Below are 247,899 nucleotides of genomic sequence, written 5' to 3' on the forward strand. Positions count from 1 at the left end.
AAAACCTCAGGAGAAACTCTGAGCCATAGCTACTCAGCCAAATGGATCTTGGTTTCCTGATCCTCAGAAATTGTAAAATAATAAATGTTTGCTGTTTTAAGCTGCTAAGTTTTGGGGTAATTTGTAATCCAATAATGGATAACAAATATATTTGTGAACAGATGATTCCACTTTGTGGGCCTAGATGTCTCGATGAATTCAGTGATGTTTTTCTAACATCTTACTTTTTTAAAGTTTGTTTATTTGTTTGTTTTTTTTTTTAATTTTTTTAACATTTATTTATTTTTGAGACAGAGAGAGACAGAGCATGAATGGGGGAGGGTCAGAGAGAGGGAGACACAGAATCGGAAACAGGCTCCAGGCTCTGAGCGGTCAGCACAGAACCCGACGCGGGGCTCGAACTCACGGGCCGTGAGATCATGACCTGAGCCGAAGTCGGACGCTTAACCGACTGAGCCACCCAGGCGCCCCTGTTTATTTGTTTTTGAGAGAGAGAATGTGAGTGTGAAAGAGAGCAGAGGAGGGGTAGAGAGACAGGGAGAGAGAGAATCCCAGGCAGGCTCTGCTCATAGTGCAGAGCCCAATGTGGGGCTCAAACTCATGAACGGTGAGATCATGACCTAAGCTGAAACCAGGAGTAAGACACGTACCTAACTGAGCCACCTAGGCACCCCTTCTAACATCTTATTATAGACAATTTCAAACATACAGATGAGTCAAAAGATTTTACGGTAAATACCCATAGACCTACCACCTAGAGTCTATCAACACTTTTTTGTGGCTTTTAATGACATCATATAGAACTCGTAGAGCAGATATTCCATTTATAATTGTTCAAATATTTACATAATTATGGATTCCAAGTTTGCCATTTTTCTTTTTAAAGCCTTTTTTTCTGTTTTTACTTTATTTTTGAGAGAGAGACAAAGTGTGAGCAGGGTAGGGGCAGAGAGACAGGGAGACACAGAATCTGAAGCAGCCTCCAGGCTCTGAGCTGTCAGCACAGAGTCCAACACGGTGCTCAAACTCACAAACTGTGAGATCATGACCTGAGCCGAAGTTGGACGCTTAACGAATTGAGCCACCCAGGCACCCCCAAGTTTGCCACTTTTCAAGGCAAACTGTTCCCCTTTTTAGACGGTTCTGTTTATTTAAATGTTTTTCCTTATTTTGAGTTGAAATTCACTTCACTGAATTTTTCATCTGTTTATCCTCCCATGGTACATTGGGGAATAAATCCTTTCGTTTTTCCAAGTGGTAGCTCTTTGTTCCTCCAACCTAGGTGTAGTAGAGCATTCTTGCTGTTGATAATCTCTGGACCGCCTCTTAATCCACTGTTAACTTCCCCTCTCCTCCATCAGCTGTGTAATTAATTTCCTGTGTTAAATTTCCTCTGTTTCAAATACTTAGGGTGTTTTCTGTTTACCAGTTAATCCTCACTGATATAGGGTTATACCACATAATTTTCGAGATATGTCATAAGAGGGTACCTGTAGTGCTTGCCACAAGCATGTGTGATTTCTCCCAGAGACAGGAAATTGTATAGTATGGATATATGTTGTATTATCTGTGCCCTGCCACCCATGTCATGACTGAGGATATAAAGACACCTTATTTTCAGAGATGCAGTTGGAATTAAATGAGGAAAGCTTGAAATGATGATATTTTAGAAAATGGTTTATTAATGAGTTCTAACTGTTGGAAAGGAAGTGGTCTTGGGGTGATATCCTGTAAATGAGATTAGAAGAAACTTGATAACTTGATAACCAGAGAGGAATTACGAAGTGAAAGTCAGGTAGATGACTGAAAAGCTGAATGTACATTGAAAATCTCCCATCAGTAAGAAGAAAAAAGGGCCCAATCATGATGGAAGGTACACACTAGTAATGTCCTATGACTCACTGTTCATATTTAAAGAACAACGGGGAAATCAAAGCATCGTCCATTAGTAGCGCTTCTTATCATGTGACATCAGTTAAGTATAAAGTTGTAATTTTCGGGGGTGCCTGGGTGGCTCAGTTCGTTAAACATCCTACTTTGACTAAGGTCATGATCTTACAGTTCATGGGTTCCATGAACCCGTGTTGGGCTCTGTGCTGTCAGCTCAGAGCTTGGAGCCTGCTTCACATTGTGTGTCTCCCTCTCTCTCTGCCTCTCCCCCATTCACACTCTGTCTCTCTCTGTCTCTCAAAAATGAATACACAGTAAAAAAGTTAAAAAAATAAAAGTTGTAATTTTTCTAAAATCTTAACAATATATCATTTTAATTTTCATTCATCTCTATACTACAGGTGCTGAATGAATAAGATGAATCATGGAAGAATGAGGAAGAAATACATGAATTTCAAAATGTGTTTCTGGGAATTACCATCATGCAACTATGATCTCAAACACTACATAAAATAGTGGAATAAATATTTTAAAAGAAAAATATGTAGCCTCTAAAGGATGAAGGAATTCTGACTAATCAACAGTGAGGAATTATAAATAGTGGACCTTGCCAGATTGATGTGAGTGGTTTTCTGGGGGGTTTTTGGATTATGAATTCCAGGAATAAGAGAAGAGAAGTGTTAGATATTCTAGATTAGGCTATCAGTAAAGCATTTTGATCTAGCATCTTGTGAAATCTCAATTACGAAATTAACTTATAGTGATTTCCAGGTGAGAGGGGTAACTGGAAAATTTCAAAGAAGACTTAGAGGAACAAATGAGCAATGACAGGGAATTTTTAAAAACTTTTTTGTTGTGAAATATACATAGAAGTTTACATAATGAAAACTCACCATTTAAAGAAAAACCTAAAATGAACACCCAGTTCGAGAACTAGAACATTTTCAGTACCATAGAATCTTACCTTGTATTCCTTTTCTATCACAAGGCCCTCGACATACCCACCTCCAGAGGTAACCATTATCCTGACCTTTATGGCAAACACGTTCTTGCTTTTCTTTACAGGTTCACTGTCCGACTATGAATTCCCTACTAAGCACGTAGCTTTGCCTGGTTTTGAACTTTATATGCATAGAATCATAAAGTATATGTTCTTTTGTATTGGCCTCTTTTCGTGCAATATTATTCTGTTGTTATATGTTGTCCGTGGCCATGTCTCATTAGTTTTCACTGCTGTACGGTATTTCATTTTTAATGTATACCACAATTTATCTATTGTTGCGTCTGGAGGGAACGACAGGAATTTCTATGGGTGAAAAGATGATTTCTCAAGTCAGTGTTTTTCAGAGTCTGTCTCAGACCTGCCAGCATCACAACCACTGTGTGCTGATTTATAATCCAGATTCTGGGGGTCCTCTCAAGCCCTTCTGAATCAGTCTCTGGAGCGGGGCTCAAGGAATCTGCCCTTGAAAAGCTAAAGTGAGCCCCCTGTAGCAATTTGCTCCACAAAACTAGCATTGTGTGAAGTTTCAACCCACTACAACAAATAGACTTGTGACTTTGTTCTCAGATACCAGTGTTCAGTAAATTTAGGGTGAATCCTGAAAATATATATAGTTAAAAGGTAGGTGCAAATCCTGCAAGCGCAGGGTATATTTGGACATACCAAGTTGTCCAGTGTGACCGGCAATGAGAACTTTTTTCCCCCAGCAATTTATGAAAATATTCATGGAACCCTCTCATTTATTCTATATTTGACCAGTCTATTATTTATTTACTCTATGCAAGCAGTATCCTCAGTATTGTGAGAGATAAATTAGACATGGCTTTTATGTTTAAAGCTTAAACTAAAAAAACAATTTTTTAACGTTTATTTATTTTTGAGACAGAGAGAGACAGAGCATGAATGGGGGAGGGGCAGAGAGAGAGGGAGACACAGAATCGGAAGCAGGCTCCAGGCTCTGAGCCATCAGCCCAGAGCCCGACGCGGGGCTCGAACTCACGGACCGCGAGATCGTGACCTGAGCTGAAGTCGGACGCTTAACCGACTGAGCCACCCAGGCACCCCTAAAGCTTAAATTTTTAATTAATTATTAATCTTTGTACCCAACTTGGGGCTTGAACTCACAACTTTGAGATCAAGAGTCGCATCCTCTTCCAAGTGAGACAGCCAGGCACCCCTACGTTTATGGCTCTTACAATTGGAAAAATAAGATGTGTGGAAATAATTGTTGTAATGACATGGCTCTCAGATTCACATGCTGGGACCTTCTAGAAAGGCCTTAGAATAGGGGAGAGCAGGATGAAGCATGGTGGGCTAGGATGAAGTCCCATCATTGAGTCCAAATAAAATCATTTTGCAGTCAGTTTCTGAAGGTCCCAAAGCAAAGGTTTCAGGACATGGTTACAGGATTTCTCATTAGCAGATACTGGCCGACAAGTAGAAGAGAAAGAATCATATGAGTCAGTGTAAGTAATGCTGCATAAAGGGATAGTTAGAAACTTTGTAAGGGGTCAGAATGTTGACTGAAAAATAGGTTCCTGGGGCAGGATGCAACCCTGGAAGGAAACTGGAGTGAGAACCAGGGACCCAGGCCAGAGTCTTTGTCTAGACTGGTCATGCACATTGGAGGGGTAAACAGGAAGACTCAATTCAGTGTTCCTGCAGACATCCAAGACTATTCACACCAGGTCAAGGACAACAGACTATATCCTTACTAGAGGAAAAGGAACAGGAATTGTGCCAGGCAAGGTCCTCATTAGTTTGGGGCTGATGGTGCAGAATCTGCAGGTAGCAGATTCTGAGTGCCTACAAATGTCTGGGGCAGGGGCTGGAATAAGCAGGAAACAGTTCATCAGAATGTGATTTGATCCAATTTGACTAGAGTCAATAAGAGAAAAGAAGGAATCAGGAACAGTTTCATGGAGGAGTGAGAATTGGAAAAGAACTTGAGAAATCAATGCTAAGTAGGGAAAATGAAATTTACTGGTCAGGGTTGGCAAGGTCACTTCTGGAGCCCTTCTCAGGATTAGGAATATGTAGCAATTCATCAAAATATTGGCTCAGTGACAAAGTTAAATATTTTCTTTTTTTTTTAAATTTTTTTTATGTTTATTTATTTTTGAGACAGGGAGAGACAGAGCATGAACGGGGGAGGGGCAGAGAGAGAGGGAGACACAGAATCTGAAACAGGCTCTAGGCTCTGAGCTGTCAGCACAGAGCCCGACGCGGGGCTCGAACTCACGGACCGCAAGATCATGACCTGAGCTGAAGTCGGATGCTTAACCAACTGAGCCACCCAGGCACCCCCAAAGTTAAATATTTTCAATATTTGTATGCAGTTGAATCCTAGAATTTTTTCAGAAACCTGGAACATATGCCATTTGATTCCTGTGACTTTTTCCCTGGTATCTTATTATAAACATGTCAAACATACACACAAACTATTTTACAGTGAACACTACATCCACCATCTAGATTCTACAATTGCCATCTTATTGTTTGACGTTTTTCAGAGTAAGTTAGAGACAATAGAACACTTTGCCCAAACACTTGAGCATACATAATATTAAGTAGCATTTGGTATTTATGGGTTTTTTTTTAGATAAAATTTACACACCATGAAATGTATAATCATAAATGTACCATTCAATGAGTTATGACAAATGTTCATAAGTGTGTAATATCAAACTTCTATGAAGGTTCTGAAGATCTTGAACAATCTAGAAAGTTCTCTCATGTCCTTTCTAAGAAACATTACCCCAACTTCCAGAGGAAATCTCTGTTCTGATTTTTTCCATCATAGATTAATTTTGCCTATCCTAGAACTTCATATAAACATATTGTACAACATGTACTCTTTTGAGTAAGTCTTCTTTCATTCAGTATAATGTTTATGAGATTTAACCATGTTGTTCCATGCAGTTCTTTTTTGTTGAAGAATAGCATTTCATTGTATGGTTATACCATAGTTTATGTTTTTTGATTTGAATGGTTTTTGACATAATTTCAGATTATAGAAAAGTTAAAAGAATAGCACAGAGAATTCTGGATAGTCTTCACACAGGTTCTCCAAATGTTAACATTTACCTACATTTGCTTTATCTCTTTTCCCCTCCCTGATTTTTTTCTAAATTATGTCAAGTGGTATTCTTGATGCCCCTTTCCTCCTTAATACTTCAGTGTCTATTACCTAAAACAAACAAGAAATTCTCTCATACTAACAGAACATTTAACAACTGAAACTTTATATTTCTTTTTTTAAGAACATATTCATTCACTTAATCCATAACAGCCTTGTAGATCGAGTACAATTTTATTATTATTAAAAAAATGTTTTTCTAATGTTTATTTTTGAGAGAGAGGTAGACAGACAGAGTGTGAGTCAGGGAGGGGCAGAGAGAGAGGGAGACAAAATCCGAAACAGGCTCCAGGCTCTGAGCTGTCAGCACAGAGCCGGACGCGGGGCTGGAACCCACAAACTGCGAGATCATGACCTGACCCGAAGTTGGATGCTCAACCAACTGAGCCACCCAGGCGCCCCTATTATTTTTTTTTCAAGTTTATGTACTTACTGGGGTGCCTGGGTGTCTTGGTCAGTTGGGTGTCCGACTTTGGCTCAGGTCAGGATCTCACGGTCCATGGGTTCGAGCCCCACGTCAGGCTCTGTGCTGACAGCTCAGAGCCTGGAGCCTGCTTCGGATTCTGTGTCTCCCTCTCTCTCTCTGCCCCTCCCACACTCAAGTTCTGTCTTTGTCTCTCTCAAAAATGTTAAAAAATTTTAAAAAAATGTTTATGTACTTATTTTTTTTTAGTGTCCTCTGTACCTAACGTGGGGCTCAAACCCATGAGCCTGAGATCAAGAGCTTCATGCTCTTCTGACTGAGCCAGCCAGGAACCCCTGTTTATATTCCATAACATGACTTTCTTTAAGAATATGGGCAAGTTATTTATTTGTTTGTTTATATTTTTATTTTTAAAAATATTTTATTTTTAAGTATTCTCTATATCCAACATAGGGCTCAAACTCACAACTCTGAGATCAAGAGTTTCATGCTTTACTGACATAGCCAGCCAGGCACCCCTTTTTATTTATTTATTTATTTATTTATTTATTTATTTTTAAGTAGGCTCAGTGCCCAACGGGGGTTTGAACTCATGACTCCAAGATGAAGAGTCACATACTCTATCAACAGAGCCAGCCAGGTGTCCCTAGGCAAGTTATTATTTTTTTAAGTTTATTTATTTATTTTGAGGGGGAGAGAGACAGAGACAGCGCGCCAGCGTGTGTGTGCACCGCGTGAGTGGGGGAGGGGCAGAGAGAGAGAGAGAGAGAGAGAGAGAGAGAGAGACATAATCCCAAGCAGGGCTTGTGCTATCAGTACAGAGCCTGATGTGAGGCTCGAACTCACAAACTCTGACATCATGACCTGAGCCAAAGTCAGACACTTAATTTATTGAGCCACCCATGCACCCCCTAGGCAAGTTACTTCTTAATTAAGCTTTTAATGTGAGATAATTATAGAGTTGCATGCGGTTGTAAGGAATAATACAGAGAAATCTTACTCTTTACCCAGTTTGTCCCACTGGTAATATCTTGCAAAACTATAGCATAATATCAAAACGAGGATATCGACATTGATACAGTCAAGATAAGGAACATTTCCATCACCAGAAGGATCCTTCATGTTGCCCTTTTATAGCCACCTTAATTTCATTCCCACCCCTATCTTTTCCTTAGCCCTGGAAAGCAGTAATCTGTTCTCTATTTCTATAATTTTGTCATTTCAAGAAATTATATAAATAGAACCATACATTATGTAACCTTTTGGATTAGGTTTTTTTCACTCAACATCGTTCTCTGGAGATTCATCTAGGTTGTTGCATGCATCCATAGTTCCTTTTTGCTCAGTAGTATTTCATGGTATGGATCTGTTGAAAGGCATCTGGGTTGTGTTAATTTTTTACTGTTATGCATAAAGCCACTATAAACATTTGTATACAGTTTTCCTGTGATTATAAATCTTTATTTCTCTGGGAGAAATGCCCAGGAGTGCAACTGTGGGGTCTTATGATAGTTACATGTTTAGTTTTTAAAGAAACTGTCATATTATTTTCCAAAGTTGTTATACCATTTTGCATTCCCAGCAGCAATGTATGAGTAATCCATTTTCTTCAAATCTTCAGTATTGCTTGGTATTGTATTTTTTATTTTAGCAGTGTGAGTTGGGTGAGGTGGTATCTCATTATGATTTTATTTTGCACTTCCCTAATGGCTAACGATGCTGAATATCTTTTCATGTGTTGTTTGACATCTGTATATCTTCCTTGTGCAAATGTCTCTTTTGTCCACGGATTCTTTGCTTTTGTATTGCTTGCTATTTATATTGTTTCCTACTTAGGGGCGCCTGGCTGGCTTAGTTGGAAGAGCATGCTACTCTTGATCTTGGAGTCGTGAGTTCAAGCCCTATGTTGGGTGTAGAGATTACTTAGATAAATAACAAAAAAAGATTGTTTCCTATTTACTGTTTAGTTTGTTGTTCTTATTGTTGTCTCTGTTGTTTAAAGTACGAAGAGCTGGCATTGTTTTTCTGTTTGTTTTGTCAATAGATGTCTTGGATGAGTCATTCAAGGAATATCACGTAGTCCAACCTGATGTAACCTATCCCTTTGTGCACTGAGGCAAACACTGGTGGCGCTTAACTGAGGCCTTATTTCCAGACCAGATCATGCAGATTTGAACAAAGGTGGCAAGAGTAAGAACCTCGACTGAATTTTCATTAGTGTCTTCAGTAGAACTGCAGACACTATATATATATACTTGTCCTTTGTCAGATATGTGGTTTGCAAATACATTCTTCCAGTCTGTAGTATCTTTTTATCCTCTCAACAGGTCTTTCACAGTTTATTTCATCAGTTTATTTTTTTTCATGTTTATTTATTTTTTTAGAGAGATAGAGCAAGCAGGGAGGGGCAGAGAGAGAGGGAGACAGAGAATTCAAAGCAGGCTCCACGATGTCATCCTGGAATCTGATGTGGGGCTCAAACCCACGAACCATGATATCATGACCTGAGCCAGAGTCAGATGCCTAACCAACTGGGCCACCCAGGCACTCCTCATCAGTTTATTTTTATGGATAATCCTTTTGGTTTCAAGTCTGAAAATTCTTTGCCCAGTCCTATATCCCAAAGATTTTCTGCTATAGTTTTCCCTGAGAGTTTTGTAGTTTTACCATTTATTTACATTCAAGTCCATGATCCACTTTGAGTTATTTCATTATGTAATGTGAGACTTAGGTCAAGGTTCATTCTTCTGTCTACGGGCATCCAGTTACTCTAGTTGATTCAAAAGGTTACTTTCTTATATTGATTTGCTTTTGTAATTCAGCTGTTCTTTGTTACCTTGGAGTAAGCAACGGTTGCCTAGATATCACATCAAAAGCACAAACCACAAAAGAAAAAATATATATGAATTGGACTTCATCAAAATTAAAACATTTTGTGCTTCATAGGGCATAATTCTAGGTTTATACCTAAGTATTTTTTTCTTGAGTGATTTAAATGGTATTGTATTAAATTTTTTTTTAATGTTTATTTTTGAGAGAGAGAGAGAGAGAGAGAGAGTGAGCAGGGGAGGGGTAGAGAGAGAGGGAGACACAGAATTCGAAGCAGGTTCCAGGCTCTGAGCTGTCAGCACAGAGCCCAGTGTGGGGCTTGGACCCACAAACTGTGAGATCATGACCTGAGCTGAAGTCGGAAGCTTAACTGACTGAGCCACCCAGGCACCCACAAATGGTATTGTATTTTAATTTCAGTGTCTACATGGCCATTGCTAGTATATAAAAATGCAGTTTATTTTTATATGGTTATCTTATATCTTAAGATCTTGCTGACCTCCCATATTGTTTCTTAGATTTTGTTTGGTAGATTTTTTTTTTTTTTATGCAGAAAATCATGTAATCTTGTCATCTGAATATAGGACAGTTTTCTTTCTTCCTTTCCAATTGAAATGCTTTTTTTTTTTTTAATGTTTATTTTTGAGAGAGAGAGAGAAAGAGTGAGAGAGAGGGAGGGAGGGTGGGGGAGGGGCAGAGAGGGAGACAGAGGATCTGAAGTGGGCTCTGCGATGACAGCAGAGAGCCGGATGCAGAGCTTGATATCTGCGAACCCTGAGATCATGACCTGAGCCAAAGTCGGACATTTAACCGACTGAGCCACCCAGACGTCCCTGGAATGCCTTTTATTTCCCTTACTTGCCTTAGAGTAATTCTAGGACTTCCAGCATTCTGCTGTCTCAAATATTTCCTCTCTATATATTTGGAACATCAGGCAGTGATTGTCTTAGTCCATTTGGACTGCTAATACAAAATACCACAGAGTGGGTGGCTTCTGAACAACAGAAATTTATTTCTCATAGTTCTGGAGAATGGAAGTCCAAGATCAGGGTGCCAGCTTTGTCAAGTTCTCATGAAGATCCTCTTCTTGGGTGCAGATTACTGACTTCTCAGTCTATCTCACATGGTGGAAGAGCTCACATGGCTAGGGAGCTCTGTGGGGTCTTTTTTTATTAAGTTTACTTATTTATTTTGAGAGAGTTAGGGAGAGAAAGAGTGGGGAATGGGCAGAGAGACAGGGAAAGAGAGAGGATCCCAAGCAGGCTTCTTGCTGTCAGCAGAGAGCCCAACATGGGGCTCAGACTCACCAACCCTGAGATCATGACCTGAGCCTAAGAGTCAGAGGCTCCACTGACTGAGCTGCCCAGGCACCCCTGTGGGGTCTTTTTTTAAAAAGGCACTAATTCCATTCATAGGAGCTATGACTTCACGACCCAATCACCTCCCCAACCCCCCACCTCCTAATACCATTACCATGTGCCTTAGGTTTTCAACATATGAATTTGTAGGGACACAACTTTCAGCCCATAGTAGTAATATAATTTTTGCTTCAACTGTCAAACATAATCATGAGGAATGTACATGACAAACATACCACAAACACTAAATCAAACAAAATCAAAAGGAGAAATAAAGCCTAATGTTATTTACCTGTATTTTTACTTAGCATGTTCTTTTTTCTTTCCTGATGTTCCAAGGTTCCTTCTTCTATAATTTATTTTCTGTTTAGAGAACTCCTTTAGCCATTCTTTTAGCAGAGGCCTGATGACTACATAGTCACCTAGTTTTTCTTCATCTGACAATATCTTGATTTCCTCTTCAACTCTGGAAGATATTTTCACTGAGTATGGAATTCTGAGTTGCCACTTCTTTCATCATTAGAAAAATATTGTGCCACTTTCTTCTGGCCTTCATGGTTTCTGATAAGAAATTCACTGATATTTAGGGGTGCTTGTGTGGCTCAGTGAGTAGACATGTGACTCTTAATCTCAGGGTTGTGAGTTTGAGCCCCATGTTGGGTGTAGAGTTTACTTAAAATAAATAAATAAAATTACAAAAAAAAAAAAAAAAAAGAAAGAAATTCACTGTCATTTGAATTATTTTTCCTGAACAGGTAATGTGTCATCTCTGTCATTTTAGTGTTGGCTCTGTCGATTGTCTTTTTTTCATTCAGTTTGAGTTCTTGACTCTTGGTGACTCTCACTTGAGACCTGGACATTTTCATATTATGTCTTTGAATATGATTCTGGGTCTTATGGCTTCCTTTGACACCACTCCAATAGGAGAAGGGGGCAGTGTCATCTTATTACTGTCAGGGGGAGATAGAAATCCAGGTTCTTCACTTGGTTTCCATTGATATCTGAATGTGGGGACTCCCTGTTATGCTGATGGGAGGTTTGAGTTCCATATCTCCACGTGGTCTCCACTGATGCCATGGGGTAGGAGTCCTTGCTACCCCTAGATGGGATGAAAGCCCTAGCTCCCTACTTGGCTTTCTTTTCTGCTATCTCAAAGGGGTGTTAGGGCACCTTGTTATAGGCTGTAAGAGTGAAAGTCTAGACAGGCTCCCCAGTCAGCCTTTGCTGGTGTGGATGTGGGTGCTGGGCCATAGTTTTGTTTTTTGTTTTGTGTTTTTTCCTGTGTTATTTGGCTGGAGTAAAGTGGTATTGTGTAAAAATGTTTTGTCTTGCTAGGTGGCCCTTTTTCTGCTTCTTTGGCTAAAAGATTGGGGCTTTTGTTGGGGCTTTTTGGTTTGTACCCATTATTTTCAAGGTTACCAGGGACTTCAGATCCAAATCTGATACATGAGACAAAAAGAAATCCCAGGGATCTGCTACCATGTTGTTCCTGGGGTCCTGGGGTTCCTTGCTGGTTAATCTTCTCTCTACCATTCAGATTCTTATGTTTGTTTTTATACAGTGTTTAGGGGTTTTAGTTGTAATGAGTAGGAGGAATAGGGAAGTTTGTCTACTCCACCTTCCTGTAAACCCAGTTATTTTTTTGAGCTAATGTCTCTCAATTTTACTTTCTCTGATATTAGATTTAGGTTATGTTAGTTTAGCTGTAGTTCCACAGAAGTGATGCTGAGTTCTTTTCCGTGCATCATAGCAGAAGGCTCATGCTGTCAATTAATATCATTACCAGTGATGTTATTTTCCCTTGCTTTTGTTCACTTGCTTAAGGTGATGTTTGCCAGATTCCTCCACTCTGAAGTTACTTTTTTGTAGTATTTTGTAGGGACATACTTTGAGACCGTATAAATATCCTCTTACTCTTCAAACTTTCACCTGCTAGTTTTTGCCACATACAGTGGTGATACTTGTCTGAATCAATTATTATGATGATTTTCCAATGATGATTTTCTAATCTTATCATTCCTTCCTCATTTATTAATTTACATTTAACCAAAAGAAGAGCTCTCCCTTCTCCACCATTCATTCACTAATTCATTCATTTATCTTTATCTATTCATATCAGCTTATACAGTCTTATAAATAATAATTCTTTACTATCAGTATTTATTTTGATGCTCGAATTGTCCCAGATTCGGCCAGTGGAATCCCCCTTTAGTTATTCTTAAGTCTCTGTGACATGTCTTCATCAAAAGACAAGATTGGGGCATCTGACTGGTAGAGCATGCAACTCTTGATCTTGGGGTTGGGAGTTGAAGTCCCACATTGGGCAAAAGATTGCTTTTAAAAAAGCTAAAAAATTAGGGCACCTGGGTGGCTCAGATGGTTAGGTGTCCAACTTTGGCTCAGGTCATGATGTCACAGTTTGTGGGTTTGAGCCCAGCATTGAGCTCTGTGCCCAGAGCCTGGAGCCTGCTTCAGATTCTGTGTCTCCCTCTCTCTCTGCCCCTCCCCCACTTATACTCTGTCTCTCTCTCTCTCTCTCTCTCTCTCTCTGAAAAATAAACATTAAAATTTTTAAAAAGATAAAAAATTTAAAAAAATAAAAAAATAAAAAGCTAAAAAATTAAATTAAAAAGAACCCCAAAGACAACATGATCACCTACACAGAAAATTCTAGAGAATCTATAAAAAAGCTACTAGAACTGTGAGAATAACAGTGTTGTAGGACACAGATTAATATATACTAATCACATTTCTTTTATTTATGTTTATTTATTTTAAGACACAGAGAGAGCGGTAGGGGCAGAGAGAAAGGGAGCAGGAGAATAGAGAATCCCAAACAGGCTCTACGCTGAGAGTGCATGCCAGACACAGGGCTTGGACCCACTAACCATGAGATCTTGACCAGAGCCGAAACCAAGAGTTGGACACTTAACTGACTGATCCACCCAGGTGCTCCCATATTTTTATGTAATAGCAACAAGTAACTGGAAATTAAAGTGTTAAAAATGCCATTTACAAGAGAAAAAATAACATGAAATACTTAGGGATAAATCTAACAGATTTGTATTTTGAAACTACAGTTGATGACAGAAATTAAGGAAGACTTAAATGAATGGAGAAACCTTGTTTATGTGTTGAAGAGTCACTATTGTTAAACTATTAATTCTTCCCAAATTTGGGGATAGAAACTGGTCAGCTGATTCTAAAATGTATATGAAAAAACAAAGGCTCTCGAATAGCCAAAACAACTGTGAAAAAGAACATAGTTGGACGATTTTACTATCTAATTGTAACATTTATTCTGAAGCTGTAATAATCAAGACTGTGTGGTATTGGGGTGCCTGGAAGACTCAGTCGGTTAAGCTTCCAACTTCAGCTCAGGTCATGATCTCACTGTTTGTGGGTTCAAGCCCCATGTCGGGCTCTGCGCTGACGGCTTGGAGCCTGGAGTCTGCTTCAGATTCTGTGTCTCCCTCTCTCTCTGACCCTCCCCTGCTCATACTCTGTCTCTCTCTCAAAAAAATAAATGAACATTAAAAAAAATAAGACTGTGTGGTATTGGTATAAATATATATATCAATGGAAAAAATTGAGTCCAGATACAGACTCACATATACATGGTCAATTCATTGTCAACAAAGATTCTAAGACGATTCAATGGAGAAAGGATAATCTTTTCAGAAAGTGGTTGTGGGAACAATTGGACATCCATATGTAAAAAAAAAAAAAAAAAAAAAAATGAACCTTGACACTGCCTTGCAACAGATTATAAAAAGTAACTTAAAAAGGATCACAGACCTAAATCCTTAAAACCTAAGATATAACTTCTATAAGAAAACACAGGAGAAAAATCTTTGTGACATTAAGAAGATATCATAAAGAGGACACAAAAATGCAACTTGGTAGCAAAAGACCTCCAAGTAATTCCATTAAAAATGAGTAGGGTTGGGGCGCCTGAGTGGTTAAATGTCTGATGCCTCACCAACTGCGCCAGCCAGGTGCCCTTCCAGTAGCATTTCTGGTTGAATTGGGGATAAGTGCCAGAGCCAAACTCTAACATGACATGGATCAAGGCATAGTAGGTCACCTGTAAGGAGTTTCCACTGAAGCAAGCATGCTTTGAAGTCTTGGATTGCCTCTACACCCAACTAGTCAAATTGACAATCCTTGTGTCTTTTTTTTCCAGGGGAAGGGCAGATTGTTTTTATCACCAAGTTTGAGTGAAGATTGAGTTTCTAAGTTCGGTCAATATTATAACTAGAGTGTGCTGAAATATACTAGCCAGAGTTTTTCCCTTTAAAAAAAAACATTTTTTACAGAAATGTCTAATATATTTAAAACTATGTAAAAATAGGGGTGCCTAGATGCCTGAGTGAGTTAAGCATCTGACTCTTGATTTCGGCTCTTGATATCATGGTTTGTGAGTTTGAGCCCCACATACAGCTCTGCACTGACAGTGCAGGGCCTGCTCCAGATTCTCTCTCTATTCCTCTCTCTCTGTCCCTCCCCTGCTCGTGCTCTCTCTTTCTCTCAAAACAAATAAACAAACTTAAAAAATTATGAAAGATAAAAAAACATTGGAAAAAAATTTAATAGTATGTAAAATGGTATAATAAACTCCCAGGTACCCATAATTATACTTGCAGAACATTCTATCATTCTTGTTTCATCTTTTCACTTTTTTCTGAATCTTTTTATTTATTTATTTATTTATTTATTTATTTATTTATTTTTTGAGAGAGAGAGAGACAGAGAAGAGTGAGCAGGGGAGGGGCAGAGAGAGAGAGGGAGAGAGAGAATCCCAAGCAGTCTCCATACTGTCATCACGGAGTCCAATGCAGGGCTTGAATTCACGAACCATGAGATCATGACCTGAGCCAAAACCAAGAGTCGGACACTTAACCAACTGAGCCACCCAGGTGCCCCTGAATCATTTTAACACAAATCCTAGGTTATATAATATCTCCTGTAAATATTTCAGTATATATCTCTAACAAATAAGGCCTTAAAAATGATCACACAAATTCTTTCATAGAACAAAGACACTTACAAATTAGTTTGTGAGGCCAACATTACCTTGATATGAAAATCTGAAAAGGACATTGCAAGGAAAGAAAAATACAGACTGATATTCCAAGCTCACCAGTCTGCCTATTCCTTGAGAGAGTAGCCTGGTATTTTATCAGTAGCAATAATCAGAACAGCAATGTCAGCCTGATATGTTCCTGTAATGATGTTTTCTATGAGGATCTTGTGACCTGGGTTATTAAATAAAGTTCAAAATTTCATGAGAGAGATATTGATGATGGTGTCGTGTTCATGCTCAGCCTTCAGCGTCTACACCAAGGTGTCTCCACATCACCAGCCTCCTTCTCCAACTCTCAATGGTTCCTTTCTTTCATCACATTTGTAATTGAAGAGATGGTCGCCATATCTAAATCTACCTTCCTGATGACTTTGATATTGATGTGGTTCTTCTAATTTCCCACTTGTTTATTGGATGGCAAACCCATGGCAAAAAACCACTCCTCTTCTGTCATGAATTGGCTCAGTTACCTCCTCTGAAAACTCTTCTGATAAGTCTGTTGGCAGTTACTGATGCCTCCTCTCAGCTTCCCAAATACAAACTTCTTATACTGTACTCGTCATGTTATGCTGTGATTATTTAACCTGATGTTCCCTTATTAGACTATATACCCAGTGTTTGGCACATTGCTTGGCATACAGCAATTAGCTCAGTAAATATTTGCTGAATGAATAATAAGAATACAAAGCTAGAGGGGCGCCTGTTGGTTAAACCTCTGACTTCAGCTAAGGTCATGATCTCGCAGTTCAAGAGTTTGAGCCCCGCATCAGGCTCTGTGCTGACAGCTCAGAACCTGGAGCCTGCTTCAGATTCTGTGTCTCCCTCTCTCTCTACCCTTTTCCTGCTCATGCTCTGTCTCTCTCCCTCTTTCTCAAAAATAAATAAGCATTAAAAAAATAAATTAAGCATAGTAAGAGATTAACAACAACGATAATGATAAAATAGGACAATTATAACAATATACTGTAAAAAAAGTTATATGAATTTGGTCTCTCTCTAAATACTATACTGTCCTCACCCTCTTGTGATGATGTGAGATGACAAAATGCCTATCTAATGAGATGAAGTGAGGTGAATGATGTAGGCATTGTGAAGTATGTAGTTAGGCTACTATTAACCTTCTGAGAATGTGTTGGGAAGATCATTGGCTTCTGGATTGCAGTTGACCTTGGGTAACAAAAACAACAAAGTGAAACCATGGACAAAGTGGGACTATTGTATAATCGTTTTTTGAATTATAAAGAGTAAATAATAGATACTTAATCAAACCTCAAACACACCGGACGTGTTAAAGTAATAAATAAGAGTCCTTTAAAAAGATGCTGACAAAGGGAACCTGGGTGGCTCAGTTGAGCATCTGACTCTTGATTTCCACTTAGGTCATGATCTCTCTGTGAGTTTGAGCCCTGCACTGGGCTCCATGCTGATGGTGTGGAGTCTGCTTGAGATTCTCTCTCTCCCTCTTTCTTTCTGTTCCTCCACTGCTTGTGCTCTCTCTCTCAAAAAAAATAAATGATGCTGCCTATTTAGACTTCTTTAGTGTATAGTGGTGCCTATATCCCCTTGGCCTTACCTGTACTAAGCTTAATCTTTGGTAATTAGGTAAGTGAAAAATAGTATCTCAATTTGAAAGAAAGTATTTACTTGCTTTTAAGTGAGGTTGAGAATCTTTTCATATATTTATCAACCTTTGATATTTATTTTTCTTTGTTGTTGGTTTTTTTAAAAAAATTTTTTTTAACGTTTATTTATTTTTGAGACAGAGAGAGACAGAGCATGAACGGAGGAGGGGCAGAGAGAGAGGGAGACATAGAATCGGAAGCAGGCTCCAGGCTCTGAGCCATCAGCCCAGAGCCCGATGCGGGGCTCGAACTCACGGACCGCGCGATCGTGACCTGAGCTGAAGTCAGACACCCAACCGACTGAGCCACCCAGGCGCCCCTCTTTGTTGTTGTTTTTTAAAGATTTTATTTTATTTTTATTTTATTTTTTTACATTTATTTATTTTTGATAGAGAGAGACACAAGTCGGGGAGGGGCAGAGAGAGAGGGAGACACAGAATCTGAAGCAGGCTCCAGGCTCCGAGCTGTCAGCACAGAGCCCAACACGGGGCTCAAACTCACAAACTGCGAGATCATGACCTGAACCAAAGTGGGACGCTTAACCGACTGAGCCACCCAGGTGCTCCCCTAAAGATTTTAAGTAATCTCTATATCCAATGTGGTGCTTGAACTCACAACCCCAAGGTCAAGAGTTGCATGCTCTACTGAGTAAGCCAACCAGTCTCCCCTTCTTTTTCTTTTTTAATTACTTCTTTTTAAAGTGTATTCATGTATTTTGAGAGACAGAGAGTGTGTGTGTGAGTGAGCACAGGAGGCACAGATAGAGAGGTAGAGAGAGAGAATCTCAAGCAGGCTCCACACTGTCAGCATGGAGCCTGATGTGGGGCTCGATCTCATGACCCACGAGAACATGACCTGAGCTGAAATCAAGAGTCGGATGCTTAACTGACTGAGCCACCCAGACTCTCCTTTAATTGCTATTTTAAAAATTATAGATGTATATTTTTAGGTGGGCTGCACGCTAGGTGTGGAAGCTTGAACCAAGGCTTGAACCAACATGGGGTTTGAACCTAGTCCCTGAGATCAAGACCTACATTGAGATCTAGAGACAGATGCTTACTGACTGAGCCACCCAGACGCCCCATTAATTATTTTTTTAATTGTGTGTGTGTGCATGTGTAAGTAGGATCTATACCCAGTGTGAAGCTTGAACTCAGGACCCTGAGATCAAGAGTCGCATGCTCTATGGATTGAGACAATAAGGCACTCCTTTTTGTTGTTTTTTGTAAAGCCACATCTCCAGTGCTAGAACCATGCCTTGCAAATATTAAGCGTTCAGCAACCACTTACTGAACAAATGAATGAATTGTGTGTTTTCTTCTTTGTCTCTTCTCCTATTAGGCTGTTACTTTCTAAAATTTGGTACATAAATGCTCCTTGTATATTAAAGAAATTGGCTTCTTTTTGTGACTTATGGTGATTTTTAGGTTAGGTTATATTGTTTTTGTTATATTTATCAGCATTTTTATTTTCTGACTTCTCTATGTCATCCTTTTATGGCAGGCTTAAAAGGGATCCTTCACTCCAAGGTTAAAAATATTAATCAGTGCTTTCTTCTAGCACCTTTATGGTTTTATTTTACCATTTGACACTTATTGTTTTGGCTACCTAGAGGAGCACCCTACATTTTTGGATACTTGTTTTCCTCCTCTACAATCCGATGGTTCTGGAAGTGCCTGTCTGTTTTAACCCACTGCTCCAGTTCAGCCCCTTGGGGATTAGAAGCTCCTTGTACATGTATAGGAATCTTACCCGTCATACCATATGTCTTATTACTTATGTTCAGATCGATCACTTGGTTAAGGTGGTTCTGCCAAGCTTCACCAGTGTAAATTTACCACCTTTCTCTTTTGTGCTAAAATGTATCTTGGGTGAGACACTTTGAATCTACGTAAATCCTTAAATTTTCACCCACGAATTTAGCATCCATCAGTGGATTTTGTCTGCAAGAGTCACTACTGTAGTGTTTGCTTAATGGCAATTTTTGTCATCTCTCTTACCTTCTACACTTAGTAAATGGAATTCTACTCTAAGAAAGAGTTGTCTTGGGGTGCCTTACTGGCTCAGTCAGAAGATTGTGTGACCCTTGATCTCGAGCCCCACATTGGGTGTAGAAATTACTAAATAAATATGAAAGACCTATCTCTTCTCCCTCATTCATTTAAATAACCAATTATTGGGGTGCTTGGGTAGCTCAGTTAGTTCAGCATCCAAGTCTTGATTTCAGCTCAGGATTGTGGAATTGGACCCCCTGTCATGCTCTGCAGTAAGTGTGGAGCCTGCTTGGGCTTCTCTTTCTCTCTCTTTCTCTCTCCTCTGTCCCTGTCTGCCTCTCTCCTCCACTCACGCTCTCTCTAAAAATGATAAATAAAAAACCTCAATTACTGTATCAGTATAGATGCACATAAAAAATAAATATCTATAGGTCAGAATGCAATATTATCATTACGTATCTTCTGTTTTGGCTATTAAGAGCTCTTTCAGGTTGGCTCCTGTTTTTGTGATGTCCTTTTTTGAACATTGTTTTCTGGCACCAGAAGATATTCTAGGCTCATCTTGAATCAATCATTTCTCCAAGGTTCTCCTTGTTCTTTTTATTGGAGAATGGTGTTTAGAAATAAGTACCTGTGTACTAGGTATCCTTATTGCTTGTAGATACCTATAGCAGACAGAACTAGCAAATATATTTATTAAATTTTTTTCAAATATATTTATATTAATCCACACATACCCACCAATCCATATTTCTGTACCTGTACATAAATTAAAACCATAAACTTATGCTAATACCTCAGATTCCAACAATCTAGCACCACAAGCTTAATTTTAGCTTTGCCCTTTTACTTAGTTAATAACTTTTTTCTCTAACATTGAGGCATTCAGCTCATGATCTACAATATATTTGTTTAATTCTAGTGTACACATTTGTTTCAAATTGCTAACCTACCCCCCACACCTCTGAAAAATAGTACGTGGACCACAGCATTTATGTACAGTTCATTTGGTCTTTTTCTTTTTTAAATGTTTTGTTTGGGGTGCCTGGGTGGCTCCATTGGTTAAAGTGTCCATTTGTTAAGTGCAAAATGATCATTAAAAAATATTATGGGGGTGCCTGGGTGGCTCAGTCGGTTGGGCGTCCGACTTCAGCTGGGGTCATTATCTTGTGGTTCGTGTGTACGAGCCCCATGTCAGGCTCTGTGCTGCCAGTTTGGAGCCTGGAGCCTGTTTCGGATTCTGTGTCTCCCTCTCTATCTTCCCCTCCCCCGCTCGTGCTCTGTTTCTCTCTCAAAAATAAAATAAAAATAAAACATTAAAAAAATATTCTGGGGGCGCCTGGGTGGCTCAGTCGGTTAAGCGTCCAACTTCAGCTCAGGTCACGATCTCACAGTCCGTGAGGGCTCTGGGCTGATGGCTCAGAGCCTGGGGCCTGCTTCTGATTCTGTGTCTCCCTCTCTCTCTGCCCCTCCCCTGTTCCTGCTCTGTCTCTCTCTGTCTCAAAAATAAATAAAAACGTTAAAAAAAAATTCTGTATGTTTTGGGGCACCTGACTTGCTCAGTTGGTAGAACATGTGACCCTTAATCTCAGGGTCATGAGTCAAGCCCTACATTGGGCATGGAACCTACTTACTTAAAAAAAATTCTGTATTTTTTATTTTCTAATGTATTTTATTTTTTAATTTTTAAATGTTTATTTATTCTTGTGAGAGAGAGACAGAGCTTGAACAGCGCAAGGGCTGAGAGAGAGGGAGACACAGAATCTCAAGAAGGATCCACGTTCTGAGCTGTCAGCAGAGAGCATCACGTGGGGTTCAAACTCACCAACTGTGAGATCATGACCTGAGCTGAAGTCAGACACTTAACCAAATGAGCCTCTAATGTATTTTAAACATTACCCTGATAAAATTAAATACTGCATATTGAATGGTTGTGAAAACATTCAAGCCAAAGAGACTCTTCCATTTGGATAGTAAACAAAATGTTACAATGAACTTTAATGTAAAATCATATTTCTGAAAAATATTAAATCTCAATTTAAATCCAAATTACCAAGAAATCGTGGATTAAATTTTATATGATGTACTAAATCTCTGAGGCAAAGAATGTACATACTCTATTTATTTCTTAGTGTTTACTTATTTTTGAGGAAGAGACAGAGTGTGAGCAGGAGAGGGGCAGAGAGAGAAGGAGACACAGATTCCAAAGCAGGCTCCAGGCTCTGAGCTGTCAGCACAGAGCCCCGTGTGGGCTCGAACTTACCAACCACAAGATCATGACCTGAGCTAAAGTTGGACACTTAACCGACTGAGCCACACAGGCACCCCAAGAATGTACATACTTTTAATCAAGATTGTAAGATAGTAGGGATGCCTGGCTGGCTCAGTTGGAAGAGTATGCAACTCTTGATCTTGGGGTTGTGAGTTTGAGCCACAAGTTGGGTGTAGAGATTACTAAAAAAAACAATAAACTATTAAAAAAAGTAAGACTGCATTAGAGATTGGAAAAAGCTGGACTTTAGTGTGAGAATCACAGATGAAAACAGAGTTGTACTTCAGAGGTTTTAGGACAGATGCAGGGAACAAAATAATGCCCTCTCCCTCAGGATGTCCACAGAACCTGCGAATGTTAGGTTATATTTCAAAGGGTAATTAAGGTTTCAGGTGAATTTAAGGTTGCTAATCAGTTGATTTTAAAACAGGGAGATTATCCTGGATTATCTTGGTGGGCCTGATATAATCACGAGGGTGCTGAAAAAGGGTAAGAGTTGGCTCGATACGATGTGAGAAGAACCCAACCTGCCATTGCTGGCTCTGCAAATGGAGGCTTTGGAACTGCAAGCCAAAGAATGGGAGCAGCCTCTAGAAGGTAGAAAAGGAAGTAATTCTCCCAAAGAGCTTCCAGGAAGTAAGGCAGCCCTGCCAACACCTTGAGATTTTAGCCCATTTTGAGACCTCTATCAGTCTTCTGATCTATAGCACTGTAAGATACTAAGTTCGTGTTATTTTAAGCCACTGCATTTGTGGTAATTAGCATAGCAATAGAAAAGAAATGAAACAGTCAACACACACTTGAACTTTTAAGACTCTACTACCTGCATTTTGGTCCCTCTAGGGGATTACTGACTTTATCCCCTTTATTCTTTTCCTTTTGGTCTATACTACAGTCAGCTCATTGTTACTGAAATATTATCTTACTTGGTTTTAGGTGTTTAATTTTGGGGGGTATGTGAAACATAACTATGGTTTTAATAATCAGTCCTTTACTGGGGCGCTTGGGTGGCTCAGTTGGTTGAGCGTCTGACTTCAGCTAACGTCCTGATCTCAGTCTGTGAGTTTGAGCCCAGCGTCGGGCTCTGTGCTGACAGCTCAGAGCCTGGAGCCTGCTTCGGATTCTGTGTCCCCCCTCCCCCCTCTCTGCCCCTCCTCGGCTCATACTCTGTCTTTCTCTGTCTCAAAAATAGGTAAAAACATTAAAAAAAAAAAATCAGTCCTTTACAACAGTATTTGCCACTCCCTCCTTAATCCTGCTACCCTGTTTCCACTCCTCCCCTTATTCCCACCCTCCTCTCCTGCCAGACACCAATCACTTTAGTTTATTAGCCCCACCCCCCCACCCCGCCAATGAGCAGATACTTGCGTTTCCCTACGTCCCCTTCTTTCTTACGCAAAGTACCATACTTTTGCCTTTAAGCAAAATTAACTTTTTTCAAAATTAACTTTTTAAAAGTGAATTTAGCACATGTAGAAGTCTACTTAATGACCTTAAGGAAATGATGTTCTGCTTAAATGCTAAGGGCCAGATCTAAAGGATTTAAAGCATTAAATGTGAGGAAACTGAAATACTGCAGCATAGTTCACTTGTAGGAAAATCTAATCCTTATCTTCAGTTAGGCTTCACTAGGTACTTCTAATCACAGATCCTGTTAACTGAATCTCACTAACTTTAGTAAACGTGGCTAGCACGGGGCTTGCACTGTGGAGCTGGCACAGACATCAGGCTCATTCGGTGGGTGTGAGAACAGAAAGACATTTCCGATGACAGTTTTAGGTGTTCCCAAGTCCTTGATTCCTAAAGATCCACCTAGGCATTTACCTAACGAGGCCACAGCATCGTGATCTTGGTCCCTAAGCCTTAAAGGGAAGCCCAAACCTGTACCGTATTGAAAGAGTGGCTTTACACAGTAGGTACTTTCCCAACCCGCCTAAAGTGGCTGCAAACAGGATAAACTATCACACCGGAGCGTAACCCTTCCCTCAAGTGATCTCAGTGTTCGGTGGCCTCTAACAAACTAATCATAAGCACCCTCCCAACTCCTGCCTGCGGAAACAAATACTCCCAGGATCCCAGGCCGTTTCGATTGACGTTACTTCCGGGGAAAGTAACCTTTCTCCGGCGGTTGCAGGACTGGAGAGGTCTCGCGACATTTGCTCCCGCGAGATCTGCTTGCTCACTCTTGCGATGACATCCTCCTCCTCCTCCCCGCCGCCTTTCGGCAATCTTCGCCAGTCCCAGCCCCGACCAATCTGCACTCAGATGGCATGGATCAGGGTCTCCCCCCGAACCCCAGTCCGCTCTGGGCGTCAGGCGGCGGCGGCGGGGTGCGAGCTGCACGAGGCCGACGGCAGCGGCACTGCGAGAGGCCACGGGCTGGCGAAGAACAGTGAGCGTGGGCGGGGCGGGGGTAAGCTAGCTGAGTAGCGGCTCGATTGTTCTGGCCTGGCTATGGCGCCTCTCCTCCCCCCCGCCATGGCTCCCCGTGTCCCTGCTCCGCTCCTCTCAGTGAGTGAAAGTGGCCGCCGCCGCCGCCGGCCCAGCGCCCGCAGCCGCCTCAGCGCCGCCGCCATCTTGGGGTCCCAGGAGCCGCCGAGGGAGCGAGCTAGGAGCGTCCACGCCCAACGCAGTCACCGTCCCACAGCCTCAGAGAGCGAACCGCGGCTCCACCGTCGGCGGGGCGACCCCCCCCTTCGGACCCCGCCCGCACCCCGCCCCCCCTCCGCCGCCGCCGCGGCGGCGGGGCCCGGCGGCCCGAGGTGAGGCGACTTGACGTGGGCGGGCGAACGGAGGGGGATTTGTGTAGGCCCCGTTGCGCCCCTCTCTGCGGGCGACGACTGGGCCGCGTCTTAAAGGGGCCGTCGCCCCCGGCCCTTGGATTTGTTGGGGTTAATAGGGAGGATGGGTGTGGACACTCCCCGTAGTGTTGGGACCTCAGGGACCTGGGCCTCGTCCTTCCCCCTTTTATACCTCTAGAGGCCTGGGGTCACGCGGTGACCTCAGATAGCCGAGGAAGCCCGTGGGGCGCCCACACGTGGGGAGTGTGTTAGACCAGGTGCACGTGGGACCCGGTGGGGCGGTGTCGGGCTAACACGTGTGTGGGTTTGGGGGTGGGGTGGGTCAGGGCGGGGGCTAGGCTCGAGTGGGGACTCCGTGAGGTCTTTATCTGTCCTCTTAAACAAATGAGATCTAAGAGCTTGATAGTGTGTCAGTTTATGGGGAGCAAGTTGGGATGTGGGTGAATGGTGCGTGCTGCTTGTTGGTGTTAGGTGGGGACAGCCTAACACGTGCACATACTTAGGAGTGCGTAGGGGATACCCATTGTGTGTCCTTTTGTAGGGTGTCCAGGCTTTTGTACGGTGTCCAGGCAAGTGTCATCCTATTTTGACATTCCTTCTTGAGCTAGCTGAAGAAAACTACTACTTCCGTAATCAGCGAGGGTGGAAGCCCCCTACAGTTTAGGAGTGATAGAGCCTAAGAATGCACTCACTATTTTAGTTTGCAGCCAACTGTTCGCAAATTCTTTGATTCATACATACACTGCCTAGTTTTATGTTCGGGTACTTGTTGGTAGGAATGGGAAATGGAATTAGCAGGTTACTTGTTGGGAGGAATGGGAGAAAATTACGAGGTTGACTTTGCTAAAATCACAGGTAACAGCTTACTTTTCCAGTCAGTGACTTTCATGATTGCCTTTCCCAAGGAGGTTTTCATTCTGGTTTGCTAGTGGTGGCGTTTTATTTTCAGGCAACAGCTTTATTGCAATATAATTCACATACCAAAAGACTCAAGCTTTTTAAGTGTACACTTCTGTGATTTTTAATATATTCAGAGTTAATTGTACATCTTTCAACTCTATGTAATTCATCACCCCAAAAAGCCACCTTAGTAGTCACTACCCCATCAACCCTTCCCGTAGCCCTTAGGAGCCACTAATGTATTTTCTGTCTTTGTAGATTTGTCTATTCTGGATACTGGGTATAAAGGGAATCATACAGTATGTGTCTCTTTGTGAGTGGCTTCTTTCACTTAACATGCTCTCAATGTTCATCCATGTGGTAGCATGTATCAGGACTTTGTTCCCTTTTGCTGCCAGTAATAATCCATTCCCCTTGTGTTTTATGCTTGAAATTCTCAAGCTCTTCCTATAAATCAACAATTTGAGGTTATTAAATGTGGTAAAAGTCACATACCTTACTAGATAATAAAGTAAATTTGTGTTTTTAAGGGTTAAATTCTGTTATTTTAGTTTACTGTGTTCTTTTCCTCTTTATTTTGTTTCAGAAGAATCCAAACTAATTTTCAAAGATCCGTGTCTTTTAATAGGTAACTGTAAAGAGCACAAACGTGATTAGAAAAGCTTATGACTGATAAAAAACAGTTTTGAGTACATCAAGGTGAACATCTGATTGAGTCTAAGCAACAGACAATAAGCTATGGTGTTATGATTTCATGTAATAAGAGTTTGTCATGGTACTACCAAGGAAAGGTATCATAACAGCTTTTGACCGCTGTTGCTTGTGTAGACATGGGGCTAGAGAGGCAATAATAGACATCTTGCTGCCCTCAAGAAGATTAAAACTGGCTTCGAGGTTTAACGTGTCAATATACAAGTTCACACAAAATGTAAGTGCTGGGGTACAGTGAATTTTCGAGAGTTCAGAATGGGATAGGTTTAATAGGAAATTGAATTTGTGTGGGAAAATGACGTTTTAAAGTTGGCAAGTTTTAAAGTTGAATCTTAAGCATAAACATTTTGACATGATAGGCCGTAGCATACAGAGAATGAGAAGAGTTGGTAATACTAAATACCTATTATGGGTACTAATCCTAATCTTGAGGGCTCTGGTCCCACCTAATACTATCATCTTTGGAGTTAGGATTTAAACATATGATGGTTGGGAGAGGGTCACAAACATTCAGACTATGGCTTACATTAAGTTAGAAATTCACTTATAGAAGCATTCGATTCACTTGCTAATCATGATGTGGTAGGTTTGTTAGGGTTGAAAAGATCACAAAGTATAATGCCTGGATTTAATAAATACATAAGAGAGATTTCCATATATGTTAGGTCAGAAGTAGGAGATCAGTAATTATAAATGTAATTGACAGATATTAAAAAATCATTGGGGGAGTGCCTGGCTGTTTCAGTTGGTTGAGTGTCCAACCAGCTCAGGTCATGATCTTGCGGTTGGGGGTTCAAGCCCCGTGTTGGGCTCACTCTTGTCAGCACAGAGTCCACTTTGGATCCTCTGTCCTCCACTCTCTCTCTCTCAAAAACAAATAAACATTTAAAAAAAGTAAAAGTAAATAAATCATTGGAACTAAATGCTATTCATATTTTTAAGGGACTAAAAGACTGTGAATCAACTGTGTGACGTGATTTTATAAACCTTCACTGCCCAAGGATTTGACAGCCTGCGTGACAGTCTATTGAGCAGGGTTCTTAATATTTTTTATGTGCCCTGGACCCCTTTGCAGTCTAAAAAAACCTGTGAACACCTTCTCAGAATATGACATTTAAATGTATAAAATATAGTTCATGTATTTATGATGTAAGAAATACGCTTTTTATTACTGAAACAAATAGTAAAAGTTGGGGTGTGCTGCTTACATTCAGAAATGAAAGAAATGCTATTTTCAGTTACATTTTAGCAAAAATAAGAATGTGAATTTTTCCCCATCCAAGTTTATGGACCCTAGTTTAAGAAAGCCTTTGTCTTAGAGAGGCCTGGATGCATAGATAAGTGATTTCATGTGGGGCAAACCAGTGGTTTCCATAACAAGAAGTAGGATGCGGACTCTTAAATTCATATTCTCAAGAACATGACTTCTTATGGGAAAAGCAAGTGATAGTTTAGCTAAGGGGAAACCTGGTAATGTGATGGAAAGACATTGTTTTTAGACTAAAAGATTTGGGTTTGAGTCCCACTTAACCACTGGGTAAGCTACTCAACATTTTTGAGTTTCAGTTCTCCTTATCTGTAAAATGGGAATAATAATTTTCACTTCTGAGATTAAATGACATGTTAACTGTAAGACAGCATATTGATGAATGTTGGTTTATTTTTGTCTGTGAGGAAATACGCCAAAAGCTATGACATATATTTATTCAAAAAAATTTTTTTAATGTTTATTTATTTTTGAGAGAGAGAGCATATGCACCAGTGGGGGAGGGACAAAGAGAGAGGGAGACACAGTCCTAAGCAGGCTTCAGTCTCTGAGGTATCAGCACAGAGCCTGATGCGGGACTGGAACTCACGAACTGTGAGATCATGACCTGAGCCGAAATTGGACTCTTAACCCACTGAGCCACCCAGGTGCCCCATACATTCATTTAAAAAAATTTTTTTTTAAGTTTATTTATTTTGAGAGAGAGTGAGCATGAGCACAAACACGGGAGGGACAGAGAGAAAGAGAGAGAATCCCAAGCAGGCTCCTCCATGCTGTCAGTGTGGAGCCTGACTTGGGGCTTGAATCCACGAACTGTGATACTGTGACCTGAGCCAAAATCAAGAGTCGGACACTCAACTGACTGAACCACCCTGGCTTCCCTATGATCCCCTATGATACACATTTAGTTTTGATTTGGGAGAAAGGAAACTATGTAGTAGGAACAACCTGTATGGTATATGGGATTGTCTCTGCTTATTCAAGTATAGAGTCATCTTTTGATAATGGTACTAAGGATATTCTTGTAAAAGAACAAATAAGGTACCTTTGGGTTTGTATGTGACAGCTAGCTCTTTTGTGTAAGAGGTTAGTAGCTAAGTAGAATAAACAGGATAAATCTTTCACAGTTTTGTGCAAGAACAGAGAAATGGCTAGTAAACATCAATATGGTAAAAAGGATGTTCAGGTGCTCAGTTTATTCCTGAGAATGTTGCCTGAGTGTTGTCAGAAAGGCCGACAAAATGTTAGTCATTCCCTGGAAAGACATGAAAAAATAAACGGACTGTGTTATCTTGGTACAAAACCACAGTTACGTCTACTCTTAGACTATAGAATGGATTTCAATTGCTGCACTTCAAGAAATAATAAATTAAGGGGTGCCTAACTGGCCCAGTTGGAGGAACATGTGACTCTTGATCTCAGGGTCGTGAGTTCAAGTCCCACATTGGGTTTAGAGATTACTGAAAAATAAAATGTCAAAATAAACAGGAGGGAAGTTTCCAGAAAATGGCAGTATAAATGATGAAGGCAATGGTAGGGCTTACATGTGAAGATAAAGAAATTTGACTCCATATTGAAATGATGAAGACTGGGATGGACTATGGTTAAATTGAATTAGATAAAAACATGCATTATAATCCTGGAAAATTAGAATCAGTTTGAAGGATGAATATTGTTTGACAGGTGTATAATGAGTGGTTTGTTTATGAAACTTACTAGCAAGGAAGATGGTTAAGGTTCAAGAACAAACCAGACACAATGTTATGGTTATAAAGCCAGAGACTTTTATGATCCAGTCCTAGTTCATTTCAGGTCAGCAAGCCATTTGATGATGCTTGTACCTAATGGTTTATGTAACTCCTTATTTTGTTCATTAGATAAATATTCATTGAACACCTAATGAGTGCTTTTTGATTTTCCCAACAATTTGTTGAGCATCTGCCACACTCAAGGGACTGTGGTAGATTCTGGGGATGTACAAGAGAATTAATCCACTTGTATGTATATGTGTGGAGAGCACAGAGGGGCTCTGCAAAGATAAACACAGGGTTATGCAAACTCTAGGTGCCATGGGTAAGTATAAACCTAAATATTTCTTTTGAGTTGTTGATAGGAATTAGTAGTAGTTTTTTTGTCTTTTTTTAAAAAAAATACATTCTTTTCATATGTTTAAAGGCCCTGTTCTACCTTGTTAACAGAAGCGTTGTAATCCAGTGGCAGTATATTATACCGAGCCCCTTCTAGATCCTAGAGCCAGATAACCTGAGTTCGAATTTTAACTCTCTTATTAACTGTATGATCTCTGGAAAGCTATTTAAGCCTCACTGTCTTCATCTGTTAAATTAGGAGAGTAATAGTACCTGCTTCATAGAGGGTAATTGTGAGAAATAAATGAGTAAATTGCTTAGAATGGTCTCTGGCACATAGTTTCTCCACAAATGTTAGCTGTAATTACAAGTAACATTCTTTTTTGACAGTTTAATTAGCTTAATCTAAAATTTTAGTTTGTAAAGTGTTGAAATCAGAACTTTTTTGAGTAGGAAGAGTCTCAAATCTTTTTTAAGATAAGGCAGGGAAAAAATACACCAATAAAGAAAATAGTTACAATGCATTAACCTTTGTGTTTATGTAATGAATACCACTAGATGTCAATATTTAAGATAACTCAGAGATGTGGTATTTTGCAACATGACATATTTTAGTTCAGGGTCTAAAATATTTCTGTCCTGCATGTTATTCTAATGTTAGTAATAGTTTGCCTTTTTTAGAATCATTCTTAGAATATAACAGAAGACCAGGCTCTGGGGTAGGGTTCAGGAAAGTTTTTCTGTAAAGGGTCAAATAAATCATATGCTTTGCTGGTCATACCTTCTCTGTTGGAGCTGTTCAACTCTGCCCTTCATTTATGGGCACTGACATTTTAATTTCATAGAATTTTCATGTGTCATGAAATAATGATTTTCTTCCCTCACTTATTTAAAAATGTAAAAAACATTCTTATCTATCAGGAATAAGAAAAGGGCAGTGGGCTGGATTTGATATGCAAGCCATACTGTCCTGACTCCTGCTCTAGAGTCTTTACAACTCTGGCTAGGAGATCTTGTGCAAGTTAGTATAAAGCCTAATGCCATCTATTAAATGGGGATAATAATAGTATCTACTTGATATTGTTCTTAGAAATAAATAAGATAACCTGTTAAGTGCTTAGCACCATCCTTGACACATAGTGTTAATAAATGTTATATATTATTACTTTTTATTAAAAAACTTTTTAAATTTTTATTTATTTTTGAGATAGAGATAGCGTGTGAGTGGGGAGGGGCAGAGAGAGACAGCGTGTGAGTGGGGAGGGGCAGAGAGAGAGAGGGAGACACAGAATCCGAAGCAGCTCCAGGCTCTGAGCTGTCAGCACAGAGCCTGATGCGGGGCTCGAACCCGAAACCACAAGATCATGACCTGAGCTGAAGTTGGACGCTTAACCCGACTGAGCCACCCAGGTGCCCCTATAAATGTTATATATTATTATCATCTCAGTGAACTCCTCATTTTATAATGAAGCTGTTGGAACCTTGAGGGGGTAGCTGATAGTCCTAAAGTCTATCTGTGGCTTGTTGATAGCATTAAACTTACAGTTTTTGACTTCAACTTCTCTGCCCAACCATGCTGCTTCCTTAGAAGATTGTAGTACTTTGTAATTTATTTTTAAAGTAGGCTCCATATCCTGTGTGGGGCTTGAACTCACTACCCTGACAGCAGGTGCATATTCTGACTAAGCCAGCCAGGTGCCCCGGTAGTTAAAGTGCTGCTTGATAAAACTATTATTTTGGATACTGTAATGGTGGATACATGACATTATGCATTTTTCAAATCCCATAGGGCTTTACAGCGCAAAGTAAACTTTAATGTGTACAAATAAAACAAAAATCATTTTGGAGGTAGAGAGATCCCAGGAAGGAGTGCAGACTGTGACAAGAGAATTTAATTGTGTTAGAAATATATGAAACGGCCTCACTGAAAATGGAAGGGAGGTGCTGACCTAAGTAAACTTGGAAGTGAGTGGAATCTAAGACAAAAGGAATTGCACATAAGCACTGTAGTCTAATTGATAAAAGTTGTATCCCATGAAGGTGCAGGTTAATTCTGATACTGATATACATGTATATTGCAATTGAACAATTAACTAAATGGATGGCAGGAGACAGGTTTCTTCTCACTGTTAGAGTGTGAATTTACAGATAAGCAAGGGACGGAGGCTAGAATGATTCATGTGGTAATAGATTGGAGTTGGGGACATCAGCATGAACTCATATTTTTAGCTTAACACAGATGGTTACATATTGTAATAGTCATGTATGTGTATGTATACATGCTTGGATTTATACCCACATATATTTCTGTGCTGTGTCCGCTGAGAAGGTTGAAGGAAACCCAGTAGCAACACCTAGTACCTAGATCTTCATTTCCAATACCGTTTTTTTAAAAAGTTTATTTTTGAGGGAGAGGGAGAGAGAGAGAGAGAGAGAGAGAACGAGAACAAGTGGGGGAAGGGCAGAGAGAGGAAAACAGGATCTGAAGCAGGTTCTGTGCTGACAACAGACAGGAGCTTAAACTCTTGAACCATGAGATCATAACCTGAGCTGAAGTTGGATGCTTAACTGACTGAGCCAACTAGGTGCCCCAAAATTTTAATTGGTATTTTAATTGGAATTGCATTGACTCCATAGATCAATTGTGAATAATGTCGTTATTTAATACAAGGAACAAGAGCTCCTTGGAGAAATGACTGATTATAGGACTGGGCAGGAAATATACAAGATGAGCCTGGAACATCTTGTAGTGCCAGAAAGTAGGGAAGTACTCTAACACCCATCACCACAACAATACAATTGCATGATAAGGATAAGTCAGAGGAGCACGGGAGCCTGCTGAGAACTCTCAATGGTCAAAACTGGTACGATTTGAGCAGCAAAGTAAACAAAGCAGCATTGGATTATAACTCATAATATAAAATCAATATTTCCAAGTCTGTAATGTTGTAACTAAATGAATAAATGAATATCCTGCTTTTAGAATACTCCATTAACATATTTTTATGCCCCAGGAGCCTCTGGTTTGCTTGAGGTCCTTGCGACAATACTGGAGTTTAAGTATGTGAGACTTTGGAGTCAGACTTCTTGGATTTCAGACCTGGCTCTGCCACTTCTGGCTGTGTAAAATGGAAGTTATAATAGTGCCTGTGTCATAAAAGGATTAAATGAATTCATGCAAATATAAAGTGCATGTATGTATAAAATATTTGGCACATAGCTCTCAAAAGAATGTGTATATAGCCTCTTTGTTACAGTAGTATTTGATACAAGGTCAGAAAATTTGGAATCTCACTTGGAATTGTTTGTAATTAAGTCTCCCTTCCCACCCCCCCAGGCTTCTGTTGAAGAGAGGAAAAAGTCTAACTTCAATTTAACAAGTGTTTTATTGAGCACATAGTTTGATGTAAACATACCTACCTTGTTCTAATTGACTGTAGACTGTATAGTGACTGTGTATACTGTATAATGACTGTATAATGAAGAGAGTGAGAGTAAATGTATTTAGTGTTAATGAAATCATTACACACCTAAGTGACTTAAATGTTTAACGGTTGAAAAGCAAGATTAATTTATAATTTAGTATATAGTTCAACTCGTGCTTATTTACAGATGTTTGTCCCTAAGATGAATTACCCGAACTTAGGTTTCTCAGGTTTCTTTGGAGAACATAGCTCCACAGAATTTCTCTGTTAGTGTGTCACTTCCAAAATGAAAATTGACTTTTAGTATAAGAAAACTAAATATTGTGAATTTTGGAAATATTGGCTGTTTATGGACGATGTCTCTTAAAAAAAATTTTTTTTTTTTTACGTTTATTTGTTTTTGAGAGACAGAGCACAAGCTAGGGAGGGGCAGAGAGAGAGGGAGACACAGAATCCGAAGGAGGCTCCAGGCTCCAGGCTCTGAGCTGTCAGCACAGAGCCCGACATGGGCCTCGAACTCACAAACTGTGAGATCATGACCTGAGCCAAAGTCAGACGCTCAACCGACTGAGCCACCCAGGCACCCCTGGATGTCTTTTACTTTTTATTCTCAATAATGACTTTTTACCATCTCTCCTATGATAATGAAGAATTAACTGTATGGAATTGATAGCTAAATTTTCCCAGCACTTTGTGAGGGATCCCTCTTTTTCACGAGTAACTATTAAGCTAATGCTGTCTTCCCTTTGCTGAGGAACGAACTGAGTTTGTTAAGATTTCTGGGTTGTCGATCTCTGTCCTTTAATTTCTCTCATATGGAAGCATCTTTTTTCTCATCTATGTCATTTCTGGAATAGGTAAGTGTCTTCATGAATCTAACTGTAAAAGTTGTTGAAATCACTGGTTCTTCAGTAAGATCTCTTCAGTTTTGTTTTCAAAAAAATTGTTTTTGAGTTTATTTATTTTGGGGGGGAGGGGCAGAGAATGAGAGAGGGAGGGAGAGAATCCCAAGCAGGCTTTGTGCTGTTAGCATAGAGCCTGACACAGGGCTCGAACACATGAACTGTCAGATCATGATCTGAGCTGAAATCAAGAGTCGGACACTCAACTGACTAAGCCACCCAGGTGCCCCTGTTTTCAAATTTTTAATGTGATGAATGTTATTAGTTCAGATTGGGTGTTTTTCACTAGAAGAAAAAAAGAATGGGACTCCTGAGGGACTCAGTCAGTTAAGCATCTGACTTCAGCTCAGTTCATGATCTCATAGTTCCTGAGTTTGAGCTCTGTATTGGGCTCTCTGCTGTCAGCGTGGAGCGTGCTTTGGATCCTCTCTCTCTTTCTCTCTCTCTGAAAATAAACATTAGAAAAAAAAATTTTTTTTTTAATGTTTTATTTACTTTTGTTAAGACAGAGAGAGACAGAGCATGTTTAGGGGTGGGGCAGAGAGAGAATGAGACACGGAATCGGAATAGGCTCCAGTCTCTGAGCTGTCAGCGCAGAGCCCGATGCGGGGCTCAAACTCACAAACCGTGAGATCATGACCTGAGCTGAAGTGGGACACTCAACCGACTGAGCCACCCAGGCACCCCAGAAAAAAAATTTTTAAGTTACCATGTGGAAAGGTCCATTCGATACCTCAGGAAACATTTCCTCCCTTTTGGATTTTTTGATTTAGTAATATATAAACCCTAAATGCTTAATAAGTGGGGGTTGAGCTTGTTTGACTAAAGATTCTATTATTTATACTATGGAACTCCATAGAGGCAGTTGCAGTAATAGGCGTTTGTTTTTTTTTTTTTTTTTTTTTCCATTCTGATAAGGTGTTTATTCCCTATCTTGGTGAAGATACTCTTCTAGGAAGTTGAAATCATACTTTTCTAGAAGAAATCAAATGCATTTTAAATTTTTTATTTTTGGTAACATACTTCATTTTGGCATAATAGTAGTCCAATTTCATTAATGAAGAACACTAGGAAAGGGAAAATGTGGGTAAGCATTTTTTCTTACACTAGACCTGTGGGGTAGGCCAAAATATTTTCTCTTTGTCTTTTTAGAGATTTATGAAAGGTCTTTCCTTTTTTGGCCAGGGGTTTTTCATTCTATTTAAAATGGAGGTGTTGGGCGCTTGGGTGGCTCAGTCAGTTGACTGACTCTTGATTTCGACTCAGGTCATGATCCTAGGGTTGTGGGATCAAGCCCCACGTTTTCTCTGTGCTGAGTGTGGAGCCTGCTTATGATTCTCTCCCTCCCTCTGCCCCTCACCCTGCTCATGCTCTCTCCCTCTTTACAAAAAAAGTTTAAAATGCAGGTGTTAATTATTTCTGAAACTTTGTGCTTTGGGTAAACTCTGGGCTTGTTAAATTGCTAGACTGTTCTCAGGCTCTTGCAGTGATCCCTTTGAGCAGATTGTTTCTGGCCTGCTTGTAGAGGGCTCTGTCTGCCTCTGTTCCTTGAGGACAAGTCTTCTCATTCATTTTCTGGTATATGATAACCTCTTAGTGAATATTTGATGGTCTGAAAGGAAAGTTTTGGTTCAACTAGAATTTTATTTAAAAGATTGCTCTGTGATTGATTTACTTCTCATCTACCATGTGTTAGGGTGACTAAAAATTTATTGTTCAAAGGTGGATACTTGTGAAAGTGAAAGGAGAGGGATTATTAGTAATTTTGCTTAGGGACAAACAGTAGGCATGAACTTCTGTCTTGGGCAAACCAGCTGGGAGGTATGGTCACCCAAATCACGAGGCTTCTTTTCTTTGTTTTTGTTATAGCAGTCTGGTGGTAAAGAGTTGGGAATTTGGTGTTAACCAATAATAGATCTGAGTTCTTATTCTAGCTTGGGCAAATTACTTGGCTTAACTAAAATGAGAATAAGTTTTGGGGAGTGTGAGTGGCTCAGTTGATTAAGCGTCTACTTTGGCTCAGGTCATGATCTCTTGGGTTGTGGGTTTGAGGCCGGAGTTGGGCTCTGTGCCGACAGTGTGGAGGCTGCTTGGGATTCTCTCTCTTCCTCTCTCTCTGCCCCTCCCCCACTCACACTTTGTGTCAAAAATGAACTTAAAAAGTAAAAAAATATTAAAATGAGAATAAGATTTGAATTACTGTGAGGATTAAATGGGCTAGTATTAGGAAAGCATCTGAGACAGAAAAGCCCCCCATGCTAGTGTGCTCTTATTCAGTGTAGGTCCCTCGTCCTCTCTTCCCATCATTCTGTAACTAGAGTTTTTGCTTTCAACTGAGGCTGGTTTTGAGAGTTTGTTTGTTTGTTTGTTTGTTTTATATAAATGTTTATTTTTGAGACAGAGACAGAGCATGAACAGGGTTGGGTCAGAGAGAGAGAGGGAGACACAGAATCTGAAGCAGACTCCAGGCTCCGAGCTGTCAGCACAGAGCCGGACGCGGGTCTGGAACTCAGGGACCGTGAGATCATGACCTGAGCCGAAGTCCAACGCTCAACTGACTGAGCCACCCGGGCTCTCCAAGAGCTTTTTTAATGGTTACGATTAACTGGAACATTTCACTGAAACATTTTAGTGAATGCAGAAATGTTTTTCAGTTGAGCCATTGAGCTTATTTTTTGTTGAATTGTATAATATGGTGGGCAGGAAATGACTACCCTACAAAACCAGATTACTCTTTCTCAAAATGTTCATGAAAAACTTTTTTTTACCAATTATTTTTTTGCAGAATTGCTGAAAGATATTTTAATAGTTTTGATTTAGCACAATAGTCACTTGGAACCTTTATTTCAGCTTAATGGATTGATACAAATTTTACTGGATAGGTAAAAAATGATTTAAATGAGAATTTCATTCAGTTTCTTATCAATATTTATCCTGTGCAGACTTATGTTTTCTCTTTTGGTATTTGAATTATTTCCCCTCCTGTATTTCTTGATATTTTGCTAACTTTGTCAATTTTACTTGTTTGTGGCTTTTAAAAAAGGAAACCAAAGAGGAGCAGTTTTCATAGACTTTGTGCATTAGTACAGGCATCCACACATTTTAACTCTAAAAACTCAGTAATAAAATGGCAAGTAACCTAAATTAAAAAAAATTTTTTAAATGCTTATTTATTTTTGAGAGAGAGACAAAGCACAGGCAGGGGAGGGGCAGAGAGAGTGGAAGACACAGAATCAGAAGCAGGCTTCAGGCTCTGAGCTGTCAGCACAGAGCCTGCTGTGAGGCTCGAACACACAAGCCTTGAGATCATGACCTGAGCTGAAGTCAGACGCTCAACCAGCTGAGTCACCACACCCCAACAAGTAACCCAATTTAAGCGTGGAGCCTGTTTAAGATTCTCTGTCTCTCTCTCTGCCCCTCTCCCACACTCTCTCTAAAATTAAAAAAAAAATCTTTGTCACCTTGGAGTAGGTAAAAATTTCTTAGGAAACAAAAAGCACTAACCATAAAAGAAAATATTGATAAAGTGACTTCATGAAAATTAAAAACTTCTAAAATTGTTAATCATTCCTTGGTTTTATTGTTTATCAGTTTACAAGAATATTAAAAAAAAAATCAGTCTGTAGAAGGCATTGCAAATACTGTAATATGTAATCAGGCTTAAGGGCCCCATTTGCAACTCCATGCCAAATAAAAATACAAATTCCCTCTCACACAAATGTCATAACCTTAATCAGGATTCTCATGGAAGTCTGAGAAGTTCCAAGCCCATCCAGAATTACTCCAAAAGATCCTAGTACATGTTCTCTTTTACAGTCAGTTAGGATCCAATTTCTAGCCATGTCCCTTAAAAGTATTTTTTTGTGCTCCTCCAGTCCCAGTCTAAGGTAGATACTAAAAGCTCCCATAACATATGCTGTGCTTAACTAGTATCCCTTACTGATAAAATAAACAAGAATGTCTTTCCTAACTCTCTAGTATTTTATGGGAAGCAACAATTTAATATATTCTAAAAGGAGCAAACTAAGTAATCCCCATTTCTCTTAGTTGGTTATGTCTCATTGTGACTGTTCTTAACCCTAGATCTTTCTACATTATCTTCTCATTTGTTTGGTAAGTAAGGAATCATATGCAATACCAGAAGCAGCTGGAAGTCTTAGGACCAGAATAGTTCCCGCTGGTTCACAGTGTGGATGCCTGTACTAATGCACAGAGTCTATGAAAATACGTATTTGGGATATCACTCCCTCAGCTGATACATAATTTGGAAATCTTTTCTCCCATTTGTGGGTTTTCAGTTTCTTAATAGTTTTGTTTATAGCACTAAAGTTAATTTTGATGAAATCCCGTTTATCTTTTTTTCCTTTTGTTGCTTTTGCTATTGTAGAATATCTAAGAAACCATTACCTCATTCAGGGTTATGAAGATTTATCCCTATGTTTTCCTTCTGTGATCTCTCCCGGGTTAATTTTTGTGTGTAAAGAGATCCAAATTCATTTTTGTGCATGTGACTTTTCTAATCATAGCATCATTTGTTGAAAAGGCTGTTGTTTTCCCATTGAATTATCCTGACAGCCTTGTTTGTAATCAGTTAACTCTTAATGTAAGGGTTTATTTCTGGACTCTCAATTCTGTTGCATTGATCTGTATGTCTAGCCTTATGTCATACCATAAATCTTACTATTGCAGCTATGTAGTAAGTTTTGAAATTGGGAATATGAGCCCTCCAGCTTTGTTCTTTATTGTCAAAATTGTTTTGACTATCTTAGGTCCCTTGTATTTCCATATGAATTTTAGGATCAGCTTATCTATTTCTGCAAAAGAGCCAGCTTGGATTTTGATAGGTGTTATATTTAATCTAGATACATTACCATCTTCAAAATATCAAATCGTTTGATCCAAGAACCATGGGATATCTTTTCATTTATGTAGTTCTTTAATTTTTTTCAATAATGTCTTGTTTTCAGTATATATATAAGTCTTGTAGTTCTTTGGTTGAATTTATTCCAAAGTATTTTGGCTTTTTTGTTTTGCTTTTTTTTTGTTTGTTTTAGTATTTTTAAAGATTTTATTTTTAAGTAATCTCTACAATCAACATTGGGCTCAAACTCACAACCTTGAGATCAAGAGTCGGATGCTTTACTGTCCAAGCCAACCAGGCACTTTTGTATTTTGTTCTTTTTGATGCTGTTGTAAATAGAATTATTTTCTTTATTTTATTTTCAAATTGTTGAATGCTAGTATATAGAAATATTATTGATTTTTGTATATTGATCTTGTACATTATACGATTACTGAGCTTGTTATAATAATATTTTAGTGCATTTCTTAGGATTATCTATTTAGATAAGATCAGGTCATCTATAAATTTTTTTAATGTTTATTTTATTTTTGAAAGATAGAGAGAGAGAGAACATGAGTAGGGTAGGGATAGAGAGAGAGGGAGACACAGAATCCGAAGCAGGCTCCAGGCTGAGCTGTCAGCAGAGTCCGATGTGGGGCCCGAACCCACAAACTGTGAGATCATGATCTTTGCTGAAGTGGGAAGCCCAAGTGACTGAGTCACCCAGGTGCCCCCAGGTCATCTATAAATAATAGTTTTGCTTCTTTCCAGGCTGGATGCTATTTGTTTTGTTTTGTTTTCCTAATTGCTCTGGGTAGAACTTTAAGTAGAATTTTATTTATTTATTTAATTTGATTTTTACTTTATTAAAAATATTTTTTAATGTTTTATTTATTTTTGAGAGGCAGATACAGAGCCCAAATGGGGAAGGGGCAGAGAGAGGTAGACACCGAATCTGAAGCAGGCTGCAGGCTCCGAGCTGTCAGCACAGAGCCTGATGAGGGGCTTGAACCCACGAACCGTAAGATCACGACCTGAGCTGAAGTCGGATGCTTAACTGACTGAGCCACCCAGGCACCCCTAATTTTATTTTTAAGTACAGTTTTGAATATGAGTTGTGAGAGTAGGCAATCTTGTCTTATTCCTGATTTTAAGGGAGATAGCATTCTTTCACATTAGAATGATGTGAGCATTTTGTAAGTGCCTTTTATCAGATTGAGAGAGTTCCTTCTATCTCTAATTTATTGAGTGTTTTTATTTTGAAATGGTATTGGCTTCTGTCACATCATTTTTCTGTGTTAATTGAAATGCTTAGGTGGCTTTTATACTTTGTTCTATTAATGTGGTATATACTGCATTGGTTGATGTGTAAATGTTACACAAACCTTGCATTTGTAGGATAAATTCTACTTGTTAATTATGTGTAATCCTTTTTATATGTTGCTAGAATCATTTGTCAATATTTTATTGAAGATTTTTGTTTCTATAAGGGATATTAGTCTGTAGTTTTCTTATGTCTTTGGGTGGCTTTGGAATCAGGGTAGTGCTGGCCACATAGAGTGACATGGCAATTGTCCTTTACTCTTCTGTGATCGGGAAGAGTTTGTGAAGCATTGATACTAATTGATAGTAATAAAAAAACATATAAATGTTTGATACAATTCACCATTGGAGCCATTTGACCTGGTTGTTTTTTGTTTTTTTTTGTTTTTTGTTTTTGGTGGGAAGTTGGAAGTATTAAATTTTATATGATTGTCAAATTACTCATTTTCTGTTCTGTTGGTTGGAAATACTTAGAAGGATCTTCCATATCTTAAAAAAAAATTTTTTGTTTTAAATATTTATTTATTTTTGAGAGAGAGATAAAGTAGGAGCGGGGGAGGGGAAGAGAGTGAGGGAAACACATAATCCAAAGCAGGCTCCAGGCTCTGAGCTGTCTGCACAGAGCCCCACAAGGGGCTTGACCTCTCCAACCACAAGATCCTGACCTGAGCCAAAGTCAGACGCTTAACCGACTGAGCCACCCAGGTGCCTCAGAATCTTCCATATCTTAATCTGCTGTTTCCTCATCAAAGATATAGATATTTATAACTAATGACTAATACAGTCAGGAGTGACACATTCCTTTTTTTTTTTTTTTAAGTTTATTTATTTTGAGTTGAAGGGATGGGCAGGGAGAGAGGGAAAGAGAGAATCCCAAGCAGGCTGCATGCTATAAGTGCAGAGTCTGACACATGGCTTGAACTCAGTAGCAGTGAGATCATGACCTGAGCTGAAATCAAGAGTCAGATGCTTAACTGATTGAGCCACCCACGCACCCCCACCTTTTTTTTGGTTTTGTTTTGTTTTTTTATAAAGGAGCCACAATATCGTATATTTATCAAACTCCTCCTTTCCTAAAGGTCTTTAGTTTCTTAAAATGTGTCCTTAAAACATTCCTGGGCAGAGCTTAGGCCAGGACAAGTCTCCCCACATTTGGAATAGGGAGCCTGAAACCCACCAGAGTGCATTAGCTGAAAGTCATGACTGTCGGAAGGCAGAGCCCAGAAGTGAGTCTGTATGTCCCACTTGTCAGAGGTCAACTAGCTAAGCCAGTGATTGGTTCCTAGCAATTTGGATTTCCTGGTCCAGTAAAATTTCCAAATAATTTTAGGGACTGACAGATATGCTGTCCCTTTTTTTTTTTCTTTTTTTCTAAGTAAGGACATTTAACAAAACAAAACACTAATATCACCATTATGGCTTACAATAAAGATATTTTAACTTCCAAATTTTTAGGAAAACTATCCACCTCAGAATAAAGGACTCTTCTTCCCAAGAATTTATAGTTGGAGACAAATTTATTGTGACACTTAACGTGATCTAACACTCAACAAATAATCATTTTTTTCCTAAACTCCAGTGGCACATTATCTGTATATCTTTTAAGTGACTTCCCAAGTGTATTTTTTATTGTTATTTGAGTCTTATCTCTTCTATTAAACTGAATTCTGAAGGAAACAACTTTTTCTACATTGCACTTTAGAGTTCAGCAATTGAATGCCTGAGTGAATGAAATGTTACTCTTAATGTTCATATGAAAATTATATCTCACTTCTTTTTGGTCTTATTTCCATTTATGAAAATAATACGAAGTTCATTTACTTGGCCTGGTCCTGCTATTTGTGCCATAGTCCTACAAATTATCAGTATAACCTGTGGATCTGATGCAGTAGATCACTTTCAGTCACAACTAGTTTGGGCTATAGAGTGTCTGAGTTATAGGGGAGCTGAGGTGGGAAATTCAGTTATTTTGTTCCCTTAATGTTTGGCCTTTTGTATAAGCTACAGCCTGTTAACCTACAGGCTGTCTTTAGTCCTGCAAATGCTTCATAGCTATAGTTCTGTTCCTAAGAATTATAACTTTATTTGGCCTTTTCTGTATTAGTTTTGGTAAATTTAGGAATTACTTCTTAAAGGCAGATATAATTGAACTCTTTATTTAGATATTTGACTGAATCATTGATGCCCTATCTAGTCTTCTTTGAGCTATTTTGATTGGTATTTTGCTAAAAAAGTCAAATAAGTTTGGAATGCCTTTTAGAGAGAGATTATGAGCACATTAGCATATTGAAGACTAAAAAGTCTTAGGCCTAACTTTAATGCTTTAATATTTTCAGTATTAATGGACATTTAATATATTTTTTAAAGACTTTATTTAAAATTTTTTTATTATATATTTTTTTTTAAGTTCGTTTTATTTTGGGAGAGATAGAGTGTGAGTGGGGGAGGGACAAAGAGAGAGGGAGAATCCCAGGCAGGCTCCCTGCTGTCAGTGCAGAGCCCATGCAGGGTTCAAATCCATGAACAGAGAGATCATGACCTGAACTGAAGTCGGACACTCAACTGACAGCCACCCAGACACTGCTAAAGATTTTATTTTTAAGTGATCTCTGTACCCACCATGCAGTTCAAACTTCCAACCCTGAGATCAAGAATCGTGCACTGTACTGACTGAGCCAGCCAGGTGCTCCAAAATCTTGATCCTAGTATTCAGAGAGGCAAACTTGGGAAGTGCTTCTGCAAATGATTGGTATGAAACCAATTTTGGGCATGGTCTATAAAGAGGAAATCAGAGGTGAAAATAGATTTGAGCATGCAAAGTTTAAATGGGTAGGTCTTAAGACAAATAATTGTTAATGGCCATCATTGCAGTTTGTAGTACTTTATGAAGTGGTCATTATATATCACGTTCTTACCATTGCTGTTAGACAAAAAGGTAAAAAGCCAACTCTTCTCTCTTTAAAAATTGAAAGAAAAAATTTTTAAACCAAACTAAAAGCTGTTTAGGCTATCATTTGAACAGTGCTTCTTAGCTCATCTCCATCTAGAGATAGGGTGACTTTCTCTCCAAGTAGTTATCTTTGTCAGGCTTATCATTTGGGAGAAGATAAAAATCCTGTCCTCTGGTTAGCATTGGCATTTGGTGCAGGTATCCTTCAGATTCTTGTCTGGCGGTAACACCTTGCTCTCCTCTTACCTCTTACCTCTTATCAACCTCTCTTGTCTGAGATTATTTTTGTGTGGAATTGCCTGAAAGATTTTTAGTACATGCATTCTCCTGTTCAGCAAGTGTGGATAATGAATATTTGAACCCATTCTGCTTAACTTTCTATTACTTGACTACTTTCGTATCTTTTCATTTGTTTTATTCAAGGTTTCATCCCCCAAGTCATGTGTCCAGGATGGAGTAGAGGCCTCACATGGTCATGGACTATAGATGATCTTTATGTAGAATGTAGCAGAAATAGAGTTTTGGGGGCTCCTGGGTGGCTCAGTTGGCTAAGCATCCAGTTCTTGATTTCGTCTCCAGTCATGATCTAACAGTTTGTGAGTTTGAGCCCTGTGTCAGGCTACATGCTCTCAGCGCAGAGCCTGCTTGAGATTCTCTCTCCCTCTCTCTCTCCCCCTTCCCGCTCACACATGCTTTCCTGCTCAATAAATAAATAACAACAACAAAAAGAACTAGAGTTTTGTAGCTTTGGCCTTTGATTTTTAATTTGCATGAAAAAGCAAATTAATGTGGTCATTTGTAAATACTAGAACCAAAATAGATTCATGAGATAGGGACTATTTGCTCAAATAGTTTATAGTTTAGGAAGAGAAATAAGGCATGCATGTATACAGTAAGTAGACTGTAATATCATGTAAGTGCCAGGCTTTCAACCATTTAGAACTTCGGAGAAGAGAGAATAGTCTTACTTGGGAATAATCTATGAGTGTTTCCTGCAATGAGATATTTCATTTTGTCTTTGAAGGATTTTGGTTCAACTTGGTAAGACTTTTCCTACAGAAACATAATTTGTAGGACAAAGGCAAGGCAGCTTCCATAAAGGCATTGCAGTAACTAGTGCAAAGCAGTCATTCTGGGATCACACATGGGTACACAGGTGAGGAAATATGATGTATGTGAGCATGATTTAGGAGTAGACACTTTACCATGGATATCAAACTGTAGTCAGGGCTTGTGAAGTATGATCAGAGTCCAGTTGGAGGATAACCAGGTTTAAAGAGCCAGAGTTCAGGGTATGAAGCAGGCCAATCAATGGTGAATTGGCTCTAACAGCATATATTAATAGTCCTTTCAGTCTTTGAAATGGCAGTATGTGGTCAGATAAATTTTAAAGAACACTTGAAGATTGGGATGGGTCTGACGGGAAGTTAAGAGACATCTTCAGGGTATTCTTAACTTGTCTGGAGTGTAAGAGGGTAGTAAAAAATTAAATTGGAAAGGTAAGTTGGAGCCAGATGATAAAGGTCTTTGAATTTCAGGCAGAGGAATTTAGACTTTATTGAATTTTGGAAAGCTGTTGAGGGATAACAACATAATCAGAGCAATGTTTTGGGAATACTAATCTGGCAGTTGCTGTGAGGATGGATTAGAGCGAGAAGAACCTGGAGGTGGGATGCCAAATTAGGAAGCAGTAATCTAGGTGTGAGATGATAAGAACCTAAATGAAAACAAGGACAGATTCCAGACATCATCCCTAGAGAAGAATTAAGTAGACATGGAGATTGTAAACAGAGAAGTCGAGAGTGATGTAAAAATGATTGACAGATTTTGAGTCTGAATAGCTAACTGTTGTATAAATAGGAAAGACAGATGAACTAGCTGGTATAGGGGCAGATGAGAAGTTTTGAGTTTGAAGGGTTCAGTGGTATATCAAGGATAGAATCCAACAAGCATCTAGAAATGTGGATTGTGTACTTTGTAAGATGGAAGCTAGAAAGTCAGCCATTTAATCCAAATTTGGAATTAGGTGAGATTTTCTAATCCAAATCAGCGGTATTAATCCAAATTTGGAAGTAGGTGAGATTTTCTAAAGGATAAGGATAGATGACAGAACTGTAGTAGACTCCACATATAGAATAAAGTTTCCATTAAGGAGGGAAGGAAGGATTAGTCCAAGAGGTTGTCAGAGACCTGGAGAGTATCCAGAAGTAAGTGTTAGCCAACAATATTGACTTTTGTTTATCCATTTTGATAAATAGTGCTTTATCAGAGAGAGTGGGTCTTTCATCCTTTTCAGACCCAACTCTCCCTTTTTATGAAAATGCTTTATAGTATTCTCTTTTCTATCCTGAAATGAAATCTTCAGATAATATTTTATATAAAAGTATATATAAATTTATATGTAAATATAAATTAAAAAAATTTTTAACATTTATTTATTTTTGAGAGACAGAGAGAGACAGAGCATGAGCAGGGGAGGGGCAGAGAGAGGGAGACACAGAATCCGAAGCAGGCTCCAGGCTCTGAGCTGTCAGCACGGAGCCCAATATGGGGCTCGAACTCATGAACCATGAGATCATGACCTGAGCCAAAGTTGGGCGCTTAACCGACTGAGCCACCCAGGCGCACCTATGTGTATATAAATTTAAAAGGCAGTATAATGCTCCAATTATACTACATTGGAAAAAAATAAAGTAACTTATAATAATATGTGTATTGTATGTATTTTAAAATGTGACTGCATGGGCATGACCCACAGTGGATGACATAATGAAGTAGTCCTGTCTGTGCATCAGTATGTAGAGTCACCTTGACTGAAGAGTTAACAAATGTAGACTGACAGTCTTTTTTTGCGGCTTTTATTTGTGACTCAAATACTACAAGGAAAAAGTACAGAAAAGAATGAACTACAGTGGAATAGAAAAGATTGGAGAGATTTGCTCCTCAAGCCCTTCCAAGAAAGAGAGAATGAGTTTATAATTTTGAGGAGGAGAGAAACTGCAATAGTCTTTGTAGAGAATGAGAAACAATTGATAAGAGGTGGGTTAAACGGTTGTTGAGAAATGTCTTGTGCTCTGTTGAAGTTGGATAACAGCTGGTGGGTCAGGTTAGCATGGCCCTGTTGTTTCCTTGTGGAGAATAAGAGACAAATGTAGGAGATGAAAGTATAGGTTATTAGAGAAGCAGCTGCTTTTTTTTACCCCCAGATTTTAGTTTTAAGTAATTGCTGTACCCAGTGTGGGGCTTGAACTTAACAACCCTGACATCAGGAGTTGCAAGCTCTACTGACTGAGCAAGCCAGGTGCCTCAGAGAAGCCCCTTTTAACAGATGGCCAAGGCATTTGGGTTGAATAGAGAGGCTACCAATCTTAAAGGCGATTAAAAACTAATGGAGGATGGTGTTCATGGATGATTGGCACCACTCTGTGAATGTACTTAATGCCACTGAACACTTAAAAATGATTAAAGTGATAAATTTTAGGTTATGTATATTTTACCACAATAAAAGGAATCTAATTGAACACTTTAAAAATATTCCCTTACTTTCCAGGTATCATGATAAGACTACTTCTTGTGGAGATATGTCAGAAACTTCATACTTGTAGCAACTTCTCTTTTTTAGACTTGTGGAAATAAGAGAGGGCATCATGCTTGATATTTCTGCCATCAGTGGTGATATTTTACAAAGTCATACTGGGAGAATCAGACTACAGGATTGATGCATACTGGGAGTCACATGGGGCCACATATTATTGAGCATTGTAATAGAAGTAACTTTGGTCTTTCTTGGACAAATTGGTTTTGACTTCTTGTTCGTGTACAGCTTAGTTACTGAGGAATTATATTTGAAAATAGTTCTTTTTGAATCACCCAGTATTACTTTGTAGTCATACTTGCAAACCTCCTTAATTAGGACCATTTTTATTATCAGCCAAAATAAATACATAAGGTCAGTTATTTTTTTTAAAGATTTTATTTTTAAGTTATCTCTGTACCCAATGTGGGGCTCCAGCTCACAATTCCGAGATCAAGAGTCACATGTTTCAACGACTGAGCTAGCCAGACACAATGAGATCACTTATTTTTTAGTAAAACCTTAGGAAGAGGCCAATTAGGAATTTTATATACTTTAATTTATATGTATGTACATCAAGATGAATTACATATATTCTCTTGGAGAATTTTGCTGTATTTTTAAAAGCGTTTCCTTGAAATCTTTTGCAGTGGGTGCATGTTAGTTCCCACAATGAAAAGTAGAACCTATTAAAGCCTTATAAAAAAGAACTTTTAACATTCTTTTCTCTTTGTGTTAACAAAGACTGCTATTTTACATATGAAATTTACCTCATTTAAATGTATAGTTCATTGATTTTAAACAAACTTACAGAATTGTATAACCAACAATACAGCATGTGTTTAGCACATTTCCACTTTCCCTAAAAAAGAAGTCTCATATCCATTTGCAGTTAGTCTCCTTTTGCATACACAGCCAACCACTAATGTACTTCCAGACTCCATAGATTTCCTTTGGTGGATATTTCATGTAAGTGGAATTCTATAATATGTGGTCTTTTCTGTCTGGCCTTTTTTTTTTTTCTTAACTCAGCATAATGTTTTTGAGGTCCATTCATGTTGTTGTATGTATCAATTGTTTATTCCTTTTTATTGCTGATAATACTCCATTGTGTGGATATGTATTTTGTTTATTCACTGGTTGATAAACATTTGGATTGTTTTGCTTTTTGACTATTAGGAATAATGCCACTGAATGTTCACATTAAAAGCTGTGGGTGGACACGTGGTTTTATTTTTCTTGAGTAAATAACTAGGAGTAGAAGTGCTAGGTCATATGGGTAGCTCTGTGTTTAAAATTTTAAGAAAGTGCCCAACTGTTTTCTATAGTGGTTATAGTATTTTACTTTAAAAAAAAAAATGTTTCTTTTGAGGGAGAGAGAGTGCAAGTGGTGAAGGGGCAGAGAGAAAGAGAGACAGAGAATCCCAAGCAGGCTCCGCAGTGTCAGCACAGAGTCCGATGCAGGGCTCGAACCCACGAACTGTGAGATCATGACCGGAACTGAAATCAAGGGGCAGATGCTCAACTGACTGAGCCACCCAAGTGCCCCTGTAGTATTACATATTTTAACCAGCAGTGTATGAAGACTTTAGTTTTTCCACATCCTCCCAAACAGTTGTTATAATCTATCTTTTTTATTATAGCCATTCTGGTGAGTATAGTGTGGTTCACTGCCATTTTGATTTGCATTTTTTTGATGTTGAGCATCTTTATGTGCTATTAGCCATTTGTGTATCTTTCTTTGTGAAATGTGTATTCAAAGTCTTTTGCCCATTTTTTAGTTGTCTTCTTACTGAGTTGTTGTAGGAGTTCTTTATATATTGTGGCTACAAGTCCGCCCCCCCCCCATTGAAACCTAGTAACACTTCCTGATATAATTCACCTGAATACAAAGTTTAGATTAAATAGGTTATATAGTGAAGATTTTTGCTATCAGAACAGTTCAGAATCTTAGCTTTATGAGCTTCAAGCCTTGCCACCCTTGTTATAAATTCTGCCAGTGAGATTCTGTTTTGAGTGAACACACAGTAGTTTCAACCTAGCATCCAAAAGGGTTTTCTTCCAACATGCAAACACTATAAACAAATTAATTTGTTGCCTGGCTATTTCAACTAAAAATTATGACCGTTTCTTTTTTTTTTATTTAAAAGAAATTTTTTTTTTACATTTATTTATTTTTGAGAGACAGAGACAGAACACAAGTGGGGGAGGGATAGAGATAGAAGGAGACACAGAATCTGAAGCAGGCTGCAGGCTCTGACCTGTCAGCACAGAGCCTGATCTGGGGCTCGAACTCGCGAACCGTGAAATCATGACCTGAGCTGAAGTCGGACACTTAACTGATGGAGCCACCCAGGCGCCCTATTGACCATTTCTTCTTTAATAATTCTAAGTCTAAATTTTAAAAACAATATTGAATTGAACTTTAGGTAAGGCTATTCGACTATTAACCTGTTATTCTGTGTTAGTGTCTTTGTAATGAAATCAGTTAAAAAATGGTGGTTATTGACAGCTTATATTGGCCATTTATTGACCTTGAACTAAGGACTAATCTGTTTAGCTTAACATAAATCCTAGTTGTTAATGCTTTTACAAAACCCTGCACCTCAGTGAGCAAGAATGGTTTCTAGAAAGATATTTCAAATAATGCAAGTAAAATTTTAAAGTCACCTGTAATCCTTGTGCATTTTGTTTAAGTTGTCTTGCTTTTTCAAAACGTGTTTATTTATTTTTATACTCTGAAGAATTGGTGCTTTGAAAATATTTGGTTCTTGGGATTGTGTTCTTCTTAACACCAAAGTATAAACCTGAGCAAACTGAGTGGTAGATCCTGTCTGGAGAGACAGTTTGCTGAGATTAAAAAAAGACCGGTTTAGGAACCAGGAAACATGGCTCTGCAAAAGAGCTCAGTGATTGTGAACAAATTATTTAATCTTTATGGTTTTAGTTTCCTCATCTGTAAAATGACCCAGTTGGACTACATAATCTCTATGATCCCTTCCAACTCTGAATATTTGAACATACACTGTTTGAAAATACTCTGGCGTTTTTAAAAAAATTTAATTTAATTTACTTAGGGCACCAGCAGGGGAGGGGCTGAGAGAGAGAGAGAGAGAGAGAGAGAGAGAGAGAGGAGAGAATCCCAAACAGGCTCCATGGTGTCAGTGCAGAGCCCGACATGGGGCTTGATCTCCTGAAAGCAAGATCACGACCTGAGCTGTGATCAAGAGTTGCACACTTAACTGAGTGAGCCACCCAGGTGCCCCAATACGCTGGTATTTCTTATAAAGCCTTTTCACATATACTTACTGTTTTATTCTTAAAAGATTCCCTGAAGTAGAGAAGGCAGATCTTTAGAGGATACATAGAAAAGTTGGATATCATCTTAAAATTATTATTACTTTTTTTAGATTTCCACAGCAATTTATTGTTCATTAGTTTTACAGCTTTTTCATGAATATTCATGTAATTATTTTTTATATTGAAGTATAGTTGATATACAATGTTATATTAGCATCAGGTATGCAACATAGTGATTTGACACTTCTACACATTACTTAGTGCTCACTCTGTTGGCTGTAGTCATTATCTGTTACTGTTACTAAGATATTATTGACTGTATTCTCTATGTTATACTTTGCATTTCCATGACTTTATAACTAGATATTTGTATACAAGTCCTTTATCAGATACACAACTTGCAGATATTTTCTTCTCCTGTGTCTTGTTTTTATCTTTTTGCTAATACTGCTTGAATTCCAAAAGTTTTAAATTTTTGTGGCCTAATTATCAGCATTTTTTTTTAATGGATTGTGCTTTTGATGTCATATCCAAAGACTTTTTGATTAACCAAGATCATGAAGATTTTCTCCTGGTGTTTTGTGGTAGAAAATTTATAGTTTGGGGTTTACTAGGTCTCTGATCCATTTTGAGTTAATTTTTATGCATAGTGTAAGGTAAAGGTTTAAATTAATCTTTTTGTAAGTGGATATCCAGTTGAAAAGACTCTCTGTTCTTCTATTCAACCACCTTATCACCTTCACTGAAAATTGATTGTAATTGGTTTAAAAATTGGTTTATTTCTGGATTTTCAGGTTTGTTCTGTTGGTCTATGTGATATCCTTATGCCACTATCACACTGACCTGATTATTGTGGCTTTTTAATATGTTTTTTTTTTAATTTGTTTTTAATCTTTATTTTTGAGAGAGTGAGAGAGAGAGACAGAGTGTGAGCAGGGGAGGAACAGAGAGAGAGGGAGACACAGAATCCGAAGCAGGCTCCAGACTCCCAGCTGTCAGCACAGAGCCCGACGCAGGGCTCGAACCCATGAACTGTGAGATCATGACCTGAGCCGAAGTCACACTTAACCAACTGAACCACCCAGGCACCCCTAATATGTTTTAAAGTCAAGAAGCATAAGTTGTTCAACCCAGTTCTTTTTCAAAGTTACTCTGGTTATTTTGGTTTCTTTGTATTTCTATATAAATTTAAGAATTAGCTTGTCAGTTTCTGAAAAAGAAAAGTGTGATTTTGTTGGAGATTATGTTCAATCTATAGATTAGCTGGGGGAATTTTTTTAACATTTCTTTAAGAAGAAAGATTATATTAGGAAACTTCGAAGAACTATAATAAAAAGAGAAGACAACTCAAAGATGTTATGGTTTCCTTTAACACCGTAAGGTAGCAAAAAAAAAAAAAAATGCACAGGCTTTACCTTTGTTTCTCACTCTTATACTCTCTTCCATTTTTCTAAATCATTTCTAACACTTTCAAGAATGTTTGTAAGTGTGTAAAATACTCTGCTAATGTATCTGTTCCCTTGTAAGTGGAATACCTCACACATGTACAAGTGTAAATAAAAAACGAAAAAGGGAACAGCTGTTTTGAAGGTGATGCTGAGAACAAGTGTCCTCTATGAGGTGTACAAGAGAGAGCTTGTGGAGTAGATTTTAGATAATTGTGAATGATTGTTAATTGTAGGACAGAAGTGAAGTAGGTGTAAACTTTAAGGTACTATTTCAAAGAAGTATATGAATTTTTGTTGTGACACATGACAATATTTCTATACTTTGATGTTCTTATTCTTTAAAAAAATTTTTTTCAATGTTTATTTTTGGGAGACAGAGAGAGTGCAAGCAGGGGAGGGGCAGACAGAGAGGGAGACATGGCTCCAGGCTCCAAGCTGTCAGCACAGAGCCCGACGCGGGGCTTGAACCCATGAAGCTCAGGATCATGACCTGGGTTGAAGTTGGACGTTTAACCAACTGATATGCCGAAGTGCCCCTTGATGTTCTCATTCTTTTCACTTTCTGCCTTTGTATTAGGAAACAGTGCGTACTGAGAAACTTTATTAAGATCTTTCTGTAGACTACTGTTTTCTTGTCATGTGTTCTAGAAGGTGTGGTTTCTCTTCACATTGATGGCATGTAGGGAAAATAAAAGGAGAATAAACAGTATTCTTATTTTATTGCTTCTGTAGCCGTGAAGTCGGAGACCCTTGTGCATGAAGACAGATTTGTTCTATGGCCTCGGAGTTGGGTGCCGGGGACGATGGCGGCTGCACTGAGCTGGCAAAGCCCCTCTATCTTCAGTACCTGGAGAGGGCCCTCCGGTTGGACCATTTCTTGCGACAGACATCAGCCATCTTCAACAGGAATATTTCTAGGTATGCCATTACATGTTCCCAATGTTTGACCACATTTCTGATTCCCATTATCTCTTTGGTTTTAACATTTATGTATTTTATGGTTTTTGGTATATGTGATATTTTTTTTCTTCCTTCTTTCAAATAGAACACATTTAACTTATTTAAAGGATCCATTTCTTCTGTCTACTAACCATAAATGAAAATATTCTGCTGGGTCAGCTGTAATTGTAGATTTATCATTCTTTAATTTATAGTGATGAAAGTGAAGATGGACTGGATGACAGTAATCCTTTATTGCCCCAGTCTGGGGATCCCTTAATACAAGTTAAGGAAGAACCTCCAAATTCATTGCTTGGTGAAACTTCTGGAGCAGGCAATTCTGGAATGTTAAACACATACTCACTGAATGGAGTTCTGCAGTCAGGTCAGTGTGGTATGAGGTCCCTCTTTGGACTATCCGTTTTCTTGGGGCAGTCGTCCTTTCATTTTTTGTTGTTCTTTATGTTTCTTCACACAGAATCAAAATCTGACAAAGGGAATTTATATAACTTCTCTAAGTTGAAGAAAAGCAGAAAGTGGCTAAAGGTAAGAGATAAGGCAAATATTTATAATTCAAATAACCTACTAAAATTACAAATAGAAAGGAAAGTTATTGACTCATTCTGGCACATTGACAGAGATTTTTCTAGAGAAGAGTCTTCTATTCTGGGTGTAGTTTTTTGAAGAGATCATGGAGAAAAATGTGGAGGCCTCAATGAAGTTCACTTTAGCAATCATTTCTGAGTATAGAGTACTGTGAAGAGCAAGGAGTAAAAAAAACATGAGATCTTTGCTCTCACTGGCTCACAGTGTCATCAGGGTTATTAATGTCCTTTTCATTAGTTACTGAGTAGTTCAACAAATGGTGATTGAATACATCGTATCTGTCTGATACTGTTGTAGACAGACAGCATTCCTGCTCTGTAGAGCTTACATTCAGATGGGGGGAGGTAGTGAGTAATGTCTGTAAACAAAGAAATAGAAATGGCTTTTTTAAAGAGGTAACATTTCAGCTGATTTCTGAATTATCAGGACTATGTGAATGTTTTACATAAGAGCATTTTTAAAAATTGTTTGAGAGAGAGTGCGGGAGTGGGGAGAGAGAATCCCAAACAAGCTACACATGGTCAGTGCAGAGCCTGACCTGGGGCTCGAACTCATGAACTGTGAGATCATGACCTGAGCTGAAATCAAGAATCAGATACTTAACCCACTGAACCACCCAGGCACCCCTCAGATAAGAGCATTTCAGTCAGAAGGAACACAATTGCAAACTTCCTGACACAGGATGCAACACAGTATGTTTGGGGGAGAATGAAGGCTAGTATGGCTGGAGCACAATGAGAGGGGATGATAGAAGATGAGGTTCAAGAACCTGATTGTGTAGGGTCTTGTATAACATGTTAAGGAATTTGTATTTTAGTCTGGTAAATTTCTGTGAGTATTCATAGGCAAGGAAATGGGATAATCTTGTTGATATTCTTACAAGATAACAGTCATTGGCCCAACTGAGTTAGCATTTCTTCTATTGAAACCAATATTTTCTCTATTGCTTAATTTTCCTGTGAAGAGCTCAAAGTAATTTAAAGGTACTCTTTCATTGTTATCACTAAGTCCTTTAAAAGGTTCTAATTTGCTTCATATCAGCATGGCTCTCGGGAATGTAGAAATCTTTGTTTAGCTTATCACATTTGTAAAAATCGAAATATAATTGATATGCCATAAAATCTACCCATTTAAAGTATATAATTTAGTAATTTTTAGTATATTCATAAAGTTTTGTGTAGCCCTTACCACTAATTCCAGAATATTTTCATCATTCCAAAAAGAAACTGCACTTATTAGCAGTCACTTCCCATTCTCTACTTCCCCCACCCCTGGCAGCCACTAATCTGTTTTCTTTCTCTATGGATTTGCCTATTCTGGACATTTCATATAAGTGAAGTCCATATCATACACAGTCCTTTGTACTTAGCTTCTTTCACTTAGCATAGTTTTCAAGGTTCATTCATGTTGTGGCACAGATCAGAACTACTTACCTTTTCATGGCTGAATAACATTTCATTATCTGGATAATATCAAAATCAATTAATATTTTTTGGGTTGTTTCTCCTTAATTAGCCATCACAGCTTGCTTTCTATATTCCTTTATACCCAATAGATTGTTTCTTTGTTTTTAGTTTTTTTGCCTTGGTATTTGACAGTTAAAATATCTTAAGTATAAGTACTTAGTGATATCAAGCTTTGTTGCTGTTTACAGCATTTCCATGTGTTACTGCTCTCGAATTCATGCATACTAGGTTCAGTTGGTACCTTTTTCTTTTCCACTTAGATTGGTAAAGGATAATGTAAGGGAAACTGGAATGACTGTCTTCCAGCTATTTCTGTCCTTGTGTTGGGGAAAAATGCTTGGATTATAAACGGAATTACTTCATAGCGAGAGATTCCATTTCCATTTCCTCCCATTTGCAGAGCATTCTGTTAAGTGATGAGTCCAGTGAGGCAGATTCTCAGAGTGAAGACAATGAAGAAGAAGAAGAAGAGGAAGAACTCAACCTCAGCAGAGAAGAACTTCATAACATGTTGCGGCTGCACAAATATAAGAAACTCCACCAGAATAAGTATAGTAAAGACAAGGAGGTAAAGGTTTCAGGAGAAATCTCACACCTTCATGCCGGGTATTTAGCCTCTGGTTAACATTCATTGAAGATATGTCAGTACCCTTTTTTTTCTTTTTTAATGTTTATTTATTTTTGAGAGAGAACAAGCAGGGGAAGCGTAGAGAGAAGGATCCCAAGTAGGCTCCATGCTGACCATAGAGAGCTCAATATGAGGCTCAAACTCACAAACTGAGCTTGTGACCTGAGCTGACACTTAACCAACTGAGCTACCCCAGGCGCCCCATACACCATTTTACTTTTATTTATCTACCTATCTATCTATCTATCTATCTATTTATTTTCGTGTTTATTTATTTTTGAGGGAGAGGGAGGCAGACTGCAAGTGGGAGAGGGGCAGAGAGAGAGAGGGAGACACAGAATTGGAAGCAGGCTCCAGTCTCTGAGCTGTCAGCACAGAGCCCGATGCGGGGCCTGAACCCACAAAATGTGAGATCATGACCTGAGCCAAAATTGGCCACCAGGTACCCCTTACTTTTATGTTTAGATCTTGATGGTGGTGGTTGTAATAAAAGCTTTATTGAAATGTATTTCATATACTAAAAATATTTACCCTTTTAAAGTGTATAATTCAGTGGTTTTTAGTATATTGATAGAGATGTGTAACTGTTGTCACTATATAATTCCAGAATGTTTTCTCCAGAAAGAAACCTCAATCCCCTTAGCTGTGTCCTCTCATTTTCTCCATTCCCCTCAGCCCCAGGCAGCTACTTGTCACTATAAATGTGCCTGTTCTAGACATTTCATGCATATGGAACGATATGTGATCCTTTGTGTCTAGCTTCTTGCTTAGCAGATTTTCAGAGTTCATTCAGTAGCATGTACCTGTACTTTATTCCTTTTTATGGCCAAATAAGATTCCATAGTATGAACGTACTGCATTTACTTATCCACGTATCACTTAATGAATTAATTGGATTGTTTCTACTTTTTGGCTTTTATGAATGATAACTATGAAAAATGTGTTGTTTCCACTTTTGGCTGTTATGAATAATGCTGCCAAGAAGATTTGTATACACGTTTTTGGTGTGGACGTATGTTTTCATTTCTCTTGGGTATATACCTAGAAGAGGAATTGCTGGGTCATATGATATGATAACTCTGTGCTTACTTACCCTTTTGAGGAACTGGCAAACTATTTTCCAGAGTGGCTGCACCATTTTAAATTCTTGTGGTTCCTTTTATAATGCAGTTGCTCTTTGGAAATGTTCCTATCTTTAAAAAACTCCCTTTCTTTGCATACTAACATTAGATTAATGACAGTTTTAAGTGGCAACTATTTGAGTGCTGTTACTTCTGATTTTTGTCAGAAGTGTGGCACTTTGTACATAATAAGCAATAGCATATTTGAGGCCCTAAAAGCATTCCAGCAATTATTTACCATCCAAAGTACGTTCAGAAAACTGAATAACCTGCTCAAGGTTATAAACCTGCAGAAGTAATAAATAGTAAGATATCTGGCTTTCAGACTTCTTTCTTTCTCTGTCCCTCCCCTGCTCTCTCGCTCTCTGTCTCTTAAAAAAAAAAAAAAAAGAAATGAATAAACGTAGAGTTCCTTCATAAAGTACAGTGCTAGGCATTTGGTGCTTGAAATAGTTTGTCTTTTTTTTTTTTTTTTTTTTTTGAGTATAGCTGACATACAGTATTATATTTCAGGTGTACAACATAGTGATTCAAATGTCTATATATTATGGCCACAAGTGTAGCTACCATCTGTTACTGGATAACGGTATTACAATATCATTGACTGATTCCCTGTGTTGGACCTATTATTTCTGTGATTTACTCATTCCATAACTGGAAGCCTATACCTCCCACTCCCTTTTACCCATTTTGCCCAACCCCCATCACCCTCCCCTCTGACAACCATCAGTCTTTTCTCTTTACAAGTCTGATTCTGCTTTTTGTTTTTCAGATTCCAGTTATGAGTGAAATCATGTGATATTTGTCTTTTTCAGTCTGACTTAATTCACTGAACATAATGCCCTCTAGGTCCATCTACGTTGTCACAGATGGGAAGAGTTTATATATATATATATCCGCACATATACATACATCCACACATATACATACATACACACACGTACGTATACATATAAATATATATGCCACATTTTTATTTATTCACCTATCAGTGAACACTTAGGTTGCTTCTGTATCTTGGCTACTGTAAATAATGCTGCAGTAAACATAAGAATGCATGTATCTTTTTGAATTAGTGTTTTTATTTTCTTTGGGTAAATACCCAGTAGTGGAATTATTGGATCGTATGATACTTGTTTTTATTTTTTTGAGGAACCTCCATACTGTTTTCCATTGGATGAACCAATTTGCATTCCTACCAACAGTTCACAAAGATTCCTTTTTCTCCACGTTCTTGCCAATGCCTATGTCTTGTCTTTTTTAAATTTTTTTTTATATTTTATTTATATTTGATAGAGCACAAGTTGGGGAGGGGCAGAGAGAGAGACACAGAATCTGAAGCAAGCTCCAGGCTCCGAGCTGTCAGCACAGAGCCCGATGCGGGGCTCGAACTCACAAACCGCAAGATCATGACCTGAGCCGAAGTCGGATGCTTAAGCGACTGAGCCACCCAGGCGGCCCCTGTCTTGTCTTTTTCTTTCTTTCTTTCTTTCTTTCTTTCTTTCTTTCTTTCTTTCTTTCTTTCTTTCTTTCTTTCACATTTATTTATTTTTGAGACAAGAGAGAGACAGAGCATGAACGGGGGAGGGTCAGAGAGAGAGGGAGACACAGAATCTGAAACAGGCTCCAGGCTCTGAGCTGTCAGCACAGAGCCCGACGCGGGGCTCGAACCCACGGACAGTGAGATCGTGACCTGAGCCGAAGTCGGACGCTCAACCGACTGAGCCAGCCAGGCGCCCCTGTCTTGTTTTTTTGATACTAGCCATTCTGACAGGTGTAGGGTGATAATCTCATTGTGGTTTTGATTTGCATTTCCCTGATTAGTGATGTTGATCTTCTTTCCATATGTCTGTTGGCCATCTGTGTGTCTTTGGGTAATTGTTCAAGTTCTGTGCTTATTTTTTAATCATATTGATTGGTTTGGGTTGAGTTGTACAAGTTTTTTATGTGTTTTGAATATTAACCCCTTATTGCATATATAATTTGCAAAAATCTTTTCTCACTCATTAGGTTGTCTTTTTGTTTTGTTGATGGTTTCCTTCACTGTGAAAACCTTTTTATTTTGAAGTAGTCCCAATGGTTTGTTTCTGCTTTTGTTTTCCTTGCGTTGGGAGGCACATCTAGAAAAATGTTGCTATGGCTGATGTCAAATTACTATGTTTTCCTCTAAGATTTTTATGGTTTTAGGTCTCAAATTTAGGGTTTTTAATCCGTTTTGAGTTTAATTTTGTTTGGAGTGGTAGAAAGTGGTCCAGTTTCATTCTTGTGCATGTAGCTGTCCAGTTTTCCCAGCACCATTTATTGAAGAGACTGTCTTTTCCACACTGTATATTCTTGCCTCCTTCGACATAGATTAGTTGGCCACATAAGGATGGGTTTCTTTCTTAGTTCTCTTTTCTGTATTATTGAAAGTTTTTCTTTAAGTATGCTTTACACCCAACATGGGGCTCCACCTCAGGACCCTGAGATCAAAAGTCATGTGTTCTACCAACTGAACCAGCCAGGCACCTCTTATCTGTGGGTTTTCTGTTCTTTTCCATTCATCTGTATGTCTCTATTTGTGCCAGTACCATACTGTTTTGATTACTAAAGCTTTGTAATATATCTTGAAATCTGGAATTGTAATACTTCCAACTTTGTTTTTCTTTCTCAAGGTTGCTTTGGCTATTTGGGGTGGTTCCGTACAGATTTTAGTGTTATTTTTTCTTTTGTGGAAAACGTTTTTGATATTTTAATAGGGATTGCAGTACTTGGCTTTTTTTTTTTTTTTTTTTTTTTTACTTTATTTATTTATTTTGAGAGAGGGCGAGAGGAAGCAGGATGGGGCAGAGAGAGAGGGAAAGAGAGAATTCCAAGCAGGCTCTGCACTATTCACTGTGGGCCTCGAGCTCATGAACTGCAAGATTAGGACCCAAGCTAAAGTCAGATGTTTATCCGACTGAGCCACCTGGCTGCCCCAGGTCTTTTTTCTTTTTTTTTTAATTATTCTTGAGAGAGAGAGAGAGAGAGAGAGAAAGCAAGAAAGTGTGAGCAAGGGAGGGGCAGAGAGAGAGAGAGGGAGAGAGAGAATCCCAAGCAGGTTCCATACTATCAGCACACCTGACGCGGGGCTTGAACCCACAAACTGAGATCGTGACCTGAGCCAAAATCAAGAGTTGGACACTTAACCAACTGAGCCACCAGGCACCCCTACTTGGTCTTTTTTTAATTGAAGTAAAACATACATATGGGAAACTTTATAGATTTTATTAACTATGCAGTTCTTTTTTTAAAAAAAAAATTTTTTTAACGTTTATTTTTGAGACAGAGAGAGACAGAGCATGAATGGGGGAGGGTCAGAGAGAGGGAGACACAGAATCCGAAACAGGCTCCAGGCTCTGAGCTGTCAGCACAGAGCCTGACGCGGGGCTTGAACTCACAGACCGTGAGATCATGACCTGAGCTGGAGTCGGCCACTTAACTGACTGAGCCACCCAGGCGCCCCGTTTTTTTTTTTTTTTAAATATATGAAATTGTCAAATCGGTTTCCATACAAAACCCGGTGCTCATCGCAAAAGATGCCCTCTTCAATACCCATCACCCACCCTCCCCTCCCTCCCACCCCCCATCAGCCTTAACTATGCAGTTCAATGAATGCTCATTCAATTTTGACCATTGACAGAGGACCATGTCACTCTGTGACAAGTTATCCATGTCACTTTTCTGTCCTAGTTTCAGTTCTTAGACTGGCTGTAATCTAGGAAAGAGATTCAGTAGTGGACTGCTTAATTTTAATTTATATTCATATTTATCCATTGGTAATAGGTAAGACAAAATGAATGTAAGCCTAGCGGGTCAATCGAAATGCAGTGTTTGAAAGAATCTGTCTCTGAAGAGGAAAAAAATTTGATTATTCATGTGTTAGAATTCTGGCAACAGAGGCATTATCCATAATATTGGCAGGCTCTCTTAGTGGGAGATAAAGAGTGAAGACTTGAAAGAATTGGGATGGTTGGGAATTCTCTGAACCAGATAGAAGACTAAAAGCCAGAATAACAGCTATCAGAACCTTAGTAAATCTTAGGACCTGTTGGTAATAGAAATACAGTTTATTTCTTGTTGATGAATACCATGAGGAGCTCTTTCTGCAGTTAATTGCATCTCTCAAATATGTGTCAGGACCAAATAAATATTCTGGTGGAAATTGAGAAGCATGAAGCGTTTTCCTTTCTTAAGTTATTTTCAGCAACTTGCCATGCACATAGCTGATGAACCCATTTTGTTTTGAAGTAAGGAAATAATTCACTTGGAAGTACTAAATCTTTGTGGGTCTTTTTGTGGGAAGAAGACCATGTTTTAGGAGCTTTGGTTTTTCTCTGGCTCAACTTTTTGTAGTAAAGGTGATTTGAAGGCAGGCTTCGAACACAGACCAGCCCTTCTAAGCCTCACCACTGTCTTTGCTTTTGCTTCAGTTGCAGCAGTACCAGTACTACAGTGCAGGCCTCCTGTCCACGTACGACCCTTTCTATGAGCAACAACGGCACCTACTTGGACCCAAAAAAAAGAAATTCAAGGAGGAAAAGAAACTTAAAGGTGAGCATATTGACCTGCCTTCCACATTTACTCTTTAGTTTCAGGGTTGTGTGTAGCCTGTTGGTACATTTGGACTTTGAACATAACGCATGTAGTAGAGACTTGCTGTATCTCAAAAACCCTAGTCTTCCTTATCTAAGTCCTATTATTAACCTTATTTCGTATTTGGTTTATGATCTCTTCTAGAATTATAAAGACATAAAACTACAGATTCCTAGCGAAAGGTTTAAGTCAGTTAGTTTATTCCTTCTTTCTTCTACATACTTTTCCAAATGTTGAAAATTTTCTGGGAGAGGAAGAAGTTGGTTAGGCACAGGGAAGTATGAAGAGCAACCTGAAGTGTTGGGAATAAGTTATGATTGTTGTTGTTTGTGGAAATTCAAAATAGATCACCTCTCTATCTTGTGTAATGCTTATCTGCCTGTTTGCCAGGAAATGTGCTTTCCTCCCTTACTGAGCTCTAAGCAGCTGGAAATCAGGAAGGAGGTAGGAAGGGAAAGTTTTAAACTCTGTGTACAAGTTAGATTTTGTTCACCTAAAGGTATGAACTCTACTCAGAAGTTCTTTTAAGCCTTCTCCCCTTTCTCCCACATCCTCCTAGTTTATCTCTGTATTTAAAAAAAATTTTTTTGTATATTTATTTTTGAGAAACAGACCACAAGCAGGGGAGGGGCAGAGAGAGAGGGAGACACAGAATTTGAAGCAGGCTCCAGAGAGCTTAGAGCCTGATGCAGGGCTCGAACGCACGGACCACGAGATCATGACCTGAACTAAAGTCAAACGCTTAGCCAACTGAGCCACTTACGCACCCCTCTTTTTATTTTCTCATCCTCTGCACCCTCCCCTCCCCACCCCACCCCACCTCCCAAATTAGTTTTTTGTGCCACGTGTGATTTTCTCTTCACAGGCCATGATGTCCTATCAGTTAGCACATTTTTTTCTTTCTTTAGTTTTTTCTTCAATCACTTTACATTGCCACCAAGTAGATATGTTTCCTTCCTTTTGGCCATTACTTGAGTTCGTGGTACTTTATAAGTCTCCCTTCCTGTTGTTGGGTTCAACAGAAATTCAGTTTTTAGGTTTTATTTTGTGTTTCTCTTTCATGTAAACATAGGGAGTATCCAGTATTCTTCCAAGGTAGTGAGATACTTCTCTTGGAATAGTCATAGGCCCGAATACATAAAGAGGTAAACATTGCCAGCCTCACTTGGAATGAGGAAGGAACCTTGAATTTTTTTAAAGTGATGAGGTTGTTTGTGGCTGTCTTCTGTGGAAGGGCAGAAATGCAACATTCTCAGAGTCTGTTTCCTTTGCAGCCAAGTTGAAAAAAGTGAAGAAAAAAAGGCGAAGGGATGAAGAACTTTCCTCTGAAGAATCTCCTCGTTGCCACCACCACCAGACCAAAGTCTTTGCCAAGTTCTCTCATGATGCACCTCCTCCTGGCACCAAGAAGAAGCACTTATCCATTGAGCAGCTTAATGCTCGTCGTAGAAAAGTATGGCTCAGCATTGTGAAAAAGGAACTACCAAAGGTATGTGAGTGCCTCCAGCATAGATGGCAAGTTTTGTCTCCCTGCCCTTTAAAGAGGAGCTGTTGGAGCTAGATACCTTTACAGTGTTCAGAAAGGAAACTAATCTGATGGAATTAAGATAATGCTGAATAGTACTCTTATTAGTTGACTGTTTTTTTCCAGATTTTGATCAGAATCCACAAGACAGTTAGTTGTTCTGTGGTGTTTATTGTCCAAAAAATGGAGGGAAACCTCTCTGAGAAAGGAAAGCAGTTTTCTTACTCATAGCAGTAGAGATTGAACAACAAATTGATAGGTGATAGTAGAGGAAATTAAAATGAAATGGTGGAGTTATGTTTCTTAGAGAATTTATAAATATTTGAATGTTACTGAAGAATCACAGACGTTAGAAAAAATGTGAATGATTCAAGAGAAAGATGTGTAGGCATTCTTTTTGCTATTTTAATTTGGTTTTGGTAATATTTTATTTTGATATAATTTCAAACTTGAAAGTTTCAGGAATCGTACAAGGAATGTCCATATACCCTCGACTCAGTTTGCATTTTACTTAATTAGTTGCCTTATTAATTGAGCGTAGCCTTAATAGAAATATGAATAGGGTATTTTCTGAATTTAGATAAACTGATACTAAACTCAAGGAAAAGAATCAATATGCAAGAATTGCCAGAGAACACTGAAAAAGACACATCAGTCATTACAATATACCGTAAAACCTCTATAATTCAACAGTGTAGTACTGCTACATGCATAGGCAGATAGATCAGTGGAATGGTAGACTTAAAAAATTTTTTTTCTGGGGCGCCTGGGTGGCTCGGTCAGTTAAGCGTCCGACTTTAGCTCAGGTCATGATCTCGCAGTCTGTGAGTTCGAGCCCCGCGTCAGGCTCTGTGCTGACTGCTCAGAGCCTGGGGCCTGTTTCAGATTCTGTGTCTCCCTCTCTCTCTGCCCCTCCCCCGTTCATGCACTGTCTCTCCCTGTCTCAAAAATAAATAAACGTTAAAAAAAGAAAAAATTAAAAATTTTTTTTCTAATTTATGTATTTTAAGAGAGAGTGAGCATGTGAGCAAGGGTGGGCAGAGAGAGAGAGAGAGAGAGAGAGAGAGAGAATCTCAAGCAGGCTCCACACTGTGTGTGTGTGTGTGTGTGTGTGTGTGTGTGTGTGTGTGAGAGAGAGAGAGAGAGAGAGAGAGAGAGAGAGAGAGAGAGAGAGAGAGAATGAATCTCAAGCAGGCTCCACACTGTTAGCACCAAGCCTGACATGGGGCTCGGTCTCATGAACCGTGAGATCATGACCTGAGCGCAAAATCAAGAATCAGATGCTTAACTGACTGAGCCACCCAGGTGCCCCTAGACTAATAAACTTTTTAAAAAATGGTGCTGGAACAACTAGGTAGCCATTTGGAAAAAGATAAAAGTAGATCTGTTTCTCACACATATACTCTGAACATATTAAGGTTCTTAGTATAAAAAATGAAATCATACAAATACTAGAGGAAAAGGATTACATTCCTATTTAACCTTGGCTCAGCAAAAGTATGACTCAACATCCAGAGGCAATGAAAGAAAACATTTGTAAATTTGACTAAATACAAATAAATTTTTTCATGACAAAAGAGAGCTGACAAAGTGGGAAAGATTATTTACATTGTCACAAAGGGCTCGTATCTCTAGTATATAAAGAACTTTTGAAAATTGAGAGCCAAAGAACCACAAATTCAGTAGGCAAGTAAAATGATGGGAATAGACAATTCACAAAGAAAGATACAAAAATGGCTCTTAAATATTAAAAAGGTTCAAAGTCTCATAATTAGAGTAGTCTAAAATAACACCTAGATACCATTTTTCACTTATCACAATGGCAAAAATTGGAAAATATGATAACACATTCTCTTAAGAAGGCTATGGAGAAACAGACACTTTTTTACATTGCTGCTAGAAGTGCAAATCAGAGAGCATTATTCTGGAGGGTAAATTGGCAATACCTAATAATCTCCATATGCAGTTACCTTTCAAACCAGCACTTCCACTTCTAGGAATTATGCTGAGGCTAAACCTGCAACTATACAATGTAAACAAAGTTACTCATTACAGCATTATTTTTAATTGCAAAATAAACAACTTTAATGCCTATACATGGGGCTTGAATTGAACTCTGGTAGATATACACAGTGGATTGTTATGCTGCTGTTAAAAAGAAATAATGAGGAAGACCTTTCTGAAGTGACATGGGATAAAGACATAGTGTTAAGTGAGAAAAGCAAAACAAAAGCAGGTATCTATAGTATTTACCTCTCATATAAGCAAAACAGGAATATAAGAAAATACACAAATTCTCATTCATGCAAAAGACATTCAAGAAGTATAAGCCTGAAATTAAAGTGTTGATTTCTTATAGTGGGCAGGTGGTAAAAATGTAGAAAGAAAGGATGGAATGGGAGCAGGTTAGCAGGGATGAGGGGCAGTCTTTGAGTACATCGTTTTGTATGTAGGGCTGACTTTGAAAATCATGGTAATGTTTCATATACTCCTCATATACACTGATAATAAAACAATTGAAACCAGTCAGGGTGTGGGAAGGGAATTAGGTTGAGGGGATATTTGGGCAAAGTGGAATAAAAACAGGAACAAATGGTGTGCTTGGGTAGCTCACTCAGTTGAGTGTCCAACTCTTGGTTTTGGCTCAGGTTCTGGTCTCATGGTTCGTGACTTTGAGCCTAGTGTCCAGGCTCTGTGCTGATACTGTGGAGCCTGCTTTGGATATTCTCTTTCCTAGTTCTCTCTGCCCCTCCCCCACTCGTGCACACACATGGTGTCTCTGAAAATAAATAAAATTTAAAAAAAGTCAAGAACAAATGTTAACTGTATCAGAAATGAGTAATATATAATCAAGTTGCAGGGATTGGGGAAGAAAAGGACTCCCTGAAGTAACTGAGGAAATCAGTATTTTGACTTGATATGTAAGGCTAGAGACCAAAAGAACTGTACGTAAATGCTATGATTGACATAGTAAGTGTTTCTTACAAAAGAATGGGTTAGAATTTTGAAACTACTCTGTATGTGTACTAGAATTGAACAAATAAGTAAATATGTTGTAGATGACAGCCAGTTTCTCGCTGTTGGAAACATTTAAAGTGAAGCCTTTGAAATTTGATTGGAGTCAGAGCTCTCAGTACACACACACACACACACACACACACACACACACACACACACAGAGATAGATGTGTACAGAAATATAGTTGTGTGTGTGTGCATAGGTTAGTATGCATATATACTTAATTTCTAGCTAGCTCTTTGCAGAGAGTGCCTAGACGCAGTGATATCCCAGTAACAATTAAGTTATCTAGTTCCCAGATCTTGATTTCTCAACACTTTTTATTCTCTAATAAAGTTAAGGAGGTACTTGAAGAAAGGTGGAAGTGGGGGATTGTCAGAAGAATACAGGAGCCAATCTGAAGGGGCTCTTCATCACCAAAGTTAGAATAATTGAGCAATGAAATCGATAATAATAATACTGAATTTTAACACATAGAATAAAAGAAATATCAGTGAGTCCATACTGTTATAAATAATTAAATAAGAAAACAGGTAAGGTAGAAGGAACAACTCTTCCTTGCAGTAGAATTCCAGTTAATAGGACAGAAAGAAGTAGAGAATCATCATTAACACAAATACCATGGTAATAATTGTTGCAGACTGGATCCATTGATGAAGGCTAAAATCAGAGGACGAAAGATACAGAACCAGAGCTTGCACATACTGAAAGCATCTCCCCAGCATATACATCTCAGCACAAAAAGAAAGATAGTGATAATCATGGGTAGTTACTACCATGGTAAGGTGGTAGAATCTACTTTAACCAAAAGATCTAAGTAACACTAGTAATAGAAATTTTGATATTGTGAACTTAATTTGATGCCCTGAGAAGAACATGTCGTTTCTGGGGTATTCTTGCCAAAATGTGTAATGTCATTCCAATCATGAGAAAACATCAGAAAATCACAAACTTTGGGGGAGATTTTACAAAATAACTGATTGGTGCCTTTCATAAGTGTCAAGGACATGAGAGAAAGATTGAAGAATGTTATATATGCAGGAAGAGAACTGAGGAGAAAAGCAACTAAATACATTGTGGGATCCTGGAACAGGAAAAGGATTTTAGTGGAAAAATTGTTGACGTTCAGATAAGACTTGTAGTTTAATTAATATTTTACCAGTGTTATTTTCCTTTCTTAATAAAGTCAAACCTTGGTTTGCGAGCATAATTTGTTCTGGAAACATGCTTGTAATCCATAGCACTTGTATGTCAAAGTGAATTGCCCCATAAGAAATAATGGTATATGTGCTGCTGAAGCGAGCACAGAAATAACGGAAACTCAAATGATTCGTTCCATAACCCAAAAATATTCGTATAAAATTAACTACAATGCTGTAATATAATACAAAATAATAAAATACAAAATATAAAGAAAAATAAATTAACCTGCACTTGCCTTTGAAAGCCTTTGTGGCTGGTTTCAGGGAGACAAGAGACAAGGTTATTGTGTAGGACTACTTTCACTATCACTAATAGAATCACTGCTGTCTCTTGGCTCAATGGAATCTTTTTCTGCACGGGGGCCATCGTATATGCTTGCGTGGATGTTGACTACAGTACAATAATAATAAACTCATATACTGTATTTAATGTAACTGGCAATTAGGCAGCATAGGAAAGGGTCTATATATGTAGGCAGCCTGACCTAAAATGAAGCAAAGCATTCCTAAGCGTACTCTTGTTTGGAAAAGCAAAGGACTGTCCATAGGTGCTTTGAAGTGACAAAGAAACTAGTGCCAGGTGTGAGCACCTTCCAGCATTCTAAAAAATTGATGATTTCTATCAAACACTGTGGCCTGAGACTGAACATCCGAGTATGGGAGACAGTCACCCCCAATCCCACAAAGACAGAGCGAGAGAGAGAAGATCCATTGGTTCACTTATGATCATGTGATGTTCGACATCTCGCACTACTTGTATTGCAAGACATCACTCATTTATCAAGTTAAAATTATTAGAAACGTTTGCTCATTTTGTGGCACACTTGTAGAGCAAGTTACTCTCAATCCTGGGTTTTACTGTGATTGTATTCTGTGGGGCACCTGAGTAGTGGCTCATTCAGTTAAGCATCCAACTCTTGTTTGGCTTAGGTCATGATCCTGTATTTCCTGTGGAGCTCCTTGCTGACAGTGGGGAGCCTGCTTGGGATTCTTTGTCTCCCCCTTTGCCCCTCCCCTGCTCATGCTCTCTTTCTCTCAAAATAAATAAATAAACATTTAAAATAATTGTATTCAAGTTATGTAAGATGCTAAATGAGGAAAAGCAGCAGGAGCAATATAAGGGAACTCTGTATTATTTTTTGCTACTTTTCTGTAAGTCTAAAATTGTTTCAAAACAAAATGTTTTAAAATGATATGGCAAGAGTAATGCAAGGAACTGCCATGTATCCTTTACTCATATTTAGCAGTGTTTGCTTTGTTTGCTTTTGTTACATAAATGCATACTTTTTTCTCACCCATTTTGAGGGTTAGTTTGACACTTTGTACTGAACTTCCTTGTAGTAATTCAATGTGTGTTTCCTAAGAAAAAAGACATTCTGTCATACAGAACCACAATACAGTTATAAAGATTATTATCTGATCCACAGACCATATTTAGATTTCATCAGTTGTCTATAAAGGTTGGGGCTTTTTTTTCCTGATTGAATCCAGGATCCAATCTAGAAGTACATGTTTCATTTAGTTGTCACATCTCTTTAATCTCCTTTAAATCTGACATAGTTTCTCAGCCTTCATTTTTCATAACATTTTTATTTTTGAAGAGTATAGGGCTATTATTTTGTACAGTGTTTCTGAATTTGAGTTATGATTCTTCATGATTAGATTTGGGTTATTCATTTTGGGCAGGATTACCAAAGGAGTGATATATCCTTCTTGATATGTCACATTGGGAGGCACATGACCCATTGTTCCAATTTGATGGTATTAGCTTCGATCCCTTGGTATGTTTGTGCTTCTTAACAATTACCATTCCCCCCCCCCCCCGTGCCAATTAATAAGTATTTTTGGAGAGAAGAACATTCTTGATGAGAGAAGTTATAGGGAAATCCTCTTTGTACCTGGTGAATAGACTTCAAAATGATGCCCATCTAGGGTGCCTGGTTGGCTCAGTGGGTACAGCATGCAACTCTTAATCTCAGGGTCTTGAGTTCAAGCCCTACATTGGGTGTAGAGATTACTTAAAAAAATAAAAATAATTTTTAATTTTTTTAAATGTTTATTTAGTTTTGAAAGAAAGAGAGTGTGAGGGGGAGAGGGACAGAGAGAGGGAGACACAGAATCAGAAGCAGGCTCCAGGCTCCGAGCTGTCAGCACAGAGCCCTACGTGGGGCTCAAACTTACGAACTGTGAGATCATGACCTGAGCTGAAGTCAGACGCTCAACCGACTGAGCCACCCAGGCACCCCAAATAAAAATAATTTTTAAAACATGATGCCCTTCCTATGATCAAGAATTCCATAGGAATATTTGAGATTCTTGTCTTTTTTTTTTTTTTTTAATTTTTTTAACGTTTTAATTCATTTTTTGAGAGACAGAAACATTGTGAGCAGAGGAGGAGAGAGAGAGACGGAGACACAGAATCTGAAGCAGGCTCCAGGCTGTCAGCACAGAGCCTGACGCAGGGCTTGAACTCACGGACCATGAGATCATGACCTGAGCCGAAGTTGGCTGCTTAACCGACTGAGCCACCCATGTGCCCCAAGATTCTTGTCTTTTAAGTAGCAATAGCTGCTTAAGCATTAGTAGGAGAAAGTTTTGATAAAGGGCGTAAAAATTCCTGTAAGCAGATCATCTGAGATGCAAATTTTATAGAAATGGCTTTTAAGACGTCTAACTTCGTACCCACTGTTTCTTCAGATTTAGGGGGAGAGCTCTTTAACAGTCACTCACGTATGCCTGTGCTATGTCTTCTCCCATGTCAACTGGATCATCATGGGAAATCATGTTTTTTTATTGAGCTTCTTTTGTTTTAACTGAATTGGAAGACAGAATCAGCTCATGACTGGTTTGTTGGGTGCTGAGTCATCTTGTGTTAGGTCTGCCTTAGAATTTTTTGTTAGAGAAGATGAAGCTTAGTGAAGCTTAAGTGTTGGCAGAAATTAATAGTGGCAGCAGATTTGTTCTGGTTGGAGGATAGAAACACAAACTGGAAGGCTAGTTTACCGTTGTAACAATTCCTGTATGTCATTGCCTGCTATCTCAGCTTCTTTGCAGATGGGCTCTGCAAAGCGGTGTGTATTAGTGTGGTGCTAGGGTTTAGGGCATGTTGTTACATTTTCCACTTCAGGCCTGAAATATAACTTAAATTCTTTCTAAAGTATACAGAAGACTCTGTTTAAGGTAGCCACAGCACTAGCTTATTCTTCCTAATGCTGCTTTAGTAGCTTTGTGTGTGGTTCTCAGTTGGTGCTTTTGGATGACTTTAACCCTTCAGGAGTTGAATAACAGACAGTGTCAGTCTACACAATCTTATTTCAAAAGGACTCCTAAATGATATAATTGTTTTTAAATATTTTAGGCCAACAAGCAGAAAGCTTCAGCTCGTAACCTGTTTCTCACCAATAGCCGAAAGGTAAATTGTAGTTTTATATTTCCCGTTTTTTGTTATGTTGGAATATGTCTCCGTTTGCTGCTCTTGTCTCTTGTGACCTGGTAGAATACCTTAGGTACTATAGTAGTACCTAAGAGAATTTCTGAATGTTTTCTATTTTATAAATAAAATTGCTCTTCCTCACATTTCTGGTATTTGAACCTTTTTGAATGAGACCATAGCCTGCTCTTAATTCCTTCGGCAGTTCATGTGCTCAGTCTCTTTATCTAAGAAATGATGGTTAGTAATATTAATACCTTCCTTTAGAGGGAAGTAACACAACTTCCTTTGAGATCTCTGAGATCAGATGAGGTAATGTTATTGGTTCTGTTTTCCTGGGCTAATCTAATCACTCATCCTCAGTTTCCTCATCTGTAAAATGAGGATGTCTGTACTACCAACTTTGTAGAGTTTATGTGAAGAAATAAATTAGTTTAATGATGTTAGGCTTAGAGTGGTGCCTAGCATATAATAAGCATTAATTGCTACTATTATTAACGTGTACAATAATACTTTGTAGCTTTCCAGCACATCTAGGGTCATTATACTTTTTTTTTTCTTTCTTTCCATCTAAGGTGCCAGTATGTGTATAAATTTTTCATTCCATGTATTACCTCAGGGTCTGTGTCTGGATCTTAGTACTGTTCAGGGGCATTAACCACATTGTGGCAAAAGGAGATGTGGTCGTAGAAAGACTGTGTGCACTGAACTGACGGGAATGCTGTGGTTTAGAGCTAAGGGAAGACTGGCCGTGGTGTTGGGTCCTTCTCCTTTGTGAGAATGCTGTTGTCATCTGCAGCTTGCCCACCAGTGCATGAAGGAGGTGCGTCGAGCTGCCTTGCAGGCCCAAAAGAACTGTAAGGAGACCTTGCCTCGTGCCCGCCGCCTCACCAAGGAGATGCTTCTGTACTGGAAGAAATACGAGAAGGTGGAGAAGGAACACCGAAAGCGTGCAGAGAAGGAAGCCTTGGAGCAGCGCAAGTTGGATGAGGAAATGCGGGAGGTAGGACAATAGTATAAAATTTTGAAAACCCTGATTGCTCAGCCATATCAAGAGATTGGTGTATACTACATAAATTGTAAGGTAATGAAATCATTGGAAAAAAACATTTTAAGACATAATTTTGAGGATAGTAATTTTAGTCCAGTAAAATGATTCTGTTTTTATCCCTCAGTAAGGCCCTCTCTCCGGCCTTCACCTCTCTTTGTACGCCAAGTTTTTCTGTTCTTTCTTAGCCTTATTCCTCTTTATATTTCTGGTGGACCAAAAAAAAAAATTGAAAGAAAAAGGATAGGGATGAACGAAAGAAAACAGCTTACAGCTTATCTTGGCTTGGTTCCAGGTGCTGGCTGCAGTTTCTTCCTTGTTGGAAGAGCGGGGCTGGTTGCCAAATTTAGGGCCAGATAAGAACAATAGACAAACTCGTCCAGTTTTGAGACCCATCCCCCCACTCCTACATGCTTCACTGTTTTAACTTTCAGCCAGTATTCCTCTAAGCCTGATGTTAGCTAATATGTAGGTGAGTAGATTGTTCAGGGAAGCAAGAGGAGAAAGTAGGAGGACAAAGTCATTGTGTTGTCATTGGCAAACCAGTTTGGTTGTGAGCAGGGAAAATTGAGGTCTGAAGAAAGAAGGCAATCAAGGGATGGGAGAATCTTTTCTTTCAGGTATAGGCAGTAAGTACTCGTGTCAAAGCAGAGCTGTGGCCTCTTCTGAGCTCTTGATCTTTTATCTTTTATCTTGTCTTTGAGGGTGAATATGGATTTTGCCAAGTTTCTTAAGTCTCGTGGGTAATTTTTATCTTTGTATGCAAGATAAACATATTAGTGTGTTAGTAAACATTTGATGCTATATGGAATACTTCCATGTGAATTTATAGGCATTTGAGAGTCGTAGGTCTTGAAGTTTTGCAAGCAGCCAGACGTATGTATGATCTAAGTTTGTGAAACATTCTCTCGGTTTGGTTGATAATTAACTGATGGGTTTCATTCATGTTTATGTTTTATGTCCTTCTCCGAACCTTTGAAATAAAACTATTTGTGATGGAACTTTATTGTTCCTTTAATTTACTTTGCTCATTTAAACATGTAGTTGTTGACTGTTGTAAAGGAGGTGTTACTCTTTTTTGTTTTAATTTAGAAAGGTTTTCTCGATAGTACTTTAGCTATAATAAACCTGTATTTATTATGAAAAATAACTCCCATTTTCTCTCAAATTCTCTTTCAGATTTTCTTCTCGTTTGAATCTGGCTCAAGTACTATAAAACCTTAAAGAGAAAGTATAGTTTTATATAGCGTACCTTAGGACTGGTCTCTTTTCTTGGCTAAGTTCCTTGTTATATTTTTGTTTTTCATTTGGGGAGGTGGACCAAGGGTAAATCAACTCTACTTCATATGAATTTTATTATAAAATAGTTAATGCAGAGTAGTGACATGTGCATTTGATCTGTATTCATATTTTATAGGTCATCACAGATGAACTATACATTGTTTTTGGGAGTATTTTCTTCCTTTGTCATCTTATTCTTAAATATCTTCTGGTTGACTTTCAGAATAATTTATAGCCCCTAGGCACTTATTTTCACTTTCGGTGATAAAGATCTTTTGACATGTTTACATTTTTTACAATACTAAAACTATATACAGGTATCTACCACCTAGGTTATGGAATAAAGCTCATTGGTTGAGTTTAGTTGGTATCTCTGCGCCACTCTAGGAAATTGATACAGTAAAGAAATAAGCATTTTAGAAACAGAAGCTTAATGGAGAAAACATTTCATGTTGTAAATGAGAGCAAAACATATGTTATTAAATATAAGTGAAGACTGTTCCTTGCTTTTATTACCACTGACTTGGTTATAATAAAACTGTGCGTTAACAATTCTTAGTTTTCTGAAGGTAAAGAATCTATAAAAGAATTGTATGCAAACTATATATAGATTTTATGAATTCTGTTGATCACCTCTTGTTGTATGTGATTGATGATTTGACTCTGTTTTCACTTCTAACTTTTTTCCCTTTAGGCCAAGAGGCAACAACGAAAACTGAACTTCCTAATCACCCAGACAGAGTTGTATGCCCATTTCATGAGTCGTAAACGAGACATGGGTCATGATGGAATCCAGGAAGAAATCTTAAGGAAACTGGAAGACAGTTCTACCCAAAGACAGATTGACATTGGTGGAGGAGTGGTAGTTAACATCACACAGGAGGATTATGGTGAGTCCTGCGTCAGGAGGTAGAGGAAGTGGGTACCCTCTATTTTTTCATACCTAAGGTTTCTTGCAAGTTTTGTCTTGATTGGTAAGCAATGATTAGTAAAGGGGAATTTATTGTGCTGGAGTAGGGAAAGTATGAATAAAATCAACATACAAAATAACTTTTTTTAATTAAAGAATTTGGAAAGGGAAGGGTGTGTTTATATGATCTTATAAGTTTGGGAATATTTTATATGTTTTGATTTGTTAGTAGGAATGGAGGCTATTGAATCAGAAGAATTCAGTGAACATGTCTCAGCAGAGAAAATCATGTCTCTCTTAACAAGATTCTTGGTGATATAAGTCAAGCATGAGAAAGATACTGTTCAGTTTTGGTATTTTTGTGTCCACAGGGGGAGGGATGAATTGGGGTGAAGTTTGAGGGTAATTTCACAGAGAATAGTGATAAAGATCATGTTGAGCTCAGAATAAAAAGAATGAGCGTTCCTGCATGGGTCTTAGGGGTTACACATGTCTTGATTTCTTCTTTGGGGATAGTTTCACCCAGCAGAAATCTATCACAGTTTTTAATCCCTATTGTTATGCTTTTCTTTGCTTTGGCATTGCTTTGTGCAAAAAACCCAGGATTGGGAGCCTGGAGCTCAGGTGGTTTCTGTGAGCTGGCTTTAGCTACTAGAGACATGGCACCCCTCTGCCTTCATTGCCACTTCTGAGTCCTAACCTTTGTCATGTAATTTGAGCCTTTCTGTTCTCTCACCCTCTGTGAATTTAGGGATGAGTAGGTTGGGGGAGTTAGGGATTGACAGTGTCAATGTGAATTGCAACTTTGAAGGAGATCAATTAATGACTTGCGATAATCTATAAGTTTTCCTTTTCAGATAGTAACCATTTCAAAGCCCAGGCCCTGAAGAATGCTGAAAATGCTTACCATATTCATCAAGCTCGGGTGAGTCTTACAAATGAAAAGAACCTATTATGCGCTCTGGAAATACCCCACAACCTTTCATTTGGGTGATTTTCCTTTCGGTTTATTCCTATTTCCAGTGAGAAACACTGGCAGATGTGTGTATATGTACGTGACTATGTGTTGGGTGTGGGTTATGTCTCCATTTAGAACAATAGGAATAATTGAGGAAGGGTGGAAAATAAGCATTCACTTGTGTGTGAGCTTTAGGAGTGTGTTGATTGAAGCGAGGATAGTATACCTATTTTTTTGTCCTCTTGAGTAATCATGGGTAATAGAGTGTGAAATGCATCATGGTTGTTTAGTGAAGAAGAAGACCATACTGGTGCTTGTTAAGAGAGCTATACCATTGCCTTAAGAAAACTGCTAAGTTAGGACCTTCTTTCAAACCTTAGTAATAGCTTGCTTATTCATGATGTAGTGATATTTCATGAAATCAGAAGGATATGGCAGTTAGATTGAATTAAAATAAGAAAGTAAAGAATATACTGCATAGGAACCCTATTTAACAGGGTCTAGGTCAGGATAGATACAAAGTTGACCTTCTCACCAACCCCAACCAAAGAAATTTTATGTCAGATTTTTAACAAATTCCTTGATGAAGTGAGTAATCATGTAGTATGGCTTAGGTCTGTTCATTATAAGAGAACTTCTAATATAATTGTTAAAATAGTAATGTTTCGTATATCGTTCTAGATACATAATATATTACATAATATTATTAGAAATTTTGTTCCAGTTACCACACAATAGATATATTGTCATTATGAATTTGATTTGAATTCCATTTTTCCCTCTTATGTTTTTCTTCTAATATGTTTTTATTTTCCAGACAAGGTCATTTGATGAAGATGCAAAAGAAAGTCGAGCAGCTGCCCTCCGGGCAGCAAACAAGTCTGGTACTGGGTTTGGGGAGAGTTACAGCCTGGCAAACCCATCTATCCGAGCTGGTGAAGATATTCCACAACCTACCATTTTTAATGGCAAATTAAAAGGCTACCAGCTGAAAGGCATGAATTGGTTGGCAAATCTGTATGAGCAGGTGAAGTTTAGAACTGTGTCATACCCACTCTGTTTTGTTACGCGTTTTTCTGATATCATTGGTTCAGAGTATTGCGAAATGGACACAAGATAATGTTTTAAATTTCATCCCTTTTAAAAAGTTTCATTGACTGACAAGAGTCAGAAAGATGTTTCTATATTTTTAACCTGAAATTTTGTTTGAGAATATTTGTATCGTGTACATAGTTTGCCTGAAGTGGTCTTGGTAACCTGATTGTGTTTTTTTGCCTGGATTATATTTGCTGGAAAACTGGCTTTGGCCTGTTATTCAACTCATGATATCACCTCAGGTATCATAATTCATAGTTGTAGCTGTAGAGTTGACAAAAGGAATCATTACAAGCAGTGGGTAATAGTGCTGAAATGATATTTCTAGTCATTTTTGTTTAAACAAGTCTAATAGTTTGGTTAGTTTTTTGGGACAGTATGTTGAACCCCTGTGTGATGGAATGTGAGAGGTACTGACTATGTGTATTTTTTTTTCCAGGGCATTAATGGCATTCTTGCAGATGAAATGGGTCTTGGCAAAACAGTACAGAGTATTGCCCTCCTGGCCCATCTGGCTGAGGTGGGTAGATGCAGTCTTTGTCTTCCCCACTCTAGATTCTGGGGTGAGAATCAGCCATTATCAAGCATTATGTCATGCTTTGTAGCATACCAGGACTATAGGACTTACTCCTTGCCTTCAAGGTCATTACAAGGTGACATGGTGTGGTGAAACATTTAGGTTTTCAAGACTGGAACAGTTTTTGAGAGTGTGTGGTTGGAAATAATGCCCCTCACCCCCTGTCCACAATCATTAGAATAATGGCAAAGGAATGGTAGTTAGAGCAGAAGACCCAAGTTCACATCTTAACTCTGTTTACTGAGAATGTAAACTTGAGCATTCACCTCATCTTTTTTACTTTGACTTCACTTTAATTTTCTGAGGTTTAGTTTCTACTTCTGCAACTTGGGGATAATACCTACTTAGAGGAATTCTATGAGAATTAAGTGAAAATAAGTGTAGAAACATTTTGAGAAAAGCAAAAACTCCAATACTAGTAAAATTGTTATCTAGTATAGGGGAAAGCAGCACATACAAGTCAGGATGTAGTAAGTGCTTTGTCAGTGATATAAATTAGGACCTTTAAGTGGTGGGAGTTGGGAGTAATTGCTTGGTATTTTTTCCCAAGTTTTTTTCTGAGCAGATTCCTTCCATGTGTTGTTATTAACATAGGCTATTACTACTGAATATGCAAATGTGGGATCTAGACACCATTTTTCTTGTTATGAAGTATTATGGATTCTTAAACTGCTCTTGTTAATTATAATTTTGAACTAAATATCTTCAGTTTTTCTGCAGTTAGCTGACCCATTTTTTCTCTTTCAGAGAGAGAACATCTGGGGACCTTTCTTAATAATTTCACCTGCTTCTACACTTAACAATTGGCACCAGGAGTTTACAAGATTTGTTCCTAAATTTAAGGTAAAAATCAATCCAGCAAAAATTTCTTTTGCTCTTTAAACTTTGTGACTTTTCTTTTTCTGCCTTACTTGTTTAAATTGTTTATAAGAATTTTTAGTTTCTTGCATTTTTTCCAAAATGCTTTGGAATGCATACATTGCATTGTTCCATTTGAAAGTAACTGATGGGAGCAGTAAGAGAGCATATTACATCCTTTTGTTTCATAAGTGAGAAAGCCAAAGTCCAGTTTGAATGATTTGTTGGTTTAGGCACATGGATTGATGCTCCTGGTCAAACTGCCATAGTAGAAAATATCTACCTTGCTGGTTTAACGTAGATTTTGGCAAATCATATCATCAGGGCACATACCCTATAATTTATGACATTGTCATATCCCCTCCCAATATATTCATAAATAATGCATTTTCTCATTACTCCAAAGTCAGATCTTTAGCCTGAGTTTAGATAGTAAGAAAGATAGTAAGATCGAGGTCAGAAGTGATCAATAGGGAAGTATGTTGTATTAAGTTGGTTAAGATGTGAACAAGATTTATTAAACAGGTTTTAATTGTGGAAAGTTATTGGGATATAAGAAAGAATGGGTAGAGGTGCCGAGTGGCTCAGTCATGTTCTCAAGGTTTGTGGGTTTGAGCCCTGCATTGGGCTGTGTTCTGACGGCTCAGAGCCTGGAGCCTGCTTTGGATTCTGGGTCTCCCTCTTTCTCTCTCAGCCCCTCCCCTGCTTTTGCTCTCTTTCTCTCTCTCTCTCTCTCTCTCTCAAAAATAAACATTTAAAGAAAAAGAAAAGAACAGGTAGGGTTTATTATAGTGTTTGCAAGTAAAAATGGGGAAATTAGGTAACTATGTGTTCTGTCCCTAAAGTGACATAATGATAATGAAGTTTCATGGTAAAGAGGATTTTATGGAGATTGTATATCAGGAATTATTGAGGGGCACCTGTGTGGCTCAGTCAGTTAAGCAGCGGATTCTTGATTTCAGCTCCGGTCATGATCTTGTGGTTCGTGAGATTCAGCCCCCACATTGGGTTCCACACTGACAGCGCATGGAGCCTACTTTTGATTCTCTCTCTCTCCCTCTCTCTGTCCCTCCCCCTGCTTGCACTTGCTCTCTCTCAAAATAAGTAAATAAACTTAAAATTTTCTTTAAAAAAAATTATTGATATGATCTGTCTGATTTGGGGTATCCATAATCATGGGTTCCATTCAATTTAAAGGACACAGGATAGGGTGGATGTGGGAGTCTGATGTTTTTCTGGCTTAAGCGTTGTAAGGAATAAGGAGACATGCGGGGTATTCCACTTTGGGATACCTTTGTGGCTATGGCTGCACCTTATTGCCTCAATTGTAGTTAGAAACTATTTACAAGGCACATTAAGTGTATAGCTTTTAACATGGTAGACTCATTTTTATTTTTAATTTTATTATTTTTTTAAACATTTATTTATTTTTGATAGAAACAGAGCATGAGTGGGGGAGGGGCAGAGAGAGAGGGAGACACAGAATCTGAAGCAGGCTCTAGGCTCTGAGCTGTCAGCACAGAGCCCGACGCGGGGCTTGAACTCACGGACTGCGAGACCATGACCAGAGCCAAAGTTGGAAGCTTAATTGACTGAGCCACCCAGGTGCCCCGACTCATTTTTATTTCATTTCATTTCACTTATTTTTTAGTTGATTTATTTTGAGAGCCTGTGAGCAGGAGAGGGGCAGAGAGAGAAGGAGAGAGAGAATCAAGCACTGAGAGTGCAAAACCCCATGCCAGGCTCAATTTCACCAACCCCAAGATCATGACCTGAACTAAGATCAAGAGTAGGGTGTCCAACTGAGTGACCACCCAGATGCCCCATTGGTTGACTCATTTTTAAATTTGTAAGGAGGAGATGAGATCATTCTAAGGTAGTTGGTTGAATATTTTCTCTAGAGTTGTTTGCTATATGGAATATGGAGCTGCTTTTTTTCTTCATTTATTCATTTTTTTTTTTTCTTTTCCAGTACATGTTCAACAATCAGGAGTTGAAAAACTCAGTCTTAAAAATTTCTACCAGGGGCGCCTGGGTGGCTCAGTCAGTTAAGCGTCTGACTTCAGCTCAGGTCATGATCCCACAGTCCATGAGTTCGAGCCCTGCATCAGGCTCTGTGCTGACAGCTCAGAGCCTGGAGCCTGCTTCAGATTCTGTGTCTCCCTCTCTCTCTGCCCCTCCCCTGGTCATGCTCTGTCTCAAAAATAAATAAAAACATTAAAAAAAAAAAATTTCCACCAAACCACTTAAGTTTTCAGTATTAACTTTACTGACCATTAGATGGCAATGTCAAACTACTTATGTCATTGATACCTGTCCTTTGATTTTATGCCTCTGCCTGGAACCGAGCTTTCATGTTCATGTTGAGCTTACTTTTGAATAAGCCTTTGGGCCTATTTTAGTTGCCACTGTTTTTTTTTTTTGTCTCATTTTTTAAAAATTGTGATAAAAAGCACATATATGGGTGCACCTGGCTCAATCACTTGCTAAACATCCAACTGGATCTCAGGGTCATGAGTTTGAGCCCCATGTTGGGTGTAAAGTGTGCTGTTTTTTGTTTTTTGTTTCTTTTAATGTTTATTTTTGAGAGAGAGAGCCATAGCGCAAGCAGAGGAGGGTCAGAGAGAGAGAGTCACAGAATCTGAAGCAGGCTCCAGACTAAGCTGTCAGCAGAGTCCAATGTGGGGCTTAAACTCACGAACTATGAGATCATGACCTGAGCTGTAGTCAGACGCTTAACCGACTGAGCCACCCAGGTGTTCCGTGAATAAAGTATACTTAAAAAAAAAACCAAAAACCACACATACATAAAATGTGCCCCTGTAAAGTATACAGTTTAGTAGTAATAAGTACATTTATGGTGTGTGGTGCAATGATGGATGCTGTCTGATTGCAGAATTTTTTCATCATCCCAAACAGAAACCTCTTCCCCATTAAGCAGTCACTCCCTATTCCCCTTTCCTTCCAACCACTGGCTACCGCAAATTCACTTTCTGTCTCTGTATTTGCTTATTCTGGATATTTCATGTAACTGGAATCATATAGTAGGTGGTTTTAGTTTTGTTTTGTTTTGTTTTTTAAATCTGGCTTCTTTTCACTTAGCATAATATTTTCAAAGTTCATCCATGTTATAGCACATGTCAGCATGTCATTCCTTTTTATGACTGAATAGTATTTAATTATCTAGACAAACTATATTTTGTTTATCCATTCATCTCTCAATGGATGTTTGGATTGTGTCCACCTTTGGCTGTTGTTAATAATACTGTTAGGAACATTCATCTACAGGTTGTTATTTGAACACCTGTCCTGTTTTCAGTTCTTTTGGTATATATCTAGGAGTGGAATTGCTAACGCATTCTGTATTTTATTGAGAAATCTGGTACCTGTTATTTTGTTGTTTTTGTTCAGCTTACGAGCTAAAAATAGCTTTTCTGTTTTTAAACTGTTGATTTAAAAAGAATATTTCATAACAAATGGGATATGAAATTTAAACACATATAGTTGTTATTTGCTTACAGAAAAGGTTTGACGGTCTCTTTTATATTGATTCATTGCTTCAATTTCCATTGCTCCTTTAGGTTGTCCAGAAATGTGTCCACCTCCCTGCAGAACATAGTTAAATGTAGACTGTACTCAAGTTTATAGTTAGTTTACATTCAAAAGATACTTAGGCGTATGATGTTAGCATCTGAATATTTATTTTATGTGACAGGTATCTGAGCAACACTTGTTTTAAGATTCTAGTATGACCATAGGCTTCCTCTTTTTCCCCATGAAATATGATTTATGTTTTTTCTATAATGTACCATTTTCATTCCTGAAAGTGGCTATTTTGTGTGTTTCTATTTCATTCATCTCTGCTTTTTTTAAAAATTACTTTTGTCTGCTTTTTTGTGAACGTTTTTCTTTTTCTAACATCTTAAGTGGAGCTTAGATGCTTGATTTTTAGCTTTTTCCAGTAAGTGTCCTTAAAGGTATTAATATCTTCTTGTGCATGACTGTAGCTATCCAAAGTTTTGATGTGTCACATTTTCATTAATCTTTAATTCAATATAATTTCTAGCTTATGTTGCAAGTTTTGTTTGATTCATGGCTTAATTAAAAGTAGTTCCTGGGGTGCCTGGGCGGCTGAGTTGGTTAAGCATCCGACTCAGGTCATGATCTCGTGGTTTGTGAGTTCGAGTTGTGCGTCAGGATGTATGCTGACAGCTCAGAGCTTGGAGCATGCTTCAGATTCTGTCTCCCTCTCTATCTGCCCCTGCCCCTTCTTGCACTCCGTCTCTATCTTTCTCAAAAGTAAAAATTAAAACAAAAATTTTTTTTTAAGTGTGGTTCTTAATTTCCAAACAGAGGAATCTTTTTGTTACTAGATATCTTTTTGTTACTAATTTACAGTTTAAACCCACTGTGATAAGAAATTAGGCTTTGTGTGATTTTGATCCATTGAAATCTTTTGAACTTTCCTTTCCCACCATATGGTCAGTGTTTATAATAATGTCCTATATCTGTTTGAAAATAAGTATTGTGCAGTTGTTGAGTGCAGCGTTCTGTGTGTGTTGGTTAGGTTAGGTTTTTTAAGTTCTTCTGTATCTTTACTGATTTTTTGGTCTGCCTCTTCAATTACTGACTGAAAGAAGTATGTTAAAATTTGCCACAATTAAGGATTTTTTCATTTCTGTTCTATTTTGCTTCTTTACTTTGAGACTGTGAGTTGTATACAAGTTTACAGTTACTTTGTCTTACTGGTGAATTGAACCTTTTATTATTATGAAATCCCTCTTGTTAAGACTTTTTGCCTTAAATCTGCTCTTTCTGGTATTAAATAGATCAGCTTTCTTCTGGTTTGTATATGGTATCGCTTTCTCATTTAACCATTCTGTTTCCATTTAAGGTTTTTTTTCCTGCCTTTATTTGGAGCATTTATGCTTTTTTTTTTTTTTTTTTAACGTTTATTTATTTTTTTGAGACCGAGAGAGACAGAGCATGAACAGGGGAGGGTCAGAGAGAGGGAGACACAGAATCTGAAACAGGCTCCAGGCTCTGAGCGGTCAGCACAGAGCCCGACGCGGGGCTCGAACCCACAAACTGTGAGATCATGACCGGAGCCGAAGTCGGACGCTTAACCAACCGAGCCACCCAGGCGCCCCGGAGCATTTATGCTTTTAATGTAGTTACTGACACATGGAGTTTAAATCTTCCTTACTGTTTTCTTTCTTCTTCTACAACTTTCCTTTTTCTTCTTTCTTGTGTCCTTTGGATTGATTATATTTTACTACTCTTCTCATTCCTTTTTGGAATTAGTAATTTCTTTTTGGAATATACTAATTATATATTCATTTTATTTTTTAGTAGATACCCAGGAATCAAGGAACATGTATCCTTGATTTAAAAAAAATTTTTTTTTAACATTTATTTATTGCTGAGAGAGACAGAGCATGAGCAGGGGAGGTGCAGAGAAGGAGGGAGACACAGAAGCAGGCTCCAGGCTCTGAGCTGTCAGCACAGAGCCCGACGTGGGGCTTCAACCCACGAACTGGGAGATAATGACCTGAGCCCAAGTCGGATGCTTAACCAACTGAGCCACCCAGGTGCCCCGATTTTTTAAAAAGTAGTATAAATTAATACTGTTACTGCTTTCCAGATAGTAAAAGGGCTTTAGTATACTTTAACTACATTCCCCTTCTCTAGACTTACGTGCTATTGTAAATATTTTATCTTTCAAACCCCACCAAGCATTTTATTATCATCTATACATTTTAAATTTATTTAGATTTATTTATATTACTCACGTATTCAGTGTTTTCATTGATCTTCATTTCTTCCTGTATATTTTTACTTCGTTGTGGCTGAAAGTTTTCAAAACAACAATAAACATCAAGCTACAGGTCCAAGAAGCACTTTGAAAGGAAATTATACCTAGAGATACAACAGAAAAAGTGAATTTCCCATTCTTTTCTTTCTCCATGCTTTCGTCTAAATATTTCCTTCTGACCTATATCATCTATTTCACTGATTCTCTCTTAGATGCATCTAATCTGTTATTAAACCCATAATTGAATTCTTAGTGTTAGTTACTGTATTTTCCAGTTGGGGAAATTCTCTTTGGTATTTATAATTTTTAATACACCCCTGAAATTCTCTAGCTTATCTTTTAATTCCAGGAACAAATTAGCATCTTTTTAAAAAGTGTTCTTTTGATATTTCATTGTCAGGATCTCCTCTGTGTTTATTTCTTGTACGTGTTTCTCATACTGGTTTTCAGTCATATTGTCTAATCTTTCTATATACCTGGGTATATTTTGTACATTTTGTTTGTTTATGTTTTTACTGTATACCAGATATTATATAGGAATGATTGTAGAGGTCATTGTGGGCTCTGTTTTCTTCTTCCAGATTGTGGATTTATAGGTGTTTGGGGTTGGGCATTTTGTGTTTGTTTTGTTTGTTTTGCCACTAGTAATTGGGGGGGGGGCACTAACAATCGAAAAGTCCCCCCTTAAGCTAGTCAGGAATTGAGATGATTCATAGCTGGGATTCAGTACTTGTTAAGGCAAGTCTATATTTAATTGACTTTTACTATCCATGGGTATGTATCCTGTGATTCTTATCTTAAGACCAGGGAGGTGGGTGGTTATCAGAATCCTTCTTCCTTAAACTACAGTTTTTGTTCTGTAGGCACTGTATCTCTTAAAACAATATTCTGTTTAATTTCTTAGCTTCACAACTGGAACTTTTGGAAATGATCAGCACCTTTTGGAAGGACATGTACCACGTGTTAGGCTTTCCTCTCTGGACTTTGTTTCCTGGATCTTGACTCCATAATTCTCCACTGCCTCAGTAGCTTTCTCATGCCTTCAAACCAATGTTTTGTATGTGTGTTTTAATTCAGTCTGTAGGGAGAGGGCTAGTGGCAGTGACAGAAGAGGAACTCCTGTATTCATTCTTTAGGTTCTTTTTATTTTTATTTATTATTATTTCAATATATGAAATTTATTGTCAAATTGGTTTCCATACAACACCCAATGCTCATCCCAAAAGGTGCCCTCCTCAATACCCATCACCCACTCTCCCCTCCCTCCCACCCCCTATCAACCCTTAGTTTGTTCTCAGTTTTTTTTTTATTTTTTTTTATTTTTCAATATATGAAGTTTATTGTCAAATTGGTTTCCATACAACACCCAATGCTCATCCCAAAAGGTGCCCACCTCAATACCCATCACCCACTCTTCCCTCCCTCCCACCCCCTATCAACCCTTAGTTTGTTCTCAGTTTTTAAGAGTCTCTTATGCTTTGGCTCTCTCCCACTCTAACCTCTTTTTTTTTTTTTTTTTTTCCTTCCCCTCCGCCATGGGTTTCTGTTAAAGTTTCTCAGGATCCACATAAGAGTGAAAACATATGGTATCTGTCTTCTCTGTATGGCTTATTTCACTTAGCATAACACTCTCCAGTTCCATCCACGTTGCTACAAAGGGCCAGATTTCATTCTTTCTCATTGCCACGTAGTACTCCATTGTGTATATAAACCACAATTTTTTTATCCATTCATCAGTTGATGGACATTTAGGCTCTTTCCATAATTTGGCTATTGTTGAGAGTGCTGCTATAAACATTGGGGTACAAGTGCCCCTATGCCTCAGTACTCCTGTATCCCTTGGGTAAATTCCTAGCAGTGCTACTGCTGGGTCATAGGGTAGGTCTATTTTTAATTTTTTGAGGAACCTCCACACTTTTCCAGAGTGGCTGCACCAATTTGCATTCCCACCAACAGTGCAAGAGGGTTCCCGTTTCTCCACATCCTCTCCAGCATCTATAGTCTCCTGATTTGTTCATTTTGGCCACTCTGACTGGCGTGAGGTGATATCTGCTTTAGGTTCTTTTTAAATCATCTGGGAGCACCCGGCTGGCTCATTCAGAAGAATATAAGACTCTTGATCTTAGTGTCGTGAGTTTGAGCTCAACATTTGGTGTAGAGAAAACTTAATAAACTTTAAAAAGTAAAAATAAAAAAAAAATAAAAACATTCTGAATTAACATTTGTGCCGATACTTTTAAGATTATAAGTAGGAAATAATCTGTATAATGGTCCTTTTTCCAGGTGCTACCATACTGGGGAAATCCTCATGATAGAAAAGTTATCAGGAGGTTCTGGAGTCAGGTAACTTTCAGCTTATTATATATATACATACATGCGCCCGTATATACATACATATGCAATCGTTTCTGCAATTGATCTGAAGAATTTCCTGTGTGTAAAATCTTACATATATTTCTAGGCACTAAGCCAGTGTACTTTTTTATCTTCTACAACACTTTTCCCATTATATAGACCATTAGCTGGACTTGCAGTCTAGGATTAAGTAAGAACTCTTTAGTAAGCTGAAGACTAATTTTAACATGATCTGTAATTAAGGTGAGTACTTAAAAAAGTTATGGTTTCATTTACTGCACATCTACCATGTAGGAGAAGCACGTCTTTAGGACTGTTTTGAACTTTTTAATCTTAAAAATTAGTGTCCATTTCTCATTATCTTATGAATTATTAGGTATCTATTTTCATTCTTCCCTTCTTATATTTACAGAAGACCCTCTACACTCAGGATGCCCCCTTCCATGTGGTAATTACTAGCTACCAGCTGGTGGTGCAGGATGTAAAGTATTTCCAGCGGGTCAAGTGGCAGTACATGGTATTGGATGAGGCTCAAGCACTCAAGAGTAGTTCCAGGTAACATGATTAATAGAAACCAAATTCTATAGACTGAGGCCGTACAAATGTGGTACAAATATGTGGTAGAGACATATGATATATACACACGAACAGATGAATAAAGGACGGAGAGGTTTCAGAACATGGCATGATATGGTCTCTGCATAAGCCATGTATCTGACCAGAAGACATTTTTCATGGGATGCAAATATTAATGTTTAGAATACAACGATTTCTCTTCTATTTCTCTATTTAATAATTACTATATCTTAAGTCTTTGTTCTTAAGGAACTTTTTTTTTTTTAACGTTTATTTATTTTTGAGACAGAGAGAGACAAAGCATGAATGGGGGAGGGTCAGAGAGAGGGAGACACAGAATCTGAAACAGGCTCCAGGTTCTGAGCTGTCAGCACAGAGCCCGACGTGGGGCTCGAACTCACGGACCGCGAGATCATGACCTGAGCCGAAGTCGGCCGCTTAACCGACTGAGCCACCCAGGCGCCCCCGGAACTTTTTTTTTAAGTTTATTAATTTATTTTGAGAGAGAAGGAAAGCATGAGTTAGGGAGGGGCAGAGAGAGAATAAGAGAGAAAGAATCCCAAGCAGGCTTTGCACTATCAGCACAGAGCCCATTGAGGGGCTCAAACCCATGAACGGTGAGATCATTACCTGAGCTGAAGTTGGACACTTAACTGACTGAGCCACCTAGGTGCCTCTTCAAAGGAACTTTTTTTGGGAGAAGTCTTGTCTGCCCTTTGATTCAGGGATTATTTTAGACAGGAGGTCTTAGTAGGAAGTAGAATATTTTATTTTGTAGACTGTAGGTTCTGTATGTTTTATGCAGGTTGTCCTAGTCCCTGGATGGTTATTAGAGCCACAAGAATCTTTTTCTTGGAAGTTACGTGTTTAAAACATTGTAGGGTTACCTGGGTTTCTCAGTTTGCTAAGCATCAGGTCATAATCTTACAGCTCGTGAGTTCGAGCCCTGCGTTGGGCTCTGTGCTGACAGCTCACAGCCTGGAGCCTGCTTCAGATTCTGTGTCTCTCTCTCTCTCTGCCCCTCCCCTGCTTTCCCCCCCCCCCCAAAATAAACATTAAAAATTTTATTTAAATAATAAAAAAAAATACTCTAATACCTTCAATGTCAAAAACTGAATAGTAAGTCAGTGCTTGACTTTAAAGCGGTATTACATGTTGCATTTCATGCATTCTTACTAACTCTTGGTGAGCCCATAAGGCTTTCTTAGAAATCCATGTTAACTGACAGGATGGTACTTTCCATTCTCTCATGGGCATTACTTCATATTATACTCTTTTGAAGTAGGATGTGCTTACAGCCAGGAGTGGTAGACTCATTTTGCATTTTCTTCTCACACCTTTCCCCTTTCTCCATTGATCTCTCTAAACTGACACTGTAAGTGCACAGATTAATAATTATAAAGCTTTTTACTATAGATGAGTACCTTATAAGTAAATGGCTTGTGTCAGCAAACTGACCAAAGATAGTAGAGCACTTTGTCAAGCCAGAAAGGATCCTACCCTGCCTATTTGAGGGCTATTTTTCCTAAACCCTAATACCATGTTTTCAGTATTCAGGAGTTATTTCCTGTCCTCAGTTTTGTTAAATAATATTGTATAGTATTGTCTAAGGTTGAGTGCTTGATTATTCTGGATGTTCACTAATTTTTTGGAAAGCATTTTTAGAAATACAGGGTCTCTGTAGGGTGAAGAAAGATTTACCGCTCACTTGGAATTTGTAATTCACTTTATTGGACAGTGTTCGTTGGAAGATCCTCTTGCAGTTCCAGTGTCGGAATCGGCTTTTGCTAACTGGGACCCCAATTCAGAACACCATGGCAGAGGTAGGCATTAGTAGAAGCTTCAGTTTTATTTCTGCAATAAACAGAATGGTTCTAAGCACAGAACAGAATTCTTTTCCATGCCCACCTGGAGTGTTACTGCTCTGTACAAATTATAATCCCCACATAAAAGGAAGAATTTGTTGCTTGCCCTAAGTGGGGTTTTTTTGGCATCATTCCTATTTTCTAATTCTCTGGCAGAGGCAGATAATTTATTCTTCTGTAATTATGGAATAAATAATGAACATATTAGGAATGTAGCCCATCTAATGTAGAGATGTTTTTATGATAGAATATTTGAAAAGCTAATATTCTTTGGCACTGAGAGGCACTAAAATTCCTTATTTAGAAAAGGTATATTGATTATATAGTACAGGGGTTAGAAAACTTTTTGTAAAGAGCCAGATAGTAAATATTTTAAACTTTACAGGCCATATAGTTGCTGTTGCAGCTACTTAACCTTGCCATTATAATGTGAAGACAGCCATGGATGATACAGAAATGAATAGGTATGGCTATGTCCCATTAAAACTATTTATAAAAATAGTTGGCAGGAAAAAAATGTGGTTGGCACAGCCTTGGAACCATAGGCCATTATTTACTGACCCCTGATTAAGAGTTATTTTAAGCAAGTTATGCTACCTCAGATTGTGTTCAGTTGTGAAGTAGATTTTTTAAATACATGAGACTATTTAAAACTTTCCCACTACAAGATCTGAGCAGTACTTGCACTTTTAGACTTTTAGTGTGAAATTAATTGAAAAATCTCATTTTGCTATAGCATCCTATAGAATTAGGGTTGATTGATGAGGCATGTGCATACATATGCCTTCTTTCTTGCCCACTGACTCACACTTAACACCTGCACCTAGACACACACACACACACACACACACACACACACACACACACACACACACACACACACCTGCAGATTTCACTCTGTCCAAACCCTCATTACATCTTCACCGTCATTTTGTTGTCCTACAGTTAATTTCACTTTTCTTTTGTTTCCAGCTCTGGGCCCTGCTACATTTCATTATGCCAACATTATTTGATTCACATGAGGAATTTAATGAGTGGTTTTCCAAGGACATTGAGAGCCACGCGGAAAACAAATCTGCCATTGATGAGAGTGAGTGCTTTTATGAACTTTCTTTCTATCAGTGTAGGCAACCACATAATTGAATGTTTTTTTCTATGCAAAGAATTTTTCTTTCAGTATTCATAGAAGAATCTGGGGAAAAGTTTTTTCTCTTATAAGTTAATTATGTGCTTTGTTCATGTTTAAAAGAGCCAAAAGGACTTATACAGGTGAGGCTGCTGTCCTATTGACTATTTAATCAAGGTAGAACAGGCAGAGTTCATAAAATACCACATTTTGGCTTACAGAATCCTCAGTTTCCATATAGATTCTGAAAAATTCATATCGGAATTATATTCTTTATGAAATGGGGTAAGGCTTTTATCCTGTAATAAAAACAGAGGCGTCATTTTTGTTATTTTCTGTGTTAGGATTTGTTTCTACTGTTAACATTTTAAACCTTATCTATCGATACTTTTAACCTTGTCGAATAATACCTTTTAAGAGAGTTATGAGGTGTTTATTACATAGATATGAACTGAAATCTACCAAGTATAGAGAAGTCCTAAAGTAATCTCTTACACTACTACTTGATAATTTGCTGACATGCTTTGAAAAAGTCATTTTGGGGAAACACTAGGAGTCCCAGATAGCTTCCATTTGACCTATACAAGAACTCTGTTACTGATGAAATGATCCTAAAACACTCTAAAGGTGAATTCTAGTAAAAATAAAGTATTCCTTGTTGGTCTGAGTAAATGGTAGAAAAATGCATTTGCCCCAATGACTATAGGCAGATGCTGTGAAAATTCAGACTCCTAGGTTTCCCACTTAGGGAAAAGATTAAGTCTCAGTCTCCTTTCAGAGTTTCTTTAAGCTAAAAGGTGTAGGAACAGTTTAGTGAGATATGATTGCGGTATTTCTTTTGTTTCTGTTAAATCCATATAATGTATTTGTCTGGTGGCCTCCTGCCATTTCAGATCAGCTCTCTCGCTTACACATGATCTTGAAGCCATTTATGCTGAGGAGAATCAAGAAAGATGTGGAAAATGAATTGTCTGACAAGGTAAGAAAAGAAGACTTCATTAGTTTAAGCTTTGACAGGCAACCACCTTAGAGTTCCGGACCAAAAATAAAAATTCCTTGGTAAATGTTTAGTTGAAGGTAATTAATTTGATTAAGAGAAAACCTTTACACTTGAATGGATCAAGGAATACTTAAAATGAGTCCCACAGCCAAAGCAGGTAATAACTTTTTCTTCTTTTTGTTTCATCTTTTATCGTGGTGAATTTGAAGCATTACAAAAGTAGAAAAAATAGTATAATGAACCTCTGTAACCACCATACAGCTTCAACAATGATCAACTCATTGCCATTCCCACCTATCTAGATTATTCTGAAACAAGTCCCCCATTTCTTTTATTTCGTTTCAAATATTTTCATATGTGTGTCCAAAAAATTAGTCTTTTTAAAAAACATAACCATATATTATCACCTTTGCTGAAAAAGATAATTATTCCATTATAGTATCACATATCCAGTCATTCCTCAGATATCCCCATTTGTCTTTGTGTATGTGTTTCTCTCCCTCCTTCTCCCTCCAACATCTGCTCCCTGCCTCCCACTTTCTCTGGTAAAGAATTAAAGATTTTTGGAATAAGAATCCAAGCAAGGCCCACGCATAGCATTTGGGTGATAGGTGTCTTAAGTAACTTTTAATCCCTCCCTACTTTTTTCCTTTATTGAACTAACTGAGTAACTTATCCTGTAGAATTTTCCACATACAGGATTTTGCTAATTGCATCATTGTGTTGTTGTCTAACATGTTCTGTGGTCTCCTGTATTTCTGCAACCTGAGAGATTTAGAAGTTTCATGTGCTTCAGGTTGTAACATTTTTTCTCATACTAAGCTAACAGTTTTGATTTACTGGGGCACCTGGCTGGCTTACGGTTTAGTTAGTGGAGCATGCGACTCTTGATCTTGCGGTTGTGAGTTTGAGCCCCACGTTGGGTGTAGAGATTACTTAAAAAATTAAATATTAAATTAAAAAAACCCTTATTTTGGTTTATATCTTTTTTTGAATCCTTACCAGACTTCTGGTGTGTGTGTGTGTGTGTGTGTGTGTGTGTGTGTGTGTGTGTGTGTTTAATCTCCTGTGAATTCTTCCCATATTCTCCTTTGTTTTCTTCTCCCAGTTTCCAGTCCATCAGAGTTTTTCCCCATCTTTTATAGATTCCACCTATTCTCATAATTCTACTCTTTATCTACAAGGCATCTTCCAAGGTTCTTGATAACATCAGGTGATTCTCTGTCATTGCCAGAAGTTTGGATTATTTTGAAATTAGTAATGCTCTTTGGAAGATTTTGTGGGGGGTGTACACCTTTATTATTATTATTATTTTAAGTTTATTTACTTATTTTGCGAGAGTGCAAGCAAGGGAGAGAAAGAGAATCCTAAGCAGGCTTTTCACCGTTAGTGCAGAGCCCAGTGTGTGGCTTGAACTCACGAACCGTGAGATTATGACCTGAGCTGAAATCAAGAATCGGACGCTTAAGCAGCTGAGCCACCCAGGTGCCTGGGGATGTACACTTTTAAAGACAAGTGTATCTTTGTACCTTTGTTTTATTTATTTTTAATAATTCTTGATGTTTGTTTTGTGAAACTGGCTGATTTTAACTAAATAGCAGTGTTGCACAGGTATACCTTATGGAAGGAAAATACTTTTTAAAACAGTGAATCCTTTTATGTATCAGAAAAGGCCTAAAAAACTTATAGCAGTGTCATAGTTTCTGTTATTTGGTGGTGAGTGGGGAGGTGATCAGAAGATGTAGTATGGTTCTTAACCACTGTGAATAGTGTTTTTCTCAAAATTTCTTAAATATCAGTATTGTTTCTAATCTGTTTTTAGATATTATATTCTTTTATTAAACTCTTAGTGCCTGCTAGCCACTGGTACATAAAGATGTAGTCTCCAGGTTCCATTCAGATTTCCAGGGGAGATGAATACATAACTAAGTAATATTATGTCTTAAGAGGAACAATGATTGTCTATGTGAAGTATAATGGGAACACAGATAAGGGAGTAGTTCTGTTAGGGAAAGTTAGAGAAGGCATCAGAATACAGATGACATGTGAGCTAGGTCTGAAATAATGAATTGTCATTTACTAGGAAAATATGGTGAGAAGGAGGGTGCTAGGCCACAGGAGCAATGTGAACAGAGGTAGAACAACATTCAAATATGCAGCATGTTTAGCAGACATTATTCAGAGCAGTGTTGCTAAGGTATATAGGAAGACATGGTGATGAGACTGGGACAGGAGGGTTAAGAGTATGGGAGACCTTCTCTGCCTAGTGGCCACTGGAGAATTTTTAATATTTTCATATAGGCAGTAATGTACATTGAAGGATATCCAGCAGTTGGAATTACCTTACAAGATTCGTATGGAAAGTTTCTTAGAACCAGTAAAGACTGTAGGCAGGAAGATTAGATATGATGAGATTATGCAGTAAGACATTGGGAATGGTCAGATTGGGGAATTTGAGGTTAATTTCCTGTTGGAGTTGAGGGACTTTGGAAATGACAGAACATGAGCATGAGAGAGAGAAAAATCAGAGCTGATTAAAGTTTCTTTTTGGGCAGCTAAGTGAATGATAATGCTGCTAATCAGTTTAATAAATTATGGTAAAGATTTTTTTTCCTGCCCCCTCTGAGTGGTACTATTATAGTAGGTAGTTGAAAATATGGGGCTGAAGGGGCGCCTGGGTGGCTCAGTCGGTTAAGTGTCCGACTTCGGCTCAGGTCATGACCTCACGGTTTGTGAGTTCAAGCCCCGCGTCAGGCTCTGTGCTGACCGCTCAGAACCTGGAGCCTGTTTCAGATTCTGTGTCTCCCTCTCTCTCTGACCCTCCCCCGTTCATGCTCTGTCTGTCTCTGTCTCAAAAATAAATAAACATTAAAGAAAATTTAAAAAAAAAAAAAGAAAATATGGGGCTGGGGATGTTTGGAAATATGTTTTTGCAAGTCACTGCAGTGGTCAGAGTTGGTGCTATTTGGAAATGGAAGAGATTGCCCAGGGGCAACATGTAGAGTGAGTGACAGGGAAAAGCGTCAAAGAAAGAATATTTTTCTGGATAATTAGCCACATGACAGGCTCATAGATACTGAGTTTATAGAGGTATGTATATTATCTTTTCAGCCATAATCTGGCTTGTATGTGTTTTCAACTTTATGCTGATACTGAATTTTCTTACAGTTTTTCAATATATATATGTCCTTATTGATTTTCAGATTGAGATTCTAATGTATTGCCAACTAACCAGCCGACAAAAGCTGCTATATCAGGCACTCAAGAACAAAATTTCCATTGAAGACTTATTGCAGTCTTCTATGGGCTCTACCCAGCAAGCACAGACCACCACCAGCAGCCTCATGAATCTGGTCATGCAGTTTAGGAAGGTAAGATTTTAGGTCAGCTGCCTTGGAGTTGTCTTCATTAACTCATTTCAAGAAAAAGGCTCTAACTTTGATGCCAAATAAACAAAGCCTGTTAAAAAGAGATGAAATGAGAAAGCATATATTCATAAAGGTAAACATTCAGGCTTTGGGATTCCCCATGATTCCTAGAGTGATGTGTGTTCATGACAGTGGTGTCTTATCACTTCCCTTCCTCTTAGGTGTGTAATCACCCAGAGTTATTTGAACGACAAGAAACTTGGTCTCCATTTCATATTTCCCTAAAGCCATACCAGATTTCAAAGTTTATCTACCGTCATGGACAGATCAGGGTTTTCAACCATTCACGAGACAGGTGAGCAAAAATACTAATATTAAGGGTGCTTAAGGGTGTTTTTGTAAGTTGGGGTTTTGTGGCTTAGTGCTTTTGGGGTTTTACTGGAGAGCGTTTGAGTTCCCCAACAATGAGGTATTTAAGCAAAGGGTGGACAGCTATTTATTGATGGATACTATGATAGTAATCTGTACAATATCAAGGGTTTAACTGGTTGACCTAACGTCTCTAGACGCTTCCAGATGCCTTTCTGAATGTGGAACGTGTGTGTGTGTGTGTGTGTGTGTGTGTGAATATGTACTTGAACCAAGAGAGGTCACCAAAGTTCTCTGCCTCAGTACTGAGATTTTGTGTGTTTTATTTTACACTTGGTGTGGGAGAACTGATTGGATTTCAGATTAATCTAATTTACCTCCCTCCCAGAATCAGCAATGACAAATTTGGTAAAGGTGAAGTGGTTGTTAATATAATATGCCAGTTCTATTCAGAAAATACTTGCATGGGTCAGTTCCACACCTGTGAGTGAGAGTAGCCTTAGCTTCTGGATTTTCTAACAAGCTCCCCCCAATGGATGCTTAAGCATACCCACATTTAAGAAGCATGGTTTTAGAAAGTTCATTCTGTAGAAGAACAATATAAGCAGCATTATCAAAATAATTATCAACAGTATTTAGTCTAATGAAACTGAAGTTGAGGCACATTTCTTGGGTTTAATTTTTTTTTAATGTTTGTTTATTTTTGAGAGAGTGTGAGTGAGGAGGGTCAGAAGGGAGGGAGACAGAGGATCTGAAATGGGCTCTGCGCTGACAGCAACTATTCCAATGCAGGGCTCGAATTCACAAACTCCCAAACCACAAGGTCATGACCTGAGGCGAAGTTGGACGCTTAACTGACTGAATCACCCAGGCACCCCATCTTGGGTTTAGAATTCTTTGTGTTAACTCCAGGCTTTTTATTCAACTAGATAGGTGGGGAGAAACGGGAAACATACCAGAGCTGTAGCACTGTTTTGTGTAGTATGTGGTAACTTACAGCTTTGAATTGTGATTCCCTGAAATAAAATGAGACGACTTTGAACTTGTATTATCTTTTTATATGAATATTAATTACTTAGTACTTTCTGACATTTATGCCATGATTTCTGTCTGGTAATATGGCAACAAGCCTCTTAAAAGTAGAAGCAGTTTCAAATCTAAAAGATTCTCTTTAGTTTTGAACCTCTAGTTAACTTCCCAGTATTTATATTGAGTTTGGATTCATTTTATTTTACTTCACAGGTGGTTAAGGGTTCTTCTTTCTCCATTTGCACCAGACTATATCCAACAGTCTCTCTTTCACAGAAAAGGTGGGTATTTTGATATTTGGGCAGGAAAATAATACCAGGGATTTGCCAGAATGCTCTTTGTTTTGCTGAGTGACTGATTTGCATCTAGTAATGGTTTTGCCTGCTTGCTGGGTCTGTATTTATGAAGTCTTGATAAACTTTAAGTAAATTAGTTGTCTTCATCTGTAGATGCTATGATTTGTGGCTACAACAGGAAGCAATAAAAAATTACTACATTGACCTGCCACCTTTATTTTTTACCTGCCTCTTAAAGAGTTTCTTAAACCCTTGAAACTTGACAGAGACAATGCAGGACTATCATTAATGTGACTTAGTTCCTTCCTGCTTAGTCTAAGGGAAAGGAGCAGCTCAGCTTTGAGCATTATCTAGAGTATTAAGGCAAAGGTTCAGAATCTTCAGCTCTGTACTTATCTTTCTCCTGCCATGATAAAAAGAGAAAAGCAATTAGACAAGCTACCAAAAAGCCCAAAGGTAGCCAGTGAGCCAGCTCCATTCTGCCCCATTGTATGCCATATCTCATAGGTCTGCCTCTCCCACTTGTGATTGTAATACAAAAATATGATGCTGTGACTTACATCGTAGTGGCTGAGACAAAACCTTTGGATATCTTTTCGTTCTTAAATAAAAACTCAGCAGTTCAGTAGGCTTTAGTTGACTTGCTCGCTGTTGGGTTTAACTTTGTCCTTTGATATTCCAGGTGTTAATGAAGAAAGCTGTTTCTCCTTCCTTCGCTTTATTGATGTATCGCCAGCAGAAATGGCAAACCTTATGCTTCAGGGACTTTTGGCCAGGTGAGAAGTTTGCTTAATTTGATGACAGAGCAGTTGGGGATAAATAGGGAGAGAGGTTGGACTGTGAAATTAAACACTTAATATTATATCATCTTAACGAGCCTTTTTTTTTCTTGTTAAGGGTAAAAATTGTTATAAGGGAGTTCTGATTTTCTTTGGTCATTTAATAATTGCATGATACTTCATAATATACCTTAAATAAAAATTATTTAGGCTTCCCCCTCCCCCAAATGCTACCAGAAGGTCTTTAAGTCGTCTTAATTTCTAGTTAGTTTAGTATGTTGTATTTGCTTCCACAGGGCAAATAATGGCCATTGAGTCCTTTAGTTAGTAGTGATTGCAGCATAGCCTACCTTAAGTCTTCTGGGAAATTTAGTTCTATGTTTTTTTCCTCTGGGATAATGGCTTTCACTTAATGTTATTATTTTGTATTTACATAATAAATAGTGACCTTGTTAGAAAAGGCTATTTCCCTGATATGAGGATGTTTTTATAATAGAATTTTTGTGATAAAGTTAAATATTCTTTAATTTTTTTTTTTTCAACGTTTTTTATTTATTTTTGGGACAGAGAGAGAGAGAGAGAGAGCATGAACGGGGGAGGGGCAGAGAGAGAGGGAGACAGAGAATCGGAAACAGGCTCCAGGCTCCGAGCCATCAGCCCAGAGCCTGACACGGGGCTTGAACTCACGGACCGCGAGATTGTGACCTGGCTGAAGTCGGACGCTTAACCGACTGCGCCACCCAGGCGCCCCTTTTTTTTTTAATTTTTTTTTTTCAACGTTTTTTATTTATTTTTGGGACAGAGAGAGACAGAGCATGAACGGGGGAGGGGCAGAGAGAGAGGGAGACACAGAATCGGAAACAGGGAAAGTTAAATATTCTTTAAACGAGGAGCTTTACGGAGGATTTTAGTTTTCATAGTAGCAAACCAAGTCATGCCAAAGATAGAATTTATGGAAGAAAAGTACGAAACAGCTTTATCTGAAAGAAGGAAAGAACTGTTTGTAAATATTCAAGATTTACAAAAGAGACATGTGAATGAAAGACAAGGTTCCTCGCTGCTATGAACTACCCTCAAACCTCCATGGAGCACTGAATAAGCATGTCTGCTGTGGTTTGTTTCAGATGGTTAGCTCTTTTCCTGTCTCTGAAAGCCTCCTACAGGCTCCATCAGCTGCGCTCCTGGAGAGAGCCAGAAGGGGAAAGCCAGCAGAGATATCTGAGAAACAAAGATTTCCTTCTTGGGGTTAATTTTCCACTCTCCTTTCCCAACCTTTGCAGCTGCCCTTTGTTAAAGGTAAGCAATTATTTCACCATCACTTATCCATGTTAGTACTCCCCTTTCCTTTGCATCACTAAAAGTAATAATAAAGTAAGTGAGGGCCTGATGAACGCAACATTTCCAGAGGAAGCAGTGTACTGAGTTATAATTTAATATATTGATGGTGTGTGTGTGTGTGTGTGTGTGTGTGTGTATCATATGTCTATGCGTATGTGTATATTTAATGTGTATTTTGTGTATAATTTTATTATAAAGCGCACAGATATTAAATATACAACTCTTTAAATTTATTCATGTGTATACACTTGTGTAACTACTAGATTATACCTAGATTAAGGTATAGAACATTTCCAGCACCCAGAAGTCTGCCTCAGACATCTTCCCATTTGATACCTCTGGTTCAGAACAAACCAACTATTCTTTCATCATAGGTTATTTTTACCTGTGTTCTTGACCTTAATGTAAATGGAATTACCCAGTATATGCACTTTTATGTCTAGCTGCTTTCCCTTAATATTGTGTGATTCATCCATGTTGCATTATAGCATTTCTTTTTAGTACCATGAAGCATTCTATTGTCTGAATAGACCACAATTTATTAACCTGTACTACTGTTGGTGGATATTTAGGTTGCTTCCATTTTGGGGCTATTGTAAATAAAAGTGCAATGCATATTCTTGTACATGTCTTTTGATAAATGTAAGCACTCATTTCTTTGGGGTTTATATCCAGGAATGAGATTGCTATATCATCAGGTATATGTAGGTTTAGATTTAGTAGCTACTGCCAAACAGCAAAATGGTTTTAGAAATTTTTCAAAATGGTTTTAGGAATTTATACTGCCACAAGCAATGTGAGAAGTGTGCTGCTGTTCATCATCCTTGTCTGTACCTGATATTGTCAGTCCATTTTGTTCAATTTGCAGTGTGACCTTGTTGTGATTTTAAGTTCCATTTCCATGAAAAATAATGATGTTGAATACCTTTTCATATAATTGTTTTGGCCATTGTAGAATAGGTAAGGGAGAAAGTGACAGAACATAAGGGTATACATGTAGGTCCATATCATAAGGGACACCATCAGTTACTGCAAGGATTTGGATTTTATTTTGAATGAAATGGGTAACACTGGAGAATTTTGAGAAGAGATTTATATATTTATATGTTACAGTCCTTCAACAGAATTAAAAGTTTAGAAGGCAGGGCATTATCCTTGTGTCCTCTAGAAAATTTAATGGGTCATTAGTCTTATAGTTAATTGCTATTGAATGCCCGATATTCTTTGGTTGAATGTGGTATTTGCCCCCTGTACACTGAAGAACCCATATGATCTCTGTTTCCCCAATTGGTTTCTCAAGTATTGCTCCATGTGCTTTTTGGGACTCTGGAGATAAGACTGGTAATGTAAAACAGACAGTAGAATTAGATTCCGGTCCTATTGGAATAATGTAGTCAGTGGTGGCAGGGTGACTTCTATTAGTGAGATACTGTCTGATAAAGAGTTGCTTAACTTCCTATTGACTGATTTCACCTACGTTTGGTAGTTTTTTATTACTCTAGTTATAAATAGTTGCTAGTTTTATTTTTGGTACAGAAAGCACCATTTTCTTAAGAGTTTATTATGTATTCTTACATAGATACTTGCATCTTACTTAACACTCACATATGCCTTCCCATATGTGTATTCAAACACACCGTAGTGTGTTCAGTGGATGTGTTCAGTGAGGTCCTTGTATCAATTAATTTCCTGAGGGGCACCTAGGTCAGTTAAGCATTGAACTCTTGATTTTTGTTCAGGTCATGATCTCACGGTTTGTGAGTTCAAGCTCTGTGTCAGGCTCTGTGCTAAGAGTGTGGAGCCTGCACACGTGCTTTCTCTCTCAAAATAAATAAAAACAAAATGTATATTCTGAGAAATTCAGATGTGGGCAGTATGCCTTATGGGAAATTGGTAGTGAAATCTGTAAGTTTATCTAATTGAAGTTAGATTTGCTTTCATTTCCTCTTTAATTTCATGTTGTAAATGGATATTTGCTGCCATAGTGGCTTACTATGTATACTAACTTGCTGAACCCCAGTAGGTTGCAGGTAGCTGAAAGCTAATTCTTTATGTGTAGAAACACCGTTCTGCTTTCGGTCTCATCATCCTTATCTCCAACACGTATATATTGATATATCAACCAGGCAGTGTGTTTTGCCAGAGTTTGTTGATCTATTCTAAGAAATTGCTGCTTTCAACTAAGCAGAATTATCTTTACGTGGTATCTAGCCTTAAAGGTTAACATAACTTCTGAATTAAGAATTATTTTGTTGAGACTCCATATGTAACAATTAATAAAAATATAATAAAGCTCATTGTATCTGTGGCCTTTGAAGTGTGACCACAACTCAGTATTTTTTCTTAATATTTTATATCACCACCTGATAAGCGTATAGATATACAAAACATTACATACACATACATAACTCTTTGTAAGGGTATTCACAAAACAATACTTAGCCTTCATGTACAATGTACTGATTTTTTTCTCGTTTTTTTTTTTAATGTTAGTTAAACCTACTAAAAAAATGACATCATGACTCTCACTGCTCACAGTTTGAAAACTACAGCATTACACGGCTCCATAATATTAGAATAGCCAGAGGACTAAGTAAAGAGAGTCACCATGTAGAAGATTCTGGATCGTTCTTTTTAATAGTAAGAAAAGAAAGAAACTAACATTTGGAGCTTATGAAGAGTCTCACTTTCTGAATATGGAAGAGAAGACCAGATGTTGCTCAGAAAGCAGTATGCACATTTCACTGTGTAGTTACCCTGACCTTTAGTTAGCAGTCAAGGTCCATCTCTTGGTATATTCTGGTACGTACCTGTTATATCCCTGGTATTCAAAGATTATATAAATAAAGATAAGTAATTTTTTTTAAGTTTTTAAAATTAAAAAATTTTTAATGTTTATTTTTGAGAGAGAGAGAGGGAGACAGGATCCCAGGCAGGCTCCACACTGTTAGCACAGAGCCCATTGTGGGGCTCGATCCCACGAACCATGAGATCATGACCTGAGCTGAAATCAATGGTCAGATGCTTAACTGACTGAGCCACCTAGGCGCCCCAAAGATAAGTAATTTTGAAGGAACCCAGCTGATTCAAACTTGAACAAAGTAGTTCATTATGGGAACTATCCCCCAAGAATGACTTTGTTAGAATGTGTTTATTACTACTACTTTCCTGTTTCTCACACTGGCTTCTGTGAACAGATTTTTTTTTTATTCAAGAAGGATTTATCTAGAGAACATTGGTTTTGTCTGTTTTGCAAAGCAGAGTAGAGAAGGAAATTTAGGATGCCTAATCTTTTATTTTTATTTAATTTTTTTTTTTTTTTAACGTTTATTTATTTTTGAGACAGAGCATGAACAGGGGAGGGGCAGAGAGAGAGGGAGACACAGAATCTGAAGCAGGCTCCAGGCTCTGAGCTGTCAGCACAGAGCCCGACACGGGGCTCGAACTCACGGACCGTGAGATCATGACCTGAGCCGAAGTCGGACGCTTAACCTACCGAGCCACCCAGGCGCCCCAATTTTGTGTTTATTTTGGGGGGGGGGGAGGGGGAGAGGGAGACCGAAAGAGAGAGAGTGTGAGTTGGGGAGGGGCAGAGAGAAAGGGAGACACAGAATCTGAAGCAGGCTCCAGGCTCTTGAGCTGTCAGTGCAGAGTGCACCACGGAGATCAGACTCATGATTTTTGAGATCATGACCCCAGCTGAAGTCAGATGCTCAACCTACTGAGCCTCCCAGGGACCCTGGATGCCTAATCCTTTAGAACAGATGTCCAAAATTCATAAGTTAAGAATATAAAAGTTAAAACTTAAGATGCATAATATTTTAGCATACATACACACACCTACATACACTTTGAGGGGCGCATGGATGGCTTAGTTAAGCGTCTGACTCTTGATTTTTAGCTCAGGTCATGATGTCACGGTTCATGGGATTGAGTCCTGCGTTTGGCTCTGCAATGACACCATGGCACCTGCTTAGGATCCCCCTTCCCCCCCCCCCCCTTCTCTGCCTCTCCCTCGCTCATGCACATGCTATCTCTCTCTCAAAATAAATAAACTTTAGGGAAAAAAAAATACTTTGAAATTGCATAGTCTACTCTGATCCTGGCAGTTTTCCATTAAAAAAAAAAAAAAAAAAGATTGACAAAAATGAGTCTCTTTTCAAAAGATAGCTCATCAAATATTGGATAACAGCATTGAGGTTTAAATGTAATGATTGTCTATTGTGCTGATGTTTGAATTTATCAATTGATTTTTAAATACAAGGTCTTGGGCTCTTTTGTGTGGGATAAATACATCATGTGTGCTTTGTGCCTTTCATTCATGATATGACTTGTTTGCTGTTCTTGAGGTTTAAAAAAATACTTCTGGCACGATGGATATAATTTACAAATCTTGTGGAAGATGACTTTATTTAAATAGGGATCTTACTATGGAATCTCAGAATTTTTTATTTTCACATAAAATCGACTTATAGCTGTGTTTACTATTTTCAGTAAATGTCCTAATAGTATAACGTGAGAGGTATTTGCTATAATTCAGATGGTGAATTACAAACTTAGGAAGGGCAAGAAAAGTTTTGAAAGATTAGAAAAAGACTGACATAAATATGGAGTCCATCTTTAAAACTCTGAGTGGGAGGAAGAAAATTTGGGAGTGACACACAGTACCCTAACAAAGTTATTAGGGAAGTTAAATTTTTTTTCTAACAAAATTAATGACTCTTGAACTCAACGATTCTAAGAAAAGCTAACTTGATTCTGAGAAGAGCATTTGCTTTGCTTTAGTAGATAACAAGCCAAATGGATTAGAGAGACAGAAGTAATAGGTGTTGTATGTATATTAAACTTTTTATGTCTTCTTTTTTGTTGCCTTGGCTGTCCTTCTAGAGATATTAACATGCATATGGGGAAGCGCATAAATCTTAAGTGTACATACAGCTGGATTACTTCACAAAATACTATTGGAACTCTACTCCAGAAGTCCCTTGTGCCTACTTCCTTCCATTCACTCTTCCTCTCCACTGCCTTGACCTCCCCACAAGAGTCACTGTAGGGAAATATTTGGTTGTTATAACTCCTTTTGTGAATATTACTGTATGCAACTTTTAGTGAAAATTCATATGTGTTTTGTGGGATATATATCTAGTAGTCCAATTGCTAAATCATGGAGTATGCATATGGCCATCTTTTTTCTTTTTTTATTTAAAAAAAAAAATTTTTTTTTAACGTTTATTTATTTTTGAGACAGAGAGAGACAGAGCATGAACGGGGGAGGGTCAGAGAGAGGGAGACACAGAATCCGAAATAGGCTCCAGGCTCTGAGCTGTCAGCACAGAGCCCGACGCGGGGCTTGAACTCACGGACCCGTCCACGAGATCATGACCTGAGCCGAAGTCGGACGCTTAACCGACTGAGCCACCCAGGGGCCCCGCATATGGTCATCTTTAATAGATAATGTCGAACAATTTTCTAAAACAATTGCACCAATGTTTTCATTCTCATTAACATTATATGAGAGTTTCTAGTTGCTCCACATCCTTGCCAAAATGTATTAGTTATTGTTTGTTCATTTTAGCCCTTCTTTGTGGTGGTATCTCATTGTGGCTTTAAATTACATTTTTCTTATGAATAATGATGTTGAATATTTTTTCTACTGCTTATTGGCCATTTGGATAACCTCGTTTATGAAATTCTTATTCAAGACCTTGCTTATTTTTCTATTAGGGTATCTGTATTTTCTTAGTGACTTGTAGTTCTTTACGTATTGCAGATTTCTTCTCCCCTGCAGCTAACTTTTGCAAACTCAACAGTGTCTTTTGTTAAATAGTTAGCATTTTTGTGTCGTGTTGAAGAAATCTTTGCCTATACAAAGGTCATGAAGATAATCCTGTATGTTTTTCTTCAAAAGTTTTTTTGATGTACCTTTCACATTCAAATCTACAAGGAATTTTGGTAGTTTTTTAGTCTGGTAAAGGTTATCTTTTTTTTTTTTTTTTTACATATAGATATCCATATTCATTTGACCCAACTCTATTTTTTGAAAAGACCATCCTTACTGCACTCAGCATCGTTTTTGCCAAATCAGTGGCTGTATCTATATGGGTCATTGTTCCATTAGTCCATTTGTCTATCCTTGAACCAGTACCACTCTTTTTTTTTTAATTTATTTACTTTTGAGAGAAACAGAGACAGCTTGAGCAGGGGAGGGGCAGAAAGAGAAAGAGAGAGAAAGAATCCCAAGCAGGCTCTGTGCTGTCAGCACAGAGTCTGATGCAGGACTTGAACTCACAAAACCATGAGATCATGACCTGAGCCAAAATCAAGAGTCAGACGCTTAACGGACTGAACCACCCAGGTGCCCCAAACCAGTACCGCTCTTTCTTAACCTATAGCTTCATAATAAGTCTTAATAACTGGTAGCACAGATCCTCTAGCTTCGTTTTTCTTCAGTATTGGCTTTGGCTGATCTTGGCTCTTTGCATTTTTATGTAAATGTTATCTTTTTATTATTATTTGTTTACATTGTTATGTAAATTTTAGAATTAGCTCATAAACCTTATTTTTTTGTTTAATGTTTATTTTGAGAGAGAGAGAGAGAGAGAGAACATGAGCAGGGGAGGGGCAGAGTGAGAGGGACAGAGAGAATTCCAAGCAGGCTTTGTGCTGTCAGCTCAGGGCCGTCGTGACCACAAGATCACAGCCTGAGCTGAAATCAAGTCGGTTGCTCAACCGACTGAGCCACCCAGGTGCCCCTAGAATCAGCTCATAAATCTTATTTTAAACTCTTTAGCATTGTAGATAACACAGGCCACTGTTCTCCAAATGATTTTTGATTATGTCCCCCTGTTAATTAAACAGACAACGCATTTTGCCAATACCTATATATTATTTTATTTAAAATGTTATACATGTACTAACATGTTACTGTTATTTACATTGTGAATTTTACATTTGAAGTTTTTTTGGAGACTATTTGTACAGTAAAAGAAGCCTAATTGAGTAAGGAATGGTGATGGAGGGGAAGACCCAGTATTTCCTTGAGGAAATACTCCCTTTTCTTCACAAACCCTTCTCTCTTTCTCTTCATGCTATTTTTTTTTTAATTTTTTTTTTAACGTTTATTTATTTTTGAGACAGAGAGAGACAGAGCATGAACGGGGGAGGGGCAGAGAGAGGGGGAGACACAGAATCGGAAGCAGGCTCCAGGCTCTGAGCCATCAGCCCAGAGCCCGATGCGGGGCTCGAACTCAAGGACCGCGAGATCGTGACCTGAGCTGAAGTCGGACGCTTAACCGACTGAGCCACCCAGGCGCCCCTCTTCATGCTATTTTTAATTGTAGGATACCACGAGCCAATTGGATTGAGTGAAAAGTGTGCATTGATTTGTGTCAGAAGAACTTACTGATTGAATGAATCTCTAGTGGTAGAATGTGATCTTGGCTTAATGGTTAATGCTCCTTTTTTTCTGCTGATTCAGGCTACCTTCAGAGTAGCCTCCTCTCAGTGTTAGTCTCCACCCGCAGAGATCGCATGTAATCAGTGTTGTTTACCATCCTGTTTGCAATATCTGCTGTGAGCAAGGTGTGTTAACAGGTTAAAACCTGTTTTCGGGTTTGAAAAATTATTCAGGCATGTAGTAAAAACACACACAAACTTAAGGACTTTAAAAACACAAATGAGGGGCGCCTGGGTGGCCCAGTCGGTTGAGCGTCCGACTTCAGCTCAGGTCACGATCTCGTGGTTTGTGAGTTCGAGCCCCGCGTCAGGCTCTGGGCTGATGGCTCAGAGCCTGGAGCCTGCTTCCGATTCTGTGTCTCCCTCTCTCTCTGCTCCTCCCCCATTCATGCTCTGTCTCTCTCTGTCTCAAAAATAAATAAACATTAAAAAAAATTAAAAACAAAACAAATGATTCACTTTAAGAGTGGAAAGAAGACAATTAACTGCCAGATTGATGGTAGATGATTAGTGGTAAAGTTTAGAATGGGAAATCACCTTAGATTGAAATGGACAAAAAGTCTTTATAGAAATTGTATTGTTTTAATTGGATTTTGAGTGATAGGGATCTGGGTGGGAGGAAGAATATTACAAGTTAAAGACTGGAACTAAAATAATAGATAGTAGTGAGAGAAAGGGCCAGAAAGGTAAATTGTAGGAATCTTTGAATGCCAGTCTATTGGGTTTAGATATTAACCTTGGAGACTCAGCCTTTTCTTGGCTTACTTTCTTGATGCTACAGTTATAGCCTAGGGGAAATTAACTTTTGGTGGCTGCTATCAAACGATGGGAGGGAGTACTCTGATAGCTAGTTTCATGAAGGCCACTTAATCACTCAAATCACTAAGCACACCAGTGAGGGATCTCTGTCATTGGTATTTGATGAAAATTAATCTCAGAGTGTGGTGTCAAGAAATATTGGACACAGAAGTCCATGTTAAGGAGAATGTTGAACAAAAGTTGTGAGTATCAAGTACTAAGGACTCAACAGAAATGGTTGTAACTAAAAGATTATGAAGCAGGGGTCAAGGGATTCTGATTTATTTCAATATGGAGGAGCATTGTCAGTGAAGGAATCATTTCCAAAACCCAGAGTTCAAGAGAAGATCCAGAGAGAATGATAAATTCTATATTAAATGTAAAGCAAACACACAGGAGTAAGATTAGTAAGTCTTTGTTGTTATGAGTGCAGATAGAACGCAGAAGCCCGTAGGGATTTACAGGGAGAAAGATGCTGGTTAGGAATTGTGGAAAGTAGGTAATGAAGTGTGACAGTCAAAAAGAATGAATAGGAAGGTATTTCAGGAAGGACACTTGGGTTTAAGGCAGATTTGCATTGTAGGAGAGAGGAGACTCAGATTTGAAGACTAAAATAGAAAAAGGCAGCAAAGAGGGAGATTGAACATGCAAGAGAGACAATTGATGGGGATGCAAAGTAGTTAAGTATCCTTTTTATATGGCAGAAAACTCCAGTGAATACTGTTAGGAGCTCTGTAGTTAATAGGAAGGTACTCTCTACCACAAAGAATATTTTATTCTGAAACTAAGCTTAACATGAAAAAAGAAAGTGTTGTTAAGCAGCAGTTCTATCCTTTTATTTTTCATAAAATAGTAGTATTTATGTGTATTTAGTATTTAGTATTGGTGTGTTTGTGTTAGTTTTTCCTTTGGAACTTGGTGTGTATTCTCATCTAAGGGAATGTCCTCCAGCCTGAAATTAAGTATGATCTTAACTTCATTACTTAAAATAGAATTTTGTGAAGAGTTATAACATTTCCTTGGAGATTGAGAAATGTAGTAGGATTGGTAACTTGTTTGATCATCCATTGATTTTATCAGTGGATACATTGATTGTACATCAGTTATTTTCACCCTGCAGTTGTTTTTGATCAGGAGTTTGGGAGCAACTTGGGTTGGTGGTTCTGGCTCAGAAAATCTTAGAAAGTTTAAGTCAAGATGTCAGCTAAGGTTACAGTTATTTGAAAGATTGACTATAGCCATAGGAGCTACTTCCAAGGTAGCTCACTTACATGCCTAGCAAGTTGGTGTTGGCTGTTGGCTCAAGGCCTCAGTTCCTTTCTGTGTCGACTTTTACATGGGGCTGCTTGAGTATCCACATCCCAGATAAGTGATTTCAGAGAGAGAGAGTGCAAGAAGGAGCCACACTGCCTTTTATGACCTAGTTTTGGGAGTTCTGCAAGGAGAGCAAAGTAGGTTTTACCTTTTGAAGAGAAAGATACCAAAGAATTTGTGGACATATCTTAAAATGACCAGAGCCTCTTACTGCTGGGCTGATGCCTTTATATTACTTTTTTCATGATAAAGTTTGTTTTGGTATTCCCAGTTCTGAGATTTTGGCCTGGGCTATTGATGGGTTCAGACTGTGATGTGACATCACGAAAGTTCTTAAATTGTGTTGCTAAGGATGTTGGTATCGGGCGCCTGTGTGGCTCAGTTTTTTAAACGTCCGACTTTGGCTCAGGTCGTGATCTCGCAGTTTGTGAGTTCAAGCCCCGCATTGGGCTCTGTGCTGACAGCTCAGAGCCTGGAGCCTGCTTCAGATTCTGTGTCTCCCTCTCTCTCTGCCCGTTACCCACTCATGGTCTGTCGGTCTGTCTGTCTCTCTCTCTCTCTCTCTCTCAGTAATAAATAAATGTTAAGAAAATTAAAAAAAGAAATGTTGGTATCTCTCCCTGCTCTCTGTATCACTCATCTTGTCTACAGTTTTATTAGCCACAACAAATGTCAGCTGGGGAAGATACTCAATACATAATGGTATCTGGCTTTCATTTTCAGCAGGAATTCATTGCTCAAATGCCCTAAGTCCTTGTAAGCAAATTTTTTTTTACTGCAAGCTCTGTGTATTCTGTATCTTGCATTTTCATATGATTTGCCAACTTAGTTCTGATTATGGAACTTTGATTATTTGTAAACATAATGGAAAGATGATATTTTTCCAACTCTTTGTTTTGCCTTCGTTTATGGTACTAGAAAATGGAATAAATAGTCTTGTTTCACTATGCAAGGTAAACACAAATTATGTTTTAAAATTTTGATAGAAGTGGGGTGCCTGGCTAGCTCAGTCAGTGAAGTATGTGATCTTGATCTCGGGGTTTTGAGTTCATGCTGCACATTGAGTGTGGAGATTACTTAAATAAAATATTTAAAAACAACAACAGTAAAGTTTTGATAGGAAACATGCAACTTGAATCCAGATTCCATGTTCAAGATCAATTTTAAAGGTGAACTTTGGGGTGATTCATTTTTTTTTTCCTTATGTAATCTTTATGCCCGCTGTGGGGTTCAAACTCATGACCCTGAGATCAAGGGTTGTATGCTGTACCAACTGAGCCAGCCAGGCACCCTTAGGATTATTCTTAAGTGGACAGACCTGAAAGAAAAGATGAGGGAAAATGGTAAAATTGGAAACACGTGTCAGAATTCTTTTTCTTGTGCTCTTCAAATAATTTTAAATAAAATTCCTTTGGAGCTACCAAATTAGCTTTGAATTAATTTTCTAGCATTCAGCTTTGTCCTCTTAATGCAGAATATTCTTCATTCTCTTTGGTGCCTTCATTTGTTTTATAAAGAGTAGTAATTATTGTTCCAGCAGCCTGTCCTCTGAATATAGCTTCTTGTCATCAGATCCAGGTAAAGGCTTTGTTCTTATTCCTCTAAGGAGACAGATAATGAGTGTTTACTTAGCTACATGTTGTCATCTTGTTCCTGGTAAGCTACATCAGATCCCATACTACTTAGTCATGTAGCAGTCTAACCCAGTCCTTGCCTCTTTCTTTTCATGGATGTGAATGAATCTACATGGTGAGAAGCTTCCCCCGCCCAGTATGCCTGTAAAACCCTTCTTCTCACTCTGCAGTGAATGTTAAGTTTGAATTCTGTGTTGCAGAGTTCAAGGAAGTACCGTTCTCATAATACTGGCTTTGGGATAATATATAAACATGAAGAAACTAAGAACTAGGCTAAGCACACAGATCAGATGACACTTAGGGGTGTTTTAAACAAAGTTTAGGGCCTTTTAAACTCTAACTTGACGCGAATGCTTGTCTGGTATTTCTTTCTCTTGTGATGGTTGTGCAGCAAAAGTCAGCATGGTTCTCTGTTCCACTTGATTTTTTTTTATGCACTGCCCTACTTTACTGGTGAGAATTTTAAGAAAGAATAGTAACTAATTAGTTCATATTTTTCATAAATTCGTTCTCACACACCTCCCTCCTGTGGGCTCTGGCCAGATCTCCTTTCTTGTACAGTTTTGTAGGTTTTAAAGAGTACAAGTCTCACACATATGAGTCTTTTTCTCTTTTTAATATTTTTTGCTTAGAAGAATAAGGACAAAATCAGAATCTAAGATATATGGCACTTAGTCATCTTTTGTGGGGGGCAAAATGGATTTTATGCTGTATCCAGTTAAAAGTGATGACTGGCAGAAGTAGAGTACAAGGTATCCCCCGCTTTTCAAAAGCTCAAGCTTATGCCACTTCACTTTTAAGAAAGACCTGCATTCATACCTGTTTCACTTACTAAAAGAAATCGGAAAAGGATTTTTGCTTTTACAAAAAAAGGGCAAAAAGCGGAAATAGCGTTCAGCATTTATTTCACATTACAGAGGTGGTATGCACAGGAGCAGAGTGTGTCACTGCCAGTCTCCTTTCCCGGGAATGATACTCAGCATCAAACCTCCATAGCTCTGAACTGTGTCTATGAGCATCTGTGCTTTATCTCAATTTATTTTGTGCATCTGTTAGCAAGATGTGTTCTAAGGTATCAGAAAAGCTTAATTAAGAGAGGTTATTTTTTGGGCCTGGGAATGCTCAAAAATTTTTCCATAGAGAGTAATGGTAATTGCTTTTTGACTTTATGCCATTTCAGCTTATGAAAGGTTTCACAGGAAGTCTCTTTCGGGTGGCAGGGGAAAACCTGCACCAGCATTGATTCCATCTCCTATATCAGTTTCAGTGAAACTGTTGTCATGGTTATGGTCTACATAGGCATCATGTGTGTTGGAAGCTTTACATACTCCACAGCTCTGTGAACTAGCTCATCAAACTTAAAGGGCATTTCAGATTTTGCGATTCAAAGTACGTAAAAAAAATAAAATATGCAAGAGCATCTAAACATAAAGAATTGTTTTTTTTTGTTGTTGTTGTTTTTTTTAATTTTTTTTTTTCAACGTTTTTTATTTTATTTTTGGGACAGAGAGAGACAGAGCATGAACGGGGGAGGGGCAGAGAGAGAGGGAGACACAGAATTGGAAACAGGCTCCAGGCTCTGAGCCATCAGCCCAGAGCCTGACGCGGGGCTCGAACTCACAGACCGCGAGATCGTGACCCGGCTGAAGTCGGTCGCTTAACCGACTGCGCCACCCAGGCGCCCCAAGAATTGTTTTTGAAAAGAGTGCTGTTTAAGTTTTAAACACTGTTCTCTATTAAATGCTTGGAGAGCTTTGACTGCCTATTAAAGAAGAATCCCCCAAACAGGACATTTTCAAAAACTCATCTGCTAAATGTTAATTTGCAGCTACAGTATTTATATCTGTCATTATTTCTTGTATCCTGAAAGCTGCCAGTGCCTCTTGTGGAAAGCCCTGGGAAGCTGTTATATTCACCCTTTTTCTGTACTTTATTTTCTCCCGTTTTGTTTGGTCACTTAAAATATCTGAAAATAGAATCCATGTAGTCTAGCAGTTGATCTATAAACACTACACCCTTTCATTTAAAGTGAGACCTTTTCTCACAGACTCGTAATTATAGAGAACAAACTGATGGTTACCAGCAGGGAGGGAGGCTGGGGGAGGGATGATGGGGATTAAGGAGTTCACTTGTCATAATGAGCTTCCAGTGATTTATGGAATTGTTGAATCACTGTATTGTATCTCTGAATCTAACACTGTATGTTAACTAACTGGAATTAAAATAAAAACTTAAAAAGCAAAGAATAAAGTGAGACCTTTTCCTCTGTATGTTTGATGTATTCTTCAAAAACAAAAGCAGAAAATTAAGTTCTGAGTCATGAGGAGCTAATGTTAACATAAATCTTCCTTTTAACTTTAAACAAGAGGTGGAGAATACAGTATGACCCCTTGTTAAATGGGTAAGTCTGTATCTGAGGGAAAAGCATCTGTATGTTTTGTGTGCTACACTGTGGCAAGAAGCGTACATCTGTGGGGTCTTTCTGCCCTACTTATTTCCACTTGAGACTTTTTCACGGTACCAAAAGACTCTACAAAAGCCTGACTTCTCTGCTATGTGCATACTGTGGTTCTGATAGCAAGACACACACAGCTGCCAGTGCCTACAGGTTAATGAAGACACTCAAGAGCATGAGGAAGAGACAACAGAACAGCAAAACCTGTGACCACATCATAACCAAATCATGTCTCCCATAGTGTGACATTGTTTCTTTTTATTTGTTTTTGGCCAAAACAGACTAAAGAAGAGATGAACCTTCTTTTCTGTCCCTCTTTCACCTACCCGCCCAAGCATCTTATGCAATGATGTTTAAGGTGTCCTTCGTGTTCTTTGTTAAGCATTAAATTTTTTTTTGTAGGTGGCAGTGTTTAAGCAGCTGATGTAGTTCTGTGAAGGGAATGTGGGTAATGTGGTTATAAGGACTACCTGTGCTAAGAGAGAATTGATGGAACCAATGTTAAGAGAAAATAACCTGAGTAAAATATACTAGGAGTGGTCAGGTTTCTCTAAAGCTAAGGTTGTGAACGAGCATTTTGAACTAAATTTTTTTTTTAATCTAGAATCAGAAAGCTAAAAATCATCTTACCTTAGTGAATTCCAATGAGAATACCATCTTAACCTAACTCATATAAGACAAGTAGACATGTTCTAATTTGGGAATGAGCACTCCCAGGAGAATTATCATTAGACTTTTTCCAGAAATATATCACAGATAACATATTGTGTTGAAAGGACTCCCTACAGTGAATGCTGTAACCCTGATAAATAACTACAATGTTGAAGAGAAAATAGTTGAAGGAAATGTTCATTCTTTCATCTTTTACTTTTATAGTCTAGGAATGAAGTAAGAAACAGGCTTTGTTGAATTTTGCCATTTGAGAATACTTCAAACGAGGGTGACTTTAAGAGATCCCTGACATGGGGTGCCGGGTGGCTCAGTCAGTTAAGCATCTGACTTCAGGTCAGGTCATGATCTCACGGTTTGTGAGTTCCAGCCCCACATCAGGCTCTCTGCGGACAGCTCAGAGCCTGGAACCTGCTTCAGATTCTGTGTCTCCCTCCCTCTCTCTCTCTCTGCCCCTCCCCTGCTCACTATCTCTGTCAAAAATAAACATAGAGAAAGAGAGATCCCTGACACATTGTTTAGTTACTGCTCTGTATTTTTTTTTTTAAGTTTATTTATTTTGAGAGCAAGAATGCACACTCATGGGCCAGTGGCGGGGGGGTGGGGGGAGCGGTGGTGGGACACAGAAGGAGAGAGAATACCAGGCAGGCTCCATGCTGTCAGTGCAGAGCCCAACGCAGGGCTTGATCTCATGAACTGTGAGATCATGACCTGTGCCAAAATCAAGAGTCAGATGCTTAACCAACTGAAGCCACCCAGGTGCCTTTAGTTACTGCTCTTTATTTTATTTATTTTTTTTTTTTTTTAATTTTTTTTTTTCAACGTTTTTTATTTTTATTTTTGGGACAGAGAGAGACAGAGCATGAACGGGGGAGGGGCAGAGAGAGAGAGGGAGACACAGAATCGGAAACAGGCTCCAGGCTCCGAGCCATCAGCCCAGAGCCTGACGCGGGGCTTGAACTCACGGACCGCGAGATCGTGACCTGGCTGAAGTCGGACGCTTAACCGACTGCGCCACCCAGGCGCCCCGTTACTGCTCTTTAGAAGTTAGTAAACAATTCAGAAGACTTGAGGTCAGCTACTACTGCTACCTCAGCCACCTGGGTGGCAGTAGACACCATATCTAGCAACCCTGAACTACTATCGTATTTCGTTGATGTGAACACTAATTACTAGAGTCTTAACTACTTCTCTTCACCCCCTAGGAGGGGCAAGAGGGCTTACCACCAATAATAAAAAAATGTGCTTGCAAAAAACAAAATTCAGTACCTTTGTCTATGCATTAGGAATTGGGTTTGTTTTTTGTAAGTGCATGTTCTTAGCTATCCAGTGTTTCATATTGGAAGAACAGGGTGATACTCAACCTAATAATCTTTGTAATGATCCTCACCCTAGGCATTCAGAAGATAATGGACATAAATATGTAGCAAAGTGGATGAACTTAAAAGATGCTAGCCAACATAAAGCTGAGAACACAGATACTGTTGAAAAACTATCAGAAGGTTAAAATTCTTTTCTGGGTAATGACAGAAACATGAACATCTAGAGAAAAATATCAAATACATCAAAACTGTGTAAGCCCAGTGTTATAATAAAGTATTGTAAAGGCTTCCATACGTTGTGGTTAGAAACCACTGGGGATGTCCCAGCTGTACTGAAAACAGTTAAAGCCTTTCACTTTGTTCAGGACCATTATTCTGAAAGTGCTGATTGGTTCATGGAAGCAGATTATGATACACATATCCTGCTAGACAACTTGAGATGACTTCCCTCATACTGATCCTGAAGAGTGCATTTATTTTGAGAAAAATTATGAACAAACGTAACTGAGGAAAGAAGCCTTGAAGAGATTTGGTTTTGAAAGCTTTTAGTACTGAAATTATAACTATTATTCTTCTGTAGAGGGTCCTAGTTACTGTTCATCTTGCAGTTTGTTTTCTTGACCATGTAACAGTGTATAAATTTGACGACTTTGTATATGTATTATCTTCATCTGTATGGTTATTTAGGTTACCAACCTGCCTTATCTGAGAAAACTATGAAGAAAAAAAGTGAAGTCATCAAGAATGAAGATCCAAAGATAAAGTGTCTAACATTGCACTGAAGAAAGATTTGCATCTGCAATAAAGAACACTGAATCCCACAGACACATTATTTTATGTGAATGTACCAGACTTTTAAAAAGTCTTTCACAGGAATGGCTGTAAACTGAAACTTTAACATGAGCTTGTAGTCTGATTAAAGTGTATTGATATAGTAATATATATGAAGAATTTATGTTTTTAAAATGATGATCTGGTAAAGGTAGTAAAAATTTATTTCCTTTTCCTGAGCGCTTGTATTGGTGTCACCAAATAAAACAGCTCACCTTGCTGGAACTATAATTGACCCTTGAATAGCACGGGTTACAGTTGCTGATCCCCTGCAGTCAAAAATATGCATATAACTTTGGACTCCCCCAAAACTTAACCACTGATTGCCTGCTGTTGACAGGAAGCCTTACCAATAACATAAACAGCCAATTAACACATAATTTGTATGTAATATATGTTATATACCGTATCGTTAAAATAAAGTAAGCTAGAGAAAAGAATGTTAAAATCATAAGGAAGGGTCGCCTGGGTGACCCAGTCAGTTAAGCAACCGACTCAGTGTCAACTCAGGTCATGATCTCAAGGTTCGGGAGATAGATCCCCATATCATTCTCCATGCTGACAGCACAGAGCCTGCTCGGAATTCTCTCTCTCTGCTCCTCCCCCACTTGTTTGCGTGTCTCCTCCCTCTCTCTCTCTCTCTCTCTCTCTCTCAAAATAAACTTAAAAAAAATTGTAAGAAGGAGAAAATACATTTACAGTACTGTTCTGTTACTGCTGAAAAAAAATCCATGTATAAGTAGACCCACACAGTTCAAACCCATGTTGTTCAAGGGTCAGCTGTACACTGCATTGTTAGTATACACACATGATGCTAAGCAGATGTACCTTAAAATTTTGGGAAGAAACGTTGGTCATCGTGTGTTTTTTTTTTTAATAATTTTTTTTTTTTTAATGTCTGTTTTTGAGAGAACATGAGCTGGGAGGGACAGAGAGAAAGAGAGAGACAGAGGATCCGCAGCAGGCTCTGTGCTGAGAATGAAGAGCCTGATGTGGGGCTGGAACTCACGAACTGTGAGATCATGACCTGACCTGAAGTCGGACGCTTAACTGCCTGAGCCACCCACATGCCCTGGTCATCATGTTTAACTTAAGACATGAGTTTGCATCCATGGTATAACAAATGAACCAGACTTCCCCCTACATATGCATTGTGTCGTCTAATGAATATTATGTTCTTAACTATTTTATAATTAATAATATCTTTCCCAGGAAAAGGTAGAATCAGAAGTGCCACTTGCTTATGGTATATTAATAAAGCCATGTTTTAAAATTAGCATGGACTCTGACTATATTATACATTTGGTTCTAAATACTGGTTATTTATTAGGATTCATAATGTTTACTAGAAGAATGTCTTTTAAGTCAGATGTTTAATATGTGACATTTTTTTCCGTTTTGCTTAAATTAAACATAATTACCAACGGCACTAATTTGCATTTTTGTTTTGTAGTCTCTGGTTTTCAGCAGCCACTGCAAAGCAGTAAGTGGCTACTCAGACCAGGTCATCCATCAGCGGAGATCAGCTACCTCCTCACTTCGTTGCTGCCTGCTCACTGAACTGCCATCTTTTTTGTGTGTGGCCAGTCCACGAGTAAGTGCCACAAGAGGGAAGAAACAAAATAGATGATACTTGAAGAAATAAACCAACTTTTAAGAGATCCATTTCTTAAACACAAGTGTTTAAGCTGTTTGGACCTTGAGAAACATTAATCCTCAGTATTTAGAAAGCATACACGGCCCTGGCTTTGCCAAGACAACACTCCTCCCTTTAAATTTTGTTGGTTAGAGAACTATTGTATGGTAAATAGGAATGGCTTCTTTGCCTGACCAAGTCTCTCCTGTGTAGTTCCTCTCATTTAGTCAGGAAGGAGCTCTGAACTATCATGGGAGCAAGCCATCTGTCACGTAGGTTATCACCAAACAGCAGGGTCAAGGACAGTGGAATATTTGATAAGGAGAAGGAGCTGTTTGTTACCTGCATTGAGGTTTTTGACGGTTTTTCAAGGGAGGGGGCTACATTGGGAGGGAGATTTGATCTGGCCATATCGCTTCAGTGCAGTCTCCAAATAACAAAAGGAAACCTAACACTCCAGCATCAAGAAACTTCTTCATCTGGTGTCCTCTCACTTTCCTTAGCAGCCCTGCTGAGACTGGTTCACAAGTATGTTCGCCCTAAAAAGTAACTGTCGTGCTGTGTTCACCATTCAGCAGTCCTGGTCTTATTTGCAGATTCGGAGCAGTGTCTGTTATGGTTTCAACGTTGAGCAACTGTTAGATGCCTCTTAACACCCCATTTATCAAAGCTTGGCACTCTGGTGATACCTGACAGCATCACTGCAAAGGCTCCCCTTGGCCCAGTGCAGTGTTTTACTCTGCTTACCTCTTGTGCCCTTTCTTGTCCTTATTATTTTTTTTTTAATTTTTTTTAACGTTTTTTTAATTTATTTTTGAGACAGGGAGAGACAGAGCATGAACAGGGGAGGGTCAGAGAGAGTGAGACACAGAATCTGAAACAGGCTCCAGGCTCTGAGCTGTCAGCACAGAGCCCGACACAGGGCTCAAACTCACGGACCGCGAGATCATGACCTGAGCCGAAGTCAGCCGCTTAACCAACTGAGCCACCCAGGCGCCCCTTTCTTGTCCTTATTGATCAGAGCCAGACAGAAGCTCTCTTACAACACCAGAAGAAGTATATGAAGGGAGAGGGACAGAGTAGAGATACACTAGACTCTGGTTAGAGCAGAGGACAAGTATCTGTCTTCCTGGCTCATTTCCTTTTTCTCTGGGGCATCTTCCAGTTAGCACGAAGACTCTTTAAGAGGCTGACATTCATTCATTCTTTCTTTATTTCCTCCTTTCTTTCTCTCTCTCTCTCTCTCTCTCCCTTTCTCTCTCTCTCTTTCTTTCTTTCTCTCAGAGCACGAGTCCGGGGGAGGGGCAGAGAGGGACCTTCAAAGCGGGACGGGCAGCGAGCCCCGCTGTGGGGCTCAGACTCTTGAATGATGAAATCCTCGCATGAGTTGAAGTCCGACTCTCAACTGACTGAGCCACCCAGGTGCACCAAGAGGCTGACCTTTCTTACCCTTCTGTGTTTTCTCTTGTTTTCTGCACTCATCCTAGAAGGCCTGCTGGTTTCACACTTCTCTTTAAAGAAGGTGGAGCCTTTTGAATCTTCCTTAGTGATATTTTTCTGTCAGTATTTACATCTGCTTGCATCCTTTATTAAGTTATCAAAGGTCAGAATCTGGCGGAGGGTCCCAAGAAAGTTGATGAGTGGAAACAAGATGGTAGTACTGAGTCGCACTGACTCCTGCCTGCCTTAACTTCTTCCTACTGATCCTCTACTACATGAACTTGATTCCTAGGCCACCGTTAACTTTGATTTATATTGGCTATCTAAATAGAAAATATTTAGATTTTATATGTATCCAGTTCTTCAAAGTATTTTTGGTCTTTGAAGCTTAAGTTGATGTAGGGAAATTCACTTTTTCTAGAAAACATGCAAAGTCTGGTGTTTCTATAGAAAGCAGTCTTTAGACTTCATAGTTGTGTAGTTCGTTGCCTTCTCACTCTCCCAATCTGATGTATATACTTAGAGACCTAATAAGAGGAAGTCTGGATTTCTGAGAGGGATCTTTAGACATTTTCACTTCTCATATCCCCAGTGTTTTATAGAGCCAATTAAAAAGTGAAGTGCCTTGGACCATCATTGCATTTACAGGCATGAAGATTCCTCATTTGTTCCACTCAGAGCTGTATAGCTAACTACTCTGAAGAACAACTCCACTCTCCCAACATACTCAAACACGCATACCCAAACTGTACTACTAGAGACTTGTTTTCTGAGGACCCCAAAATCTAAACTATCATGCCAGATGCTGCTTTTTCCCTAAAGAACAATAAATAATGAGTAGCTTAGAGAAGACCATAGTAGCATAAAGGTGTGGTGGCAGGCAGGGAACAGAAGAAAACTTTTTTTTTTTTATCATTTGGCTGAAGGGCTCCTCCCCAGCACCCTCCTTTCTTGCTCAGCACCTTTATCTATAATTGTGTGTAGAGTTTCTTCATAAAGTATGTGCTGAACTTGAAATGAGAATAAGTAACACCATGGTTATGAGGACAGGAAGAAGAGTTTTAAATATGTCTGAATATTTTATAAAGTCATACACAAGCTTTTACCTTGATCAGGCCTAGAGTGCGAATAATCATGTGATTCCTTAATTATCTTATATTGATTTTTAACCCATCTGGGGTAGGGACAGACTGATTTCCTTTGAAGTCTTAACCTTGGCCTTGAGCTTAAACAAATTAATGTCCTTGGCATGTGCTGTGGAAACTTCAGGGTCGGTTCAGGAAGAACTGTGCCATTAAGGAAGGAATTATAGGATTTCTTTTCTCATTAGCTAAGGAAATAATTCTGCAACGTTAATAAACTAAGACCCTGGAAATCCATCTTACCAAAAAAAAAAAACTGAAGCGCTTGGAGTGGTCACGCTTCTTAGAGCTAGAGCAGGAATATACATGTCATCAGGAAGGACGCGCTAAATGCTTGAGGAGACAGCCCTTGAAGATCCTATAGTTTAGGAAGTTAATGAAGCAAGAAACAGAGGTTAGCTCATGTGAGACTAAAGGGAGTATGCATTTCCATTTGTGGGGAGTTAAGAATGGTATGTCATGCTTCATCTCCCCCTGTTTCTGAACAGTCAGGAAGGCCACTGGGGTTAGCAGAATGGGTGGAGGCTGTCTAGGATAGAGCTGACTAGGGAAGCACAATTTAATTAGAAGTGGACTTGTTTGCCTCTTTTTATGCCTCATGAGTTCACTGCTTACGTACTTACAACATGACATTCTGTGATTCTGCATATATCTTGATCCAGGGCTCCTGCCAAAGAAGCTTATTAAAACATTAAAAAATATTTCACTAAGAACTGGGCCCCACAAACCTCCTAGTTTTCAATCCTGGACTTGGAAGGATATCAGCAAAATGAAATTGGAAAATAGGTGAAAGTTTATAACTGGAAAAAGTTGTTTTGGTTTTAAACTATAAGAGTGCTGGGGCACCTGAGTAGCTCAGGCAGTTAAGCGTTTGACTTCGACTCAGGTCATGATCTCAACGGTCCATAGGTTTGAGCCCCACATTGGGCTTTGCGCCCACAGTGCAGAGCCTGCTTAGGACTCTGTCTCCCTCTCTCTCTGACTCTCACCTGCTTATTCATATTCTTTCTCTCAAAAATAAACATTTAAAAAAATAATAAACTATAAGAGTGCCAAGGAGTGAGTTCTAGACAGGAAAAACATTCTCCTGGTGTCCTGTTCTCCCCCTATTCCTCCATGCTGAGTTTCTGGCTTTTGAGTTTTCATCTGGAGCATTTGGGCCTGACATCTTATATATAGTTCCAGTATAAGTCCTGCTTTTCTATAAAATAAACAATAATGATAAAAACAAAAACAGTTATATTTGAGCATAAAATTGGACTGTATGAGTCTCTCATTTATGCTCTACTCATTCAAGAGTGTATATAGTATAGAGAATTGGTCATACTTCTGTAGTTCATCCACTGCTGCTTGTACCATTGTTATGAAAGTACAACTACTACTGATTGTGAGGTTCTGAGACTCATACCCTAGATGGTAGATACCTGCTCCGGTCCAGGATCTGCTGAGCTGCAGCCAGGACAGACCATCGTGGGAGAGATCCAATTTTTATCCACCTGCATTTTACTCTGTCTTTATTTACCTGTGCTCAGCTTTAGGTGGGAAAAAGGAATAACTTGAACGCAAAAATACCCCTTTTTGAGTGGGCAAAGGTAGTATGAGATTACCAAAACCTGCTCCTAGTACTGTGTGTGAAAGTGATTTATGTGTGAACTTATCTCGGTTTTGGAGCAGTAGGGGCCCTGCTTGCTCTGACCTTCCCTGTAGTTTGATATGTGGACTGTAGATGGCACTGCTCGCTAGCAAACTCAGTTCAGCTTCATCTGTAAGCCAGAGTAGAGCACTCTTGTGGCTATTCGTAAATGATGCGCTTTCTCTTGTTTATGGTATTCTGTAGTCTTCAGCAGAGGCACCTGCAGCCTCATAGTCAGCTAGCTGATTGTTAATGTAAACCAAGGCAGTATTTCTTTTTTGGGTTTTTTTGATGTTTATTTTTTTAGAGACCTAGAGTATGAGCAGGGGAGGGGCAGAGAGAGAGTGAGTCACAGAACCTGAAGCAGGCTCTAGGCTCTAAGCTGTCAACACAGAGCCCGACATGCGGCTCGAACCCATGAACCATGAGATCATGACCTGAGCCGAAGTTGGACACTTAACTGACTGAGCCACCCAGGCACCCTGGCAGTAGTTCTTAAGGCTTAGCCTGAGGTTCTGTAGTGCTCGTTAGAAACCTAGAGCTTTTGGCTTTTTCCTTAGGTCTTCTGGATTAATATCTGCGCTTTAGATAAACTCCCAAGAAGGTTCTTAGTCATACAAAAACTTGACAACCATTCCATTGCCCTAAAGATTGATGGGCGTTAAAATAGAAAAGTTAATAGCAAGATATATTTTCCTAAATGTCTAACTTCTTGGAAATAATAGCAACAATGAAAGTAGCTACCTAGGTACAACCAGTGTTTTATGTTCTGGTCTCTCCTATACCTCTGCCCTTGCTTCTTATACCCAGTTTTCCCCCATCTTTTGGTCTAGTTCCAGGGTTTTTCTGAGCAATTTACTGCATATAATGGGGCTTTAGCATTATTTTCAACCTGAACTTGCAGATAATCAGAGCCTCCAAATTTTAACAGACGGTAACTTGGGCTCCTAATCGGATGATTTCACAGCTATCTGAATACACAGATGCTTATTAGCAGTGGGAATAGACCCAGATCGCTAAAGGATTATTAAAAAGCCTGTTTCTAAATTAACAGGAGCCTTCTATTCCATTGGGGGGCAGCATTTCAGTGTGGTTGCACCTTGTGGTGTGATAAGATTTTGTGCCTAGCCTCTGTCCTAGCCAAGAAACGAATCCACTACTCTTTGGCAGTTGCTTTCTCCACCTGCCTCTACCGTGTCCCAGCTTATGGCCTAAAAGAAAGGTTCTTTTATCTTCCATTAGGTTTGTCAATTAACAACCTGGTCAGGGAAGAGAGAAAGAAGTATTGATAAATACAGGAGCTTTGCTACAAAAGCATTAAAGATAACTTCATATGCACTGGGCCCATAACTCTTTAGTTCTTTAGTAATGACTGCGGAGCTCCAGCTCCCTTTCTGATCTCACCATTTTGTGGATGGCTAATAGAACTTCACTGAAAACACTATCCGGCAATGAGGGGAGGTGGCAGAGTAATCAGATCTATATACACCTGTGATAGAATTATTCCTGACTTGGTATCCCAGTTTTTCTGCAAACTCCAGCACTCTTTGGATCTTTAGTTTGCTGCAGGTTCATGTTGAAGAGGTTGACCTTTTACGTGGACCAGCTCACTAGGTCATTATTAATGGCAGCTTATTTGTCAGAACAAAGAAGTTCAAACCACTAGCCTAAAAATTATCCACATTTGTCTGATTTCAGAGTTGAAGTGTAGGAAATGTGAAAGCTATCTCATGTGAATCTTTCACTGTAGGTTACCGCAGTGCCATTGGATTCTTACTGCAATGACCGAAGTGCAGAATATGAGCGGCGAGTGCTGAAGGAAGGAGGGAGTCTGGCAGCCAAGCAGTGTTTGTTAAATGGGGCCCCTGAACTGGCAACAGATTGGCTAAATCGACGATCCCAGTTCTTCCCAGAGCCAGCTGGAGGACTGTGGAGCATCAGGCCTCAGAATGGCTGGTCTTTCATCAGGATTCCAGGTAAGTTCTCTGTTCTCTTGGAATGTATTCCCAGTTCTGGCAAGTGGGGGAACCAGAGACATACTCCATGTGGTAGTTTCAGATATTTGAAATTCAAAGTTTTGGGCTTGTTTCCTGTTTTGCCTTTAGTAACTTTATAGATAAAAATACTTAAGTAATTTATGACTGAAGAGAGAAATGTTTTTTCGATTTGTGCTTACGTACTCTCCTTTGACAAGCTTACAACTGAGATAGGAATGCCACCCTTTAAAAGGGGGAGGGGGATAGAAATAAACTTGGTAGGAAAGGTTCCAGGTTGAGTGAGTACAGTTGTCTTGTGCTATTGCCAGTAGAGTGAATGAGAATGTCGTCACTCACAGAAAGCCTCGTTGAAGTAGCATAAACAGTGTCCTGCACGGAGCACTAGAGATCTGAATGATAACCAGAAGAAAAACAGTGTGTTTTGTGCCAAAATGCTAGCGGATTCCCAGACCTCCTAGAGTCAAGGTCGAGGGTTGAAAGGAAACTAGGTTTTCATCTTTGCTTTAGTGAGACTACTGTTAAGGAAACTGAACACAGAGTTCATAGGCTTATGTTCTTTGCTTACACCTGCTGGCAAACTGGAATGGTAGTTGAGAGCTACCGTGTTAGTTTTGGTTGTCCAGATTCTCTGATATTTTGAATGTATTATTCTTACTGGATATGATGGAAGTGAACTAGAGCTAAGCATTTCAAAAAGAATCTGCCAAGTGTCAAAGGACTTAGGGTCAGCCTGGTAGGAGCTGTGGGGGTGCTTTGAACCAGAAGATGCCATTTTGAGTTTATGAGAGCAGCATTGTATGTGTCCTCGTAGCAGTCTTAGAACACCTGAAAGCATTGGGTGAAGGTGTACTGTAGGAAAACAAAGGGAAAGCCCAATTGTAAAACAGGCCTGGTTTGTAGTGGGAATAGAGAATAAAATCTACCGGGTCTGGAAACCATAGAATCCCAGGCAGAAGATGAGCACAGGTGTTGAAAGAAGCAAGACAACACCTTGTTTCTTCTTTCTCCTTCCTTCACTGTGGCTTCTAAGTTCCCAGTACAGGAGTAGAAGGCTTATTGCTGGCGCTGTGGGAATCTCTTGTGGCTTTTCCTGTTCTTTGAAAGAAAAATGGACCTTGTTTAAATTGCAGGAAGTGTCTGAGTTCTTTTCGCATCGATAAAAAGCGCCAGCCTCACTGGCTGTTTACTGTGAGAACCAACCAGCTCCTCACTGACCCCATTGTGCTCTGTAGACTGGCTGGGGCAGGGCAGTGAGGGGTGGGGGTGCAGGGTCACTGAAACCTGTATTTTATCTCTTTTTTCTCTATACTTTTACATTTTCTGTTTCCTTAGGAAGGGTTGGTTCCATTATAGTCCCCGAGAGACCAAAATCTCCTGGATTTCTTTCACACCTTGAATGCATCTCCCTGTTTCACCTGGAGAAAGATGCACAGTCCTTTAAAAATTCTCTCTTGGAAAAAGGAGATATTATTTCATCTGTTACCCTAATTTTGCTGCCATGGGATATATTCATTTTCTAAGTAGGCTCTTACACAGCTGTGGTCAGTAAGAACTTGTGTCTAAGTGAATACTATAAGACTGTACTGCAAGATTGTAGAAAATATTGCAGGAAGGTAGGATAGGTCTGTTCAACATGTTTTGAGATCCTGTTTTAAGAGAGGTTTGTCTTCTCCCTCTCTCTCTGACCCTCCCCCGTTCATGTTCTGTCTCTGTCCCAAAAATAAATAAAAAATGTTGAAAAAAAAAATTAAAAAAAAAAAAAAAAAGAAAGAAAAGAGGGGCGCCTGGGTGGCGCAGTCGGTTAAGCGTCCGACTTCAGCCAGGTCACGATCTCGCGGTCTGTGAGTTCGAGCCCCGCGTCAGGCTCTGGGCTGATGGCTCGGAGCCTGGAGCCTGTTTCCGATTCTGTGTCTCCCTCTCTCTCTGCCCCTCCCCCGTTCATGCTCTGTCTCTCTCTGTCCCAAAAATAAATAAAAAATGTTGAAAAAAAAATTTTTTAAAAAAAAGAGAGGTTTGTCTTGGCACAGTCAGCCTAATTTCTAGGGAATCGTGCTCTTCTTGGCTCTGTGCCCTACTTAGTAACAGGTGGTGCTGTTGTCTAGTGCAGCTTTGGTAGCTTCTAAAAAATTGGGTAATGGATGCCAGGCCCAGAAGGTACCAATGTTTGCACGGAAAGAAACCCATTTTTTCTGCTTATCTTGTAAGGACAAGTACTGGGGGCTGACTTCTCTGTCTAGGATGCTTAACAGAGAAGGAGAAATATTGTTCATTGCTTAAGTATTTTAAGACTATTGCTGCAGTGTCTTTTTCTTAGGTCTTTTCTTTCAGAGTGGTCCAAAGAAATCCAGCCCATCTATTTTCAGTCCCCACGTACACAGTAATAGCTAACAACAGGTGCCACTCTTAATTCTTTTGGGTGCATCAGAGTTCTGTCCTTCAGAGTCTGTATACATCTTCATCTCTGAGCCTTCCTAATCTTAGCATCAGTTTGCTCTAGTTAGCAAAGTAAAGTAGATGTAGGAAGCAGGAATGTGTGAGAACCATTGAATCATGATTTTGAGATGAAGCTTCTCAGTATGCAGTCACAAGAGATTTATATATGCTTAAATATTTTGGTTGAGGGAGTGGATGTGAATGGAGAGAGAAGATAAGCAGGCTGTAGAAATCTGATGAGCTTAGCTTGCCCAGTGTACTCAATGACTGAAAAATATATGGACTTTTTTTTTTTTCACCTTCCTGTGCTTTTAATTTTTTTTTTTTTTTTTTTTAAATTTTTTCTTTCAACGTTTTTTATTTATTTTTGGGACAGAGAGAGACAGAGCATGAACGGGGGAGGGGCAGAGAGAGAGGGAGACACAGAATCGGAAACAGGCTCCAGGCTCCGAGCCATCAGCCCAGAGCCTGACGCGGGGCTCGAACTCACGGGCCGCGAGATCGTGACCTGGCTGAAGTCGGACGCTTAACCGACTGCGCCACCCAGGCGCCCCTTAATTTTTTTTGAAAAAAGAAAAAAAAAGAAAGAAAGAAACTATTGTCTAAAGCTGATTGGTAGCTCTGTGGGGAATGTTTAGGAGCTATCAAAATTGAGGGATCCCAAGAAATCCAATTAAATGAGAAAGGTAAGGTAATCGTGACAAGAAAACCTTGAGGTTGTTAGGAAAGCGTTGCTGCTTGGTCAGATTTGGAATTTGTACAGGCCTCCTTGTCTGGTGCCAGGGAGAGGGCTTAGCATTCGGCTCTGTCCCAGCTGCAGTCATTTGATTGTGTTGGTAAGGAGACCAACAAAAAGAAGAGCATTTCAATAATCTAAACAGGACCAAACAAAGAGGCTGAACAAAGGTGTGTGCCATAGCTTGGGGGGGAGGGGGGGCGGGGGCGGTGGAGGGAGAGATGTGGCCTGGCAGCATTCCGAAGGTGGGAAAAGGCAAGCTGCAGTGCTGAGGAGTAAACATCCAGGGCCTGTGGCTTTGTAGCAAAAACAGAGTGGCTGATGATTTGTTATGGTGCTGTCAGCACATCCGCTCTTGTTCGGTTTATACAATAATTGTGCACTTGGCAAATAGTGGCGAGAACAGAGAAATCTCCATTCAGAACTCTTGGATTGCTCTCAACAGTCAGCCTCTGCAGTTCTGAGAGGAAAAAACCATGGATTCAAACCCAGAAACTAGGGATAGACAGCATGTTTTTTTAATAGTTTCCTTTTTTACTTCTGTTGCTTAGTTGTCTATGTAATATGTCTATCCTTGGTCTCTCTCTTGTTGCATCCTAGAGCCACTTCCACATGTACTCTTAACTCTCCCAGCTCCTTAAGCCTCATTTCTTCCCCTCTTACTAGCAGTGATTGTTTGGGGCATGTTTATGGACCAGTCTGCAAACAGGAAATTCTACTTCCTGAAATGTGATGGGAGTTGAATGATACTGAATGGATAAGATGAATATTTGGGAGTTAAGTGTTCTGTAAAGATCTCTGGCTAAAATACTCTTTTTTTTTTTTTTTTTTTTTTTTTAATGGGAAGAGGAGAGAGAAAGCGCAAGTTAGTGAATAAAAGCAGCTTCTATTTCACAGAAACCCAGTCTTTATTAAATTACAGTTTAGGATAATGACATTTACCAACCAACCTATTTGAAATCATCCAGGAGAAGGAGTTTGGATTTAAACAAAGGGACAGAATTGGATATGTTTATTTGCATTTCTCAATATTTAAGTGTCTCTGGGGACAGGCAAGAGTAGCCCTTGTTTCTGTTTCTCATGCTTTTAGGGGGTGTAAACCATATAGCCGTAGAACTAGCAGAAACAGACATCTAGAGATAGGATGAACAAGGAGAAACAGGTCACTTACAGCATGTATGACGTGGGCCTCTTGGATGTCCATGTGTACCTGCTATCCCCTGAATAAGGACATGGAGCAGGGAAGCTTTTGAATGCCTTAGCAGCAAATGTCTGTCAATTGCAAGGGAACCTACACCTCCCTCTTTCAGGATACTGCTTCCCAGAGCACTACTGGATCATGATTTAACAGTGCTTTGGATTCTTCTCTAGAGTACTTTTCTGCTCTCATGGTGATAAGCATCCTGGTTGTAATTTTGGCTGCATACAGCTTTGCAGTGAGTGATTTTGCTGCCTCAATTAAATACAGTTTCCCCCCTCCTCCCTCCCTTTTCTTCTCCCCAGGCAAGGAGAGCCTCATCACTGACAGTGGAAAGCTGTATGCCCTTGATGTCCTCCTGACTCGGCTCAAGTCTCAAGGACATAGGGTCCTTATCTACTCCCAGATGACCAGGATGATAGACCTGCTGGAGGTAGGAGAAGGAACCTTGGGGACCTAGGACACCTTGACATTTCACTTGCAGGAATCACATATCTATGACTCATGTCAGTCCTGCCTAATAGGAACCTAGAATTTGTCTTTGTGATTTTAGTGTCTATAAAGGGAGAAGAAGCAGCTCCTGGCAGATGTGAGAATATACAAAGGACTTTTACCTCCTTCCCTACACAAGTGAAGTAGAACACCCCCTACTCCTTCCTTTATTGGAGAACAAATTTCCTAATGTTAAAGTAGATCAGAGCCTAGGAATTACTTAAAAAGTCCTCTGATGGGGAGCCTGGGTGGCTCAGTCGGTTAAGCCTCTGACTTCAGCTCAGGTCATGATCTTGCCTTTTCCGAGTTTGAGCCCCGCATTGGGCTCTGTGCTGACAGCTTGGAGCCTGGAGCCTGCTTTAGATTCTGTGTCTCCCTCTCTCTTTCTGCTCCTCCCTTGATGGTGTGCGCGCTCTGTCTCTCCTTTCTTTCTGAAAAATGAATAAACGTTAAAAAAAAAAAGTCCTCTGAAATTCTGTATGGAAAACAAGATTTAGGATTAGTTTTCTAAGTAAAAAGCCAGAGAACAGCAATTCAGTCTGAGTTAATGTAGTGGTCTCAACTTGGATACATACTTCATTCTCTTGGAAGAGCTTTAACAAATACTGATGCCTTGTCCCATCCTCAGAGATTCTTATTTAATAAGTTTGGAATGAGGCCTAGGCATCAGGATATTTGAAAGCTTATGAGGTGATTCTGATATGCAACCAAAGTTGACAACTGTAGGGTTATGGTGAAAGATACAGCTTGTCTTACTGTATATGGCGGCCTCTGTTTCTTTAGTTGCTTCCAGGTTGACATTCTCTCTGCTTTTTTGTCTCAGTGGAGACTAATTACTTAAGAGAGAGGAAGTCATGGAGATCAAACAGGAGAGTGAAAGTGAGGACAAATAATCACAAACTACCAGGATTAGTGTTTAGAGCCAGAAAGTTGGATAGCCACTGGCCAGGAGGCTAAAGCACCTGGATGTAAGTAGTGTATAAATTTTCTCATGTTTTTCCATGGGCTTTACATTGCTAAGGCTGCATATTCTAACCCTGCTACCCCAGGGAGTATTGGACCATGATAATCCCTATCTAGGAATAAGGGACTAGGGATCATATCAGCACAGATGGAATGAAAGGTAGCATAGGGAAGAAGTTTTAGGTTCTTTGGAAGCCAGACCTGGCTTGCTGAATTTTGTCGTAGTATTTTTGTGGTCTTTTTAATAATCTGGCAACATCTTTTAGCAAGAGACCTAACAAATGATATTCGAGGTAACTTGAATCACTAAGTCTGGCATTTAATACAGTGTTCAGCCCCTTGATTGCTTTCAACCGGTTGAACTTTCTGGTTTGTCCTATGGAATAGGTCACCTATTTCTATATGATGGAAAAATGTTGGTGGGTGTAAGTCAGTATAACAGAAGTAATTAAGCAGTTGTTTGATGCAGATCTTAACTTATGTTAAGGGTCTTAACAGCAGTAATCCAAAATAAAAGGACTACCTGTATCTTTAATGTTCTGTTCAAAATGATGCCAATAGCCAAAATAAGATGAGTAACTTTACTTTATTGGGGCTCTTTTAGATAAAGTGCACTTGCCTTGTCCTGAAGAGTCAGGGAAACATAGATGAGGTGTGGTGATACTGTACTGCTGTGAATTATAGAAAAAGTAATATGCTAAAGATTTTGTAGGGAAAATGATGATCTTTTTTCCCCAAGGTTATGCCAGTATGTTATAGAGTCCTAAAAGTTGCTTTTAGGAAAGTGCCAAGGGTAAGTGGGGTAAGCTACCAAAAAATAAGCTAGCTCTAGTAGATGAAGATGATTTAAATGTGGTACAGTCCTACATTGTAGTTCCTCATTCTGTATATTATACACGTATAGGTATTCATAAATATTACTAAAATAAGTGATTCAGAGTATGATAGTGAGTTTTGTTAAGGATGAGTGCTATAAACCCTACCCAATAGAGTCACTTCCTATCTCTCTGTAATGCAGCAGGGCTTTGGGAGTGGTTGGGGGGATGTGGGTATTGTGGGTAGGTTTTGCAAACATGGCAGCTTGAGAACCTCTTCTAAATGTAGTTGCATCTCTGTTTGGGGAATTCTAAATTAGGGAAAACCAAGTTCAAAGCCTGAACTTCATAACTGCTAACATTCCTTAGCTGTATGGGTAACATGCCTCTAGGATGATGAAGCCAGAAAATGTTGCGACTGTTTACATGTTTTACTGAAAAACTAAAATGAAACTCTTATCTGACTTCCTTAATACTATATTATCCTTTTTTCTGTTTGTTTTTATATTATTTTACTCCAGTGAACCACATTCTGTATTTCAGGAGGTTAATCCTCTAAATCTATTTTGTGGGCATAGAACTAAAATGTCCACGATGTTTTATATATGTCTAACCATTTATTGAAATATAATCCTATTGTGAAAAATATATATGATTCTATTGTGGATCTTGGGACAATACAGGATTAGGTCTATATTTCTTTACCTTTTCAAAGAGTATCATGGGTTTTTAAGTCATTGTCATAATAGAAGTTTCACTGTAGGGGCGCCTGTGTGGTTCAGCTGGGTAAATGTCCAACTTCAGCTCAGGTCATGGTCTCATGGATTGTGGGTTCCAGCCCCATGTCAGGCTCTGTGCTGATAGCTCAGAGCCTAGAACCAGCTTCAGATTCTGTGTCTCCCTCTCTTCTCCACTCATGTTCTGTCTGTCTCTCAAAAATAAATAAACGTTTAAAAAAAAAAAAAAAGGCTTTCACTGTAAACATTCGTTAGAACCACATATCAGGTTTTTTTTTTAAGTTTATTTATTTATTTTGAGAGAATGCAAGTGGAGGAGGGATAAAGAGAGAATCTCAAGTGGGCTCCGCACCATCACTGCAGAGCCCAATGCAGGCTCAAACGCATGAACCATGAGATCATTACCTGAGCTGAAGTCGGTTGCTTAAACTTAACTGAGTCATCCAGGTGCCCCATAGCCGTGTATCAGCTTTAAAACGTGACCTGGCAGGGGTGCCTGGGTGGCTCAGTTGGTTAAGCGGCTGACTTCGGCTCAGGTCATGATCTCACGGTCCGTGAGTTCGAGCCCCGCGTCGGGCTCTGTGCTGACAGCTCGGAGCCTGGAGCCTGCTTCAGATTCTGTGTCTCACTCTCTCTGACCCTCCCCCGTTCATGCTCTGTCTCTCTGTCTCAAAAATAAATAAACATTAAAAAAAAAAGTTTTAAAAAACGTGACCTGGCACATGAACGCTGAGGATCATATTATAGAAAGGCCCTTCCGATCTGCATAAATGCTTTTTCCCTTGAGTACACTTGACCTTTTCTTTAAAAAAAAAAGTACCTTGACCTTTGCCTTCCTTCTTCATTCTTAATGTGTTGTAGGTTTTGTTTGGTTAGTTTTAGATTAAAAAAAAATCCCCCCCCCCCCAGCATTTTCTTTTTACCATAGCATGTTACACCTTGTATATAAGAGGGAAAGAAAAGCTTTCAGTAGAGCAAGACATGGAAACTCACATTGGGGGCATTGAAGCTCTGTTTTGTAACTGTGGAGCGCATCAGCATCTCTTTCATCCAACAGCCTCTTTGGGCTTTTTGTTCTGTGCCTTAGCCTTGGCTATCTTTTTTACTGTTTCTAGGACTCAGAAGAACCAAAAGACAGTAAAAATCCACATACTTCTGTATGACCAGGTTTGTATTTTGTGAGAAATACTAGTTCTGGGCACTTAGTATTTGCTCAGTATTTTTTGAAGTGACTGATAGACTCTTTCTCTTGCTCAAAAATCTGACTTTAAGTTTCTTGTGAATATATCAGATCTTATTCCAAGGAGAATTCTATATTCACAAATGTTTTATTCTTTCCCATGGTATCCAAATACCATTTCTGGATAGGGGATAAAAAAGCAGGCTGCTAAACTTCCAGGGCCAGAAGTTTTTAGTGTGCCACAGGCAAAAGTCAAAGCTTTGGATAGGGGAGAATATTTTAGATCACTAAATATTGTGCTATGGATTTATTTTATATTTACTGAATCACCTGTAAGGTCTTTGCTGGTGAGGATACTGGGGGGAAACAGACATGGCCCCTTTGCAGTTAGGATGATGGCATCCACCTGTATGTCAAACAAAACTTTTCCTGCCACCACCATTTTTACCCTAGTTTGGAAACTCCCCGACCCCCACCACCATATTCTGATAGTTGCCGAAAGCTTTTAACTCACTACAGATGACTTACATCATCTTTGGGTTGTCTCATTTGAGGTTCATTCCTGTTACATCAAGCAACTGAGTCTGTACTTTAAGGAAATAAGCTTCAGTATTTTCTATGCAATACAAAAGTATTTGGAACAGGTCAGCCAGCTGGTGCTGTATGTGGTGTAATTGTTAAGTATTGTAACCCAGACAAATCTTGAACTGCACCAATACATTAAAATAGTGCAATACAGTATTAAATCCAGATAATCTATAGCTAATGATGACATTTAAGACACTAGGTTGTGTAACTTGCCCAGTCAGCAAGTACCTCCTAGAGGAGGATTCATCCTTAATAGATGTTCTATCATTTATGAGCTGGCTTCTCTTAGAAGTCCCAAATTACCTTTGGGAGCTGTGATTCTAAACATACTGGGAAGCTGGGTATTCTAAAGCTGCTCCATGGAATGAAAAGCAAATTGGGATCAAGCATTCTGATTACGTTTTAGGAATGATGGAAGGAAATGTGTCAGCTTACAACCACACTATGTTTATTCTGCTTCATTCATTCATTTCTTTTCCATGCTGACTATGAGCAAGGCATCGTGCTAGGCAGGTGTGAATGTAAGTTAAATGTGATCTTTGATTTTGAGGAGTGTATCTAGTGGAGGATATATACCACATACAACACACACACACAACTATCAAATGTACCCTGATACCAGTGGCCAAATTGAAGCATAAACGGAGCTGAAGATAGCAAAAGGGATACATTTATTTCTAACTGGGTCACTTGAAGAAGGGTTCACATAGATAGTGACATCCGAACTGAACTTAAATAGAATTTCAACCATCAGGGAGAAGGACATTCCAGACTAAGGAAGCCAGGTGTACAAAGGCACAGAGATGGGAAGGTACAAGACATTTGTGGGGACTAGCTCAGTGTGATTGGATCATGTGGTGTAGGAGAAAAGGGAGTAACACAAGTATTATGAAAGCAGATTATGGTGGGCCTATGTGTCCCTTGTGATTAGGTCTTGCTCCAAAAGACTCTTTGTATTAGATAAGGGAAGGATGGCTGCCATATTTCACTCATTTTGCAATTTGCTTGGACAATAGGTTGTAATAGACATTGAGATGAGCCTTACTTTTTGCTGGTGTTAGGCCCCAAAGATGGAAAGGGGCATGTTCAGAAAAATAAAGTTAGGCCAGGTCTGCAGGTTTGTGAATCATACCAAGTCTTTCCCCCAAATTGTTTTGGGAAAGTGAAATTGGGTTTAAATGAACAGCAGAGGCAACTTTGAAATAGAAAAGACTCAGAATGGAAGATTCATGTTAGGGATATATAAACATTTGCCTTTAGTTTTTCAAATGCCCAGTTATCCTTTCTTTATGATGATAATGGATGGAGGTTATGGACAACATGTTTAAGAACCATATAGAGGCACCTGGGTGGCTTGGTTAAGCATCCAACTTTTTGTTTCAGCTCAGGTCATGATCACACGTTTCCTGGGATTAAGCCCAGCATCAGGCTCTCTGCCGAGAGGCTCTCCCTCAAAAAAAATAAAAACTTAAAAAAAAAAAAAAAAAAAAAGAACCTTACATGGCTTCTCCCTCACACACCACCACCACCTTTTTCCCCCGTACTGTTCCATGTGAGAAGCAGTACAGGGGTTAAGCCAGAGGCTCTGGCACCAATTAACTTGAGTTCCATTACCCACTGCCTGTGTAACTTTAGAGACTTAACATCTGTAAAATAGGAGGGACGATAATAACACCTACCTTAAAGGCTACTGTAGTGAGCATTAGATACACAAAACCAGGTAAAATGTATAGCATAGTGATTGTCACTTAGTAAACGTTCGTTAAGTGCTAGCCATCATCATTACCACTACTGCTTCAGGATGAACCTAGTCCCTTTGTGATACATCTTTGGGTGTGTGAAAGTTTGCTTTTATTTAGTATACTTTAAAGGAGAGGTACTTGCTGAAGCTATTTTGAGTTATGCCGATACCTCCGCAGCTACTGTTTCATTTTCTTATTTAAAAAAAAATTTTTTAATGTTTATTTATTTTTGACAGAGAGAGAGAGACAGAGCATGAGGGGGGGAGGGGCAGAGAGAAAGGGAGATCCGAATCTGAAGCAGGCTCCAGGCTCTAAGCTGTCAGCACAGAGCCCGACACGGGGCTCAAACTCATGGACCATGAGATCATGACCTGAGCCGAAGTTGGACGCTCAACCGACTGAGCCACCCAGGTGCCCCTGTAGCCACTGTTTTAAATGTGGCTTTATAGATATGATCCAGAACTGACCTGTCTTCTCGATGTGTATTCTAAGAGTGGTTTTCAAATTGGTGGGGTCCGGTAGAGGACAGAATTCCTAGGTAGAGATGAAGCAGGTGGGGCCCTAGACTCCCCCTTCTTCATCAACCAGTAATAATGCATTTTATCTATTTTATATTAGGAGGTTTTCATATAAGATTTTGCTTGGAGAAAACAGTTCCAGGGTTTTTAAGATAGTATAGGATATGATCCACAACAGTGTTTCTCAAACTTAAATGTACTTACAAATAACATATTTAAAAAATTTTTTTAATGTTTATTTTTGAGAGAGAGAGACAGAGAGTGTGAGCAGGGGAAGGGCAGAGAGAGGGAGACACAGAATCCAAAGCAGGCTCCAGGCTCTGAGCTGTCAGCACAGAGCCTGATGTGGGGCTCAAACTCCCAAACCGCAAGATCATGGCTTAGGCCAAGGGTGGACGCTTAACCACCTGAGTCACCCAGGCTCCCCAGGTAATACATGTTAAAATACAAATTCTGATTCATTAGTTATAGGATGGATCTCTCAATTCTGCACTTTTTTAAAAGTTTATTTATTTTTGAGAGAGGTGGGGGAGACGGAGGGAGAGAGAATCCTAACCAGGCTCTGCGTAGTCAGCACAGAACTGGATGCAGGACTCAAACTCACAAACCATGAGATCATGACCTGAGCTGAAATTAAGAGGTTGGGTGCTTAACTGACTGAACCACCCAGGCGCCCCCCCTCAATTCTGCATTTTTTGTTTGTTTTTTAATGTTTATGTATTTATGGGGGGAGCGAGGTACAGAGAGATAAGAAAGAGAATCCCAAGCAGGCTGTGCACTCTGTGCACAGAGCCAGACACAGGACTTGATCCCACAAACTGCAAGATCATGACCTGATCAGAAGAGTGGACACTTAACTGACTGAGCCACCCAGGCACCCCCCTCAATTCTGCATTTTTAACAAACTGCTGGTGTTTCCAAGTGCTGCTTCTCTGAGGACGATGCTGCAATAGCAAGATTCTAAGGGACCATGTTCTGCCTTCTTTTTGTAGTGGTGGTTCTCAGCTGCAGATATAGGTTATCTATTGCACTCATCTTTGGAGCTTTAAAACAAACAAACAAACAAACAAAAAAACCACTCCGGGCCCTAGCCCAGACCTACAGAGTCTGAATTTCTGGGGTGGTTCCAGGCACATGTATTTTTAATCCTGGTTGAGAATCACTGCTCAAATACCAAAAGTACATCTTGTCCATAACCCCTTTGGCTTCTTCAATAATTTTTAAAAATAGTATCTGCTAGAATTGTATAGCTCTCGAGACTTCCTAAATGTTAAAAGCCATATTTTTTATTTTATTAGTTTAAGCAGTATTAGAATTTACTTTGGTTGGTAGTTAGTGATCCACAAGAATCCACTTGAGAGTACTAATGTTCATATTTGTTTATAAAGGAGGATACTAAATTATGAGACCTCTGGAAGAGAAAGAAGGTCTATATTTGGTTTCCCTTCTGTCTTTGCTTCTTTTAGTGGAACAAAAAGAATTGCTTTACAAGGCTCTAGGAAAGCTAATCATTCTGGTGGATCATTTTCTAAGTGTTTCCTAAATACCAAAAGGGACTTGAGTGAGAGATACCTTGGTGTATACAGAGTACCATGTATAAGGAAGGACTGGATAATGGTTGGTCTTTCTGTCCTGTAGCCCTCTTTAATGCACAGGAGTGCTAAGCATGACATAGTTCCTACAAACCACAACAGTCATCCAGCAAGTGGAAATCGGCCAGCAGTGGCCCTCAGACATGGGCATAAAGTACAGAGTTGGGGCATGACTGGGAATGTTTAAAATGAATCTTAGAAAACATTGTGATGGGAGTACGTAGGCGGCTCAGTTGATTGAGCATCTGACTCTTGATTTTGGCTTCGGTCATGATCCCAGGGTCATGGGATCGAGCCCCATGTCAGGCTCTACTTGGGGCCTGCTTGAGATTCTCTTTCTCTCTCTCTCCCTCTGCCCCTCTCCCCTGCTCGCATGCTGTCTGTCTGTCTCTCTCAAATTAAAAAAGAAAAAGAAGAAAACATTTTGATGTAGAGATTGTTAAATGGAAATAGATATATAGCGTACATATATATTTCTTGGACGTAGATTTTTTTTCAAGTAGGCTCTATGCTCTGCACAGAGCCCATTGTGGGACTTGAACTCACAACTGTGAGATAAAGACTTGAGCTGAGATCAAGAGTCGGTTGCTCAACTAACTGAGCCACTGTGGTGCCCTTGGAGGTAGATTTTTTTTTAATAAATTTTCAAAAGTGCTGGAGTTACTTATCAAACCATTTATTATTAGAATTTGTATTTCGATTTAACAAAATAGAATTCAATTTTATACTAAATCATTAGATGTTGTTAAGACCATAGAAAAACTGAACTAAGAATAGAAGTGGGCACAGGTCTTGAAATTAGTGGTTGGAAGAAATGAGGCATTTCTTTCCAGATTATGTATCTTTTCTAAACCACCTAGAATTTTAGACATCTAAAATGGCTTTGGGGGGCGCCTGGGTGGCTCAGTCGGTTGAGCGTCCGACTTCGGCTCAGGTCACGATCTCACGGTCCGTGAGTTCGAGCCCCACGTCGGGCTCTGGGCTGATGGCTCAGAGCCTGGAGCCTGCTTCGGATTCTGTGTCTCCCTCTCTCTGACCCTTCCCCGTTCATGCTCTGTCTCTCTCTGTCTCAAAGATAAATAAACTTAAAAAAAAAAAAAAAAAAAAAATTTAATAAAAAAAATGATATATTAAAAAAAAAATAAATAAATAAAAAATAAAATGGCTTTGGTATAGCCAGAATTTTTGAATGAAGAAAATACTGAATTGCTTTTTTATCTCCGCCTTTATCTTTTAGCTGTTTTTCTGTGGTATAAGGATGTAGACATTCCTGTATTCTTCATTTAACTGCTTTTTCCATGTCCATTTACTTGTTTTGAAGCTGTTTACTGAAATCAGATCTAAACTCATCTAAGCCTTCTGAAATCCCACTGCTTCCCTGAGTGGGAGAGCAAAGGCTTAAAGCAGTAAACGGAAAAGATTCACTTTTTTTGCCTCAGTAACAAGCTCTGTCGTCAGTGTTGGTTTGAATATGGTCTAGGATTAATATCTCTGGTGTTGTGTTGACCTTGACACATAACTGATGTCAACAGCAAGATCTATAAGAATATTTCATTCATCAGTGCTCTCACTAAGGTTAGAAGTTCTGGTTCAGAAGGCAAGATTGCCTGTGCAGAAAGCCTACCTTGTGGTTAAAGTCCAACCTGTGGGATATATGTGTGTATAATCTAGTTATTTGGTTGTTCTGGATGGCAGCATCCCTGACTGTATTAGCTGCCAAGGTATAGTGAGCCTCTAAAGACTATCATCGTGCTCTCATTTTTTCATTTTTTCCTGAATCCCTCCTTATCTAAAACACCCGCTACTCTTCTGCCATTAATCCAGTTCCAACAGGGCCGTACCACTAAATATGAACTTGAAGCTCTTCTTTGACTGAATATGTTCTATCCCTCTTTGATTATCAAAGCCCTTGAAGAATCACTTGAGACAAAGAAATAGTAAAAATATATGCAAAGCACAATGAAGATATGTGCCTCAGTGAGCTTGTCTACTTTGTTGACCAGCCTCACCTCATAGGTACCATAGCCAGAGTCCTCTGCCAAGCCAATACGAAAAAGCCAAGGGTTTTTCGTATTCACTTGCTCTAAGAGTAGGCTACCACATTCACTACATGAACTGCACCCAACTGTAGCAACCTTGTGTGCTGCAGTACCCAGCCAGGTATGATATGAGCTACCTATGAGAATATTGAAATAAAAGAACATTTAACCATAGGAAAGTAATTAATACAGACATCTTCCAAATGTGGAAATAACTAGTCTTTTTCAGTAGGGAAAGTTACTTTAGAACTGATCATTGTTTCATGGTATTTCTTACAAATAAGCAGCTGTGTTGAGTTTCTGATAATGGTTCCTCTACAGATGGACTTTCTGAAGTGTAATCCATATTATTAGGGGTGAAGAAAGAGGAAATCAGTGCTCATTTGGCCATCATCTATAAGAAGAATTGCAGCTTCTAAGAATGGCAATATGTTCTCTCCATTGCATCTCTTGAAGTTTCTTCTCTATTCTTAAAAGTTGTAATTCCTTTTCTAGATGATGTTAAGAACATTCTCTGCCATGGAAGGTTACCTTGTCTTCTGTTCACTCTGATGCTTAGGCCTCCCTTAACAATGATGCATGCTCTGCTGGGAGAAGGAAACTTAGGCTGTAAATTCAAGGATATTGGTCAGCAAGGATATGTTGGGGAGAAAAGCACTAGGGTGAGTGTTACTTATGGAAAGAAAACTGGATATTCTATAGCTGTGAGAAACATCTGGCTGCTGACTGAAAGGCCATTTTTGTTTGGAAATTGCATTTTGTTTTGTTTTCATGAAACCTACTGAAATCTGCAGGAACAAGATTAGTTTCCAAGTTGAAACTGAGGGTGGCTATACTCTTCATGTTACCCTCAATTTTCACATATTGGCAATAAATTCATTTACAAATTAAATTCTTGTACTTTTAAGATTAGTCTCTCATTTTGGATATGATGACTTGCCCCCAGTATGGATGAGGTGGTAGGTAGGTAGATGTTGTGGGAATTAGAATACGGTAATTTGCCTCAGACTTACATGTTTTCACTCTGATTGGCAGGAATACATGGTTTACAAGAAGCATACCTACATGAGGCTTGATGGTTCCTCCAAGATCTCAGAGAGGCGGGACATGGTTGCTGATTTTCAGAACAGGTAATGTTAAGGGGAATTACAGAAATTCGCGTTTGATTTACCTCTAATGCTTAAGATGATGAGTTTAAAAGAAATGTCAGCATATCTCAGGTTGTTAAGCAGTTGTGTTCTGCCATTTTAAGAGGTAGCTAAATCTGTTTATAGTGGTTCAGATCTATATGTGCGGGAGAGAAAAAAATGAATACTCGATAATTCCTTTATTCACAATATACCTTTTTACCAAATCAGCACCCTTTTCTTTGGTCAATAAAAGAAATGATTTCTGAGTGTAAACCAAGATCCTCCTTTATGTGGAAAATGTATGTGTAGAAAGAAGTCCACAAGGCTATATTCTAAATGTTAACAATGGCTATCTCTGGATATTGACTTATAGTTGATTATTGGTTTGTTTTGCTTACCTCTTTTGTGTAAATTTAAAGAAAAATACCTTCCTTTTTCCTGCTTTCCCTCTAGCATTGTAGTAATACATAATACAGTGCAGTATGACAAATTGCAGTGATGTGCAATCTATTCAGCTGGCAGCTCTCAGTTACAGTACTTCTCCCACCTGATAATGAGCCTATGAAATTTCAAGTACTGCCTGCTGGATGCTGATGGCTTACAGAGCCATAATTATCCTAAGTGCAGGTTCTCATGTAATAAGCAGAGTCTGGTTACTGCTCCCTAAAAGCGAAGCTCCACTAGCTACTAATAGGCTGCTAAACTCCACCCTTATATTTTCTTCCCTAGACCTGGATAACTAAAGAATAGAGTAGATCTTAATGTGCTGCTGTAAATCACAACAGTTGTGCATTTCTGGGCTTTAATTGTTGTAGTCTATTAATATTTAACTTTTGAATTCTTGGGAAGAAAATTAGGCACATAGCCATTTGTATTTAGGTTACTATTTTTAATTTCTTTCATTTCACTTTTAAAGCATGGTTTACTTCAAATGTAAAACAATTTTGGGGTGTCTGGGTGGCTCTGTGCTGACAGCTCAGAGCCTGGAGCCTGCTTTGGCTTCTGTGTCTCCCTCTCTCTCTGCCCCTCCCCTGCTCATGCTCTGTCTCTCTCTCTCAAAAACAAAATAAACATTAAAAAAAGAATTTTTTTTTTTTAATGTAAAACAACTTAGCATAAAACAAATTCATAGTTCAACATAGAGTGCCCTGTGATTGAAAATTTTGCTCCTTTATAATGAAGCACAGGTAAGATAAACCCTGTTTTGGTTTACAGTCTGTACTCAAGCCAGTAACTCCTAAGTTGAAATTATACATGTGAATTAAAGTGGCTGTTTGGCCGACAGTGGAGGGGAAGATCTGCTTTGGACCTATTTGAGTTTGTTACCTTGGAGCAACTGTGTGTGGCTGGCCTAACCTAGCTTCTTACCTAGCAGAAGCTATGGGCAGATTTTTAAATTGATTATTTGAGACATGTATATCCATAGTACAGCTGACTCTCAAATAACATGGGTTTTAACTCCATAGGTCCACTTATACATGGATTTTTTTGATAAATATGAAACACTACTGTAAATGTATTTTCTCTACCTTATGATTTTCTTAATAACATTTTCTTTTCTCTAGCTTACTTTATTAAGTAAGATTACAATATGTAATACACATAACATACAAAATGTGTATTAATCAACTGCTTATATTATCGGTAAGCTTCCAGTCCACAGTAGGCAATTCATAGTTAATTTTGGGGGGAGTCAAAAGTTATACCCAGATTTTTTACTGTGCCAGGAGGTTGGTGCCCCTAAACCCCCTGCATTGTTCAAGGGTCAACCGTAGTGCCTCTCAACCCCATCATATTGTTAATCATCCTGCCCTAGAAAAAATTTTGTGCCAGCTGATCTTCATCTTTTCTTGATTCTGAAATCAAATGAAACATATTTTACTTTGTTCTTGCCGACTCCAATGTAAAAGCTTCAACTCTTAGATATATCCCTCTAGTCTTTAATATGTATGTGGTTATATTCACATGTTTGATAACCATATTATAGATATGATTGTGTTTCCTGATTCCTTCCCCTTGACATTATATCATAAACATCTTTATGTATCATTTAAAAAATCTTTGTAATAAATTTCAATGACTAATATTTCATTACACTGGATATTTATACTGTATTTCTGTTGTTAAAATGTTGAGTGAGTATCTTTGTTTACAAAACTTTGTCATCATTTTAGTTTTCTTAATACAAATTCAAACAAGGGAAATTACTGACCGTAAGGGGATATGAACATTTAAGACTATGCTGATTGTTATATTGCCTTGTACAGAGTTGTGATTTAGAGTCCAACCAGAGCTGTAGTATGTTCACATGTAATGATTTGGTCTTCTGAGTTGTAGAGGTACAGCTCTTCTAGCGGACCCAGTGGACGTGAGATCCCAGACACCGTATATTTTATAGTGACCTTCTAGTGAAAAAAATCAGTAGATGTATCTGATTTATTACTTCTAAAATCTTTTGTTGAACTTGTGGACAGTTGTTTTAGCACTCGCAGTATCGTGTGATAGTTTTGGAAACCTTAGCTCTAAAAGAAGGGTATTTTCACCATTAACTGTACTAGATGTGCTTAATAAATACATGACTTTCTTTGGGGAACGTTCCTTGAATTTCCAGACCCTACAACTGTGAGTCAGTAGGAAGCAGTGAGTTTTATTTAGGTTCAACATTTGAGTAACCATCATTTTAACACCTGTATCTAATATTAGGCAAAATGAAACAAACAGACGAATGTGTCTTTCCCTGCCTACATTATGAGCTAGACAGATGACAGAGTTGGGATTGCACTAGAATATAATCTCCTGCTTCTTGTATATGGAGTCCGAACTATGCCAGTGCTATCAGAAGCTTATCAGACAGACCCCTTCAAATGGGAAAAAATTCTCAACTTGTAAATTTAAGTGGCTGAGGTAGCCCAATATAGAGAAAAAGACAGGTGTTTTTGAAAATGAAGAAGTCTGCCTTGCCAAATATTTTCATTATTATTAATGAAAAGACATCAAAAGAAAAAAAAAAAGTTTCAGCTGGAGAGCCCTGTGGCTCAAAGGTCAGCCAGAGTAAACAAGAACTCCTATAAAAAGCCATTTACATTCCCTTCATACAAGATTTATTTATGAGGGATCCTTCCAGGAAAGAGTCTGACTGAGACTAAAGACTGTTTGGCCAGGATGTCCTGACTGGGCAACATTCAGAACATGTGATCAGTGCATGATCCTAGAAGCCATTCACAAGGTCTTTGCTCTGGAGTGCCTTGGCCTTTGCTTCCCTTCCTCCTACCCCATGACATTTAGCAAATAGACCCCCCCCCCCATTATCTGATCACTTGGGGTGACCCTTTGGAAAATATGAGAAAAAGTGAGTGTAGCATCAAGTTTTCTTGGTGAGAGTGTTGTAGACTTCCAGTGTTGTCTTTCATTCTGGTTCTTTTTTCATTCAGCAAGTCTTCACTGCAGTCAGTCAGGCTACATACCCAGCACTGTTTGGGTATTCTGGTGCAGAGTAGCCTCAATGGGTCATTAAATGAGAATAAGAGTGAGACCTGAGCATATCTTTGCTACATGATTTCATAGGGTCCTTCACAGACCACCCAAAAGCCTGGTCTCAAAGGCATGTTCCAACAGAAACCCTGAGTTGAAATTCTTTTTCAGCCCCCTAGAGGGCACCCAAACCATCATGATGCTTCAGGGATTCTGTTTTCTTCTGTTTAGTCAAAGTCCCCAAAACATTAATTCACATTATCAATACTAGATTTGTTAAGTTGAAAAGAACTACTCAGCAGTTTGATTTAGGTGTTTTTGTTTATAAATGATCCAATACTGTTATCCAGAATGAACAATAATTTAACAACCCAAGGTTTCCATAATCCTTATTTTTCCATTACTGTGTGATAAAATGGTATTGAATACAGCCAAAAAGTTACCATCTGCCTTATCATTAAAAGGCATCTTCTGTTTTCTTTTTTTGAGGTGTCTTTTCCATATATAGTTAATATCCCAAAAAAAAGTGTCTTCTAGCATTATATTTCTAAGTTTTGCTGCTGACTTATTTTTACCTACATTTCCTTCACTGTTTTTCTATACATGGTCCTTGTTTATAAATCATTACCATATCTGGGGAATTATCTCTCTGGCTGTCCAGACTATGGAAATGACCCGTCTTTCTGTCTCTACCCTTTCTTTTTTCTTTTTTTTTTTTTAATGTTTGTTTATTTTTGAGAGAGAGAGCAAGCAGGGGAGGGACAGAGGAGAGAGAGAATCCCAAGCAGGCTCCTTGCTGTCAGCACAGAGCCCAACATGGTGCTTGAGCTCATGAGCTGTGAGATCATGACCTGAGCCAAAATCAAAAGTCAGGACGCTTAACTGACTAAGCCACCCAGGTACCCCTTTGCCTCTGCCCTTCCTTATATTGCAGTTCCCAGTTGCTTTCTACCTCCCTCCCTGTCTCATCCCTCTTCCTCTGCTCGCTCCCCTTGCTCAAGTCTGGACTTGTTTAGGAATAACCAAAAGAGTCCTAGCTGTTGGGTGCTTCTATCAGCTCTCACAAGGGTGTTGGAGAGAACCTTCTGACCCCTGCTTCTGTATCCACCAAAGCAGGAGAGAGAAGTATGTGGAAGAGCAATCCTCTCAGGGCCAGAGGTGGGAAGGACTTTTCTGTAGAGATTAGTACAGCCCTGGAAAGCTCTATCAGTTTTTATTTGCAGCCTCATGGTTATTTTCCTGTGGGCTGTAAGGTGTCAAGCTTCCATTTGTATCATCTCATATCTGTAAGAAAATATGTTTGCAAACTAGTGTGTGCCTTTTAAGTTTTTGATTTGCCCTATATGTGTTAACTATAAAAGAGAACTTCTGGGGCACCTAGGTGCCTCAGTCGGTTAAGCATCTGACTTCAGCTCAGGTCATGATCTTGCAGGTTGTGGGTTCAGACTCCATGTTGGGCTCTGTGCTGACAGCTCGGAGCCTAGAGCCTGCTTCAGATTCTGTGTCTCCCTCTGTCTCTGCCCCTCCCCCACGCTCACTTGCTCGCTCTCTCTCTCTCTGTTTCTCAAAAATAACATAAAAAAAAATTTTAAAGGGGACTTTTATAAATTAAATAAATAAAATTATGAAATAATTAACTTGATAACATAATTCAAGGATAAACTAGTAGAACATTAGTGAGAGTATAGAACTTTTGGAATCCTGCCTTATAACAGGCCTGCAGACATACTTTATTATTATGCCTGCCTCTAGGAACCTTGTATTTACCTAAATACAAATAGTGGACAGATTTCTACTAGGACCAGCACAGCTTAGTGATTAACAAGGAGGCTTATTTCAAAATAGTTCCTTCACTGATACTCATGTTTACTGTTGATATGTCATCACTTAGTCACTTCAGCTATATTCAGAGCATCCTCATTTTATAGTCCAGGAAACAGACCTTCAGCAGTTAAATGACTTTACCAAGAAAAAAGAGCCCTTGAGAACATCCTGGTATCACTGTTTGCTTTTTGGTTTTTGTTGTTGTTGTTGTTTTGTTGTTTTTTTTTTTTGAAGCAACAGAATAAAAATTCATTTTATGTTGGAATTTAGTACCTCTATGCCATATCTGAAATTTGAGTCATCTGCTCTTCAGACTGAGCCAGCCAGGCACCCCTATATTACAATATTTTTAATCTGTTCTGTTCCTTTATTTCTTTAATGCGGTCTGATCCACCAAACTGATTTCATGACCAGTAATAGGTGTGACCTGCGATTTGAATAACACTTGGTATAAATGAATTTCTAGTTGCACTCTTCATTTTAGTCATGAAGAAAAGGGATTAGCAGCTTGATTTGAAGGACTGGAAAGTTCGCTTACCAGTATAATGCCGTCCTTTTCCCTCAGAAATTTTCTAGAAAATAACTTCGTATGGCAGGAACATGAAAATGCAAGATAATCTTAAAATATATGCAAGAATTGGGTTCAAACTGAGCCCCTAATTGTATGTGCCTACAGAGATAAATCTTGTAGTCCAAGCCTGCTCCCTGTGATCTGGCACAGTCCTTGGTCCTAGAAGGTATTCAGTAAATATTTGTTGCCTGAGTGACAGTGGCACCTATTGGTTTATTTGTAATTCTGGGTTTCTTTAAAAGGATGAAGGAGGGGCACCTGGGTGGCTCAGTCGGTTAAGTGTCCGGCTTCGGCTCAGGTCATGATCTCACGGTCAGTGGGTTCGAGCCCCGCATCAGACTCTGTGCTGACAGCTCAGAGCCTGGAGCCTGCTTCGGATTCTGTGCCTCCCTCTCTCTCTGACCCTCCCCCATTCATGCTCTGTCTCTCTCTGTCTCAAAAATAAACACTTTGAAAAATAAAATAAAATAAAAGGATGAAGGATGTAAAGAAAAACTGAGGCAACTACATCTGATGATTTCTGTGTAAGGGCTATGTTGCCATTCATTAAAAAGTACTTTAATTCTAGCCTGTCTTCATAGATCAATCATAAATTCAGCTTAATACAGAGAAGGCATGACCTGGGTCTTAGTCCTGACCTCAGGTCATTTTTCTGGGACTGACTTTATTCATCTGAAAGTGAGTGCTTTGGGAATTATAATCATTAGTTCCCAAATTACTGGAAGTCATGATTCTCTGGGGAAGCACCAGGGAATGTTGATTTATTTGTCCCCTCTGTATGAACTAAGAATGGTTTTACTTGTTTAAAACACGATTATTACATGACTACTTCCATGATAACTTGTATGTCTGTTATATTTGTTACATCTTTATAAGTATATTGCCTATATTAGTGGGCAGCAGAAGTATATCTGCAGATTGGAAGATGACAACCTCGTTTGATTTTTATGTTAGAGCACCTTGATACAATGTGTCAAGAAATGTGGGTCAGGCATCAGGTGTAGGTAACGCTTTCTAGCCCTAGATACTGGTCTGTATTCAGAAATCCCTGTCTTTTGTCACATGCCATTTTTCTTTTTCAGTTTTCCCTTTTAACCTGTCTTCTTCCCTTTTCTGCAGGAATGACATCTTTGTGTTCCTGCTGAGCACTCGAGCTGGAGGACTGGGTATCAATCTCACTGCTGCAGATACAGTAAGTAACGAGAGCACAATATATCAGACAGCAGGTTGTCTACTATAAATATGTTGTTCAGTTGGTGTTATTCTTTGCTTTGTGTCACACTTTTTCTTTGCCTCATTATGTTAAAAGAGAGTTGCGTTTTGCCTAGAACTAGGACATTTTAGCTTTCCTTCTGGACTTTTCTCTCCATTCTCTTTTCTTACACATTCATTCAACAAATATTTAGTGAATGCAACTATGTGTCCAATACTGTCCTAAACACTTAGAGTATATCAGTGAATAAACAGAGTAAAAAAAATCTGTCAATCCAGCCAAATTGTTTTAGAAACTATAGCAGCAAATCAGAAATGATTATTTTGTTACTCTTATGCATTGATTCCACCATGGGAAAAACTCATACTTTTGTATCCCAAACTTTAAAAGAGGGTTGGAAAGCAATGAAATTGGTAATTTAAAAAATAAGGACATTCTATCAAATTATCTATCCTTTCATTTCCAGTCTCTTTGGAAGAATACTTCAGTGACTGAAAAGGAAAAAAGCTTTGGGGCGCCTGGGTAGGTCAGTTGGTTGAGCATCTGACTTTGGCTCAGGTCATGATCTCACGGTTTGTGAGTTTGAGCCCTGCATCAGGCTCTGTGCTGACAGCTCAGAGCCTGGAGCCTGCTTCAAATTCTGTGTCTCCCTCTCTCTCTGCTCCTCCCCCAACTTGTGCTCTGACTCTCTCTCAAAAATAGATAAAATGTAAATAAATAAATAAAAAGGAAAAGAGCATTTATTTTGAATCTCAGAATTATTCCCAGGATTCAAATATATATATATCTACATATATGTTTTTTTAATTTTCACTTATTTATTTTTTGTGAATGAGAGAAAGAGAGTACAAGTATGGGGGAGGGCCAGAGAGAGAGGAGAGAGAATCCCAAGCAGACTCTTCTATCAGCGCAGAGCCTGACGTGGGGCTTGATCTTACGAACTATGAGATTGTGACCTAAGCCAAAATCAGGAGTCAGACACTTAACTGACTGAGCCATCCAGGCACCCCCAAACAAATTTTAAAACACTTTCAGTAACCCTGAGACATAAAAATGCATAAATGGGAAATTGTTTTGTAGAAGGCATGACTATAAAAATGTCATTTTATGTGGCTGTGATGCCTCTATGTGAAATACAGAGCATGAAAATTCCCAGGAATAGAAGGAAGATGCAAACCCTAGAGAGTCCTGGAGAAATGAGGTGTGTGGGGGAAGAGGCTTGAATAGACTCCTAAGTTGTAGAACTAGAAGCAGAGCCTGTGTTTCCTAGTCTCCATTCCTAGGCTCTGTCTGCTTTCTCCTTATAAACTATTATACCGTAAAACTGCCTGGCCTCAAGAATGAAAAACAGATTCTGTAACAACACTAAGTAGAATATCAACCATAGGACTCAACTGTACCATCCTTGGCATGTAAACCTTAGCCATTTTACCAAGTTTGGACAAGGCTCCAGGACCAGAGGACCACTGAAAGCCTCGTAGGGTAGATGCTGTATCTAATATGCACATCATCAGCCTCAGTTTTCCTAAAGGAAGGCTGTCGATGGTGGTAGGTGTGTTCTTATGGGTTCTCTGAGGTGGTGGCTCACGTGTGTCATATCAGATAGCAGAAATTTGGCTTTCTCTTTACTCCTTGGTTTTCTGCTCTACCTTGTAAGCATTCCATACAGCCCCAGGTTAGTCATATTTCAATGTAAATGCAGGAGTCACCACTTTTTCCTAGTGGATCTTTTGGACTCCAGTCTCATCCCTTAGCCCCATATTTATTCTCTTGGTTTATTTATACCCTTCTTGATTAGTCATGCCACTCCCTTTGCCTAGAACTCTTGAGGGACTCTCCATCATCTACAAGATAAAGGATAAACTCCTTTACATGGCTTACAGGGCCCTTCATTTTGTGGCTTTTATCTTCCTTTCCAGTCTAATTGCTACATTACTTCCACCTTCCAAAATTTATGTTCCAGAAATAATGATTGACTTGTTTCCTAAACATACCATACTATATCACACTGCTGCATGAACTGTTTCCTCAGCGCCTCATCTTCCACCTGGTAAACTTCTGTTTGTTCTTCAAAACCCCTTTCATGATCAGGGGTTGTTTTATATGCACTGGTATAGCTTCTCTGATAAGGTGATACATGAGCTGAGATCTGAAGAAAGTAAGGAAGCAAGCCAAGCATATATCTGGCAGAAAGAAGAGCATTCCAGGCAGAAGAGATAAGTGCAAAGCCCTGAGGTGAGAACGTGCTTGGCATGATTAGGCAATAGCAAGCGGCCCTTTGTAGATGTAGCAAATGAGGAGGAGAGGTTGTGAGATGGGTGTTGTGGAGCAGATCCTGTAAGGCACGGTGGGCTGTAGTAAGGATTTTGAGATGGGAGGCCACTGGGAGAATTTGAACAGAGGGGTAACAGGATTTGGCTTGGGTTTTAAATGTGTCCCCCCAACTTTGGGGGAGTGAGGTGGGAAGAGCTATAGGGAGAAAGGTAGAAGCAGGAAATTCAGTTAGGAGTTAGACACAAGATGATGATGACTTGGACAAGGATTAAAGCAGTAGAGATGGGGAAAAATAATAGGAATCTGCATGTATTTTGAAGGCACAGCCATTGGGGTTGGCTCTTACACTGGATGTGGGATGTATAGGAGGTGTCATGGAAAACTCCAGGGGGTTTGACCTAGGCACCTGGAACGATGAAGACACCAATTACTTATTAAGGGAAAGGTGAGAAGGAACAGGTTTGAGTGGGGAAATTAAGAGTTTGGTTTGGGGTATATTCAGGTCAAGATTCTTAACAGACATTAAGGGGCAAAGGCACCCAGGCAGCAGGGTCTGGAGTTCAGTAGAAAGATTGAGGCTAAAGATGTAGTTTTTAAATCATCAGATCCTAGATGATATTTAAGGTCATGACGTTGGATGAGGTCACCTGGGAAGTCTAGTGTAAGTTCATGTGATTAAAATGCATTTCCCTTCTCAGCCTGCCGATCTGAGGTTTGGTCTATGGTTTGTAAGGAATAGTTCTTCTAGTTACTTATTTGCATGGTCAGAAAAAAACAAAGCAGATTTCAGTGAGGAGATCTGCATTATGCTTCCAGTATTTACACTTTACCCTGTGGAGGTAAGGAGCTCCTGCTGGCCTCAAAGAACCAAAGTAGGCCTAACCCATAGCTAGAGGAGCAGAAGTAGGAATTCTTTTTCATCCTAGCAGCTAGAGAAAAGCTCTGTATATTGAGTTCCCAATTCCAAAATAATTTACATTTAAATTTGAGGGGAGGGCTTGGGGACTCCCTTGTAAACTAGAACCTCCTGTAATACTTCTCAGTAAAATGAGACAAGATTGAAATGAATTTCTAGTTATGCTTTGGGAGCAGTCAAGGTGTGTGTGTGTGTGTGTGTGTGTGTGTGTGTGTGTGTGTGTGTGTGTGATTAGACAAACAATAGGTTAACTGCTTGCCTGGCATTCTTCCTTTGTCCTGAGATTTATTTAGCTTTGGAAGATCCCCAGAACCATTTATGGACAAGGAAGAGGTTAGTCAGCCTAAAATGTCAGGAAAAAGTTAATGTCTTATGATTGAGAATGCATATATAAACATGTTTTTGTAAACAATGGGACTCTGGCCCACTCTGTTAGTAAAAACATGATTTTAGCATGTGATTAATGGCCCCTTAACTGTCTATGTTCTTCGTGTATTCTTTCTGAAGTAGGTGTATCTTTACATTTGACTTTCTTTAGTGAGGAGTTGTTATAAACTGTACTATTTGTTTTGTTCCTGTGTAAGACCTGTTTTAAAGGCTCACATGTAGAGAGAGAAGGGGGAGCTTTTCTCCCTTGGTAGCAGTGTGAGAATTCCTATATGTCCCATGGGACAAGATGGGACTTCTTTCAGCCCTCCCATTCTCTTGGGTCAGAGTTTCACCCTCTGAGTGTTGGTCCAACTTTTTCTAGTTGTTTCTCTCAGATTTTTCCTGTTTTCTGTTTCACTCCATCATCCCCTGAAACTCCCTGTCATTGACCTATAAAGCCAGGCGCCTCCACCCTCTCTCAGCTCTGACCTTGCCCCTCCCCCATACCTGTCCAGCTTGGAGTGTACAACTTCATGAAGGTGCTGTCTAGTAATGTATTTCCCCTTAGTCATTGCTGGGTCATGCTTTATGGCCGTGCATAGACTTGCTTTAATTTTTCCTGGCTAAGTTAGTTCTTATCCTTTAATTGTTATTTGTTTTTCTCTGGAATGTCTCACTGAGCTCCATAAACCTAATTACCAAATATAGGTGTCATCTTTTTCCCACTCTGGGGGGTATTGTCTCCCCCCCAGCATCCCTCCCTATCACCCCCAGTTCATGTCATGGTTGATTCAGTGTTCATTTTATTGTCAGGTTAGACAATAACCATATTATTGGCTTTGTTTTTAGTTCTCTCATTCTTGTTCTAACCTTAGAGCTTATACATACTTCATACTCTTTTTTTCCTGGGTATTTTTCTTAACAGAATCTTAACTTTATTCTTGTCCTCCCAAATTCCCCACCTCTTTTAACCTATTTAAATGATAATTAGCCACTAAATGTGTAGGGGTTGTTTTGAAGTTAAATTTCAGACCTGTCTCCCGTGCTTTAATGTTTTTCCTGTTTATGAGTTAAAAAAAAAAAAAAACACAAGTTGAATCAGGTTTGGTTGCCACTGAGACTTCTAGGAAAAAATGTAAATGTGTAAGGAAGCACCTATAAAATGATTCATAAGATTGAATTTCCCATTGTGAATTGATGCTGTACCATTGCCTCAGGCTTAGGTAACTAACTAAAAGTATTATCTTTTGGATGTGACATCAGCTGTCATTTTCCACATATGTAGATATTTTAGGTATGTTGGGCAAGTAGTGTTTCCCCCGAGTCCACTTGGCGTCCTCCTTGTCATTTAACTCTGTCTTCTCTTCTTTATTCTCTCTGAAAGTTTAAAGTAGATTTTCTAGAATTTTGCGTATCCTATTGAATCTCTAAAATATCCTGTGATCAGGTTTGCTATGCTCCTTTACAAATGGCAAGCATTGTGCACTTTGAAATCCTAGATCTGTGGACACTATGGATTAACAGTAAGTTTTCACACTGATTTTTTTTTTCTTTGGCACACAGTTTGTAGTTTCTCCCCAAGGATTCTTAATGCTAAAAATTACGGGATTATACCTCATGTAAAACCCAGACAAAAGGAGCAGCATAAGAAAGAGCCACAGGAGGTTTTATTATTACAAGCGAGAGCTTTGAAAATGCCAATGCCTTTTGTCTATCTTCACTCAAAGTCTTAATTCTGCAGAGAATGGCAGAATTGCCTCGTATTTTAAATGAGAGAACAAATAAATTCATTTGGAGTGAATCACTCTTCAGTTTACATTTTTAGGCTTAATCTAGTGTTGATCAGTCCCCTTAGAGATTAGTCTAGTATTCATTGACTAGTATTTGTGGAATTCTACTTGGCAGTGATGGATGGTATCTGTTCTACAGTAAGACTAGATAGGGAGTTTTTTTTGTTTGTTTTTTTAAATAGGCTCCATACCCAGCATGGGGCTTGAACGCATGGCCCTGGGATCAAGAGTCAGATATTCTACCCACTGAGCCAGCCAGGTGCCCCTAGATATGGAGATTTTTTTACATAATACACATGAAATAATTGGTTACCCATGGAAGATAGTAAATAAGTGGGAACTTGGACCAGGATAGGCAATGCAAGGTATTCTTAATAATGCAAGTTGTGGAAGCAGACTGTTAAGACTGTGAGCTCAGGCTAGTCTCTTCCTGATTTATAAGATGAAAGAAACATACAGGTTTTTGTGAAAATTGAGTGAAATACGTATGCACCCTAGGGCCAGATATGTTGTAAGTGCTAAACAGATTTTAACCATTATTATGTCTACTCGGAATCCATGAGAAATAGGAAAAAGGGACATTGTTACAGGCAAGAGAAATCAGGGAGGCCGGGATGCCTGGCTGACTTATTTAGTAGAGCATGCGATTCTTGATCTCAGGGTTGTGAGTTCAAGCCCCACATTGGGCATGGAGCCTACTTTTTAAAAAAAGGGAAGAAAGAAATAAATCAGGCCTTCCTGACAGTGGGAAACTTGAACTGAACCTATAAAGGACCAATTCAGAAGTGAGGGATTCCAGGTCAGAAAAGCAACTTGAGCAAAAAGTGGTGCAAACAAACATAAGTGAGGAATGCTGAAGAGACCTGACAAAAGGGAAGGAGCGTGTTTATTTCAGCAAAGAATGGTGATGAAGTTGGCTCATCATAGCAGGGTCTGACTATTGAGGGCAGTTTGGAGTTGGTGTGTTATCACATAACTGGCACAGAGGTAGAGTGGCCTACAGTGGTATCCAAAGTAGACCGAAGAAAAGGGAGACTGAGCCCTAGAAAGCCTGCTGGTCTGACTGCCGCAGTGAGCCAGGCACAGGTGGTGAGGGCCATTGCATGATAGGGACAGTGAACTCTAAAAAGGATTAGTTCATTTCTCAAGAAGCAGGGGCTAGATTTGGTGACTTGCTTCTATATAGATGAGGGCACATGGGAGAGACTAAGGATAATTTGGAACTGGCTTTCTTTCAGGATGCCCCCTGTATTCGATAGTAGCCTTAGGGCTAAGAATTTAGGAGTCTGTTAATTGTAGGGTCATTCATAGGATAGAGGAGAGGGGTGTACATTTTGTTGTCATTTGTGTTTGTTGTTTAGCAAACTAAAAGTAGCTGCCAGGGATCCCTTTTTTTAAACATTTCTTTGCTGAATTCAAGGGACAGGAAATAGGAGCTAGAGAATGCCAGGAAATCCATGCCTGTCTTTCTTACCATGGTAAGCTTAGTGTTAAAAAGAAGGCTTTCAGGAGCATCTGGCTGGCTTAGTCGGAAGAGCATGGGACTCTTGATCTCAGGGTTGTGAGTTTGAGCCCCACGTTGGGGTTAGAGATTACTTAAATAAAAACTATAAAAAAGGGGGGCAGGGGTGAGCCAGAGAGAGAAGGCTTTCATATCCCTCACCTCCCAGGCCTACCACTTACTTAGGCTATGTGATCTTGGATAAATTCTGTAATTCCTATGTGCCTCAGTTTCTTCATCTATAAAATGGGAGTCTTAGTAGTACCTAAGTCTTAGTGATTATGGGATTTAAATGAGTTAACACACATAAAGCACCTAGAACAGTGACTGGCAAATGGTAAGCACTAAGGGTTAACTATTAATAGTGTCTCTGTTCCCTTTTTTTAAATGTGAAAACCCTGAAAAAAAGCTAGAGTGTATCTATTTTGCCCCGGGCAAGTGAAGGGATGGCTTGGTTTTATGAGTGGATATTGGCTCATCTTACTATCATAGAAAAAAATCTAGCATCGAACTATTGCAGATGACGAGCGGCTGGGTTGTTCTCAGAATCCATGGTTTTTCTGTGAGAATGCCTCAGTCTTTGCTGTATTTTTGTCCTGCCTGTTCAGGTGATTTTTTATGATAGTGACTGGAACCCCACTGTGGACCAACAGGCCATGGACAGGGCCCACCGCTTGGGGCAGACAAAACAGGTTACTGTGTACCGGCTCATCTGTAAAGGCACCATTGAAGAACGCATTCTACAGCGAGCCAAGGAGAAGAGTGAGGTAAGCACAAGGTAGAGGGAGTACTGTACTGGTGAAGAAATTGGAAAGTCCAGCCACATTTACCGGGCTAAGATGCTTGCTTTTCGTTCATCACGAAGGGGAGAAAATTTCTTCTGAATAGAAAATAAAATCAGGGCCTGTACTGCTCTGGCTATTCATTCCTCGTTCCTTTCCTACCTAAATGGCTTCTACAGCCTAGATAGGGCTATTGTTCATGTGGCGGCGACATCAGTCATAGCCCTTGTGTTTCACATACTTTCACGTTCAGGGGAAGAAGGAGCTCTCATCATAGGACTCCTGATTTGACAGCCTCTAATTTGTATGCCAGATTTGTTAGTTTCCAAAGAAACGATTATTTGGGGTTTGTGTATTTTTTTTTTTTAATCTTGATTTCAGTATTGGATCTTCTAGCTCTCAATTAGCAGTCCCAAGCAAAAGAAGTTCTCATTGTTCTTTGTGTTGGACAAATAATCTGGATGATCCAGTGAGATGAATGAGAGGAAATGGGGAATCTAAGTGCCAGAGGAGCAGATTGAGAAAGATGTTGCCTTCTTTCTGAATATTTGCCATAAGGGAATGGGTGCCTGGTAGTGATGTTTCGATCTGCTTTGGTATAGATTCAGCGGATGGTGATTTCTGGTGGGAACTTCAAACCAGATACCTTGAAACCCAAAGAGGTGGTTAGTCTTCTTCTAGATGATGAAGAACTGGAGAAGAAATGTACGTACTCTAAACTAAAGCCCTTTCCTCCCTGCAAAAGATGTTTCTCTATCCCCACATATCTGAAAATGGTAGAGGCCCTTGGCTATGCGCCATGGGTAAGCAAAGCCAAAGACTGTATTTGGGGAGAAACATTTTTTATGTTAATAACTTGTATTAAAACCCAAGCAAGAATGTGTTATGGAGTAGAAGGCAAAATTTGCATGTATTTTAAAAGTAACATGACTTTGAATTCATTTACATCAGGGAAGCTGTATCCCTAGACTCCTCAGCAGTGACGAATTTACTCTGTTCTGCACAAAGAAATGTTTTTGTTTTTGTTTGATGTCTGAAAGAGAATTTATTTCTTCATATTATTTTTGATTTAAATTCAACTTAGTTAACATATGGTATACTGTTGGTTTCAGGAGTAGAATTTAATGATTCATCACTTACATATAACAGTGCTCATCCCAAAAAATTCCCTCCTTAATGGCCATCACCCATTTAGCCCATCCCCCCCACCTCCACTCCTACAATCCTCAGATTTCAGTCTGTGTTTAAGAAACCCTATGTTTTCCCTCCCTTTCGGTTTTTACCTTATTTTTTTTTCCTTCCCATATGTTCATCTGTTTTGTTTCTTAATTCAACAAGAGTGAAATCATGATATTTGTTTTTCTGACTTATTTTACATAACAAAATACACTCTACTTACATTCACATGGTTGCCAGTGGCAATATTTCATTCTTTTTCATTGCCAAGTAATATTCCATTGTGTGTGTACCATATATAGGTATGCCTGTATACATACAGACAGGCTTTTTCCATAATTCGGCTATTACTGATAGAGCTGTTATGAACATTGGGGTGCATGTGCCCCTTCAAATCAGCATTTTGGTATCCTTTGAATAAATAACTAATAGTGCAATTGCTGAGTCACAGGGTAGTTCTATTTAAAATTATTTTTTTTATTTTATTTTTTTTAATTTACATCCAAATTAGTTAGCATATACCAAAGAAATGTTTTCATGGAGAAGTTTGAGAACCATACTTCTATAACACTTCTTCCATGTATCTCTGGCTTTTGAGAACAATTGGTTTCAGAATTACCTTATGAGCCCCTGAGTATTTCATAGCATCATACAAGAAAGCATGATGAGGTTCCTTTCTTACAGTGCTCACATTTACCACCACCTTCTAAAAACCTTTCAGTACTCTCCAACCATACTTGATCTGTACAGTGCAGAGATCTTAAAAGGCTGAAAAGAAAAAGAAGAAAGGCAAGGAAAGGCCCACAACATTGAAACCAAATGTAGTTGGAACCCAAAAAACTGTTAAGAATCCAAGAACTCTGTTCCTTCTCCAAGTTAAAAAAAAAACACCAGTTATCTGTCTTAGAAGTCGTACCCTGGAACACAAATATCAGGGGGTATGGCCACCTTAATTTCAGAGAATGAGGATTACAGTTAACACAGGTACTTCATCAGATCTTTACAATTTTCTTGATAGTGAGGCTGCGGCAAGAAGAGAAACGGCAGCAGGAGGAAACCAACCGAGTTAAAGAGCGCAAGCGCAAGCGGGAAAAGTATGCAGAGAAGGTATCTCAAGTTTGAGGTGGCCAACAGGGACCGGTGTGGGGCAGAGTGGTGCTTACAAAAAGGCTTTGGGTACATGGCTTGTCATCTTGGTTACTAGTTGGTATCCAGCTCCAGCAGCTATATGTTATAAGTAACAACAGTTCTGTGCTGATTGACATTTGATCCACAGAAATGAAGCCTTGTTAGACCAGTACCCCCTACACAGACCTGCTGTCTCTGTGGTCACATGTAATTATGGAAATCATTTGTTGAAACTGTTACAGAGCAGAAGGCTAAATGTGGGTAAGATGGATCGATCTTACATTATCAGATTCCATAGAATCTTAGGGCCTAAGATGTCATTATGTCCAATCCTACCATAATTCTGCTAGTGTTCCATTCAATGTCATCTAGTGTTAGCAAAATAAATCACTGCCCGGTCTGTTCATCTCTTTTTGTCCAATTTATGCCAAAAATTCAGGCTGTGTTTTGTCTCCCTTTTGACATTTCCCACTTGAGCCCACTAGGCTAGCTGCTAACTGGGATGTAGTTCCCCTACATTTCTCCCAATCTTGCTGTTTCTACCAGAATATTATTTCAGTGATCTTTTTTTTCTTAATATTTTATTTATTTTTTGAGAGAGCATAAGTGGGGCAGGGGCAGAGAATATGAAGTGGGCTCTGCACTAGCAGGCTAACAGCAGCAAGCTGTCTGTGGGGCTCAGACTCATGAACCATAAGATCATTACCTGAGCCAAAATCAGATGCTTAACCAACTGAGCCACCCAGGCGCCCCTGTTTCAGTGATCTTTATTCCTGGTCTTTATTGACAAGTAAATCGAAGTGAGGCCTTCAGGATTTATTCTAGTTGCAGGAGTCAGCCCATTGGTTCTGACCAGGTTCCCAGAGTTATGCCAAGGATTGTTGGTTCGGAACCACTTTGCTACCTTCCAGAAAGTGCTTCCTAATTTTTTCTAGTGGGCCTGGCTTACCATTGGGTAAGCCCTTCATCAGCCCTTGTTGAGCCCCTTGTCTTGAGCAAGATAGCTGCCATGAGCTTCAGACATCTTGATAGCTCTGGGCCCTCAAGTCCAACAGTTGTCCATGCTTCATTTCCTTGAACTGTTTGGTTTGTCTGAAGCATATTGTCTGGCCACATGTTTAAATTTGTTCTGTCTTAAGTGGAGGTTGACTTCTTCCCCTTATCCAAGCTTGTATTGGGCCTTATGTCCCTTTTCCTTCTTTTGTAAAATCTACACCCTCAGTTGTACCTTCTGCTAAGCAGAACTATTTTTTTTATTTAAAAAATTTTTTTTAAGTTTATTCATTTTTGAGAGAGAGAGAGAGCATGAGCAGGGGAGGGGCAGAGAGAGAAAGGGAGACATAGAATCTGAGCTGTCAGCACAGAGCCTGATGCAGGACTTGAACTCATGAACTGCGAGATCATGGCCTGAGCCAAAGTAGGACGCTTAACTGATTGAGCTACCCAAGCACCCCTAAGCAAAACTATTTCTAACCTGAAGGTTAGAAAGTACTCACTAAATATAGTATTCACTATATTTACAAAGTTGAAACATCCAAGAACTATGTATGACTCCACTCTCAAATCTCTAACCCATTACTTACTACTGTTTAGAATTTAAATAGCTCTAACATGCAGAAACAACATCAAAGAAGAAAAGGTGGCTTTCTAATATAAGAGATTGTAGGGTTTTCTGAGTTTGCATCAGAAGCCATCCCCACTCTGAGCACAGAAGTTTCAGATAAACCCCCAATGGTAGTATAAACTACGCAATGACATTAACCCTAATATAGATGTAGATACAAATGTAGTTAGATGCAGTGGCTGAATGTGATTCCAGAATTTTCCAAGCACATTCAATGATTTCAGGTCCCTAATCTGTGACAGCACCCTACTGAGCTTGGTTCTAGAACTGCTTAATGTAGCTCAACCCGTAAGCAATTACATGTAAACTGAGAAAATGACAAAAAAAAAAAACCAGTTTCTTGGATATGATAACTTTCATTCTCCTTATGCATATTTAAAAAGAAAGCAGAGTAAAAACAGATGTGCAGAAAATGTACTAAAGGCACTGGCCTCCCTCTTGTAGGACTGAATCTGTTCAACCCCTCTAAGTGCTGCAGCTTGGACATGCCGGAAGCTGACCGTGGAGCTCACCCCCATGGGTGAGGCTTAGTGCGGCTCTGATTCAGTGTGACTGGCCTACTTCTCAACTCCGTATTATTGGGGTGGAATATACATAAACTCTTCTTGAGCTCTTCTTTCCTCCTTCCATAGGAGTTTTTTCTTTCCTTAAAAGTATGCTAATTGAGAACAAAAAACAAAACCTGGAAGTTTACAGAGAGGTTTCTATCCTCACTTTCTTTACCAACTCAGCTTTTCTTTTTGATGCCTGTCTTCATGCTTTTTCCATATTTCTTCATTTGTGTGTTCCCAGAAGAAAAAGGAAGATGAATTGGATGGGAAAAGGAGAAAAGAGGGTGTGAACCTAGTAATTCCATTTGTTCCCTCGGCTGATAACTCCAACCTTTCTGCTGACGGGGACGACTCCTTCATTAGTGTGGACTCGGCCATGCCCAGCCCTTTCAGTGAGGTGAGGCTCCTTTTAGATGCCTTCATCACAGCAGTGGAGACTGCATCCTGACATTGTAGCCTTTGCTTCTCCTGGAGTTCTCCTGCCTTGGGAAAGGGGGCTGCACATGGAATCCGTAAGGAGGAAAGGAAATGAGGACAAGCTGGCTTCTCTGGAGCCAAGGCAGGGGATTTCACCCTCTGTAGTGAAGCCAGGCAGGAGAGAAATAGCCTAAGAATCACATCCTCACGTGGGTACAAGGGCCATGGGCTGTGGGTATCAGGAATGGTGGTGATCTCGATCCTTCTTCCTCCAGATTTCCATCAGCAGTGAACTGCACACTGGCTCTATCCCCCCCGATGAGAGCAGCAGTGATATGCTGGTGATCGTGGATGACCCAGCCTCCTCAGCCCCCCAGTCTCGAGCCACCAACTCTCCTGCTTCCATAACGGGCTCCGTTTCAGACACCGTGAATGGTAAGTGATCCTGCTGTCTTATATAGCTTGGGCCTGGTCCTCTGCCTCAGGAGAAGCATTGGTTTGGTGCTGGCCAAGGTCCCAGTTCTGTCTGAGATCATGACATTTTCTGCTGTGTAAAGAAGAGTCAAGTGGAGTAAAAACAAAAACTTACAGGCTCATTCTTTCAGTAGCCCTGTCAACTGAAAGTGAGAAAGAACTTGATAAAGATTTCAGACTTGTTTGTTTTCTAGTCAGCCCTATCTTTCATATTTCACCTTCATTTTTGTTAGTTTTTAATTAAAGTTTGCTTTTCTGGGCCTTTCCAGTGTTTGTTCTGTGGGGCCCAGTGTTGTTGCTGTTTCTCGAGGAGTTCTAGGTTTAAATCTTGAGAGTAAAAGTTGACTCTCCAGGGCAGGAGCATGTTGAGGTGTGCACATGAATCACAGAGAGCACGCCCCTGAGGTTCATTTAGTAATGAACTAGTTTTAGCTGTTTAGAATTCTTACTAACTCTGTGACTCCTTGGCCCAGCCACTAAATGGGGACAGAGACCTCCCTGGAAGTCCTGAGATACCCTGAGAGCCAGCCCTCCCTGTTAGGGGAAAATTCTGTTAACATCACATGTTGACTTTTTTACCTCTTGGTCCATTTGTTCCCACAGGAATTTCCATTCAGGAAATGCCAGCCGCAGGACGTGGTCACTCAGCGCGAAGCCGAGGCCGCCCCAAAGGTTCAGGAAGCACAGCCAAAGGAGCAGGGAAAGGCCGGAGCCGGAAGTCCACTGCAGGCAGTGCTGCCGCTATGGCAGGAGCCAAAGCAGGGGCTGCGGCAGCGTCCGCAGCCGCCTATGCTGCATACGGGTACAACGTGTCTAAAGGTGCGGAGGCCTCAGGGGGCAAGGGTGAGCTGCAGGCTCCATTCTGGTGAGGGCCAGTCTGGAGGGTCTATTAAGCATTCTGGGAGAGCAGGTAGGGCACTCCCAGGCCAGAAAGCTCCTTCCCAAAGGCCACCTTGGGTTCTGCTTCTGCACTGAGCAGTCCTGACTCTCCCCTTGCCCTTGTGACTTAGTACAGTTTCACCTTTGAAGTGGAGGTAACTATGAAAGGAGAGAGTTGTATTTCTGGACTATACTATTTTAAACCATCAGAATTCTTCCTGCTTTGAGAACTCGTTTTTTTCCCTAAGACCAGCATTTCACGTTTCAGTAGTCCAGGCCAGCATAGTTAACATTTACCTAAGTATGTGTGCTCCATCACTCGTGCTTCGTGTGCATGGACCCCACTCTGGAGTTTACGGTAGAAGTGAGAAGGGAAGTTTTCCATGGAATACATTTAAACAGCAGTGCACAGCAGTATGCTTGTACTGAGTGACAAAAGAGGGGAGGCCTTCATTGTAGTTGTAGCCCGGAAAAAGGAGGAGCCATGGGCCCGAATATGAAGTTGCCAATCTGTAATTCAGAAAGAAGGATGACAAAGATTTGGGCCTATCAGGGGTCACAAAGCAGGTCAGTCAGGCTGTGCTTAAGAGGAGCAGTAGCAGTCAAGAGTGGAAAAACAGGGCAAGACCTGGTGGGGATGGGCTTATGAAGTGTGTGATGAGGGGCTGTGGAAAGAGTGAGAAAGAAAGTGGCTATGGTGAGCATGACACGCGGAGGATGATTATAACCATAGCTGGTAGGACATCTATGACTGACTGCTTGACCTCTCTCCCCAGTCACAACCTAGGCTTCATGTTTAGCTGATAGTGTTGTTGTAGCAGGTACGGGCATTAGCTTATTATAGTGAATGTCAGCTGCCCTCCCCCACTTCCTCCTCCTGCAGGAATCTCTGCTTTCACGTATTTTCTTCATTCTACAAATATGAAGTATAATAGGCTAGTCCAGCATTTCTTAACCTTTTGCCAGCTCATCACATCCTTGAAAAACAACAGTCATACCAGCAGCCAAGGCTGCCATGGCAGGCTGTCTCACCCACAGATGGGCAGAGTATAACACCCATCAGACTTTCTTCTGGAGACCTGGTCTGAGAAGAGGCAGGAGGGGTAAGTGAGGCAGCAGGGGTAGAGTTCACAAGAAAAACAACAGTGCTTGGTAACTGGGAATGGACTGATTCACAGATCTCTTGCAGCTCCACTGTGGATAGGAAGAGACAGCCATCTGCCCACCGAGTGCTTAATACGCTTTTTTAGGAAAGTAAAATCAGTCCACAAGAAACAATTGACACATATTAGACACTGTGTTATCAGGTGTAAATGGATTTGGCTCATATGAAGGAAAAAGAGTTGTCACCCACAGAACCATCACTGAAGAGGAGCAGTTTCAACTGGGTCCTTGAAACTACAGGTCTTGGGGGAGTGGAGGACATCTTGTGAAGTTAAGAAAGAAGCAGTTATTCTCAAGCGGTGTCCCAAGAAGGAAGAAGGAATGTGTAAGAGAATACATTAGCGCCTAGGAAGTTACATACCATCCTGTAGCCTTGGTTTGCCCGCATTTGTGTAATGTGTGCTGTGTCCTTGAGCACCAAGGAGACATCTTGTCCTTGTGGATGAGATGATGTGGAGAAGGCTAGGTAGGTATCATTTTTCTCTTAAAAACACATCCCTCTTACTGAAAAGACAGTTGACAGGAAAGCAAGTAAGAGGTTGTGCTAAGAAGAGGTTGGCAAGGAGTGGCAGGGAGAGGGGTTCTCCACAGCCTCACCTCCAGCCCAGACTAACCAAGGTCAGGCACCAGGGCAGCTCAGACAGGCCTGCTACCTATACACTTCTTGTCTCTTTCTCCATTCCCACAGGAATCTCGGCCAGCAGTCCTCTGCAGACGTCCCTTGTTCGGCCTGCTGGCCTTGCTGACTTTGGACCTTCAAGCGCCTCTTCTCCCTTGAGTTCCCCTTTAAGCAAAGGAAATAATGTTCCCGGGACTCCCAAGAGCCTCCACTTGACCAGCAGCCTAGCCCCAGATTCCCTGGTCCGGAAACAGGGCAAAGGCACCAACCCCTCTGGAGGACGGTAACTACCTGAACCCTCTAGCTTCTTTCAACCAAACGAGGGGCTAGAGTCCTGGCCCGCAAGTGGTCTTTGGATGGCTTGCCCAGTGCAGCATCTTACATCCCAGGTCAGAGGGCAGAGATGACCAGTTGCAGCAAGGGAAGGACAGGCAGGTGCTTGGTGTGAGCACTTTTCTCACCTGTGTGTCAAGAGGAGTGCTGTGGGGTGGCCTATAGGAAGAAGGCCCAAGGACAGAGATCGGCCCTGCAGCATCTCAAATGAACTTTACAGCCACGTCTTAAACCTCGCACTGGGGAAGAGCCTGACATAGATCCCCTTTAGATGCTCAGGCACACAGTCTCCATCCCCATTCACTCTTGGGCTCTGGCCGTGTCCCTTGCAAAAGCTGTGCAAGTGCTGTGAAGAACCTTCCATAGTGGAGACCACTCTTAGGGCTGTGATTTCCTGTAGGGCTAAGAAGGGAGGAAATCCTGTATCTGGCATCCTCAGTCTTTGGGCAGCTCCCCATGTCTCCAGACCCCATTTGCCAGAGTGTCAGCACTGAAGAGAACAGTGAGTGTAAGAAGGTAGTGGCTTGTGAGGGTGACAGAGGCTAGAGGAGGCATGCCGGAGGCACTTGTTTCCCCAGCATTTCCTCCCCTGTCCTGCATGGTTCACGCCAGAGAACCTTCAGGTCCCACCAGCAACCGTAGCAGCAGCTTCCACCCCAGGACTCCCAGAAGCCAGTAAAGAGACCAGGAGCCACCTCAATCAGCAGGACATCCTCACTGCCCCTCTTGCAACTCCCCTTACCCTTCCTGAATGCACAGTCTCCCCACCCCTGCCCTTCAGCCCCCTGCTTGGCTGTATGCACTGTCTGTATTGCACTGAGAAAGGAAGGGACAGCAGGAGTGAGGTGGAGAGGATGGAGAAAGGGCAAAGCTCAGCGCCAACCCTCCCGGCCCTAGCCCCACCCGCCTGAGCTTGCTTCCCCCCCAGAGAGGCAAAGGGGTGGTGTTTGCATGGGAGGTGTTCCTGCCTGCCCCCAGCCTGATGTCCCTGGTGGAGCGGGTGCTTCCGGGAGGGCCAGCCTCTAATTTGCACACCTGAAAATCGCGGAATTGAGTTTAGACAGATTGATTTTTAAAACTTTTTTTTGGAGTAGGGTTGGTAGGGGAATCATTTAATTTAAATCATTGAGATTCCCCTGCCCAAACCCAGACTCTTGTGTACAGAAGCTATTTAGAGGGAATCAGAAAAATGCCAAGCCTTTTTTCTCTTTGAATGTGCTGTCTATTTTTATAACTGAACTTGTATATATGTACAAAGAGAGACACATCTTTCTTTTACTAACTGGAGAAAAAAAATCTTAAATAAAATGGAGTGAGATAATTTTATGTAAATCAGGATGTCTGTGGTCTTTGCAGCTGCCTCGGGGCACAGTAGGGTTCTTAGAGGAATGTGACTGGGTAAAGGGGACACAGAGCCCCAACATCCTTCCTGTGGTTGGAGAGAACAAGTCGTCATTGGGACAATTTAAAAAAAAAAAATTTTTTTACATGTATTTATTTTTGAGAGAGAGAGAGCACAAGTGGGGGAGGGGCAGAGAGAGAAGGAGACACAGAATCCGAAGCAGGCTCCAGACTCTGAGCTGTCAGCACAGAGTCTGATGCGGGGCTCGAACCCACAAACCGCGAGATCATGACCTGAGCTGAAGTCGATGCTCAACCGACTGAGCCACCCAGGTGCCCCATCACCAGTGGCATTTTTAATCAGGCTTAGGAATTTGCCTCCAGCCATCAGAGAGGAGGGTTGACCAGTGCCTGGCATGCTGAGGCCCTTGGAGGGTGAACTCATTATGACTCAGGACCTAGACTCTAAGACTCAGGTGTGGACAGCTTGGCCTGGTCCACCATCAGGTAGTTTCGTGGTGGCAATCTTAATACCGACAGGTTCTTGCTCCAAAAACCGCAAGTGAGAGATGATCCTGGCAGTGTGTAATGTGTAAAATATCCAGCTAATAGGAACAAGTTTATGGTCCCAATATCCAAAACTGTGGCGTGTGTACAAAAATACGTATATAGATCTGTTAGCAGAAATACTAACAGACTGTGAATACTGACAAACTGTGAATGGAATTCCCGTGTTCTCAGAGTTAGCCGTGTTTGTAAGAATCATGAAAGAAAATAGAGTGAAATATGTTTCAGTGATTCCAAAGACATCCAGGCTTTGAAAACTTACTTCTCTCATCAGTTGGTAAAAGAGCAAGTTCCCAGCCTCAACTGGCAGTTGGTGTTTCTCTGAGCTAAAACACTGATATGCTCTTGCATCACCTCTGAGCAGGGCTCGTGCTGTTCCCAAGTGTGCTGGCCGTGTGGCTTCCCGAGCCTTGGCTCACCCTGCACACCCTTGATCGCAGAGGGCTGGGTACTGAGTAGCTGCTGCTCACCCAGTCACAGGATCAGCCTTTTCGTTTTGTTGATCTCAAGTAGCACTGTTGTGTATGCTCCCTCTTGTTTTCCCTGCTGGTAACTTTGACCAGTGCTTCACACAGAACAAACCAGCATCAGTTTCCCAATTAACCGGCGGTCTCTTGTTGTCACCGCTGTGGCTTCTGGTCAACAAGCCCACTAGGATGGTCCTCTCCAGTTCTCAGCAAGGCCCCCAATGACATTCCTGCTGGAGCCTTGCCAAGGTTGGCAGTGGCCACCTCTCTGGAGACATGACAACTCAGATTCTCTCACAGCTTCGTCCAGATGTGGTAGGCTAGTTGCCCTTGCCTGAAAAAACATGTAAGATTTGGATTAGAGACCTAATCTTCTCGATTCCCAAACATGCTGCCATACTCCCCTTTCACCCATTTTTAATCCAGTCCCTAAAGAAACACAGCTAACATTTCATAATGAGAAACACTCACAGCCCTAATGTTCCTCCTCACCTGTCTCTCCCTTCCCTGAGGATAGATGGATGAAACTGGAACCTAAAAAGTGAAGACTCCAAGCTCATTAACCAGTCCCCAAGTTATGACTCATGCTCTGTCTACCCACTTTTCTGAAGACTTGTACATCTTCCATGTGAGAGAGCCCAGCTCTCAGGAACCCAGGGAGCCAGTACCCTAAAATGGAAAAAGGCTGGGGGAGGGCTCTTGCCTGCTAAAAGAAGCATCCCTCAGGAAGCTTAGAAGCCCAGGCCTTAGAGTGCAGATCTGGTGTGGATCACAGCGAGGGCTGTCTCTTTGGCCGAGGTCACTTTGCCACATGAGCCAGCTCTGAGGACCCCAGGTGAGTGAATTTTAAGATCGTGAGTCTGTATGAACAGCCCTGGAAATGGAGGGTGTGCAGTGGGCTTACTATCCCTGTTTCTGTGTGTAGGGACTTGTTGAGGCACCCAGGACTCTGGAGACATACCCAAGGCTTGTTTGTGTCTGTGGTCCTGAGGTTGGGCTGGGCAGGAGGCAGGGCAATGCCGAGTGAGCAGTGAGCGGGGTTCTTCACAGCCTTGCCCTGATGTCTGGCAGCATGTTCCATCAGTAAAGCCATGCTGGCTTGCAAGTACAGTCCACATGCCCTCACCTGTGCCCCTTGCAGCAGACCATCTGTTATTAGAGATCTCTTTAGCTCCTGTTAATGCCAAACAGGGAGCTGAGGTGAGATAGTAGGTTTTAGCGGGTCTCAAAGTTTTAGAGATCCCCAGATGTGCCTCAAGGGCTGCTGTGAGGAGTAAAGCAGCATGGCCACCCAAATTAACCAGTACAGTGTGGAGTTCAACTGTTAGGGAAAGAAAAGGATTTGAAACCTGGATCATCCCTTAAGGCAGTTTTTCCTCAAACTTAATATGCATGAATCACCTTAGGATCTTGAAATGCAGATTGAGTTTTAGAAAGTCCAAGATGAGACCTACAGTCGACTGCATTTCTACTACATCCCAGGTGATGGCCATGCCGCCAGTCCTTGGACCACGCCTGGAATAACGGGGCCTTAGAGCACGTTCCACCTCTGCCAGTCCCAAGTAAGCCACCTCTGTGTGTTGCCACCCCAGCCAGGAAACCTTGTGAAGGAAATAACAGCTTTGTTTTTCTCTTATTCCGCCTCATCCACCTAATGACAGAAAATGAAATCCTAATATTTCCAGGAAAATTCAGTCTCATATGCATTTTCTCCAGTGTTTTGTTTTTTTTAAACTGTTAATTGATGATTTTCTCTAACACACTTCCCCTCTGGGTAGCACCTCTGTTAAACACGTTAGGTATGAGAGGTCTCATCTGCTGCTGTTCCTCTGTCTGGTGTGGCTTCCAGCAAGAGGTAGCCTCTTTATTTAAAAAAAAAATTTTTTTTAATATTTATTTTTGAGAGAGAGAGAGACAGAGTGCGAGTAGGGAGGGGCAGAGAGAGAGGGAGACAAAGAATCCGAAGCAGCCTCCAGACTCGAAGCTGTCAGCACAGAGCCCGAGGCAGGGCTCGAACCCACAATCCGTGAACTCATGACCTGAGCCGAAGTTGGTCGCTTAACCGACTGAGCCACCCAGGCGCCCCAAGATGTAGCCTCTTTAGTTGCTGGCAGCTACTGGAGAGTCTGTGATCCCTAGGCGCACTTTCTGCTGCCTTTCTTGTCATGGCCACCAGACTCCTCAGGGTCAGTTAGCATTCTTAGCTCATTGCTAAACCCTTCTCAAGGGTGTGGGGAAATTTGGCCGCTCCCCCAAGCTTCTTAGAGACCGGACTCCTGGCTTGTGGTGAAGCCGTGTGATTTGGGAGGCAGCTGTGGTCAGTGCTGGCTGCCCACGAGCATCTTCACAATGCTCATTTAGACAACTTAGATGGGGCAGGTGTGTGGAGGGCAGAGTCTGTTGCAGAAAACTCAGGGCCTCTGGCTGCCTTAAAACTGTGCACGTGGGCACTTGCTCTATCTATGGTGGCAAATGGTGATCAGAAAGACTCCTATGTGGAGGCTCCTGAGGACTGGGGTGGCAGGAGCTTGGGCTGTTTCAGCCCTCATGGAAACGACCCACCCATTTGTCACCCCGCAAGCATCTGGGCCAAATAGTGCCAGGCCTTGGCTATGGAGATGCTAGTCTCAGGTGACAGTCACCAGGGATGGGTATAAATGGTGGAAGGAAAAGGGAGGAGAGAGGACATGCCTGAAGCCCACTTCCTGGGTGTTGAGGGCTGGATGTCTCACTAATCACCAGGCTCCCAGCCTCTTCCTGTGTTCCCATTTCTACTTTGCTTCCGGTCCACAGACTTGGTGGTTCCCCTTTCCTCTCTGAAACTGCCACTTTAGGGGTGCCTGGCTGGCTCAGTCAGTAGAGCATGCAACTCTTGATCTCGGGATTGTGAGTTTGAGCCCATGTTGGATATGGAAATTAAAATTTGAAATTTTAAACTGCTACCACCCACTCTCATTCCACCACCACTCGCTCCCCATAATGGCAAGAGGATGTACCCCTGGTTTTCTGCTAGAAATACTGCCAAAGATAAACCTCTTGCTTTTTTCTATGTTAAGGGTTTTCTTGGTCATCAAAACAAGGACACCAGGTAAAAGCAGAACTGGACATAGAAAGTCACAAAGCTCAAGATATCTCTCCAGTTCTCATGGAGCCTTTGGTTCCTAGTTCCTGGCACCTGGGGGAGAGAGACCAGGATTCCAGAGAGAGAGGCCCCCCAACTCTTTCTTTCCTCATAGGTAAGAGTTCCTTCCCAAAAGGCAGGAGAATGTGCTCCTGTGAGCACCCCTGCAGGGCCCATGCCTCTGCTCTCCCATGGGATTTCTGTGTCTTGGGACCCAAAGCTCAAGAATGAAGGCCTGGCCCCAGGGGCTAGACTGGCCTTTCTGGGTCCAACCTGGACTGGGGATTGGGCCATAGCAATTGGGGATTCCATAGCCTTGGGGATTCCCAAGGCAAAAAGGAAGCTCCTGTGAAAGTTACAGGAGACCGTGGCAGTTTTTCTAAGCTCCCCCATTCCCAGCTGGTGATCCCCCAGAGAGCAGCTCTGTGAGAGAATAGCCAGGAGCATCCCAAATGTTTTACCTCCTCCTCCACCATCGCAAACCAAAAACCCCACCCTAAATCAGGCCTACCTATGGCTGTTCCTTCTACCAGAGAAGAGAGAAGGGGCTTCCTTCCCATTGCCCAGGTATGGGAAGCACATCGTTTAAAACAAGATAAAAAAAAATTTTAATGTTTGTTTATTTTTAAGAGAGGGGGAGACAGGATCCCAAGCAGGCTCTGCACAGTAGCGCAGAGCCCAATGCAGGGCTTGAACCCACGAACTGAGATCATAACTTAAGCTGAAGTCGGATGCTTAACCAACTCAGCCACCCAGGCATCCCTAGAACTCTTTTTAAAAGGTTTTATTAATGTCACTGCTTAAACACACCATACCTAGTAAACCTGTTTTAACATTTCCCAAGGCCCTGGGTCATGTGAGGATCTTGGTGCCCAGGCTCACTGCAAAGTGACTACCATGTGCACAACATTAAATAGCACCAACAGCTACACTGGCACAATTCTTAAGTCTACTTTGAAGATGGCCTCTGCCCCCTCACTGTTTTTGTGCCCATATGAGGTAGCCCTCTCCTAACTTTTTCCAAATTCTGGAGGGCTTGCAAACCATTTTACCGGATTTGGAACTTCTGAACCAATGAAAAGTACTCTGAAGGAGGAATTGTGGGGTCTTCTAGGAATGATGTAATTGAGCTTCAGTACATGCCTCCTGTTTGTCCTGTTTTCTGGCCCTCCGAGGGCCTCTAGTAACTGAGCTCTGGATAAGACAAATGTCTTAGATAAGCATGTTCTGGTTTTTAACCAGTTCACTAAAGTTTGCTGTCTGTATTTTTTCTCTCCTTTTTTTTTTTTTTAATGTTTATTTATTTTGAGAGAGAGTGGAGAGGAGCAGAGAGAAGGAAAGAGAATCTCATGCAGGCTCTGTGCTGTCAGCGCAGAGCCCGACCCCAGGGCTCAATCTCAGGAACCGTGAGATCATGATCTGAGCCGAGATCAAGAGTCACATGTTTAACCGACTGAGCCATCCAGGCACCCCCTCCCCCCTTTTTTTAATTACCCTTAAAAAGCAAAAAAAAAAAAAAAAAAGTACTGATTAACTTAAATGACAAGGAACAGCTCTGCCAAGGGGTCTAGGCAATAGATTGATGCAGCTCACTCTCAGAAGGCAATGTGAGGAAATATAGTCCGTCATCCTAGGTTAGGAAGAGCAGGGAAAATGAAATGGGTGATCTCAAAGGCCAGTGTCATTGAACCTGATCTGATCTCCTCCTCTCCCCTGTGCCTCATCTTTATGGGAACAGGCTGGTCATCCCTAGGGACTAATTGCAGATGTCCACTGGTTCGGCCATAAATCCTCTGACCAAATAATATCGTTGCTTACGTTAGTTAGGGTAGCACACACTGCTATAACAGAGATCCCACATGCAATTGTTCAAATAAGTTATAAATCCATAGTTTTCTCACATAAGAGTTTCAATCTGTTGTACACACTAAGGTCCCACGTTCTTTTCATTCTGTTTCTTGCCATCTCCATGCATTGTCCTCATCTTCATGGTCAGTCAGTGCTGGTTTGCAAACACATATGATGGGGAAAGACTGGGGAGGAGGTTAACCTGCTGTCTTAAGGGTTAGACCCGTAAGTGGCTTCTAGCACTTTGTCTAACATTCTCAGAACAAGCTTTAGACCCAAAGACCCACCTAACTGCAAAGGAGGCTGCCATACAATTTAAGAAGAAGAGAACAGATTTGAATGGATAGCTGTTAGTCCTCCAAACTAACACTCCAAAGGAACACTCCAAAGGAAAATGGGCAAAACCGTTTATTAAAGATTTATTTATTAAGCACCTTCTACGTGCTGGACCCTGTACATGCATAGAAAATGTACACACACATGTGCAAATGTTAATAATCATACAGGGAAATGTTCAACCTCATTAATAAGCAAAGAAATACAAAATAAAACAATGAGATTCTAAGCTTTTCCTATCAGATTGAGATTTATTAATTTTTTTTATAAATCTTTTTTTAAGTTTATTTACTTATTTTGAGAGAGACTGAGACAGCACAAGCCAGGGAGGGGCAGAGAGATGGGGAGAGAGAAACCCAAGCAGGCTCCGTGCTGTCAGCTTAGAACCCGATGTGGGGCTCCAACTCACAAAACGTGAGATCATGACCTGAGCTGAAACCGAGAGTCAGATGCTCAACCGACTGAGCCACCCAGGCACCCCGGCTGAGATTTATTTTTAAATAACAGTTGCAGGAGTTGGGGGAGGATACAAGGAAATGTGCTTTGTTACAAATCCTGGTAGAATCAGAACCTCGTTTACTGTGAGATTCTGTAGTTTAAGCTTCAGGTCACCTCACTTTGTGTGGGCCTTTTTTGCACAGATGGCATGGGGCACTACTTCAGCCTAGGAGAACCCCTCTGCCTTGGAAGAGGTGGTCCTGGAACTATTCTTCAACCTCCAATAAAACTCTGCCATTGGAGTTCATCTAGTGTTCAGATCCCACTGTTAACTCCAAGGAGAATGATCTGAACAAGACACTGTTCCACCTTGATCTCGGCTTCTCAGCCAACAAGCCCCTCAAGGACAGGCATGGTGGGTGGCACCAGAACAGTAAGGCCCTGGCTGACTGGACCATGGGAAACCATGTTTATTGAGATCAGTGAGCGATGCCTAGACTGAACAGGCATCTCTGAGAAAATTACAGAGGTAGCAATAGGACACCCAAAACTATCAAAAAAAAAAAAATGTATATTAAACATGCCATAAAAAAGACATTTCCTTCCTATTTTTTCTATAGAAACTGCAATTGCAATATCATTATTGCTTGAAAAGGCAATGAAAGAATATGCAGCCCTTCATACCCAATAACTATAATAAAACTGATAATAATAAGTGATGAGAATATGGAGAAATCAGAATCATTCATTGTTGGTGGTAAAGTAAAATGCTACAGGTACTTTGGAAAACAGTTTGGCAATTCCTGAAAAAGTTAAACATAGTTACTATGATGGTTGATTTTATGTATCAGTTTGGGCCACAGAGTACCCTGACATTTGGGTGTTTCTGTGAGGGTGTTTTTGGATGAGATTAACATTTAAGTCAATAGACTGTGTAAAGCAGACTGCCCTTGCTCAGTAGGTGGGCCTCATTCAATCAGCTGCAGGCCTGCATAGAATAAGGCTCACCCTCCCTCCAGTAAGTGAGAATTCATCCTGACTGACTGCCTTTGAACTGGAATGTTGGCTTTCTCCTGCCTTCAGACTGGAACTGAAATGTTCACTCTTGCTGCTATCTCTTGCACCTGACTCCACCACTGGCTCTCCTGGGTTTTAGCTTGCTGGCTTATCCTGCAGATCTTGGGACTTGTCAGCTTTCATAATCACACAAGCCAATTATGCTAGATCTATCTTATTTATCTCTCTGTAGGTTAGTCAACTAGATAGATAGACAGATAAACCTATTGGTTCTGTATCTCTGGAGAGCCCTGACTAATAATATACTTGGGAATTCCATTCCCAGGTAAACCCAAGAGAAATGAAAAAATTCACACAAAACCAATACACAAAGGTTCACAGCAGCATTATTCTTAAATAGCAAAAAAGTAGAAGCAACCCAAATGTCCATCAACTGATGAATGGATAAATACAATGTGGTATGTCCATACAGTGCATTACCCAGCAATAAAAAAGAGTGAAGTGCTGACACATGCTACAACATGGATGAAGCTTGAAAACGTTATGTTAAGTGAAAGAACCTAAATACCAAAGATCATGTATTACATGATTGTGAAATTTCCAGAATAGGCAAATCTATCGAGACAGATTTAGCAGTTGCCTAAGGCTGGGGGATTGGGTGGTAACAGGTAAGGGGTGTGAGGTTTCTTTTTGGGCTAATGAAAGTGTTCCAGAGGTGACTGTGATGGTAATTGCATACCTCCTTGAGCCATTGAATTCTACACTTTAAAGGGTGAGTTGTGTGGTTTGTGAATTACATTTCAATAAAGCTTTAAAGTAGGGCAGGGGTGGGGGGGATGCAGCCAAAAATATAGGGAAAAAGTGAAATTGCTTGTTAACCATTTGTGACTTTTTTACCTACAAATAATGGCAGTTTCATATGTTTCAAGCTATTGATAATTTTAAATATTATAATTTTGAAGTATTTTTCAGGATTTTTTTATTCTTAATATTTACTTTTGTACTTTTTTTTTCCTAATGTTTATTTTTGAGAGAGAAGAGAGTGCAAGCAGGGGAGGGGCAGAGAGAGAGGGAGACACAGATTCTGAAGCAGGTTCCAGGCTCTGAACTGTCAGCACAGAGCCCTATGTGGGGCTCAAATTCACAAAACTCTGAGATCATGACTGAGCTGAAGTCGGACACCCAACCAACTGAGCCACCTAGGCACCCCTGTATTCTTTTTCTTAAAGATAGGTTTTCCCAAATTGCTTAAGCTTTAGGACTCACATACCCAGATCCCAGGGTAGGAATGTAAAGTGATAGAGCCTTATTTATAAGGGACATTTTGACCATATGTACCATGACTTTTAGAAATATCCACATCCTTTGACCCAGCCACTCCACTTTTAGAGATCTATTTTCAGAGGATAATCAAGTTTGCTGTAGGGCAGGGCTCTTCAGTCTTAATGAGCAGTCTCCTGAGTGGGGCTCTTATTAAAATGCAGACTGCCATTCAGTAGGTGTGGGGAGGTCCCTAAGATTTTTGCATTTCCAATTAGTTCCAGATGATGTGGAGCCTGCTGGTTCACAGACCCCAATCTGAGTAGCCAGGCTGCAGAGGACATTTTTTGGCTGCCTAGCCAGCATTTTTCCTTCCTGCTTTTGTGCAAAAACCACAGGGGTAGGCCTAACCCCCACATACATACCCTGCCACCGTGACCTAGGCAAGGATGGGCCAGACCCCAGCCCCAGGGCAATCAGCCTATTTCCCTCCTGCCTAGCTATCTTGTCATAAATTGGCCAATCAGAGGGAAACAGGACCTGAGCCCTCGCTCCCGCTCTCCCACCTCCTCAGGTGTGAACTTGAAAGCCTATTGCCCCAGGGGCTAAGAAGAAGCCAACCTGAAGGAGAGGCCAGAAATGAAGCAGAAACCCTGAGAGAGCCTTTCCCTGACGCTCCTTTTAATTCTGGGTTTTGCCAATAACTCCTCTTAGGCTAAATTAAGCCCACTTGACTGGATTTTCTGCTATATGCAATTAAAATAAGAGGTTCATAGCAGCATAATCAAACCTTGCAAAAGGTTGGAAACAACTCGAACGGAAACTATAGGATTGGTTATATAAATGTTTGTACATTGATATGGTGGAATATTAGCCATCAGCAATCATATTTTCAAAAATATTTGAGGACATAGGAAAATCCTCACAATTTAATGTTAATTAGGCAAAAAGGTGTAGACACAAGGTAGTAGAATATGATCAATTTTGTCTTTTCACTTATCTATATATATAATAAAGGTTTTTAATAGAGTAGTAAGAGGTTAGACTAGAAGGAAGTAAACTTCCCTGGATGGCAGAATTATGAATTTTTAATGCTTCCTCCCATTCTATATTCCAAACTTCCACTGTGATTATGTGTTCTTTTTATATATAATTATAATAAGTGCTATTAATAAAAGAAGCAAGGGGCGCCTGGGTGGCTCAGTCGGTTAAGCGGCCGACTTCAGCTCAGGTCACGATCTCGCGGTCTGTGAGTTCGAGCCCCACGTCGGGCTCTGGGCTGATGGCTCAGAGCCTGGAGTCTGCTTCCCATTCTGTGTCTCCCTCTCTCTCTGCCCCTCCCCCGTTCATGCTCTGTCTCTCCCTGTCTCAAAAAAAAAAAAAAAAAGTTAAAAAAAAAATAAAAGAAGCAAATGTTTCTTAGGGAAATTCAGGGAAAAAACTCAAAAGCAGTAAGAAATACTTCCCAGAAATGAAAGCTTTCTTACAAGATGTCCCCCTCTTTCATTTGGTTCACGTGATAAAATAAAATTACGGTAACGCCCCTGCACACATACAATAATGTTTTCAAGGGGACTTTAGAGAAACTGTACTTCAGGCAAAGGCATGTGCTGCTATTTCAAATACCATGGGGAAATGGCTTAAGGCAGGTATGTCCTTCTTCATGCCTCAAATTAGATTCTGAGCATTGATAGGGCCCCTATTTCTGTTTGCAAGGCTGGTGTTCTGGTTTACCTGGGCATAGGGCCAGATTTTCCTCTGGGTAGGAAAGGGAACCCACCACCCAGACAAGTGCTCTTAACCTCTCAGGGCTGTTTCACCACGTCTTAATGCATAGACACCCCCCCCCCTTTTTTTTTTCAAATCTGCATTTTATTATCTATTTGAGTTACTTACTTATGAATAAGTAATGAATTTGCATCGTTCAAAATCAAAAACATACAAAAGGGTGTAAGAAGTCTTTCTCATCCCATCCCCTGGCCTCCAGTTCCCCTCCTGGGAGGCAAACTGCGTTGACAGTTTTTGGTGATTCCTTCCAGACATTTCTATGCTTTTTAAAAGACATGATTGTATTCATACTATGTATCTAACTTTGTATGCTTTTTTTCTCATTTAACATTATATGGTAATGTTGAGAGAGTAAAGAAAGTAACAGTAGTAAATACTCTTCCTAGATATTCACAGTGACTGCAAATATGCCGTCGAAGAGGGTGAGCCTTCTGGTTGTCCTACTGCTGGACGGTTAGGGGTTTCCCCCCTGAAAGTTCTCTGATTCTGTCCATATGAATCTACCCACCTGGGTTCAGCCAGTAATTGTATTTGGTTTGGACAATGATTGGCTTTTGGCCCCCCTGGGACACAGGGCTCTGGGGTGAGGAGGAGACCCAGGGCCCAACCCAAAGGGATGAGCGGGGTGGTCCCTGGCCTTCAGAGGCTGGCTGTGTGGTCCTGGCCAACAGAGGAGATATATTTAGCAGGGTCAGAGGCTGTTGACTGTGTCATGACCCAAGAGGATTGTGCTGTTGGTAAACAAACCAAAATGGAGTGACCTCAGCCAGCCCTCCTTCCTCCTTCTTCTCCCCAACTTGCTGGCAGGGCAGGGCCTGAGAGAGGTAGAGGAGGGCCCTGACCAGGAAGAGGGCTTTTCAGGGGGGCCTCCTGCCAGGCACCCAGCAGCAAAGTGGCCTGTCTCACTAACCCCAAGTTTGTTTTTGTCATTTCCCCCCTTGCCTTTCTTCACCTGCCTTCCCCAACTCGCAGAGCCTAGATAGCCCCAGCAGCACTCCATTCCTCCTCTGCCTCCTCCCCCTTTTACCTTTCTCCCTCCACCTGGTCACCCTGATTTGTCCTCAGTGCTCTGCAAAGTAGCTGAGTTCATTCACATAGTCATTCATCCATGTCAGCTCATTTATCTGTTTATTTGTCCAGCAACTGTTTTTTTTGAGGGCCTGAGAATAAGCCAGGCTCTGTGCTAGGCACCAAGGATATAGCAATGAGCAGGAAGGTGCCAGCAATGACCTTTATAGAGCTTACACTCTAGTGGTTAGAGACAATCCAGTACCTAATTAGGTACTGGTGGAAAATTAGTTTAACATTAAGAGGGTTAAGTAATAAGCAACATTCACAGAGTGCTTTAAAGTGTACAGGTTTTCACCTATAACACACCTAGTCCCAAGAATGTGAAAGGTAGTTATGATTATCCATCCCACTTCAGAGATGAAGAAATGGCAGCTCAGAGATATTCAATAACCTGGTCAGGGACTCACAAGATACATGGAATCCAGTCCCTCTGACCCCAAGCCCATGTCTGTCCTGAAAAAGGGGAGCCACTGGAACTGGATGGGAATTGGCAGCTCTTGATTTTGCATTTGCTAAGACAGAGGCCCAGAGAGAAGGAAAATGCCTTGGCTAAGACAAACAGGGATTAGAGGGGTACCTGGGTGGCTCAGTCAAGTTAAGCTCTGGACTTCAGTGCAAGTTGTGAACTTGTAGTTTGTGGGTTTGAGCCCTGCATTGGGCTCTCTGCTGTCAGTATGGAGCCTGCTTCAAATCCTTTGGCCCCCTCTTTCTCTGCCCCTCCCCTGCTTGTGCTCTCTGTCTCTCTCAAAAATAAATAAAGAAACTTTGAAAAAATAAGGGGTGCCTGGGTGGCTCATTTGGTTAAGTGTCCAACTTCTGCTCAGGCCATGATCTTGCGGTTAGTGAGTTTGAGCCCTGCATCGGGCTCTATGCTGACAGCTCGGAGCCTGGAGCCTGCTTCAGATTCTGTGTCTCCCTTTCTCTCTGCCCATCCCCTGCTTGTGCACACACGCACATTTTCTCTCTCTCTCTCTCCCCCCTCTCTCAGAAATAATATATGAATAAACTTAAAAAAAATAAAACAGGGACTAGAACCTCTGGATCCCAGGTCAGTGCTTGTTCTTTGCCTCTGAAGAGCTAGCTCTTCAATGCCCTGACCAGGCCCTGGCATTTTCAGGGTAGGGAGTATCATAGTAGGTCTGTCCCCTTCCCTCCCTTGCACTCCTACCGAGCTCACCCCTTCTTGTGAGGAGACAGCCCAAGAGTGCCTTCCCCAGCCCCATCCTCCCCTCACCAGTGCCTGCCTGTCCAAAGCTTTTGCTTAACAAATGCAGTGTGAGCACCTACTGTCAGGCTCTACGGGGTGCTGGAAGGTAGGCAAGAAACAGTGCTATCAAAGCTGCAGGAGAAAAAGTGTCTCTGACACCTGACAGGGCCCCACAGCCACGTCTTGGCAGTTAGGTAGAGGAGGGTCAGGGAAGGCTTCCCAGAGAAGGTGACATCTCATGAGCCCTGAAGTCTGAGTGACAATTCCCCAGGCCAGAGCTAGCAGCGCAGGGACTTCCAGGGTGAGGGAACAGAAGGTGCAGGACAAGGTCAGAAATCACCCCTCATGTCACAGGCATGTTGCAGGTTTCTTTCGGGTCAGCTCCCATCTGTTCAGTGTGTGTTGTGCTCCCGGGGCTGCAAGTGGCCTGTGAGCAGGAACTGGGGCTCCCTTCCTGTGGAAACCCCCATGGGCGAGGGCCTGCTCCTGTGGACAGATGACTCAGGCACCCCACGTAAGCAGCTCATCAGCTTTCACCCCCAAAGACTCACCATTCCTCCCAGCCAGAGACATCAGCATATCTGACACTCCCCGTGTCCTGCACTCCCGACCTGGCGCACGAGTATGACTAGGCCCAGGAGGGGCTGTGCCGGGCTGGAGGCTTTGACTGCGGGGGGGGGGGGGGGGGGGGGGGGGGGAGGGGGGGGGTGCCGTGGGGAGGAGCCACAGGTGAATATAGTACTGTCTGCTTTCTCCCTGCCCCCACCCATCACCAGTACCCTCAGGCTGTGCCTGTGAAGCCAAGCTCCCCCTCCTGTGGGGACTGGGAACAGCACCCCATGAGAAGCACAAACAGCCCTCTGGCTTAGCGCCCAGAGCAGGGAGGAGGAAGCAAGGGCATAGAAGTTGCCCCCTACCGTGAATGCCCAAGGCTAGCCCTTCTCCTCTTATGTGTTCAGGGCCTGACCTCTCTCAGACAGAGGAAGGGAGAGGGAGAGTGGCCAGGCCAGTATGGCAGCCACCAGCGTGGGTCAGCACTGCCCCAGTCAGGTACGTACTAGGCTGACCATGCCCAGCTGGTCTGCCCTTGTCCTTGTGGTTCCCTGTCCCACATTCCTGGGCTGTGCACATAAATATTCAGGTGGAATATTAGCTAGGAGGCAGCTTGGCACTTCCCCTTGATTATGACGGAGGCTTTCACAGGTCTTTCTCTCCAAAAGGACGTGTGACATTGCTTTCAGAAGGGTGTCACATTAAACTCCCTTCCCACGTAGGTCCCCTGAGCTCCTATGGGACTGTGTGCTGTGCCGTGTGCTAGGATGCGCAGTTAGTGGGGGCAGACCTGCGAGCAGGGCACACCAATACAACGTGTTGGGTGCAAAACAGGGGTTGTGGGGGGCCCAAGGAGGGGCACCAGCCGCAGCTTCTGGAGACATGATGCTGGTACTGAATTCTGAAGGATACGAGAGGCATGGGCAAAGTTGTCAGGCAAGGAAAGCAGTGGGATCAAAGGCTTGGTAGCCACAAATAGCATGAGGTGGGGGTGGTGTTGCTGGGGGCGGAGGGGGGGGGCGGGGCAGTGCCAAGGCTGCAGAGAAGTTTATCCTGAGGGCCAGGAAGGACTGCTGAGGTTTGTTAGTGCAGAGGGTCGTGGCCAGGGTTGCATTTTACATTATGGAAAATGAATATCCAAGGAGAAAGTGGGAAGGTAGATCAGTTTGGACGTAAAAAACAATCATCTAGGGAAGGAGGGCACACATTAGGGCAGTGGTGGTGGGGCGAACATAAGAAGCCCTTAGATCCCAGACAATGGGAAGGTTTGAGGAAGAGGGCTGAGCCCCACATTTAAGTTTGGGTGAGAGGGAAACATTCACCCTGGGCTACACCTTACTGTTGGGCCAGTGGCCCAAGGAGGGGCTGAGCAAAGGATCCATAACAAAGCCCAAGAGGACTGAAGCGCCAGGGGAAGGAGCAGAGCATGAGAGGTGAGCGTGCAGTGCTGGGTCCAGGACTAAGGAAGAGAGACGTGCACAGGAGGAAGAGGGTGTGTGGGTGTAGAGCTGCCCTCTCCCTCTTGCAGGGGAAGGACCAGTGACCAGGGAGCAGCTCTGTGGTTGAACCTTCAGGATGTGTCAAGTTCTCTCTCACACCCCAAGAAATGCCCAGGCTGAGGGTAAGGGCAGGTGCAGACCTAAACCAGGAAGGGCAGGCCTGGTGGGGCCTTTGCCAAGAGCAGAGCAGGAAAGGGCATAGGAGAGAGGCCATTCTGGGCTGCTGAGCGAGGGGTGAAGGTCCAGGAATAGGATGAGGAGGGCAAAGGGAAGGCTGATCAGGGGCTTTGGTCAACACCCTCTGACAGCCAGCCAGTAAAGCAAAACTTCTCAGTCCCAGTTTCCACAGCTACCATGCAATTTATTGTCCAAACCTGGATGCTTTTGAGAGTGAAAGTGATAATTATTCCAGGACAACAGGAGTAAAGTAGGCCTGTCCTGGGCAGTGGGATGTGTGGTCACCCTAGCCTGGAGCACAAGTCTGGTCCTTGTGCTCCAACTCTGGCCCACAGGGACACCCTCCCTGTGACTGTTGCCTCCCCTAACCTGGCCGGGGCACTGAAGCTGGATTCACACCCTGGAGCACCCCAACCCACCTCAGAGCCAAGCTTGCAGAAAGGCAGGGTCTCCCCCATTCAAGGTCCTTCTCCCCACACCCTCTGCTTTCCTGATGACTCATATGGGTGCCGCCACTGTCTGGGGGAAATAGCAACCCCCAGAGGAATGTGGTCCTTCCTGGTGCCCAGTGGGGGACAACCTGGAGAACCCCTAGGAGCCTGTCTACCCTAGAAGGGTGCGTGGAGAGGCCAGAGTGGGGTTCATCCATGTCCCCCTGCCTGTCCATGACCCCCTGGCAAAACCCTGGGATCCCCAGCCTCCTCCCTCCTACTTGTCCCCCATTTCTAACGGGCTGCCAGGAGGTGTCCCCACATTACCAGTTCCTGGTTCTAGCTCAGCCCTCCCCAGCCCCTGCCTGGGTACATGGCAACAGGTACACACCAGGTCTTGCAGCCTTCAAATCATCTTCCCTGACACAACACTTAAACCCAAGCCTGAACACAATACTCCAAGTAGACAAAACAAAAAGAACAAAAAGACCCTTCCGTGGGAGGAAAAACAAAAACATCACTATAGAACTCAACTTCCCTACAAGATAAAGTCTAACACTTCCTCTATGAACTGACTGCAGAGTAGCTCTCAGCCTTGTCGCCAACACTGCAAGGCTTCTTGCACGCGGCCACCTACCAGCTGCTCTATATCGCTTTCCCCTTTGCTTGTGCCATCCCCACACACCCGGAATGCCTCCTCTGCCTGCTGGATTCCTGCAGCTTTTTTAAGGCCCTCCTAGACCTGACCACCTCTGCCCCAACCCGAGCTCCTAGAGTTGCCCTTACCCAGACCAGGTGCGAGGGCACTCCTGTGCCTCCCGTCTTCCACAGCGGGAGCTTGACCTACCAAAGACTCAATAAACAGCAGTTGAACTGGCTGATCCTTTCTACTCACTCCTGGTTCTCCAGAAGGGTGCCCTTGGAGATGGACAAGTTGATTCCCGAGTTGCCTGCTAACTCTGAAATCCCTTAATGCTGCAGCCTAGGCCTCGGCACTCAACCATCACTCTGTTTGAATCCCACCAGCAAAAAATAAATATATATTTTTTTAATGCCACTATACCAGAAGTCCTAAGAAATGGCCCAGGAATGCCTGTGGATCCCCAAAACCCTCTCAGGGGGACTGCAAGGTCAAAATTATTTTCATAGTCAAACTAAGAGGTTATCTGCCTTTTTACTCACATTTCCTCTCAAGTGTAGAGTGGAGTTTTCCATAACTTTACAAAAGGTGGATTTGCAACAAAATGAATGCAGAAACAAATGAGAACCCAGCTGCTTTCATCAAGCAAAAAATTAAGAACATAAAACAGTGCTGTTCTTTTCACTAAATTTGCTTGTTTTGGAAAAGATTCATTTTTCCTTAAAAATGTTAAAGTTTATTTTAAGGAGAGAGTATGCAAGTGGGGGAGGGACAGAGAGAGAGGGAGAGAGAATCCCAAGCAGCACCACTCAGAGTTCCAATTCCACAAACTGTGAGATCATGACCTGAGCTGGAATCAAGAGTCAGACCCTTAACAAGTAAGCCACCCAGGAGCCCATAAAAATACATTAACACATAATAGATTGTTTTTATTTTTAGTAATACATTTTACACTTCTCCATTTTAATCTCTAATACACTAAATGTTGCCAAATGTTATATCCCAGGTAAACAACAACCCCTGGGATCCTCAGTTTTTAATTTGTAAACAAGTCCTGAGACCCCTACATCCTCATACCTTCCATCACCCCTCTGTTGCGTCTCTCAGCAATTTCTTTTTTTATATTTGAGAGAGAGAGACAGAGCGCAAGCAGGGGAGGGTCAGAGAGGGAGACACAGAATCCCAAGGAGGCTGCAGGCTCCGAGCTGTCAGCACAGAGCCCGATGTGGGGCTCCAACTCACGAACCGCAAGATCATGACCTGAGCCCAAGTCAGACACTAACCAGCTGAGCTACCCAGGCACCTTTTTTTTTTTTTTTAATATTTATTTTTGAGAGAGAGAGAACGAGCATGAGTGGAGGAGGGGCAGAGAGAGGAGGGGAAGACAGAGGATCTGAAGTAGGCTCTGTACTGACAGCCCAGAGCCCAATGTGGGGCTCAAACTGAGCCGAAGTTGGACACTTAACTGACTGAGCTACCCAGGTGCCCTAGCAATCAATTTCTTGAGTGATCTCCTTCCCCTCCTACAGGTTCCCCAGCTCTGTGGCTTCATGCCACTCTTCTGAAATTGCTCTGAGGCCACAGAGCACCCTCTGCTATTTCATCTAATGGATGCTCCTCTCTCTTTATTGCCCTGACCATTCAGCAGCATCACCCTGGTTCTTCTCCTATCTCTCCAGCTGCTTGCTCTCCACTTTTCTTGCTTCACTCAAGCCACCAGGGCTGAGCATGGGCCCTGTTCTCTTTTCTCCCCACTTCCAAGGCTTTCAAGTACTGTCTCCATGTGTATGGCCCCCAGATTTCTTACTCCAGCCCATATTTCTCTCTGAATCACAGACCCACATTCCCCAGCTGCCCCCTGAATATCCATGTGGATGCCATTGCCCTACACAGGCACCCCCAGATCAAACACTCATGCAGAGCTGATCTCTACCCCTGCCCTTCCAGACCTACAACTGTACTAGCAGCCCTGGACCTCTACCCCTCCCTTGCTCTCCCTTTCATCCAGCCACACCCAACCCTGCCAGCCTCATGCCCTGGCGACTGTCAGATCTATCCTCCCTTCTGTCCCCACTGCCTCACCTCAGCTCAGGCCACCTTCATCCTTCCCTAGGCTGTCTTTGGCCTTCCTGCTCCAACCTGACAGAAACCAGGGCTCCTCTTAAGCAGTCTTTTCACTCAGAATTCACAGGAGGCCCCCACCAACCCAGGAGGGATGCCACCTCTACAGCATCAGGCCCAGCCACAGGATGTGGTCCTGCCACCTGTCCAGTCCCATGTCCAATCCCCCATGCCACTCTGTCCACTCTGTCCCAGCTAGCCTGACCTTGCTTCCTTCTCTGGCACAAGTTGTTCCTTGCCTCTTTTCACCAGAGACCCCTTCTCAGGCTCAGAGCTTGGCCTCATCATTCCCTCCCCCAGAAAGCCTTCCCTGACCACCACCTCCATGTCAGGAGCCCACTCTTGGCCTCCCATCACAGCACATTTCATGCTAAATGGTCCCATTCAGAGTCTCTTAGTACCCTAAGGAGGAAGATTGCTTCACTGCCGTATCCCCAGTGCCCAGGTCAGTGTCTGGCATACAGCAGTTTAGTAAATACTTGAATGAATAAGGCTTGAAGAATGGGAGCCCATGTACAGCTGACAGGAAGCCCTCCCCACCCCTGCTCGGTAGAGAGCAGGGCTCTGTTCTGAGCACCCAAACTGGCTGTCTTGCCCTGCCCTGGCCCAGGAGGCGCTGTCCAAGTCTCCCTGCCACCTGCTGCCCCCTCCTGCTGTGTTGCCCTGACAAACTCCCAGAAGAACTTGGCTGGACTCCACACTTCTCCCATCAATGGTAAGACATGAGGCCACCAACACACCGGGCACCACAACAGGTGCCCAACTTGGTCAGAGCTGACCCCTCTGGGGACACCCAGACCAATCCAGGGCACCAGCCATAACAGCAGCAGCAGCAAAACATACCACATAGCATCCCAATGTAAACTGATGCTCAGGGGACTGAAGAGGTTTTTGGAGGTTACTAGGCCAGTGAGGCTGGGGTGTAAGCAGGCTCTTCTGCTGCAAGAAGGCAGTCACCTGGGCCCTATACCCATTCTGCAGGCCCAGGACTAGAAGCTGAGCCCAATGAGACGCCATTCTGAGACCCTGGGGGTGGGATTTGCCCTGGGGGGCGGATCAGGGTGGGGAGGAGCAGCCAGGGGCACACAGAGAGGGAACAAGTAGCAGCCAAGAGGGCACCCTGGCAACTCATTCCATTGTGAGCAAGACTCCTGGCAGGTCAAGTTAACAGAGAAAGCACAGATCACACCACAGTCCCAGAAGACAACAGTAACCACAATTTTGATCTCAAAATCACAGGGCCACTTAGGTCCTCCAGGCCACAGTTCTCTGCTCTCAGCACTACTCAAGTCATCACCACCCTACTCTAACCCACATGCTCCTTTAGCAGGAAGCCAGGGGTCCAGTCATGCTGTCACGAAGAGGCAGCAGCTAGAGGAAGACCTGGTGTGACCTCCAAGCCTGCTGGCCTATTTGGGGCAGCTGAGAGCAGGAGCAGGGCACCAGGTCTGTGGGAGGAACACTGCCTACAAGGCTGCCGAGTAGAGCCACATGGGCTGAATTCTGTACGACACTTAGTTGTGAATGGTGCCCGTGAGAGTGCTGTGCCCTGGTTGCTGGTCCTGTCTGCTCAGCTACCCGGAAGAGAGGGATGGAGACAAAGAGGGAGCCCCTGCCCCTCTCATGAGCCTTCCAGGGCTTTATCGTCTTACTTGCCCCAATGCCCCAATGCCCCAACTGAAGAAAGAACCACAACGCAGCACAACACAGATAATAAGGGATCAGTTTATGGGTAACAGTATCGGTCAGACTGAGAAGGTACCAGGCCTTTAGTGAGGAGCTATAGGCCTCAACAGACAAGAAAACAGAGGGACAGGGAAACAAAGCCAGATGGCTAAAAGAGGCCCAGGCAACTGTGCCTGGGCTCCAGATCCAGTTCTGCCCTAGGAATGTGGGAGGAAGAGGAAGAGCGAGACCCGCAGGTGCCTCAGTTCTTGTAAGGCCCCCTTCTCTTCAATCCCTCCTGTCCCTTACCAGCAGGCTGGGACTTTTCACAGGTGGTATATTTCCGGGGCTAGAACAGTTGGTCTGGGGATGGGGAGCCAGTGGCCTGGGTGGTATGGGGTTAGCAGCAGCACTGGGGGGAATCTAGTCAGGCACCGCTCAGCAGGGCCCCTATGTCCAGGGCAGGCCCCCCACCCTGCCCACTACACCAACATGGTGCAATAAATAGTTTCAAGTAATAAGTCAGTGTCAGGCAGGAGAACTGGAGACTGCTGGGATAGGCAGGGGCTTAAGGAGAGAAGCTCCCAGCCACCCACCAAGTCCTCTCAGTGAGCTCCAGCTGTATCAAGTCCACTGTGTGCCACAGGAGTAGGGATGTGGCCCCATGTCTACGTGGGCACTCCCTGCAGGGGCTCAACCCCTCAGACCAGGGCCAAAGCCTGCTCAGTGGGGCAGAAAACAGGGCAGCATGGTGCCCACAGCGTCCACGATGGCTGCCAGGTGCTCATCCTGTGCCTGGGGCCCACAGAGCTGCATGAAGTCTGCCAGGCGTAGCAAGTACTCAAGGTTGTGACCAGAGAAGCCGCGACAGGCCAGGATCTGAGTTGCAATGGCCTCTTCAGGTGCAGGGCCCAGGTAACCAGGATTTTGTGGGGTGGCCACATAAGCCAATGCCTTGAGTGGTTGGTCAGGGTTATCTTGGGGGTAGAAGGTGACTTCCTTGGTATCATAGCCACCAAGCACTGCCTCCCGCACGTTCAGGTACTTCAGGGCCTCGCTCACCTGCTCACCTTGAACCTGGTATGCCACACCCCAAGTGCAGCCCTAGGAGGAAACACGGACACCGGGGTCAGTCAAAACAGCTCCTGGCTGGTCCCACCTCAGGTCTGCGCTCTATAAGGCAAGTGGGCAGAGGACTGATGAGTCATCTAGTAGCAATACATCAAGCTCATTCTCCCTTTGTTAACAAGGGCTGACAAGGTGGTCTGCCCCCAAGGCAGAAGAGGATTCCTACTCAGAGTGTGGCTTGAGAACCAGTGGTATCATCTGTACACTTAAGTCGAATGTGAGGAATTTAAGGCCCCACCCTGGTCCATTTAAATTGAAATCTGCATTTTAACAAGGTCCTCAGAGGGTTCTTGTGAAAAGCACTGAGCTAGACCACCCTTCCCCTCTGCCAGTGTGGCATCTAATCTAGCCTGCAGCCAAGGACACATAAGCTCTCTTAGACCCTCCATGCTAGGCCCTATGGGGTCTCTCTCTTGACTTGGACACTTACCTCATGATCTTCAAGTAGGGTCACCACACGGCCAGGCTGAGGAGAAAGCAAAGATTTTGAAAAAGATAAGTTAGGAATCAGCTCTGCCACCGGTACTAAAGGAAACCCATATTAACACTGCTGGCCCAGGCCTCAGAGAACCCCACGCATCCAGGGGAAAGTGGAGAGAGTGATGCATGACTACAGGAGAAACAGACCCATGGCAGTGGCCCAAACTGATAAATCAGAAACATTCATCAACATTGTGATCCACAGGATCACAGATTCCAGCCATCACAGTGATCTACTGGGCACAGAAATTTAAGCCACAAAGCCCAAGCACAGGTTTATACACTTCCCCCACCAGCACGGAGGCACCGGCTGCCCAGAGAACCCCAGGGCACTGGTGCCCACTACCCTGCCCCCAACTCCTGCATTCCCCTGAGCATAGTCAGATGCTCACCATCTTGTCGCTGCCCCGATGGAAGGTGTCTCCCTGCCAGAAGCGGCGGCTATAGCCGCGCACGAAACCCACACGGCTGTCACTGTAGGCGAAGTCGGGCCTCCACACGAGAGAGCCGTACCCGAAAATCCACAGGGCTTGGGGGTCACCGTCATCCCGGGGGTGCTGCACCGGTGACGAAGTGGGCGGCGAGGCGGGAGGGGTGTTCTGGGCTGTGGACTCCTGCTTCATGGTGCCGGGCACAGGGACGAGCCCGGCGGCCTCCGGGGCTGGTCTCCGGCGCGGGCACGGAAGGACCAACGGACGCGCACACCTGGCCTGGCACCACTTGGTCGCTCCAGCTGCGCGGCCCCTTCGGAGGCGCCTTTTAAACCCTCCGGCCAGGCGGGCCCCCGCCCACCGCGCCAGCTGTCGCGGTGATTGGGGCGGGGCAAGTCCCCTTTTGACCAATCACCTTCGTGTTTTGCTTCCCGGTTAACCGCGCCGCCCTCTGAGTGGGTAACTGAGGGACCTGCCCTAGACCCAGCTCGCCCGCTGATTGGCTCGGTTCCACCTCTGTAGCAAATCTGGCAGGAGTGATGCAACCGCGGGGGAGGTTTTCCCAGCTCCGGCATGCAGCAAGGGCACCTCGGATTGCGTCAGGCGGCGGGCAGTGGGCACCGACGCGGGCACTGGTCGTCTCTCCGGCAGCCCCTCCGTGGCCTGGGCCCTTCAGCAACCAGGACCGGCGGGTCACAGGTGGGCGTCGCCTCAGCATCCCTGCGGGTGCACCTGGTCGGGTCACTGCCCCCAGTTAGCACGGACTCATTACCAGGGCCTGTGCAGGGCACGTCCCGCAGGAGCTCTATGGGAGGCGTAAGCGCCCGTCTCTGGGGCTCCTCCGCCTGGGAGCACGTCACGTACTCTAGAGAAGCAGTTGGAGACACCTTCTGCATTCCACACAGGTGCCTCACGCGGTTGGCCCGCGTGAGCAAATGGAGAAACTGAGTCACGGGGCTGGCAAGTGGTTCTGCAGAAGCTGCGAGGCTGAGTCAGGCCGGGCGCCGGGAACTTGCAGGCCTCACGTGAGGGGTACGCCCAGGGCCAGTTGTGGAACCCTCTGAGCCCAGGTAGGCTTGGGGTGGAGCACTTGCAACCACCTATGTCACTTTGGTGGTGGTGTCCAGACCTGCGGAGAGAGGCCATAAAGACAGGCCTCTGTCCTTCTCTGCCCTGAGGCGAGAAGTTTAGTTCTGCTCAGACCTGAAACTTTTGCAACAATGATTGGGTTCATCCTTAGGCACAGAAGTTCCAGGACCTTCCGTAAGCGGCAGGCAACGCAGCCAAATTGACGCTCCCAGACGACGGTGAGCAGCTACCGGCCTTCTCTCTTGGCTGTTGGCCTCCTGACCCACGGAGGGTCTGCAGGCTGTCTGGGTTGAGCCCCCTCAGCAGGGGCAAAAGGCTGCCCCTGGGGATGTCTCTGGATGGAAAGGGGGAAGAGAGGCAGCAGCAGAACTGCCCCCGCCCTCCCCCTCCCTTCCCCCCCACTGCAGAACAGCCTCGGGGAAACTGCTAATGAGGTCCAGGGTGAGCCCTCTGGCAGGCGAAATGGGCAATATTGCTTCTCATTATATTCTAATTAGATGTTTAAACTAAAAAGCACCTGCACACTTAAAGTAGTCATTCCAAAAGTGTATAAGATACACACAAAAGTGTGTAAGTTGCACTTCAGTGTGTAGAGTATGAAGCTAGTTCTGTAAAAGCAAAATAAGTTACACATTAATATTGGTAAAAGAAGTAATCTGGAAGCATATACCTAAACTGTTAACAGAGCCTGTCACCAGAGAAGAACTTGCAATATTAAATGTAAATGTTTATGAAAAAGTTTGTTGGTGGTGGTAGCTGTTGTTTGTTTTGGTTTTGTCTCTTACAAGGAGCATGAATTACTTTTCCAATTGGAAAAAAAAATACAGGCAAAATGGTTGTTTCTGGTTATTTCTTTCCCTCCGTTCTCCATGTTCACTCTCCCCTCTTCTGTACCCCCCATCCTGTCCCCTTTAGTCCATATGGCCGCCTCCTTTGCTACTAGCTTCTTAAGAAGAATATCCCCACCTCCTCTACCACCTTTCAGTAGTGGGATAGGAGGCAGGAAGCTGGTACCAACATATTCCTGGAAGCATCTAAATTTGCACAAACAGTGCTTTGAAACAGCAACTTAGTGATACAAATCAAAAGTCAAAATGTCCCTGACCTTTGACCCAATACTTCCACTCCAGGAAATTATTCAAAATATAGGAAAAGTCATATCCCTAAAGATTTTTCAATGCATTGTTATTTATTATAGCAAAACAAAAGAAGAGAAACTACCTAAATATCCCAAAATAGCTAAACATTTAAGTAACTTATAGGATTACTCCACGTGGTGGAGAACTACACACAAAGAGAATAACTTAAATATGTAGCAATAGATGATTAATTAAATAAATTTGATATAGACATAAAATTAAAGCTCTGTGGTCATTAAAACAGATGTATGCCTATACTTACTGACAAGGGAACTTATCTGTGATGTATAATTCAGGGAAAAAACAAGTTATAACATAATATAACTGTTTTAAACTTAAAAAGTCTATAGTGTGTATTTGCATAGAAAAAAATCCAGAAGAACACATAAAAAGTTCAGTGATTACCTCTGAGTGGTAGGACTACATGAGATTTGCACTTTCTTTTTTATGCCAATTCAGATGGTCTGGGATTGTCTAAGAGAACATAAACCACTTCCATTTAGAAAAGAAAAAGTCAAAATAAAAATGCATTATGAGGGGCACCTGAGTGGCTCAGTCGGTTCTCACGGTTATGAGTTCAAGCCCCACATTGGGCTCCGTGATGGGTGTGAAGCCTACTTAAAAAATCCACTAGGAAAACAATGTAGTAAAAATGCCTAGGACTGCATAGTCAGGCAAAAATGCATAATAACCATCACATGCACTATGATTAAAACTATTAAAACAATAACAAGATACATAAGGAAAAAGAGGGGGGCATCCTATACTAGTGATGGATGTGTTGCAGGTGATTCTTTGTTTTTCAAGGCTTATGAAATGTAATTTTTAATAATAAAAGTTTAAAGGGTAGGTAAGGTTTTCTGGGGGCTAAGAGGCAGAGAGTATATTGGAATTACCTGGGCAACATTTTCAAGATCAGACCTCCTCCCAATGGAACAAAGCCGGCTGGTCAGGTTATCAGTAAGAACCACTTGCTCCAGGAAAGTTAGGCACTTCCTCCTCTGTGCTTCCACAACTTCTTACCTCGCTTCTGTTTATCGGTCCCCTCCACCTCATGCCTATAACAGAAATCATTTATTGAATGCTTACCATGAGCTAGGTAGTTTGCTAAATGCTTTACATCCGTTCTAATTACAAACTTCTCCCCTACTTTGTGAGGGAAGTATCATTTCACAGGTGAGCAAACTGAGCATAGGGAAGTTAGGTAACCCACTCGTGGTGATGCCACAGCAAGGCAAGTTGTGGAGCCTAGATCTAAAGGCAGGCAGTCCCACCCCAGAGCTTACCTTGCTGCTAAGCTTTGCATATCCTGCTTTCTGAGAACCTGAGAGCTCCCTGAAAGCAGACTTCATCTTTTAAGCCCCCAGGGGACCCACACAGGACTGGCTCATGGAAGGTTCTCCACAAAAGTAGGTAGAAGTGGAGCTTTTACTTTGAAAAGACCAGGGCAGCCTGGGGTTCAGAGGAGGAGGAATCTTGCAAGACACAGGTTCAACCTTGACCTCTCAAAATAGGAATCCCCACAAAAGTTGGCCCAGGGGTCTTGGCCACCTTCCTGGGAACAAGTCTTGCCTGTTTCCATTCCTCACTTATCCTTGCCAACATATGTCTCCTTCCCTTCCAGTGGGACACTCCCAGGCAGTAAATCATCCCACTCAGCAGTGCCTCTGTAACATCTGCAAGCAGCCATCCCGACTTTCTTCTGAAAATCCCCTCAGGAAGGGGCTGCAGATGTCATACCCACAGAAGTACCAGCTCATGAGAGGATCACCTCCACCTCGAAGAGTGGCACATGATTTGCACATGAGGCATCCATGATGGCTTCCTTTTTTAGTCCTTTCCCAACTTAATCTTTCCTTATTGTTCCCCTTCAGGCAATCACTTCTCATTTCCTTATAATCTGTTCCTACTCACTTCTTCCAGTCAATGCAATCAACTTCTGGTATCATTGGACACAATCATCTGAAACAAGGGAAGGATGTGTTTGGAAGCTGGGGGAATCATACTAATTTATTATGCTAACCGATGAGGTTACTTGATAAAGCTGCTGATCCCCAAGGGATGAAAACGCTTCCTAGACATGGGCTCTAAACCCAGCTTGCCCAGATTTGAGTCCAGCTCCATCATTTACCATCAGGCTCACTGTCTCTGGTTCTCAGTTTTCTCAACTGTGAAATGAGGAATAATAGTATCCAACTTGTAGGTTCTGATGAGGATTGAAAGAAATAAAACCTCAGGGGAACCTGGGTGGTTCAGTCAGTTAAGCATCTGAGTGGCTCAGGTCATGTTTTCGCAGTTTGTGAGTTCCAGCCCCACATCGGGCTCTGTGCTGACAGCTCGGAACCTGGAGCCTCCTGCAGATTCTGTGTCTCCCTCTCACTCTGTCTCTCTCTCAAAAATAAACATAGAAAGAAAGGAAGGAAGGAGGAAGAGACCTTAGCCAGCACCTGGCTCCTTATTTTTACTACAAACTATACACTTTCCATTTTATTCAGGATAGAGCCATAGTCTACTATTGTCATTTATAACAAGAAATATATATTTGGTCTTCATCCTGTTCCTGGCACAGAGCTTCTAAAAGCCTTGGAATTTCCTCAGTGATAAGAGTGAGAAAGGTGATAAACAAGCTCATATCAACCACACCTGAGTTTAGTTTATGTTGGGGGGGAACTTTTGGGAAGTCCCTAAGGATTGGAGGTGGGGGAAAGGGCTGGTTGCCAGGGAAACCAGCCATGTGATTAGAGGGTTGGAACTCTCAGCCCCAACTTCCATCCTCTGGGTAAGGGAGAGAAGGGCTAGAGATTGAGTTCAGTCACCTGTGGCCAATGATTTGATCAACCAATGATTCAATCAACCACACCTATGTAATGAAGCCTCCATAAAAACCCCAAAGGACGGGGGTGTGGTCAGCTTCTGGGTTGTTAAATTCACGGGGGTGCTAGAAGGACGGCCCCCTGAAAGAGGACCTGAAAGCTTTGGGCTCCTTCCCGCATACCTTGCCCTATGGGTCTCTTCCTTCTGGCTGCTCTTGAGTTATATCCGCTTATAATAAGCCAGTAATTTAGTAATCTGAGTTCTGTGATCCACTCCAGCAAATTAATCAAACCTAAGGAGGGAGTTGTGGGAACCTCTACCCTATCTATAGTGGTTAGAAGCACAAGTAACCTGGACTTTTCACTGGTATCTGAGGTGGAGGCAGTCTTGTGGGGCTGATGCTGTCACCAGGCAGAAGGTGTCAGGACTAAGTTAAATTGCTGCATGTCCAGCTGGTGTGGCAGAATTGCTGGATATGTGGAAAACCCACAGGTCTGGTGTCAGAAGTGAAGTATGGTCATAGCGGAGTATTGAGAATAGATGAAAAGCACAGGAAGGGTTTGTTTTTCTTCACTCTACCTCTCGAGTCTGACACAGGTCAGAAGAATTGAGTAGGTCAGGAAAGTGGTCATGGTATTCTTATTGATTCAATGGAGGAAACCTCCGGTTATCTCACCCTCCAGTCTTGCCATACAATTCACAGATTGTTCTAGCAAATAGGGTGCTAAAGGAGTGTTTTTAAAAGGCAGGACGGGTGACAATCTGCCCCAAGCCCATTATTAATAGAACAGTTGCTTGAGCTGAGAGATTTTCTGTGCATGCTTGGAGGGGAGGGAAGCTAAAATAAATGAGGGGCACCTGGGTGGCTCAGCTGGTTAAGCATTCGACTCTTGGTTTTGGGCTTAGGTCATGATCTCACAGCTCATGGGTTGGAGCCCTGCATCGGGCTCTGCTATGACAGCACAGGGCCTACTTGGGATTCTCTCTCCCTCTCTGTCTCTCCCCTGCTGGTGCATGCACACATGCACTCACTCTCTCTCTCAAAATAAACTTTAAAAGATAAATGGGGGCACCTGGGTGGCTCAGTTGGTTAAGCGTCCGACTTCGGCTTTTGTCACGATCTCATGGTTTGTGGTCTCAAGCCCCACAGTGCGCTCCATGCTGACAGCTCAGAGCCTGGAGCCTGCTTCGGATTCTGTATCTCCCTCTCTTTCTGCTCCTCCCCCACTCAAGCTCTCTCTCTCTTTCTGTCTCTCTCTCAAAAATAAACATTAAAAAAATTTTAAAAATTTAATGAATAAAATAAATAATGCACAATCTATGAGGGGCTACACCTCCCACAGACTTCTGGGAGATAAGCGTGTCCTCACTTCCTTGGCCCATGTGCAAGGACATAGGTCCTGTCAACACTGGCAGAAGGATGGGAAGAAGGAATGGCTAAATCCCCCAATACAGTCTGCCTCAGGTGAGGGAGAAAAGACAGCTGTTGTGCTGGTTATGCCGGCTGGATCCAGGGCCAAGGGGGGAAGCTTACTTGGTTCCCTGTCTACAAAAGCAGGGACTGGAAGGATTCTCCCTTCCTGTGTCCTGACAGAAGGGTGCATGGGATAGTGGGAAAACCTGGCTCCACTTCTAGCTTCTAAGGAGGGAGGGCACCCAGCTGATAGGGCACCCTGGTGTGGCCAGCGTTCCAATTACTCAGACCTCGGGCGTAGACCACCTGGAAGGGGAGGGGCCAGGACTCCAGCAGAGGGCTGGGAAGGCCAAGACTCTTTCCTGATTCTGAGGAGTGGGGAGGGTGCCTTTTGTGGCAGCAGGAAGTGGCTGGATGCAGGGCTGAGGAGAACGGCAATGAGGAGCATGTCAGTGGAGTGGCAGGGATGCTGAGGCGGCCCATGGGACCAGAGCCGAATGTCACACCCCACAGAAATGCTACAGTGAGGTAAGACCTGGCTTAAGAGAATCTAGAAAAACAATCTATGTGGAGAAGTATGACTCAGGCCCACAGAGAGCCAAGAAAGTAAAGCCCCTTAAATGAGAGCAGCTGGGACACCATCCCCCATGAGCCTATTGCAAATGGGAAGGAGATTCTAGAAACTTTTAGATAGAGGAGGAAGCACAGAGTGAATGGAGTCACTGGTGGAGAGGATACCGAACAGACTGGGCCTAAGAGGACGGGCCTGGCCTGATGTTTGCCAGGGTGGGTAAGGGAGAGCAATTCTTGGACAAGCCAAGTGGCATGGGCAGTGCTAATGCCCATGGCTTGCTTTGCCTCCAAACTGAGCAAGGAAGCAGGAACACTAGAGACAGACAGGCTGGCCATGCCTGGCAGGGCTTTGGCTCTGCCCTGCAGGGGGTGCCATGACATAGGACAGGCTCCTGCCCAGAGCTGACTTGTTGCTAAATCCAGACTCTGGAGATGCTAGTTACCTTGTGTCTGCCATAGCTTTGACTGTCTTTTTGGATCCTGCATTGTGGACTCAGAGGGTCTTTGGGCATGAAGGGAACAGGCTGAGCCTGCTCTTGGCCTGAGTGTTAGAAGGGTACAGTGCCCCAGAGGCCAGGGAAAAGGTGGCAAAAGACACTTGTGACAGATCTCCAAGGGAAAGAGGACTATTGAGGACTTGGGGTCCCGCCATCCCTTCCCAGAGCCAGGGTCCCCTTTTTCCTATTCCCACATCAGAGGCTGACCTAAACAAGTAGTGTTCCTTGAAGACAGGGGCACGTCAGGAAACAACGGTGGAGACAACCTGGGATCTCAGTCACCTCCTTGATCCTAAGGCTACTGCTGGGACTATCCAGCCAGCCTCCAAGCTCCTTTCTAGCCCACCACCCATCCTGTGGGCTGGGAGAGTAGAAGCCCCAGAAAATGGTTTGTTGGCATAAGCTTGAGGATTAACCACCATTGGGGAACTCGTTGCTGACGAATATTTTCATACACCAACTCATTCCAACCTCATAGTAATGTGCAAGAGGTATTAGCATCCCCTGAGAGGTTAGAGATAATTAACTGGATGGTTAGCCTCCTTGGGCAGAGACCATGTTTTATTGCCAACGACTGGCGTATAAAAGGTGCTCGATCAGTGTGGAAGGAATGCAGAAATAGATGGACTTGTGTCCCAGGTCACCTGGCAATGAGAAGTGTTGCTGCAAAGGAACTTCAGTCTCCCAACTCAGACCCGGCGCCCTTTCCAGGGCTGAGGACTGAGGACTGGGAGGTGGTGGGGGGAGCTGTCTGTATGCGAAAGAATCTCGCTTCTCTGGATACCCTGAGGCGTATTTCCCGGAGGCTTGCGCTGAGCTCTCTTCAGTTTACTCCCTCGGGGTGGGGGCCTGTAGAGAGCTCTGCGCCACAGAGACAAAAACTGAACTCGTGGCCGCCGCCCCGTCCCCCGGCTAGTCTCGTCGGGGCCCCAGGACTGAGAAGGGCTGACCCCGGACCCCCGGCGAGAGACTGCGGTCCCCAACCGTGCGCAGCCCCGCCGGCCGCGCAGCGCCCTCTGGTGCCGGGCAGCGGGGACCCGGCAGTCCGGCCCGCTGGCCCGCCGGCCCGCCGGCGACACCCGCTTGCCGCGGCTCCGGCCCCGCGTGGACTCCCAGGCCGGGGGCGGGATTAGGGGAGGCAGGAGGTGGAGACTAGCGGGTGGGGGCGTCTCCGAGAAACTCGCGGCCTTCGGCAGCTTCCCGGCCCGGGAAGTGAGCCGGGGTCGGGAGGCCGCAAACAGGAAGTCGGGCTGTAACAAAGAGCGCGGGGGGCGGGGAGCTGCGGGACCTCCGGGGCGCCCGGCGGCGGCGGCGGCGGCTGCGGCAGGTGGAGTGCCGGCACAGCGAGAGCGCCGCACCTGCATTTTCCGCCGCGCGGGGCTCCGGGTCTGCCGGGATACGGCTGGGCCAAGGGGCCGAACCGTGCGCCCTGGGCGCGGCCACCCGGGGAAGTCGCATCCTCTCCCCGGGAAGGGACAGTCACAGTTCCCTGAGTGAATCACTTCCATCCCCTTCCCGGAATGCGGCAGGCCACGTGGGACGGAGGGCTGGGTTCGCCGATCCTGCTTAGGAAGGGCTGGGAGAGATGCAGGGACAGGAGAGCCTTGTGTGTGGGTCCCCATCAGAGATGTAGCATCCATCCATTACTGCCTGAGTGTGATGGCCTTATCTAGCCTAGGATGGAGGGAGCGGATAGGAGCCACTGTCCTTTTTTCCTACCCCTTAACCAGTCTGACCTTGGTGCTAAGGCAGGGGAGGGGGCCCTGGTTTAACAAGTAGGATAAAGGCATTCCTCCAGTCACGGCCTCTTACTGACTCATCTCCCCACAGAGAGATGCAGGTGGTTAGGAGCCAGTGGGCCCTGGAAAAGCAGCTGTCCCCAGAGCTGGAGGTCACCATGGGGCCAGATTAGCCTTTGGGCTGGGCACTGCCTCCAGCCTGTTAAGGAACCACTGAACTCTGATTTCTCTTATGAAATACTCGGGCGAATGAAACGGGCATTTGCTAAACCATGGAGAGCATTTCCCAGTGCTCTGTTTGGCTTTGTTTCTGCCAAGCCTGGGACCTCTCCTGTATACCTGAAGACTCCATCAGGAAAATCTTGGGTTACCTATGAGAAGGGGCTGGACCCTCAGGGCGTGACCTCCAGGCTAGGGATAGGAGGGCTTCTGCTGTGGCCTGTTCACACCCCAGCTGCTTGGCCCTGCTTCTTCTTGTCACTAGAAGTGGGGATACTGGTTGGAGCTGCTGAATCTGAACCTGTGCTTAGATCCCCTTTTTCCCCAGAAAGCCTATGTGGTGGGCTCTTCTGGCTCCGTGGCTAGGGTATCAGAGCCAATGAGTGGGTTTGGCTAGTCAGCTACCCTCCAAGGCTCTTCTCGGAGGGGCTGACTGCTGGTGAAGCTCAGTACAGCCTGGCTGTGTGGACGTGCAGGCTCGCGGGTGTCCTACCTGTCCCCCACATGGGAGCCTCGTCATCTGCCTTGTGTCCCAGCCCAGTTTCCCCAGCCCCCAGGGCCCGGGAGCTGCTTTCCTGTTTCATTTTGGGCAGGAAGAGTGAGGTCGTGTTGTTCTTCCCCCTGCTGCCGGCTCAGGCTGTGGGAACGGTTCCCTGAATGCTTTCCTGTTTGATACCCTGTGTGTGCAATGAGGGGAACAGGGAGCAAGAGTGAGGCTTGGAGCGTGTGGGTGAGTGTGGGTGAGCTGAGGTCCCTTGCTCCCAGGTCTCTGGCATAAGCTCCCAGGTCAGGGAGGTCAAGAGCCCACTGCAAGAGGGCACTGCACACGTTTGGACTCCATGGGGAGCATCTGGTAGGCCTATGTTGCTTTACTGTGGACAGGCTGAGCTGGGAGCATCTGCTTGGCTTTTTGCCAGCAGCTCAATTTTTTCGTCATTTATTCTCCATGCCGTATGCCTGTGGCTGTAGAGAGAGGACTGTGGCCCCCTAGGGACCACCCCTAGGACAATCCTGCACCTTAGAGGAAGATAGACATGAAGTAGAGACTGAAACTCGCTCATTAGTGCCTCAGCCAGAGAAACCTGGTCCCAGGGAAGGCTACCTCCTTCTCCTCTCCCTGCAGTCTTCAATAAATTCCTGCAGCTCTGGGTGGACCAGGTGTCCAGACTCAGCACCCTTGCCCAGCTGCAAGGAGTGCAGACCTAAGGTAAGGCCCTCCCCACCAAGACCAGTGCCCTACTGGACTGAGAAAAGAGTATGTAGGTGCCAGTCCATCTAAAACCCTGCAATGGCAGGAGAAAGGACCCTGATGTCATTATGGTTCAGAGACCCCATTGTCCAATAAGTGAATCCTTTTGAAAAGAGGAAAACAGGAATTTCCCCAAATTCCTCTATCTCCCAGGCTGACTAGGGAGCCCCACAACTTTCAGGCTTAAGGAAAGAAAGGAGGATAATTCAGGTCAGGGGGCATATCCCTCAAGTTATGGTGGAAGCACAGGGGGAAAGCCAGCAGGCGGGGAAGGCTGGCATAGGCCTGGGACTGGATGGTGAGACGGGGCTCTGCAAGGACTTGGAAGGAGCCTGCCAGGCCAAGACCAAGTGCATGCACAGGTCCTGGGGGTTCTGGCAGGGCGGCCAGCAGCAATATGAGAAGGGGAGTCAGAGAGGATAGAGAGAGGATTCCCACTCTGCCATCACAAAGACAGGACCCAAGAAGTAATAAACTCCTGTACACGTCTGTTCCATATTATAAATACACATTATATACAAAATAATGTTATAAAATGTAGAAAGGTCAGTGCTTCTGATTCTTAAATTATTGAAATACTAGACTCCAAAATAAACTACAAAAAAAACAAAATAAAAACTCATATTATTGATTTCTGAAGATCGGCTTCAAGGGCGGTCTGGGGGCAGTAGTGGGTGTAGGCTCAAGGCTGTAGGAATGGTTTGAGGGACGAAAGGGCCTAGGCGGCAACAGCACCTCACTTCTCCCTCGCTAGAATTTCCAGCATCACTGCCCTGAGCTCCCCAGTTGGGCCTGGTGTCCCTGGCTGACAGATGGGGCATGCCCTCCACCTGTCTGCTCACAGGAACCCAGAGGCACGCAAGGCCGGAGGCTGTGGAAGCCAAATGAGTCTTACCAACAGCCCTTCCCAGAGGGCCCTGGCCAGGGAGAAGCTGGAGTGGAGTTATGAGCAAGGCCCACATGCAGTGGTTGCAGGCACGGGGCAGAAAGTGCTCCTCCCGCTTCAGGCGCTCACCTCACCTGCAGGGCAACTCCTGCCAAGAGCCGCACCTGGTGGTATCCTGGCCCACAGATGGCCCTGCCCATACTGGCCTCCTCTCTCCTCTCTGATTTGGACCCAGCTGTCACCATGGAGCCTGGGCCAAAGGCACTTTTGGAAACACAGATGCCAGTGGAGGCCACAGCAGCTCCAGGCCCCAGGGGACCACAGCCTCTCCCTCTGGAACAGAGGCCAGATCCCCAGAGGAGCCCTCTGAAGGCCACAGCTGGCAGGGCAGGTCCCAGTGGCACCTCTCCTCTCTGTTCCCCTGGCTGGCACGGCCGCCAAGCTGATGCCAGACAGACACCCCAACGCGTGGAAGGGTACTGCGTCTCTTGGCAAGTTCACAGTCTGTCCAGGTCATGCCATTCCCTCTTCCTCCTGAGAGCAGCACGTTGCATATTAAGAAATGTCCCATCCAGGATGCAATGTAAACAATGCAGAAGGAAGATCCAGCTGCTGGGGCAAAGCTGGGATGTCCTGGGAAGGCTCCTGCCTTATACCTGGGGATCACGTGGAAAGTGGGGAGGTAGGTTACCCTGGAGCACTGGCACTGCCTCCAAGGCTACCCTGGGCCTCCCTGAGAGAAGCCACTCAGCCAGCTGGGGTAAAGAGAAGAAGGTGGGGCAGCCCTTCCCAGACTTCTGCCCTGATACATGCACTGCCTGGGAGCCTGTGTTCGTGAGGTGGGCTGGTGGAGGAAGCAGCAAGAAGGGGCAGGAAGGGCACACTCTCATCAACTGCTTGAAAGCAGTGCCGGGGAGCTGGCCAGGTGCCGCGGTTGCCCAGCCCAGCACTAACATAGCAAGAGGAGCTAGGCCCAGCTCCTGTTTCACACCCTCTGTGGCAACAAGGCCAGCTGGGACCCAAGAGCCACTGAACCTGGCCTGCCAAGGAGGGGTTCTGACCCACCCGGGGGTTGAAAGTAACCAGGCCTCTTTCCCATCCCCAAATGGCAGGTGGGGACACGCTGGAAGGGAAGGCGAGCCCAGCACTCACCTCTGTGGCAATGACACATTCGTTCCTCTCTTCTGATATCAAACACACAGACTGGTACATGGATTCCCTGGGGGAGCATATCGCTGATATCCGACACTCTGGCTTTTCACTGAGGGAACACAAGACAGGCCGGTGAGGGAGGGATGGGAGAGGGATGGTGGGGCAGATGGAGCGCTAACTTGGATGATGGAGAGCCAAAGGGCCCTGGCAGGGGTGGCTCTGAGAGGACACAGGGACCAAGGATGCCCAATGCTAGCCTGGGGGAGCAGTTAGGAACAGCCCCTTATGAGAGCCACAAGACCCCCAACCTTACCAAGGTCTCAGGCCTGAAAAAAGCCAGCACTGCCTCTACAGGCAAGCCATGCAATGGAAAGATGGAAGTCAGAAGAGACACAGTGTGGACATATGACATTTGTGAATGAATGGATGAATGAATGCATGAGGAAGAGGCATGAAGGACCCCTGGCAGAAATCTTGTTGGAGGAGCTTTCTGTCAGTAGCAAAACTCCCTGTTTGTTTAAGAGCAGTCAGGGGCCTGGTGCCAGCCTTCTGCCTGCCCTGGGGAGCCCAGGGAGTACCATGCAGGGCTCTGTGGCCAGGCCCTGGGCCTCCAGGCACTGCTCACCTGTGTAACCTCAGTGGCGCCTTCTCCCCTAAGCTCTTATCACTGTGGGAATACTTCCCCGCCATGGTCCCTCGCCCCAGAGGCCCCGGGGCCAGATTATAGTCCAGTGTGTGGTTCTGTTGTTTGCCACAGTTGGACTTGTCCAGGCCACAGTCCACTTCCAGCTCCTTCTTCTGGTTTGTGTTCTTGAGCTGGGCTGCAGGGATCAGGTTGTCCTTCTGGAAGTCTGACAAGTTGTTCATGGCCTCCCTGCCGCCATCATCAGGCCGCCGAAGTCGCAGCTGCCGCACTGCCACTGCCACCATGCCCAGCAACACCAGCACCACCACCAGTCCCACGCCCAGAGAGACAGCCACCCAGGGGAAGCTGGGTGGCATGCTCATAGGGAACTCGCAGCGGCTGCCCACAAAGCCATAGGGACAGTTGCAGACGAAGCTGTCCCGGGAGAGGCCAGGGTAGCAGGTGGCCCCATTGAAGCAGGGTCCTGAGACACAGGCGTCACCAGGAATAGGCACCTCGCAGCGCCGGCCAGAGAAACCAGCAGGGCAGGTGCACATGAGCCCATTCTCTAGATCATGGCAAGTGCCGCCGTGGGCACAAGGGCTGCGGGCACAGTCGCTGATGGGGAGTTCACAGTGGAGGCCTGTGAATCCAGGACGGCAGCGGCACATGCGGTTCGGGCCACGGTTCACGCACTGGCCCCCTGTGGGTATATATGGGGCACAAGTCAGCAATCACCTTGGAACCCCCCTGGTGCAGTGGGTAAGTGCCCTACCCCAGATCCCACTACAGAGAGCACTGTACCAAGGGTCAGGAGACCTGGGCTTGAGGGTGCCTCTGGCTCTGTATGCCTCAGTGAGCTCATGTATAAAAACTACGGGCATCTTACAGAGCTTCACAGTAGAATCGAACAGGTATGCTTGGGTTTGAATCTCAGCTGTCTCCCTCAAGCTGAAGGGAACCTGGCACCTGTTGCTTTGCCTTATTCTAAGCCTCAGTTTCCTCACTTGTTAAATTAAAGTGTAATGCTATCCCCTCCATAGGAGATCTCTGAGGGCTAGGTAGAATGACGCATGAAGGGAGGCGCACATGCCTACTATATAGTAAATGCTCAAATAAATAAATGTAATTATCAGTTAATAGAATTAACACAGTGATTAGCTAGAGAACAGACTTCATCTCAGCCCTTCCAACTCCTCTCCAGCTCCTGAGGCTTCTCTCCTGCATGGAGCTATCTGCCTGCCTCATGGAAGGTCACCAGGAGGCCAAGGAGACAAAGATAACCAGCATGACTTGCACCCCTAAAAGTTGCTGAAGATTTTATTTTTTAAATTTTTTAAGATTTGATTTTTAAGTAATCTCGACACCCAACACAGGACTCAAACTCAGATCAAACTTGGCCAGATCACCGCCAAGAGTTGCATGCTCTACGGACTGAGCCAGCCAGGTGCCCCAAGATGCTGAGCATTTCAGATGTCTTGTGCCATGCCAGGTTCCAAATGGCCACGGGGCAAGGTGACACCTTCAATAGTAGGGCCCTGACTGTGCCAGCCTCCTTCTAGGAGGGACACAAGATCTCACATGTCCCTCTCCCGAGCCCAGGACTTCCTGGGGAGGGCCAGAGGCCACCCAGAGCCAGGAGAGGGCTCTGATGTGAGGATAAGAAGTGAAGCAGGGTACCCATCACTCCTCCTCCTAAAGCTTGCACCCACTGCCCACCTGCTCCTCTTCCAAAGCCACCCAGATGATTACATAGGCTCTTCACTGTCCAGAGCAGGTTGGGACCATCTCAGCCTGCCTAGAGGGACAGACCCGGCCTCGCTCCTCTCTTGACCCTCCCTCACCAGAAGGCGCTCTTAGTCCTAAGACTGGCCCACTAGGTTAGCGAGGCAATAAGACTCACCATTGGCACATGGGTTGCTGGTACACCTGTCCACCTTCTTCTCACAGTTGGAGCCCATGAAGTTGGGGGGGCATTCACAGGCATAGCTGGCCCCCTGGTTGCGCTCCCGGCAAGAGCCCCCATTGAAGCAGGGTGAGTCTGCACAGCTCAAAGTGCTGTGTTCACAGTGCAAGCCATAGTAGCCCGGGGGACACAGGCAGCGGTAGCCATCCTCCTGGTCCTGGAGAGAGACCAAAAAGGGGCAAAAGTCAGACCCTGGGGGGTAAGGATGCTAGGTGCTAGACCCCACCTGCCCACAATGTCTGCCCATGGCTGCACGTCCACTGGCCGCCTGGGGTAGGCATGCCTGGGCACTGCCTGGCCAGATCACCGCCAGCCTGAGGCTCACCTTACAGCTGCCTCCATTGCGACAAGGGTTGCTATCACACTCGCTGAGCTCCAGTTCACAGTCCACGCCAGTGTAGCCTGGGCGACAGGTGCAGGTGTAGCTCCGCTGCCCACTGTTGGAGCACGTTGCCCCGTTCTTGCATGGAGAGTGGTGGGTGCAGTAATTGAGATCTGTGGAGGCAGGAACCAGCCAGCTGAGGAGGGCTGTAGAATGCTCCCTACCTCCAGGCTCCATGTAGTGCAGGTTCACTGTCGGTGTTTGGCCCAGAGGCTTCAACTCAAAGTTGTCCTGACCCAACTACCCTCCCTCCTCCTCCAGTCATGTATATCAAGGCACGTTGAACCACATCTGACTGGTGCAAGCAGCCAAAGTTGAAAAAAACCACAGATGGGACAATTGCCTGCTAGGAAGCTTACAACAACTGGCCACCAGGGTAGAATGAAGAGAAGGAAGAGGAGTGGATGGCAAGGCCACATGTTGAGGGGGAAGTCAGAAAAGGTTTCAGGGAGGAGGGGCAGCTGAGATTCACCCAGAAGGAGGGATAAAATTTTAACAGGTAGAAATGGTAGAGAGGGGCCAAAGCCACTGTAAGTAGTGGCCAGGTATTTTAAAAAGGGAAATGTGTTACAAGAGTATTTTGAAATATAAGTGTTTGTTTTCTTACTTGAGAAGGACAGGGAGGGAGCAAATGTAGAGCAAATATACAGACTGTAAGGGCTATGTTTACATATGATGAGTATATGACCGTGTCACCTGGGAGCAAATGTGGGAAGAGGAAAGAGAATGGGCAGGAACCAGGTGTGTATGTGTGTTTGGGGTAGGGGAGAGGAGGGAGAAAGCAACACACACACACACACACACACACACACACACACACAGAATACAGGAGCTGAATTCCAAGCCCCTCATTGCCAGCAAGTCAGAGCCTAGACAAGTTCTTTCTATCCTGGCAAGCCCCCTGCCCACCCCTCCCAAGCCTGGTGCTGGTGTCTCCATGGCAGCAGCCACCCTATTTGACCCTGAAAATGGGAGACACATGCTGCAGCTGGCTACCAGGATGAAGGAGAAGAGGCTCCCTCCCCCCCCCCCCCCCACCACGGTTGGGGCTGGCAGACTCCTGTACAGCCAGAAGAGTGACCAGCCGCCCTCCCCAAACCCAGAACTTGACTGTGGGCTCAGGCAGCTGCCTGGCAAATGCAAATGGGGAAGAACAAGGGAGGCTGTTTCTGCCCACAGCAAGAAGTCGGTTAGATGTCACTCCGCCCAGAGGCGCAGCTCACCCACAGCCTCGGGGCAGCTGGTGGGCACACCCCACCAGACAGCTGTTTGAGGGAGAGCTGCTCAAACAGGGCTGGCAGGTAAGCAAACACTTAGGGGGTTAATAGGTAACTACAAGGTAGAAAGAGGAACTAAGCCCAGCATCCCTCCTCCTTGGCCTTGCTGGAATTTGAGTGCAACTTCCAGGCTGCCAACTTGTCATCCTCTGGGCTTCACCAGCCACCCTGCCTCCCCAGCACCTGAGCAAGAAGGACCCACAATCTCATTCTAGGCCAATTGTCGGGATCCTTAAAAGTCCTAAACTCCTTAAAGGATACTGGGAAAGCCAAGTCAGTGGTGGCCACGTAAGAAGTGTGACACTTCTGGTTCCCACCCCGTGCCCATCTCTCTCATGCCCTCTGCATCTCTCTTTGCCCTGACTCACCTTGGTCACAGAATAGGCCCCCCCAGCCCTCATCACAGGTGCATTGCCAGGGGATGCTGCAGGTGCCATGGCGACAGCCATTGTGGGGGATGCACTCGTTGCACAGGCGTCCCTGCCAGCCTGGGCGGCAGCTGTTGAGCAAAAAGAAAAGCTGACCATGAGGTGAGGGCTTGGCCAGGAGACAGTTCCCTCCTCACTGCTTCCTGTCCCCTACTCACATGCATTCTGCTGGCTTGCTGCAGTAACCATTTTGTTCATGACAGCCAGAAAGACAGACAGCTGAGGAAAGAAAACAGAGCTGGGTGAGGGTGGAATTCCAAGGACTCTTAAGTCCGACTCTCCCTCTCCTGGCCCTGGGGTTGCCCCCCAGCTCTACTGGGCTCACTTCCCACTCCTGGCCTCCCAGAGGAGCCATGGGGGCATAAAGGGAAACAGTGGCACAGGGAAGGAGAATCCAAGCTGGATGGAATGCAGTAACAGGGTCATTTGGACTCTGGCAAGATGGGGAGGAGCACTAAGAAGAGAGAGGTCAGAGTCCACACCTGTCCTAAGCATCCCCACCTGTTCCTGAGGCCCAGCTAGTGGGCAGCCCAGACCTGCTCAGTGAGGGAGGTAGGCTGTGGCCAGAGAGAGGCCACTGTGTTTGCTCCAGGGACCCCCCCCCCCCCCACACACACACCAGGTAGACAGGAGCTTGGCTGCTTACGCTGTTCGCAGTACTCCCCAGTCCAGCCGGGTAGGCAGGACAGGCTGCCATCTGGCTGGCACACGTAGTGGCCGAAGTGGTCATTACGCTTCTTGCACAGGCGTGAGCAGCTGTCCCCATAGTAGTTGTCACTGCAGATGACCCGGTAAGAGTAGCGCAGCCTCGTGGGAGGGCTGGTCTGCTCGTCCAATAACCAGTTCTTGCCCACAGCTAGGGAGCCCTGGATGGCGATCTTGCTGATAAGCGCGTCTGGTGGCAAGGCCTCTGAAGGGGCAGAGGGCCAGGTCAAGGAAGGGCAGCCAGTCCCTGAGAGTGCCAGCAACTGCTGGATCAAACCAACAGTCCAGATGATCCCCACCTGCCAGCAAGCACAGGCCAGAGGAACCCAAGCGACCCACTGCTTAGCTTCTAGGTGTGTGTGTGTGTGTGTGTGTGTGTGTGTGTGCGCGCACGCACGCGCCGGTGGGCGCTGAATGCCTGATACCATTCAAAAAAGGGACAATAGAAGGGTGTTAAGATATCCCAGTGTTCTGGAGGCAGACAGACCAAGAAAGAGGAAAAGAGGTCAAAATGAGGAAGGAAAAAAAAGAGAGAGAAAGAAAAAGGAAAAAGGAAAGAAAGCCAGGCTGGAAGGACACTGTGAGCAAGGGGTCCTCTGGTGCCCATTCAAGGGTTCTGCCCTCAGAGATGGGTAATGCTTTTCTTTTTCCTTTTCAAAGTGAGAATTGTTGTGCTGCTGAAATATCCTTTTCCTCTGTGTCAGAACAACATCCCAAAGCCATTATTCCCTTTCCAAAGGAGCGGAATTCGCAAAAGGTGTAAAATACAGGAAGGGGCCCGTCAGCGGCGCTGGCAGCTTCGGCCTTTCTCACCGCCGTGCTCCCCGCGTTCCCACGCCAAAAATAACCCGCAGGAAACGCAATTGTGCTCAGAGTCCAGGCAGCGGGCGGAATCCGAGCATCCAGCGCGGGGCGCAGTTCCAGGCTGAGCTTAGCGTCCTGCCCCCCCCCTCCTCCCCACCTCCACCCCGCACTTCCCCCGCCTTTTACAGGTTAACTCTTTCGGCGCTGCGCTGTGTCGCCCCCCTGTGGCGGCAGAGCGAGCTACTCACCTGGCCTCAGGTCGTCTCCTGGCGCGTGCCAAGCTTCGATGATGAGTGAGAAGGTACCCTGGAGGCCAAAGGAGGGGGCGGGGGAAGACAGAGAGAGCGCGAGATGAGCAAGGGGGGGAGATGGGGGTGCCTTGCGGCAGCGGGTTTAATTAATCTAATTGCAGGATACAGTTACGGCTCCCGGGTCAACATAACGTGTCTGTGCGCCGCATCGCGCGACCAGGGAATATGAGAGGAGAACCCCGAGTGGGACAAGGGTTAGGAGACAGGGGAATGTTAGCGAGTCATTCGAAGGTGGGAAACGCGCCGGGGTAGTAGGTAATAAAAATCATCCCAAGAGTTGGGAGAAGATAGGCCTTAGAAGTGGGAAGAGGGAGCCTGGTGAGAGCTTTCCTGAGGATGAGGTCCCAGGAGAGAGTCGGAAGAAAGTATCAAAAGAGAGCGCCCTTTGTTTTTTGTTTTGTTTAGTTGGAAGCGAGGAAATCTGGGGAGAGGGCTTTGGGCCCAGGGAGCCCCCTTCACGTCTTTCGTGACCTCCCAGTGCTCCCCGGCTGTGCTCACCGGCCAGGTGAAATTGAAAGGGAGTTGAAGAGGGTTGCGTCCCCCGCCGCTACTATCGTCCCCGACGGCGAAGGAGTTGGTGCCCAACACAGGCGTCGAGACGCTGCCAAAGGTGCAGGGCCCGGGCGAGACGACCGCCTGGAAGTGCTTAAGGCAGACGCGGAAGAAGGTCCTGCAGCCGGGTTCGCACGGCCGCCCGCTAGCCAGTACGCCGCGCTCGTTGGCAAACTCCTGCAGCTGCAGCTGGAAGACTCCGGAGCCGGCTGCGAGCTATTGCACAGAGACCGAGGGAAGGAAGAAGGGGAGCGGTCAGCTCGGCAGACGCCCAGGGCTCAGGCTCAGGGAGCGGCGGGAGGGGGTGGAGGGGGCGCGGGACGTTACCTGCTGCCAAAGTGTCACCAGCAGCAGTAGCGCCCAGCTAAAGGCGCTACGGGACGCGGCTGCCATCCCCTGGAGCGTCGCTCTCTCCCCGCGCCCGCCCTGTAGCTGGCTTCGTTTGGGACGCTGCTTTCCCGCGCGTCTATCCGCCAGAGGGGTCCCTGAGAAGCCAGGCTCTTCTGGGGCTTTCCTCCCGCTTCGCCTTCTCGCTAGCTCTGCTCCAGCTGCGGCGGTAGGTAATCCAGGTGAGGGCGGCTGGGCGGTGGCCGGACTGAGGACGTGTCCTCGGGCTAATCCTGGGGCTGCAAGCGGGCTAGTGCCCGGGTACAGCGCACTGAGGCGGTTCGAGCTGCGGCTCTTGGCCTCGTGTTTCCAGCTTGCGCTCTGAGCCGCTACTGAAACCTGCGCGCTCGGGAGCCTTCCTTATATATATTGGCTCCTCTCTTCGCCGCCTGTCACTCAGAACCCATGGTCACTCTCCCCTCCCCTCCGGGCCTCCAGCGCTACAGCCCCAGCACGGCCTGGAGGGGGCCTCCGCCCCCGCCATCCCCTGTCTCCGTCAGCCAGTCAAACATAGGTCCCCGCCCCTCAGTGGCGCTCTCAGCCCCTAGGTCCCCTAAGTCTGCGCGTGCCAAAGTGACCAGTTCTCCGCGACCAAGGGGTTACGGGTCGAGACCCCGGCGATGGGAGGAGGGGGAGGGCCTGGGGGAATGGGGCGGGAGGTGAGCGAGTGGTTCCCGGATGGTCTTGGAGGCGGAGACACTGGGGAGTCCCGGTAGGCGGTCTGTCCGCAGCCGGCGCTAGTTACCTTCAGCCTTTGAGCAGGTAAAAGAAACTTAAGCTCGCAAAGCGAAAATAGCACGGAAGGACTTGGATCTTCTTCTTCCCGGAGCTTCGGAAGTTGTAGTCTCCTCGGCCCGCAACCTGTGAGCGCCCACCCACCTCGCGTCCCCAGCGCAGGAGGGAAGCCAGCGGACGCTTTAACCTCTCAGTGACCACACTGGCCAAGGCGAGGGACTTGAGTCTAAGACTGTGGGGCTCTCAGGGGCTCCCATCCTCCACCTGGTAGGCGTCTCCCTCCCTACTTGCGGGGGGCGTGTCCAGCGCGTGCCTTCTCCCTTCTGCCCCTAGCCTGGGTTCCACTGGTGCCAGCCCCTAGACGCGTGGTCCGGGAGATGAGGGAAGGGGGCGTGGTCCCCGAGGTCTGAGAAGGGGGGGGGGCGCGTCCTCAGCTGTATGGTAATGAGAGTCTGACCCCGCCTCCAGCGCCTCACCTCACCTGGGTTCTGCTTCAATTCCACTGCCCACAGTCTCCCCCCACCCCAGCAGCCCCAAGCCCCTTCCCGCGTCCTGTCGCTCCGTTGGGGCAGGGTGGAACTCCCCCGGCTCCAGCGTTGGCTCAAGCCACTAGAGAGTCCTGGTGAGGGGCTGAGGTCGGGCTACCCGGGTCCTCTCCTCATAGGGGCAAGATGCAGAGTGGAACTGAAAGCGCGCGGACTCATTTGAGTTTCAGGCGGCTTCACCCGTCTCGCCTTCGCGGCTCCCTTGGGTGGCCCCACTTCTCCGAGCGGCGGCAGTGCAGCTGCTTTCCCGGAACCCGGCATGATCCCCGGAGGCCTTAGACCAGGGAGAGCCGCCTTCTCCCAGTCTCGGGGGTGCTGGGGATCTCTCTCTCTCTCTCTGCGACGCTGAGGGCAGCGGGGGCCCGGTGGCTTCAGCTGTCAGCCCGCCCGCACAGCTATGGCTGTAGTCTAGCGATAAGATCGGCGCGGGGGTGGGGGGGGTGGGGGAGGGGAGAGGCGGTGGGCAGGGACGCGGCGCGGGCCCGGGGGGAAGGCCGTAGGGGGGGGGGGGGAGGTACGGCAGTGGAGCACAACAGCTGCCTATGCCTCGCACGGTCTGATTTTTTTGAGTTGTGGGTGGTGTTGGAGGATTGGGGGGGAAGGATGAGAAACAAGAGGTTGGGAGCGTGGGTTGGGGGAGGGGCGAGATGAGGAGATGGGCTCCGGGGTCCCCCACGCACGGCCACCCCTCCCAGCCACCATCTGGCGCGAGCGGGTTGGCGTGGGGAACCGAGGTGGGGCGGGGGGCCGGCAGATGGGCCCAGGCTGCGCTCCAGAGTTAATGTAGGTTATGGGCAGGCGGAGTCCCCAGGCCCGAGGGAGGGGGAGCCCAGGGCTTGCCTCCCAGCGATCCTGACAAGTGGGTTCCCCACCCTCTCTCCACCCATACTCTATGATCCCTAGACCTGCCTAGGATGCCAAAGAGTGTTCCTCGCTCTCCTCTGAGCTGGCATCCATCCCTGCCTAGTTCTGTCCGCTTCCACCTCCAAATCCTAGCCTAGGAGTTCAGAAGAACTCACTCCTTTTCTGACTCTGGCACTTGTCTGACCCTCAAGAGACACATCCAGCCCTATGGGATGCATCTTGCTCAATACTGGTAGATCTGGGACACTCTCTACCCTTGTTACACATCCTGACTAATGTGCCCCAAAGCACTTTGCAAATAGTCAAGGACCAAACAGAGGTATTATTATCCTCAGGGATGCAAAATGCAAGAGATCCCAGGAACCTAGAAATCCTCTTTGAGGAGGAAAGGGTTAAATTCTCCTCCTCATCAAAAGGCATTTATGAAGCATCTATTTGCCACTTGGGCACTGTCCCAGAAGTTCACTATCCTGCTAAGATGCCACCCTTGGCCCTGAAAAGCCACCAGTGCTCCAGTCTGCTGGAGTCCCTCTTTGCCTACATTTGCTAAGCAAGAAAGGGTCCTGCTGCAGGCCCAGAACTGAAATGCAAATATCCACAGCTGGGACTCCTCTCTTTTTCTCCCACTCCAGACCAGAAGAACCCAGCATGTGTCCTGGGGGCCACCAGGAGCAGGAGGCCATGAGGCCATCAGAGGCTGCAAACCACATGGAGTTGGACCCACCTGGGTGCCTACTGCCCCTGCCCCTATGCTGATGCTTGGCATGGGTGCAAGCCTCAACTGACATAGGCTCCCCTGGACTGACTGTGGACCTTCTAAAAGTCCACTGGCCCTCATCTGGACCCGCACTGACAACGTCAGGAGCCAGAGCAGGGTTCAGTCCTGGCATCGTGCAAGGCCCACAGCCTCCCCTGCAGGGCACTTCTGCTTCTGTTACCCTCTCCTTTTGGCCGCTGCACACAGCCCCCCAGCAGGCACCACCCGCACCTGGGACTTTGAAGCGCCAAGGTTGCCTTCCAGCCATGCCCCTAAGCTGACCCCGGGTTTTCGGGGTACAACAGGGGCTGTATAGAGCCTCTGGACCCCTCCCCCACTAGGTAGCCTTGCTCGCCCCCCAGCCCCCGGAGCCAAGAGCCCAGCTCCGAGGCTTCCAGCGTCTTTTCGCCCTCCCCTTACTCCCGGTCTCCGCCGGGCAAACTGCGCCCAGGTAGGAGCACGGCTGAGGCCTGGCCACAGAGCCCACTGGGCAGGCCAGGGGCGGGGGAGAGGGCCTGGTTTGGGCGGGGCGCTTAAGCCTTGAGGGGCGCCGCTGCGGTCGCAGCAGAGAAGGGGCCACGTGCAGGGAGCCGCGGCCGGGGAGCTGCACAGAAGGCGGGGAGATTTGCAAACTGTTGCTGCCACATGGCTGCTCCTTTCGATCCATTCACATTGAAATGAGGCCGGCGCGTGCCTCATCTGCCGCAGGGCGCTGCCACGCGTCAGCCCGGCCCGCCGCGTGCCAACTGGGGCAGTGGGGCTGGCAGGGCCTGCCAGCCGTGGGGGCGCAGCCCGAGCCCTGAGGCCAGGAGGGGGGAGGGGAAGGGAACCGAGTTATCCTAGCCGCTCAGGCGCCGCAGTTTTTCGCGGACCTTGGCCCTGCAATTGGGATTGAGCCGACGAGAAAGGCCCGGGACGGACGGGTTTCGGAGGGGGGCCAGGATCGATGCCGCCGCTCCCCGCAGATGCGCCCCGGCAGCGCTACTCTCCATCTGCCGCTGCTCGCACCTGCCGGTCAATAAATCGATTTTACAATTTAATGCAGCAGCTTCCCGCCCGCCTGGGACAGATGCCGCCGCAGAACCACCTCCGCCCTCACCCCTCCCCTCGAGGGGCGCCAGCGGTTAGGGCAGGGATTCCCGCTCGGCAGGCGGTGCCCCGCGGGGCCTCCTTCACCTTTCTCAAGTCCCTACAAGGAACTGCCTGCGCAGGGTCTTTCCCGCGGAACAGAGTGGGTTTCCCATAGGACAGGCCTGAGGCTGATGGAGGAGAAAAGATGATGACATAGCGGTGGCCTTGAGGACTCATTTGGGGCTTCATGGGGGAACAGGATGCAGTGGCTGATGATAAGATGTGAGAGCCCCTGTAAGGAGAAAGGGGTAGGACCTGGGGCGTGGACTTCGAGAGACACCGAGTCCTGAAGCCTCTCCATGATAGCGATGCGGAGAGGGCTGAGCTGGAATGGGGGCCTCTCCCCAGCGCGCGCTCTGGCTGAGTCTGGTGAATAAGCATAACATGGACCTGGTTTTTGGCACTTCTCAACCATGTGATCTTGGGGCTTGTAATTTATTTTAATTTAATTTGATTTAATTTAATTTTTTAATGTTTATTTTATTTTTGAGAGGGAGGGAGGGGGAGAGAGGGAGAGAGAGAGAGAGCCGGGGAGGGACAGAGAGAAAGGCAGACACAGAATCCGAAGCAGGCTCCAGGCTCTGAGCTGCCAGCACAGAGCCAGACATCGGGCTCGAACCCACGAACTGCTAGATCATGACCTGAGCTGAAGTTGGCTGCTTTACCAACTCAGACACCCAGGCACCCCTTATTTTTTAATGTTTATTTATTTATTTTTGAGAGAGAGATAGAGACAAAGAGAGAGAAAATGAGTGTGAACAGGGAAAGGTCAGAGACGGAGAGAAAATCCTAAGCAGGCTCCACAGTCAGCACAGAGCCTGATGTGGGGCTCGAACTCAACAAACATGAGATCATGACCTGAGCTGAAATCGAGAGTCCAATGCTTAACTGATTAAGCCACCCAGGGGACCTATTTTTATTTTATTTTTTAAGAAGTATTTTTAAATGTTATTTTTAAGTAATCTCTACATCCAACATGTGCTCAAACTCACAATGCCAAGATCAGGAGTCACATGCTCTACTGACTGAGCCAGCCAGGTGCCTCTCTTGGGGCTTGTAATTTAACTCTGACTCAAGCCCCTCAGTTTTCTGTGCAATGGGGATAATAATAATAGCGACTAGGGAGAGTGACTGAGGGACTATATCTGATTACACATTTGCAGGGCTCAATAAACATTAGTTGCCTTTCCCTCAGGTGACATCCTGACAGCCAAGGGCAGACTTGGAGTAGAAGGGAGATCCTTGACATCAAATGAGGTCCAGGAGGAAGGGAAGAAAAAGGGATAGCTGGAGGCAAATAGTCATAAGGGATGAGGCAAGAAAGCAAAGGGCAGAAAAAAAAGCAAGGAAAGCCAGGTGGGGCATGGAAAGGAGGTGGACCTAGTAGAAAACCTTGACTGTAAGAGTCTTTTGTGGGAAGAGGATATGATAAGGTTCTTGGCTGGAGGGAGAAGACTGAAGCTTGAAGAATGGGTTTGGAGAAGAGATGAAGGTGGGAAGAACCAACTGCCCATGGCCTTGACCTTCCAGAGATATTTCTCCTGCTAGGGCCAAGTGTGGGTCTTAAGATGGCAGCCCTCCTTCATAGTGGTGTTTTAAAGCAGAGGTGTGTAGGAGGAAGGAGAAGTCAACTTCTGAATTGCCCTGGTCATTGAGGCTCCTGGCAACTCGGGGGACTCAGCCCTCCCCACATCACCGAGAGGGCTGGGTGGTCCAAAGACTGGGCTGGACTGTCTACTGGATGGTGGCTCATGACTGATGACCCAACGTTTCAAAGAATGGATGTCTGAATGGGTAAGACCATTGAGCATGAGGCAGAGTGCCTGCTCTGGCTCCTCGTGAGACCAGGAGGGCCTCCCACCTTCAATCTCCTTGGTTCCCAGGAGCCCAAGGTCTGAGGCTAGCCCCACACTCTGTCTCCTTTGCCTTCTTGGAAGACCAGGGCCTCTGGCACCTGGAGCTGGAGTTATTGGTGTGGACAGGGCCCTCTCCTTCTAGGAGAACATTTTAGCATGCAGAGACAATGGGCTCAAGAGAGGAGAAGCTGAGGCCCCCTGACCTGAGAAGCCCCTCTTAATTGTATAAGAAGGAAGCTCTCCCGAGGCCTCCTGTGTGCTGATCAAGAGAAAAGGAGAGAAAGGAGGAGCAGGGTGGAAACCTCCTAGCTGAAAGCAAGGGTCCTCACTGGTGGCGATCCAGCAGCTGCCCCAGCTTCATTTGCCAAACCCAGGGGATGCCTGGAAAGCTAGGGTCAGGAGCCATGCAGCGGGTATTTCCAGACACAGAGGAGTCCGGGGTTTATGGTAGCCTCCACGGCAACTTTCCCAGAGCCCCTGGCTTCCCCTTCCCTTGCTCCTTCCTGTCCCCACCCTAGTGAATGAACAGGGAGGCTCAGGGCAAAAGAGGGAAGGCTCAGAGAGGCCTCTGCATGGGGACCCTCAGGCTGCAGGCCAAGCCCCAGCCTACCCTTGACTCCTGCCCGTATCCCTCAGGGTGCGGAGGACCCTGACAGGTGGTTTACGGGCTAGAGAGCAGAGGGTACAGGGCAAAGACACTGCTAAGCATGATGGGACTGAGAGAGAACCTTCTGCCAATTTGTGCTGAAGGATGGAGGGAGTGGGGGCAGAGCCTGAAAGCAAAGGTTCATCTGGGCCCTAGATCTTGGACTGGCTTCCCTAGCTGAGGTTTTTCTTTCCTGGAAGAAGCCTCCTCATGCACTCGCACTCGTCCTCTCTCCTCTGGCTGGCCTGTCTCCACTGTGCTCTCCTCTTGCCCCTCCCCAGCATACAGATCACTTATCTCTGAAACCTCTCTTCTCTGTAAACTTTGATAGGTGGGAAGCTCTCCCAAGCCCCACTCTCCCACTCGGCCCACACTCCCCTCTTCCGGCTTTGGCATTCCATTACCATCCAGGCTCAGTGTTGTCCCTGACCCCTTGGTGTCCCCAGGTCCTTGTGTGATCTTCACCTTCTTCCACCGAGCAACAATTCATCTCCTGGAAGGAACTCTGACCTCTCATTTCTCCACACAGCCTCTGATCTCTGATCCCAGCTGCTACTCAGGACTTGAAGCAAGCAAGAGATAGGGTACAGGCAGCCCTAGGAACCTGGGAGTGGGGGCTACTCAGACAGCCTCACTGGAGGGAAGGGTCAGGCCTGAACCAGGAAGTGCTGTGTTTCAAATACTCCCATGGAGAGAGAAAGACATCAGGGACAGGTGCCAACTCCGAACAGCTGCCTGAGCAGGCAGGGCATGGCTCCCTGGAGAAGGCTGAGGAGGAATCTGACTGCCATGGTCAAGTAGGTGATGGGTCTTTAGCAAAGGATGGTGACTGGCTGTCTCCTTCTCCTCCCATGGTCAGAATGAGAGGAAATGGGCTTCAATTATGGCAGGAAGGACTTAGGTTAGACATATGGGAGAACTTCCTATGACAGTGTCTACACTATGTATCCCAGTTATTCATCCAGGTTGAACTCTCCCCTGGAGTTGATGAGAATTGCATGTTGATGCTTGCTAATAAGTAACTTGCCTTGCCTGTGATTAGCAAAGAATCTCCAGCCCATAGAATTCTTGTGTTCAGACTGTCCCCAGGGAGGAAGTCCAGAGAGGCCTGGGAGGCACCAGGACCAGAGCATCCTCTCACCCCCAAGAAGTTTTTTGGACAATCTTAGGCCACTGTGAGCCAATGCCACTTTGCCTCTCCTGCCCCCAGCCTTCTGGCCACCACTCTCGAAAAACAAGCCTTATGGAGCTGTCCAGCCACAGGAATTTTGCAGCAAAGGGGCTGGCTGGATTTAAGGTCTGGGACCTCACAGAGAATTTCTAGAGCAATGATGAATACTCAGGGTCTCCAACACCAGGGGTTTCAGTAACAGCCTCAGTTAACTCTATACATTTAGAAATAGGCTTTGACTCTCTATTGTACCCACTCACCCTTGTCTCCTGAGTCCTGCTTGAGCAGCATGAATACTCCTGTCATTGGAGCCATTCTGCCACCAAGATCCCTGTGTTGCCTTATGGCCAACTCCCCCCCCCCCCCCCGCCTCTTGCTTCCCCTCCTCTCCCAGGTGGCTTCATCACTACCACCATTACCATAGCCCTTCTCCAGGTAAAGAGGAAGCTAGGGAAACCCAGGACAAATCATCAAACTGCCATCAAAAGAAGAGAATGCAGCGGTGCCCAGGTGGCTTAGTCGGTTAAAGTGTCCGACGCTTGATCTTGGCTCAGGTCTTGATCTCAGGGTTTGTGAGTTCAAGTCCCATGTTGGGCTCCATGCTGGGTGTGGAGCATACTTAAAAATAAAATAAAAAAGAAGAAAGAAGAGGATGCAGGCAAAGATGTGTGCACCCATCTTTGGTGCACTGCATCTCTGGATGCAGCCAGAAAGATGTCTGGCTTTCTCAGGGCCACACGTGGATGTGAGTTTGGGTCCATCAGTCAGCTGGTTTTGGATGAGGTCTACCATGTGCCTAGCACTAGGCTAAGGGCAGTGATGCCAAGAGGAACATGGGAGGTGGAGATGATATCAAGGCCCATGAAAAGAAATGTGATGACCTTTGGAACCAGGATTCAGAGAGGGAACGGGGCTTCAGGGGTGAAGCGTGGCTTTGTGGGAGAGGAGGATTGCACTGGGGGTGGATGGAAAAAAAAAGAGTGGATCTTAGAGAAAGAGGGGGCATTCCCAGCAGGGAGAATGGAGAGAGGAAAAGTATCAGGGTGGAAATGAAGTAGGTAGAGCGGGAAGAGATTTCACCTGTGGAGGGTGGGACATGAGGTTAGATAGTTAGGGTATGGAAACCTAGCAGACAAATTTAGACTTGACTGAGGGGCACTAGGGAACCTGTGGGTTCTTGAGCAGAGGAGCCACCTGGCAGTGGCATGCAAGGTGGTCTAGAGCAGGGAGGTACGAAGGGAAGGTTAGAGGCAGCTAGGAGACTATCTGCACCTCTGGCTGGTAGTCAGGTGTGCACTGATGCCTGGGTCCTGCCCCTGAGGTGGCTGGATACCTGAGAATGCCAGACCCCTGATGACCTGCTGGGATAGACCCCACACTTTTCTTACCAGCATCTGCTTTCTCCTCACAGCCCTCACTTTCCATCCAGATAGAGCCCTGCAAACATGACCAGTATCAGGGCTCCCCAGCTCCGGTACTGAGGGTGGGGGCCACTCTGGCCATGCCACTTTCCCTGAAAGTCCTTCCCCCTTCCTCCTTTTTCTCTCAGAGCCTTGAGGCTCTGCCCAGACTTGCCTGGAAGAGGAGAAAGGGTTGGATCAGGCCTGGGTTCATCCAACCTCCGGCCTGGATCCCACGAAGGAAATCCATAGGTGTCTCAAGAGGCTCAGGGTGAGGTGAGCTCTCAAGGACATCTAGACCAACCCCATATTCTGTAGCCAAGAGGTTGAGTGTCTCCAGGGATAGGATCCTCGCCCCCTCCCAGGCTGATCCTGCTCTTTAGATAGTTCTAGTTATAGAAAGTACATCCACTTATTGACCCAAAAGTCCTGCTGTGGTCATTGTGAGCTGGTGGTGTGGGAGGACTCTGGGCTGGGCCTCCCTGAGGAGGAAAGGCACTGCCACAGGGAGAGTCCACCAGTCTCTTGGATCTGGGGTGGCTCTGCTGTGTCCTGTGAGCCCCCTGCTGCGCCTGCTTGGCGCCCTGGGCTGGAGCAGTTTAAGCGTGAGAAGCCCCGGTCAGTTCCCAGCTCGGCCCAGGGGTGGGGCAGCCAGGGTGAGGCCAGCCCTGGTCAGCCCTTCTCAGCCTCACCGGAGAGGCCAGGCTCAGGTCAGCTTGTCGCAAGGGCCGTCCCTCCCCAGGCTGAGATCATCGCCCTCCGGCCTCCATGGCAGCCCCCACCCCCAGCTGAGCTCACTGCCCTGGCCCGCTGGGGGACATTGTTGTCCCCGGGCCCCTCCCCCGAGCTCAATGAGCTGTTTGTTGGCATGTCCGGCGCGGGCAAGGGGAGGGCGGGCACAGGGCGCCCGCACACAATGGGGATTCCGTCCATTCTGAGGTGGCTGCGGGAACCAGGCTGGCTTTGTCCCTGGGACCCTCATTCCCACCATTTAGCGGAGCCGGAACTCCAGGCGGAAGGCCCCGTATAAGAACAACAATGTCGTCACCCTGTCTGTGGGGGAGGGTGCTGCAGGCCAGGGCTCCTGGGACCCAGAGGATCCACCGTCTGGGGCAGCCTGAGGGGCACTTGGGACAGGCCTTAGGGCTGAGGCTGTGCCTCAGATCTGAGGGAGGCTGAGGCAGATGGGTACTCCCCTACTTGCCTTGCCATTCCATCTGCAGCCTGTGGCAAGCATGGAAAGGGGCTCCCTGGCACCTCCAGCCATGCTCAGCTCCTCCATGTGCAAAGGTGAGCCCTAAGGTGCAGAAGGTACTAATGCATCCTGTAAGCCCTATTGTGTGGTGTGCCATGGAGGGGCTGAGTTAGGGGCAGCCTGACCTGCAGGCCTTTGTGCATCCAACTTGGCCCAAAGGCCTTTGCTCAAAGCTGGGCTCGGGCCCATTTCTGGGCCACTCGCCTGGTTAGCCTGCCCCTTCGGAAGTGGCGCTGGCTGCTCAGACAACAAGTGTTTATTTTGTAGTTGCGGGGGGGGCGGGTGGACAGGACGTCATGGCGTTTCCCTCCTGCCTAGTTCTGCAGTGGTTCTCACAGTCTGGGCACTGGTGACATCACCAGCCTTTCCTCCTCAGCCCTGGCCTCCTTGCCTCCCTGCCTCCCCCTCCCACCCTACCCCATGCATGGTCTGGCCAAGCTATACAGTTCTGAAGCTCCTGCTTCCGGTGCAGGCACTTCTGAGCAAGTCCCCATGAAGCGTGTGAGTAGCCAGGAAGTATCAGACCATCCCCTTGTCACTGCCCTTGGCATTCAGGCTGAGCCTAGAGATAGCCCCTCTGTGTTCACCCTCACTGGAATGGTCGGTGTCCCACCCGGGCACGCGCCTAGTGCGATGCTGGCCCTTTAAGGGTCTTGGGAAGCCAGAACAACAGGAAATCCAAACGGCCTCATTAGGCAGCTCGGAGCTCAGCACAGTAATTAGTGCCCTGAAAACAAAACAAGGAAAAGCAGGTGGTGGTGCCCCCCCTCAATCTCGGCTGCCCCCGGCATGGCCTGTTAGTACCCAGAGCTAGGCAGCTGGGATTGGAGCCCCTCCCTTCTAAGCCCCCTCACCCCAAGCTCCTGAAGCCTGCTGCCCACTGCCCAGGCCAAGGGTCAGAGCCTAAGCTTCTGGGGAGCAGGCAGTGGCTTCTCAGCTAACTGTTTCCCCTGGGGAGATGGAAGCCCCAGGGGCAGGTGGGGCTTCCCCTTTCTAGCAGCCAGGTGGCCACTTGTCCATAGCATCCTCCACCTGTTTGGAAAACGCTGTGGTGGGGGCTGGGAGCTGGGTTGGGCTCCTCCATCGGGAAAGGGGAGACCCCTGGGAATCCCGGGCCAAGAAGGCCCCCTTAGGAGAAGGGAAAAGCCTGTTCTGTGGTCCTGCCTCTCAGCATCTCTGGTGATTCTCCAGGTGGGCAAGACCACTTGGGCAGAGGGGATGGTAACCCACAGTCCCTCTGGACAGACCCTGGGAACTTCCAAGCCCCCTTAGTTGGTAAAAACCTGGCCAGGAGCACAAAGGGACCTAGTGAGTTCTCTTGAGCCAGGCTGCACGCCCTGGCTCATTTTATCCCTTCCCCACCCTATCTGATACAATGGAGCCTCACACTGTCCCTGACCCCTGAGATATCTCCCTTTATTTGTACAGCTAGGGGAAGGACATACTATGCTCCTTTTCAGGAACAGATATTCACTCAACAAACATTTATGAAGTAGTTGCTATACTCCCTACACTATACTGATAGGGTGTTCCTAAGCCAGTTTCAGAGAACTCATTGTGATAGCTCATTACAGCCCTTCCTTATGTCCCTCCTTCTCTCTCTCTCTCTCTTTTAGTTTTTTTTAATGTTTATTTAGTTTAGAGAGAGACAGAGAGAGACAGAGAGAGACAGAGTGCAAGTGGGGAAGGGGCAGAGAGAGAGGGAGACACAGAATCGGAAGCAGGCTCCAGGCTCCGAGCTGTCAGCACAGGGCCCGATGCGGGGCTCAAACTCACAAACCATGAGATCATGACCCGAGCCGAAGTTGGATGCTTAACCAACTGAGCCACTCAGGTGCCCCAGTCCCTCTCTTTTTTTAAAGTAATTTCTGAGCCCAGCATGGAGCTTGAACTCACAACTCTGAGATCAGGAGTTACATTCTTGGGGCCCCTGGGTGACTCAGTGGGTTAAGTGTCTGTTTCGGCTCAGGTCATGATCTCACAGTTTGAGTGAGTTTGAGCCCCACATTGGGCTCTCTGCTGTCAGTGCAGATCCTGCTTTCAGGTCCTCTGTCTCCCTCTCTCTGCCTCTCCTCCCGCTCATTCTTTCTCTCTCCCCCTCTCTCTCTCTCCCTCTCTCTCTCTCTCTCTCTCTCTCTCTCTGTCTCAAAAATAAACATTAAAAAAAAAGTTTCTGCTTAAGAAAAAAGAGTCACATGCTCTGTTGACTGAGCCAGCCAGTCACCCCAGTTCTTCCTTGTCTTAAGAAGGGCCTTTGAGAGGAGGGACTGTGCCTCTCTCCAGGTGTATCTCCCCATAGACCTAGCACTTGGGTGATTGGTACATGTTTATGAACAATCAAAAATGAACCAGGAATGGTCTCTCACTTCAAAGGGTTTACCATGTAAGCCCAGTATTTGGCAGGGCACAACAGCAGTGCCCTGGCAAGGCCCCCAGCCCTTGTTGATAATTACAGCTCCTGTGCTCACAGCCCAGACCGCCAGGAGAGCCCTAGGCTTTGTGCAGAGCAAGGGCTGAGGGCATATGGAGGAAGGAACCTCTGGCCTTCCTAAGAATAAAGCTGGCTCTGACCCTGAGATGTGGGGAGGAGTTGCCTGGGCTGCAGGCTATGTGGAGTGGGGGATGCGGAGCACGAGAGTCAGAGTCGAGTCGGCAGGTTGAGTGGGGAAGGTAGCCAGCCTACAGCCAGTGAATGGGGCTGTAATTAAGCTGTGGGTAGGTTTCTGGTCACACTGCTGTTGGCTGAGAACAAAGGCCCCAGGCATCATTGCCCAAGGGGGAAGAGAAGGAGCAGAGGGAAGGGGCAGCGGTAACCCAGAACCTCCTATTGGGTTAGGCAGCTGGCCTCCAGCTGGTCAGGGAACTTGGCAGGCACCTCTGGAGGCCATCAGCTAGGTGATAATTTCTGAGGAGCTTCAGTCTGGAACCAAGGGGCCAGTGCTGATGGCAGAGGTGAAGGGGACAAGCTAGCAAGTGACCAAACGGTCACAGGGTCATGGAACAGGGGTTCTCAGCCCTGACTACACACAAGAATCCCCTGAGCAGCACCCTAGAGATTTTGATATGCTCGTTCAGAAATGAGGCTTAGGAGGTACTGGTATTTTCTTAAAGCTCCCTAAGTGACCCATGTGCATCGCCTCTAGGGTTGAAAACCACCTCTCACAGGGAGCACAGAGCCCTGCTTTAAATGGCCTCATTTGCCTCTCCCCAGAGCCCCTTGTGCTCAGAGGCCACACCCACTGGACCAAACAACCCAAGTGCCCTGGGAAGTGGGCAACAGAGTCCTTTAGGCTTGGGGGTGGAGCCGTTGGAGAAGCCCTCCCCTTCTTGGACCCCCGACCCCGGTGGGAAGCAACCTTGGGGCAGATAAGGTGAGAAGCCTGGGGGGGGATGGGTGTCCGTGGGGTGCCCATAGCCTCTCCAGGCCCCCAAGCAGGGACCCACCTGCTTACCCCTCGAGTTCCCCAGGCCCAGGACAGCGCCAGAGAGAATAGACTGGGGACAAGGAGGGAAGAGAGGTAGACTCTAAGCACCTGCGCTGATGGGGCCTGATCCCGTTTGGGACATGCGCGCTCCTGAATCATTTCCCGGATATAGCTCAACGGGCCAGACTTCAAGGTTTTGGGGGGGAAATCTTTTTTCCAAGTTCCTCGATCTGTCATCCCCCTCCCCCGCTGGCCGGATAGGCCTGGACCAGTGTCCTCTCTCAGCTCCCCCTCAGCCTCCCAGCTCGGGCTTCTCCACTGAACTCCCTGGACATTGTTTCCCGCCTCAGGAAGTCTCTGATGCCCTGCGCTGGATTTTGTTTTCCTTGTTATCGGGACAACTAATATTTTTTCCTGTGCGGAAAAAAAAAAAAAGGGGAGAGAGAGAGAGAGAGATTTTCCCAAGCAGATTACAGCTGTCAGGGAGGGGGGAGGGGAGTTGGAGGTTGAGCCCTCCCCTCACCCTCCCCTTCTGCCATGCTTACGGGGCTGAAGTCTTAAATGAAGGAGGAAGCCCTGGCCCCAGAGCCTGCCAGGCTCCTTGGAGCAGGGGGCAACTCTGGCTTGGCAGAAAAGTCAGACCCTGATCCCCTGCCTGTGGGGCGCCTAGTCCATGCTAAGAGGGTTGACTCATGGCTGGGCCTCATTTCCGAGGCCAGGGAGAGGGTCCTGGGCTCATCTTCTCTCTAGGGAACAGAGAACAGCAGGCTACCCCAGGTGCAGGGGGGCAGGACTCGAAGAGAGACAACCTGGGAGGAGTGGGAACACACAGGAGACCCAGCTCTGTCAAACTGTGTGACTTTGGGCAATTCCCTTTCCTCCCTGCACCTTGGGCTCCTCCCCTCCATCAGGGACCGATTGATACCCCCCTCACCTGTCTAAATGGTTATGTTGTGAGAATGCAGATGAGATGAGATAAAGTATATGATTCAGTATCAGAAGTTCTTATGACTCAGGTCAGGAGGGTTAATGGCAGGTGTCTCAGTGCCTGTGTGACCTGCATGAAGCCCCAACAGTCAGCAGACCAGAAAACAGAGGCAGTCCCTGAACAGGCTCTTTTGGACGGGCACACCCCGGATGTGTGTGCACGCGTGCGCACAAACACGAAACACACACATACACAGGCCTATGCATTCTTCCTTGACAAATGCTCACTTTCTGCAGTGGGGTGCTGTGGCCCTAGGGACAGGCTAGCTGGGCCTTTGGGGTAGGGAGCTGAAACATGACTACCACGGTGCCAAAAGAGCCTTACTTGAAGACGACCAAGATTCTTTTCAAGTTAACAACAAATAAAAGAGCCTCAGATGTGGGTTACTCAGTTGTTTGTGATTTCCAAAGTATTAAGAAAACGAGCTGCCCCCCATGACCTGTACCTTCCTGCAAGGTGGGACGGTCTGCTCCAAAAGAGCTGCCTTCATCTATCAGTCCTGCCTTCATCTATCAGTCAGTTTTATGCGCTCTGCAGTGGGCTGAGTGCAGGAGTGGGCAAGGCCATCCGTCCAGAGGTGGGAGGAAGTAGGAAGACGTCTACCGAAACGTATCTTTTGCCTAAAAAATAAATTGGGGGCTCCTGGAAGGCTTAGTGCATTAAGCATCTGACTCTTGATTTTGGCTCAGGTCATGATCTCAGGGTTTGTGAGTTCCAGGCTCCGTCCCTGACAGTGGAGCCTGCTTAGGATTCTCTCTCCTTTTCTTTCTGCTCTTCCCCTGCTTATCCTCGTGTTGCATGTACTACTCTCTCCCTCACTCTCTCAAAAAGAAACTTTAAAAAATAAAAATAAAAAATAAATCGAGCTTTATTAATATTTCATATGTGTTTTGACACGAGTGTATAATTTATACAGAAATATTCATAAAACAGTTTGGAAACCACTACCATGGGAGGCCAAAGCCCTGTGAAGGCTTCATATCCTATCAGAAGCCCATTTCAGATTGGGTACTGGATGAGGAAAGAGAGCTGTGGGGGAGGGGCTGGGGAGCTCTGGATACAGAAATGCTTGGGCTCAGTCAGATTACCGGATGCCACCAGCAGTGTGCACCTTCCTGGCCACCCTGTGGCCTCCCTTTCCCTGCCCACCCTTCCAGTCCAGCTTAAACCCCTATAGGGCTCTAGGGGCAGCTTTTCGCTACCATGCTTTCTGCAAGGGAAAGAGTGGTCCTGTGTGATACTCCCCTCACCCCCGGGGCTGGTTGAAGTGTGCCTGGGGTCCCAGTAACTGCCCTGTGTGCTGTGTCACCCCCAGGAGAAAAGTCCCTGGCGGGAGGCAGCCTTTTGCCGGGAGGCTGTTTCCTCAACCAGCCAAGGTAAGAAGTGGGGGATTTCCAGCCCTGTCCACGGGGCTGACTTTAGTACTGGGGGCTCCTCTCCTTGCTCATGAAGCCCAGACCAGGGTGAGGACAGAAACTCCAGAGTTAGGCCTGCTTGTTGGCAGGTGGGCATGGGGGCAGCAAAGTCAGCTAAGCCCACAAGCCTCCAGCTTCTGAGGAGTGGAGCCCAGGACAGAACCCCAGGGCTGCACCTGGGACCAACAGGAACCCAACCTTGGAAGACCCCGACAGGCATCTTGCTGGGGAGGGGATGCTGAATATCCAGACCCGTACTTACTCATGGGCCTGTGGGGAATGACTCAAACTGATGAATGCCCCTGCCCAACCCCAGCCCGCCCTGGTTCTGGTGGTAAGGGGAATGACAGGTCTCAATCTCACCCGTTAAGTCTCCCCTAACTGGCCGGTACTTCCAAGGATGCTGGAGTTGAAGGAGGCAATGTGAGCCCCTCAGGAGCTAGGGGCCAGAAGCCTCACATCCCAGACATCCTGCCCTGAAAGCTTGTCCCTTAGGAATGGGGAGCCATACCCTAGCATTATCCCCTGTATTCCTGCACAGTAGTCAGCTGGGCACGGTGGGTGGGTGCAATCCTGGAGGCTGAGTGGAGGGAGAGGTAGACACTTGTGATGACCTGGTGATGGTGGAACAATGTCCCAGCTCCAACGTTGGCTCACTCAGACCCAGATATGGGCTTAAGAAACTAGATTGGGGTGCCTGGCTGGCTCCATAGGTGGAGTGTGCAACTCTTGATCTCTGGGTTGCAAGTTTAAACCCAAAGTTGGGTGTAGAGGTTATTAAAAAATAAATAGTCTTTAAAAAAAAAAAAAAAAGGAAAGAAACAACTAGACTCTAACCCCCCCTTTATGGAGATTCTCCTGTGCCTCAGACACTTGCGAGTTTCATTTCATTCCTTGGCTTGTATGTGCTTGCTGTGTCCCCAGATGTATATGCTTTGTGCACCCATACACATGCTTGTATCTTGTGTGATTGAGGTGTGCCAGGTGGAGAAATAGGTTGGGACTCATGCAAAGTCCCTGAGCAGGAGAGTATCTGAGGGCTGAAATAAGAAATCCAGCCACGACCATGGCAGGCTAGCGGCATGTCTGATCTTCTGAGGAAGGCGTTATCATCTCCATTTTACAAATCAATAAACTGAGTGAAGCTTCGAGAAGTTAAATGACCAGACTGAGGTCACACAATGAGCACATCCAGGCCAGGATTTGAACCCAGGTCAGTCTAAGGCCAAGTCAGAGATCTCTCTACTAGGCTCTCTTGGCCTGGTTCTCCTTAATTACACTCCATTGCTCCTTGTCTCTAAGGTCCTGGCTGTGGTCTGAGGTAACAGGCCTTTCCCCTCCCCTTCTTCCTCCCCTCCAGTCTGGGTGGCAAAACAGAAGTTGTTCAAGGCCGCATGGAGCCCAGGACACTGTGCCCGGACCTTCACATCCAGCCTGTCCCCAGTTCAGAGAGGGTCTGGCTGGCCCCATGCAGGATCAGCTGGGGCTGAGCTAGGGCAGCTGTTTACTGTAAACAGAAAGCTCCTGAGGAAGGAAGGAGGGGAGGGGCTGGGGTCGCCATGGAGACCCGGACGGAGCAGTAGGGCCTCCCTCAGGCCTGATCCACTAGCATTGCTAACGCATCCCTTCCCTTTCTAGAGTCCCGGGAGGCCCAAAGAAGGTCCAGACAGGGCAGTCTGAGCAGGAGAGGCAGGGGCAAACAGGCTGGACCTCAGAGCTGTACCCTCTGAGAACACATTCCCACCTCATTATGTATTTCTACTTATCAACAACAACTAATGTTTATTGAGCTTTCAAAGCATGCCTGAAATTAGGCTCTATAGAACACGTTTTCTTATTTAACCCTAGTAACAACCAGAAGGTAGGTACAACAATAGTGTCTAATTTATAGATGAGGAAATTGAAGTTCAGAAATATTAAACCATCTGTCAAGGTCACAGAGCTTACAAGTGACAGAGCAAAAATTTTAGATCAAAAGCTCTTTTTACCAAAGCAAGTAGGAGATGAGCTAGCCCGTAACACTCTGAGTCCCTCAGCCGATGGGGAAACTGAGTCCCTTGGATGCCAAGGGGACTTTCCCAGGCTTCTGGCGTTAGTCAAAGAGATTGCTGGGGACAGAACTGATGTGTTCCAGCCCTAACCACTAGACCACACGGCTTCTCCATGGCTTGAGCTGGGAAGGTCCAAAGAGAAACTCCCTTTCCAGCCCCAGCCTGGAGTGTAGACTCTTCCCCAGCTGACAGGCTGCCCCTGTGAAGGCCAGGCTGGGCCAGGGTGCCGTGGGGGATGCTGGGGGGTTTCTGCCCACACATATGGTTTCCAGATTCTAGGGGATGAAAAGGAGGCCCTTAGAGGCGGAAATGGGGGATGTGTGATGACAAATTTAGACTGATTGCTTAAAAAAAAAAAAAAAAAAAAAAAAGGCCAAGAAACCCTAAAAAATAAAAGCAAAAATTCCACTAGAAAACCAAAGGGAATTATTTGATTGTGAAACTGAGTGCCGTTGCCGTGAGGTGCCGCATGGTTTGGTGTGGAACAGTATCAAGGATCCTTTCAACTTTGCGCAGAGGATGGCGGGAGAGAGGAGGCTCTCTCTGCTGTTCTTGGCTTGGCCCACTGAGCTTTGGGACAGGGATGGAGTTCAACAAGATGCCTGGGAGGATGTCTGGAGTTGAGGAGTACTTGTGGGGGCACTCTCCTATAAGACTTGGGCCCTTCAGGTAGCCAGACTCCAAGGGTCCTGCTGGCTTATGGCTCAGGGTCCCCATTGCTCACGTAGGGAGGATCTAGCTGGTCTGTACCAGAGAGCATGTGAAAGGGTGAGCTGTAAGGTGGGGGTTTGGGGTATCTCTGGGTTCCAGCCTTAAAGGGAAATGGCCAGGAACAGAAGGTAAAAGAGAGGACAGCTGCCTGGAATTCTGGCCTGCAGCAGGCCCAAGGGGTCAAAGGTCAAGGGGGGGACAAGGGGGACTTCCTGAGGTTCCCAGGGGAGTGCCAGCCCGCCAGCCAGCCAGGCTGTTGTGCAAGCTCTGGGCTGGACCATGAGGGCAGGCTGGCAGAGGAGCCACGCCTGGCCCAGCCCCCTCAGCCTATCCTATCTGTCCCCTGGAGTGACAGTAGTGTCCTCTCTCCTCCAGGAAACCAGGACCCCATCCCCCAAGGCAGCCCTCCTGTCCCACCACAGACGCCATATTCTATACGCCTATATTCCTTTCTCACACTCATCCTGAACCTCTTTCCCAGATCTGCCATCTTTTAAGAAACCAGAAAAGCCTTCTGAAGCAAGCCTCTTTCTTCCAATTCCACTCTGATTCCTGAAGAGACGATCAGAGGGGTTTTTTGAGGAAAGAGCCAAGATAGGGCTTACAGGGTCCCAGCTCCAGAGGAATGAGGCACAGAGTGAAGTGGAAGAGAAACAAGGCAACAGGAATCGCTTGGGGGCCGGTCCTGGGCTAACCCTGCAGGTGTGCAGCACTGGCGCCCTGTTCTTGTTTCAGCTACACTCCCCCAAGTGCTGTTACATATATATATTATTTAATATTTGTTTATTTATTTTGAGAGAGAGAGAGAAAGAGCTTGAGCAGGAGAGAGGCAGAGAGAGAGGGAGAATCCCAAGCAGGCCCCACACTGCCAGCCCAGAGGCCAATTCAGGGTTCAGACTCACGTACCGTGAGATCATGACCTGAACCAAAATCAAGAGTCGATGCTTCACTGACTGAGTCACCCAGGCGCCCCCAAGTTCTGTTATATTTATTCGCATTTTACAGTGAAGAAATTGAAGTTCTGAGGGCATGATTAAACTGACAGCTGTTAAATGGCAGAGACTTACACTTGGCTCTTTCCAGATCACCTTCCTGTCCCTCAGCTCAATGCACTTTGGCTGGAGATGGAGAGTGAACATAGCGAAGCCTGGAAGCACATTGGCTCCCGATGGGCACAGGGTCACTGTTGACTGATGCTGAATCTCATGGAGAAGAGACAAGATGCTGGCTGGAGCCTCACATCAGCCACCAATTTCTCCTCTTACATTCAGCATCTGTAAAATCAGGAGGTGGGATTGGCACCTCAAGGGTTTTCAAACTGGGTTCCTCAGCATCCTGGCACCCCATAGAGATTGGGGTGGGGGGGGGGGGAAAGGACAGTAAATAGAGGTGTGGGCTTCCCAGCCCAGCGTCTACCAGGGAAACACAGCATATCAATTTCAGGACATCCATGAAGACTTTTATTTGAACAGGAGCATCTGAGGTCTCTGCAGCTCTCACCTTCCAGGAGGCATGGTCTAGGTCATCCAGGTCCTCAGCTGGCGGGAAGCCAGAGGATCTGGTAAGGGAAGTAGGGTAGACCATGTCTGGGCTTCTAGCCCTGTGGGAGGAAGCAGGTTGAAGTCAGAGCTGTGAGATCAGGCAGAGGAGGTGAGTTGCAGGGATACACAGCACCTGCCTCCACACCTGGGAACCACAAACACACTTTTGGCCAAGGCAGACTGGGAGCCAAGAGCAGCACCCATTTTCCCGGGGCCACAGACCAATGCCCCTTTCTCTTCTTCTGCTGGGCCTGCCTGGGCTTGTTCTCAGTGGACACCGGTTGCTGGTCACCAACCTAGGGCCACCCTAACCTCCCGGTGACCTCATGGTTCCTGACTACTCAGCTCAAGAGCTATTTCAAGGTGAAAGCTGAGAAAAGGTAAAGCAGCTCAAGGAGAGGAAAGCACCCAATCAGAGGGCATTCATCGAGAAGCACTAATCCCCTTAAGAGAAGAACCCTACTTTGTGTCCCCTTTATCGGCCTTCTGAGACCAAAGTTTGCCCCTCTGCCTCAGTTTCCCTTTTGGAAACTGGGCATAAGAATGGTGCCTGTCTCCTGGTGGCATCAGCAGGTATAGCTCCCTGAATATCATCATCTCTGTACTCCAGGTGGGGGAGAAAGCCGAGGGCTCTGGCTGCCCACTAAATAGAACCGCCTCACATCCTCCATCTATCCCACTGCCCACCCCAGGACTGCCTCTGACCACCATTCACCCTCAACCTGCTGTGGGGCCCAGCCTCACTCCACATAATCAAAGCTGCCAGCAGGGTCCTTTGTGGTGCTGCTCCCGTGTGGCACTGCCTAGGGGCCCCACCATGGGGCAACAGATGGACCTATGGTCTCCACAGAACAATGGTGGGGGAGGGGCTCTGGCATCGCCTGCCCCAAACAGGAAGCACTGCATGAGCTTCAAAGAACTGGCAGGGCCAAGGGGCTGAGTGGCTGGAGCCAGTGCCAGGACTGGCGGCTGCCTAAAGAGATGCCTGCCAGCCTCAGGATGCCCAGCCTGCGGTGGGGGTGGGGCTGCAGTGGCAAGGGCAGCTGGGTCTTGGACAGAGGATGCCTTGCACCCTCCTGGCAGTAGCCTCTGCCCTAGGAGCATGTTGAGAGAAGGGGGCTCCAAGCTAGGCTGTTTCCCGGCTCTGCTGCCACTCACCAGCAGGGCTGCAGGTTCTTTCCCAGGCCACAGTGGCTCTGGCCCTCCAGCAAGCAACCATGAGGGGCAGGGCTGGCACCAAGCCTGCCGCCCACTCCCTGCCTCCTGCTCCCAGCTGCTCTGCTTGGAGCCTTTTCCTCTCCACTTCCTGTTCACACAGGGGGGGGCGGGAAGTGGAGGGAGGAAGCTGGGGGGAGGCGTGTAGGGGGGACCCATTGAATAAAAGGAATTAACCGTTTCCCTCCTCTGACCTCTGGGAATTTCCGCCTGTGAAAGTGTCTCGAAGAATCTGCAGAGCTGGGGGAGTGGGAAGGAGGTATGCCCCTCTTGGCCCCCTCCCCCTCCCCTGGTGGTGGTGGGGCCAGATAACTCCCTCTGGGCCCCCTAACCTTTTGTTTCCCTGGCGCCAGGGGGGCAGCGCCAAGGGCAGCCTGGAGTCTGGTGGCCTCCAAGCCCCCTCCCATCCAACGGGGTTGATGAGGGCCCAGCCTGCAACCTGAGCCCTGGGGTGGGAGAAGGGGGAATTCAAGACTTGGTGGTCCTGGGGGAATAAACTCACACCCATGCTGGCCAGGCTTGGAGCCCTGTGCCCTCCCTTCCAGGCTGGTGCTCTTGGCCAGTCTGCACTGGGGACAGGAGAAGGGAGGGCTGTCCGGTGGGAAAGCCAGGCCTCAGACGCTAGGCTGTCACACCCTCCGACAGCCACTCCCCATGGAGCTGTGGAAAGGAGCTGGTGGTTTCAGGAAGCCAGTCGACAGCGCCCCCTCGTGCCAGCTGACGACTTGGCCAGGCAGCCCCCCAGAGCCCTCTCAAGGGCGGGCCTCAGGAAGCACCTGCTCCCCAGGACCAGTGACCGCCCTGAGTCTCCCCCAGGTGGCTTCCTTGTTTACAGGCCTCCTGCCCTGATCTCAGCGTCACTGCCTGTGGCCACTCCTCCTATTTCCAGTGACAGCTCCAGGAGCAGCTCATTCATCTTGGCCCCTGCCTACGCAGCTGCTCCCCCACTCCACCCCCTTCTGGCCCTCCCCAGGCTTAGGGCCAAGGCCCTGAGGGCCTCCTCTCTCCCCTCCATTCCAGGCCTTGCTTGGTTTCCAGGGATCTAAGGGCTGTAGCTTCCCGTTGCCCTGACTCAACGGAACCCCATTCTGTCAGTGCCAGGGAAGCCTGTGGCCTTTTTTTCCAGGAAAGAGGAAGCAGCCTAGGACCAGATGGGCAGGCTCAGAAGACAGAAGGGGGCAGGGGCATCCCAGGCTGTCTTAGCCAAGTCCACTGGGAAGAGGGAGCAATAGGGCAGTGTTTGTTTAACTAACATGTATTAGGTACCCATTATGTGCAGAGACAGAAGACCCAAGCTGTTCTAAGTAAGCAAGTGACCATGCAAGTGGCAGGTCAAAATTTAGACCTAATATTCACTGACAGTGGGAAATGGTAGGCCACATGGGGAGAGGAAGGGAGCAAGAGCCTCCAAATCTTCGAACAGAGGGAACAGGATTAGGATGCTCTCTGCCCACCCAGGGATTACCAACCCCTCCCTATTTGTTCCCTCTTGCTTTTGGGAGAAGACGGAGAGTCTGAGACTCATCAAAGACGGGCGGCTTCTAGCCTGCCGGTTGGCAGAGGCCATGAGGAGACAGGGTTGTTCTAGTGGTTGGGGGGACTTGGCAGGGCAAGACTCCACCAGGACTGCAGGAGATAAAAGTCTTGGAAAGGGTGAGGCGGCAGGAGAGAGAAAAGCATGTAGTCACCAGCCAGGTGGCTTGACCCCAGCCTGATTCCAGGAAGACACACTTGTTATTTTGTTTCAGTCTGAGCAGCTGATGGACCACACCTATAGAGCTGAACAGTGGACTGTGAACCCCAGTCCACAGGGCAAAGGGTGCTCGCTGATGTCACGGGAAGGCCCTGATCCAGACTCCTTAGGGTAGCCACAACTAAGAGTGTATGTAGTCCAGAGGGGGAGGGCGGGTCACAGAAGTTAGATGAGGAAAAAAATCTGCCAAATGCCATGGATGGTGGCAGGGGCAGTCCTACCTCCACACTGGATCTGAACAATATGGTCAAATACCAGACAGTGGTAGGGCAGTATCAAAGCTGGCAGAAGCTGGGAATGCAAGGATCCAGGTTGGCAAAGACAAGGGCAAGCAAAATCTCGCATGTATAAGGGCTAGTGAAGGGAGGAAGAATGAGGGCTTGGATTCACGGTGAGGCAGTGCCGATTCCCAGAACATACTAGAAAGGAACAGACTGAGGAAGCACTAGCGGAGAAAGGGACGAGAAATTAGTGCCCTCAGCTGCCCATGTGAAGGATTCTGTGGGGAGCAGTACCACCTGCTGGCCAAAGGGAAGAACAGTGCTTGGTCTGAGGATGGTGGGCCACCAATCCCAGTTGGAGCCTGGAGAAGGAGAGGATGGAGCAGAGGGACAAGGAAGCGAACAGATAGAAAATATGTCAAAATCAGTCACATCATCAGGTGAAGAAGCGAGGTCCAAGGCTGGAAAGTGTTCAGGGTCCCAGCAGCATCCCTGTGGCATCCTGTGCTCCTGGAGATCACTCACGTGCCACTCAGGCCAGCATCAACAAAGCCATCAACTCCAGGACCACCAGCACAGCGCAGGCAGTTTAATGTTCCCCACTCCATCATCATCTCCCACTGTCCTCCATGAGGCTCTGTCCCCCAGGGCACGCCCACACACCAGAGCTCTAGAAAGCGTACACAAGACACGCCCACCACCAGTACCACCTTTCCCCACCCTCCACGCCCAGGACTTGGAGGGGCTGCCTTTTCTCTCTGGGACCTAGGGGCAGACACAGGAGACGCCTTCCTCTGAAGGGGAAGAGCCACGCAGTGAAAAGGGAGAATGGTACTCTCGCTCTAGAAGGTGAACAGGATGTCTGTGGGGAGTAAAAAGGAAAACAGGACCGTTAGAGGGGAGAGGGTGATGGGGTCAGAATTCTGACTTCTCCAGGCTAAGGCCCCCTGTTGGGAGGCAGGCAGATGGCCTGGCATAACAGTGGCCCTAAGGCCGCTCTGAAGAACTGGATAGCGGCAGATGATACCTCTCGGTGACAGCTAGAATTCCACTCTTCCCAACAATGGGGCGAGTCTCCAGATGATGGAGCACAGACCAGGGTGTAGCCTTCCCAAGAAGGGGCACGTGCCCCCGACGGCCTGCCCACCCAGCACAGCATCCTCCTACAGCCAACTGAGGTGCTCCTCCTCATAGCGCTGGGGGTCGATGAAGGGCCGGTCAATAGAGCGGATCATCAACTCCCCACAGTACACACACTCAGCGGCCACCAGTTCATCTAGATCAGCCTTGAGCTGCTCCCGACTGGGTCCCCCAGCGGCAGCCCCACCCTCGGCCTCCTTTGCACGGGCAGAGCCCTTGGTAGGGGCTGGAGCAGCCCCCAACTTTCGCTGCAGCTCCTCGAGCCGGGCCTGCTTGTAGGCGGGCAGGCCAGGCCGCACAGCCTGCAGCAAGCAGTCAGCGTGGAACATGTGGCCACAGAGGAAAAGGTAAAAAGGGCGGTTGAGCAGGGGGAAGTCGCAGGTAGCGCATTTGTCCTGGGGCTCCACTGTGCCGTAGCGGCCCCGCAGCTCCTGCAGATCTCGCCGGATGCGCTGGGCGCTGGCTGTGGCCTCTTCCATCTCCCGCTGCAGCTCCTGGATGTGGTGGTTGTAGGCCTTGAGCGAGCTGCAGATCGCCTCCTTGAAGTGGTCGATGGTGACGAAGTCAGGAAAGAAGGGCAGCACGTCCTCAATCTTGAGCAAGGGGCAGCTGGCCAGGCAGGCCATGGCCGTCTGCACATCTTCCTCCTCCTGCACTACGTGTCGTGCAATCTTCAGCCACAGTTTCTTGCGCAGTTCCTCGTCTTCCTCAGGCAAGTCAGCACACTGTTTGGCTAGGTCCACATCCACCTGTGGGGAGACCACGAGTGTTAAGGTCAAGCCCCCTGCCCTCTACGATACAGATTACGGGAGAGACAGGTGCCCCGGGAGAAGCTGGGCCCGAGGAGAGGCCCCAAGACAGGATTCCCAGCATTCTGGGAGCAAGCAAGGTGAGGGCTTCTGGAGGCCAGGACAGAAACCTGTCTCAGTAATGGGTATGTCCCTGTCACAGCTTTGTAAAAGCTAATTACGACAGTTGGAGCTTTGATTTTAGCAAATTTAAAAATCACCCTGGAGTATATTCAAAATACAGATTTTTGGGGGGCACCCGGGTGGCTCAGTCAGTTAAGCGTCCGACTCTTGATCTCAGCTCAGGTCATGATCTCACAGTACGTGGGATTGAGCCCCGTGTCGGGCTCTGAACTGACAGCACGGAACCTGCTTGGGATTCTCTTTCTCCCTCTCTGCCCCTCCCCTGCTCACTCTCGCTCTCTCTCAAAATAAAGAAATGATCTTAAAAAAAAATTTTTTTTTAAACACAAATTTTTTGGGTCTCACCTCAGACTTTCTGATTCAGTAAGTCCTGGGTTCAGACCCGGGAATTTGTATTTTAAACAGCACTTCGTGTGATCCTAAGGCAAGTGATGACTCAGGATTGAGAAGTGTAACTCGGCACCTTCCCCTTCTGCAGTCGTGGCTGTAACGCAATAGCTAGCATGAATGTAGAACTTACTGTAGAGGAGGCACTATTCCGAGTGCTTTTCATACACACTACTTTAATCAACTCTAGGAGCTAAGTACCATTACCATTTGTGGCCGAATCCTCTGAGGCAAAAACAGGGTCAGAAATCAGCCTGACGTCACACAGCTTCCTAAGTGGCAGAACCAGACTTCAAACCCTGACCTTAAGAGTCCACATTCTTAACCTCTACACTAAAGCACCTCTCTGCAAGAAATGCCAGCACCCTCTAGCCACAGCCCCCCACTCCAAACCCTCAGCATCTGAAGCAACTGCTCTCCAGGTCCCTCTACTGGATGGGGTCAAAACGCATTGGCTCACCTGCAGGGCCAGGTCCACAGCCTCCTCATACAGTTCTAGGACCTTGTAGACATGGACACAAGCACGGTGGTGGCCGTGCTCAGCACAGAGCCGCAGCGCATACTTGAGGTCATAATGCACACGGTGCGGGCTGGCCCCGGCCTGCTCGAGGTAGGCCAGCAGTGAGGCGGGCTGGCCTCGGGCATACAGCGACAGCAGGTAGTTATGAATGGCCTGCTCAGTCTCGCCCAGCTCATTCACGCAGAACTCCATGTAGCGGATGGCCTGGCTCACCTGCTGGGCCTCGCCACCCTGGCTATAATTCACCAGGGCAGGAATGAGCTGCCGGGCATCTAGCCGGCTGCCCAGCTCAATCCAAGCATCCACCAGCTGGCGGGGGATGTGGCGAATGAGGATCGGTGAGAACTTGTAGAAAAGCTGAGGGTCACGGTGGCGAGCAAGCACGGCCAGGGCTTCCTCGTAGGCCTCGTGCTGGCAGTGGTATGCCACCACTCGCTCATAGTCCTGCATGATCACGGCAAAGTACACCATGTGTTCCGTGTCTCCATGGCTGGCAAGCAGTTCATGGATGGAGGCCCGGCTGGCAAAGAGCCACTCCTTGTGGCGGGGGCTGCTGAGGAAGGCCCGGAAGCGCTCCCGTGTTTCCCGGTAGAAGTTCAGGGCCTCAGGATCACCCTGCAGAGCCCCGAGCCGGCTCAAGTAAAGCTCCGTCAGCCAGGTGGTAAGCAGTGTGGCCTGGGTACGCTCGGCTGGCTTCAAACCGGCCAATTTTCGCTGCAGGAACTCGGCCAGAGCCTCCTCCTGTCGGGCCTCCAAGAACTTGAGGGCAATCTCCTCAAAGTAGCTCTGGGTCAGGGCGTAGCAGCGGGCACTCTCCAGGTAACGACGCTGGCGAAAGCAGTAATCAGCTTCCCGGGCCAGGACTGTGTCCAGGCAGTCAGGCCGCTCTCGACAATACTCTTTGGCCAGGTCAAAGCGGTTCATGTCCAGGTAGGTGCGCCACACATCCCGGGCCTCCCGCTGCACATGGTAGCGGAAGACGGCCCGCTCAGTGTAGGCCCACAGGTGGCCCGTGGAGGAGTCCTTCACCATGTGCTTCAGCGGCCCAAACTTCTCCAGGAAGTGATCCCGCAGCACCACCTGCCCTGTCAGCGTGCACACTGCCTCCACCCGGTCCGCCAACAGCAGTAGGAAGTGGAACTGGGTCAAGACGACAGCCAGAGGTGGACTGGCCCCAGGACCTACTCCCTCTGGGTACTCCCAGACTCGCTCCTCACTCAGCAGGGAATCGGGGCGCCCACAGTCCAATGCTCCATACAACACGCCATCCCCCATCATCCAGGCGAAGGCCCGAGGTGCAGAGCGCAACTTGGGGGTATAGAACGCCAACTCACTGTAGCCCAGACTGCTGGGGAACTCACGGAATGGGGGTGGGTGGTCAGCGTAGGCAGCGAAGAGCCCTGAGAAGCCCTGGGCCTCAGTCCCCTCTGCTGCTCGACCTATGAACTGGAAGAGGCGCTGCCGAGTTGTGGCGATAACAAAGCCGCGCCCATCGGGACCCCGCTCAGCCTCAAGGGAGCATACAGGCGCTGGACCCCCTTCTTCATTTAGTACGTACAATGGACGGAAGTAAAGATCTGGGGCAGGGCCGAAAAGTCCACCCTCGCTGGCTGAGAGCTCTGCTTCGAAGATCTGGCCTTGGGCAGTGCCGACCAGGATGGGGCCTGTGCTGCTCTCGGTGCCCAGTGCCTTGTTCCAGCCCACACTCTCCACCAGCTGTCCTTTCCAGCGTGCCAGTGGCCGTACCTTCTGTCCATTACGGTTCACATAGAGGACCTCAGTGCTGCTCAGAGCAATCAGCAGGTGACAGCCTGGAGTGGGGAAGAGTATGGCACTCTACAGAATGCTGCCATTCCCACCCTCAGCCTCCTCCTTATCCCCACCACTCTCAGATCCCATCCACCCAGGCAATGACTTACCCTCCGCTCAACCAGTCTCCCCACCCCCCGCCCCACCAATCTCAGACCTCCACCACCAGTTACCAGTGTGGTCCAGAAACATCTTGTGAACTCTGGCATCATCCTTGCGTCCCAGCTCCACATGGTTGGGTTCGTTGGCCTTGCCCAAGTCAATGCTGTCAGGACAAGAGTCACAGCATCACTCCAGAGAAGGGCAGATCCTTTTTTGGAATCACAGACCTCTTTATAATCTGATGAAAGCCACAGGCTCTCTTCCCTGAAATCTATATACACATATAAAATTCTGCACACAATCTCAAGGGAACTCTCAAATACACACAGGATCCTACTTAAGAACCTTCAGCTCTGAGAATTCCCCTACCTCATTTTGAGAAGTCACTAAATAGAAGTCTTTTCCCTCTACTCAGAAGATCTACAGTGCATCTGGGAAGACAATGCAGGGGTATCCCAGATTGCTGGGGTAAAAAAAGAACAAATACTAGCTAATGGTTACTGAGTACTTTCTACATACCAAGCACCATGCCAAGACCTTAACCAAGTATATCTCAATCTTCACAATAACACTGAGGGGTGCTCCTGTTGAAATTATACTTCCCTTATTAAAACCATTTTCAAATTATATACCCATTTTTAAAGAATCAAAGCAAAGATGTATAAAGAGTTAACAGTTTTCTTCTTAAACACATCACTCTCCATAGACAAAACTGATTTTAAGGTTTTTCTCCATCCTTACAACATAGACTTGTTTTGTCACTGTCTTTATATTTTTACAAAAATCACTTCATGTTGTGTACATACGTGTGTGTATATATATAAATTTTTAACTTGCTTTTCTCACTTAATGATATTTCATGAATATTCCACAGTATCAACATACAGCTCTATCTAACTCATTGTTTCAATAACTGCATAATTTTCCCCTTCATGGCTCAACCATAATTTTATCATCATTTTCCTGTTGATGGGCATTCAGTTTGGGTCCAGTTTTTCCGACCATAAATAACTCTGCAGTCAACATCCTTGTATCTATACCCTTGCAAAGCGGTACTTTTCTTTCTAAGATTATGTATTCTCCAAAGTGGGATTGTTGGGTCCAACTTATAGACATTTTAAACTTTAACAGGCATTTCCAGAACACTTTTCCAAAAGACAGTGGCAAGTTATACTCTCACCAGCGGTGTGTGAGAGTCCATTTCTGTGTGTCTTCACCAGCACCATCTATTACTATTTTTAATTTTTGTCAATCTGATAGGTTAAAAAAAATGGTACCTTACCTTTATTTCCCAAAGGTTGAAAATATTTTTAGATGTTTACTGGCAATGTAGAGTTCCTCTTCTGTAAACTGCTTGTTTATATTCTTTGCCCTCCCCTTTCTACTTAAGTGTCTTTTTCTTATTAATTTGTAAGGGCTTTTTAAAGAATAGGGATGTAAATCCTTAGTCATATGTGGAAACACATCATTTTCCCACCATCTTTGGTCATGACCAGATTCAAATGCTTTTTTTCTTTATTATTATTTTGAGTAATCCCCACACCCAATGTGGGGCTCAAACTCACAATTCCAAGATCAAGAGTCACACGCTCTACCAACTGAGCCAGCCAAGCACCCCTCAAAGGCTTTTTTGTTTTTGTTTTGTCATTACTATGTAGTCAAATATACCTGTCCTTTCTAGCTTGAGTAAGAAGGTCTCCCTTCTGCCCAAGAACACAGACATTTATTAAATATTCTTTTGATATTCAGTTTGTTTTTCCTATTTAAATAATTATCCCACCTAGAATTTATTTTTGTGATACAGAGCCTTAGCTGTTTTATTCCAGATGGTTATTCTAGATAAGCATTTTTTTCTGACACCCTTGTTATATAGTATTCCCACTTACGTATGTATGTATGTATGTATGTGTTTATATCTAATTTTATTGAGATATATTATTTCCATGTATAGTGGATTTACTTCAGGACTCTAGATGGTTCCCCTGATCAATGTGACTAACTTGTGACTAAAGATAGTTCTAACTATCTTTAACAGATGACGGGACACAGTTAGAGAGACTGGGTGACTTATTCAACATTCCCTGGCTGGTACATAGGAGAGCTGAGCTCTGATCCAGATCTACCTGATTTTAACTACTATACTACATTAGTTCTTTGGTAATGGATGTTTCCTGAAAATTCCAAATCTACTGTAGTTTCACCTGCCCAGAATGAAAGAAAGTCCCCAGTCAGTTAATAGTCCCCAAATACCACTAATCCACTCCCTACTAAGTCTTTTGAGCCCTCACTTACCGGAGCAGGGTATCCTTGCCCAGGCTCATGCAGAGCTGATTGCAGGAGACAACAAGACTGGTGATACGCTCAGAAGGGGTAAAGTCAATGCGCTGCTTTGTGAAGATGGGCACTTCCTTCTCTAGCTGGGCATTCACATACCCTACAGGAAAGGAGGGAATTAAAGGTGAGCTATGGAAGAGATGGAGGAAGAACAAGGAGAGGCAAACAAAAAATTGTTTTCCTCTCCACCTTCCCAACATACTCCTACCCCAAGCCCTCAGGTAAAAGTTTGCTATCAACATATCAAGTAGTTTGCTAATCATCTCTACATGAGGGCTCTGGGCTCCTTCTGACAGCTGTGAGGGGTGGGTTCTTTGAACCCTTATAATGCTGTTGCACCCTCATGTACCCTTCTCAGTAGAAAGGGTTGGGCATTCTCCCTTATCAATCTCGGGCCTAGCAATCTCAGCTCAACTAAAGTAGTCTAGATCCACTCTCTCCCCTCCTCCCTACCCATGCAGTAATGCTCTGAGTGAGTCTCCAGAAGAATGAAGGCAGAGGAAGCCCTGGGGAACAGTCCCAATCAAGCTGTAGCTTCTTTCTCTAGCTTTTATTCTCATTTCTTTACCACTGCATACCTAGCACTTGAGACCCCTCTGCCAACTCTGTCCTACTTTCTACAAAAATTTCCCCTCAAGGCCAGCCTGCACCCAGATCTAGCAAAGGCCCAAAATAACTTCATTTTTCCCTGTTCAGTGACAAAGTTCCCTCTAGGACCAGCCCTCCTACCCCTACAACATTCCCCTTCCACCATTTTCTTTGCCCACCCTCTTCCTCCCACCTCCAGAAGGGGCCTGGTAGGAAAAGCACAGGCTCTGGCTTAAGCCTGGAGCCTATTCTCACTTCTCTCAACCGGGGCCCTGTAAGCAAGTCACTTCCTTAAATGGGTCCCACTTTCCTTGTAGAACCCGAGTGGCAAGGCCTAGATCACGAGACTGCTCTTGCTGCTCTTTTAAACTTCGACCATCCACCAGCTGGGGGCCAAGCTGAGGAGAATCTCCACCAGCTGAGGAGAATCAGGGGCCTAGGTCTGGACTGTATGTCCAGGCGGTGAACCGGACCCTTGGAGCTACTCTCCCCGATCCTCCCCCGCAGGTGCCAGGTGTGCGGATAGTGTGAGCGGCTCCCTCCCCTCCCTTACCCGAGTGGGGGATGCCCACGCTGGGGCAGCCGGGCTGCAAGACGGCTGAGCGGGACAGGGAGTCCTCGTATTCATCCAGGATGGACGCCATGGTGCCCGGCCTCTGGGCCCTCCGTTCCGGGCCTAGGGATTCCAAAAGCGCTCCCCCCAGGGATCCCCGTCGCCTTAGATTGGAAACTGCGTCTCCGCAGCCTCGACAAGGCTCTGACAGATCCTGGCAATCCACCGCCCCCTTCTCCTCTTTAAGATCCTGAGGATTTTCTCGCTCTCGCCTTATAATGAGCGAGAAGACTTCGGAGCCCTCTCCCTTGAATCTGGTGCAGTCCTGCACCCCGCTCCCACCCCCAAAAGATCACTGGTTTCCTTTTGCAGATCCCAGAAGATCCCAACCTCGCCCCAGCGACTCAGCTGACTCCCGCCCCCGGGACGCGCGCCTATAACGTAACTTCCGGGCTCTCAGAAACCCGCGTTTGCTCGCGTAGGAACTTATCCCCGACCCGCCACTGGGAGGCGCAGCGAGGGCTGCCGGGGCGAAGGCGGGGCCAAGGCGCGGGGCGGGACAGGGACAGGGACCTGGCCCAGTCCACTCTTGAGGGAGGGAGCCGGAAGTGCTGTGGCAGCTTTCGGTTTGGGGCGGAGCCATAGACGCGTCACAGCTGCAGTCCAGCTAGGTGGTGAGCTGGCGCTACTGAATACAGGCGCTCCCCTCCAGGACCCTGCTGCAGTTCTGAATTTTGACACAAGGAGGCAATCCCAGTGCTTTTAGGCCCTTCCCCATCCGCGCAGCGCATTCCAGCCCCAGGCTCGGAGCCATTCCTCAGTTCCTTTTTTTGCACAGGCATTCCTCTCTCAGACGGTCTCAGCCTCCGTGTCCAGCTCTCGCTCCGACCTCTCCAAACAGGCCGCTACCCTAGGCCCTCAGGAGAACCTCCCGTTCTTCAATCGAATCGCTCTCTTGATCCTACCTTCACAAGGCATAGGCAAGCAGTCCTAGCCTCTCTTCCACATTTAGGGGACCACCAGCTTTCAGGAAGTGACAGAACTGGTGACCTGGCCGAGGGACGCCAAGTGCTACCTAACCTGCCTCTAAGCGACTCCGTAAAGGCTCCTCGGTGTGGGGAGAGACAAAAGGGGCGGAAGAAAAGACCAAGCACAGCTAAGGGGTGCCGGACTGCTTCCATTCAGAGTAGTGTTGAGCGCTTACTTTGTGCTTAGACTTGGGCTAGGTGCTGGAGTCACAGAGATAAGTAGGATACCGTCCTTGAAGGTCATAAACCAGCAGGGGCAATGGACCAGTAAACAGATAATTAATGCTAGAAAAGCGATGGATGGATTTGTTCAGAAGCTCGCTCATTCCACAAGTGAGCGCACACTCTCTGCCAGGCACTTTTCCAGGCTTTGGGGGGCACTACAGAGATCAAAATGGACAAAAAGTTTCAGCGCTCGTGAGGCTTACCCAGACACATGGCCACAACGCTGTGGGAGCACAGAGGAGCAAATACCTGCAACGCCTGGCAAGAACGTGGGACAGGTGACCTTGAAGGCAGGTGGGGAGTCCAAAGCGACCGAACTTCGAGGCTAAGAGTGCGGCTCCAATTCAGTTTCCCTCTTCCACCCGCCTAGCCCATCCAGACGGATTCTGTTCTCTTCTGGGGCACAAGGACTGTATCTTGTTAAAGTGGAAGGCTATTGGCCGGGGTCACCACTATCCTGGCTTTAGCGGGTAGCCTGGGTGAAATGACTAAAAGCGCCCCTTTTACTCTCGAAAGCGTCCAGGTTTGAAGCGTTTATTGCGTGGTCACGCTACTCTCCGAACTTCCCTGCCAGGTGCACAGGACTGAACCCTCACCAGCTTCCACCGAGTGCTTTCTGGACCTGAGTGGACCCCGCCCAGGAGGGGGCGACAAATTACGCCTTCCGAAATAACTTTCTGTGGCTCCTAAGTCCCGCTTTTCCCGCCCAGAACCTACAGGAGGGATGCCGCTCTCCCAGCCAGGGGCACTGCCCTTCTGGCTAGGTCCGAGGAGGGAAAGTGCCAGAGCTGAGGCGCGGACAAGAGGTTACCGCCCTGGGGAAAGTGAGCCCATCTCGGGAGAAGCCCTGCTCGGTGCGTAAGGCTCCATCCCACATCACCTGCCGAGTGCATTAGGGAAATACAAATAGGTCCAGCCAAAGGTCAGATAATAAATAATAAAAGGCACATTTACTGAGTATCAACAATGTGCCAAGCACTACCCTAAGATCATAACAGTCAATGTTATTTCATTTTACCCTTCCCCTAATGCTATGCAGCAGGCACTGCTCTTTCTCCCGCATTGCAAAAGCAGAAACTGACATTCAGAATGGTGAAGCAATTGGTCCAGGCTTCATGTGGCTAGGAAATGGGGAAACCAGGAGGCAGTATTCAAATAAGAGCAGATGCTGAGGAGCTAACCACCACACTGTCCATTTCTCCAATGCAAGCTGAAGGGAAGAGGGTATAGCTGATTCCCCAGGACAGGACTGTGCAGAGGAAGTGACCCCCTTGCATGGAGCCAGCCAGCATAGGAGGGATGTGTCAGGGACACAGAGTCCATACAGCCACCTCCTCACTGTCCCCAAAGCCTCGCTCCTGAGTTTCACTGCTCTCCAGTATGTATAGGGTGGGCCTAAGTGGGCTTTGCTTAGTACAGACTCAGTACACACTCCCTGTTGAGTTGATGACAGCAGTATTCATTCTCCCACCTTATGTTGAACTTTGGAGTAAGAGCAAGACCAGCATTCTTATTCCTGCCCACTCACTCATTAGATGGACCCTGTGCACAGGTGATGCACTTAGTTTCGGTTTCCTCATCTACAGAAATACCGTAGTTATAATAATACTTACCTAGTAGGTCTGTGTCGAAAAGTAAATGAGGTGATCTAGGGGAAAGCTCATGGCTATAGCATAGCATAATGTCCAACAAAGGGAATATGCTCAGGAAACTAAAAATGTGGCTTTAATCTGACAGCCGCTCTCAAGTCCACCTACTCCATGAAGCCTCCCTGGACCCCAACTTCCCCTCAGAACTGCTATGGCGTTTCTTGTCCTGGCCATTTACTGGCCATTAACTAAGAAGCATGGGCATTTTGCTTAGATATAACAGAAGCTGATTATGGAGAATAACCCAAACAAATGAGTACAGGAATACTCAAATGTCTTAGGGAACTCACAACTGGGGATACAGATCCACCAGCTCCTACCCCTCACAATCTGTGTGCTAGTTGCCACAAGATACGTAAGGGCTGACTGCTGGGCCAGGGAGAGAGAGGAATAGTGTATGAAAGCAGGTGAATTTGAGCTAAGACCTGAAGTGCATGCATGATTTCCAAGGGCAAAAACGAGTAGGCATTAGGCAGATGTCAAGAAAACCAAGAGAACAGGCCTGCAAACATTGTCAAGTTTGGAGGGCTGGGGAGCTGGAGCATCAGGGAGTAGGGCAGTGCAGGAAATGGTACCAGTTGTGGCCAGATTATGAAAGCTATTGAAAGGGCCATCAGAAGGCTTTGGTTGGAGATGAGGTCATCTGATGTGGGTTCTAGAAAAATGGGTGGTGGCTTGGGTGTAGTCCACATCAGAAGAATGAGACCTGAGGCAGAAGCAGGCTGGTGACGGCCCAGCCTAGAGTGAGAGTAGACTGGGGAGACATTTTTGAGGAAGAGCCCACTGGACTTAGTGACAAGTTAGATGTCACTAACATCTGGGGATGAAGGAAGGGTGCAAGACAGCTTCTGGGGAAACCTGGCCAGTGGTGCAGTGTCACCACTGTCCAGGAGGAGGAAGAGCTGGATGGAGGTGTGGCAGAGGTCACATGATTGAGCTACATCTGGACAGTTGCACATGCGGCCCCTGCAGGGCATTCACTTGAAGAGGCCCAGAATCATGAGGCAGTCATAACATACTAATAAATATTCATTAAACAATTGCATGGATGACCTTTCTCATGCTTTGGTTTCTACATTTGTAAAATGAGAAAAATCTACCTTATGGCATTGTGATTACAGGATATTATGCAAATCACTCAGCACTGTGCCTATATCAAGAAAATGCTCAATCAAGTTAACTATTAGTAGTAATTATTGAATGAATGAAGATCCAAACCAAAAGGAGTGATATAACTGACTTAAGTGAGTAATTTTTAAAGAAATTTTTTAATGTTTATTTTTGAGACAGAGAGAGAAAGAGAGAGAGACAGAGCATGAGCAGGAGAGGGCCAGAGAGAGAGGGAGACACAGAATCTGAAGCAGGCTCCAGGCTCTGAGCTGTCAGCACAGAGCCTGGTGTGGGGCTCGAACTCATGAGCTGTGAGATGATGACCTGAGCCAAAGTCAGATGCTTAACCGACTGAGCCACCCAGGCACCCCAATTTGGTTTTTTTTTAAGTTTGTTTATTAATTTTTTTAGTAATCTCTACACCCAATGTCGGATTTGAACTCATAACCCTGAGATCAAGTGTCACATGCTCTTCCGACTGAGCCAGCCAGCCACTCCAAATTTGTTTTTTTTTTAAATACACATTCTTTTTTAGAAGTTTTACATTGATGGAAAAAGTAAGAAGATAGCAGAGGGTTTCCCTCTACTTCAAATCCAGTTTCCCTTACTATGAATATCTTACATTAATATGCCATATTTGTTAACATTAGTAAGTCAATACTGATACATAATTATTTTTTATTAAAAATTATTTAATGTTTTTATTTATTTTTGAGACAGAGACAGAGCATGAGCAGGGGAGGGGCAGAGAGAGGGGGAGACACAGAATCTGAAGCAGGCTCTAGGCTCTGAGCTGTCAGCACAGAGCCTGATGCGGGGCTTGAACTCACGGAGTGTGAGATCATGACCTGAGCTGAAGTCGGACGCTCAACCGACTGAGCCACCCAGGTGCCCCAATACTGATACATAATTATTAACTAAAGTCCATACTTTATTCAGATTTTTACCTACTGTCCTCTTTCTGTTCCAGGATTACATCCAGGATAACACCTTACATTTAATTGTAATGTCTCCCTAGGCACCTCTTGACTGTGGCAGTTTTTCAGATTTCCCTTGGTTTTTTAATGTTTTTATTTTATTTTATTTTATTTTATTTTATTTTATTTTATTTTATTTTATTTTATTTTTTCATTTTAAGTAGGCTCCACGCCCAGCATGGTACCAGAGCCTGCCAGGTACCCTTAGACTTAACTTGTTTTTGATGACCTTGACAATTTGAAGAGTACTAAGCAGGTATTTTGTAGGATGCTTTCTATTGGAATTTGTCTGATATCTTTTTTTTTTTTTGTAATTAGATTGGGGTTATGAGCTTAGGGGAGTTAAAGTGCCATTATCATCACATCATATCAAGGGTATATACCATCAGCATGACTCATCACTGTTGATGTTGACCTTGGTCACCTGGCTGAGTTAGCGCTTGTCAGATTTCTCCACTGTAAAGTTACTCTTCCTCCTCACCGTTCAATACTGTCTTCTTTGGAAGGAAGTCGCTACACAGAGCCCACACTTAAGGTACTGGGGTTTATGCTTCCTTGAGGGTGAAGTATAAGTCATTTGGAATTCATCTGCATGGGAGATTTAGGAATTTGTCTTTAAATTTAATTTTTATTTTAATCATCATAATATATGTATTCATTTTATTTATTTATTTTTAATTTGTTTAATGTTTGTTTATTTTTGAGAGAGAGAGAGAGAGAGAGAGAGAGCACAAGCAGGGGAGGGACAGAGAGAGAGGAGGACAGAGGATCAGAAGCAGGCTCTGCAATGACAGCAGAGAGCCCAATGTCAGGTTTGAACTCATTAACAGTAAAATCATGACCCGAGCCAAAGTTGGATGCTCAACCAACTGAGCCACCCAAGTGCCCTTATCTATACATTTTATTTTATATTTTATTTTAAATGTTTATTTATTTATTTTGAGAGAAAGGGAGAGCATAAGCATGAGCTGGGGAGGGGCAGAGAGAGAAGGAGAGAGAGAATCCCAAGCAGGCTCTTCACTGTCAGTGAGAAGAGCCCGATGTGGGACTAGAACTCACAAACCGTGACATCTTGACCTGAACTGAAGTCAGATATTTAACCTACAGAGCCATCCAGACACCCCCGTGTATACATTTTAAAACAGAGCCATAAGATTTATTAAGGAAACCCATGAGTTCTTTCTCATCCTCAGTTAAACTCCATCTAGTCTGTCTACTCATCTCTTAGTGTTCCAGATGTGCTGATCTAGGGTTGTTCCCAGAATGTACTAGACCTCTGCAGACATTTGAGTATCTGGTCTTGGGGTTTGAGCCCTCTGGAAAGGGATCTGCTGATATTCCCCACCTTGCCAGGATCAGGGCCCCTCCTAGGTGCTCCTCCACCCCCCTGTACTGATTGCCCACGTTATGATCACCCTGCATTACAATTGTCTGGTAGTCTCTCTCTCTCTCCCTCTCCTCTCCAGGGTCTTCCACTCCCTGTTGCCCTTCCCTTCCTCCTCTCCACTTTCCCTTTCTCTCTTCTTCCTCCTCTCCCTCCTCCACTTCTCACCTCTCCCCCACCTGCCTCCCCCTCCCCTTCTGGGGGGTGACTCTCTATAAGTTCCCCAAGGCCAGGGACAGGTGTCATATACACCTTCTCCTAGGGTGTGGCCTGGCACATTGTTGAAATATGTTGAAGGCAAAAATGCCCTAGCTGGGGTGCCTGGGTGGCTCAGTGGGTAAAGCATCTGACTCTTGATTTTGGCTCAGGTCACGATCTCACAGTTGTGAGTCCCTCCTTGGACTCGTGCTGATAGCAAGGACCCTGCTTGGGATTCTCTCTCTCCCTTTCTCTCTGCCCCTCCTCCCACTGGCCTTCACCTGCATTCTCTCTCTCTCTCTCTCTCTCTCTCAAAGTAAATAAAGAAACATTAAAAAAAAAACAAAAAGGCCCCAGGCACCTGGGTGGCTTAGTTGGTTAAGCTCTCACTCTTGGTTTCAGCTCGGGGCATGATCTCACGGGTTTGTGAGTTGAAGTCCTGCTTTGGGCTCTGCACTGGCAGCATGGATCCTGCTTGGGATATTCTCTCTCCTCCCTCTCTCTCTGCCCCTCCCTTGCTTGTACTCTTTCTCAAAATACACAAATAAACATTAACATTTTCTTAAATAAGTAATTAAATTAATTTTTTTTTAAAAAAAGGTCCTAGCTAATGCAGAACATCTCTTCTCAACCCTTTACAAGAGATTGTAAATCTCTTCTCCTTCCTATATGGTTCCCTTCCAGATGTTTCCAAACCTACCTGAATGGTCCCAATTTTCAAAAAGCCTTCTCCCATCCCTGCTACTGCCATCCCCTTCTTTCACCGAGTGAATCTCAAAGCCCCACCCAAGGAATATATGGATCCAACCAGCCTTCTTTCTTTCCTGCCACCGTCTAGGATTATAGGTTCAGTGGTCCCAGAGAAGACATTGGAGGGGAGGGAATAGAGACACTTGTTCTATTTATGTAGGTGGGAAACGGAAGCATCATCAGGTCATTGGTTCTCAAACTGGGGTTCACAAGTCCTTAGAGGTATGAATGGCTCTCCCTAAGAAACACAGAGCCTCAGTGTCTTCAGCTTCTCTCATCTCTTTCCTAAAAGTGATGAGCAGAAGGAGGTACCTGGAAGAGATAAGTTCTCTTCCACCTCCCTTGATCCTCTTTTTCTTTTTTTTCTTTAATTTTTTTTTAACATTTATTAATTTTTGAGACAGACAGAGATGGAGTGCGAGCTGGAAAGGTCAGGGAGAGAGGGAGACACAGAATTCAAAGCAGGCTCCAGGCTCTGAGCTGTCAGCACAGGGCCCGAAGTGGGACTCAAACCCACGAGAGGTGAGATCATGACCTGAGCCGAAGTCAGAGGCCCAACAGACGGAGCCACCAAGGCACCACTTCCCTACTTCTCTTTTGCAAAGAAGAACACACTACTCACCCACTGGGATGGTAAAAACCAAAACCCTTCACATTATGGTGCTTCCTTCAGGGCGTTAAAATCGTTGCTGGTAGCCCAGCAAAGAGACCTGTGGAATTATTGTTGGTATACCTACAAAGAACAGGTAACAAATCCTTTGCACATCAAATGGTTTCTAGTTCTTTAATCTGAATATAACTTGAGAACCTAATCAGGTTTTAGCTTGATTGAAAACAGAAATCACTAACATTTTTGGCATTTAATTTGGAAAGTGGTCACATAATCAAGTGACATTGCTATTTCAAACCTCCTTCCATTCCCATCTAACATTTATATGAACAAGCTTTTGTCACATCAACACAAACCAAAAAAATGTAGGAAGATAATTGGTGCTGAACTTTGTCTCATTCAAGCATTCTATCTACAAATACATGAAGTAATTGAAAACAAAAACAAAAAAAGCCCTATGCATCTCATCAAGAGATGTATTCCTAATGTAATTTTACTTTTTATGTGCAATTATTTTTATCAAAATGTATAATATATTTATGTTTTGATCAGTTGAATGATAATTGTAATGATAACTTCATTAGAAAGACAACAATGTAAGGCCTTACAGTAACAAAAAGTATAACAATATAATGTTCAAAAACATGAATCTCAAGCTCCATGCTCAGCATGGAGCCCGACTTGGGGCTTGATCCCACAACCCTGAGATCATGACCTGAGCTGAAACTAAGAGTCAGATGCTCAACCAACTGAGCCACCCACGTGCTCCTGTAGCCCACAATTCTTTAAAAAAAATTTTTTTTAATGTTTATTTATTTTTGAGATAGTGCAAGTGGGGGAGGGTCAGAGAGAGAGGGAGAAGAGAATCCAAAGCAGGCTCTGTGCTGTTAGCAGAGCCTGATGCAGGGCTCAAACCCACAAAGCCATGAGACCATGACCTGAGCCAAAGTTGGATACTCGATCAACTGAGCCACCAGGTGCCCCCTCTGTAGCCCATAATTCTTTTTTTTTTTTTAATTTTTTTTTAACGTTTATTTATTTTTGAGACAGAGAGAGACAGAGCATGAACGGGGGAGGGTCAGAGAGAGGGAGACACAGAATCTGAAACAGGCTCCAGGCTCTGAGCTGTCAGCACAGAGCCCGACGCGGGGCTCGAACTCACGGACCACGAGATCTTGACCTGAGCCGAAGTCAGCCGCCCAACCGACTGAGCCACCCAGGCGCCCCTGTAGCCCATAATTCTTTAGGGGAGGACTGAAAAGAGGGTGGTGTTGGAGCGCAGACCAGGGCTCCACAGATCTGAATTTCTCTTAGCCTTGAGGCCTTGGGCAAGTCACTTCACCTCTATGGAGACTCAATTTCCTCATGTGTAAAATAAAAGTAATAACAATACCAGTATATTAGGATGATGACTTTAATAAAGGCTAATTTCTTTTTGTGTTCCCTATCTGGGTCACAGAAGATAAAATTATGAACCTTACCTGACCTGACAAATCTGTATTGTTCATTCTCAGGCAGGGCCATGACTTCATCTGAAAAAATTGCCCTACCCAGGGAGAAGATAATTATAATAATAGAGCACCCTTGCAGAGCACTCTCTATGGGCACTATTCTAAGTATTCCCCACAATTCATTTAATCCCCACAACATTCTGTGAGTTAGGTACTATTCTAATCCCATTTTACAGACAGGAAACTGATGCCCAGAGAAGACAACAGCTAGTAAGTAACACAACCTGGGTACTAATCCAGGCACTGTGGCCCAGAGTGCATGCTCTTGACCATCAAGTAAATTTGTCTCTTGTTGACAAAACTGTAATTTGAGATAAAAGAGGAGAAAGAAATTTGATTTGCAAATACGAGCATTATATGCATTTATTTTTTAAACATTGTTAACGTTTATTCATTTTTTTTGAGAGAGAGAGCACAAGCAAGGGAGGGGCAGAGAAAGAGAGAGACATAGAATTTGAAGCAGGCTCCAGGCTCTGAGCTGTCAGTACAGAACCCAACGCGGGGCTCGAACTCACCAACTGTGAGATCATGACCTGAGCTGAAGTCAGACACTTAACCAACTGAGCTACCCAGGCGCCCCTATACAAATTTAAATGTGAACAAAACCCCATACCTTTCATATTAGTACTTTCACAAAATAGTAAATGTTGATTTCATGTTGGTCTGGAAAAGCCTGCTCTGTTTCTAGTTTCAGGCATTGTGGTCTTTCTGAAGAGCATGCTGGAAGGGCCAACAGGAGCAAGAACAGATCCAGTTGGGGTGACTGACCTTCGCAATTTTAGCACTCAAAGTTCTGCACTCCAAGACCCCCCTCAGTCCTGGTCATTCTAGGCCTAGCTGCTCCCCCTTGAAATAAATCCGAAGGACAAGAGCAGCTCTGGTGCGACCTTATTGGGCTCCTGCTTCCCTTGCCAGTTCATTGCTCATCAGTCTCCTCCCTAGCCAGGCTAAGCTAGTTTCAGTTCCAAAATGGACCACGCTCTTTATCCCCTGAGACTAATTCCTGCTGTTTCTTCAAGCTGTTTCCAGGCCCCTTTTGCTTGGTTTACACTCATTCCAAACCCAAACAGACCCATGAAGTTCAACAGGTACACACTAGTATGAGCACACCAGTTGTTAAGATACCCACTTCCCTGAGTGTGCCCCACCCTGTCACTCCTGTCCAGGATCCAGCCACTAAGGGGTTAATGTCAGGCATAACCAAGTCTTCTAAGAAGCTACTACAGCACAAGGACTAGCATCTTTCTGAGACCATAGCAGTTGCTAAATAATTTAAATATCCCCATTTACAAGTGTGTAAAATGTTAGTTTATATAAGCTTTGCAAAGTTGCTGTTGTTCATCATTATCATCATCATCATCATCATCATCATCAAAGGAGAACACATCCTTTAGGGCTCTAGGGTTAACCACAGCAACGTGATATCTAATTCATTGATATCAGACCTCAGCTTCAGTTCAAGAAGAGGCTTTGGGCAGCGGAGCCAATCTTTGGGGAGAAGAAACCAAGGATTTGGCTGTGCCTGGGGCTCAGCCATTTGGACAAGTGCTGTGGCCCCAGGGAAGGAAGGTGGTGCTGCCCATCAGTCTTTTTATCGTTCGGCAAGCCGTGCCTCACCATCCATTTATTCATTCCGCAAATAGGTAAGTGGGGTGCCACTGGGCTGGGGCAGTAGGAGCCAGACATTGTATAAGTACTTCCCTGTCTTCTAGGTGCTTGAAGTGTGAGATAGGCACAGAGGAAACATGGAGTGTTCTCAAAATTAGTGATACAGACAATGGCTTCAGGGAAGGGGAAAGTTAGTGTAGGGTAGAGCAAAGTGGGGAAACAAAGAAGCCCTGTTTTGATCACTGCTGCGCACTCAGCACTTTTCACAGTGCCTGGCCCACAGTGGGTTCTCAAAGAACCTTATGGAATGAATGAATGAAGGGAACAGACTATTCATCATCCTGCCATTCAGAGGTAATCATTGTTTACTTGTTGGTACATTTCCTCTTTTTTTCCCTAAATACACAATAAATATATATTTTAAATTTCAATAACTATTTCTGTGCAAAAGTAACATGTTAATTGCAGAAAAAGGAGCAGATGATGATAAGCAACATAATATTATATATGGCTGATATGTGCTTGGTGATTGTTATATGCCAGGCAAAATAAGCTTCTCACCTAGTGGTAATGACTCCATATTTTAACATACACCCTTCATATAGTACTCTCTTTTAAAAATTTTTCTATTTATTTATTTATTTATTTGAGAGAGAGAGAGAGAGAGAGAGAGAGAACAAGGAGAGGGGCAGAGAGAAAGAGAGAGAATCTTAAATGTTTCGTGCTCAGTGTAGAGCCCAACGTGGGGCTTGACCTGAGCCGAAATCAAGAGTTAGACACTCAAATGACTGAGCCACCCAGGCACCCCAGGACTCCCTTCTATTCTAACTGTATACTTTTTTTTTTTTAATAATTGGGCTCAAACAGTTTATATAATTCTGTGTCATTTATTTTATCTTTCAACATTTCCCCATGTCAATAAAAATTCTTTTAAGGATCATTTGCTGGGGGTTGGGGGTATACTCTAACTGGAGGATGTGGGATGCCAGGTCGAGATTCAGACACTATCCAGTGATTAACAGGGACTCCTTGTAGATTTGACTAGGAGAATGATAGAGTAAATTTGTTGTCTTAGGAAGCTTGGGTACACTAGAAATGAACAAAG

General features: G+C 43.7%; 4 protein-coding genes and 2 long non-coding RNA genes across 11 annotated transcripts; 3 read left to right on the forward strand and 3 right to left on the reverse strand.

Moving 5' to 3' along the window:
* The first annotated feature begins 24,135 nt into the window (after positions 1-24,135).
* INO80 (INO80 complex ATPase subunit) lies at positions 24,136-168,743 on the forward strand. 5 transcript variants are annotated; one of them, XR_008417115.1, is made up of 38 exons: positions 24,136-24,379; positions 51,881-52,066; positions 52,303-52,472; positions 52,566-52,633; positions 54,560-54,727; positions 60,360-60,480; positions 61,797-62,011; positions 69,627-69,680; positions 70,498-70,701; positions 72,722-72,917; positions 73,795-73,862; positions 74,713-74,922; positions 75,430-75,510; positions 76,315-76,410; positions 84,524-84,583; positions 85,008-85,150; positions 86,910-86,994; positions 88,009-88,126; positions 89,056-89,141; positions 92,366-92,533; positions 92,752-92,885; positions 94,142-94,209; positions 94,907-95,000; positions 96,128-96,299; positions 114,273-114,413; positions 120,421-120,646; positions 125,340-125,467; positions 136,736-136,830; positions 143,816-143,888; positions 151,368-151,526; positions 152,144-152,246; positions 153,736-153,824; positions 156,262-156,417; positions 156,713-156,872; positions 157,515-157,730; positions 159,643-159,856; positions 162,799-163,116; positions 168,645-168,743. XR_008417115.1 is itself a non-coding variant. In XM_053889189.1 (36 exons), the coding sequence occupies exons 2-36, from the start codon at positions 51,924-51,926 to the stop codon at positions 159,858-159,860; spliced, it is 4,686 nt and encodes a 1,561-aa protein (XP_053745164.1). In that variant the 5' UTR covers positions 24,136-24,379; positions 51,881-51,923; the 3' UTR covers positions 159,861-161,238. The 5 variants fall into 5 exon arrangements, 1 of the variants encoding a protein (XP_053745164.1); XR_008417113.1 differs by lacking the exon at positions 162,799-163,116 and adding an exon at positions 165,338-165,517; XR_008417114.1 differs by lacking the exon at positions 162,799-163,116 and adding an exon at positions 165,338-165,517 and having other exon boundaries at positions 156,265-156,417.
* A 12,755-nt stretch (positions 168,744-181,498) lies between these two features.
* CHAC1 (ChaC glutathione specific gamma-glutamylcyclotransferase 1) lies at positions 181,499-183,820 on the reverse strand. Its single transcript, XM_019442517.2, has 3 exons — positions 183,453-183,820; positions 183,011-183,046; positions 181,499-182,556 (listed from the first exon to the last, which is right to left on the reverse strand). Exons 1-3 carry the CDS (start codon positions 183,681-183,683, stop codon positions 182,176-182,178), a joined length of 648 nt encoding a protein of 215 aa, XP_019298062.2. The 5' UTR covers positions 183,684-183,820; the 3' UTR covers positions 181,499-182,175.
* A 376-nt stretch (positions 183,821-184,196) lies between these two features.
* Positions 184,197-185,321, forward strand: LOC109263135 (uncharacterized). The gene is made up of 2 exons (XR_002078083.2): positions 184,197-184,561; positions 184,732-185,321. It is a non-coding gene; the product is annotated as an uncharacterized LOC109263135 (long non-coding RNA).
* Positions 185,322-194,692: 9,371 nt separating this feature from the next.
* Positions 194,693-204,037, reverse strand: DLL4 (delta like canonical Notch ligand 4). Its single transcript, XM_019442519.2, has 11 exons — positions 203,640-204,037; positions 203,259-203,528; positions 202,698-202,755; positions 201,587-201,850; positions 201,099-201,159; positions 200,881-201,011; positions 199,179-199,348; positions 198,791-199,010; positions 196,888-197,590; positions 196,263-196,371; positions 194,693-195,766 (listed from the first exon to the last, which is right to left on the reverse strand). The coding sequence occupies exons 1-11, from the start codon at positions 203,703-203,705 to the stop codon at positions 195,761-195,763; spliced, it is 2,058 nt and encodes a 685-aa protein (XP_019298064.1). The 5' UTR covers positions 203,706-204,037; the 3' UTR covers positions 194,693-195,760.
* A 283-nt stretch (positions 204,038-204,320) lies between these two features.
* On the forward strand, positions 204,321-207,640 carry LOC109263137 (uncharacterized). The gene is made up of 2 exons (XR_002078084.2): positions 204,321-204,701; positions 206,476-207,640. It is a non-coding gene; the product is annotated as an uncharacterized LOC109263137 (long non-coding RNA).
* A 20,299-nt stretch (positions 207,641-227,939) lies between these two features.
* Positions 227,940-236,178, reverse strand: VPS18 (VPS18 core subunit of CORVET and HOPS complexes). 2 transcript variants are annotated; one of them, XM_019442520.2, is made up of 5 exons: positions 235,745-236,178; positions 234,562-234,703; positions 232,341-232,432; positions 230,299-232,169; positions 227,940-229,268 (listed from the first exon to the last, which is right to left on the reverse strand). In XM_019442520.2, the coding sequence occupies exons 1-5, from the start codon at positions 235,833-235,835 to the stop codon at positions 228,543-228,545; spliced, it is 2,922 nt and encodes a 973-aa protein (XP_019298065.1). In that variant the 5' UTR covers positions 235,836-236,178; the 3' UTR covers positions 227,940-228,542. The 2 variants fall into 2 exon arrangements, with proteins under 2 accessions (XP_019298065.1, XP_019298067.1); XM_019442522.2 differs by lacking the exons at positions 234,562-234,703; positions 235,745-236,178 and adding an exon at positions 233,552-234,263.
* Between the last annotated feature and the right edge of the window lie 11,721 nt (positions 236,179-247,899).

Source organism: Panthera pardus, unplaced genomic scaffold, assembly GCF_024362965.1.
Source record: "Panthera pardus isolate Hobbes unplaced genomic scaffold, ASM2436296v1 HiC_scaffold_24, whole genome shotgun sequence".
Lineage (NCBI taxonomy): Eukaryota > Metazoa > Chordata > Mammalia > Carnivora > Felidae > Panthera > Panthera pardus.

Bases quoted from the DNA above. Each gene is read 5' to 3' on its own strand.
- DLL4 (XM_019442519.2), bottom strand. From the start codon at position 203,705: ATGGCAGCCGCGTCCCGTAGCGCCTTTAGCTGGGCGCTACTGCTGCTG. The intron at 199,349-200,880 runs GTGAGTCAGGGC...CTGCCTCCACAG, and splicing joins GGGCCTATTCTGTGACCAAG to ATCTCAATTACTGCACCCAC. The intron at 196,372-196,887 runs GTGAGCAGTGCC...GTGTTCCCTCAG, and splicing joins GCGCCACTGAGGTTACACAG to TGAAAAGCCAGAGTGTCGGA.
- CHAC1 (XM_019442517.2), bottom strand. From the start codon at position 183,683: ATGAAGCAGGAGTCCACAGCCCAGAACACCCCTCCCGCCTCGCCGCCC. The intron at 183,047-183,452 runs GTGAGCATCTGA...CTTTCTCCTCAG, and splicing joins ATCGGGGCAGCGACAAGATG to CCTGGCCGTGTGGTGACCCT. The intron at 182,557-183,010 runs GTAAGTGTCCAA...GTTTCCTCCTAG, and splicing joins CCCTACTTGAAGATCATGAG to GGCTGCACTTGGGGTGTGGC.
- INO80 (XM_053889189.1), top strand. From the start codon at position 51,924: ATGGCCTCGGAGTTGGGTGCCGGGGACGATGGCGGCTGCACTGAGCTG. The intron at 54,728-60,359 runs GTAAAGGTTTCA...CTTTTGCTTCAG, and splicing joins AGTATAGTAAAGACAAGGAG to TTGCAGCAGTACCAGTACTA. The intron at 69,681-70,497 runs GTAAATTGTAGT...TGTCATCTGCAG, and splicing joins TTCTCACCAATAGCCGAAAG to CTTGCCCACCAGTGCATGAA.
- VPS18 (XM_019442520.2), bottom strand. From the start codon at position 235,835: ATGGCGTCCATCCTGGATGAATACGAGGACTCCCTGTCCCGCTCAGCC. The intron at 232,170-232,340 runs GTAACTGGTGGT...TCCCCACTCCAG, and splicing joins GATGTTTCTGGACCACACTG to GCTGTCACCTGCTGATTGCT. The intron at 229,269-230,298 runs GTGAGCCAATGC...GTCTCCCCACAG, and splicing joins CTGTGGACCTGGCCCTGCAG to GTGGATGTGGACCTAGCCAA.